At 45.7% G+C, this 287,003-nt stretch overlaps 10 protein-coding genes across 13 annotated transcripts in view; 6 read left to right on the top strand and 4 right to left on the bottom strand.

Moving 5' to 3' along the window:
- Positions 1 to 33,601: 33,601 nt before the first annotated feature.
- Positions 33,602 to 164,013, bottom strand: CDC42 (cell division cycle 42). Of its 3 annotated transcripts, none has more exons than XM_063145330.1 (6): positions 163,996 to 164,013; positions 47,563 to 47,702; positions 43,338 to 43,410; positions 41,083 to 41,192; positions 40,420 to 40,617; positions 33,602 to 34,987 (listed from the first exon to the last, which is right to left on the bottom strand). In XM_063145330.1, the coding sequence occupies exons 2-6, from the start codon at positions 47,665 to 47,667 to the stop codon at positions 34,898 to 34,900; spliced, it is 576 nt and encodes a 191-aa protein (XP_063001400.1). In that variant the 5' UTR covers positions 47,668 to 47,702; positions 163,996 to 164,013; the 3' UTR covers positions 33,602 to 34,897. The 3 variants fall into 3 exon arrangements, with proteins under 3 accessions (XP_063001400.1, XP_063001398.1, XP_063001399.1); XM_063145328.1 differs by lacking the exon at positions 163,996 to 164,013 and adding an exon at positions 59,036 to 59,123 and having other exon boundaries at positions 47,563 to 47,703; XM_063145329.1 differs by lacking the exons at positions 33,602 to 34,987; positions 163,996 to 164,013 and adding exons at positions 35,638 to 36,491; positions 59,036 to 59,124 and having other exon boundaries at positions 47,563 to 47,703.
- On the bottom strand, positions 67,524 to 80,579 carry C20H1orf50 (chromosome 20 C1orf50 homolog). The gene is made up of 4 exons (XM_063145131.1): positions 80,397 to 80,579; positions 74,872 to 74,958; positions 71,968 to 72,099; positions 67,524 to 67,926 (listed from the first exon to the last, which is right to left on the bottom strand). The coding sequence occupies exons 1-4, from the start codon at positions 80,568 to 80,570 to the stop codon at positions 67,741 to 67,743; spliced, it is 579 nt and encodes a 192-aa protein (XP_063001201.1). The 5' UTR covers positions 80,571 to 80,579; the 3' UTR covers positions 67,524 to 67,740.
- P3H1 (prolyl 3-hydroxylase 1) lies at positions 84,521 to 121,541 on the top strand. Its single transcript, XM_063145443.1, has 15 exons — positions 84,521 to 85,009; positions 93,627 to 93,779; positions 97,817 to 98,006; positions 101,083 to 101,214; positions 103,214 to 103,353; positions 104,626 to 104,715; positions 105,523 to 105,575; positions 106,606 to 106,727; positions 106,866 to 106,993; positions 108,633 to 108,728; positions 109,904 to 110,054; positions 110,420 to 110,537; positions 114,882 to 114,957; positions 116,116 to 116,256; positions 120,290 to 121,541. The coding sequence occupies exons 1-15, from the start codon at positions 84,521 to 84,523 to the stop codon at positions 120,416 to 120,418; spliced, it is 2,208 nt and encodes a 735-aa protein (XP_063001513.1). The 3' UTR covers positions 120,419 to 121,541.
- CLDN19 (claudin 19) lies at positions 134,202 to 145,164 on the top strand. Its single transcript, XM_063145116.1, has 5 exons — positions 134,202 to 134,434; positions 140,315 to 140,479; positions 141,269 to 141,353; positions 144,219 to 144,365; positions 144,832 to 145,164. The coding sequence occupies exons 1-5, from the start codon at positions 134,212 to 134,214 to the stop codon at positions 144,863 to 144,865; spliced, it is 654 nt and encodes a 217-aa protein (XP_063001186.1). The 5' UTR covers positions 134,202 to 134,211; the 3' UTR covers positions 144,866 to 145,164.
- A 1,142-nt stretch (positions 164,014 to 165,155) lies between the features above and the next one.
- LOC134411487 (claudin-16-like) lies at positions 165,156 to 180,796 on the top strand. Its single transcript, XM_063145316.1, has 5 exons — positions 165,156 to 165,269; positions 167,247 to 167,349; positions 173,735 to 173,899; positions 175,902 to 176,096; positions 180,705 to 180,796. The coding sequence occupies exons 1-5, from the start codon at positions 165,156 to 165,158 to the stop codon at positions 180,794 to 180,796; spliced, it is 669 nt and encodes a 222-aa protein (XP_063001386.1).
- Positions 180,797 to 183,915: 3,119 nt separating this feature from the next.
- Positions 183,916 to 199,041, bottom strand: LOC134411581 (claudin-16-like). The gene is made up of 5 exons (XM_063145444.1): positions 198,952 to 199,041; positions 192,792 to 192,927; positions 190,849 to 191,013; positions 187,764 to 187,828; positions 183,916 to 184,110 (listed from the first exon to the last, which is right to left on the bottom strand). The coding sequence occupies exons 1-5, from the start codon at positions 199,039 to 199,041 to the stop codon at positions 183,916 to 183,918; spliced, it is 651 nt and encodes a 216-aa protein (XP_063001514.1).
- A 5,172-nt stretch (positions 199,042 to 204,213) lies between these two features.
- Positions 204,214 to 234,756, top strand: SLC45A1 (solute carrier family 45 member 1). Its single transcript, XM_063145154.1, has 8 exons — positions 204,214 to 204,613; positions 208,918 to 209,010; positions 212,096 to 212,320; positions 215,723 to 216,465; positions 225,354 to 225,507; positions 227,214 to 227,390; positions 232,522 to 232,727; positions 234,442 to 234,756. Exons 1-8 carry the CDS (start codon positions 204,214 to 204,216, stop codon positions 234,706 to 234,708), a joined length of 2,265 nt encoding a protein of 754 aa, XP_063001224.1. The 3' UTR covers positions 234,709 to 234,756.
- A 17,056-nt stretch (positions 234,757 to 251,812) lies between these two features.
- LOC134411582 (uncharacterized) lies at positions 251,813 to 270,544 on the top strand. Its single transcript, XM_063145445.1, has 10 exons — positions 251,813 to 251,944; positions 255,982 to 256,089; positions 258,714 to 258,770; positions 260,423 to 260,553; positions 261,463 to 261,517; positions 261,903 to 261,995; positions 262,431 to 262,565; positions 264,132 to 264,233; positions 269,095 to 269,259; positions 270,411 to 270,544. Exons 1-10 carry the CDS (start codon positions 251,813 to 251,815, stop codon positions 270,525 to 270,527), a joined length of 1,095 nt encoding a protein of 364 aa, XP_063001515.1. The 3' UTR covers positions 270,528 to 270,544.
- A 2,406-nt stretch (positions 270,545 to 272,950) lies between these two features.
- Positions 272,951 to 279,815, bottom strand: MRPS16 (mitochondrial ribosomal protein S16). 2 transcript variants are annotated; one of them, XM_063145130.1, is made up of 4 exons: positions 279,753 to 279,815; positions 276,147 to 276,171; positions 274,252 to 274,512; positions 272,951 to 273,749 (listed from the first exon to the last, which is right to left on the bottom strand). In XM_063145130.1, the coding sequence occupies exons 2-4, from the start codon at positions 276,157 to 276,159 to the stop codon at positions 273,628 to 273,630; spliced, it is 396 nt and encodes a 131-aa protein (XP_063001200.1). In that variant the 5' UTR covers positions 276,160 to 276,171; positions 279,753 to 279,815; the 3' UTR covers positions 272,951 to 273,627. The 2 variants fall into 2 exon arrangements, with proteins under 2 accessions (XP_063001200.1, XP_063001199.1); XM_063145129.1 differs by lacking the exons at positions 276,147 to 276,171; positions 279,753 to 279,815 and having other exon boundaries at positions 274,252 to 274,528.
- A 179-nt stretch (positions 279,816 to 279,994) lies between these two features.
- CCDC27 (coiled-coil domain containing 27) overlaps positions 279,995 to 287,003 on the top strand; it is a 45,339-nt gene continuing 38,330 nt past the window's right edge. Inside the window, exons 1-2 of the mRNA XM_063145157.1 lie at positions 279,995 to 280,071; positions 284,949 to 285,155. Coding sequence (XP_063001227.1) covers positions 285,006 to 285,155 — 150 coding nt within the window. The 5' untranslated portion in view covers positions 279,995 to 280,071; positions 284,949 to 285,005. The remainder of the gene's footprint in view (positions 280,072 to 284,948; positions 285,156 to 287,003) is intronic.

A 287,003-nucleotide genomic window follows, 5' to 3' on the forward strand; every position in this document is an offset into this window, starting at 1 on the left:
TGGCAATAGAGCTGAACTGAAATTCATAGAAGATATTTTTTTTCCGAGGAAAATGCTGAGTTGCTGAGATTTTTCATTTTCTCAGACACTATCACGACCACTATTACTTTATCGAATGTTCTAATGTTTTCCTCCATTAGAGGTGGAGACATCATTCGCGGCCCCCTCAATGCCCCAGAATAGCCCTGTGGAAGATGCAAAATTGTGTCCAGGCTGCTAACAGAGTTGCTGTTGCTGATGCTGTTACCCACTAGGGATGTGCTCCGCTTCTAATCGGACCGGCGAATTAGAAGCGGAGCGGGGGGCTTCGCCTGCCCTTAAGGCGGAGGCGAAGAGGATTGGGGGGCTAGCGGAGCGTGGCGAAGAGGATCGAGGTGAAGGTGGATCCTTCGCCTCGTTCCGGAGCTCGGACGGAAAGGTAAGTGGGGTTTACTGGGCCCTGCCGCTGTCGCTGTCGCCCATGCGGCGACTGCGGCAGGACCCAGTAAACCCCCCCTCCTCTCCCTTACCTGCGTCCATCCGCAGTCCGTCGGCTTCTTCAATTGAGCCCGCGGTTCAACCAGGAAGTCTAGGCCGCACTTGCGGCCCAGACTTCCTGGTTGAACCGTGGGCTCAATTGAAGAAGCCGACGGACCGCTGATGGAGGCAGGTAAGGCCCCCCTCCCCCTTGGTCCCCCCCCGCCCTCCTCTCCCGGCCTTACTTGGCACCACTCCCCTCCACTGCGGAGCTCCGATTCGGAGCCGGAGCTCCGCGGCGAAGAGGAGCGGAGTATGGGCGGAGTGGCGCGGAGCAGGCCGATCCGAAATTTTCGGATCGGCCCGCAGGGCGGAGCGGGGGGTCCATGCACACCCCTATTACCCACAGCAGCACTAGCAGAGAAACAACTGGGGGCAGGGGAGAAATATAAGCTGTGCTCCTCCTGCTGGTGAGCTCCACTCTCGAGGAACTGATTTCCTCCCCCTGGTGGAATTTGCTGAAATGGTGGGGGCAGGGGTGTCCATCTCTCTCCACCCCTAATTTTTCTACCCACAGGGTGGAGAGTTTTGAGAGACCTTCAAGAGAGCACTTGCACATGGTTCCAGCTTTCAATGCTGAGGCAGTTTGCAAGTCCTGTGTGAAATAGTTACGTGCACAAGAGAATGGTGTGGGAAGAGCACTCAGCACATGCTCAGAGGCACCACATGACCATAGTTGTGCCCCCGCACCCCCATGGCTACTACTGCAGTGGCAGCAGCAACGATCTTTACGTCAAAGGACCCCAACTCACCGACAGGCTGAGCTTACCAGTCTCTCACAGTGAGTAGGATCAGTCCTGGAATGTGTGAAAAGTTCCTCTGACCATATACAGAAGGCTTTCCCTTCAGCCATGTATAAACACCTGTAGCAATGTGCAAATTCCAGAAGCTTCCTTTACACACACACACACACTGAATGAATGAATGAATGAAATCTTTATTGCTAAAAGTGATAAGCCATCACAATTTGACATAGTTAGAAAAATAAAATACAAGTAAAAAGATGAGCTAAAGTAAATGGGATAAAAATAGACCGTTTAAAATAAATTAAAAATAAAAATAGTAAACAAAAATTCAAGAATATAAAAATGCAAAGTCATATTAGCATAAATTAAGAGCTCCCCGGTGGGGTACTAGATCAGCACATATAAAAAGAGAAAAATAAATAGCCCTTTAGTGTTTTTTTTTGGGGGGGGGGGTTCGCCATGGGAATGCCTTGCTTGTGGAGAGAGTGCTTACAGTTTGCAACCATGATTCTTAAAACTCTACTGGGGTGCCTTGAGCTGTGGCTGTCTAGGAATTGGAGTGAAGGGTGGGAACCACTCAGAAACACTCTCGGACTCCCTCAAGCCGGACTGGGTCGTCCCCCTCTGTGTGGGCATCAAGTGTTGGAACTAGGATAGCTCGCCGGTGCCCCCTGCCGCCCCAGTGCTCAATGGCAGCAAGGAGGGAGGCTAGAGAGAAACCACAGTGCCTTGAGCAGGATGCCATCCCAACTGGTCCCCAGACCCGAGACCAGTGACCAAATCTTGCAAGGAAAGAGAAGTGCAACGTGCAGAGAGGTGGGGGAGACCTTGGCAATGTTGTGCACATTCTGTATGTCTTTGAATGCCGCTGCCCACAAAACCAACTACTGCCACCCTACAGATTCCTTGTCCAATCTGCCCTCCACATACTTCCATCATCCATGACAAATGGCCATGCTGGCTGGGGCTGATGGGAGCTGCAGTCCAAAACATCTAGCAGGAACGGCACTGGGGAAGGCTATTCTAGCTCCTAAAGCTGTAGAAATGAGTTTGTGGGGAGGGGGCGGGTGGACTGGTGAGCAAGATCCCAGAAAATCAAAGAGGACTTTCCCCGGGTAAAGGATGGGAACTAATGAAAGTGGAGCGTGTTCAGAAGAGGGCAACCAGGATAATCAGAGGTCTAGAAACAAAGCCCTATGAAGAGAGACTGAAAGAACTGGGCATGTTTAGCCTGGAGAAGAGAAGATTGAGGGGAGACATGAGAGCACTCTTCAAATACTTAAAAGGTTGTCACTCAGAGGAGGGCCAGGATCTCTTCTCGATCCTCCCAGAGTGCAGGACACGGAATAACGGGCTCAAGTTAAAGGAAGCCAGATTCCGGCTGGACATCAGGAAAAACTTCCTGACTGTTAGAGCAGTGCGACAGTGGAATCAGCTACCTAGGGAGGTTGTGGGCTCTCCCACACTTGAGGCATTCAAGAGGCAGCTGGACAACCCTCTGTCAGGGATGCTTTAGGGTGGATTCCTGCATTGAGCAGGGGGTTGGACTCGATGGCCTTGTAGGCCCCTTCCAACTCTGCTATTCTATGATTCTATGATTGGTAGAGGAGAATCCCAGAAGGAGAATTCTGTGAAAGGAATAATAATAATAATTTTATTTGTTACCCGCCTCTCCTCCTGGATCTGGAAGAGGAGCTGGAAGGGCGAAGAGCAGAGGAGGGAAACTAAGAATGCTGGAGGCAATTGGAGGAAAGGACAGTTGAGAGTCTTCTAGCTCCTTCCAAATGGATCCAGTCCTCTCTCCTCCGCTCATGTAGCCTTCCTCCTGTTCTCACTTTGTGCTGCAGATCACCTCAAGGGTACCTTACTGTATGCTCTGCTCACCCAGGAAACACCTGTGGCTTAGCCAGGGTCGTAGCTGCTGCCGCCATTCCATGCATTTACGAAGTCTAAAAGTCCAGTGCTAAGACGATGGTGTTGCAGACAACGAAAGCAAGGGAGGAGGGGCACTGGCCTTCAGCGTGGCCTTGCTGTTGACATTGCTGCCACCAGCGTAAACATCGGAAGAGCCCTGCTCATCAGATCAAAGCCCGATCTAATCCACCATCCTGTTTGCACACAGCAGCCAACCAGATGCCTCTGAAAGCCCATAAGCAGAGCATGAGGGCAACAGACCTTCCCTGCTGTTTATCCCTAGCTTATAGTATTGTGGGGTATGTTGCTTCTGTATATGGAGGTTCTATACAGCTATTGTGGCTAGCAGCCACTGAAAGACCTCTCCTCCTCTATGAATTTGTCAAAAAAAACCCCAACCCTTTGAAAGCCACTGGGCCATCGCCACATGTTGCGGCACTGAGTTCTGTAAGTTAAGTTTGCGCTGTGTGAAGAAGTCCTTCCTTTTGTCCTGGATTTCTCACTGCTCATTCCAACTTCTAGTGGTACAATCTTCTCTCCTTACCCAGTTTCTCCACATTACTTTTCCACTTGGGTACAGCACAGGATGGGGCCACGTGGGTTTGAACACTGATAAAGCCCAAAGAAAAAGAACCGGGTTGCAGCAACGGAGTGCTGTGCATTTTAAATAGCAGCGGCAGCAACAAGGCAAGGTTGTTCTTTTCATTCATCCTAAACTTTAGAGTCCCTGAATCTTATGATTTGCCACCCTGATTTCTGCAAAGGCCTTAGGGGAGAATTGGGTGGGGGGCTGTGGCCCACTCAATTTTGTTGGAATTCAATCCCTGATCATTGGCCTTCCTGGTTGGAGCTGATGGGAGTTGGAGTCCAGCAACACCTGCAAGGCCATAGCTTCGCCACCCCTGCCTTGGAGTTGTTCCGGTCTTTAGAGCTTGCCTCCATCTATCGGCCTTCTTTTGTAAGCAGGGCTCTTTTGAACCCCTCATTGCAAGGAGAATTCCTCCAATGCACTCTGCCTTCTCATCCTTTTTTTCCATATACCCAGTGAATAATTTCTCTTTAGCAGCCGCTCCTCCACACAAGAGGATCCTTCTCCACGAGGTGTTGCCCTTTTCTGTGGTACTCTCTCGGGCCTTGCACTAAGGGTGCTTCTAATTCAAGCCTTTTGTATTTGAGATCTTCACCCTGTCTCATTCACAGAATTTTACATCTTCCATCTGTAGCCCCTCTTGTGTTTTCCCACTACATCTTCCATCTTTTTTCTTACCAGAAAAAAAATAAATTCATTAAGGAGGAAAAGATAGGATTGGTGCACGATGCCTTTTGATAACAGCTTCCGTCTAGAAGCGCCGTAAATCTGCATTCAAGCTAGAGTGTGCTAAAAGATGGATCATACTGAAGGTAGCATCTCTCAGCTGACTTGTAGGGGTTTCCTCCCCCACAACCCGGCTAAAGTATATCCAGGGGCATTGGTCCAATTTTAGTCTTCTGTTTTGAGGCACTCCTTAAAGGCTTTCTTCATTTTGAGGGTCTGTGATGGGCATCCAGTTCTCAGTTAAAATGGTTTTGCCTTCTAGCAATGAACCATAAAAAACCATGTTATGTCCTTCAGTGAACAAAAGATGCCAGAGGCAGGCCAGTAGTTATTACCAACTAGTGTGCTAGCAGTGTGGAAACAGTTAAATAGGTAGATGGTGACACAGGGAGGAGAGGACCAGATGAAGACAGAAAAATCTCACTAGGTTGAAGATCGAGGCACAGATGAACAGCATCCACATCCACAAGTCAAGCAAGATGTCTTCAAGATGGTACACAGAGCCTGTGGCAAAGGGCAAATGTGGCTGCAACTCTGTATGCACTTATCTGTAAGTAAGTCCCATTGAACCCAAAGGGGCCTACATCTGAACAGACAATTGCACGAAATCTCCCACCTGCCACTGATGTGCACAGCACTCAGTCTGAACATTTGGATAAGGGACATTCACATGCCTTATTAAACTTGCCACCAGAAGTACCATTAAAACAAAACAACGACCCCATCACACACAGACACACAAGCATCTTAAGGGATGATAGCTCAGGGGTGAAGCAGAAACTTGGGGGGGTCCCAGGTTCAATCCCCGGGATCCCAGGTTCAATCCCCAGTATCTCCAGGTAGGACTGGGAAAGACTCCGTCCAAAACCACGAAGAGTTGTTGCCAGTCCATGTGCAGAGCATTGAGCTGCGTGGGACGAACGGCCTGGCTCAGTATGAGGCAGATTCCTGTTTCTTCTGCTTGTTCTAGGATGCCTTTGAGGTTTGATGGAAGAGTGGAGCACATTTTTGATCCAAAGACCTCACGTGTTTCTGCTTTCTAGCAGAGCAAGAGGGGAAAGGTTAGGGAGTGCAAGGGTGGAGGGGGTTGCAGGCATGCATTCAAGGCTGTCTCTGCTCTGGCAGTGATGGGATGGGGGAGTGCTGTGGTCCCTGGAAGAGGCTCCAGATGAGGTCCGGCTGGAACTTTTTGGCCGCTGAGCAATACAGCAGCAAAATCTGTTCCGTGGGAGCTGAGCTGTTTGCCCAAAACGGGCCCCTTTGTGCTCTCTGCCAGGAGAAGGAGGCAAAAGCATGCTTGGGACCCAACATCCTGTCCCATCCACACTTTCCCCTGTAGCCTGCAACAACAGCCACTTTTGGTGGTGCATGGAGAAGGTCTGGATGCGTCAGTGTGCTTTTATCCCTAGTCTTCCCTCTTTAAAGGCAAGTCTCTTACTAGACACCTGGGCACTTTTTAACACAACCTACCAATTCAGTTTGGAAGCTCTCCACCTCTTCCCAGGTACATCTTCAGAGAGGATGACCACAGGATGACTAACTGAGGCTCTACACTCTATCCTGTCTGATTCATGGAACTGGGAGGAGAAGCTGTCAGGGTTCTTTTAACCCCACATTCTGAGCACCCCCCAGTTTAGTGCTAAAGCACCAACCCAAAACCATGTTTGGCTGCCCCCATGACGCCCTTAACCGCAATGCCCTCACAAACCGGGAAAGGGCCCCTTCATTCACCCAAGCTCACTGGGAGAGCACATGCTTTGCATACAGACAGCCCCAGGTGTAATCCTACAGGTAGGGCTGGGGGGGAAACGAGTCTGCGACCTTGGAGAGTCAACGCCAGTCACAGCAGATGATACTGAGCTAGAGGGAACAGTGTTCTCAGTTCAGATAAGGCAGCATCACATCTCATAGTTCTCATCAGGATGCGACCCCTTTTCTGCATCCTTCCCACCCACACTTGGAACGACATCTCTTTTGGACCATGTCCAGTTCCACACTCCAATTCTATACTTCAACTTCCTGTTTGAACCTTCATTCCCAGGCTGGTATGAGACAGCAGATTCTCAAGTTAAGCCTTTTTAAGGCCCCTTCTCTGGCTTTCAGACAGGAGGCCAACAGATGCTGCGGCCAGCAGGACACTTGTCAGGCTTCCTGCATGCGTCCATCTAGGACAAGGGCCAAGGAGGCAACCAAGAACAAACAGCATGTTAGTTAAGAATTCCTAAACACAGTACTTGGAGAATGACCCTTGTAAATGTCAGCCTGATCCAGATTTGCTTTTATTCATGTCGACCATTAAGGGTTCCAAGCTAAATTAACTCAGGGTTTTATTTTTCTTGACATGAAACAGAATAGACACTGAGCCTTACACTCATCGTATTTGCAGCTCAGCAGCAACATCCTGAGTCAGACTGATAAGCTCAGTGAACTCAATGATAAGCGGAAGGGTCTTCCACAATCTCAAGAACGCCTGAAAAAAAAACACTTTTATTTGCTTTCTTCATCTTTTTAAAAAGCCAGATCATAGGACACTCATCAAATACGGATATCACAACACCTTCTGGTGTAAATGGTTTGTTTAAAAGGGGAGGATTAAATATATATATAGAACAGGTATGGGGAAACCATGGCCCTCAACATAGCATTTCATCAGCCAATGGTCAAGAATGATGGGAGTTGTAGTCCATCATCACTTGGAGGCCCACAAGCTCCACAGAGATAATGGGTCTGCAGGTTGCTAATAGCTCTGCCACCCAGAAGTATATCTTTAGTTTTCATATCGTTTAAGACTAGGAACAACCTGAAGGACTCTAGGCATCCTATTTTAGTGCCATTAAAGCACATTGGGACTTGCGTGTGACCAGCTAGATGCTCAGCTTGCATTGGTTTCAATGGGTCTTAAGCCGTCTAAATTGTGTTTGGATTTTACCCAGCATCTGCTTTAAGTACCAAATGATCTGGCTTAGCCATAGAATATCACACCCATACCCTGCTTCTAAACCTCCTTGAGGTGGCTGTGACTAGCATTAGACGTTGCAGTATGTGAGAAAGACATTCCAACAGGCATCCATATATGCAATAATAAATATGGGGCCCAATCCATACAGATGTTTTCTCACTCAAGTCCCCCAGAAATAAACAGGAGCTGTCCCCCAACAACACTCTTCCACAGCTCTCATTCATTCAGACGGTACTTGCGCAAGAGAACACTGGATTACATCTGTTTCACAGTCTATCATTAAGTGGTGCCTAAAATCTGCCACAGGAGTCAGCGAGATCATGTTTGTTCTCCTGAAGAGGATGAAAAATATGGGGGAGAGAGAAGAGATGAGCGGATCATATTTTTCTGAAGAGCCTAAGGAGAAATGGCAGAAGGTACAGCCTGCACCCTTTCCTCATTTCACAAGACCAAGGAACTGTCCTGTTCCAGACAAACGCCGCTCTCACAGGGTAAATTCTAGGGGTGTGCACGGACCCCCCACTCCGCTTCACTTTCAGATCCGCCATTTTCTGATCGGGCCGCTCCGCCCCGCCCCACTCCGCCTGTGCCCACTCCGCTCCGCTCGGAGCTCCGGATCTGGATAGGAGCTCCGTTCCCCCCCCCCATAGGGGGGGTTACCGGGCCCTGCCGCCATCACCGCCCATGCGGCGACGGCGGCAGAGCCTGGTAAGGGACCAAGGGAGAGGGGGACCTTACCTGCCTCCGTCCGTGGTCCGTCGCCATCTTCAATTGAGCCCGCGGTTCCACCAGGAAGTCTGGGCCGCACCACGGGCTCAATTGAAGACGCTGACGGACCGCGGACGGAGGCAGGTAAGGGAGAGGAGGGCGGGGGGGATTACCGGGCCCTGCAGCCGTATGGGCGACAGCGGCAGGGCCCGGTAAACCCCACTTACCTATCTGGCGGAGCTCTGGATTGAGGCGAAGGATCCGCCTTCACCTCGATCCTCTTCGCCACGCTCCGCCGGCCCCCCAATCCTCTTCGCCTCCGCCTTAAGGGCAGGCGAAGCTCCCCGCTCCGCTCCTGCTTCTACGGTCCGATTAGAAGCGGAGCACATCCCTAGTAAATTCTGTGCGTGTGTCATCAAGTTGCAGAAAGCAGCGGCCTGGCCATAATCCTCAAACAGCTGCACTCACAAGACTAGTTTGCTGTGACCCTGCCGCATGATAGTCTGACATCAACCCCTAGGAAAATTTTGGAGCAGATTATAAAGAAGTCAGTCTGGAAGCACCTTGAAAACAATGCAGTGATTACTAGAAGCCAGCAAGAACAAATCCTGCCAGACTAAGTTTTTTGATTGGGTAACCTCTCTTATGGACAGTAGGAATGCTGTGGACATAATATATCTTGACATCAACAAAACTTTTGACAAAGTGCCCTATGACATTCTGATTAGCAGCTAAAAGTGGGCTAGATGGGACAACATTAGGTGGATCCACAGTTGACTACAGAATCAGACTCAAAGAGTGCTTATCAGTGGTAACTTCTCAAACTTGGGGGAGGTAACAAGTGGGGTACCGCAGGGCTCAGTCCTGGGCCCAGTGCTCTTCAACGTTTTTATTAATGATTTGGATGAGGAGGTGCAGGGAATGCTTATCAAAATTGGATGGGACACAAAATTGGATGGGATAGCTAATACCTTGGAAGACAGAAACAAATTTCAAAGTGATCTTAACAGGCTGGAGCACTATGCTGAAAACAACAGAATGAAATTTAATAGAGACAAATGCCAAGTTCTACATCTAGGAAATAGAAACCAAATGCACAGTTACAAGATGGGGGATACTTGGCTCAGCAATACTACGAACGAGAAGGATCTTGGAATTGTTGTAGATCACAAGCTGAATATGAGCCAACAGATCAATATTGGGACAAATTCTTTTCAACTTGTTCATAAATAATCTGGAATTAGGAGTGAGCAGTGAAGTGGCCAAGTTTGCCAATGACACCCAATTATTTAAGGTTGTTAAAACACAAAGGAATTGTGAAGAGCTCCAAAGGGATCTCTCCAAGCTGGGAGAGTGGGCATCCAAATGGCTGGTGCGGTTCAATGTAAGCAAGTGTAAGGTGATGCATGTTGTGGGGGGGGGGGGGGAGGAACCCAACTTCAAATATAACCTGATGGGATCTGAGCTGGTGGTGACCAAACAAGAAAGATATCTTGGGGATGTGGTAGACAGCTCGATGAAAATGTCCACCCAGTGTGCAGCTGCTTTAAAGAAGGCAAACTCCATGTTAGGCATTATAAGAAAAGGAATTGAGAATAAAATTGCTAGTATCATACTGCCCTTATACAAATTTATGATGTGACCACACTTAGAATACTGTGTACAGTTCTGGTCATCACACCTAAAAAAGATATTATAGAGCTGAAAAAGTGCAGAAAAGGGCAATTAAAATGATCGAATAAAATTAAAATCTCCTCTATGAGGGCAGGTTGCAACAGCTGGGATTGTTTAGCTTGGAAAAAGGAGGCTAAGGGGAGATGTTAGAGGTGTACAAAATTATGCATGGTGTGGAGAATGTGGATAGGGAGAGATTTTTCTCCCTCTTTCAAAATACTAGAACCCCAAGGGGTCATCCCATGAAACTGATTGGTGGGAGAATCAGGACAAATCAAAGGAAAGAATTCTTCACAGAGCACATTGTTAAAGTATGGAATTCACTACCACAAGATGTTGCGATGGCCACCCATTTGGATGGCTTTAAAAGGGGGTTGGATAAATCCCTGGAGGAGAAGGCTACTAGCCCTGATGCTACCTCCAGTATCCAAGGTAGTAATCCTGTTTGCACCAATTGCTGGGGAACATGGGTGGGAGGGTGCAGTTGCACCATGTCCTGCTTTGTTGGTCCCTGGTCGACAGCTGGTTGGCCCCTGTGTGAACAGACTGCTGGGCTAGATGGACCCTTGGTCTGATCCAGCATGGCATTTCTTATGTTCTTTAGTTCTTAACAGTATGATGTGGTTGCAAAAAAAAAAGCTATTTTTGGATGCATTAATGGAAGTATAACTTCCAAATCATGTGAGGTACTGGTTCCCCTCTATTCAGCACTGGTTAGGCCTCATCTTGAGTATTGTGACCAGTTCTGGGCACCACCCTTCAAGAAGGATGCAGACAAGCTGGAGCATGTTCAGAGGAGGGCAACCAGGATGATCAGGGGTCTGGAAACAAAGCCCTATGAGGAGAGACCAAAAGAATTGGGCATGTTTAGCATTGAGAAGACTGAAAGGAGACATGATAGTACTCTCCAAATATTTGAAAGGTTGTCACACACAGGAGGGCCAGGATCTCTTCTCAATCATCCCAGAGTGCAGGACACAGACTAATGGGCTCAAGTTACAGGAAGCCAGGTTTTGGCTAGACATCAGGAAAAACTTCCTGTTAGAGCAGTACAACAATGGAACCAATGACCTAGGGAGGTGGTGGGCTCTCCCACACTAGAGGCCTTCAAGAGACACCTGGACAGCCATCTGTCAGGTATGCTTTAAGGTGGATTCCTGCACTGAGCAGGGGGTTGGACTCATAAGCCCCTTACATGCTCCTTCCAACTCTACTTTTCTATGATTCTATGAATGGCAACTGAAAAAAGACAGGAAAACTGCAAGAATTAGACTGGAGCCACACATCTTCCGTGACTGATTTGCATCAGTGGTGGGTGGCAAAATAACGCAGGATAGGGAAGTAGTTTCTTGGCTACAGAGAGCCAAGAAAACATAGCTGACGCTGTGGGATGGATTCCCTGGCCAGCTGTTAATGCAGTTTCGCAATACAAGAGGTGACAAACCCTTCCTGCCCACCCCCTTGACGTGAACTAGCCACACAGAGTTGCTGAGCTATAGCGCTGATCCGGCAACGTGTAAGGGGAAGATGGGAAAAATTTGGGCAGCCCACATGACACACTGTTGGTGCTAATCAGAAGAGCCTCTGCTGTGTTCTACCTTGCTTGGAACAGGGAGCAACAAACCAAATTTCAATTTTCAATCTTCAGGTCTAGAGCCGAGCTTCCAGGCTCCTTAACCCTGGTAGGACCTGCCACAGCCTTGGAATTGCTGTCAACTGCTATCAGGGCAGCTTCAAAGGAACAGCCTTCCCTTCCTTTGCGTGCAGAGAGGGAGTGCAATTCCTAGGGAAGGGACATGCATTCCAGGGGAGAACACACGCTTTGCATGCAGAAGGTCTCAGCTTCAATCTCCAGATAGGACCCGTTTCTGAAACCTTCAACAGTTACTGCCAGTCAGCGCAGACAACACTAAGCTACATAGACCAACAACAGTTTATTGCGGTCAATAGACCATTCCAGCAAATAAAAATTTTACATACAAGCAAACTGAACATACCATTAACTATTAAAAGTCAGGCGATCATAGAAGATCTGAAAGAAATGGCCAGGTTCAAAAACTTGGCCACATGCTCAGTGATTGATTTGTCTATATTACAAAGTAAAAGAGACATTAAGAATTCAGTTGGGTGACCAGGATAAAATTGTAAAATAGGGTTTAGAAGATCATTTCTAGCCCCTCAATAAAATCTACAAAACAGTAAAACATGAGATACAGTTTCCACTTCACTATTGTTGCAGGGGCAGCATCTGTTGAGCACTGGAATTTTATTAAATCTGCCCTCCAAAAGTTTGGAGGGAAGGACATTAAGTCTGGCTAATGAAAATGCTCTCCTGCATTTAGGAATAGTCAACCAGCGTAGATAAGGCATCCCATCCTTACAAAAGGAGGCAGGTAGTCCTAGGGACAGGGGGGAACATGGGCCCCGTGCAGCACTAAGCTACATAGACCATTGGCCTGACTCAATGTAATGTAGGTTCCTATGTTCATTACGGGCATCCATAGCTCACTGGTGGAGCGCCAGGTTTGCATGGAAAAGATCCTAAGTTCAATCCTTGGCATGTCCTGGTAGGGTTGAGAAAAACCCTCTGGCAGTCAGTACTGAGCTAGATGGACCAAGCGTCTGTCTTGGCATAAACCCCATCCTATGTTTTTAAAACATAGGATGTTTTAAAAACGTTTTGCTGTATCTATGGTGCAGCCAGGGTCAGCTAAGAGATGGACTGCTGACACAAACATGGCTCATTTCCACTTACTCCAGCCACAGCAAGGATCCCAGCTTAGGTACACTGAAAACTGGAAGTGCTTTGGGGGAGAAGTTCACAAGGTACCTAGGTACAGAGCCTGGAGAAATTCAGAAAATCCCAGCTTCCTTCTGAGGCAGCCTACGAGCTTCCACGGCAGGGCCATCCCTCCCTTGAAACAAGGTGGCAGAGTGGGAAGAGCAGCAAATGACTCCACTCTCTACCCTGAGAAATGTCCATGAAATGTCTTCGACAAAAAAAATCCATCTCACTAGACACATCCTCTGAAAGAAACTTTTGCTCTTCATGTGTTCACATGAAGGCACACATGGCCTTTGCACACCATTCTTCGCCCATACTGGCAGCTTCTTGCTGGAGTTGGAGGCTGTCGTATATTTATTTATTATTACATTTTATTTATTGCGTTTTTATACTGCCCATCAGCCGAAGCTCTCTGGGCAGTGCACAATTAAAAACCATAGAACAAGTATAAATGTAAAAGCATTAAAAGTTTAAAAAAGCAATATAAAAACCAGCTAAGTTAAAAACCAGGGAAAGCTTGTGTAAAAAGGTATGTTTTCAGGAGGGGTTTATAAGATGTTATGTTTTCCACCTCCCAAACCACATAAGGGAGGGTCCTCCAGAGGGTGGGGCCACCACAGAGAAGGCTCTCCTGCCGAGGTTCTTCACGGCGGCATTCCGTTGGTTTCAGAATGGCCGGTAGGACCTCCTCTGACGATTGTAGTTGTTGTCCAGGTGTATATAAGGGAAGGCAGTTTGCTAGGTATGCTGGTCCCAAGCTATTTAGGGCTTTGAAGGATAATAACATAATCTTGTATGCATCTCAGTAGCTAACAGGAAGCCAGTGCAGTTCTTTTAATGCAGGTTTTATATGAGCAGAGCTAGGTGTCCCCATAAGGACCTAGCTGCTTTGTTCTGCACTAGCTGCAGCTTACGAACCACACACATGGGTAGCCCCACATATAACGCATTACAGTAGTCTAATCGTGAGGTTACCAGTGCATGAATGACTGTGGCTAGGCGGTCCCTATCCAGGAATGGGCACAGTTGGCGAACCAACCAAAGTTGATAATGAGCACTCTGGGCCACCGAGACCACCTGGGCCTCCAAGTGACAAAGATTATTTTATTTATTATATAGCTAACTGTACAGCAACTCTGCTGGCCCTGTTGTCCCCTGTGATTCCACCTCATGGAGGAGAAAGCAACATCAAATTGTTGCAAATGTGTACTTAGACATTTCTCTGAATCAGCTTTTGGCTGTCACAGCATTCAGTCCCGTTGGCAGTTGAGGAAAAGAGCAGGCCAAGGCTGACCACTTCCCTTGAATGTTTCCTTGTGGCACAATGTTTTTGTGCGGAAGCCGGGTCAGTTTAAGATTTAGGATGCTGCTATTCCAAACCGCATGGTACTTTGACTCTCGTTTTTGAGACTGGCTTTGTTTGTTTTATACTGTACAATTGGCTACAATACTTCCACACCATGTATTCTGAGTCACATTTTAGTGGTCTTTCCTATTAAAAAAAAGTGGGGAGGGATTCTGTAATTCTGGCAATTATGCATTCTGCTCATTTAAGCTTATATTCCTTGCTAAATGTGTAAGCATTTTGCTTCTCTTGAGCAAAGGAGGAGGAGGAGGACAGAAAAAGGTTTAGCATTAGCAAAGCACTGTGATTCATATCACATCCTAGAGTTTGTTATGTGACGGGGGGGGGGGGGAGAAAATAACTTTTTAAGAATGGGGCTAGTCCCTGTAGCTTTAGACAAAAAGCATGGGGATGGCCCAGAATGCATTAGTGACAACATGAGGCTGTAGCACGACAAGAAAAAACTGCAAAACGAAGAGCTGAAAGATGCAGCACAAGTGCACCAGTGTAAGAAGCAGAACTTTGGATGCATGCACCCAGGAGTAAGAAACCTCCCCCCACCCGCCCTGCAATATTGTAGGGCTCCATCAGCCCCAACCTGCATGGCCAAAGATAAGGTATGATGGGAGTTGGAATGTAATATCTGGATGACCACAGGTTCCCCACCCTTGATGCAGCAGCTCCAAGGATTGCAAGGCCTGTATTGATGCATCAAGAAAGTGTCTGCGCATCCCTGGCACATGCAGTCAATTTCTGTGATTGAGCTTGGCTGCTTTTCCCTGCAGCTGGAAATGGTGTGTGGGGTAGGGTGGGGGGCAGCCCAGCCAAAGAGAAACAGGAAAACTCCAAACAGACCTCTCCACACAGAACGAATGGGCAATGAAATGGCAAAGTTGTTCAATGTAAATATGTATACAGTGATGCACATTGGGGCAAAACCACTGCTAATAATTTAACATACACATTGATGGGGGCTGACGCAGCAGTAACTGACCAGGAGAGGGATCTTGAGATCATGGTGAACAGCTTGATGAAAACATCTATTATTATTATTATTATTATTATTATTTATTTATTTATTTATATAGCACCATCAGTGTACATGGTGCTGTACAGAGTAAAACAGTAAATAGCAAGAACCTGCCGCATAGGCTTACAATCTAATAAAATCATAGTAAAACAATAAGGAGGGGAAGAGAATGCCAACAGGCACAGGGTAGGGTAAGCAGGCACAGGGTAGGGTAAAACTAACAGTATAAAGTCCGCACAACATCAAGTTTTAAAAGCTTTAGGAAAAAGAAAAGTTTTTAGTTGAGCTTTAAAAACTGCGATTGAACATGTAGTTCTCAAATGTTCTGGAAGAGCGTTCCAGGCGTAAGGGGCAGCAGAAGAGAATGGACGAAGCCGAGCAAGGGAAGTAGAGGCCCTTGGGCAGGCGAGAAACATGGCATCAGAGGAGCGAAGAGCACGAGCGGGGCAATAGTGTGAGATGAGAGAGGAGAGATAGGAAGGAGCTAGACAGTGAAAAGCTTTGAAGGTTGACAGGAGAAGTTTATATTGGATTCTGAAGTGAATTGGAAGCCAATGAAGAGATTTCAGAAGCGGAGTAACATGGTCAGAGCGGCGAGCCAAGAAGATGATCTTTGCGACAGAGTGGTGAATAGAAACCAATGGACTGATGTGAGAAGAAGGAAGGCCAGAGAGAAGGAGGTTGCAGTAGTCCAACCGTGAATCATTCGTGCAGAAATGGAATATAAAACTGTCAATGTCATAATGCCTTTATACAAATGCGTGGTGCAACCATATTTGGAATGCAGTGCATAGCTCTGGTCCCGTCTCCAGAAAACATATCGTAAAACTAGAAAATGTGCAGAAAAAAGGGCAATCAAAATATCAGGGGCTGCTGGAGCTAATCCTCTATGAAAAGATTTGAAAGTTGGAAAGAAGGCAAATAATGGATGATAGAGGTTTAGAAAATTATGTATAGCGTGGAGAAAGCAAGGAGGAAGGGAAAAAATGATCTCAAAAGTTGGGTTCATCCAATGAAATGGATTGTTGGGAGAGTCAGGACAGAAAAAAGGAATGGCTTCTTCACACAGCACATAGTTAAAGTGTGGAATTTTTTGTCACAAGATGTAGCATCACCTACTAGTTCAGATGGCTTTAAAATGGAATTAGACAAATTCATGATGGGTAACACAACCAACGGCTTATGGTCATGACAGTTCTATGCATAGTCCACATAAATCAGTGCTTTACCGCTAACTACCAGACATTGGGGTCAAACAGCAGGAAAGTGCTATTACCCTCATGCCCTGCGTGTTTCACAAGGAGCACCCAAGTGCTCACTGTGAGAAACAAGAAACAAGATGCTGAAATTGACAGGTCTTTGTTCTAGAAATTCTGAAATTGACAAGGCTTTGTTCTCGCCCTGCTGCTAGTTTCTAGTGGATGACAATGGCTCACTCCTGGCCAGGAAAGCAAGACTAGGCAAGGGTCTGCCGGTCATTAGTGGCACCCAGAGTGCCATTGCTGATATGGTGCTTTATTTAACGTGTGTGAACAACTACAGGAATCAGCATTAATCATAGAACAGTAGAGTTGGAAGGGGCCTATAAGGCCATCGAGTCCAACCCCCTGCTCAGTGCAAGCTGTCCTGGAAAGGAAGAACAGAGTAAAGCTCCTGGTTGGAATAATACACAGGGCTGGTGAGAAGGACATCAGCAACGTAAGGGCAAGAGTGAGCGCTAAAAACAGAACAGAACAAAAACGTGTGTCTCATGCCGCCTCAATGATGTTCTCAGCCTGGGAACAAACAGATCAAAAGGGGAAAAGGAACAAAGCCGCCTGGAGCCCTCAGTGTGATCTAAGTTTCCAGGAGAAATAACCATCAGAAAGCAGAACAAACATATAAAGTGGCAGGGGGCGGGGGGCCTGGAGGAGAGAATATTCCTCCTCAACATGGACCACTCAGTGCAAAGCATAAGGCAAATAACTCTGCCTCTTAGCTGCTCATCCAAGGCATGCACTTGGGAGCAGTCTGGAAGGTGCTCGCTCCACCCCAGGCAATTGCCGTTATGTCCCTAGGTGGTCCACTCTTCTGCTGTTCTAAAAAGGCCCAGTGACACGCCGTGTTAAAATGCTGGACTTGATGGACCTTTGGCCTGATCTAATGCTGCGTCTCAATTCCAAATAAGTACAGGAAGATGCCTCCTGGGGCGGATCCGCACGTCAGCCCCAGAGCGCATTTATGCGACTCTAGGGCACCCCAGAAATGATAGTCTGTACTTGCCTGTAAAAAGAAACTAGGAAGAGACGGAGACGGAGACACCGCCGACGCCGCCACCCAGCTCTCCCCGGCCGGCTCGGAGAGCTCTTTTTGAAGAAGGCGGGGGTAGAGAGCGGGGTAGAGAGCTTCTTCCGCTGTCCACCCAACCTTCTTCCGCCGAGCTCTCCGTCCCGGTCGAGGAGCCGGCCGGGGAGAGCTAGGCGTCGTCGTCGTCTCCGTCTCTTCCTAGTTTCTTTTTACAGGCAAGTACAGACTATCGTTTCTGGGGTGCCCTAGAGTCGCATAAATGCGCTCTGGGGCCGACGTGCGGATCCGCCCCTGGTGGGCTGGCAGGGAGAATATTCAAGAAGCCTTCTTCTGCATCACAATAGTTGTAGCATCCACAGCTTTCCTTGCCCCCGTCTATATGATTTATTTATTTATTACATTTCTATACCGCCCAATAGCCGGAGCTCTCTGGGCGGTTCACAAAAATTAAAACCATTCAAAGTATAAAACAACAGTATAAAACCATAATATAAAAAACAATATAAAAGTGTATACGACAACGGGATTGCTCCTCATTGAATATAAACCTGAATTTTCGTTGATTCGAATCTAGGTAAAGAGTGTCACACTGCAGCAGCATCAGTGATTTATCTCCTGATTTTTTTTTTGTAGTGCAGTTATTAATGCGTACATGCGCAGATATGATGATACGGAGGAGAGACGAGGGAAGCTATAAATTTTATATGTGGAGCTCTGCAGATTCATAGAAGAGACAAATTGGGAGGGGAAAGGAACGAGGCAGCAGAGGGAAAGGAACGAGGCTGCAGAGGGAAAGGAACGAGGCTGCAGAGGGAAAGGAACGAGGCTGCAGAGGGAAAGGAACGAGGCAGCACAACACATCTCCTCCCTCTGGCTGCCGGTTCCCCTGTGTGTTTTAATAACCTCTATATGCAGAATCATAGAATTCAAACTGAAAACAGCGCAAAGGAATGAAGCAGCCGAGAAATGCGAATATGCGCATTTAGGTCGGGGTAAACAAGCCGTATAGACAAGCCCCTTCTTTCTAAGAACTATTGCCAATTTTAAGAGGAAGGGTTCTAGCTCAGTGGGAGAGCACATACACTGCATTCAAAAGGTCTTGAGTCCCCAGCATCTTCCAGTGGGGCTGAGAAAGTATTCTGTCAAAGCCTGAAGAGATGCTGCCAGTCAGTATCGGCAATACTGAGCTAGATCAAACAGTCTGGCCCAGAATAAAGAACAGCTTTATGTAGCTCAGAACAAAACATAAACAATAACCTGATTCACTCTAAGCTACTCCTCATCTAATCAGTTTTTCCAGCAGCACATCTGGTCTGCCTTTGAACACTGCACAGATGGAAGGGATCAGAAAATACCAAGTATCCCGAACTCCCTGTTGATGTGCTTGTCCCCCTCGTTCAAAACAGCATTTTTGCTACCCCTTGCAGAGAGGTGTGCAATGCGGGCAGGGCAGGAGCAGTTTCAGTATTCTCACAAGCTGTAAAATGGAATGTTGTGGCCAGTCACTGTCTCTCAGACTAACCTACCTCACAGAGTTGTCAGGATAAAAGGGAAAGGGGGAGAGAAGCATGTACACTGCTACAAGCACCTTTGACAAAAAGATGTGGGATGAATGTTTCTACTTCAGCAGAAGGAAAGAAGCATCCACCAGGGATGTGCAGGGCACTTACTCAAAGTGTAAGGCCCTTCCTTGTCTTCCTCTCCCAGTGACCACCACAAAAGCAAGTGCTGTCCATCTCACAGGAGGGCTTCCTTACCCGCACAGAGCAATATCTTTCAGGGTCCAGAGTACGTACTTTGAGATGGCATCCTTTGGCAAGCAGAATCATAGAATCATAGAATAGCAGAGTTGGAAGGGGCCTACAAGGCCATCGAGTCCAACCCCCTGCTCAATGCAGGAATCCACCCTAAAGCATCCCCGACAGAGGGTTGTCCAGCTGCCTCTTGAAGGCCTCTAGTGTGGGAGAGCCCACAACCTCCCTGTGTAACTGATTCCACCGTCGCACTGCTCTAACAGTCAGGAAGTTTTTCCTGATGTCCAGCCGGAATCTGGCTTCCTTTAACTTGAGCCCGTTATTCCGTGTCCTGCACTCTGGGAGGATCGAGAAGAGATCCTGGCCCTCCTCTGTGTGACAACCTTTTAAGTATTTGAAGAGTGCTATCATGTCTCCCCTCAATCTTCTCTTCTCCAGGCTAAACATGCCCAGTTCTTTCAGTCTCTCTTCATAGGGCTCTGTTTCCAGACCCCTGATCATCCTCCCTCCTCTGAACATGCTCCAGCTTGTCTGCATCCTTCTTGAATTGTGGAGCCCAGAACTGGACACAATACTCTAGATGAGGCCTAACCAGGGCCGAATAGAGAGGAACCAGTACCTCACGTGATTTGGAAGCTATACTTTTATTAATGCAGCCCAAAATAGCATTGGCCTTTCCTGCAGCCATATCGCACTGTTGGCTCATATTCAGCTTGCAATCTACAACAATTCCAAGATCTTTCTCGTTTGTAGTATTGCTGAGCCAAGTGTCCCCCATCTTGTAACTGTGCATTTAGTTTCTATTCCCTAAATGTAGAACTTGGCATTTATCCCTATTAAATTTCATTCTGTTGTTTTCAGCCCAGCACTCCAGCCTATCAAGATCACTTTGAAGTTTGTTTCTGTCTTCCAGGGCCTGAATTGGCTATCCCACCCAATTTGGTGTCATCTGCAAATTTGATCAGCGTTCCCTGCACCTCCTCGTCCAAATCATTAATAAAAATGTTGAAGAGCACTGGGCCCAGGACTGAGCCCTGCGGCACCCCACTCGTTGCCTCTCCCCAGTTTGAGAAGGTTCCATTGATAAGTACTCTTTGAGTCCTTATCTTTGAGGGTTAAGTAGGCATATCGAGGCTTGTGGCAAATAGACCATACTGTGCCACACACTAGGTTTTGTTGCAAAATGTAGGAGAGCTCCTTTGTGGGTGATTTGCTCCCAGTAATTCAACCAATTTGAATTAGAGGTCAGCCAATCACGTAGAACTCAGGAATCTGAATAAGGCTCGTGGCTCAACATATTACCTGAATAGAAACTAAATTCAGAGCATGCAACTGAGTAGACAGAATGCACTGCTGCACACTTAAGAGTTATGGGCACTACATGTTTCACAGTGAGAGAAACACTGGGCATACAAGGCATGCAAATGGACAAAGCTTCCCAACTTAGATATGTTCGGATCATGGGGTGTTGTGCTAAATCCTTAACTGACCCAGGATAATTTCCTTCAGCACTCAATGAGCAGTACAACAATGGAACCAGTTACCTAGTGAGGTCATGAGCTCTCCCACACTAGAGGCCTTCAAGAGGCAGATGGGCAGCCATCTGTCAGGGGTGCTTTAAGGTGGATTCCTGCACTGAGGAGGGTGGGGTTGGACTAGATGGCCTTAGAGGCCCCTTCCAACTCTACTATTCTATGATTCTATGAAAGTGGTGGTTTCAACTCAAGAAGCCCATTCTTAGCCTGGCCTTCATACAACTCTTTCCACTGGTGCCTCAGCTGGAATTCAAGATAGGGGTGAAGTCACTTGAATGAACTTTTGTTATGTTTAAAAGTGCAGATGTTGCTATCTTCACAGCCTGTTCACTGTCCCAAATTCCTCTGCCACCCATGTGCAATCCAAGAAGTATGTGCAATGACAATGCACCTGTCCAGTTTCACCAGGCAGAGATGCACAAGCTGTGATTTGCAGCAGACAGACCCACCAGCTTTGGTATATCTAGGAAAGCAATTTATTCTGCAATGAGGGCAATTCCTAAACTGCCCCCACCCCATAAAAGCATTCAGCATCCAGTGCTGCTGTACAAGAATACTTGCACTTTGCAGTCTGAATTGCACTCAAGTCACATTTATTGGCAGCTCAGAGGCGTGGGATGAAGACATCTTTCATAACTGAAAACTGCAAAAATTGGGAATGGGCTGCAGAAAAGCGCTAGCTATTTTAATATCAATGTATAACAGAACAGCTAAAACAGTGCTTGTTCCAAATGAGCCCATGGCCAATTCAATGGCATCCAAACTTTTGATGTACATTTTGACAACTGCTTAGAGTCTTCTTGCAAGTCCCTCAATATCCTCATCAATACTGGCTCATGGACAGATAGCCTTGGAAGAATCGTGTATTATATCTTTTGCAGCCAATTTCATTGCTGAAACAATAGGTTTCAAACATGCTGCTGGATCATCCCCCCCAAAACCGTTTAAAGATGAGTTTTGTGTATTTTTGCTGGGATAATGGGCTCACTACTCTCTCACTTCAGGGGCCTGAAGATCCATGTTTAAAAGGGGAAATGCTTCTACAAGAAACAAGAGCTTTTTCGCTCCAAGCTGTGGCTGAAATTGCCTGCTTTCGGTAGCTGTAGTCACCAAAAGGTGCAATCAGTATTCATCTGTACAAGCATCAATGAAGCTAAATCAGTAAAAGGTTTTCAACAAATGTCTCTGTAACAAAGTAGAGCCACTGAAAGCCATTTTCTCTATTCCATTTGTCTTACATATGCCATTTCTTTCTCTCTCCAATATTACCTTCCAAATTCCACTTCGGATCCTTGGATAAATCTAACATATTGCATTGCGCTGAAAATGATGTTATTTTATCCCTTTCACCTGCCTCTCTGTTTTCAGATTTTTTTAAAAAAAACACTTCTAACTCCCTCCGTGACATTTTAACTCTTTGCTTTTCATCACATTGAGCACAGAAAGCTTTCTCTCTCTCTTCTTTCTTGGTGGAGAAGGCCTCAGATCATTTTACTTGAGTGCTGCCTTAATAATTTCTCCACCTCAAGAAGCATTATAATCACCAGCTTTGGCTACTTACTGCATGTAAAACTATATTAATCAGCAGTGCCCTGACAAGTGTGTATTGTTTCTCTAAGTCTTCCTTATTTCCTGCTTCAACTCTCTCTCTACTGAGATTATTCTCTTGTTCCCGTTAGGCCCTGCAACATAGCTGTGGCTTGGGCCACTGGGGTCCAGTATAGGGCTGTGGCAATAGAACGGGCCAAGAACTGTTCATGTGTACATAAATGTCATTCTTCTCCCTTCTACCAGATGTTAGAGGGCCATCGGCAGCCCAACCAAGGCTATGAACCTGGAAGAGCTTTGCCATAAGAATTCACCCAACAATACATCTTCCTCCATGTGGCTCCAAAGCACGCGCACGCATACACACAACCTGACATGTGTAAGCAGTTGCCTTTTCAAATGGGAGGGCAAACAATTGCTTTTTAAGAGCATATGCAGGCACTATAGGCTAAAATCCAACAGAAGTCCTACTTAGAGTAGCCTCATTAAAGTGAATGGGACTTAAATTAGTCACGACTAATGTAAGCCATGTGTATTCCAATGGGTCTTCTCTAAGTAGGACTTATGTCAGATTTTACCCATAGGATGATGCCCTTCTGGAATCTACAATTGATGTGTTGGACTGCAAAGTTTGTCTGCAGAGGCCACCAGTGAGGGAGGAAGCAGCAGCCAGGCACCTCTCCACCATGCCTGGGTCCAGCTCCAGCTGAGAGCCCCCTCCCTCCTGCTGTCAACTGTCTCTGCAGAGGCCACCAGTGAGGGAGGAAGCAGCAGCCAGGCACCTCTCCACCATGCCTGGGTCCAGCTCCAGCTGAGAGCCCCCTCCCTCCTGCTGTCAACTGTAACTGCTGAACTTTCCAACTAAGATTGTAGTGCTTGAATTTGCTTTCCTTCCTTTTGTGTCATGTCTTTTAGATTGTAAGCCTGTGGGCAGGGGCTGTCAAGAAATACTTTTGTAAGCCACCGTGAGAGCCTTTTTTGGCTGAATGGCGGCATAAAAATCCTTAAATAAATAAATAAATAAATAAATAAGTTACAGAGATCCTGTTCTCAGCATTCTTTGATCTATCAATAGGGGGTGGGGTGGAAGGAATACAGCAGGCTCACAACCTTCAGACTAAATTATGCCTTTGCCTTGCATCCTCATCTCTTTACTGGAGTCTCTCTTGGCTTCTACTCCCACTTGCAACCCCACTAAAATCACGAATTGTTTTTTTACTTGGATTAAAGTCTTCTGGAATAAGTAGCAGAAGTGGCCCCTGCCATCTAAGCCCAGACCTGTCCAACTGGTGCTGTCCAGATCTCCAAGGTCAGCTGCTGCTTGTGAACTGAATTGAGGGAAATGAATAGAAAGGACACCTGTCCTACACACACTACAGCACCACCACATCCAAACTGGCAAAAAAAAGAATGCTCTAAATGCCCCCCCCCCCCCAAATGTTAAAGAATAACTCTCCCTGCTCCCTAGACCACATCTGGGTTCTCAGTTCTTGAGAGAAGAATTAAATGTAGTAAAGGGCCTGGATAGTACCTTGAAAGAGGAGGGTGGGATGGTGATACAACAAGAGGCAAGCAGCATCCAACACAATTGAGGTTTGGGGTGGAACTCGTCTTGGCTCAGCAGCCAGTCCAGCTGCCCTCACCCAGGCTGCAGTATATATATGCTCTTCTAATTAATTTTATGTATTTGATTTATATTGTATTGTTGTACTAATGTTGTTCCCTGTCTCGATCCAAAGGGAGAGGCAGGTAAATAAATAAATAAATAAATAAATAAATAAATAAAAATATACATAATCACCTGAAACAATCTTGGAAAATGCAGATCATAAAATATACTGTGACAGAACAATTCATAGGACAAAACAATACCTTGCAACTGACCAGACATAACAGTCATAGACACACACACACAAAAACATACCTCATTGACATAACAATACCGAATGACAAAACTGTTGTTGAACAGGAAGAGGAAAAGAGAGAAAAATATACACCCTTGGCCATGGAAGTCAAAGAACTATCACAACAGGAAAAGGTCACAATTATTCCAGTCACCAGCATCACATCAACAAACTATACAGAAAACCTGCAGAAACTAGGGCTACGAAAATACATCCACACCAAATCCAGAAAGCAGTCATAATTAAAACATGCTCAATTGTCAGGAAATTCCTGAATCTGTAAAAGACAGCATGACTTGGCAAAACGCCATGATCGAGAAAGAGAATAATAATAATAATAATAATAATAATAATAATAATAATAATAATAATAATAATATCATCATCATCATTACAGTCTGGGCCAGAGGAAATCCTGCTGTTTGTCATCATCGGCCATGGGAAACAAACCTCACTCCCCAGGCCGTACAGCCAGAACTGAGCTCTGGAACACCTACAAGCTAAAAGGAGCAAGAGGGCCTTCTGCTGGGGCACAGAGTAGTTCGTCTGTCATCTTCCTGGCTCAGGGTGTAGGAGAGCAAGAAGATCCACAGTCACTGCCTTGGGAAAGCGGGCCTGCTCTCTTTCTTTAGCAAGCTATGGCATGTGTTTCACAGAGCCCTTGCACACTTCAGGAGCAATTAGCAGCAGGGTTGAACGAATTCCCTCTGCAGCGGCTCCTACACAAACAGCATGTGCTCGCTCCCACTCGGCACCTCCATGCACACTCACCTCTCTGTTTGAAAACGGCCAGGCCAACCTTGCCAAGAACAACACAAATAACCCAGGGCTTCTTCAGGTTAAGAGGCAGGCTTGGAGGTGCAGAGCTGCCAGGTTGGCAGTCGCACACACACATACGGGAGTCCACTCAGTGACCGGCAGAAAGGGTGCTTGTGTTCAAAGTCCTGGGGTCCGAAAAGAAGAGGGGGGAGGGGAAGCAATGGGCAACAAGGCCCTGTGTATGAAGCATCCCCCTCCAATCATGACTAAGGTGGAAGGGAAGAATATGCAATGAAGTCTCAGGCTGTGGTTTCGAAACGGCTCCAGCTTTCGAAGAGATGATATAAATACTCTGCAAACAGCACCTGCGTGGCAAAAGACCCATGTAGGCCGGCCAACACTGCTTCAACCCTACAGCTGAAACAACAGCAAGGGGAGGGAGCAAGCTCAAGGGCATTTCTGGACAGAGCAGTGGAGCAGCGCACCATTGGGACCTGGCGCCAGGAACTGCTTTGGGGGTGAGGAATCCACCAGCTCTCCCTGCGTTGCCCCAACCAAAGCAAGGTGCCTTGAGGCTAAAATAGGCCATGGCCATGCTAAGGAGCATTTCATAGTCAGAACCCACAACTTGCTGAAACTGCTTTCAACCCAAAGAACTTTCCCACCACACTTCTAACTATAGATACTAGAAGCACAGGAGATTTAAGTCTGCTGTGGTTTCCATGTTTGGAAGGCGAGGAGGATGAAAATCTAAGGAAAATTGCTTGTCTAAGATCCTGCACTGCTCTAAATGGCCCTTTAGAACCTCACAGAAATTCCCCCCTTCCACCCCACCATACGGAATAGTGCACAGGATATAGATGAGGACCTGGGCAGGCCATGTAGGACAAGTAACTAGTTCTAAAGAGACTGGACTGCAGCTTCTGGGAGAAGCATGTGGGAGAATGGATGCATGAACTTTAATACATTCTGTTCTACTTCTAGCATTGTTAAGATTTAGAAGGTTTCCCCTTGACTATAACAATCAGGTGGATTCATTCTGCTGCCCAGAGATTAACCAAATGGCTCAAGCAGGCAGATTTGTAGGATACAAATATCATTGGCCTCCTTCCCACCAATATGACATTATAGGATGACAAGCCCAGTTCCAATGAATCACACTGAAGAACTTGAAATATTGAGAAAGGAAATTAAAAAAAAAGATCTAGGCAGAAATAGAAGCCTGCCTGTGCTTTAAAATCAGCAAAGCCTTCTCATATGCTCACCAGTGATAGGTCTGGCTGGCAGGCAGGCAGGCACGATGGGGCCTCAGGCAGCGGTCCCAGTTGTGAAATTCTCTTCCCAGTAGGATGCATATGTCCCCTTCCTTACAGGTCATTCAGTGGACTTTCCCCCTCCCCCCCCCAAAAAAAGATATATATACTGCATTTTTACAGACTGATACTAACGTAGAGGTAGGGAGCCTGTGGCCCTCCAGATTTTGATGGAGACCAACTCCCACCATCCCTGAGTGTTGCCCCTGCCCACCTAATATTGGTTTTATTCTACTACTGTGCACAGAATTCAGAATCTTGAACATTCTTGTGGTTTCAGCGGGGGGGGGGGGGCTTCAAGGATCTCTTCATGGCTTTTCTTTTTTCCATTCCACTCCATTCTTCATCACACAAAAAATGCAAGTCACAATTTCTTCCCAATAATGGCATAGATTTAAGTCAGCCTTGCAAATGAACTGACAAATTTCTAGCCCCCGTGGCCTGGATCCCCTGGAAGCCACAAGAACAGGTTCATCTTTATTTGATTTACTTTTCCTAGTGGCAAAACGAAGATCAGAATAGGCAGTTGTGAAGGAGTTATTATTATTTAATTAATTTACATAGCACCATCAGTGTACATGGTGCTGTACAGAGTAAAACATGTTATACTAAGTCCAGAAACAGAATGGATGAGTTGAAATTTGAATGCTAAGCTGTGGCAAGGGCAGCTGTCCAGGGCACCACACCAGATACACTCACACTGAGGTCTGGTTTGCATGCTCAAGTAAACCATGGTTTATTTAAGCCACAGTGGACTGTGGAGCATTCGGGCATGTGTGGACAATCATTTTTAATATTCAAACCACAGCTTGTTGTGTTGTCTGAACCCAGGTGGTGCGGGTTGTGTGAGGGTTAAACAACACTCACATAACCATGAACTGTTCTAGTGTCATTCAAGTGTTGCCTTACCTTTGCACAATCCATGATAGGATAAACCACGGCCCACGGCTTGAATATTCAAAAAACACCCATCGTACACCACAGCCTGCCGTGGCTTTAGAGCGGGCTGTGTGCGAACTGGATCCAAATGAGGGAAAGAGAAGGAGGCTGCAACACCTCACACAACGATGGAGGGCACATCCCCACTTCGATTCTTCAAGAACAGTACGGCAGCTAGCAGAAGCATCAAGCAGAACACAGTGTAGCTCCCCACACACACCTGGGCCCAGCTGCTCAAATTTTCAAGTGAATCTCTGTTTAGCTCTTTGGAGTACATTTGTAAACAACTTAGCAGCCTGTCCCCTCTATGCAGCTGGCACTGAGGTTACACAAAGATGTTGGAAATGTAAATTACTACAGCCAAGGACTTCTGGACAAGCCACACATCCCCTCAACATCCTGTAGAAGGGGAGGGGGGGCAGTAGCAAAATTGGTACAGCCTCGCCATCTAGTGGTCTGTCTAGATTAGCTCCTAGCTCCCTCTAGAACAGTGGTTCTCAACCTTCCTAATGCCGCGACCCTTTAATAGTTCCTCATGTTGCGGTGACCCCCAACCCTAAAATTATTTTCGTTGCTACTTCATAACTGTAATTTTGCTACTGTTATGAACCGTAATGTAAATATCTGATATGCAGGATGTATTTTCATTGTTACAAATTATAAAGCATAGTGATTAATCTCAAAAACAATATGTAATTATATATTGTGAAATATTTGTTTCTAATTACAAATAAATGAAATTTTGTCTTGAAGCATGGTGCGACAGTATGCGTAAAAAGCCAACGTCAGTGCGAAGGTTGAGATTGCTTTTTTTCTCACCAAATCAGAAATTCTCGGGGCAGTCTTTGCAAGAGCACAACGAAGATTATCTTCCACAACAAGTCTACTTCTGTATTTAGACAAGCTGGAAAACCCTGTTTCACAAAGATATGTTGTTGGAAATGGAAGAAGAAGGGATATGTTGTTGGAAACGGAAGAAGAAGACCCTCCTGGAGACGGATAGAGAAGCGGCGTCTTGGTTCCTAAGACCATCGGAAATATGTGTTTTCCGATGGTCTTAGGCGACCCCTGTGAAAGGGTCGTTCGACCCCCAAAGGGGCGCGACCCAAAGGTTGAGAACCGCTGCTCTAGAAGGTTTTGCCACTGAAGATGTAGCATGGATTGTTTAACAGGGATGGTTCACTTCTATATTTGAGGGGTGCACAGTATTCTCCAGAAACTGGTCAACTGGCTAGAAGTGCTTTTTACCTCACAGCACAAAATATTCATTAGGTAGTCAGGCTCTAAGCAAAGTTGGCAATAGTGTGCTCCATATTTGAGAAGCCACAGAGATGAAGCGCTGCAAATAAAAAAGGCAAAGGTACAACCATGAAATCTCTCCTAACATTTTAAATGTTATTTTCCTTAGGAGCAAAACTGTGAGCAGAAGTTTACCACATCTTCATCCCAAATTGTTGGCTCACATCAAATGGGTTATCAGGTTGCTCACTGGCTACCCGCTACAAAACAATGAGCTCTTCCTATTTGCGCAACCTTAGACATCAAACACAATCCAAGGCAGAGCATGACACTTTGGCCTGGTCCCTGCGGCCTATCTGAGCTCCCTTACATATTATAAATACAGGTGGGCGTTCACTAGGGCTCGCTATAATGTTCTCCCTTCCAAGTTCACAGAAGGCAGATATCAAGGAATTCCAGTCTCCCAAAGGTTATGCCCATGTGATTCAGGTGAGATAGAGACATCCTCTCATGTGCTTTTACACTGCTCGTTCTACTCAAGAGGCCTGGTCTGGCTTAATCCATCCTCTACTACAGGACTTTCCAGGTAACACCGATGAATTTTATACCAAGTTCCTCCTTGCCGATAGAAACCCCTCAGTTACTTATAAGGTTGCTAAATTCTGCCACTTGGCTATGAGGACACGTCATAACCTATTAACCTCAGAGGACTGTTAAATCTCTGGGAGATGGGAACTAAGGCTCTGTACTACTTTGTATGGTTGCTGTTGCTGAATTAATGTTGTGCTGGTCTTGGACCGTAATAAAGTGATTGATTGATTGATTGACTTTGGCCTGGTTCAGACAACACACTAAACCATGCTGCTTAACCACAAAATGGTTAAGGGAACCAATGGTTTAAGACCATTGATTTCAATGAAGGGAAAGAGCACCTGTGTATCAGACTGCCAATGTGGTGCTTCATATGGGCATCTTACATGGGGCGATCCCTGAAAGCGGCACCTGGTGTATACAGCGACAGCCTGCCTCTTAACAATTATCAAAGTTTTACCCAAGCCAGAGAGAGCCCAACATATTCAGGATTTGCCATATTCCAATTCTCTCAGAACAAATATAACTCATAATTCAGGCAGTGCAATTTAGGCAAAAGCAGCTCACCTATGAAGCCAAGCAAACAACCTACTTTAATGCTAAAATGCAACAATTGTAGAAGTGTTGGTAATCGGTTCCAGACATGCACTTCAAGGGGAAGTGCTTTCAATCAAATTTGTAGTACGCTGTTCAAGAGAAGGCCAAAGATTTACTTTTCACACATTAATATTAGTGATCATATGCTATGTAGTTAAATAGAGTGTGTTTAGTCCCACACACCTAACACATAAAGTCTTTCCCCAAAGTTTTAGCTAATGAAATCCACATATCAGAGCACACTGCCCTGAGAACAGATATTACTCATTTACATTACAGGAAAGAATACGTGCATGAGAAAACCAGTATGCCTTGATACTCATTGTTCGATTACAAGTTGGATGAGGTGGTGCACGTAATGCTTATCAAATTTGCAGATGGCACAAAATTGGGTGGGATAACTAATACCCCGGAAGACAAAAACAAACTTCAAAGTGATCTTGATAGGCTGGAGCACTGGGGCTGAAAACAACAGAACGCAATTTAATAGTGATAAATGCCAAGTTCTACACATAGGAAAAAGAAACCAAATAGTTACAAGATGGGGGATACTTGGCTCAGCAACACTACAAATGAGAAGTATCTTAGAATTGTTGTAGATCACAAGCTGAATATGAATGAACTGTGTGATGTGGCTGCAAACCCACCCACCCACCCACCCAAAAAATGCTGTTTTGGGCTGCTTTAATAGAAGTATAACTATTCCAAATCACGTGAAGTACTGGTTCCCCTCTATTTGGCCCTGGTTAGGCCTCATCTAGAGTACTGTGACCAGTTCTGGGCTCCACAATTCAAGAAAGATGCAGACAAGCTGGAGGATGTTCAGAGGAAGGCAACAAGGACAATCAGGGGTCTGGAAATAAAGTCCTATGAGGAGAGACTGAAAGAACTGGGCATGTTTAGCTTGGAGAAGACAGACGGGTGACATGATAGCAGTCTTCAAATACTTGAAAGGTTGTCACACAGAGGAGGGCCAGGATCTCTGCTCAATCACCCCAGAATGCAGGACACAGACTAATGGGCTCAAGTTACAGGAAGCCAGCTTCTGTCTGAATTTCAGGAAAAACTTCCTGTTAGAGCAGTACAGTGGAACCAATGAGCTAGAGAGGTCATGGGCTCTCCCACACTAGAGGCATTCAAGAGGCAGCTGGACAGCCATCTGTCAGGTATGCTTTAAGGTGGATTCCTGCATTGAGCATGGGGTTGAAATATGTTCCTGGAGAAATAAAGAGAGCAATACAAAAGGTAATCCATGCACATGCACATACAGCAGAAGGGCAAAGCACAACTTTACAAATAACTAATGATTAAAGAAGAAAATGTCTACAATGTTTCTTTATTGCAAATTAGGGGTATACACCATCCACAAGATTTGGTTGGACCCTAATTTAGCATTTTGGAAAACAGCCCAATTCTGCTTGGACCAATTCAAAGGCCACTTTGACTTGGGTGCAATTCAGAAATCCAAATCTACATGCCTCCCATTAACTACCATTAAAAGTAAAAATAATAATAATAAAAAAGCTATAACTTTTTTTTTGTCAGAACTGGATGAATTTTCCAATCACTGCAACTCTTTATGAGGGAAAGTGTATGCCAAGTTTCAGAAAAATAGCTGTAGGGGCCTGTGCTACACACCTTTAAATTGTATTTCTTTTAGGGGGAAGGAAACCACCAATAATATTCTTAATTGTTGGTAGTATGGATGAAATTTTCAGAGTTAGTTGCCCCTTCTGAGGGGATCAAACCTGCCAAATACAGAGAGCTTTGTGCAAGTGGTTTGTAGTTCAAAAATAATAATAAAGGATGCACTTTCTCCCCTATGTGGACAATTGTTCTGAAAATGACAGAGCAAAAAGATAGCCAACAGTTAAGACACCTGCAAAGTTCCAAAAGAATAGGAACAGTGTTTTTAGTGGAAGAATACCAGACTCCACTAAACCTGTTAACATTCCTGCTCCTAGGAGAACAAGCAAAGCACACCGAACACTGGATCAATCCTGCAATACATTACTTCAACATCCCTCTCCCAAACCACTGGGATTGGAAGCTAGAGCTGCCAGTCATAAAACTATATTCCTCCCTCCCGTCCCCACACTGGTGTTTTCCTTATATGAAGAGCTTGGAAAGAAATGTACCAGTTTTTTGGACACTGTCACTTTGAAACCAAATCTTCAGGATTGGTCTGGTTTGGACTGCTTCAGGAGACTCCCGCTTTGATTAGGACATTTCCTGAATTAGCCCAATTCAGTTCAAGATTTGTCTGAATCTGAAACACAACTTTACTGCAAGTATTTGTAAATAAAGTATGTTTAGCATTTTTCTTCGCCTTTTAATATTTTTTCTTTTGAGTGCTGGTTAGAGAAAAAATCTCGTTTCTGTTCAAACTGGACCGAAGACATATTACTTAAGAAAGCTCAGCCCACCCCTGTAAATCCATTCAAGTCCACCAAATGTGTGATTTCGTTATATACTCACCTGCAACACAAAAAACACACACAAGCCAAGGTTTATTTAGTATGCTTTAGATAAATGTACTTAAAAGTGAACTTTGTAACTGAAATGTGATTCAAAAATTCAAGGATTTCTATGATAATAGTGGAATGTGTGGAAAGACAGCCATAGAAAGTAGCGTTCCTTTTCCCTGTTCTATTTCTATAGGATAAACAGGACTCTAATCAACTTCACTTGAGTCTCCATACACAGAGGGTGGTTACCTTGTCATCCAGAACCAGTGTAGAATGGATGCTTGCCATGGAACAGAGGAATTTTCATAGAAGTACTTAAAAAAACTAATTTCTGATTTCCATCCCCAGACTAAGTGATTATATTCAATTTGAACAAAATAGTGGAGGCAGTGTTTGTGTGCACCATTAGACATCCTTCCATTCTCTTGAAAACCAGACATCATAGTCCAGGGTAGTTTGATATCCACACATTGGACATAAGTTTTCCTGTGACAGTTCCTCAGGACCCAATCTCGGTTAACAGCAAACAATGGTCCTCCTAAGCATAATTATGATGACCCTTTGTTCAGAAGTAGTTTCTTTTGATTCGCCTGTAGCCTGAACATTCCATTCCTCCAGTTAAGCCGGTCTTCTGAAATGTAATGACTGCTGGCCAACATGATTACAGTTCCTCATCACCATCCCAACATACGAGAAGGGTGCAAGAAGCACAATACATTTTACACTGAAGAATGTACAGCTATCTGGGAACTGTGCAAGCATAAAATCTGACCGACTGCCCTTTCTCAGTTGACTTTCAAGCATTTCTAGACTTTGAAGTAGTAAAATACACCATATGGACAGTGCCCGGTGAAGACTCAAAAATAAGGGAGCAAGGGCAAGTACATCACGTAATCAGATAGGTCTACTCATTTAATAACAAGCCGCTGAGAGATTTTATTATATTCAGATGTATATAAATGCACCAAATAAATAAATAAATTCCATTTTTTTCAAGTCTTCAAACTTTCATTTTATATTTGCAGTTCCTTCTTCATGTGTTATCACTCACAGAATTCTTTTAAGATGTGTTATTTCAAAGATGTGTTACTGCTTTAAGGTGCATTCCTGTATTGAGCTGGGGGTTGGACTCGATGGCCTTATAGGCCCCTTCCAAATCTACTACTCTATGATTTATGAAATAACCTTTGAAAAGTGTTTTAAAGGTCTTCTTCAAGCTCAACGTGCAAGAGGCTTTCCATCAGCATTCCAAAAGGTCTGTGTTGTGTATTTTACGAGAACCCAAAGTTCTCTTTTGAGGAAAGGATGCCACATTTTGTCTCTTGAATCCAAACCGCAAGCAAAATTAAAGGGATATTTTCTTTTTCTAAGATGAAGAATTCTGGAATGTGCAAATAACAAAAAACAAAAACAAAAATTGACACTAGGAGGTTCCCTATAGTGCCTTGGTGGTAGTAAATGATAACATTTCCGTCAACTAATTTTTGAGCATGAAAAAAACTGTCCAAGGTTCTTCTAGTTAGCAGGGGAAAGTGGAGAGTTTTAAACTGGCTGTTGGAAGGAGATCCTGAACTCATCACAGCTGAAGGTAAGATTTCTGATTGGACAAGTGTTTATTTTAAAAGATATGCAGACTAAGGCATCACTCAGGGGAAATAACTTTTTCTCAGCCGGACTTGTGAAGATACTTTATGTTTAATACATCTGAAAAAATGCATATACAAAGAACTTAGACATGGAAAAAAGCATCAGTTCAACACTAACAAGTCTACAAGAATTAGAGTCTGGGAAAATTGAAAAGTATTAAGCCGGAGTATAATTCTGGTAAGATCCCTACTAACACTGGAGTCAGAGACCTAACACGATCTGTTACACTGAGCAACAACCTGGGAGGCTAGAGCTGCTGGCACATTTAGGATCCTTTTTCTACTGGTTCCCAAGGTGCCATATTGAACATCTTTCCCCCTCCATATTTTTTCCCTGATGAGGCATGACTCATTCCCCTTTTCTTCAAAGAGAACGCTGAACCGTTTTGTGGCACAGTCGGCTTATTACCTTCTGACCTCCATTACAACAGGCAAAGATCATGAGGATGTCTTCCAAATACATCACTCATTTTGCTGAACATCAAAGACATCTGCTTGCCAAGAGAGGACTGCTGGTTATTAAGCAAATCCAATGAACTGAGTTGAAATTAAATTATGCAGTTCTCTCCTTTCAATTAATGCCTAATGTTGTCAAGTTTGAAAATTACCTACAAAAAATTAGTAATTGGCAAAGTTGGGTTTTTGCAGGGGTGTGTGTTACACACAAAAAAGCTTTTGGCTGAATACATAAACAAAGGGCTCATTTACATGTTGTATCTTAAAAGGGCATGATAGAAATTTCTAACCTGCTTGGAGGAAAGAAAGGGAAATGATTCCAAGGCAACTTCAGAGGAGATGCAGATTAGAAAGATGCACTACATTCCTCTTCAAAGGAGCACCAGTTGGGGACATTTTCATTTCCAGAACCTGTTCCAAGGACTGAAACCTGCTCACCCCGAGACTGCAAGCTGGCCACAGAAGATTAAAGAATCCAAGTAGTACCAGCTAACGTGATGGGACAGGGCCTGAAGGCTAGAGCCTAACAATTAGTCTGTTACAGAAAAAAGTCACTGTAAGCATGCCTGAATTTTAAAAACAAAAATTTAAACAGTAAACAGAACCAAAAAACCCTAGAACTGATCAGTGTTTGTTGAAATACAACATTATTATTATTATAATTTTTTAAAAAAAATTAGTCTAACTGAAGGGCACTGGAGAAGAGCACTAACATTTGCATCTCACACAGGGAGCATATGGGAAGAGGGTGCACGGCATTTGTCATTATTGCAAAAACAAATTGGAAAATCTGAATCTTTAGTTTGATTTCAACATTGCTTTTAGTATGACATCAACACCAGCTTTGCAGAAGGGGACGTGAAGGGATGTTCATAGCAGCACACACCTGCGGCTCTTCTTCGGCTCCGGAGGCTCCAAGGCAGCCAATATCGCCTCGTCAAATACATTCTTTAGGCCTTTCTGAAAAGGGGCAAAGAGAAAGGGGCTGTCTCATTTTCTGGGTTATTAAAAGCAATCCGTGTTTTAAAAAAACCCACAAAGACAAATTCAAATCAAGTAGTGATGAGTAGGTTCCTGCAGTGAAGCAATAGTCCTTCCCTAGCGTACTAGACATTTAATTACTGAACTACGTTGACATATGTATAGGCTTTTTTTTTAAAAAAAAGCAGAACACCTGACATTTAAAACCATAAAGTAGTCTGTCCAAAAACACTTCCAGCAAGCTTGGGCATCAAGAGATAGAACACATGTACCAGTCTGTGTATCTATGTTTATATATAAATCAGTATGCTTGTGCTATTCTGATATATTTCATATGCAAGTAGCAATGCATATGCACCATGTTGAAAAAGAAAGAAGAAATGATTCAAGGAAAGGGAACAAGTGATACCCAGGTTAGATCAGCAAGCAAACAAGAATGAAGAATCCTTCAGCGCAATTCAGTTAGGCTCCTGTGACATACCATATTTTACTGAAGTAGCAAAGGAGGTCTCTGAAGCAGTGAATGGCAGTAGAGTCCAATAATGAGAAAATAAACGTGTAGGTACTATAGTGTATCAATGTTAAATTGAAGCAAATGAACGCAAACAGGAATAATGCTTCATCAGGCATTTATACAAACAACTAATTTTAATTTTTGAAATGTACTACAATTGTGTCTCTTTTCCTTCCTTCAGACAACTGAAGTCAAAAAGTATGAGGGTTTTTTTTAAAGGAAGCTTTACATTGTACATTTGCAAGCTTTGAGAATGAATAAAAATGTGTGCTACTATGTCACTGGAAACAGAAGTTGGGACATCTGTCAAGTAGTAGCAGGTACACCAAATTTCCTTCCCCACCCCCAGAGAACCAACAAATACTTCACTACAGCACAAACAGCCAAAGCAACAGAAAGCCCCACTGCACAGAGGAAAACCAGAGAATCCTTCACCATTTCAGCATCACTTGCAGGTCACCGTGTCATGTACAATCATCATGCAAATACAATTAACAGAGCCACAAGAGAGAGAAAGTGAACTGCACATTACTTCTCATTTGGATATTGAAAAATCTTACCAAATCTTCACTTATTCCACTCAAGTTTATTTTTAAATGAGACCCTTAGTCCCTTAATAACCTAACTCTTAAAGTTATTAAAGATCCAGCAACCCCCCCCCCAAACCCAAAAGGTTTAAGCAAGTCCAGTTCATGTTCCACAGCCATAACAAATTGTATAAGCAGTTTCCAGTTCAAAAGCTAATACAGAGTTTGCTCTAAGACATTAAGTAAAGACACAGCTTCTTTCAGTCAGGGTGGTTTTATTTGTTTTTCAACCAACTTTCTACAGCAGCACGGCAGAGGAAGCAGCAACAAGAAAGGAAAAAGAGGAAACTGTTTAGAATATACAGCATTTCCGTTTGGGTTGAGTTTCCGGAGGCTCGAGGGCAGCTAGGATAGCCTCATCAAACACATTCTTCAGACCTCTCTATAAGACAGAGGGGAGGAGAAAAAAATAGTAGCCAGGTTAGAGGATTAGAGAGAGAGAGAGAGAGAGAAAGAGAGAGAGAGAGAACAAGAGAGAGAGAGAAAGAGAGAGAGAAAAGCAGATACAACGAGCATTCAGGATAAAGGTGGTCAGCAAAGCAGATTTACTTTGTTACAAAGGAGATCTTTGAGGGGAAAAGGAAACAGGCACAGTAGAAAGTTAGCAAGAGTGCTACATGAATTGAGATCTTCACTTCTGTGAGTGAATATATATTGCATATCTTTCCAAACGGAGCTTCATAAGTTAAAACAGACTTGGGAAGTAGTTCCCCCTTTTGTGTTAGAAGTCTCAAAATTGCATGTGCTGCTCCAAATGACACACTACCCACTCAGGAAAACTTGTTCCCAACACTATAACAGCCAAGCAAACCACATGGCAGTTTCCTAACTGAAGCAAGACCCTGCCAGCTCAGCTGCAGCCCCTTCCAGTTCATATCATGATAGCACTGCCACTGGGCAGCAACTGCTGCTGTCAGTCAATAGGGGTAATTTCAGCAGTAGACCCTGTCCATAAATCATGGAGAAGACCACAGGCAAGATTCACTGCAGATGTAAGTTTTGGTATTTCACAACATGATGGCATCTCAGGAAAGGATGGATACTGCTAGAGCCAGGGTATAGCATGGCATGGCTTCAACTCTTCCCCACCACTCCAATTTCTCTAATTTACGAGCAGCAAATTAATCTCTCTCCACCTACAGGCCCCATTCACAGGCAAGACCACCATTTTGAATATGCAACCTCCAGGCGACCTGATTGGAGGCTGCTCCGTGATGTGCGAACCCAGACACTAAGAATTAAACCAGTGGTGTTCAACTGGTGGGTCGCAACCCAAAAGTGGGTCACAAGATCAGTCCAGATGGGTCTCAGCAAAGGTGTTGCTGCCATGTTGGGCATGGATAAAATTGCGAAAGTCGGTCCTATGTTGCAGGTTGGAAGTCTGAGGTGGGTCTCGGGTCTGGACCAGTTGAAATCAACTGGTTTAAACAACCCGAAGTTAACCTAACAATGAATTGTAGATTAGCTTTGGGTTGTTTAGCCCATGATTAATCCATAATGTCTAGCTTTGCACATCATAGAGCAGCCTGGTACATGTCTTGCCAACTGGAGAAACCTAATTCATGCAAGTTTAGCTGTGAAAAGAGATGATCTTTCCAAGTGTGCATGCACAATTGGAAGAACTGGCTATTGCGAAGTCTGTTCAGTAACTCACATCCAAGAAACCATATCCCCACTACTATTTTGACTATGTTCATAAGACAGCTCCCTGCTAATTTTCTGAGACTACAAACGAAGTTGGGGTAAACACCCTCCAACCACAAGCAAGAAAAAATAGTCACAAAAACTGTTTAAATAAATGTATATATCTTGTTCTCATTGGCAAGCGTGTTCCCGAGGAAGCAGTCCCTGGCAAAACAGGTTAATGTACTGGATTCCTGTTGCTACTGAATTTTTCACGCTGCAAAGTTGTTTTGTTATTGAATAATTGCACACTGTGAAACTGTTGTTATTGAATTGTCTCATGTTACAAAACTGTTTTTGTTATTGAATGATTACCAAACATTGTATAATTGGTTTCAATGTACTTTATTGTTAGCATTATTTACGCACATGCTACACGCCACTTATATGTATATATAGGTACTTACAGATTTGTGAAATAGAATTGAGGCAGTGTAACATAACTTGCCAGTGAGAACAAGATATATACATTTATACGACGAAGTTTGCGGTAGAGGATCATTTGTCGGTACCGATTGAGACTGTACTGTATCGACCGTCGGTATCGATCTATCTGGCGTCGGAGGAGGAATAGACGGCCGGGTAGGGTTTGGCACACTCTTTTTAAGAGAGTTTTTCTTTCTCTTTTTGTTTTGCTCCTCCGAGCTCGTGGCAGTATGTTTCGCCTTTTTAGCTTTCTTTTAGCTTTCTTTGTTAGCTTTTTAGCAATTGAAAGCGTAATGCCCCTTCCTGGCGTGGCCGGCAGCTTGGGTTGCTGAGGTTCAGCAAGCAATGGCGATTTTGGAGAGGTTTGGACAGATTCCATAGTACAAGATTTTGACGTCGAAGGCTTGTCTACTGCCTGTAATGCCTTACTCCAAAGTAGAGCTTTAAGTCTAGCTGACCTATGTCGCCGTGTTTGTTTAGAAAAAGCTTGACAAAAATGGCAGGTATCAACGACGTGGGCTTCACCTAAACACAAGAGGCAAAGAGAGTGCCCGTCGGACGAGGGGAGCTTACTCCCGCAATTCTTGCATTTTCTGAACGGCGCCTTGAGGGCCCTGCGCCCTTTCGGGCGGTCGCTTTTCGTGAAGAAAGAAAATAACAACTTGGGGAAAAATAACAGTAATAAGAATAAAGAAGAAATATGAGGATGATAGAAAGAGAAAAGAAGAAAAAATGCCTCTAACAATAGTTTTGTTTTACTTTCTACAGAGAATTTCCCAAACGATGTCACCACAATGGCGGTCGAAAGAGAACTGAGGTAATGGGCAGGAACCCCCTTTGCGCATGCGCACTCTCGGCGTGGGGGAGGGGTTCCCGCCAAAAACGCTTCAGCTATAGAAGTTTTTCCCGAGCGAGACTCCGCGCAGGCGCAGAGCCCACTGTTGTGTGATGCACAGAGATCACAAAGAAGAACTTGTGGTCCTCCATATGTTTTGGCGGGTTTCTACAACTCCCAGCATGGAGATCCATGCTGGGAGTTGTAGGCCAAAACATCTGGAGGGCCACAGGTTGCACACCCCTGGTGTAAAGTCATGTCAGAAGCCGCAATAGCTGCAGTCAAAAAATACAGGTCAGTGGAAAGTTAGTTATCCATAAGAGAACAATGAATGCAGTCCCTAAGGTTATCCTTTCAATCTCAAATTAAAGAATAAGATCATGGATAAAATCATGATCTTAATACTGATTTCCATGCTTTATATTTTGCACTCCAAAATGCCAATATTCCTCTCAAAAACACTGAAACAATGAAAGATCCCCTCCTTGAAAAATTATGCACAAAACTCCCATTTTTATTTCTAGTCAGAGTAACTGAAAGGTGGTTAAACCAAGACTTCAAGCAAGGATCTTCACAAAGAAATGTTTTATCTAACAATGGATGGGAGCACCTGGTGGTCACAGCTCAAAGCTATATTATCTATTATGACAATCAAGTGATAAAGTCAGTCAAAACCTAATGGCTGGTCACAGAATTATAAACAGAAATATTTCTAACCCTGTTCTTGTTAGCTTACATATCAGTTTATCTTAACTAATGGGGTTTGCTGTGCCCAAAGACAACTACTGTAAAAAAATTCATGAAAAACACCCCAATTTAAAATGTTTATTGGAGAAACTCATCCAATTCTAGTTACACTTATACGTGGGTCATGTAGAACACCTCTTGAGTTGGTCAAATGTGCCCAGCCAGATGGTTTAATTAGTTTGTGTATTTTGCATTAGAACTATTCATACTACCACCTAAGACCTCTATGGGATACCAAACCGTTTATTTATTTATTTATTACATTTCTATACCGCCCAATAGCCGGAGCTCTATGTGATATTGAGATACACCAGCCTTATTTGCTATTAGATTTCTGATTAACATATGAATGTAGCCTTTTAACAACAGAAATAACTCTCCTGGCAAGACTCTTGTTTGTTCTATTTGCTCAGCGATAATCCTGTTAGTTTCTACTAAGACAATAACTGCTGAATACTTGATAGCTTTCAGAATGTTATTTCTAGAGCCTTCAAAATCATCAGCAGTTTAACTCTTCCTATGAAAACAATTAGAGTTAATCCTTAGAGAAAAAACTCACCTATTTCCCACCGCTAAAGAAGGACTAGTAGTCCAGAACACCATAAATGAGAAACCTTACCTGCGTGAGTGCAGAGCACTCCACATATTTGACAGCCTTCAAGTCCCGTGCCAGCTTTTCAGCAGTCTCAGGAGTTATGGGCTTCTGCTTATTCTTGGCAAGTTTTTCAATTGTTGAGGGGTCATCTCTGAGATCAATCTGGGTCCCAACAAGCAAAAAGGGAGTCTTTGGACAATGATGAGTGATTTCAGGTACCCACTGAAAAGAAGACAGAATGTACTTGTCATAATGCAAAATTCATAACATTCAGTAGTACAAGATACTCTATAAAAAATCAAAAAGCTTGCTCACTTGTCACAACAGCCCACCATGAAGGTTAATTTACCTGCAGGAACTGTCACGTTGTGCCTGGCGCCCTTTGCATAGCACTCACAGGTGCCTGGCTTGCCATGGCTTGTTGAGTGAAATCAAGTGGCAGAGGCTGTTTGAGAGTCAGACAACCCTCTAATAACCCATGTCTTGTTTTAGGGTTATTTTAGAGTTGTCTAACCCTCAAATAACCCCTACCGCCTAGGTTCACACTACACAAGCCACAGCAAATTAGGCCGCCCATGGATGCACAGCATGACGCAAGAGCCCCTGCAGGTAAATTAACCAACGGTGGACTGTCATGTTGTGTGAACCAGATCAAAGGAACTGAATTTGGAGTCAGAACATACCCACCTTTTCTTTCACATTTTCAAATGAAGATGGTGAGACCACGGAGAAACAGACCAGAAACACATCTGTCTGTGGATAGCTGAGGGGCCGTAATCTGTCATAATCTTCCTGTCCTATAAAAAAAAAAAGGACGTGTAACATCAGTTGCCTGCTACATGTCTGTAATCATGTCATCTTTACTATGCAGCCTTAAGTAAATGGCAAAACATCTAACACCTGTGCTACATTAGCAGAGAGCTTTAAAGAAAAGTACACCACTGAAGAGAACCCCTGCCTCACCCCCAGTTATCTTCCTTCCTTTCATCTGCTGCTGTCCATCCAGGATATTGAGTCCCAACTGAAGACCAAGTCAAGGGCTGCCTTGACTATTTTACAGAGTGGTGGGATAAAAATCCTAGAATAAAATGCAGCCTAAATTTCAGATTATTTCAAGCTGTGATACCAATTCGACAAGTGACCAGAATCTGACTTGCTCTAACACCAGGCACATAAGCAACAGCAATTCTTTACTTCCTCCAGAGATAAAGGAGCCTCTTACTGTACAAATGATACTGTCATACAAGTTGCTAACCAACCTGTGACAAACAGTAACTGCTTCCTGCCAAACACAATATGGCAAACCACAGATTCACTAGAACCCTCCTTCAAGTCTGTTGATTTGTCATGGCAGCTTATTCACGTGCACTACCAGTACCCCACCAATCCTCAGCGTTCATCCCAGCAGTTTAAAGCAGGGATTGGTAACATTAATCATCCCATGCTTCATCTTTCAACCAAGAAATATTGTAAAGCATCATGAGGCTGCATATCCCCTTTGCCTAAATGCAAAAAAAGGTGAAAGTACATTGAGTGCAACCACTATAGAGCTCCTGGAATGGAAACAGATGTATGCACACTAAATACTTTGCTCTCGATAAGTTGGCATATGCTCTTTATAGTAAATGGTGAAGACATCACATACTGCATAGATTAGAATATCCAACAAGCTGTGAAATATGCTACTTTTATATACCTCATATGCCTCCAATATGATAAGCCTTTCCCATGTATACAAACAATTCATATCCACTCTTCTGCTCTTGCCGTTACACTGCCCTAGACTCTATCCTTTCTTTCTTACTTTCTTGTACTGTCTTGCCCTACATCCATTTATCCATTCCCCACAATGGAACTGCTTCCCATACTGGTTCCACCTCAAGTCCTAGCAGCATCCCTTCCAGGAGAATATAATATTAGTCTCATTCCTATATTATCAACCCATTTTACACAGTCTGAGCTCAAATAGTACCTAAGAAGAAGCAAAGGATGTAGGATAATTAGACACTGGCTTCCAACAATATTGGGGAAATATTGTTTTGGGTAACTGCAGTAATGTTCTGTATTTTTTGGTACACTTGACAGTTGGAGTTTGATTTAAAACTCAAAAGCCAATCAAATTATTACATAGGGTCGATCTGCATGTAAAGCTAAGCCACTATGGGTTAATTAACTCAAAGGTTGTTCTAGAGTTATTTAAGGGTTGTTTAACTCTTGCATAGCCAATAAGCCACTCTTCACGCCCACCACAACTCACATGTTAAAACTGGTGGCATTAAGTGTTAATTAACCCACAACTGCTTACCATTCCATGTAAATCAGCCTACCATGTCTTGGGAGTTTAGATAAGTATTATTATTATTATTATTATTATTATTATTACTATTTATATAGCACCATCAATGTACACGGTGCTGTACAGATTATACACAGTAAATAGCAAGACCCTGCCGCATAGGCTTACATTCTAATAAAGTTGTAGTAAACAATAAGGAGGGAAAGAGAATGCAAACAGGCACAGGGAAGTGTAAACAGGCACCGGGTGGGGTGAAGCTAACAGTATAGAGTCAGAACAAACTCAATATTTAAAAGCTATAGGGAAAAGAAAAGTTTTTAGCTGTGTTTTAAAAGCTGTGATTGAGTTGGTAGTTCTCAAGTGTTCTGGAAGAGCGTTCCAGGCATAAGGGGCAGCAGAAGAAAAAGGACGAAGCCGAGTAAGGGAAGTAGAGGTTCTTGGGCAGGCGAGAAGCATGGCATCAGAGGAGCGGAGAGCACGAGCGGGGGAATAGTGTGAGATGAGAGAGGAGAGATAGGCAGGAGCTAGATCGTGAAAAGCTTTGAAGGTCAACAGGAGAAGTTTATATTGGATTCTGGAGTGAATTGGTATCCCCAAGCCTATCACTTGCTTTCTCCAAGATTGAATTAACATAAAAAAAACTTACCTGCTGTATCAAACAGGCCTAGGGTATAAGGCTCTCCACCAATCATGACTGTTACAGCATAGTTATCGAACACCTGGGAGACAAGAAGCAAGAAACAATCTTCAGAGTCATAAAATCATCTTCCAAGCATGAACCATACAATGTGAACCTGTGTTCAGGAGCAAATCAGCTGGATGAGCTTATAAATCATTTCTGGATGGAGAGACATTCAAACCAGCACACCAGCCAGTGAAGGGAAACTTGTGAAAAGCAATGATCTCTTTCAAAGTTTATAGTTGCTATTGCCATTGAAACAACTTGCAAATAATGCTTTCTATACGCAAGTAAAGTTAAAGTGCCAACATAGTGAAAACAATCCAGGAATTATGGTCTTCAGAGGCCCTCTCACGGTTGACTCATGACCTTTGGAACTCACTTGCACAGACACTTGTCAGACACCACCTCTTATTTTTTTTATCATCAAACACCTTCTTGTATTTTTTCAATTATTGTAGGAGGTTTAGAGGCTTTGACTGAGTTTTAGAAGTTCTCTGGCTTTTTAGAAGTTCTTTTGTTGCTGTCTTCTGTTTAACTGCACTAACTTTTATTGATGCTATATTTGTTTTAACAACCTGTAAGCCAGTTTCGGAGGTTTTATTCCTAAAAAGTGGAAGTTAAACATTTAAAATAAATAGTTGCCAATTATGGATGACTTTGGTATCTCAGTTAAGAACAATGACTAAACACTGGTTGTTTGCTATTTTTTTAAAAAAGCTTTCTCTAAGGCAAAATAGGTTTTAAATAGATGAAGAAAAAAACTAACAGATCAGCTGAGAAAATTACCAGCTGCTTATGAATTTGCAGTTTCTTAAAATTCAATACATAAAATTGATAGAAACAGGCAAAATATTCCTAAAGCACAGAGATTAAACTTCACTTGCAGTACTACAGTTCCTGAAAGAACTCCAAAATGTCTGGCTGGCCTTGTTAAACAAGCAAAACTTTGTGAAACAAACAGAATGAACACGAACTCTTAATACAGGAAGGCTAATACAACTTCATAGTTGTAACTGAAACTTGGTGGGACGACTCCCATGTCTGGAATACTGCAGTGGAAGGGTATAAACTTGTTCCCCCAAAAAATAAACACCACCAGAAAACATAGAAAGGGAAGCGGAGTCACACAAAATGTTACAAATACTTATCCCCGCACAGAAATTCAGGAGAATGGGCCTGGTAACCCCATTGAAAGCATCAGGATTAAAATAAATGGGGCAAGAAATAAAAGGAACATGGTAGCTGAAGTTTTTTACCAACCAACCAACCAACCAACCAAGGAGAAGACAAGAATAAAACTTTTGAAAAGGACGTGTGATATAGTAGCAATGGGGGATATCAAGTTGAGAGACAAATACTATAAAATGTAGCCCCTCCAATAAATTCCTGATGTGTGTTGCTGATAACTTTCTCCTACAGAAAGTGGAGGAAGGAACTAGAGGATCGGCTATCCTTGACTTGATTCTGACTAATAGAGATGACTTAATGCATAAAGTGGCAGTTACTGGATTTCTATGGGAAAGTGATCATGTCATACTTGAGTTCTTGATTTTAAAGGAGGCAAAAGTTGAGTGTAGCTATACACGTACTCTAGATTTTAGGAAAGTCGATTTTAATAAACTCAGGACAATGGTAAGTAAGGTCCCATGGCAGGTGAACCTAATGAGAAAAGCAGTCCAAGATGGGTGGGAGTTTCTAAAAAAGGAAATTTTAAAGGTACAATTACAAACAAATGACCTGAAAACAAAAAAGGACACATATAGGAAGTGGAAGAAAAGACAGGCTACAAAGGAAAAGTACAGACAGGTAGCACAGAAATGCAGGAATGACATCAGGAAGGCTTAAAGCTGGGAATGAGCTGAGGTCAGCAAGGGATATTAAAACCAACAAAAAGCTTTCTTCAGATATATACATAGTAAAAGACAGAGGAAAGAGCTGGGTGTTTAACTACTCAATGAGGATGGCAAAATGATAACAGATGACAAAGAAAAAGCAGAAGTGCTCAATTCCTACTTTGGCTCAGTCTTCTCTCAAAAGAGGGCCTATGACCCTCATGGCAAATGTGAAGTACAAGGAGCAGAATTGCAGCTAGAGACTGCAACTAGAAATGGTCAAGGGACACTTAATTCCTTTGAACGAGTTCAAATCTCCAGGGCTTGATGAACTGCATCCAAGAGTAGTAAAGGAACTGGCAGAAGAACTTTCAAAACCACTATTATCTTTACAAAATCATGGAGGACATGAAGTGCCAGACAACTAGAGGGCTAATATTGTCCCTATCTTCAAAAAGAGCAAAAATGAAGAACAAAAATTGATGTCAGTTAGTCTGACATCAATCCCTGGGAAAATTTTGGAGCAGATTATAAAGAATTCAATCTGTAAACACCTTAAAAACAATGCTATGATTACTAGAAGCTAACTAGGATTTGTCAAGAATAAATCTTGTCAGACTAATCCGATTCCATTTTTTGATCGAGTAACCTCCCTTGTGAATTGTGGGAATGCTGTGGACATAATATATCTTTACTTCAACAAAGCTTTTAATGAAGTGCCCCATGATATTCTCATTAGCAAACTAGCTAAAAGTGGGCTATATGGAACAACTATTAGTTGTGGGCTAGATGGAAGAACAGATCCACAGTTGGTTACAGAATCAGACTCAAAGAATGTTTATCAATGGTACCTTCTCAAACTGAGTGGGGTACAGCAGAGCTCAGCCTTGGGCCCAGTGCTCTCTAACATTTTTATTAATGACTTGGATGAGGAAGTGCAGGGAATGGATATCAAAGTTGCAGACAACACAAATTTGTGTTCTGAGACATTTTCTAGAAAAATCTAATTTAGCATGTTTATTTTGCTTGTATTTAGCAAAAATAGCTAAAAACAACTATTCCACATTCATGTTTTGTCTCAATACAAAAACTGAATTGAAACTTTCTTCCAATTCAAAATTTTACAGAAAACCCGCATCAATAGTTGATGGGCCTCAGAAGACAAAACGGTGGAACTTCAACAGCAACAAGAAGCACAAGAGATTGAAGAGCAATAGCCAGCTGAAGCAGAAGTGGAGTATGCTGAGGTGAGGAAAGGAGCTCATGGAGAAGAACCTCTGAGGATGTCCTTAGGGTCCAGGCAGGTACATATGGGAGGAGGCGTTCCTTCAGATAGCCTGGCCCCAAGACGTTTAGGGCTTTAAATGTTAATACCAGCACTTTGAATCAGGGTTCAACCTGGACAGGCAGCCAATGAAACTGGAAGAGGACTGGTGTGATGTGGTCTCGTTGGCCAGTCCCTGTTAGTAAATGTGCTGCCCTGTTTTGTACCAGTTGAAGTTTCCGGACTGTTTTCAAAGGCAGCCCCACATATTAGCTCAATTATAAAGTTTAACTCAACATCCATATTTACTTATATTCCTGAACACTAGCTGTAACTGGAGGCAGTCACTAGTTTTGCTTTTTTTTTGTTCCAGAGAATTGGGACCCGTATCAAAAGGGTTTACAGCTTGTCAAGTGTATGCTTCTCCCACAGCTGCCTCTGATAAACTGGTGTTACCGGTTTTTGTATTGTTTGGAGGTAATATTGGCTGTATGGAGAGAAGGCTGTTTCTAAATCCAGATACCTGTCATAATATTGATAGTTTCTAGCAAAAACTAAGATATGTTCTGGGCACCGTAGCTTGCTGCTCCATCTCCAATGCTGCGTACATTTGTATTTATTGTCTGAACAAAACTAAGACAAGTATACTTTTAAATTTCATAAATAGTAGTTATGAAGTATTACAGATTAGTGTGATATATTACACATCATGCATTTTGTTCTTCAACAGTAAAGTTTAGATTTGATATGAAAATGGGTATTGAACTCATTTCAAATTTTCAACGAAACAGATTCTCTAACACTTAAAGTTTCCAGAAATTTTACATCTTTAAAGTATTTGAATGGCAACAGCGCAGAGCAAACTGGACTTCCCACCTATACCAACAGAGAAAAAATGGTCCCAGAAAGGGGCTTACAGACTGCTCTTCCTGCAAGCTGTTCTCCCAAACAGTTATTATAGATACACAAGGACGGTAGAATATACAGAACATATTGCCTACCTAACGTCATAATTGTGTATACCAGTATGTCTAATTAAAAGGGTCATTTCTCATATTAAGCAGTAAAAATAGGAATTTCACAGTTTACTCACCGTTGGTACATATTCAGATGGGAATTTGTTAGTTGTATAAGAAATGAGAAGACATGTTTTACCAACAGCACCATCTCCCACAACTACACACTTAATTGTCTGCATAGTTCAAGTCTGCTAGTTATCAGGTCCAAGATTAAACTAGAAAAGAAGAAAAAAAGAGCAAGTCATATTTCTGTTTGAACAGTGAAAATTACATTTCACTCTATTTTCCCAAGTTGTGTACAAGCACCCCAAGAACTTTCTCCAAATAGAACTATGACAGTTGAAGAAGTTAACCTCTAAACCAAGGTCAAAGAAACCAGAGGTTTTCAAAAGAAATTGTTTCCTTCTCACATCCCCCAATTGAATAAAGATTTCCAAGTCATGTTTTAGCTTTGTTTCCTCATCACTTGGAGATCAAGGAAAGTTTCTTGTGAACACAAGGGAACCCCTTGGTGGAGGAAGCATTACTCAAAAGGTACTAATATATGATTAGCAAGTATTCATTCATTAATGCCTCATGTTTAGACAAGGTTTTGGAACAGGAAGAATGAATAGTATTTACATAGGCAACTTTATTTTATACAGCTTTGTCTTTAAAGCAGTGATAAACCTCTACCCACATCAGAAGTGTTTATCTAATCAGAAATTCAAAGTTCATTACAAGCCCTAAACTTTTTATTCTTGCTGAGCTTGTTACCTTAAACCTATATACCCTTGTACCAAGGCTAGAGTCTGACTTCTAACCACAAGCCTTTCCCTTCCTGTTCTGCAAGTAGGCACTCAGAATTAACAATCACGTCCCAGCTAAGAAAATGAAAAAAATAAGCTACTGAGGATACAAATTAAGATTTTTAAAACCTGAAACAATTTCTACATTGTAACAAAGAACATGCCTTTCACAACAGCTCTTTTTGCTTGCGGGAGAACTGAAATCCAAGACCAATTAAATGCCACATTTAAAATTAAGCCCCAAATAGGGACCCATCAAGCATTCAATTCCAGTCTATATTGCTATTAGTCAGCTCCTAGTTATGAAGGAAGACAAACCAGATCCAAATCTTCATTACAAACACTCTGCATCGCCCTCCCTTAAGAAACCATTAGTTTCTTACAGTTGCATGCTTCCTTTATCTTAATGCATTGTTCTTACTTTTGTGAGCACAGATATACACTGACTGATGATGTCACAGCTCCCTACTACTACGGGGGGGGGGGGGGGGTTGTTCTCCTGTGAGTCACTGAACTTTGTCTTGCTCCTTTACACTCTGTTTTCTAAAATCTTTTGCAGAGACACTTAATAAGGAAGTAGTGCTAGGAAAGTATTATGGGCTACTGCAGGATAAGGTGAGATGGCAGTCACCTAATTTGCCTTTTAGCAGTCAACCAGTAATAAATAAGCTTTGCTAACGCTTGTTACCACCCTCTCATCAAAGTATATGTTGCTAGATTGAGTCCTTCCGCAGTAATTCCACTATGGCAGCACAACTACACTGGCCCTTCTGATGCAGCCCCATCTCCTTGAGCCCTCCACTGCATGATGTAGTATCAGTAGAATTTTGACTTCCCTTCCTTCACAACAGTCACATTTCACCTAATTTGTAAAGTCTTTCTGCAAGAGTTGAAAATGAGTACTTCAGCAACCTTGCACCGAGGGAAGTTTATTAGTTCCTCCAACCTTAGCTGTACTATCCCCCACACCATCAGAGCAAACAAAAATGAGCATCCATTAATGCTTTCCAAAGTGGTTTAATTCAAATAATGATTTAAAGCAAGCAAGGCCAATTTAAATCAGGTTTCCTATTTTAAGTATATACTAATATACTGCTATAATCAAATATATTTAAAGCATTTTACAGCCTTTATACTATCCAGGAAGATAATAGAGAAGCTTTACTAATGCAGCTCACAAGGCTTTTGCATAGCAGCCAAGGATCTTCAAATGCATTTGCTTGAAACCAGAAAGTACATTGTTTTCACTGGCAAAAGCGTAAAAAAGAGGTCATTTTAAGCCAAGATGGATTAATAAGCTACTCACCGCTTATTTTGAAAATAAGCTACTTTCACCCCCCACATGATCAGACAAGTAGGTACTGTGCATACCTTACTAAGCTACTGTGCGTAATCAGGAGTGCTCCCACCATGCCGTCCTGCTATAGTCTTCCCGCCCCAGCAGTGGTGCTGTTTCACCCATTGACAACACTGCAGCAGCCTGTTTTAACATTCCACAATATTGCAAAGGCGGTGAGAGGTTAATTCAGCGCTTCCAGCATCACAAAGGGGTGGTATGCAGGACCGTGACCAAACTTCAGACACAACCTCAAAACCTTGCGCAACTCTGCACAAAGGAGCAAAACACCCCCATGTGTATCAAAGGAGAGATGGCGCAGATAAATCCTTGGAAGTTTGCAGGATTAGGACCAAACTTCATACACAGCCTACCCACCGTCAAAACGCTGCGCAACTACACACAAAGGAGTGAAAACGCCAGGTGCACCAAAAAGAGGGTGGCACAAATAAACCCTTGGAAATTTGCAGAATTCAAACCAAACTTCATACTCAGCCTCCTCTAGCAGGGATGCACATGAGGCTCATGGCTCTCTGACAAAGCCATGCAAGCAAACGCACCTTTCACCAAAATGGGGGTGGCAGCTAAATCTCCAGGAAAGTTTGCAGGAGTGGGACAAAAGTTCATCCACAGTATTCCCTGGCATGGATGCACACAAGTCAAAAATGACAACCCTGCACAGCTGCCACCACCCAACCAAGAAGGTATTTGACACTTGGGGAGGTTGCAGAGCACACCACCAGGGGAAGGGCTATAATGGGTGGCAATCTACATGCGCAGTCAGTTGCTAGGCAGATCATGGAAACAGATCTGCTGGCTGGAGGAGAGCATTATTATTATTATTATTATTATTATTATTTATTTATTTATTTATTTATTTATTTATATAGCACCATCAATGTACATGGTGCTGTACAGAGTAAAACAGTAAAATAGCAAAACCCTGCCGCATAGGCTTACATTCTAATAAAATCATAATAAAACAATAAGAAGGGGAAGGGGAAGAGAATGCACCAAACAGGCACAGGGTAGAGTAAAATTAACAGTAAAAAGTCAGATCAAAAGCAACCAAAAATAACCCATGCTGACTGCCACATCATGGTAACGCATGATGGGTTAAATAACCCACTCTGCAAACCATGGGTTATCAGAGTAGGCAAATAAGCCGTTGTAGGTTTTTTTAAAAAACCTGACAGATACAATAATCCATGAGTTAAACAAGGCATCATGGCTTATTTAACCTATCATGGGTTATCGTGATGTCCGAACCCAATCGGAGACTCTGTCCTTCTTCTGTGCCTGGAGAAATGAGAGACCTCTCTGTGATCACACTGATGACTTCAGAAACACAGATGAATGGCAGCGGCTCTCCCCGATGTTTCACTAAGCCTCAGAGACACTAACAATGTGAGGCTTCTTGCTATTTTGTGTGTCTGAGGCTTAACACAACTGGATGAGTTCCCATTTCTCTCCTCAGCTGTGTGGGGGCACAGGGGCTCTCCAACATACAGCTGTGCCAGTTCTTGAACTCAGCATAATCTCAGAAGACTCTGTTTCCTCTCTCTGGAAGGTTGGGCATAGAGTCAGGGCATGAATGAATTTTAACTGGCTACCAAGGTGAGCTAACATTTGTTATTCTCTGAAGGCAGCAGTATCCTATTTAGGAAAAAAGAGAACAACAAATTAGCGGAGTTCAGTTTGCGCCATTTGCTATGTGTTAAACCACTAAGCAAAACAATTTACTTAAAAAACATTTCGGAATATTGGTCCGCATTGTGGGTTGTTATGTGAAAATCCAGAACTATGGTATAGCTATGAGTTGTTAACCATGAACAACCCACAAAGAGAACCCATGGTTTGTTGTTGGGTTGCGAACCATGAAAACTATGGGTTGTCATTGCTAGAGATGCAAAATTTCTGGAAATGTTTAGGCCAGGAAAAAAAACATGTGTGTTTTTCCAGGAGAGGGGTTCAGGAAAATTGAAAAATAAGCAATATTTACTTTTTAGGGCTCATTACAAATCTAAAGTCATTTTGTTTCTTCCCCAACCTGGTGCCTCCAAATATTTTGGACTTTGGCTCCCATCAACCTGAGGCAGCACGTCCAATGGTTAGGAATGCTGGGCACTGTAGTCCAAAATATCCACAGGTCACCAGGTTGGGAAGGGCTGCTTTAGGCATAGAAAGCAGCCTTTCCTTTCCTAAAGTTATTTTACGTATAACTTAGTTTGCTCACAAAATTGTCATTATATTTTAAAACTTTTAAATGTAAACTCAATTGGTAAACTTGCAAATAGTTTCTGAAAATATTAGAACTACATCATCAGAAACACAGGACTTTATAGAACAAAAGCGAAACTGCAAGATTGCATATTTGCTGTCAAGAATGTGACTCTATTCACAAGTTTGGAAACTGAGGATAAACATCTATCAGTGAAATATACTTTAGATCAATAATTTTAATAATGAAAGAAATAACTATGCTGGGAATCTTACAAGAGGGGATTAAAAAAACCATTTTTTCTTCATGGCTTCATTATTTCCAGACATTTTACATCTCTTGACTTTCTATAAAGTGTTCTAATTACATATTTTTTAGAAATCATTTTTTGGGGAGTAAATGCTGTGTAACAATATATAAATACTTTGTCTTAAATTCTAAAAGAAAATACTTTTACATAATCCAAAATTGTTCTATTTCTCTAATTTTTCAAAAATAATATCAGACCTCGGAAAAACCTGTTTTCCTAACTTTTCTCGTTGCCCCTCCCCAGGCCTTCACATCTCTTCACAGACGAACCCAGAATTGTAGGTTTTCACCAAACTACAGAGGCAAAGGACAAAAGTGGTAAAAAGAAAAAGAAAAAAACACCAAAAACGAATAGCCTTCTTTAAACGCCAGAACTGCAGTGCCACAAACACAGTTGGGATTCAGAGAGGGAGAGGAGGGAGGAGGGAATAAATAACACCAGGACTGAGAAAACAAAATATGGTTTGTTCAATCATCTGCCAGTCAAACCCTGGTAGGGTAAGAAACCATGGTTTAAATAAACCATGGGGTTAGCACTACTTGCAAACCAGGCAAGGGTCAACATGCTTGCTGAAGTCAGAGAGATAGAGGGCATAATACAGGAAAATGAGCTCACCCAAGTAAGTTCAGCAGATGATCAGTGAGAAACAAGATGGCATGTCCTGGAACCAGGGTTTAGACACCAGTGATGGATTGCCAGTCCCCTGAACCCAGTATCAAGTTCACACTAACAGATGTTTTATTTAACCGATGGTTTGTTGCCCTACTCAGGGTATCTGTGGCAGATGATTAAACAACCCCTGGTTTGTGCTTTCAAACCCTGAGTTGTTTGTTTCCCTCCTCCTTCGCCGGCTCCCTCCCTGTATCCCACATGCCTTTGTGGCACTGTTTTATTGGCACGTAGAACAGCTCAATTTTTTTATCATCCTTGCCCAGCACCTCTGTAGACTTTCGAAACAACCCATGCACAAGCCACAGTTCTAGGTTAACACATAAACCATGTTTTAAATAACCCAGAGTTCATAAACCAACAGGAAATCATGGGTTCTCTTTCATGGTTTGTTAGCACTGCTTGGTTCTCACAACGCAACAACCCAGAGTTCAACAATCCAGACCATGGGTTAGCATTATGTGCAAACCCAGCCTTTGACATGGTTCACATGTTATGGCGGCAATAATTGTTGTAAACCACCCAGAGAGCTTAGGCTGTGGGGCGGTATATAAATGTAATAAATAAATAAAAATATAATACCTGGGTTGTTTAACCCAGGAATTGTGGGGATCAGCAAATCACATGCTCATGCTCGTTTCTGCTTTCAACTAACAACCCAGAAAGCCCCCATGTCCATGCTTTGTTATTGGGTTAACCCAAAGTTCCAAGTTCACACATCATGAAACTCAGGAATTAATCCTGGGTTAATTGAAAGCAGAAGCAATGAGTATGCAGATTGTTAACCACAAACAACCCAGAGTTGTTGTTTGTGGTTAACACACAACAACAAACACAACAATTCTCTTCCTCAGTTGTTCATCTCTAAAAACCCAGTTAAATCACAGAGTAGAGGTTCACATGTAATGACAACCCACAATTCAGTAGCAATCCACAGTTCAACAACCACCATAGTCTGGGTTGTTATGTGTGAACCAGGCCACTGAGGCTCTAAAAAAAAAAAATGTGTTGCACTTTTCCCAGACTTGGCACCTTGCTCCTGGTTAAGTCCACTCCTGGTTATCCAAACTTTTCTTCATTTCGGCAGCTTCATTTTGATGGGAAAAGGTATTGCTATTGTTCCATTATTCCTACTGAGAGTTGGAAATGCTTGCTTATCGGCTATTGGGCGGTATAAAAATGTAATAAATAAAATAAATAAAAATAAAATATTATCTACTGCAAATCACCCAGCAATCTAACACTACCTACCTTCTGCCAAGAGAAGAATTTCCCAGTATGCAATTTTTCTAACACTATAATCTGTCATCATAAATGCACACAAGATACCTAGGTTAACTTCCCTGGCCACATACGTTAGGGGGCTTGATTTATGGTTGACAGGCAGTACATACTTTCAAGGTCAAACTAAGTGCTTCGCTTCTTAGTCAAGAAGGACGATTACATACAGTGACCCACTATAATTGTAAACTTCCCAGAGAGCTTAGGCTGTTGGGAAGTATACATATGTAATAAAAAATATAGAAAGACAGATCGTGAACAAGCATATCACCACTTTCTCCTTAATTACTGTGAAGGAAACTACCCAAGGTGCTTTTGATACCAAAGGAATATTACGGGATTTAATCTATGTTAGATGCCATACAACATATATAATAAGTAGTATCTAATGCTTTACAAGCCGAATACCAGGTGTCAGAAAGAGCAAATCAAACAATTTCTGCAGAGGACCAGCATATTGACTTATCCCCAGATTTATTTCTGTGATTGTTCCCCAGACCAGTTCCTTTGAAAGAATAGACTACTGGTGCTATCTAGATATGTATATAGCCAGAACTATGCCCCTTAAATACATGTTGTATTGAAATAATGTCAATACAGATGCCATTTTGGGGGGGAAGAAATTGTTTTTTTAAAATTGGGGAGGCACTGGGGGGGGCACATGCGGGTTACATTTTACCCACCATAGATGTATACAAATGTATAGATGGGTGTGATGCAAGAGAAATGGTACTCTGGGCATGAAGACACACATTTCTAGAGATGTGAAGGCCCAGAAAAAGAATGGAAACATTTGAAAATATCCATTTATCTCTGAAATTACAACTCCTAGCCAGTATAACCAATGATGACGGTTGGAAGATGTAGGCCAAAGCAGCTGGAGAGCCACAAGTTGGCCATTCCTGCTCTAAAGCAAGTAAAGCATTAATAAAGCTGTATCAGCTGTAAATAGAATAGTGGACTGACTCAGTATATCAAGACAAGTTCATATGCAAATTCTTTGCAATGCCCAAGACTTTTAGTGTAAGTTATACATTCCATGGCATCCAATATGATTTTTGGATTCTTAACTTTTTTTAAAAAAAGGAAACAGATATTTACATAAAGATATTGATTTAAGAGGCATGTTATATACCTTAATTCACTCTACTTACTATTGTCATATGATACCATGCTGTCAGTACAGTACACCAGCTCTCTACATAAATTATACGAATTCTTAAAATGTATAAACATACCTTTATAGCATTTAAGATATTTTACATACACTATCTCAGCAATAATCAAAATGGGCATTCAATAAGCAATATTGTGAATGGGGTGGAGGACTGAAGCCCCTTTGAGTTTGCGGCCGAGATAAAATTCAAATTATGCGTTCCCTGATCTGTAGCATAGTCTCTTAGCCCTTAAACTCCATCAGCCCTGTAAGGTGGGCCAATATTACTATTCCCATATTGCAGATAGAGAAATATTTAGCGTTTCATCTTCAAAGTACTTCACTTACATTAACTTGTTGCAATTTTAGCAGATCAGGATAATCCTAATACTCTACAATACTAAGCCCAAGTATGTGTAAGTGAAATAATCACTCCTCCCCCACTCCCGGTTGTCTCCCTTGTGTCCCATCAGGGCAGTCACCTGTCTCCTCATTCTTTGTTAACAAACACATACATGGATAGCTAATAATACTAATTCTGACTGGGGGGATGTCTCAAAGAGAGAGGCTAAATGCCACCTAGTAAGTTCATGACCAAGGTGCAATTTGAACTAGGGATGTTCCAATTAGCTTCTGCACTAGGTTTGAATTACAATTCCCATACTACAGATGTGGTGGGGGGGGAGGGGAAGAGAGAATACCATCTAAAATATTTTAGGTACTCAGATATTCCATCACACACATACAGTATAATACTAACCCTACAAAGTAGGCAAGCAGTAGTACCCCCACATTTCACTGATGGGGGAGGTCAAAAGTTGGAGTAGCCTCATGTAAGGCCTCCTAAGGAGTTCCTGGCAGCAGGAATACATGAGGCAAGAACAGATCCGGCCTCTCTGCTGCTCCACCAGCTCCCACAAAAAACAAACCTCAAGTTAGAGGATGTCCCTTAAGGTAGGCCAGTATTATTGTTGCTGTTATAGTGCAAGTAGGGTGATAAACAACAACTGAGTTGGGTCCAGACTAAATTAGTTGCACCTAAGCCCCATTCTAAGTCATTATTATTATTATTATTATTTATTTATATAGCACCATCAATGTACATGGTGCTGTACAGAGTAAAACAGTAAATAGCAAGACCCTGCCGCATAGGCTTACATTCTAATAAAATCATAATAAAACAGTAAGGAGGGGAAGAGAATGCAAACAGGCACAGGGTAGGGTAAACAGGCACTGGGTAGGGTAAAACTAACAGTATAAAGTCAGAACAAAATCAAGATTTAAAAGCTTTAGGAAAAAGAAAAGTTTTTAGCTGAGCTTTAAAAGCTGCGGTTGAAAACTTTTCTTTTTCCTAAAGCTTTTAAATCTTGATTTTGTTCTGACTTTATACTGTTAGTTTTACCCTACCCAGTGCCTGTTTACCCTACCCTATCAAAGTGTCTCACGGACTTCCATGCAACTACTTTTGTATGGAGCCAACCCTTTGCTTTTGGAGCAGGGGTGAGCAACATATGGCCCTCCAGATGTTTTGACTACAACTCCCATCAGCCCTAGCAGGTTAGCCAACAGGAAGAGCTGATGCAAGTTGTAAGCCAAAACATCTGGAGGGCCACCCCTGCGCAGTCGCAGACATTTAAAGCTGTTGCAATACTAATTAAGAGGCCAGAATTATTACCGCCATCCTCTACTGTAGCTAAGCCTAAGTATGCGTAACTGAAATAATTGCATGTTTTATCCTGAGCTCCATTTCCATCTACGAGTCATCTTTCTCAAGTCTGTTTCTAGATTGCAAGTCTCTCCAGCAGGGACCTGTTCACAGAAGTCCTCTCCCCGGCTTCACTTTCCTTCACGTCTATTTTCCAGATTAGAAACCCCTCTCATCCAATGTAAACTCCTTAGGGTCCAGGACGTGTCCGTGCTAGCCCCCCCCCCCCATTTCACTCTAAACCTCTCCAAATGAGTCCGTGGGAACCTCATCTCTTCCTCCCCTCCTGCTGTCTCGCTCACATATTTTCTATATTGCAAACACCATTCGGCGAAGGAACTGCCTTCTCGCACTCTGTAAACCCTAGGATGGAGGAGAGTGAGGGACGGCCCAGTCCATGGGAAAAACCCCTTTTCTCTTCATGTTTCCTATAGCTTTTAAATATTGAGTTTGTTCTGACTCTATACTGTTTAGCTTCACCCTACCCAGTGCCTGTTTACACTTCCCTGTGCCTGTTTGCATTCTCTTTCCCTCCTTATTGTTTACTACAACTTTATTAGATTGTAAGCCTATGCGGCAGGGTCTTGCTATTTACTGTTTTACTCTGTACAGCACCATGTACATTGATGGTGCTATATATATAAATAAATAAATAATAATAATAATAATAATGATGATGATGTAAGCCCCATGGGGGCAGGGACCTGTCCCCAGAAACCCACTTCTTCCCGCCGTCTTCCGGGGAGGGGGGGAGCAACGCAAGGCCCAGTCCATGGGAAAAAACCCTTTTCTCTTCATGTTTCCTATAGCTTTTAAATACTGAGTTTGTTCTGACCCTATACTGTTAGCTTCACCCTACCTGTTTACACTTCCCTGTACCTGTTTGCATTCTCTTTCCCTCCTTATTGTTTACTACAACTTTATTAGATTGTAAGCCTATGCGGCAGGGTCTTGCTATTTACTGTGTAATCTGTACAGCACCATGTACATTGATGGTGCTATATATATATATATATATAAATAATAATAATAATAATAATAATAATAATAATAATGTAAGCCCGATGGGGGCAGGGACCTGTCCCCGGAAACCCCCCACTTCTTCCCACCCTCTTCCGGGGAGGGGGGGGAGCAATGCAAGGCCCAGTCCATGGGAAAACTTCCTTTTCTCTTCATGTTTCTACACTGTAAGCCCCATGGGGGCAGGGACCTGTCCCCGGAAACCCCCCACTTCTTCCTGCCCTCTTCCGGGGAGGGGGGGAGCAATGCAAGGCCCTGTTCATGGGAAAAACCCCTTTTCTCTTCATGTTTCTACACTGTAAGCCCCATGGGGGCAGGGACCTGTCCCCGGAAACCCCCCACTTCTTCCCACCGTCTTCCGGGGAGAGGGGGGTGGGGAGCAATGCAAGGCCCTGTTCATGGGAGTATCCCCTCCCTTCCTCTTCCTTCCCCCTACTCTGCACCAAGAAGCGGTAGGCAAGAGCTGGAGCGCGAGGGCCCGTCAACGCCCAGCGGGGAGGAAGAGGACGGCGGCTGAGAGGAGAGGAGCGGAGGCGGATGGAGCCTCGACGCCGGGGGGGGGGGGGGAGAGAAGGAAGGAGGGTATGTAGAGGGGGGGAGGGGGGCGCGGCGGTGGGGAAGCCGGTGACTGGCGCGGAAACGCGGTCGGGTGCCCGCCTTAGGAGGCAGGGGCAGGGGGGGACGTTCTTGGACCTTTCCTCACCACACCCCCCAAGCCGACTCCAGGGAAGCGACGGGTGTTGGGCTGGTGGACCCCCCCCCACGTCCGCCCCTTTCTTCCTCCTCCTTCCGCGAGAACACCGCCCCTCCCCCACCTCCCTCAGGAAACCGTTTTCCTCCCCGCCCCCAATGAGGCGAATGAAGCGCCGCCCCGCCGTGTAAGAGCGAGGGGGGGGGGGAGAAAGAGAAAGAACGGCCTTCGACAAGGAGCCCCCCTCTCACTCACCCACCCCCCGTACACACGCACCCCCACCCCACCCCACCCCCGAAGCGGCCTGCTCTCCCCACCCGGGCCAGGGCCAGGGCCAGGCCCAGCCGCCTTCGCCTCAGCAGCCTCTCACCTCCTCACAGGGCTCCTCCGCCGGGCGTTGGCAGCTCGCTGCGGGGTCTCCTCGCCTGGGCAGCAAGGGCAGGCGATCGTGCGCGCTTACGTCATCGCGTTCCCTGCAAAGGCGGGGCCTAAAGGGAAAGGGGAGGAGGGAGAAGCGCAGCTTTTTTTTTTTGAGCGAGGGAGGAGCGGCGGGATAAAGGAACAGCCGCATTGGGCTGCTGGCGACGGTCTCTTCTCCTCCCCCCCCCCCGTCGCTTTATTTTCCCATCCTCCTTTGCAAATCCGGGAGAGTTTATTTTAGGGCAGCGGTTATCAACCTGTGGGTCGGGACCCCTTTGGGGGGTCGAATGACCCTTTCACAGGGGTCGCCTAAAACCATCGGAAAACACATATTTCTGATGGTCTTAGGAAACTGTATTGACTGAACTATGTCATGTATCATCTTTTGTATTATTAAAGCTATTGTTACGTATTATTTTCATTATTAGCAAACCATCCCACGACAATGGATCGTGTAGAGAAGAACGAAAATAATTTTATGGTTGGGGGTCACCACAACATGAGGAACTGTATTAAAGGGTCGCGGCATTAGGAAGGTTGAGAACCACTGTTTTAGGGTGACCCTATGAAAAGGAGGACCGGGCGCCTGTATCTTTAACAGTTGCATAGAAAAAGGAATTTCAACAGGTGTCATTTGTATATATGGGGAACCTGGTGAAATTTCCTCTTCATCACAGCAGTTAAAGCTGCAGGAGCTATACTAGAGTGACCAGATTTAAAAGAGGGCACCTGCAACTTTAACTGTTCTGATGAAGAGGGAATTTCGCCAGGTTCTTCATACATACAAATGACACCTGCTGAAATCCCCTTTTCAATACAACTGTTAAAGATACAGGAGCCCTGTCCTCCTTTCCATATGGTCACCCTAATGTACAGAGTCAGCTGTTCATTACTTCTTTTTATATGCTATAATACAGGGATGGGCGACATGAGCCCCACTCTGCTTTCCCAGCTGCCAAAGGTTGCCACAGTTACTGTGAAAGGGAGTGAAAAGGGGGCAGTGTGTAGATCTTGATGAAGACATGCTGGAGACTGGGCCCGGTGGGAATTTGAAGCAGCGCATCCCCAAGGATCAGGCAGTACTTAAAACCATGGGGATCGCCCGGCTAAGGGGGTGATCAGCACACCTTCTCCCAACTGCCAAAGGCTGTCAAATCAGTCTCTTGTCAGTTTTGTGTGTCTGACAGCTCAAACTTACAGGTTATCAGGTAAGGCAAGCCTATCCTTTAAGGGGAGTTGGAAATCAAACAAAAATAATACCAGGACATTTGCGCACATCACTGGGCCCTAAACAACATATACACACAATAAAGATGTGGGGGTGTGTGTGATATAGAAGTCCCAATTTGTGCAAATGTGGGGAAGAAACTATTTTAAAAAGCCAGGAACTGCAACCGTTGACTGGGTTCGCACAACATGACGACCTACCATGGGCAGTCAGCTATGGTGGGTTGCATCATGCAAACCCAGCAGGGTGGCTTATTTTTCACGAACAAGCCACACTGAGAACCCATAGCTTGTTGTAGGGGTTCATGCCTATGGTAGGTTGTCATATTGTCTTAGCCTGGGCAGATGGAGTTGTGGTTGTAATTTATTATTGTTTCGTTGGTCCTTCACAAGTGCAAGCTTGCAGCTGTCAGATATGTAGAATCTTGCATGGTCAATTTCCTTCTAAGTTTCAGCTGTCAAAGTAGAGCAGATAACATACAAAGAAATTGACAAGATGAGGCTGAATATAGGTTAATTTGTGCTCAGTTGTGAAGGTCCAAGGGAGAAATAATAATCGTAAGAGAAGGGAAGGACTCAGTAGAGCAATTTAGAAGCACCAAAAATGGGGACACAGTACGAACTGGGTAAGTACACCAAAAGTGCATATTATCTCCCCCATGGCAATGTGATCTTCTCACGTTTAAGTGTTGAATTGACCCTTCTCAGTGTCCTCCACCTTTTCAACATTTCCCTGAATCTTCATCTACTCTAGAAAGGGGAGATATTAACTCCCACACCCTTTTCGCAGCTCCTTTGGAGCAGTTACTGGTGTGGTGACAGCACAAATCCCTGACAGTTTTTTGTTAAAGAAACCTGAAAAGGTGGCTGAGTGACGTGGCGTCAATAGGGCCCCACTGGTGGGGGTAGGGACTGCTGCTGTGGGCACCACATTTGCTCAATACCATTCAGCCACCCTCTTAAGTTTTATGTTTTGTTTTTTAACTGCCGGGAATATTAAGAGCTGCAAAGTAAATGGAAGGGAAATTTGTGCACCTGCTCGGTGACTGGAGATACACAGATTTCTCCATCTGCCGTCAGGGAGATTGGAAGAAGTCAAGGATATGTCTACAAAAGGTACCAAGCATCTCTGCATGCGCTACGGTGAAGGGGAAGAAAGATTAAATTGAAAAAGCTTCCAAAGAGGTGCTGTTTAGAAAAGATCCTGCCTCCTGAACCAGCCTGCCCAAGGGTCTCTACTTCCCTTGCTCGGCTTCGTCCATTTTCTTCTGCTGCCCCTTACGCCTGGAACGCTCTTCCAGAACATTTGAGAACTACAAGTTCAACCGCAGCTTTTAAAGCTCAGCTAAAAACTTTTCTTTTTCCTAAAGCTTTTAAAACTTGATTTTGTTCTGACTTTTATACTGTTAGTTTTACCCTACCCTGTGCCTGTTTACTCTACCCTGTGCCTGTTTGCTTTCTCTTCCCCTCCTTATTGTTTTATTATGGTTTTATTAGAATGTAAGCCTATGCGGCAGGGTCTTGCTATTTACTGTTTTACTCTGTACAGCACCATGTACATTGATGGTGCTATATAAATAAATAAATAAATAAATAAATAATAATAATAATAATAATAGGCTTGGGTGAGTGCCAATGTACTTGTGACATCCCAATGGGTTGCATTCCTTTCACCTCAGCCCCCAGCTGCACCCAGTCCCACCCTGGAGAGGAGTGCCTCCAGGCTGAGAAAAAAGGATGCTTCGCTCCCCAAAAGCACTTTTTTACTTACTTGGACAGGCAAGTAAGCCTGCAGTCAATGTGGGTGGAAAGGAGGTGAATGGTTTTAAAGCTATTTTAGCATTGGGACCTCTGCAATCCCAAACTTCTCCAGTGCTATCCTCTGGGAGCCAGTTTCTCCAGATCCTTTCAAGACTCCGTCTAGCTTGTCTGTTTTAAGAAATCCTGCCAATAGCTGCAAGAAAACCAGAGAAACAGGGACGAAACCACCTTAATAGCCAAATAGCTGTGTATTGAGCAATCCAGTGGGAGATACTACACTACCAGAGACTCCCTGATGATCCCAGAACTAGTCAGAGTTGCTATAGGCTCTGACACACCCAGATCTTTGGGACTTCATTGCTTTACCTTCTTCTGATCTAACAAGCACAAAGACCTGTGATATTCTACAGAATGCATACAACCACAACACACACACAGAAAAGACACAGGCAAACCCATCAATCCCACACACCCCAGGACACTCCCCATCACCTTTTCTTTTTGTGGAGTGACAGAGCATGCTAGGCTGCAGGCACCCACAAGTTTTATTTTCTAAGAATGCCTCCATTGCCCAGAGGCATTCTTGGAAATGAAGGTAGCATTGGAGGCCAAGACTTCATTTACAGCATTCCCAGTTCAAAAAATATATAAGTATTTGAAGAGTGCTATCATGTCTCCCCTCAATCTTCTCTTCTCCAGGCTAAACATGTCTTGTGAGGCTAAGCAATACCCTGACTCTCCAATGTGAATTGTCAACTCTGAGGCCAAGGGAGGGGGTCAGAAGTGAGCTTAAGGTAATGGGACATGGCTACTAAACAGTCACATTTGCAAAACATTTGGATTATGTTGGAATGCTTAGAAGCTCTATATCCAAGATGGGATTGTGCTGAAGACAGTGCAATACTGGGCTGGGTTGTGTATGGCAGCTAAAGCCATGGGCATCAGCTGCACCTGTCCCACTGCTACATGGCTGGGACATCACCAGTGCCTCTCTTTCTTTGATGAGCATGGAGAGTGAGGTTTCCCGTAATAAGACTCATGATGGTTATTCTGCACAATCCAGAAGATACAGTGTATAGTTTCATTGTGTAAAAGCACAATGCAAAAGCACACTGCACAAAATATTTGTGTGTGTTCCTATGATCAGTGACAGAAAACATGAATAGGTGAGGTAAGAAAAAATGTTCAGTGAGAAAATCATGTGCTTTCTGTATCATGACCAATCAATGTTAGTAGAAATAACAAATAAAACATTCAATATCCTCCAATAATCATGTTTATGCATATTTTTACACCCTGGTGCATGACAGGCAGAAATTAAATGGGCACACATCTGAGCGGCAGTTTAGAGTTAAAACCTTATTTTCTTCCGCCATGCTTCGAACTCTGTCTATCAGCAGAGTGACAGGCAGAAATTCAGTAGGTGGAGTTCTCCTTGCCATTTGACTTGGGAACGAAGTTCTGGCTGTCATGAAACTGTTTGTTGTTGTTTATTCGTTCACCCCTAGCTCCCACAAGGTCAAGCCTGTCACCTCCAGAATATCACCCATCCATCTTGCCCTTGGTCGGCCCCTCTTCCTTTTGCCTTCCACTTTCCCTAGCATCAGCCTCTTCTCCAAGGCATCCTGTCTTCTCATTATGTGGCCAAAGTACTTCAGTTTTGCCTTTAATACCATTCCCTCAAGTGAGCAGTCTGGCTTTATTTCCTGGAGTATGGACTGGTTGGATCTTCTTGCAGTCCAAGGCACTCTCAGAATTTTCCTCCAACACCACAGTTCAAAAGCATCTATCTTCCTTCGCTCAGCCTTCCTTATGGTCCAGCTCTCGCAACCATAGGTTACTACAGGGAATACCATGGCTTTAACTATGCGGACCTTTGTTGTCAGTGTGGTGTCTCTGCTCTTAACTATTTTATCGAGATTTGTCATTGCTCTCCTCCCAAGAAGTAAACGTCTTCTGATTTCCTGGCTGCAGTCAGCGTCTGCAGTAATCTTTGCGCCCAGAAATACAAAGTCTGTCACTGCCTCCACGTTTTCTCCCTCTATTTGCCAGTTATCAATCCAGCTGGTTGCCATAATCTTGGTTTTTTTGAGGTTTAACTGCAACCCAGCTTTTGCACTTTCTTCTTTCACCTTCGTCATAAGGCTCCTCAGCTCCTCCTCGCTTTCAGCCATCAAAGTGGTGTCATCTGCATATCTGAGATTGTTAATGTTTCTTCCTTCAATTTTAACTCCAGCCTTGAATTCGTCAAGCCCAGCACGTCGCATGATGTGTTCTGCATACAGGTTGAATAGGTAAGGTGAGAGTATACAACCCTGCCGTACTCCTTTCCCAATCTTAAACCAGTCCGTTGTTCCGTGGTCTGTTCTTACCGTTGCTACTTGTTCGTTATACAGATTCCTCAGGAGGCAGACAAGATGACTTGGTATCCCCATACCACCAAGAACTTGCCACAGTTTGTTATGATCCACACAGTCAAAGGCTTTAGAATAGTCAATAAAACAGAAATAGATGTTTTTCTGGAACTCCCTGGCTTTCTCCATTATCCAGCGGATATTGGCAATTTGGTCTCTAGTTCCTCTGCCTTTTCTAAACCCAGCTTGTACATCTGGCAATTCTCACTCCATTAATTGCTGGAGTCTACCTTGCAGGATCTTGAGCATTACCTTGCTGGCATGTGAAATAAGTGCCACTGTCCGATAGTTGGAACATTCTTTAGTGTTTCCCTTTTTTGGTATGGGGATATAAGTTGATTTTTTCCAGTCTGATGGCCATTCTTGTGTTTTCCAAATTTGCTGGCATATGGCATGCATCACCTTGACAGCATCGTCTTGCAATATTTTAAACAGTTCAGCTGGGATACCGTCGTCGCCAGCTGCCTTGTTATTAGCAATGCTTCTTAAGGCCCATTCAACCTCACTCTTCAAGATGTCTGGCTCTAACTCACTGACCACACCGGCTGAGCTATCCCCGATATTATTATCCTTCCTATACAGATCTTCCGTATATTCTTGCCACCTTTTCTTGATCTCTTCTGTTTCTGTTAGGTCCTTGCCATCTTTGTTTTTGATCATACCCATTTTTGCCTGGAATTTACCTCCAATGTTTCTAATTTTCTGGAAGAGGTCTCTTGTCCTTCCTATTCTATTGTCCTCTTCCACTTCCGCACATTGCTTGTTTAGAAATAATTCCTTATCTCTTCTGGCTGACCTCTGGAATTTTGCATTTAATTGGGCATATCTCCCCCTATCACTGTTGCCTTTTGCTTTCCTTCTTCCTTGGGCTACTTCCAGTGTCTCAGCAGACAGCCATCTTGCCTTCTTGGTTTTCTTTTTCTTTGGGACGTTTTTTGTTGCCACCTCTTGGACAATGTTGCGAACTTCTGTCCATAGTTCTTCTGGGACCCTATCTACTAACTCTAGTCCCTTAAATCTATTCTTCACTTCCACTGCATATTCATTAGGAATATTAGCGAGCTCATATCTAACTGATCTGTGGGTCTTCCCTATTCTCTTTAGTTTGATTCTAAATTGTGCAATAAGAAGTTCATGATCTGAACTACAGTCAGCTCCAGGTCTTGTTTTTACCGTCTGTATAGATGTCCGCCACCTTCGGCTGCAAAGGATGTAGTCAATCTGATTTCGGTGTCGGCCATCTGGTGAAGTCCATGTATAAAGCCGAAATATTCAGAGTGCTGCTACCATCTTCATTTGCTAGGTAAAGTTGCACCTATTTAATTTCTGCCTGTCATGTACCTGATATGAGAAATGGGTCCTCTGCCCCTTGCAAGGAAATCAGCAGGTACACAGTTGAAAGGTGGCAAAAAGCCAAATCAGCAGCGTTGAGGCCTAGCAGCTTTGAGATAAAAAGCAACAAAATGAAGGAGGCCACTTTCAGAAAGAAACAGAGATGGGGCTTATGCAGGAAATAGGCCTAAGCAACCTCAGAGACATGACTTGCACCATTCGAGTATAATAGTTCCCCTTTATTTTCAAGACATTTCTACTTCCCAGGACAGGGAGGGCTGTTGAGGTAAATTGCACCTAATTTCACCAGCCCTGTCAAAAGCCCTTCTCGGCTATTTCCAGGATGAAAGACAAGCAGGGCAGCTGACCAGCCTCTCTTTGTACTCCCTTTCTTCTCTATACAGGGGGAGGCACATTTTCCTTTAACAAATCCTTTTCTAGTCATATTTAATGAATCTGTGCAAAACGAACAAGCCTCAAACTCAGTCAAATGTATCTCCACACTTGCAAGAGAGAGCAGTGGCGTTGAACTCTACTGATGTCACAATCATCTCAACCAATGGGAGAACATTTTTGGCTCTGTCTAGTGAATTTGAATCTTTAAACAAAAATGTTTAAAGATTTAGACATTGTGTTTAGAACAAAATGTTTCACAAAGAAAAATGGTGAACTTCTTGATGGAATACTACTACTCAAAGTGCAATTTAGAAATCCCTATTTTAAACAAAAAAGCCAGCCAAGCAGAAAGAAGCAAATTCTATTGTTTATGATAATTAGCCCAGATATTTTTTTTTGTTTGCTCACTCTAAAAACTGTAGCTCAGAGGCTTTGACGTTTTGAGCTATTTTTTCCCTCTTGTGAATATTCTTTTAGCACACTGTACATTATCTCAGCAGCCCTGCAAGGTTTTTGTGAACTGCCCAGAGAGCTCCGGCTATTGGGCGGTATAGAAATGTAATAAATAAATAAATAAGGCGGGCTGGTTGCATCCAGACTAAGTTAGTTAAAGTGAAGTTGAGACATGAATGGGAGACATTCATTTATATTCTCAACTAGTAGTGTCAGGTATAGGTACAAGGCCGGCTTGTACCTATACCTGACATGTTCACATTAGCCGGGAAGGGATGCAGGAAGTCTGTAAATCAAAGGCAATAAATAATGGAGTATGTGTTTCCAAAAGGTACCTATACACACAAACTCGTACCCTCCTTAAAAGGTGTGAAATAGAAATATTTAAGTTAAGAGCCCTGGTTAAAGTCAATTGCAACAATTTTGGTGAATGATCCACTGTGGGAAGTGGCCAGAGTGTTCAGAGTAGGACTGGGGAGAACTAGGTTCAAATTTCTACTTGGCTACAAAGCTTACTGGGTGACCTTTGGGCCACTGCGCCAGCCGACCTCACAGGGGTTTATGATGAGAAAATGGGATTGGAAGGAGGGAGTCGTGTGTTCGCTTGAGCTCTTTAGAAGAAATGTAATTAAGAACAGTGCAAACCTATGCATGCTTACTCAGAAGTAAGTGCCACAGTGCTCAGCAAGGTTTATCCATTGGGGGCAAGTGTGTTTAGGGTTGCAGACTGGAAAAGGGATTGGGGCAGGAGAGAAGCTCAGAGAAATTGTTCTTTGCTGGGAACCCACACTGACTTAGAATGCCTCTTTCTCGCTAGATCCTGCCCAGAGTTTGTGAAATAACTGCAAAGCAGGCTGATTAAAAGTGTGTGTTTATCTGAGTCCCAACACCAATGAAAAATCGGCCCAGAGCTTCAAGACAGTTGTATGAGATAACCAGGGGTCAAAGGAGCCCCCGTTTCAGTCCCATCATGTCTCTAATTGGGCCCATAGGGGGGCAGGCCTGCAAGCAGGCGACGGAAACGTCATCGCCTTCCGCAGACTGCCACCATCAGGTCAACTGTTCAGCTACATCACATGGTAAGGCCCCGGAAGTTGGGCTCCGTGCATGGCGGCAGCGCAGACTGCTGGTTCAGCAACTTCTCGAGGACGTTCAGCTCGGCATCCCGTTTCTCGACGCTGTCTGAAGGTGTCCAGGACATGTCATGCTGCAGCTTGTAGGCACCAAGGAACTCGCTTGGGCAGCTGCCCCCCCACTCCTATGGGTGATGGGGGCAGAAAGAAAAGAGACACGTATCAAGCCCCCACCACATCTGGGAGTACAGTTGCTCTAGGGCAGTGGTTCCCAAAGTGGGCGGTATTGCCCCCTTGGGGGCGTTGGGATTGCATAGGGGGGCGTTAAGAAGCAAGGAAGCGGCAGGGGGGCGCTCGGGGTGGTCTTTTCCGAGAAGCGCCTCTCCAGAAGGTCTTAAAACCCAGGGATACTTTTATGGGAGAAGGTAGTTTGGTCCTAAGCCATGTAGGGGAAGAATCCACACATGTATCAATACTATTTAAGAAGAGTCCTTTTAACGGTGAATTGAAATATTTCAAAAGCACCAAAACACTAATGAAGAGACATACTCTGCTTGGTGTGCCCCGCCATGCCGGCTGCAAAACAGAGGCGTTCGCTCTCTTTTCCCTCCCTCCTTCGGCAAGCCTGCGGCGGTGCTTTGGAATAAATATTCCATTAATTGTTACTGTTTTGAATTTTATTGTTATTATCTTCCTTAGTGGGTCGTTGAAAACCGCTACTCTGAATAATGATTTTTATAGTGTAGGGTAGGGGGCGCTGGGCATGAGTTTGTGGAACCAAGGGGGCGGTGACCTGAAAAAGTTTGGGAACCACTGCTCTAGGGCGATGGCAACACATGGGAAATAACGTTTAAGATTTTACTGAGAAAAGTGTTAATAGGCAAGAATTTTAAAATCTGAATGGACACCCACCCAAACCTACACAAACACACACAAAGGGGGCAATACGATAATAAAACAACCAGGATAAAGACCTCTAGCTAACCTCACTAGACTGTATCCCTATTTCATCCAGGTTCCTCCTCCAAGCAATATCTTGCTATCATTGGTACAGGTCTCTCAGCTAGTTCTCCAGAAGATCTCTTCTCTCTCTCTCTTTGCCTTAGGCTTTTATCACTTTAAATTAGCGTATTTTCTCCCCAACTAAAACCAATCAGGAGGGCAGTTTCTTGTTCAACTACGTAAACTAAGTTTCTATTTCCCAAGTTCAAAGCTCGCTCACTCTATTCCTCTGACCATCGGCTGAACGTTATAGTCTCCTGGCTTCCTGAGGGAACTTCCTGACCTCCACATCCTATCTAAACTATTCACTTTTTGTGTGATTACCACACACACAAAAGTTTTAACCCCAGAATATCCGAAAACCAAGCTAAATACAAAAATGGAGGACAATTCTGTTCCATAACATTAGAAGAAATGATAGTATAAAATTAAACAATTCTTTATCACTTACACGGATTGCAAATTATGATTATTACTATTTTAAATCTAAGGCTGCGTTCGGACAACACGGTAATAATCAACTCAACAATTGTTTATTTAGGGACTATTCCACACACAACATGATAATCAACTATGGTGTGGATTAGGATCAGCCTTGAGTTGACTATTCGTCCACACTAAGTTGACTCACTCGTCCCCAGCCCTCTCTCCCAACTCAGTCCTCCCACTAGTATCCCAGCAACCATTGCTGCCAAAAATCTATCCTGCCAGCTGGACTAGAACAGCAGCTGCTGCTTTGACCGCTCTTGCTTCGTGATTCTGTGGCTGACAAAATAACCAATGATGGCCAAGGAAATAACCAACGGTGCCCTCCACACAACACGAAGGACCGAGGGGACAGGAGCAGGCCGAGGAAACATCGGGGCCTGCTCCTGTTGGACTCTTCCCCCACCCCCACAGGGCAAACTGCCATCTTGGCCCTGTGGGGAAGAAGGACCGAGGGGACAGGAGCAGGCCGAGGAAACATCAGGGCCTGCTCCTGTTGGACTCTTCCCCCACCCCCACAGGGCAAACTGTCATCTTGGCCCTGTGGGGAAGAAGAAGGACCGAGGGGACAGGAGCAGGCCGAGGAAACATCGGGGCCTGCTCCTCTTGGACTCTTCACCCACCTCCACAGGGCAAACTGTCATCTTGGCCCTGTGGGGAAGAAGAAGGACCGAGGGGACAGGAGCAGGCAGAAGTAACATCGGGGCCTGCTCCTGCTGGACTCTTCCCCCCTCCACAGGGCAAACTGCCATCTTGGCCCTGTGGGGAAGAAGAAGGACCGAGGGGACAGGAGCAGGCCGAGGAAACATCGGGGCCTGCTCCTGTTGGACTCTTCCCCCACCCCCACAGGGCAAACTGCCATCTTGGCCCTGTGGGGAAGAAGAAGGACCGAGGGGACAGGAGCAGGCCGAGGAAACATCGGGGCCTGCTCCTCTTGGACTCTTCACCCACCTCCACAGGGCAAACTGTCATCTTGGCCCTGTGGGGAAGAAGAAGGACCGAGGGGACAGGAGCAGGCAGAAGTAACATCGGGGCCTGCTCCTGCTGGACTCTTCCCCCCTCCACAGGGCAAACTGCCATCTTGGCCCTGTGGGGAAGAAGAAGGACCGAGGGGACAGGAGCAGGCCGAGGAAACATCGGGGCCTGCTCCTGTTGGACTCTTCCCCCACCCCCACAGGGCAAACTGCCATCTTGGCCCTGTGGGGAAGAAGAAGGACCGAGGGGACAGGAGCAGGCCGAGGAAACATCGGGGCCTGCTCCTCTTGGACTCTTCACCCACCTCCACAGGGCAAACTGTCATCTTGGCCCTGTGGGGAAGAAGAAGGACCGAGGGGACAGGAGCAGGCAGAAGTAACATCGGGGCCTGCTCCTGCTGGACTCTTCCCCCCTCCACAGGGCAAACTGCCATCTTGGCCCTGTGGGGAAGAAGAAGGACCGAGGGGACAGGAGCAGGCCGAGGAAACATCGGGGCCTGCTCCTGTTGGACTCTTCCCCCACCCCCACAGGGCAAACTGCCATCTTGGCCCTGTGGGGAAGAAGAAGGACCGAGGGGACAGGAGCAGGCCGAGGAAACATCGGGGCCTGCTCCTGTTGGACTCCCCTCCTTCGGGAGCAGGACAATCCCATCAACCCTTTTCCCAGTCCACTTAATTTCTCTCTCTCTTTACCTCTTCCCTCCTGAACTCCTTTTCCTTGTGTGTCATGTCTTTATTAGACTGTAAGCCTGAGGGCAGGGACTATCTTTTTTTCTAAGTGTAAGCCGCTCCGAGAGCCTTTTTTGGCTGAGGAGCGGGGTATAAATATGATAAATAAATAAATAAATAAATAAATAAACACAATGAACAGTGGTGGTTCAAATAGCCAACTCTGCACAGTGTTGATTATTTGCATTCGTTATTTCGGCCAAATAACCAACCATTGGTTAAAAAACTCCCTCCATACAAGACGATAACCTATGCTGGGTTAAATAACCAACCGTTGACTATTTAAACCACCATTGGTTATTGTGTTGTCTAAGGGTTTAGGGAGACACCTAAGAGCACAACCCTGTGCACATTTACTTAGAGCGTCATCAGACAAGCATTTTATCACACGCTCGTTACTGTCCACTCACTGTTTTTCATGGGTCCTTTTGACGATGCTGTCTTCCTCCCACGCATCTCCCACTCCTTCTGGTCTTCTTTTCGCAACAAATAAGACCCTGGTAAATCCAATTTTTTGGAGGGGGGGGGAGTGAAACGTGCCGCCATTTCCTGCTGTGTGCAGGAAAAACAGTGCCATAAAAATGGCTACTGAATGGGCCACGTGGCCATTGTTTACTTCCTCTTTCTTCCCGTGTGAAGAAAGAGGAAGTATCATGGGACAAAAGCAGGGGGAAAGCAACAGTAAGGAAACACAATTTCGCCCTGTCTGATGACGCTCTTAGAAGCAAGCCCCACCGTATTAAATATGAGACCTATAGATGGAAAGTAGGTGCTCTACCAGTGGCCCCTCCACAAAAGTTACCTTCTACCAAGTCAGACCATTGGAGCATTTATGCTAGTACTGTCTAACCTGACATGCAGCAGCTTCCTATCACTTATTTCTAATTGGGAACGCAAGAACTGAACCTGGCAAAGCACGAGCTCAACCACTGAGCTAGCATAAGCATTTTGCAACCAATACATGAACAGGGCACAGCTTTTATGTCACCCCTGTTGTTCCTTTAGGCTCCCTTACAAGACAGAGTGGCTCAGTACCTTTGGCGAAAGCATGGAGAAATAGCGCTGGCCATTTCCCCGCCTGTACAGGTAGTAGACATTGCCCGGCTTCTTCACAAAGTTGCAGGCCACATGGTGCAAATCAGCATCTCTGTTAGCATCCTCCAAGACCTAAAAACACCAGAGACAGACTTGTGAATGTCCTCCTGCTCTTCTATATGAAGAAAATGGATAAAATACAGAGTCTGAGGGTGCATCCATGAATACAGGGAAGGCTTCTGTGGGAATTGCCAAGGACAGCAAGTAGGAAGATGCTATCATGGGGGGGGGGGGGGGCATGCACGAAATCTGTCCCATGTTGCTCCAGTTCAAGCCAATAAAAGATTCAGTCACTGATTCGGTGCACCTCCAGGCATTGAATAGCTTCCATTCACAGGATGCAGCAAATATAGAAACAGAGAAGTCTGCCTTACACTGGTCCATCTTGCTCAGTACTGTCTACACCAGGGACACAGAAGCTTTTTTAAAGCAGAGGACCAAATTCCACTTTGGAGAAGCCTTCAGGGCTGCATTCCAGAGGTGGGCAGGGCCAAAAGGGAAGGGCCAGAAATACCAGGCTATCATAGCTTACTGCCAGTAACTAAGGAGAGGCATTTCACCCAAAACTAGGGAACCACCTAACGACTGGTGGTTGGGGGAAAGGGAGGTGGGGCCAGGGGAAGGGGACAAGGCCTTCTGGGGAAACATGGAGTGCAGGACTGGAACTCGGGGGGGGGAGATAAATTTGGCCCCCAGGGCTGAGGCTCTGCACCCATGGTCTACACTGTCCAGCAGCCACTCCCCAGAATTCTAGACGTCAGTCTTTCCCAACCCTGCCTGGAATGCCTGGGATTGCATATGGGCCCTGCAGCACGTTAAGCAGGCACTTGGCCACCGAGAAACAGCCCTTCCATGAAGACACAGGAAGCTGCCTGCCTCTCTAATTATTATTATTATTTATTTATTTATTTATTTATTTATATAGCACCATCAATGTACATGGTGCTGTACAGAGTAAAACAGTAAATAGCAAGACTCTGCCGCATAGGCTTACAATCTAATAAAATCATAGTAAAACAGTAAGGAGGGGAAGAGAATGCAAACAGGCACAGGGTAGGGTAAGCAGGCACAGGGTAGGGTAAAACTAACAGTATAAAGTCAGAGCAAAATCAAGTTTTAAAAGCTTTAGGAAAAAGAAAAGTTTTTAGCTGAGCTTTAAAAGCTGCGATTGAACTTGCAGTTCTCAAATGTTCTGGAAGAGCGTTCCAGGCGTAAGGGGCAGCGGAAGAAAATGGACGAAGCCGAGCAAGGGAAGTAGAGACCCTTGGGCAGGTGAGAAACATGGCATCAGAGGAGCGAAGAGCACGAGCGGGGCAATAGTGTGAGATGAGAGAGGAGAGATAGGAAGGAGCTAGACAGTGAAAAGCTTTGTAGGTCAACAGGAGAAGTTTATATTGGATTCTGAAATGAATTGGAAGCCAATGAAGAGATTTCAGAAGTGGAGTAACATGGTCAGAGGGGCGAACCAAGAAGATGATCTTAGCAGCAGAGTGGTGAACAGAAACCAACGGACTGATGTGAGAAGAAGGAAGGCCAGTGAGAAGAAGGTTGCAGTAGTCCAACCGAGAAATAACCAATGCATGAACAAGAGTCTTGGCACTCCAGTCAAAGCGAATGTAGTTTATTTGTGTAGCCGAAGCCATTACAATAAAACACAAACACTTACAACAGAGTAAAATAGGTCAGTTAAAAATATTATTATAATAATAGTATTAGAATCATAGAATAGTAGAGTTGGAAGGGGCCTATAAGGCCATCGAATCCAACCCCCTGCTCAATGCAGGAATCCACCTTAATAATAATAATGAGCTAGTAATCTAAGAAATAAAGATTATTCATCAAGATATTTTGACTTATCACAAACTTTTCCCTTTAAAAATGCTGCTGTAAAAGCAAAGTGGGGCCACCTTTTCAGGAACATGAGGTGACCCGTCCCCCGATTAAATATAATCAAATACCCAACAGATTTGCCTCATGGCAGATCTATGTCTCTAAACAAGGCTATTCTTAAGCTCTCATAAATTGGGCAAAAAAGTAGATAATGAGGAAGGTCTATTCATAAGCAATCAGATGATAGCATCCTGGGATTATAGCAGAGTTCATGGACTGAAATCATAAGGCTGTAAAGGCTTTACTCCTTCCAAAATTTCTAATACTGGTTATATAGTGTAGGTAATGAGTTTGACTGGGTAATTTGACCTTTCTTCAATGTCAGGGATTGGTCCTGGGATATTCCTCATGCTAAGTATGTGCTCTATCACAGAGCTAAACCCCAGCTCTCTCTACAAATGTACAGTGCAATCCTGTATGTACCTACCCAGAGGTAAGTTCCATTGATTTCAAAGGGACATCTGGCACAGGTGACTGGGTATAAGATTGCCACATTAATTAACGTTTATGTGATCAAACAGCTCTGGGTCAGCAGGGTATGTCATTAGCTTCCAATTTACCCTAACTCCTCCATTCCCATGAAACAGGTAAAACACATAACACATTTGTGAAACCAAGTTCATCTGTTTGCAGAATGCAGCTGCAGCATAAGGCAGCCAGCTGGACTTGACGCCACAAAGAGCTCACCCACTTTCCCCCATTTTCTAATGTCTGTTTCTTTGCCGGCCTGAATGCAGCCGCTTCCCTTTCCCCTCCAAGCTGGAATTAAAGTAGACAGAGAGAGTGGAGTGCAGAGAGCAGGCATACAGTCCTTACGTTTCCACCATATCCACTTTGAGATGTCAGTTTGTTTTAATCTTTCCCTCCCAAGAAAACTCTCTGCTACGGCATATGCTGTTTTAGAATTACACAGGCTTCAATAGCAACAGATTCCTCCCCCTCTTCCCCTATTACCTTCTTGGCTTGTTCTTGCAAGTATCGGATTTGTTCCGCTATAACTGTCAGCCTGTTGCAGGCATTTGCCCGGACAAAATCATCTGCCTGGAGGAATGAAGGGAATTAGTAAAACAAAGATAGCCATGCTGGTCCATCGGAAAGAAAGAAAAATCCAAATCCACAGTTGGAATACCTTTATTAGGTCCAACTAAAATGTGCAAGCTTTTGGGTGTTTCAGAACTCTTCCTGAGGCTAGGTGGTACAAAAAGCAGGAAATAGAGATAGAATATTGTTGTCATGAGGACTACAGTTTAGACTCTGTCTCGAAGGAGAGTGCATACTGAATTAATTAGACATAGAGAGGTGATGAAGGGTACCTACACTCTGAGACAAAGAAGCAAACCACATACAAAATTTCTGAAAATATAAAATACCTGATACCACCTAAAATTCTGGGACAAAAATAATAAATGATTTCCATTTCTGAAAGTATAAAAGCTTGGCTGTAATACAGATCTGTTCTCTTGCCTTGAGTGAAACACACAGGTTCCTTGTTAGACAAAGAGCAGAAGTAAAGAGAAACTTGATAGTATATCAGCAAAGCTGGAGAATAACTTTCGGTGGTATGCTAGGTAAAAAAAAAAGTCAATAGAATCCAAGTTGTGTGGTGCTGCCTAATGTTTGAAGGCAATGGAACTCGGGAAATGCAAAGTCCTTCTTTAGATGACAGAAATTATCACCCGTGGGGATAGATACCACCTTAAAAAGCTAAGCATGGTATTGCCAAAGGTAATTAGTGTATTGAAAATGAGATTGGCAGGCTAGGTGCTTATTCTGGTTTGCAATTGTATTGTAGATTCCCGTACTGTCTAAACCAGAGATTTTATTTATGGTGTTTGTTGATTTTATTATCTTTTGTGAATAAAAAATTAATAAATGGCTTTTTTACTCTATGGGATTTTGTTGTCGTAAGCCATCTTTACCTGAAAAGTGGCCTAAAATATCTGTTAAAAATGAAGAAGCATCACAAACAACGTTTTAACTCTACCAGAACAAAAGCAATGGTCTATTTCTCTGTACTACTGCATTATTTTTCCATGTAGGATCTTTCAGTCACAGACCCACCCCTTGCAAATCTGAAGTGGTACAGTCAAGATACAAGTTTTTTTAGCATTTCAGCAGGAACTAGTCTTTACAACCAACTCATCCAGAACAATTTTTTCTCTTGAAAATATGCATTCGCTGCATGCATACAAATTATTATTATTATTATTTATTTATATAGCACCATCAATGTACATGGTGCTGTACAGAGTAAAACAGTAAATAGCAAGACCCTGCTGCATAGGCTTAAATTCTAATAAAATCATAATAAAACAATAAGGAGGGGAAGAGAATGCACCAAACAGGCACAGGGTAGCGTAAACAGGCTCTGGGTAGGGTAAAACTAACAGTATAAAAGTCAGATCAAAATCAAGTTTTAAAAGCTTTAGGAAAAAGAAAAGTTTTTAGCTGAGCTTTAAAAGCTGCGGTTGAACTTGTAGTTCTCAAATGTTCTGGAAGAGCGTTCCAGGCATAAGGGGCAGCAGAAGAAAATGGACGAAGCCGAGCAAGGGAAGTAGAGACCCTTGGGCAGGCGAGAAACATGGCAACAGAGGAGCGAAGAGCACGAGCGGGGATTTTATACATTTTATACAAATGTGTATAAAACTTCTTAGGCAAACTCACTACATATTTTGCATGTTAACACAGCCCTCAGTTAAGCTTGGGTGGCTTTTGGCATTTTAAAAAAATGGAAGTGGCAGCCAAACATTTTATCTCTGCACCTGCAACCTGAGGTGTTACCAGCCAGGAATCTTCATCAGATGGGCCGACAATCTTATGTTTTTATAGCATGTTAGGAGCACTACAAGCGATAACGCTCATTTGTTCTGGATCAGTTGGTTGTAAAGACTAGTTAGGGGATAATACGGATAAATAATATGGATAAATGTGCAAAGCAAACTGGGGAAAAACTTCCCAAGAAAAATAGAAAAACTTTCCCATTGACAGTATTTCTCTAAAATGAGAGGCACAAACGGAGTTTAGACAACATAATAGCCAATGTTATTGGTTATTGGCTTAAATAGTCAGTGGTCGGTTATTTAACCCACCATGGGATATGGTCTTGTGTGGAGGGAGTTTTTAACCAACAGTTGATTATTTGGCTGAAATAATCAATGCAAATTACTAATGCTGTGCAGAATTGGCTATTTAAACCACCACTGTTTATTGTGTTGTGCGGAGGGCACCGTTGGTTATTTCTTCAGCCACGGTGTTGCAAGGCAAAAGTGGTCAAAGAGGCATAGCTATTAAGCTGTGGGGTGCCACAGGGCTCTATTCTATCCCTCATGCTGTTAAACATCTATATGAAGCCACTGGGTGAGGTCATTAGGGGTTTGGGTGTCATCAGTATGCTGATGATACTCAGCTCTACTTCTCCTTATCATCGGAGTCAGCTGGGGCGGTGAAGGTGCTGGAGACTGTAACGGGCTGGATGAGGCCAATAAACTGAAGCCGAATCCTGATTAAGATGGAAGCTCTGTGAATTGGTGGTTCCAGAGTCCTGGAACTGAGTAAGCGACCTGTTTGGGATGGGGTGGCACTCCTTCTGAAGGAGCAGGTGCGTAGCTTGGGAGTACTCCTAGATCCATCCTTGTCACTGGAGGCCCAGGTGGACTCTGTGGCGCGGAGTACTTGGGGCCAGCTTCAGCTGATCCACCAGCTACGGCCTTCCCTGGACAGGGACAACCTAGCCACAGTGGTGCATGCACTGGTAACGTCCCAATTAGACTACTGCAATGCACTCTATATGGGGCTGCCCTTGAAGACAACTTGGAAGTTGCAGCTGGTGCAAAATGCAGCAGCTAGACTGCTGGCAGGCACACCTTACAGAGACCACATAACACGGATCTTAAAGGAATTGCACCGGCTGCCTATACGCTTCCGGTTGGAATTCAAGGTGTTGGTAATGACATTTAAAGCCCTAAACGGCTTGGACCCTCAATACTTGAGGGAGCACATCTCCTTATATATGCCTGCCTGAGACTTGAGATCTGTTGGATCTCAAGTCTCCTCCACATCCCACCTACACAACACATTCATTATGGTGGGACATGGGAGCGGGCCTTCTCTGTGGTGGCACCCCGACTGTGGAATGCCCTCCCCTTGGAGGCCCGGCTGGCGCCAACGCTGACTCTATTCCAGCGCCAAATAAAAACATGGCATTTTAACAAAGACTTTAATGGTTAAATTCACCAAGCTTGCACATTGTTTTAACTGTTTTATTTGGTTTTACTGCTTTTAAATTATATACTGGTTTTAACTTGATTAATGGGTTAATTTGTTTTTAGCTGTGTATATTTATTGTTTTATATTGTATAATTGTATGTGTATGCCACCCAGAGATCCTAGTGATATAGGGCGGGATACAAATGTTTTAAATAAATAGAAATAAAGAAATCTCCAGGTAGGGCTGCAGAAATTCCTGCTTGACACCCTGAAGAGCCATTGCTGCCAGTCAGTGTGGATAATATTGGTCTAGATGGAATCAATGGTTTGACTCAGGATAATATTGGTCTAGATGGAATCAATGGTTTGACTCAGTATAACACAGCCTCCTACGTCCCTATGAGTGGCTCAAGGGAAGATGCCTGAAGAAATCTTACCTGCAGCCAAGTTTGTAGGAAGACTGAAAGTTAGAGGCCAAGTTTTCTCAAGGCTGGACATTGGGAAGGTCTACAAGGAAGTAGGGCAAATCGCCTGAGGCAGCTTTCAAGGAAGAGATGCGATCAGAGTTATCAGCAGAAAGCAGTGAACCTGAGGCGACCACTGTTGCTAGACTAGAGTGGAGACCGAAGACTGGTTTTGAGAAGCCTTGTACGTATCCCACTACAGACAGCCCTACCAGAAAGAAGACAGCTGAAGTCCTCAGGGCTGTCAGCAAGTTCACTGTGATGAATTCTTATAGGGTAATTGGAGCCAGCTTCCTAAAACTATGTTTTATTTATATGTAACCCTTTAAAAAGAAACAGTAACCTACAGATAACAATATATTACTATATATTATAACAATATATATTTTTTAAGATAGATTTGGATGCCCTTTTGATAAAAGGAATGAGGTGAATGTGTATGCATACTTATAAAATTTATGCACAGTAGCATTACACACATGTGTTTAAGAGACTGAGACAGATGCACACAAAATTAATAAATTTTGTTAATTATTAACCAGGAGGAGGGCCTTCTCTGCTGTGGCACCCCAGCTGTGGAATGAGCTCCCTAAGGAGGTTCGCTTGGCACCTACATTATATGCTTTTAGACGCCAAGAGAAGACCTTTTTATTCTCCCAACATTTTAACAATCTACAAATACATTTTAACATGGTGTTTTAAATTTGTAATTTTGCATTGCTGCTGTTTTTATCTGGTCGAGCTTTTTTTATTGTATTTTATATTATGGTTTTATACTGTTGTTTTACATGATGAATGGTTTTAATTTTTGTGAACCGCCCAGAGAGCTGCGGCTATTGGGCGGTATAGAAATGCAATAAATAAATAAATAAAATAAATAGTATTTCAGGAGAAGTTCTGCAGTTTTTTACTGGGTGAAAGGACACACTTTAGGTATGCCCAGCGACACAGAGGTATGGTCACATAGAAGGGTAACATATTTGACCAACTAGCCCAATACTGTTTACCCTGAATGGAGCAGCAGAATCTTTGCCCTTCGCTGCTGCCTGATCTTTTTCCAGCGGTAGATCCAGGGGACTGGACCCAGGGCCTTCTACACGCAGAGCCCCAGCACATTTGAGAACTACAAGTTCAATCGCAGCTTTTAAAGCTCAACTAAAAACTTTTCTTTTCCCTAAAGCTTTTAAAACTTGATGTTGTGCAGACTTTATACTGTTAGTTTTACCCTACCCAGTGCCTGTTTACCCTACCCTGTACCTGTTTGCATTCTCTTCCCCTCCTTATTGCTTTACTATGATTTTATTAGATTGTAAGCCTATGCGGCAGGGTCTTGCTATTTACTGCTTTACTCTGTACAGCACCATGTACATTGATGGTGCTATATAAATAAATAAATAATAATAGGGTGACCATATGGAAAGGAGGACAGGGCTCCTGTATCTTTAACAGTTGTATTGAAAAGGAAATTTCAGCAGGTGTCATTTGTATATAGAGAACCTGGTGGAATTCCCTCTTCATCACAACAGTTAAAGCTGCCCTCTTTTAAATCTGTTCACTCTAGTATAGCTCCTGCAGCTTTAACTGCTGTGATGAAGAGGGAATTTCCCCAGGTTCTCTACATATACAAATGGTACCTGCTGAAATTTCCTTTTCTATGCAACTGTTAAAGATACAGGAGCCCTGTCCTCCTTTTCATATGGTCACCCTAATAATGGTGCTTCCCAGAGGTACAGGACCGGGCACTCTGCCCACGCCCAGAGGCGCGGGACCACGCACACTCTGCACACGCCCAGGAACACCTTCGCTCACCGTGTCCACCTGGCGGGCCAGAGCCACCAGGTCCGAGGGCCGTGCTTTGCGGGCGGCGGGCGCCACCTGGAACTCCTCACGACAAGCCCGTTCCACCAGCACCAGCCCGCCAGGAGACGGAGACGCCGCCGCGGCGCCCCCAGCTCCAGGCCCCTCTCCCACGCTGGCCGCCATTTTGCGTCCGCATAAGCCCCGCCCCCTCGACGCGCATTGGATCCCGGTTTACTTACGTCTCTTCTGGGCGGAGCTTTGAATCCGTCAAATGAGAAGGCAGGAGAGGAGAAGTGACGCGAGGGGGTCACAGGGCGAGAAGGGCGGGGTCTGCAGAGGGGCGTGGCTTACATCTGCCCGCATCGCCAATCAGAGACCGACTTGGGGGAGGAGGCGGGGCTTCTCGACGCAATCCAAGCAGGGCATAGACTCATGAGGCTGTAGAGTGGCGTCATGCGGGTGATTTCTGGGCTTCGATGGAACGGCATTCTCTTTCCCTGGGCGGAAGCAACGGGCTGGCTGTGGCGGTGCTCCCAAGAGACGCGCCTGGCCTGCGCTTTATGGCCCAGGCCTTGTTTCGGACGAGACCTTTCCGAGTGATCCTGTGCATGATGACTCGGATATAAGCCCAGCATGCGCCATGGGGATGGCTCCCTCGTCCGCCTCCTTTTGGCGCAGAGCGTTTGTGTGCCGGATGGGCCAATGCCCCTCCTGTATAATATTGCCAAGATTAGGGTGACCCTATGAAAAGGAGGACAGGGCTCCTGTACCTTTAAAAGTTGTATTGAAAAGGGAATTTCAGCAAGTGTCATTTGTATATATGGGGAACCTGGTGGAATTCCCTCTTCATCACCACAGTTAAAGCTGCCCTCTTTTAAATCTGGTCATCCTAGTATAGCTCCTGCAGCTTTATCTGTTGTGATGAAGAGGAAATTTCACCAAGTGCGATATGCATACAAATAACACCTGCTGAAATTCTCTTTTCTATGCAACTGTTAAAGATACAGGAGCCCTGTCCTCCTTTTCATAGGGTCACCCTAGCCAAGATTCGATCATTTTTGTCTGCCTCTTCTGCCAAGACGCTTGTCCATGCACTGGTTATTTCTCAGTTGGACTACTGCAACCTTCTTCTCACTGGCCTTCCTTCTTCTCACATCAGTCCGTTGGTTTCTGTTCACCACTCTGCTGCTAAGATCATCTTCTTGGCTCGCCGCTCTGACCATGTTACTCCGCTTCTGAAATCTCTTCATTGGCTTCCAATTCACTTCAGAATCCAATATAAACTTCTCCTGTTGACCTACAAAGCTTTTCACTGTCTAGCTCCTTCCTATCTCTCCTCTCTTATCTCACACTATTGCCCCGCTCGTGCTCTTCGCTCCTCTGATGCCATGTTTCTCGCCTGCCCAAGGGTCTCTACTTCCCTTGCTCGGCTTCGTCCATTTTCTTCGGCTGCCCCTTACGCCTGGAATGCTCTCCCAGAACATTTGAGAACTACAAGTTCAATCGCAGCTTTTAAAGCTCAGCTAAAAACTTTTCCTTTTCCTAAAGCTTTTAAAACTTGATTTTGTTCTGACTTTACACTGTTAGTTTTACCCTACCCTGTGCCTGTTTACCCTACCCTGTGCCTATTTGCATTCTCTTCCCCTCCTTATTGTTTTATTATGATTTTATTAGAATGTAAGCCTATGCGGCAGGGTCTTGCTATTTACGCTTACTCCGGTCAATGAAGCTCGTAGTCTTGGCTTTATATTTGACTCCTCGCTCTCCTTTATTCCTCATATTGAGGCAGTAGCTAAATCCTGTCGTTTTTTCCTGTATAATATTGCCAGGATTCGATCATTTTTGTCTGTCTCTTCTGCCAAGAAGATATGTCCCATGCTGACCTACATACACATATAGGGCAGGATCCTGAATCTGCCTTCTGCCGGAGGAAAGACTCTGCCCCTGGCCTAGAAGGTTCTTCTGGCTGACTGTCCATGATCCCCACCTCACCTCGCCCCTTGTAGCAGGGTCTCCCCACCCTCTTTATCGCATTTTCAAGGGGCTGCCTTGGGAAAGGGGGGCGGGGAAGTCCAACTCCGCCAGTGCAATTACTCACACTTAAATCTGAATCCAATCTTGTATTCACATGTGCATGTACATCAGTGGTTCCCAAACTTTTTCAGGTCACCGCCCCCTTGGTTCCACAAACACATGCCCAGTGCCCCCCTACCTTACACTACAAAAATCATTATTCAGAATAGCGGTTTTTAACGACCCGCTAAGGAAGACGATAACAATAAAATTCAAAACAGTAACAATTAATTGAATATTTATTCAAAATCCAAAGCACCCACCACAGGCTTGCTGAGGGAGGGAGGGAGGGAGGGAGGGAAAAGAGTGAACGCTTCTGTTTTGCAGCCAGCGTGGCAGGGCACACCAAGCAGGGTATGTCTCTTCATTCGTGTTTTGGTGCTTTTGAAACATTTCCATTCACCATTAAAAGGACTCTTCTTAAACGGTGTTTAAAGTGTAAATAGAAGGATGCAACAACAGCTAGGCCTGTAACTCGTGCTTTGTTCAAAACTGAAAGTGGAAGCTGCCATGAGGCTAGGTGCTGTTCCCTTGAATAGTTTCCCCCCGGGAACCTGTTGTCCTTGACTTCAGTTCCACTAATCATGTTACACCTTCCCTATTTTACAAATACTTTAACCTGAAACATGAACTACTGAACTACAACCCAACTTCCTCCCAGTGGTTATTAATATAATTTCCTAAAGCTTAAGATAGAGGCTTGCTAAGTTACATAGTCTTGGAGGTGCTGTGGTCTTTTCAAAAGTCGACCATACTGAGAGTATCCTCTGGTGGTTTCTGTGTCTGGTTCTCTTTGGGGATCCTCTTCCTTCTCTGTCGCATTCACTTCTGGGTAAGTCTCGTTTTCTTCATTCCTTGATGGCATCTGTTTGTCTACCGGATGCCCCTGGGTGTTCTGTCTTGTGGAACGTAAATGCTTTCTGTTTCTGCGGATCACTTGCCCTTCTTGTGTAACCACTTCATATGACCTGGGTGCTACTTCACCTCTCACCATACCTTTTGTCCATTCCTTCTGGTTCATAGCTGTTGGTTGTATATTAACAGAGGTGCCTGGTCTTATAGGTGGTAGGTCCTTTGCTGCCCTATTATACAGAGCTGCTTGACGTTTCTGACTGTTGGCCATTTCTTCTCTGCGTTGATCCACTCTTGCTGGCTGAAGAAGGTCTCCTCTCATTGGCAATAAGGTTTTAGTTCGACGGCCCATCAATGCTTGTGCTGGACTAGTCTGGCAACCCTGTGATGGAGTATTCCTATGTGCCAGGAAGGCTAACCACGGATCAGAGCCTGATAACACTGCTTTATGTAGCAAGTTTTAATACATGTGTGGATTCTTCCCCTATATGGCTTGGGACCGAACTATCTTCTCCCATAAACGTGTCCCTGGGTTCTAAGACCTTCTGGAGAAGTGCTTCTCGGAAAAGACCACCTCGAGCGCCCCCCTGCGGCTCCTTTGCTTCTTAGCCCCCCCTGCTTCTAGGGTGACCCTATGAAAAGGAGGACAGGGCTCCTGTATCTTTAACAGTTGCATAGAAAAGAGAATTTCAGCAGGATTCCTTTGTATGCACATCGCACTTGGTGAAATTTCTTCTTCATCACAACAGTTAAAGCTGCAGGAGCTATACTGTGATCAGATTTAAAAGAAGGCAGGGCACCTGCAGCTTTAACTGTTGTGAAGAAGAGGGAATTTCACCAGACTCTAAATATATACAAATGACACCTGCTGAAATTCCCATTTCAATACAACTTTTAAAGGTACAGGAGCCCTGTCCTCCTTTTCATAGGGTCACCCTACCTGCTTCCCCCTTGCCTCTTAACGCCCCCCCCCCCATGCAACCCCACCGCTCCCAAGGGGGCGGTACCGCCCACTTTGGGAACCACTGATGTACATTGATATAAAAAACGGTAAGAACATATAGCATAAAAAAACAGCGCGGCCAGAAGGATATTTAAATCCGGATGGGGGAAAGGGCGGACCTTGTTAAGGGTGGAGCCTCTGGGCCGTCGGGGGGCGGGATCGGGGTCTTGGTCTCCGCCTGCCCCGTTGGCTTCTTCGCTCGACGATGGCGCCCCGACGGCTGCTGCTGCTGCTGCCGTGGCTGCTGCCGCTGCTATCCCCCCGCGCCGTCGGGGCCGAGGCGGATCCTGCCCTGGCGCCTCCCGCGGACGAGCTGCTGGCGGCCGGCGCGGAGGCCTACGCGCGCGGGGACTGGGGCGCCGTCATCCTGCACATGGAGCGGGCGCTGCGGGCGCGGGAGGCGCACCGGGCGCGGCTCGTCCATTGCCGCCTGCGCTGCGCCGCCTCGGCCAGCCCCAACCGCACCGACGGCGGAGCCTGGCCGGACCCGCAGGAGCAGCGGCCGCCTTCTCCTAGCGGGCTGCTGCGGCGGCCGCTGGGCGATCTCCGCTTCTTCGGGCAGCTGCTCCGCCGCGCCGGTTGCCTCCGCCAGTGCTTGCCCGACGGCTTCTCCCGCTTCCAGCTCGGCGAAGAAACGGAGTTGGAGTTCCGCAAGCGCAGCCCGTACAACTACCTCCAAGTGGCTTACTTCAAGGTGCGGGCGCGGCCAGGCGGGAGGCGGGAGGCTCTGCAACCCCGTGGGAAAAACATCCCCATGCCGTGCGCGTTTTCTCGGGTGAGCTCAGCGGGGCCACAGCTAGACCGAAGGTTTATCCCTGGATCATCCAGGGTTCGCCCCTGCCTGAGCACTGGATCCCCTGTGTGTCACCTAGATGAACAGGTTTGACCCCTGGACGATCAATGGGATAAACCTGAGGTCTAGCTATGGCCTATGGCCACAGCTAGACTGAAGGTTTATCCCGGGATCATCCAGGGTTCGCCCCTGCCTGAGCACTGGATCCCCTGTGTGTCACCTAGATGAACAGGTTTGACCCCTGGGCGATCAATGGGATAAACCTGAGGTCTAGCTATGGCCTACGGCCACAGCTAGACCGAAGGTTTATCCCGGGATCATGCAGGGTTCGCCCCTGCCTGAGCACTGGATCCCCTGTGTGTCACCTAGATGAACAGGTTTGACCCCTGGACGATCCAGGGATAAACCTTCGGTCTAGCTATGGCCCGGGACTCCTCCCGGAGCTCGAATGCGCTAAAATAGGGTGACCATATGAAAAGGAAGACAGGGCTCCTGTACCTTTAAAAGTTGTATTGAAATGGGAATTTCAGCAGGTGTCATTTGTATATATGGAGAGTCTGGTGAAATTCCCTCTTCATCACCACAGTTAAAGCTGCAGGTGCCCTGCCTTCTTTTAAATCTGATCACAGTATAGCTCCTGCGGCTTTAACTGTTGTGATGAAGAAATTTCACCAAGTGTGATATGCGTACAAAGGAATCCTGCTGAAATTCTCTTTTCTATGCAACTGTTAAAGATACAGGAGCCCTGTCCTCCTTTTCATATGGTCACCCTAGCTAAAAGCCCGAGGGAGCGTCGGGCTGCCTCCATCCGCTTGCTCCGTGGAACTCAGTGGAGGTTACCGCTGCGTCGACGTGTATAAGAGTGCACCGGGCAATTAATCATTTTCTTTTCAGAGTGTAGACGATGAGACCATTCAATGGTATTTAATGACAGCAGGTTCAGCAGCACACAAAGGCCTCATCTACACCAAGCAGGATATTGCACTATGAAAGCGCTATCTAAAAGTTAGGAGCCACACCAAGCAGGATACAGCACTATGAAAGTGGTATGAAAGCAGTACATGGTCTGTGTCAATGGGCCCCAACAGTTGTCAGTGCACGTCAATGCCATTACAAAGCAGTAGGGTGGCTCCTGCCTTTTATACATCGCTTTCATAGTGCAATATCCTGCTTGGTGTAGATTAGGCCAAAGTGAAGCATATCAATTGCTGAGGAATGCGAGCGGGAGAGAGCTATTGCATTCATGTCTGGCAGCCGGTCAAGCCCTGTGTGGACAGAATGCTGGACTCGAGAGGCCTTTGGTCTGATTCTCCACGGCTCTTCTCATGATCTTAAGTATGAGTTTCGTTAGTCATGGTGGCTGAGACAAAGGCTCCCAGGTTCAGGGCAGTATCCTGCTGCTAACACTGGGAGATAAATCGGAGTGACTACTATCTCCATCATGCTTGTGAATTTCTTTGGGACAACTGGCTAGCCATTGTTGGAGGCAGACTATTGGGCTAAATAGACAGTTGGTCTGATCCAGCAAGGAATTTATGTTCAAGCTGGTGATGGAGTTGATCAAATAAACAACAACAAAAGCGAACAGCTTAATGGGGGTGGGGGAAATAGAAAGAAGGGGAAATGTGGGGGTGGGGTTATAGAGAATGGTAAGGGAGGGTGTTGTGGCAATGCCATGCAATGCAAAGGCTTTAAAAGAGGATTGGACTGATTGATGGGGGAGGATCAGTCTGTCAATGGCTACTAGCCATGATGGCTAGCTAGAGCCTCCCCATTCAGAGGCAGTATGCCACTGAATACCAGCTGCCGCAGAATTGGCTATTTGGGTGGGGAAGGCTGTTGCCTTTATGCCCTACTTGTGGGCTTCTTGGTTGGCCACTGCGGGAAGAAGGAGGAGCCATAGCTCAATGGTAGAGCACCAGAAGACCCCAGGTTGGGTCCTCAGTATCTCCCAGTAAGGCCAGGAAAGTCTCTTTTCTGAAACCCTGGAGAGCTGCTGCCAGTCCGTATCACCAATACTGGGCTAGATGGAGCAAAGGCCTATGTTCCTAAGGATGCTGGGTTGGACAGGCCTTCAGTCTGATTCAGCAGGGCTCACCTTCTGGGTGTGATGCTAAGGCAACTCGTAGAGATTTGACTTTGCCCTTATTCCAGCCTCTGGATGAAGCACCTAAAAATCCTGACATGTCTCATATCTCCTTCAATGGACATGAAGAGTCCCATCTAGCCTCCGTCTGTGCAAGACTCTAATTGCTTCTACCTAAAGCTTACTAGTGAAGGGGGGAGGAGGAGATGGCAACAGGTCAGGCATCCCTTATGGGCACCTAAGCAAGCTTCTTGCAGCTGCTATTGTATTTAGTACAGCCATCATACCATGTGCAGGTTGAAAAAAACGAGAAAGGAAAAAAATAAGGCTATTGAGAGCTGAATTTATCTTTAAAAATAAATAAAAAAGTAATAGCATAGTGCCTAAGAGATGGAGATGTGAATCAGGAAGTACCTTGTTCAAATCTCACCTCTGCCATGAACTTACTAGGTGGCCTTAGGCAAGCCGCTCACTCTCAGCCCCTCCATGCCCTGCCAACATCTGCAATATGAAGGATAATAATGCTGACTTGCCTTACAGGGAAACTGTTAGGCAGCATATGAAACCCTATACAAATATTAAGTTGTTGTTGCTATCTGTTCAATCCACCATAGATGCTTATGAAAATAATTGCATGTTAATTGGGTAAATAGTGTTCCAAAAATGTATATGTGTTGGTTATCAGAGTCAGAAAAATAAACTAAGGGCACAGTCCGATGCATGTTTAGAAAGAAAAAAAGCCTAAAACTAAGCATGCAAAGCCAGCTTTGGGTGTTTGGGGCATGCTAAGAGTTGTATGCCTTTTTCTGCCTCAATATGCATAGGATTGCACCTTAAGTCATTTGTGAGCAAACAATTGGAAATCATTTATGTGGCTGTGAGACAGGGAAGAAAGGAGATAGAGGAGAGAGGTTGAGGTTTCCCAAACGCGGTTGGAATAGCATAGAGAAGAGTCAAGGGTTTTAGAGGGGGGAAAGTATCTTGAGGAAGAAGAGGAAATAGCTTGGCTGTCATTTGGGGTGAAGTGCTGGCCCATTTTCAGAACTTATTTATTTTATTTATTTATTTATTACATTTCTATACCGCCCAATAGCCGGAGCTCTCTGGGCGGTTCACAATTTCCGGACAACTCCACTGTTGACATGGAACAATTGTATGTTTTCCCACTGCTACTGACACATTTTTTTCTTTCCACACAAAAATCCATTAAGGTGGAAAAGGCGGAATAGCTGCGCCGTCGCCTTTTGCTCCGTCGCACTAGGAGTCCTCCATCCACCCACAATCTGCTGATGTCATTTGATGCACGTTGGCAAACGAGGCGTGCGTCTGCATTCAGTGGCTCTTGCCATCAGAAAGCTACTGAGGCGCTCTGTGGCTGCTGCAGTGCCAGTCCCACAGGGAAAGACAGGACTGATGTGCCACGTCTGGCACTGGATCTAGCAAGGGCCCATTCTTCCTCCCCACACGCCCTGCTACTGCCGCCACTTCCTTTCCCAGGGCGCAGTCAGTCACATCACCAGTGATCTAGCAAGGCCCGAAGTGGCCTTTCTAGACCTCTTCTGACACCTGATTCTTTCTCCACTTCTAGGGAGTCTGGAAAAAGTTGGAGCAGAAAATCTGTTACTGGGAATCTGGTAAATTCCAGGTTCATGTGGCATTATCAGAAAAGCATGAGATGTTTCATGTTATCGGAAGCAGCTCTGTAGAAGGCCTGAATTTGAACAGACATGGGTGCAAAGGACAAAGGGAGTTCTGTATTTGTGCTGTGTGACTCCAGCGCCAGCCTTCCCAGAATGCGTTTTGCTTTTAACCTACTCTTTTGACTCCAGTTCTGCGAAGCAGCCTGGTCGGTCTCCCTGATGGTCTTTTAGGCTCCATCCATTTTTTTCTTTCCTTTTCCTTTTTTTGCCAGACCACTTAAAGCTTTCTCTTCCCCCTCTCCCCCCCCCCGCGCCTTCCGTGCAACTCCAAGCTCAGCCCTTCCACTCTCCTCCTTCCTGCCTTAGGAGGAGCTATGTGCCACGTAGTTCAAGGCTGAGAACTGAAGAAAAAATGAAAGAGGAGAAGAAAGAAGGCCACCATTGTCTCAGGTTTCACAACGGATTTTAAAACTGAGGTTAAGAAAGTAAACGTGAAATCCCCCTCGCCCGCTCCTCTGCAGCTTCTTTCAAAGCATTTTCCATTTGAGGCAGGAAATTCCACCCTTGCGTGCGTTTGCTACTTTGGCATCTTCAAAAAGCTGCGATCCATCAGGCATGGTTTCATTTACAAGGCCCAGTTCGGGGACAGTCGGGAGTAAGGCGTGTTTGCCCCCAGAGTAACAGCATTGCCGGTCGGGTGCCAGGAATCTCGGCCGACTCTCACTGTGGGATGTTTCTATTCCCCTCCTTCTTAATGGGATTTGATGTCCCAACTGATGGCTGGGATGGGGCCTGCCTTGGGAGCGATCTCAACATTCCTCTTGTGCTTGCCACAGGGCATGGCAAGATGGGGCGATATCCCAGTGATCACCCTGGGATCATCCTACATGATGCACAGGGCATCCCGGGAGCAGGGAGGGAAGATCCCTCCCTTGGTCTGGGATATCGCCCTAAAGTTTAATTCCGATTTTTCCACAGTCCCAGGATGATCCCAAGACCACGGAACATGTGGCCTGCCTTCACTGTTTTGTCCCGGCTCTTCGTGAGTAAACACGAAGAACCGGGAACTGGGCACAGTCTGTGCCCATTGGGGGTGGGGAGGGGGAGGTTAGTATTGTTGTTTTTAAAAAAAACATATGTGGCGCTCATGCGCTCTTTTCCCTATAACAAAAACAAATCTAAAATGGTGGCCACATTGTTGCGTGCCGCGTGTAGACGAGGGGGACAATCTCGTGATCATTTATTTATTTATTTATTTATTTAGAATATTTATATACCACTCCTCATTGAAAAAATTTCGGAGCGGTGTACAAGGTAAAATGAAAATAAAAACAGAATAAAACAGTTAAAACAAAATTTAAAAAGAAGCACAAAACAACAACACAGAAATCCAAGGCTGCATGTTAAAGAAAGGCTTCTTGGAATAAAGATGTTTTCAGGAGGCGCCGAAAGGAGTACAAGGTTGGCGCCTGCCTGACCTCCAGAGGCAGGGAGTTCCACAGGAGGGGGGCCACCATGCTGAAGGCTCTTCCCTTGGTGGATTCCAATCGGAGGATGGATCTAGGTGGAACCACCAGGAGCAGGCCCTCGGATGACCTCAGTGACCGGGCAGGTTGGTGGGATTTATGATCAGTGATCATAAAATCGCGTGATCATACCCCTCCAACCCCCTCGTCTAGCCATGCCCTTAGTCTTACATTATTTGCTTGCTTGTTTTGACAGATTTTGTGCCTGAGGGCCTGAGCTCTTCCCTCGTTTGAATGCCACCTCTGCCGTGAACTCACTAGATGGTCTTAGGCAAGCTCTCTCAGCCTCAGTTTCCCGATCTGCAGTATGGAGTGGGGGAGTATTGATTTTCCTGCCTAATGAGCTGCAGCTGGGAGTTGGGCAGGTCCAGGCTATGGTCTGTAGAAGAAAAGCCATTAAAGCTGGTTGAACCCCTTACTTTTAACAGCGGTTTGCTGTGGTCAGTATCCATGTGTGCTTCTTGTATCCTGACTTGGACCAGACCTCGTGTTTGGGATTGGAGTGATTCTTTCTGACTTTGCCTCCATGGATTGGAACCTTTAACCGTTTGCTTATCACTGCTTGTTACTAATAGCAACCTTGTAGCATCTCTCCTGGCAGAACTCCCAGTCAGCAGAAGCTGTGTTTTGGGAACACCCGCTGATAAGAGAATGCTGTCTTTGAAACAGGGCAACCTTACAGAGTTGTTGTACAGATTGCAACTCTATCACGCCCCATCAACTAACCCAAAGGATCTCACAGCAGCTTAAACAATAAAATTACAAAAAAAAAAAAAAAAAAACCCCAAATAGTAAAATTAATCAATACATCACCATCTCACACTATCGCCCCGCTCGTGCTCTTCGCTCCTCTGATGCCGTGTTTCTCACCTGCCCAAGGGTCTCTACTTCCCTTGCTCGGCTTCGTCCATTTTCTTCGGCTGCCCCTTACGCCTGGAACGCTCTTCCAGAACATTTGAGAACTACAAGTTCAATCGCAGCTTTTAAAGCTCAGCTAAAAACTTTTCTTTTCCTAAAGCTTTTAAAACTTGATTTTGTTCTGACTTTTATACTGCCTGTTTGGTGCATTCTCTTCCCCTCCTTATTGTTTTATTATGATTTTATTAGAATGTAAGCCTATGCGGCAGGGTCTTGCTATTTATTGTTTTGCTCTGTACAGCACCATGTACATTGATGGTGCTATATAAATAAATAATAATAATAATAACAATATAGAAAGAGCCCTGGTAGAGCAGGTCAAAGACCCGTGTAGTCTAACATTCTGTTCCCACAATGGCTGAGCAGATACCTCTAGAAAACACGCAAGCAGGACATGCGTGCAACAGCACCCTCCTGCTTGTGTTCCCAAAACAACTGGTGTGCATGGACACCCTGCCTCTGACACAGGAGGTAGTGTGCAGCCATTGTGACTCGTAGCTACTGATAGCCTTCTCCTGCATGAATATGTCTAATCCCCTTTTAAAGCCGTCCAAGTAAGGGGCCATCACTATACCTTGCACTAGCAAATTCCTTAATTTAACTATGCGCTGTGTGAAGAAGTACTTCTTTATGTCTGTCCTGAATCAGCTTTGTGTGATGACACTGGGTTTTAGTATTATGAGAGAGGGAGAAAAATGTCATCCTATCCACTTCCTCCATACCATGCATAATTTTGTACATCTCTACAATGTCTCCCCTTACTCACCCTCTTTCTAGGTTAAACTGTCCCATATGGTGTAACCTTTCCTCATAGGGGAGTTGTTCCAGCCCCTTGATAATCTCAGTTGCCTTTTTCTGCACTTTTTCCAGCTGTAGTATATCCTATTTTTAGGTGTGATGGACCAGACCTGTACACAGTAATTAAAGTGCAGTACATCTTTTTATCACGATGCTATGTCACTGCTGCTGAGATGCTTAATCAGTGGGACTCCTCTTTTCACTCATATATAATCTGTCCAAAGCCAATTTATTTATTTTATTTATTTATTTATTTATTTATTACATTTTTATACCGCCCAATAGCCGAAGCTCTCTGGGCGGTTCACAAAAATTAAAACCATCATAAAAACAACCAACAAGTTAAAAATACAAATACAAAATACAATATAAAAAGCACAACCAGGATAAAACCACGCAGCACAATTGATATAAGGTTAAAATACAGAGTTAAAACAGTATAATTTAAATTTGAGTTAAAATTAAGTGTTAAAATACTGAGTGAATAAAAAGGTCTTCAGCTGGCGACGAAAGCAGTACAGTGTAGGCGCCAGGCGGACCTCTCTGGGGAGCTCATTCCACAACCGGGGTGCCACAGCGGAGAAAGCCCTCCTCCTAGTAGCCACCTGCCTCACTTCCTTTGGCAGGGGCTCACGGAGAAGGGCCCCTGTAGATGATCTTAAGGTCCGGGTAGGTACATATGAGAGGAGGCGTTCCTTCAAATAACCTGGCCCCAAACCGTTTTGGGCTTTAAATGTCAATACCAGCACTTTGAATCGGGCCCGGACCTGGACTGGCAGCCAATGAAGCTGGAAAAGGACTGGCGTAATGTGATCTCGTCGGCCAGTCCCTGTTAGTAAACGGGCTGCCCTGTTTTGTACCAGCTGAAGCTTCCGGACCGTTTTCAAAGGCAGCCCCACGTATAACGCATTGCAGTAATCCAAACAAGAGGTTATCAGAGCATGGATCACTGTAGCTAGGCTATCACTGTCCAGATAAGGGCGCAGTTGGTATATCAGCCTAAGCTGATAAAAGGTGCTCTTTTCAATCAGCAAACCATATTAATAGCACCACATTTCAGCATCGGCAACCAAAGCCCTCCTGAGCAGGAAAGATTTACGGGATTTGCCAAAAGGCAAGAAGGAGCTAGACAGACAGGCCTCCCTTGGTTGGCATTCCATCACAAGGCACCACCACCACGTAGGCCTTCATCCTGGTATCCTCACACGGAACATCAGATTGCAAGGGCACCATAGGCAGGGCCTCCATGAGGTTAGTGTTTGATGGCCCCTGGCTTTAAAAGTGGTTAGACTAATTCACAGAAGGAATCTCCCTATTCAGCTATTTGCTGTGATGGCTAAAAGGAATCTCTCTATTCAGAGGGTATGTCCCTCAGAATATCAGTTGCTAGGAAACAACCAAGAGTGGGAAAGGTCTATTGTCTCCATGCCCTTCTCGTGATCTTCCTGGAGGCATCTGGTTAGCTGCTGAGATTCTTGAACTAGATGGACCTTAGGTCTGATCCAGCTGGTTGTCTTATGTTCTCACAGCCAATTTTTCTCTTTGCTCAGATCAACAAGCTCGACAAGGCCGTAGCAGCTGCCCACACCTTCTTTGTGGCCAATCCCGACCACATGGAGATGCGGCAGAACCTGGATTATTACCAGATGATGGCTGGCGTCAAAGACTCGGACTTCGTTGACTTGGAGGCTAAGCCACACATGGTGAGAACACAACTGGCCACACCACCACCACCAGCTGCCCTTACATTTTTATTTTGCTCTCCACTGAGTCTGCTGTTTGGATTCTCTGCGTAGTTGTGATCGCACCACAACCTGGTGCGGAATTCAGCCTCGAGTCCAAAATTACACCTGAAGAGGCACAGATGTGGTTTCCAGCTCTGTTTTTACTTGTCTAGGGGTAGTGAGGGGGAGGGGAGTTGTAGAGGAGAAGAGAACTGGCCGATGGGGTGTGGGGCTTAATCTTTTTTTCCCTTCTGCTGATTCTCCCCTACAAAAGTTGCCTTTTCCCACACAGACTGTATTTAATCTTTCCTTCTAACCCAGTTGGATTCAGAGACTAGAAATAAGTCTGTGTGGGTGAAAAGGGTATTTATTTAGGGAAACAGCTTCAGGGCAGATTCTCCCTTACAAATGCCTCATCCCCACATTCACCAAACCTCATAGGATCATAGAATCATAGAATAGCAGAGTTGGAAGGGGCCTACAAGGCCATCGAGTCCAACCCCCTGCTCAATGCAGGAATCCACCCTAAAGCATCCCTGACAGAGGGTTGTCCAGCTGCCTCTTGAAGGCCTCTAGTGTGGGAGAGCCCACAACCTCCCTAGGTAGCTGATTCCACCGTCGCACTGCTCTAATAGTCAGGAAGTTTTTCCTGATGTCCAGCCGGAATCTGGCTTCCTTTAACTTGAGCCCGTTCTTCCGTGTCCTGCACTCTGGGAGGATCGAGAAGAGATCCTGGCCCTCCTTTGTGTGACCACCTTTTAAGTATTTGAAGAGTGTTGTCATGTCTCCCCTCAATCTTCTCTTCTCCAGGCTAAACAGGCCCAGTTCTTTCAGTCTCTCTTCATAGGGCTTTGTCTCTAGACCCCTGATCATCCTGGTTGCCCTCTTCTGAACACGCTCCAGCTTGTCTGCGTCCTTCTTGAATTGTGGAGCCCAGAACTGGACACAATACTCTAGATGAGGCCTAACCAGGGCCGAATAGAGAGGAACCAGTACCTCACGTGATTTGGAAGCTATACTTCTCTTAATGCAGCCCAAAATAGCATTTGCCTTTCTTGCAGCCATATCACACTGTTGGCTCATATTCAGCTTGCGATCTACAATTCCAAGATCTTTCTCGTTTGTAGTATTGCTGAGCCAAGTGTCCCCCATCTTGTAACTGTGCCTTTGGTTTCTATTCCCTAAATGTAGAACTTGGCATTTATCCCTATTAAATTTCATTCTGTTGTTTTCAGCCCAGCACTCCAGCCTATCAAGATCATAGGAAGCTGCCTTACACAGTGTCAAACCATCAGTCCATCGAGACTGGTATTGTCAACAGTGGCTGGCAGCAATGTCTCTCCAGGGTTTCAGGCAGGAGTCTTTCCCAGCCCCCTACCTACCTGGAGATGCTGCTGGGGATCGAACCTGGGGCCTTCTGCATCCAAAGCATGTACTCTACCACTGAGCTCATAGGCGTGCACACAGGGTGTGCCCAGGCACACCCAAATAACTTTGACGGGTCCGCTTCCCCCCTGCTCTGATCGGTGATGGTGCAGGTGCAGGGCGCTTTCCAGAAAACGAAGGCGCACCGCAGCAGCGCCTCCTCAGCCCGTCCTTACTAGCCCGCTGCCGCTGGCTGAGCGACTTTTCTTATAGTGGGTGTGCAGGGATCTCCAGAGCACTCGGTGGCGCTGCCTGTGCCTGACCTGTCTTCTGAATTCTGGAGTCCTCCGGTGGGCTGGCAGGGAGTTGGAATGCTGCCGCTGCAGCTGCTTTATTTTCTGGAAGGAGGGAGCCATGTGGAGCGCACAAGCACGCGCACCATGGCCGACGCAAATGGGAGCAGTGGTGGGGAGAAAGCTGTCCAGTCAGCATGTGGTCTGGTGCACAGCCAGTAGGGATGGGAGGAGGAGATGCCTCTGAGCCTGCTTAATTTTTTTGAAAAGAAAGAACCACCCACGTGCACACCATCGCTGATAGGAACAGTGGGGGGAAGCTGTCCGGCTAGCGTGGGGGCCAGCACCCAGGCCGGCAGGGATGGGGAGTTGGAGGAGGTGGCCCTGAGCCTGCTTTATATTTTTGAAAGAGCTGCGCATGCATGCCGTCACCGATGAAAGGAGTGTGGGAGCTGAAAATATTAGGGAGGTCATTGTAAAGGAAGCACGCCCCAGCCAAGCTGGCCTTTCCACTGGGTTTTGCACAGATCCCCAGATCACACGCACACAGCTCTCGATTTAGAGGTTTAAGACCAAATTTTATTTCAGGATAAGTGGTAGGTTACATGGGATTAGCATACTAAAAACTATAAAACATGCATATATATATAAGAACCCAGAAGAAGCAAGCTAAAAACTAAGTTACGACTCATACATCACCCAACCTTGAAGTCAGCCAGCTCAGACCAACCCCCCTCCCCAAGAATAGCCTTTATAGTTTCTTTTTCTCGCTCCTTCCCCCCTCCCCTTGGCTTTCCATACGAAGATCTTTTCACACCTCCCGACAGAGATGTTAATTTTCTCTCAAGGCCGGTCGGCCTTGCCCCAAGTGGTTCCTGGATGTGCCAGTACGCCCCCCATGCAGCTGGCCGCTTATCGCACAGTTCCTAGGAACCATAATAATAAAATTTAACATATTAAAAGATGAACCATTCCCAGTAACATTAACCCTTCCTTACAGTCATCACGAGAAACACACACACCCTGCCCCTTCCCATGATCCTCTTCCTCACCACACACATGTGCCCAAGAAAGGTGCAGCCAGCTACTCGAAGAGGCCCTGGAAACGACCCTGTCTGCCCACTGCCAGGCAACTTAATTTTCCACGGCATAGCCCTGTGAGACTGAATGCACCATATCTGAATTTGCTCCAAGGTAGGAGATAATAAACAGAAGGAACTTTGTTCATCAGAAGGACACCAAGTTGGGGAAGGCTGTTTCCCTCCCCTTTGAACAGGCTGGGAGCTCAAGGGCTGGGGGGACGCTAGAGGACCAAGTGGCAAAGTACACAAAAATGTTCTGTTCCTCTAAACTTTAGATTCTAAGTGTACAGCTTTAGTTACAAGTCCCCTGCTACCAGATAATGCCATATGATATCTAGTAACCACAGATCAACACCATCTGGCTAACAAGTGGAAAACAGGAACTCTCAAGAAAGTTAGTCAAGCACATCACATATATTATATGATTCATATAATTATAGATACATTATAGAACGTAAGCCTATGTGACAGAGAGTTGCTGTTTTATTCTTTTACTATGTACAGCACCATGTACACTGATGTTGCTATATAAATAATAATTATAATGGATTTAAGCATGCTTCCCTCCTCTGCCCCTTCCAGAAAACAGTTGTCCATTTTAGAGACAGGCATTAAAACACTTAAATCTAAAAGATAAGTCTGAGAGATTATAACATGCATAGCCCCCCCCTCTCTCTCTCTCCCCCTCCCTCTCTCTCCCCCTTCTCACGCTAAAATCAATGTTTTACCCTAAAAGCAAGTGACAGAGAAATGTAAAAGGCCCAGGGTTTTTGCTGCTGTTGTTGTTTAAGGGCCTCCACCTGGCACATGCACACACTCGCGCACAGGCTTGGAACCATGCACACGTCCCGGTAGGGGCAAGTGACATAAGTCTCGGTGTCACCACTGAAAAGGCCCTTGCTGTGGTCATCACCCACTTCTCTTCAGAATCTGAGAATCAAAGCTCAACCTTCTCAACTGTGCAAATCAAGTTCCAAAAATCCTGCTTCACTTTGCGTACTCCTGCTGCTTGTGGGGAGGCACAAAGCGCTGTGCAGGGCACTTAAACACCTCTCCCGCCCCACCCACTTCCTTGAAAATTTGCTCCGGTCCCCATGTGGCTTCTGAGATCGCTGTACAGGTGTGTGTGGGTGTGAAGGCCTCCTTGCCCCTGGGGGGAGCTTTTCTAGGACATGATGTCGGGTTGGTGGTGGCCTACTCAACGTGGCCTCGTAGGGCTGTCTCGCCTCTAAAAATGCATGCAGGTTAGGAATGCTCTCCACGCTCTCTTTTGTAGCAAGAATTCCGCCTAGGTGTGAGTTACTACACTGAGGAAAAGCCACAGGCAGCCATCTTACACCTGGAGAAGGCACTGGAAGGATTCTGGGCAGCTGACACTGCATGCCGAGCCCTTTGTGAGGGGCCCTACGATTACGAAGGCTACAACTACCTGGAGTACAACGCCGACCTTTTCCAAGTGATTGTTGGTGAGTTCCATGCAACGTAGGCAGGATTTGGTGCTTTCTGAATGCCACTCAAAAAGGGAAGGGACCAATTCCAAAAGGCAGCCAGCTTCTGGTTTTTAAGCACCAGAGGGCCCCTCCAGCAGCCATGTGTGATCTGTTTGTTGCTGCACTTCAGAGCATAAGAATTGTCCCACTGGTCTAGGCTAAAGGTCCATCTGGCCCCATGTTCCACTTCCCACAGTGGCCCAAGGGGCTTCCCCTTCCCCTCCCCCTCTGGGCAACTGGCACTCAGACATGGCCCAGGAATATGGAGGTTCTCTTGAGGTGTCATGGCCAGCAGAGCCTCCTCCTTCATGAGTTTGGTCTAAACCCCTTTCAAAGCCACCACTGCTTCTTCATGTGAAGTCATGGTGGGCAACCTCTGGCCCGCGGGTCTAATCCAGCCCACAGAAGTGGCCCATCTGGCCCTTGGAAGCTTGGGCATCTGGCCTTTCACCCCAATCTAGTTTCCCACTGTGATGCAAAGAAAGATGTCCTGCGTGCAGAAGCCCAGTATGTCAGGATGAAGACTAAGTTGGCAGTCTTCAGCCTGGCATGATAGTTTTCTGCATGCAGGTAATTAGGAAGTGGTCTTATATTGAGTCCATCAGAGTAAATACAAATAAGAACAGAAGGGGAGAAGTTTACGCATTTCATTTAAAAACATTCACATTGAGAAATACACTTTAAAACCTTTGCATATTGGGTACGCCTTGAGTTTTACTAAAATTGCAGTTGCAATTTAAAAACATTTGAGTTTAAAATAGACTTTAAAAATTGCTAAATTTCCTCCCAAGTCCAGCCCTGTCAGATTGCTGAATCCCCCTTCCAGCCAACTGCCATCTCATTCAAAGTTCTTGCTCTAATTTTCTTTGCTGCATTCACATACATTGAATAGCGTAATAAATAGTAGGGGTGTGCACGGACCCCCCGCTCCGCTTCTCTTCCAGATCCGCGATTTGTGGATCGGGCCGCTCCGCCCCGCTCCGCTTATGTCCGCTCCGCTCCGGATCCGGATCGGAGCTCCGTTTCCCCCCCCCCCCATAGGCTTGCATTAAGCTAAAAAAGTATACAACTTTTTTTCTGTTAAAGTTAGAAACCTCAAGTTTGGCACCATGACACCTCATGGATGTATACACACGCACGCCAAGACTCAAGGCAATCCCATCATCCCCTGATTTTTTGGGAATTTATGAAAATCGGGCACCCCATTCACACCCCTTTCGATAGCTCCGTCAATTTGCACATTAAAAACCTCAAACTCGCCACCATGATAGCTTATCCAGGGATACACACGCACACCCAGACTCAAGGCAGTCCCATCATCCCCTGATTTTTTGGGAATTTATGAAAATCGGGCACCCCATTCACACCCCTTTCGATAGCTCCGTCAATTTGCACGTTAAAAACCTCAAACTCGGCACCATGATAGCTTATCCAGGGATACACACGCACGCCCAGACTCAAGGCAGTCCCATCATCCCCTGATTTTTTGGGAATTTATGAAAATCGGGCACCCCATTCACACCCCTTTCGATAGCTCCGTCAATTTGCACGTTGAAAACCTCAAACTCGCCACAATGATAGCTTATCCAGGGATACACACGCACGCCCAGACTCAAGGCAGTCCCATCATCCCCTGATTTTTTGGGAATTTATGAAAATCGGGCACCCCATTCACACCCCTTTCGATAGCTCCGTCAATTTGCACGTTAAAAACCTCAAACTCGCCACCATGATAGCTTATCCAGGGATACACATGCACGCCAAGGTACAAGCCGATGGCGACGGTGGCAGAGCCCGGTAAGGGACCAAGGGGGAGGGGGGCCTTACCTGCGTCCGTCCGCGGTCCGTCAGCTTCTTCAATTGAGCCCGCGGTTCAACCAGAAAGTCTGGGCCGCTTGCGGCCCAGACTTCCTGGTTGAACCGCGGGCTCAATTGAAGAAGCCGACGAACCACGGACGGACGCAGGTAAGGGAGAGGAGGGTGGGGTGGTGCTTACCGGGCCCTGCTGCCGTTGTCACATGGGCGACAGCGACAGCAGCAGGGCCCGGTAAACCCCACTTACCTTTCCGGCGGAGCTCCGGATCATGGTGAAGGATCCGCCTTCACCTCAATCCTCTTCGCCACGCTCCGCCGGCCCCCCAATCCTCTTCGCCTCCGCCTTAAGGGCAGGCGAAGCCCCCCCGCTCCGCTTCTAATTCGCCGGTCCGATTAGAAGCGGAGCACATCCCTAATAAATAGTGCACTAGGTCCTCCACTCAACCATTTCCACAGAGACAGAGTCTCTGATTTACAGGAATGTGGAAATACCTGCTGTCCAAATAGGCAGATGGCATCTGTTGGAATCTTAATTCTGTAAAGGCCTTCCTCAGGAGCAGATGGGTGATGGTTGTTAGATACAAACCAAGGCGAAGAGAGATTATACTGAGTCAGAACTATTGGTCCATCTAGTTCACTGTTATCAGTCAGGGCACTTTCACCACCTTACCTGGACTGAACTGGAGGCCTCCTGCAAGCAAAGCTGACCGCTGACCTCTGACCCTTCCCTCTGCCTCTCCCCTTCAGCCAGAGAACTACCGTGTCATGGAGAAGGCTGGGAGGGAACTCTTCTCCCTGGAATACCAGTTTATTTGCATCCAGAAGCATTCAGACATGCAACCAGAGAGGTTCATTTGGTGCCATCTTTATAGGCTTTTCAGTGCCAAGTAAAGCTCTTTTTAATCAACAAGGCCTTCTAAACAATCCTTGGGCTTTCATTGTTTTAATTACTGATTTTAATCTGAGCTGCTAAATGTTTTATGCTGCCTTAATTAAAAGGGAAGGGTTTTTTTTAAATGCTGTTGTTTGTTTTTAAATTATTGTTGTTGTATTTTCATCATATATTATGGTATGTGAGCCACCCGAAGAATATTTGTTGATGGGCAACCATATAAATGCCATTGATCAATTGGTTTTCCTGCACTGAGCAGGAGATTGGAGCGGAGCGCCTGTAAGTCCCCGGCCTTGTCGTTCTTGGAGACTGAGCTCCTGGTTCTTTGCTCCCCGTTTTTGGCAGACCATTACACGCAGGTGTTGAGCTGCAAGCAAGCCTGTGCCGTTGAACTCGCTTCTCAGGCTGGCCGCGACAAGCCCATCGAGGACTTCCTTCCATCTCATTTCAACTACCTGCAGTTTGCGTACTACAACAGTAAGCGGGGCAGGGGAGGGAGAGGGTAAAGCAGGGCTGTGGAGGCTTTTCCAAGCTGAGGGCCAAATTCCATTTTGGAGAACCTTTCAGGTAAACGGGAAGGGTCACATTTGTCCGAAACACCAGCATATTTTCGCTTAAAGCATTTGTTGCCAGTAGTTCTACGAGAGCCTTTCCTCCTTTTAGAATAAGTAGGGTGACCATATTTTGGAAACCAAAAAGGAGGACAACATGGCAGCCCCCAAAGGGGTGTGCCCACCAACATGTCCAGCCCCCAAAGGGGCGTGCCCACCAACATGCCCAGCCCCCAAAGGGGCGTGCCAACCAACATGCCCAGCCCCCAAGGGGGTGTGCCCACCCAAACATGGCCTTGGTCACATGTCTGATTGCATAGCACACAATTAAGACAAACCTGTTCTAAATAACATCTTAACGTTAAAATCACTGGAATAAAGAACAAGTGAGACATTCAATGTATCTGAAATTAACTTCACTCATTCCTGTTTTTGTAGCTTTTGCTGTACTTTGAAGCTTTTGCTATACTCTGTGTGATACAGTCTCCCCTTCCCTCAAATATCTTTTCTGACTGCAAGTCCTTTACTGGATGACCATAGTCTCACCTTTCCTAACATTTAACACTCTTTCCCCATCACCTTTCTCATATCCATACTCACACATTCAGCATACCGCTACTACTGAACAAGTGAAGCAGTTGACAAGTACAGAAAAATCTAGTACAACAAACAAACAAACAAGCATTCAGAAAGAGTATAAACTACTATTCCCCTGCAAATATTAGCCATGGAACAAAATGGATTAAAGGCTAGCACCTCTTAGCTTGTTTCAACTTCAACCTTTTCATATGGTCACCCTATCTGTACCCAAATGACCATAACCTAGAGTGACCATATGGAAAGGAGGACAGGGCTCCTGTATCTTTAACAGTTGCATAGAAAAGGGAATTTCAGCAGGGGTCATTTGTATATATGGAGAACCTGGGGAAATCGCCTCTTCATCACAGCAGTTAAAGCTGCAGGTGCCCTGTCCTCTTTTAAATCTGGTCACTCTAGTATAGCTCCTGCAGCTTTAACTGTGGTGATGAAGAGGGAATTTCACCAGGTTCTCCATATATACAAATGACACCTACTGAAATTCCCTTTTCTATGCAACTGTTAAAGATACAGGAACCCAGTCCTCCTTTTCATACGGTCACCCTACATAACCAGGGTGGGAGAAATATATTCCACAGCTTTGGCCCTTGCCCCATAAAGCAGAACACTAAAAACAATGGTTAGGCATTGCACCCTGAAAAAATCCCTCGTTTTTAATTTAATTTATAAGCAACTTTAGTTAGCTAATTCGCATGTTTATATCCTGCCTTTTTTCCATCATGAAACTCAAGGCAGTTTCTGAGCATGGTCCGAGATAATTTTGGATGCTGCTATTTGCAAGTGCTTTCGGCAGATGGCGCCCTTTCCCACCACATGCGCGGGGAATAAAGATGACTCCCCCACCAGCTCTTTGGGAGGGTTGCAGTTATTCTTTCTTTTTTTAGTCAGGATCTGGATCCATGCCTCAGCATTTAGCAAAGGTTTTTGCTTGTGGCTGTGCCAATAACTTTTTTCTTTTCTTTAAACAGCATTCGACCTAGACAAAATTCTTGGAGGATGATAGGACAGTTGACAGCTATTAGCCATGATCTCTAAAAAGGACCCCCATTTCCGGCTGACCACAGTTAGAAACAGGATACTGGCCTTCATGCACCTTTGGGCTGATGCAGCACAACATTTAGCCTCCACATTTAGCCTCCTGTTTGGCCAGGGACTTTTGCATGTGACATTAATTTGGAGAATTAATTACCGGATGTGGGGCAGGGAAGCTGTTTTTCTATGGACAGGAAGAGGGGAGGTGCTCCAAAGTGCCATAACCATAAATTTCTCACTTGCTGCAGACCCACCATGGGGTGGTATGATCTGGCTGGCTCTTCTCCCCTTTGTAGGTGGTGACTACGAGAAGGCCATTGAGTGCACCAAGACCTATTTGTTGTTCTTCCCCCACGATGAAGTGATGAATCAGAACCTGGCCTACTACACGGCGGTGCTTGGGGAGAACCTGGCTAGGCCCATCCGCCCCAGGGAGGTGAGTGCCTGGTCTCGTGCATTTCCTCTGTGCCATTAACTGTCATGTCCAGCCCTGCTTCCCCTGTTTTGGAAGAAGGCATTTCAGGTAATCAATCAGACTCAGACTCTGAAGTAGAGGAGTCGGCACCAGACACAGGCCAGCCTGTACCAGTGGGGGAGAAAGCTCTCACACACTCAATGGGAAACCAACCTTCTTCTGAAGGAGAGAGCACCGACAGACTAGCTGACCTTAGGGTGTGCCGCATGCTAAAACGAGCAGAGCGAAAGGAAGGTGAGAGAAAGTCCGCCCGGCTGGCATTGCATCAGAAGCCGCTTCAGAACTAGTCTCTCTGAAGTTAATGCGTTTTGGGGAAAAGCTTTCCATTCTCCTTGAAAGAACAATTGTCTTGCTTAGTTTGCATAGTTTTGCCTAGGGGGAAGGTTCCAAGAGATTAGACTCTCATCAGATGGGAAGAGATGTTTATTGTTGTGTTTCTCAAAAACCTTCTCTCTTCAGGGGAGACAATGACAAGGCCTCCTAAGTAATCCACAAAGTTTAAGCTTTGTGGATTATTTAGGAGGCCTTGTCATTGTCTCCCCTGAAGAGAGAAGGTTTTTGAGAAACACAACATTCATAAGAGGGGCTGTGGCCAGGTTATTTGAAGGAACGCCTCCTCCCATATGTGTCTGCCTGGACCTTAAGATCATCTTCAGGGGCCCTTCTCCGTGAGCCCCTGCCAAAGGAAGTGAGGCAGGTGGCTACCAGGAGGAGGGCCTTCTCTGCTGTGGCACCCCGGCTGTGGAATGAGCTCCCCAGAGAGGTTCACGGCGCCTACACTGTACTTCTTCTGTCGCCACCTGAAGACCTTTTTATTTTCTCAGTATTTTAACACCTAATTTAACTTAAATTTAAACTTTGCTGTTTTAATTCCATATTTTAACCTATATCAATTTTTGCTGTGTGGTTTTATTCTGGTTGTGCTTTTTTATATTGTATTTTGTAGTTGTGTTTTCAGATGGTTGGTTGTTTTTATGCTCTTTGTGGTTTTAATTTTTGTGAACCACCCAGAGAACTTCGGCTATTGGGCGGTATAAAAACGTAATAAATAAATAAATAAATAATAAGGAGGTCGCTGGGAGTAGACCTGTAACTCGTGGGTGCTGTCATGTCTTCTTCTAATCTTTGCTTTCTGTTTGTAATTCCATTCCTTATCAATATAAAAGGCCAAATTTGTGTCATTTGTGTTGATTCAATGGCTCTGATGTCTTGCATCTTTCCATGCCCTCCCAGAATGCCGAGGTCTACCAGCGGCGGCACCTGCTGGAGAAGGAATTGCTTTTCTTCGCCTATGATGTCTTTGGGATCCCCTTTGTGGACCCGGTAAGCGGAGGCTCCAGCAAGCCTGTGGGGGACAGGTGGCCATTCACGCGCAGGGCCCTGCCCCAAGGCGTTTACAATATGGTTAGTGGATTAAGACCACAGAGGGAGGATGTCGGGGTAATCACTGAACTTAAGCGTGCTGTAAAATACAGACTCACAGTGATAGCAGAGTATACAGGAGCTCTTAACTATGAACACAGCAAAGACTAAAAAATATAAGGCAGAGATTTTTGTTTGTAGTGTACAAAGATAAATACTTTACTGACAGATAATAATTAAGTTGTGGCAAAACAATGTACAATTCAATACTCACACATGGTCACATGATATACAGCCTACAACAGGGTTCACAGCCACAAGAGTGATAATTTAATCTGGTTACAGTGGTTCCAAACACTCCTTATATACACTTCACAGCACAAATGATGCAATCAATAATTGGCACTAATAGAAAAATTAACACTATGTCATCGTCCAATTATTCAATCAAGCCCATCTGCAAAGTTGACCTTTAAGTGATTGTCTTCTGCTGACTCCACACTTCTTCCAGGATTGGCAGAATCGTCCAGAAATATGGAAAAGGAAAAACAGAGTCCAGTCCAGGACTCAACAGAGGAGAGAGAATTAGTGGGCTGCAGTGAAATAAGATGGCTTTGAAACTCATTTCGGGAGTGGGGCAGGACAGCGGGGCTCATTGCAGGGCTTGCTTTACTCTCACAGGCACAATAATTCAGGAGACAGAGGACAGAGCTTTAGAGAATCCTCTTACTTTATCTCCTTTTTTCACCTCCCCACTTTGTTTTGAAGGACACGTGGACCCCAGAAGAGGTGATCCCAAAGAGGCTGAGGGAGAAACAGAAGTGAGAGCTGTTTAGGATTGCCTTTCTTTGTGTCTGGCATGGCTGCTCTTCCTGGCTGTCTTTCAGCTTGGACCCAACTTTGATGGCTGGGGTATTTTGGCTGGATACATATGCTTGTGTGTGTTTTATTTAAAGTAGCTCACCTGTGGCCTTGCATGTCTGGGGCAAATGAGGCCATTTCAGCCTTGAACCGAAGTCCAGCTGTGAGGGATATGGGGATGACATCCAGCAACCTTACCATAGATCATAGAATCATAGAATCATAGAATAGCAGAGTTGGAAGGGGCCTACAAGGCCATCTAGTCCAACCCCCTGCTCAATGCAGGAATCCACCCTAAAGCCCTTTGATCCCCGTCTGCCTTTCTGTAAATCCCTCCTGAACTGTCCTGTGGAATTGCAGCTATTTTTAAAGAGGCCTTTATCGTCATAAAGATGTCAGGGGCCTCTTATGACCGACACTTCCTGAGGGCCCCTCTATGTCTTGATGTAAACTCTTGGTTTTATTTATTACGTTTATATCCCACCCTTTTTCCTCCTTAAGGGACCCAAGGCGGTGTACATAACTCTCCTCCTCCTCTCCATTTTATCCTCACAACAACAGTCCTGTGAGGTAGGCTGGGCTGAGAATCTGTGACTGGCCCAAAGTCATCCAGTGAGCTTCCATGGCCATGTGGGGACTAGAACCCGGTTCTCCTGACTCTGAGTCCAACACTCTAACCACTGCACCGCACTGGCTGTCAGGGTGCTTATCACCTTGGTCAGCTCTTGGCTGCTCTTGCATTTGGTGAATGTCCAACAGTTGCAAACGTTGCCAAGTGGTTCATTTCGTTGCCTTTTGTCAGAGAGCGTTCAGATGCGTCTGGGAGCCATCCCAAAAGGCTGCTCTTGGCTGAGCAGAGCTTTGAACCAGGTTCACCTGCATTTGTGCTCCTGAGAGCTCTCCCCTGCCCTACGCCAGTCCCCTATTTTCTTGTCACCATACCTGTTGGCCCTTTGGTGGACCGACCATACTGTCCTTGCACCCCTCCAGGGTGGAGCGCGAGACGGCTGCACGCATCACGGAAGAGATTGGCAACCTCATGAAGGAGATAGAGACCCTGGTGGAGGAGAAAACCAAAGAGTCCACAGACATGAACAAGTTTGTTCGGGAAGGTGAGGAGGCAGCCCAGATGGTAATAGAGGGAAGGGGCCTCTTCTGTTGTGGATCCCACCTGTGCATGCTGTGCTTCCAGATTTTGCCTGAGTGACAAATCCCACAAGACCATGGTTGCTCTTTGGTCCCCCAAACAGGAGGCCCCTTGGTCTATGATGGGCTCAGCATCACCATGAACTCCAAACTGTTGAACGGCACCCAGCGCGTGGTGGTAGATGGCGTCCTCTCCGAGGAGGAGTGCAGGGCCCTGCAGAGGCTCACCAACGTGAGTAATAGCCCACTGGCCTTTCTAGCCCAACACCATTTATTTATTTATTTAAGGATTTTTATGCCGCCATTCAGCCAAAAAAAGGCTCTCACGGCGGCTTACAAAAGTATTTCTTGACGGTCCCTGCCCACAGGCTTACAATCTAAAAGACATGACACAAAAGGAAAGGGGATTGGGAGGGAGGAGGAGGAGGAGGAGGGGGAAAAGGAAAGCAAATTCAGGCACTACAATCTTAGTTGCAAAGTTCAGCAGTTCAGCCACGGCTTAGCGTGTCGTCTGAACAGGGTCAATTTAAACTGGCAACAATTAACCCTCCCTTGGTTATATCCTACCGTATTTCTTCGATTCTAAGACGCCATCGATTCTAAGGCGCACCCCATTTTTAGAGATGTTAATTTGGGGGGGGGGAAAGGGCATCTTAGAATCAAAGAAATACGGTAGTTTGTTTCCTGTCCAAAAGCTGCCTGAATTTCCTGTCTGTGTCTGCCCTCCATCCCAGAGTTTTGTTTCTGCTGCAAAGCAAAACCCCACCGCCCTCCCTGCACAGACGCAGGACGAAGCCAGAGCCCTTCTGCCACCCTCCTGCTTCCTCCCCGCTGAGCCCAGGGTCGCGGCAGGAAGGAGCTGCAGGGGCTGCGGGCAGGAGGGGGCCGGCCGAGGGGCAGCCTGAAAGGTTCGGGGGGTCCTGAGCACAGAGGGGGAGACGAACCCCGAAAGGCCTCCAGCCGCTCTCCGCTGCATCCAGGGCGGGAAACGCCAGAGTTTGGTTTCGCGCCTAAGAAGGGAGGGAGAAGGGGCGGGGAAGACGCGAATGGCTCCGTTTCCTTTATTGACTCGGAGTGACTTCTGCGCCGCCTCAGGCAAAAGATCCTCCAAAGTGCCGTCACCACCCCAAACCCTCGTATAGGGGGGCGGATTCAGTTGTTAACCCTCGTTGGAGCTCAGAGTTTAAAGCAGCAGCAGGTTTCCAGGAAGGAAAAGCAACGCCCCTGCAGAGGAACGTAACCACCAGGACTAAATAGCTTTGGATAGCCTTCTCCTCCGAGGATTTATCAAACCCGCTTTTGAGCCATCCAAATCGGTGACGGGACGTACTAAAACAAAGGACAATCCCGTATTTCTTCGATTCTAAGACGCCATCGATTCTAAGACGCAGTCCATTTTTAGAGCTGTTAATTTAGGGGGGGAAGTGCGTCTTCGAATCGAAGAAATACGGTAGTTAGACTATTTCAATGCACTCTACGCGAGGCTACTCTTGAAGAACTTCCGGACGCTCCGATTAGTGCGAAATGCAGCCCAATGTCACAGTCGCACCGCCCCAATACTGAAAGGTCTGCTCTGGTTGCCATTTGTTTCCCAGGCTCAATTCAAGGTGTGTGTTTAAACCTTTAAAGCGGTAAACTGCTTCGGGCCGGGCTGGCTGGGAGACCATCGATCTTGTACAAACCTGCACTGTTAACTAAGACCAGCAGGAGAGGCCCTTCCGGAGACACCCTCACCTCCACAACCCCATTCATTGGCCACGCAGGAAGAGGTCAACTTGGCCAGAGCTGCACCGCTGCTAGGGACCCCCTGCCCAAACAAAACCAGGATTAGAATATAACGTTTTGTTTTATTTACCCTTGTTTTTCCTCAGGCAGCTGCCTCCGCTGGGGATGGTTATCGTGGGAAAACCTCCCCACACACGCCCAGCGAGATCTTTTACGGTGTGACGGTTTATAAAGCCCTCAAAGTAAGCCTTTGAATGAGTGAGGAGATAGATGGTGGCAGGTTTCTAGAAGGGCAGAAAATCCTCAAGTATGGATGTGGGGAAGGAAGGAAGTGTGTGGGTGTCCTTTTAGTCACTGTCAGAATGAGCTTTCATGCCAGTTTCCCAAGTTCATCCACAGTATTCCCTGGCATGGATGCACACAAGTCAAAAATGACAACCCTGCACAGCTGCCACCACCCAACCAAGAAGGTATTTGACACTTGGGGAGGTTGCAGAGCACACCACCAGGGGAAGGGCTATAATGGGTGGCAATCTACATGCACAGTCCGTTGCTAGGCAGATCATGGAAACAGATCTGCTGGCTGGAGGAGAGCATTATTATTATTATTATTATTATTATTATTATTATTATTATTATTATTATTTATATAGCACCATCAATGTACATGGTGCTGTACAGAGTAAAACAGTAAAATAGCAAAACCCTGCCGCATAGGCTTACATTCTAATAAAATCATAATGAAACAATAAGGAGGGGAAGAGAATGCACCAAACAGGCACAGGATAGAGTAAAATTAACAGTAAAAAGTCAGATCAAAAGCAACCAAAAATAACCCATGCTGACTGCCACATCATGGTAACGCATGATGGGTTAAATAACCCACTCTGCAAACCATGGGTTATCAGAGTAGGCAAATAAGCTGTTGTAGGTTTTTTTTAAAAAACCTGACAGATACAATAATCCATGAGTTAAACAAGGCATCATGGCTTATTTAACCTATCATGGGTTATCGTGATGTCCGAACCCAATCGGAGACTCTGTCCTTCTTCTGTGCCTGAAGAAATGAGAGACCTCTCTGTGATCACACTGATGACTTCAGAAACGCAGATGAATGGCAGCGGCTCTCCCCGATGTTTCACTAAGCCTCAGAGACACTAACAATGTGAGGCTTCTTGCTATTTTGTGTGTCTGAGGCTTAACACAACTGGATGAGTTCCCATTTCTCTCCTCAGCTGTGTGGGGGCACAGGGGCTCTCCAACATACAGCTGTGCCAGTTCTTGAACTCAGCATAATGCCAGCTTTCATGCCAGTTTCCCAATGGGTGGAGGAGGCCCTCACCTGCATTGGGAATGGGATGGGTTGGGGGGGAGTTAGCCATGTAACAGTCTTCTCAAGCACTTCTTGCCTCTGCAGCTGGGACAGGAAGGCAAAGTGCCCATGCACAGTGCCTACCTCTATTACAACGTGACTGAGAAGGTCCGGCGCGTGATGGAGTCCTATTTCCGTCTGGACGTGCCGCTGCATTTCTCCTATTCTCACCTGGTGTGCCGTACTGCGATAGAAGGCAAGTAGTGCGCACATTCTCTGCCGCATGAGTTTCCTTGGGCTACTTCAGGTTGCCAGGAGTGAAATGAGAGATCTGAATCACAGCTGGGCTTTTATATTTCCAAAGGCGGAAATTCCCTTGACATTTCTCTGTCCTAGGAGTCCCCACCCCGATCATTTAGAAGTCCTACCGATCCATACGTTTCCCTGACTACAATCCCACTGACAGTTATTTTCTAGTTAAAATGAGGACTAGAAACCTGCGGGTTTTTGTGGGTTTGTTTAAATGAGATCCTTAAGATGCTGCTTTGCAGAGTGGCAGAGGCATGACAGGCTAGCTGTGGTGTTATGAAGTCTACATGATTCTGCCTGTGTCCTACACAGATAAACAAGAGGACCGGACAGACCTCAGCCATCCTGTGCACGTGGACAACTGCGTCTTGAACGCAGAGGCCCTGGTGTGTGTCAAGGAGCCGCCAGCATACACGTTTCGGGACTACAGGTAATGCCTGCAGGAAAAGCAGGAAGGAGTGCTCTTCCCTGCTGCCACTGGCAACAGCCGGGCACTGCGGTTGCTGTGACCTTGTGAGACCTTTTGGCTCCTGCTCGTCTCAGCGCCTCTTGAGAGTCAACAGGCTCCTCCAAATGCTCCCAAACCTGTTGTTTTAAGCCAAGGGTGAAAAATCCCAGGCCTGGGCGCCAAACCCAGCCCTCCTAGGGCCCCTGTCCAGTCCTCCAGGGTTCCCAAAATGGCCACACACCTTTCCCCGGCTTCCAGCCCCTTTCCCCAAACACCAATCATTTCGTAGTTTTCCAGGGTTTGCATTTTTTGTTCATTCTATAAGCTGAAATGCCCCTCTGAAGGCTGAGCTAAAAACAGGAAAAGCCGGGGCCACCCGGTATGCTGATCCATGTCAGGAGTGAGACGGGGGGGGAGCATGACCCTGTCGATTCTCCTTAATCGTGTTGCGTCTTCTGAGACCATCAACCAATGGTATCCTTCTGGGCCGATTGTCTGAGCTGGGAGTGGGTGGCAGTGCATTGCAGTGGTTTCACTCCTATTGGATAATCAGCTCCAGGAGGTGGGGCTCGGTAGATGCGACGGCCAGGAGTGCCTACTATCCGCTTCGGCTGATACGCCAGCTGCGCCCCTTCCTAGAGTCGGAAGACCTAAAGATGATAGTGCACGCACTGGTAACTTCGAGGCTCGACTTCTGCAATGTGCTCTACATAGGGCTACCTTTGTGCCTAGTCCAGAAACTTCAAGTAGTTCAAAATGTGGCAGCCAGGGATGACCACATTACACCAGTTTTAAAATCTCTTCACTGGCTGCCAATTAGTTTCCGGGCAAAGTATAAAGTGCTGGTTATCACCTTTAAAGCCCTACATGGTTTGGGTCCAGGCTACCTGCAGGATCGCCTTCTCCCGTACAATCCGCCCGGCACACTCAGGTTCTCTAGGAAGAATCTACTTCAGTCAGTCAAAGTTAGGCTGATGGGTATTACCCAGAGGACCTTCTCTTCTGCTGCTCCCAGACTGTGGAATGGCCTGCCAGAGAAGACTCGTCAACTTGACAGTCTGTTAGCATTCAAGAAAGCTGATCTCTTCCGGCAGTCCTATCCAGGGGAATTTTAGGATGTTTTTAGAATGTTTTTAGGATGTTTTAACAATGTATATTGTGTTCTTAATTCAGTTTTATGTATTTTATATTTACTGTTGTTCCCTGCCTCCATGAAAATGGAGAGGCGGGTAAGAAATAATAATAATAATAAGAAGAAGAAGAAGAAGAAGAAGAAGAAGAAGAAGAAGAAGAAGAAGAAGAAGCAATAATAATATTGCTTGGGTCTGTGGAATCTCCACTATGGGGTTCTGTAGGTCTCGGTTTTGCCTTCATGCTATTTAACATCTATGTTATGCCTCACCTTGGGAAAGAATTCCTCAGAGGAAGAGGATGAGGGCCAGTTAGCTGTGCTGCAGCTGGAACCAGGGAGAGAGCTGGAAGATTCAACAGCCAAGCTATAGGAGTTGCAGGCAGCTGAGGTGCAACCTGAGACATCCAGCCACATTCCTGGAATGCCACAGCTATCAGAGACAGAACTGGAGATCATAAATCCAATACAGCGGTGGAGGAGTCGGAAGCTGGAACAGAAGCAGGAAAGAACCAGGGCCTGTCGGGAGCAGCAGTTAAATAACTCACGTGGCGTTGATGAGGCAGCTGAGCTAGATTAACGGCTGGCCATAAATAAACCTAAAGCCAGCCTCATGTTGCTGAAGACGAACTGTTTGGCTATTTGGCATCCTGGCGTTCTTCTCAGCAACTTGCTCCTAGGCCCCTGGCACTCTTCTGGATGACTCCCTGTGACAACCCGGAGCAGCTCGGCATTTGGCTTCTCAACTTCCTGGCTCCTGACCCTTGGCTTGACTCGACAGTGGCATTTGGCTTCACAACCTTTTGGCTCCTGACCCTTGGAATTGACTGGACAACGTTTTTGGACTCTGTTTGGGCATTGATGCTTTGTAGAACAGAACAATCTAGGTGAACCGGCTGGGTGGAATCAGCAGGAGTTTTGGAGTGCGTTGGCATGGGCTCTGTTTCTCCTTTTCATCCTCATCAGTAGTGGCTGTGGATGTGCTAAATCAGTGTCTTGCTAATAAACTGAAGCTCAGTCCAGCCATGGCCAAGATGCAGTTGGTGGGTGGTTCTTCTGGCTGGATGGAGGGTGTTCAACCTGTTCTGGATGGGGTTGCACTCCCCCTGAAAGAACAGGTTCGCAGCTTGGGGGTTCTCTTAGAACCATTTCTGTCACTTGAGGCTCAGGTCGTCTCGGTGGCATGGAGTGCCTTCTACCAGCCTTAGTTGGTGGCCCAGCTATCTGGACAGGGATAACGTGGCTTCAGTTGGTAACCTGTAAGTTAGATTACTGCAATGCACTCTACATGGGGCTGCCTTTGATGACGATTCAGAAGCTGAAACTTGTGTAAAATGCATTGGGGACAAGAAGGTCTGTACTGCCCAGCGTGCTTTGGTTACTAGGCAGCGTAGAAATGAACTTCATGCAATGAAAGAGCTTCAAGCTAAAATCTGCCCCTTTTGCCTTCATCCACACCCACCCCTGAAAGGCAGCCTCCGACTGCTTCTCCAAAATGGAATTTGGCTTTCAGATGGGGAAGGGTTCAAGTCTTGGGCTGTTTCTCAGAAGTCGGGCTTATAGGCTGGAAATCTCCTAGTGGGAGACCTGGCCAACTGGTCGCAGGGGTGGCCCCTTGCTTTGAAGTCTGATGGGTTGAAGAGAGTGCCCTGAGTCACGCAGCTGGTACTTAAGGGTAAATTCCAAAGAGGAATGGGCAAGGGAGGAGACGAGCCAAGGCAACGTACCTGGAGACATTGAGCTTAACCAGTTCTGCAGGGAAGAACTTGGAACAGTTCTCAGGTTATGTCTTGGAACAATGAGGGCTAAAATGTTGCTGCTGCTTTTTTTAATGAAAAGCTGAGGCTGTTACAATGCAGATTCCATATCCCATAACAGATTCTGTCTTTGCCTCAGTGATGTTGCCCGGAAGCGTTTCCCTTCAGAATACAGGCAAGATGAGCCAAGAGATCAGTTCACAGGGGTTTTCTGCTTTGGCAGACTTCGGGCTGAACTTCATTTATTTATTTTATTTATTACATTTTTATACTGCCCAATAGCTGAGGCTCTCTGGGTGGTTCACAAAAATTAAAACCACGAAGAGCATAAAAACAACCAGCAATTTAAAAACACGAATACAAAATACAATATAAAAAGCACAACCAGGATTAAAACCACACAGCAAAAATTGATATAGGTTAAAGCATGGAGTTAAAACAGCAAAGTTTAAATTTAAGTTAAATTAAGTGTTAAAATGCTGAGAAAATAAAAAAGGTCTTCAGCTGGCGATGGAAGGAGTACAGTGTAGGTGCCAGGCGGACCTCTCTGGGGAGCTCATTCCACAGCCGGGGTGCCACAGCAGAGAAAGCCCTCCTCCTAGTAGCCACCTGCCTGTGTGGCAGGGGCTCACGGAGAAGGACCCCTATGGATGTTCTTAAGGTCTGGGCACGCACACATGGGAGAAGGCGTTCCTTCAAATAAATTTAAGTTAAATTAGGTGTTAAAATACTGAGAAAATAAAAAAGATCTTGTAAGGCTACATTAAAGATGGGGTGTACAACTGATCTTCACCGTTTTGTTTACCTTAGTGTAAGTGCGTGGGTGCCCAATCTAGATCTTCTTTTTTCCAAAATTGCGCACACACATACAAATTTATTGTTATTAGACTGATATCTTCCAGCAGGCCTATCCAGTGGAATTTTAGGATGCTTTTAGGATGTTTTTAGGATGTTTTAACAATGTATACTATGTTTTTAATCAGTATTTTATGTATTTTATACCTACGGTTGTTCCCCACCTTGATCCAAACAGAGAGGCGGGTAAGAAATAATAATAATAATAATAATAATAATAATAATAATAATAATAATAATAATAATATAATTTAGACAAACACATACACACGTGCCCCACAGGGACTTTTAAAGGGTGGGGGGATCTCCATTGCCACCAATGGATTCCCCCCACCTTTTTTTAGTCCCTGCAGTGTGTGTGTGTTCAGGGGTGGGAGTCATTGGGTGTGAAAGTTTAAACTTCCCCTACCCACATCTGGTGGTTCTGATCCAGATTGGGCCCCTGTATGCTTACACTAAGGTAAACAAAGTGATAAAGAGTAGCTACATGCTATGTTCTTAACATACCATGTAGTTTAGCTCTCAATATCTCAGCAGAAGGAGGGTTTTTTAAATAAGAGCCGTCATCTTTTTATCTCACTCTAGTGCCATCCTTTATTTAAATGGAGATTTTGAAGGAGGCGCCTTTTACTTCACGGAGCTGGATGCCACAACCATGACAGTGAGTTTACTTATTATTTATACTATTTCTAGGGTACCTTTTAGAGCACAAAACTCTCTCGGCGGCTCAGCAGATAAAAATACTGTAACACTAAAAATCAGGATGAATAAAAGCCAGTGACAAAAATAAAATGAACACCTTACCCAAACTCTACACAACTCCTGCCAAAGTCATCAGCAGTTCCATTAAAAAAATGCAAGTCAGGAGACATGTGAGATTATTGTGACACGTTCTCCATGGAGCTGCCCTTGAGGGGTGTTCAGAAACTGCAGCTGGCACAAAATCCAGCGGCTACATTGCTTCCTGATGTGTGCTTTGCTGACCCTGTAACACTGGTCTTCCGTCCACTGAACTGGCACCCAGCCCATTCAAGGTGCTAGTGCTTACCCTAAACAGCTTGTGACTGGCATATCTGAAATACTGCCTTTTCCATATGAACTTGCCTGCATTTTAAGGGTTTTTTGGGATGCCCTTCTGGGTGTCCCACCACCAGCAGAAGTTAAGTTGGTGGGAACAAGGGCTGGGGCCTTTTCTATGGCAGTGCCCCACCTGCTCAAGGCAGAAAGGCTGGGCCCTGTTTCGGTTAAGTTTTAGGTGGGCTGTTAAGCCAATTGGAACAAAAAATTCTCAGTCTCTACTGGGCATCTTCTCCTGTTCCAAAAAGGGCCTCTCCTGGATTATACCACTTGAGATTGCTGATGGGGGAACCACAAGGGGAAAAGGCCCTTTACTCAGTGTGCAGACAGAAAAAGGTATGGCACCGCCTGAGAAACTTGGCGGGGGCTGGATTTGGCCCACAGGGAGGAGATTCCACAACGCTGGCCTACACAGACTGGCAGCAGCTGCCCAAGGCCTGAGGCAGAGAAAGGTCTCCCCAGCCTTACCTGGTGATGCCAGGGATTGCACCTGGTGCCTCCTGCAGGCAAAGGAGGTGCAGAACCATTGAACTCCACCTTTCCTTGTGTGTTTTTGACATGGGGAAGCCTTCAAAACGGCCATTGGCCAAGCACCATCCAAGATGATAGGGTCCATCTTGAAAAAGGCTATACCATGTGGATGTTTCCTAGTTTCACCGTCTCCAACAGAAAAATGGAGCAAAATGGAGAGACCACAGCAGCTGAGTTGCTCCTCCTCTGATCCCCTCTGTCTTGTCTTCAGGCTGAAGTGCAGCCCCAGTGTGGTCGGGCCGTGGGTTTCTCCTCAGGCTCAGAAAACCCGCATGGCGTGAAAGCTGTAACCAAGGGCCAACGCTGTGCCATCGCCTTGTGGTTCACCCTGGACCCCCGGCACAGTGAACGGGTAAGTTCCACCGGTGCTCCTGTACCGTTCCCTCCTCCATCTGGATGTCCAGAGTTATGTGTAAAATTCTGGAACAAGAAAAACCAAAACGAATGTGTTTTTATGTGAGGGTTGCAAGTTACTAGTCCTTGGTTTCCCGCCTGATCCTGGTTAAAAACATAACGTTCTGCTCTCTCTTAATCTGATCTCACACCTTTATTGTTTCTCATGCATCTCTGTGGTGAAATGGAAAGCAGCCCTGCACTTAGCCATTACCCACCAGGCCAGGTAATGGATTCAGGTGTTCTCCTTTTATTTATAAAGCATGTAAAACTTACTAAGAACTGTACACAAATTCAGAACAAAACATCTCCCCAAAGACATACCATCTCCACCATCACGCAAAGAAAACGGAGAGGTGAGGGAAACAAGCGAAGTCCAGTTCCAGTCCTTAAATTACACAGTTCTTACCATGGCCACCTTGCCCAGCCGATGGCAGAGAAATGCAGCCCCTGCACCTCTGAGAAATGCAGTCGCAAAGTATTTTTGTCAAGTCCTTTCTGCTCGGCGCTCCTTGCTTTCCGTCACCTGTTTGACGTAACGGTTGTCAGGCATGAGAGGCGGTTGAGGCACTCAAAAAACGAAAGAGCTGGGTATGGTTAGCCTGGCGGAGAAGAAAGTAAACATGGTACCATATTTCTTCGATTCTAAGACGCCATCGATTGTAAGACGCACACTAATTTCAGTACCACCAACATAAAAAAAATCTTTGATTCTAAGAAATAATAAATGACCTGCGATTCTAAGACGCACCCCGTTTTTAGAGATGTTTATATGGGGGGAAAAGTGCGTCTTAGAATCGAAGAAATACAGTAGCTGCCTTCGACGGGCTCTCAGGCAGGAGTCAGAGCAGATTCATTCTCTGTTGTGCCTGAGGGCCCATGAGTGTATTTATTTATTTATTTATTTATTTATTTATTACATTTCTATACCGCCCAATAGCCGGAGCGCTCTGGGCGGTTCACAAAAATTAAAAACATTCAAAGTATAAAACAACAGTATATAACCCTAATATAAAATACAATATAAAAGCTCAACCAGATAAAAACAGCAGCAATGCAAAATTACAAATTGAAAACACCAAGTTAAAATTTATTTGTAGACTGTTCAAATGTTGGGAGAATATTGCAGGGAAGCCAATTTCATCTCAGTGTTAGGAGCAACTTCGTAGCGGCTAGAGATACTTGGTCGTGGCACAGGCTGCCTTGTGAGGCAGGGGCTCTGCTTCGCCTGGACTGCTGTCTTGTCAGGAGTGCTGTTGCGGCATCCGGCATTGCAAATCCTGCACTGAGCAAGGAGTTGGATGAGATCATAGAATCATAGAATAGCAGAGTTGGAAGGGGCCTGCAAGGCCATCTAGTCCAACCCCCTGCTCAATGCAGGAATCCATCCTAAAGCATCCCTGACAGAGGGTTGTCCAGCTGCCTCTTGAGGTCCCCTTCCAAGGTCTCCCTCCGACTGTATGATCCTCTGGTTCTATAAGTATCAGCTATTATAACAATCCTGACTTCAAAATACACACTTACAACCGAGGTAGTCATGGTTCATTTTCTCTCATTTTAACTTCGATTGTAGGCCCGAGAGGAAAGCCCATGTATAGGGAAAACAATTGCATACGCTTAATGTTCAATGAGCAAAATTGATCATCAGTTGCAAACATCTTTGGTCTAATTTTTAAAACTGTGTTTTAAAACACTCCAGCCTTCTAGATTAACATTGACATGACAGCCCTCCCGGGCGTATTAGGAGCAGGACCACATCTGAACGATCAGGGGAGGATTCCGAAATTGCCTGAATCTGTTCTGTAGCCTACTGACCCAAACGTTAGTCTTTCCTGTTAAAAAAGATAATGGGCATGTTCGGATGACACAATTTATTTATTTATTTATTACATTTCTATACCGCCCAATAGCTAAAGCTCTCTGGGCGGTTCACAATAGCCAACCCTGCCCTCATAGTCCATTCCACAGCTGACTATTTGCATGTTGCACTTGGGTGGCATGCTAATAACTCCTCCGTGGAGTGGGCTATGAGGGCGGGGTTGGCTATTGCTCCCTCCGTCTACTTGTTCCCCCTTACTTATCATTCCATGCAGAGGGGGGGGGAGATGCTCCCCCACCTCCTTCCTGTTGTCAGGGGAGCCAATCTGTCCGCTGATTCTTGCAGCAGTAGTGGCCGCAGTGCAGAGGGAGACGTGAACCAGCAGACAGGTCTCCACTGATGGGAGCTGATCCATCCTCCAATTCTGCGGCGGCCACAATGCGGAGGAAGACATGCTGCAGGTGCAGATAGAACCAGCGAATGGATCACCTCGTCTGTCGGGAGGAGATCCATCCCCCGGGACTATAGCAACAAGGAAGGGGACAGCTGGAGCAATGTCATCTCACTCTGTGCCTCCTCCTCCTTCCCCATTAGTTTCAAGGCTGAGGGCGGGAAGAGCTGACGCTGGCAGCTCTCTCCACCCTCAGCCTCGAAACCATTGGGGAATGGAAGACGGGACGAAGGAGGAGGCACTCACTCCTCCTGTGCCCGTCCTCTGTTCGCCACAAAGTGCTGGGGTCTGGCAACGGGGACGCAAGGAACTTCTACTGCTCTAAGGCAGCGGCAGGAGTTCCTGGTGTCCTCAGTCACTAACACTTTCCCTCTGTGGTGGGGGCAAGGGACATGCACGTCCCAGGGAACACGTGGGGTGCTGCGATTGGTGGCACCCTACCCCGGGAAGGTATGTGCCTGTCTCGGGAAAGCAGGGGAGGGGGGCGCCGCAAATTGCAGCGCCCCAGCAAGGGATGGCATGATCGGCGGCTCCTCAAGCACTTCCCGGATGGGATTATTATGTTTCGGGTCCAGGTTATTTGAAAGAACGTATTCTCCCTTATGAGCCTGCCCGTGCTTTGAGATCTTCTGGAGAGGCCCTTCTTTTAGTCCCACCTTCTTCACAGGCACGCTTGGTGGGAACATGGCAGAGGGCCTTCTCGTTGGCTGCTCCGGTGCTCTGGAACTCTCTTCCTGGGGAAGCTAGGCTGGCTCCCTCCTTGATGGGCTTTCGGAAGCAGGCTAAAACTTTTTTGTTCCAGCAGGCCTTTGGAGTATAATCCAGCCCTCCATCTATGTTAATGTTTTATAATTTTGTTGTGTATTTTTTAATTGTTTATGGTTTTGTTTCCCTCCCCCCCCCATGTATATTTTAAACTTTGTAAGGCCGCCTTGAGGCCCAGCATTGGGCAAAAGGCGGGATACAAATAAATATAATAATAATAATAATAATAATAATAATAATAATAATAATAATAATAATATTTCCCCTGCCTATAGAGCCCTGCTGTGCAAGAGCGGCAGGAGTTTCTGCCGCTCTTGCCTCGCGACTCTGTAGGCAGGGGAAATAATCCACAGAGCCCGACAGATGGCTCGTAATCAATGGTTATGCAGATAATCAACTCTGCACACCATTGATTATTTGCATTAATTATTTCTAGAAAAGAAGCCACTGTAGCCTGTTGTTTCCCGCATGACAACACACGAGTCAACAGTGGACTCTGTAGTCTACTGTAGACTGTTTAATCAACCATTGACTATTTTGTCATCCGAACCCAGTCAATTTTCCTCCCTCCCTGTTTTCTCTACTTCAAGCATAATATTTGCCCTTTTTTCTCAACATAAAAAGGATCAAGTCTTCTAGCCTTTCCTCGTAAGGAAGTTATTCCAACCCCCTGATAATTTTGGTTGCCCTTCCCTACACCTATACCAGCTCTGCTATTTTAGTAGTAGTAGTAGTAGTAGTGTTGCATGTTGTACATAGGGATATACACCAGGGTGACCAGAACTGTACAGAGCCCCCCAAATATGGCTGCACTATAGATTTATCCCAGGGTGCTGTGGTCAGTTTTTTGAGTGTGGCCTAATTTTAGATCAGAAATGATAATCGAAGTGGCCCGGCCTCCCTGGCGCATCACGAGTGCCTGGCCCCTGACCAACTCTCCTGTCCCATCCTCCGCAGGAAAGGGTTCAGGCTGACGACCTGGTGCGGATGCTGTTCAACACAGAGGAAGCAGAGCTCCCTCCAGAGCAGACGCCGGCTACAGAAGCTCCCGGACAGGACAGCGCTTTAGGGAAAGATGAACTGTAAACGCCGCCATCCACTTGAACAGCAAGAACTTTGGAGACGCTGAAAAATTGAGAGTAGCCTGTGGATTGGGGCCTTCCTCCAGTGAGCAAGGACAACTGATCATCACTAGTTTCTGAGTACCAACGTGAAGCATTCCCCAGAGTACAGTTGCTCTGGCTTAGCAGGACTTATGGAAGGAGGATTTGGGGGCGGGGGAGACATACCCACTTACCCTCTCCTCCTGTCCTGTCCCCACCCTCAGATGATCTGTTTCTCAGAGGGCAGAAGCCCTCGCATGTCAGTAGGCCATGCCATTGACCTCAGTTCCATTTTTTTAAAGTATTATTAGGAATAGCCCTTCATTCGATAGAGGGAAGCCTTCAAGCAAACTAGAACAGCTGTCAGAGTTGGATACATGCCCCATTTGAGTGAAGCCACACCCACAGGCACCCCTAGACCCAGCCCCTGCCATGGGACACCCCAACTTCCCCCTGAGGGAGTATTGCCCCCCAACAGGGGAGAAGGGGCAGCCAAATACGTGTGTCCCCCAACCGACTAATCTCCACTGCTTCAATCTGCCCTTATTGGCTTATGGAGTTACTCCACATGGTCACATTTAAATTAATTTAAATTAATGGATATTAAAAACAAAAGACCCCTAGGTTTTTTGAGTGAAGCCACACCCACAGGCACACCGCTAGGTTCCCATTTGTATGCATGCAAAATTTTAGGTGCCTGCCTGTTCGTAACAGGCATATGGCGAGCCAGTTTTGGAGTAGCAAAAGACCTGAGTTCAAATCCCAACTTGGCCAAGAAGCTCACTGGGAGACCATGGGCCAGTCCCTGTCTCACAGCCTAAGCTACCTCACTGTGCTGGGAGGACAATAGGGGGTAACCCAAGGTATGTTGCCTGAGATGCCAAATAAGTGCCAAATAAGTTCTAGAGGCAGCTGGACAACCGTCTGTCAGGGATGCTTTAGGGTGGATTCCTGCATTGAGCAGGGTGTTGGACTCGATGGCCTTGTAGGCCCCTTCCAACTCTGCTATTCTATGATTCTATAAGTTCAGATGGGTGCTGCTTTCCTGCTCCTGAACAGCTAAGAGTCTTTCATGGGCAACTGCTGAATAAAATCTTTCTTCTTTATATATGTACTTCTTTAGACAGATATGGAATACACTGTGTGTTAACTGAAGAACAACAATTTGGCTGTTGCCATTTTGCTTTGCCAAGGAGGCTGTATTTACCTAAGATCACCAGATGGTGATGACAGACTACGTCTGGCTGTAGAAGTTACGTCCTCCGTGGTTTAACGCAGGGGTGATCAGTCTTCCAGAATTGATACAATACTGAGCAAGCACCTACAGCAACTTAAGCACGGTGTATCACCCCTTCTATTTCCAGTGTTCTGAGGTTATTATTATTATTATTATTTATTTATTTATGTATTTATTTATATAGCACCATCAATGTACATGGTGCTGTACAGAGTAAAACAGTAAATAGCAAGGCCCTGCCGCATAGGCTTACAATCTAATAAAATCATAGTAAAACAATAAGGAGGGGAAGAGAATGCACCAAACAGGCACAGGGTAGGGTAAAACTAACAGTATAAAGTCCGCACAACATCAAGTTTTAAAAGCTTTAGGAAAAAGAAAAGTTTTTAGTTGAGCTTTAAAAGCTGCGATTGAACTTGTAGTTCTCAAATGTTCTGGAAGAGCGTTCCAGGCGTAAGGGGCAGCCGAAGAAAATGGACGGAGCCGAGCAAGGGAAGTAGAGACCCTTGGGCAGGCGAGAAGCATGGCATCAGAGGAGCGGAGAGCACGAGCGGGGCAATAGTGTGAGATGAGAGAGGAGAGATAGGCAGGAGCTAGACCGTGAAAAGCTTTGAAGGTTAACAGGAGAAGTTTATATTGGATTCTGAAGTGAATTGGAAGCCAATGAAGAGATTTCAGAAGCGGAGTAACATGGTCAGAGCGGCGAGCCAAGAAGATGATCTTTGCAGCAGAGTGGTGAACAGAAACCAACGGACTGATGTGAGAAGAAGGAAGGCCAGAGAGAAGAAGGTTGCAGTAGTCCAACCGTGAAATAACCAGTGCATGAACAAGCGTCTTGGCGGAAGAGACAGACAAAAATGATCGAATCCTGGCAATATTATACAGGAAAAATCGACAAGATTTAGCTACTGCCTCAATATGAGGAATAAAGGAGAGCGAGGAGTCAAATATAAAGCCAAGGCTACGAGCTTCCTTGACCGTAAGAGAGAATGAGAGATGAGGAGAAGGTTTAGGAGGAAAAACAAGCAATTCAGTCTTTGCCATATTGAGTTTCAAACGACGATGAAGCAGCCAAGCTGAGATATCTGAAAGACATGCCGAGATACGATCGTGAACATCAGGAGAAAGTTCCGGAGATAGATATAGTTGTGTATCATCGGTGTAGCCAAATAGCATGAGGGAGGCATTGGCAGTCTTGGGAAGCCCCCAACACTTGCTAAAAATTCATTAGGGCAAAAATGCCCGAGAGTGGAGGAAGAACCCCAAATGGGCCAATGAGAGCTGAACATGCGGCATGGCCATGGCATCCTGACTCTTGGGTGTGGTGAATGGAAAACTGGGAGGGAGGGAGAAACGAAATGGAATATTTTGAACAGGACCACACTGCAACATTTTGTTGCAGGTTCCCACTTGTAGAATCTGCTTTGAGCTAAAATACGCAAGAAATGGAGTGGAAGGTGATGAGAGGTTAAGCTGGACTGAGGGAAGGGGGCTAGAAAGGGGGGGAGGAATCCAATAACAAAATTAGAGGTAAGGTATATTTAAGGAATTTACTTTAAAAGGAGTTTGTAGATCAAGTAGTGTGGATATTCAGAGGGCTGGAATTCCATAATTAGGGTGCTGTGGCAGAAAATGGGCAGTTATGTGACACAAGGGGAGGTCTATCAGGTCAGAACTACAAAGGAACATAGAAACAGAGAGGAGAAACAGATGAAGGCAAGAGAATTGAGGGTATTGTGTGTGTCTGTGTGTCTGCCTGCTTTTTTAAAGAGATGCTTCTAGTGACTATAAAAAGGATAATAAGCCAGTGGTGAAAGAAAGAGGATATGTAGTTGGAATAGCGAGTGGAAGAGCAAGCCCAATGGCAGCTTGAAGACCAGAAATTAGTAGCTCAGTGGTGAAAGTCCCTGGTTCGCTTGCGGCACCCCCTGGGAGGAGGGGGCTGGGAAAGACATGTCTGAACCCCTTGAGGGCTGCTGCTGGCCAATGGAGCCAACGTGGAGCAATAGTTTGGGCCTGTTCAGGCCACACGCTCAGCCATGCATAGGCCATTAACCCTTTTGTAGCAAACGGTTAGTGAGTGTGTTTAAACCGTGGCTGCATAGCCACCATGGTTAGGGATGGTTCGCACGACTCATTAAGCCACGAAGCTTAGCTCAAAATGCTTAACCACCATGGCTTAGTGTGTTGTCTGAACGGGGGTGGGTGGGTCTCTGACTTGGTATAACGCAGCTTCCTGTGTTCATCCGTAGGTGCCAACTACAATCCATGGTATCTCCAATAGGGCTGGGATGGGAAAGAGCCCTGACTGAATCCCTGGAAAGCTGCTGCCAGTCCGTGTACAACACTGAGTCAGATGGACTAATGGTTGCGCTCGTCAGAGGCAGTTTTCTATAAGCCACCAAAAAGGGCAGTCAACCATCGCCATGCCATCAACCCCAGTGCACTGTGGTAATGCCCCCTAATCATTGGGTGGCTTCCTGCCTTTTGTGTAGCTCCAATTCTAAAAGACTGAAATGCCTCTTCTAGTACTTTGTTGCTAGCAGTAAGAGCTTTAAGCTACAGCCGCTGAGAGTATCTCCAAAATCAAATTCTGCCCTTGGGCTAAGAGAGGTTCAACAGCCCTAAAGCTAGGGTGTCCAACTGTCAGGATTTCCCCGGATTTGTCCTGGTTTTTGTTCTTTCCATGGTGTCAGGGGGGATTTTCTAGAATTTTCAATAATGTCCTGGAATGACACACCTTCCTCTTTAAGGCTGCCATTAGCATGGCAGGAGGGAATGACATGCTTTCTTGAGGCACATCATTCCCCCACCCTGAGCTCCAATTGAGGTCTTAAAGGGGAAAGGGGGTCATTCGTGGACATTATAGAAAAGGCCCCCATTGGAGTGGATGGTGGTGGTGCAGAATGAAATCCTTTCCCCTCCTCCACTCCAATCGGGTTCTTTAAGGTGGCGGGGGAATAACGTACTTTCTGCAGGACTCAGAAAGCTGCTTCCCCCCCACACACTAGGTGTCCTCTTTTTGGGTTTCCCAAGTATGGTCACCCTACTAAAGCACCATGAGCTTTCCCCATAGAGAAGGAGCCTGAGCCCTTAGAACGTTTGGTCTGCCTTTTTCTGCGCCTTAGAACCACAGTTGGAAGGCACCTCAAATATCATCTCGTCCTGCTCACTTGCTTCATCTCCCAAGAGGCATCCATCCAGGCTCTTCTTGAAAGCCTCTACCCATGGGGAGCCCACCCCATCCCAAGGCAACCTGTCTGTTCCACTGCCAATGAGGTCATACTGTCAGGAAGTTCTTCCTAACGTTTTGTTGCAAACTCCCTCTCTCTCTCTCTGTGACACGGGGCAACCAGAACATCACATATGTCATCAGGTTGTGAGGTTAATTGGTGGCTAGAAGCCAGGTTCCCTACAGCTCAGGCTCTGGACTGGCCCTGGGCTATGAGGAATTGAGAGTTCCTCCCTGGGTGCAGTCCTCACCCCCCCCCCACTGGGCTCAGAGCTGGAAATGTTTAACTCTCCCTGCTCATTAGCAATCTGCTCACGCCTTATGTTCTCACTTTCACCTTATTTGCTTGCAAGGGGGCTGCAACTGATTAAAATTTATTGTTTATTGAAAAGTTTTTCCAGAATTTGTAACAAGAAAAGACCCACCCCACCCCTCTTATACAATTAAACACAACAGAATTTATGACGACAACGTTCCATTCCCCACGGTGCCCCTTTCACCACACCACCCCCTGATGCCCCACCCCCATCCCAGGTGGCATTGGCAAGAGATGCATTCTGGGCCTCTAAAATTACATCCAATGCAGTTGACAATATTCCTTCACACAGATGGCATTTGATCCGTTTGTAAAGGAGGAGGAGATCAGGGGAGGAAAAAAATATCGCTAAGCAAAAGAATACTTGGTTTAGTTGGTACAAGTGAGATTTGCCCAAAAATATTATACTTAGGGTGACTATATTTGGGAAACCAAAAAAGAGGACACCTAGTGTGTGTGTGGGGGGGGGAAGCAGCTTTCTGAGTCCTGCAGAAAGTACATTATTCCCCCGCCACCTTAAAGAACCCGATTGGAATGGAGGAGGGGAAAGGATTTCATTCTGCACCACCACCATCCACTCTAATTGGGGCCTTTTCTATAATGTCCACGAATGACCCACTTTCCCCTTTAAGACCTCAATTGGAGCTCGGTGGTGGTGGGGGAATGATGTGCCTCAAGAAAGCATGTCATTCCCTCCTGCCATGCTAATGGCAGCCTTAAAGGGGAAAGTGTGTCATTCCAGGACATTACTGAAAATTATAGAAAATCCCCCCTGACACCATGGAAAGAACAAAAACCAGGACAAATCCGGGGAAATCCTGACAGTTGGTCACCCAAATTATACTGGGACCCTCACTTTCTACCAGTTCAGAATTCCACCCTGCTGGCCATGCCCTCCTTAAAGGTCCTCCATTCCATTCCTATTTTTCTTTTCCAACTGACATTAAATATTCCTGTGGGTCAGCCTCTGTTCCATCCCAGTCCTCCCTCACTGCCTGATTTCACTATTAGAAAGACTGATGGTAAAGCAGGTGGTGTGAAGGGGTCAGTCACCTGCTTCTCAAAGTTCTGCCAAATATTTTTTACATTTGTCTTCTCGTCTCAACAATTGCTATTCACTTCTATGCTGCTAGATCTAAAAGATCCCTTACCCATTGATCTACATCCAGGGGTCATGGTAGATTTCCACTTTTGTGATAAGATTCATTTTCTAAAGGGGGTGTCAGATAAAACCAACCATTCTCATTTTTCTTTTATGTTCTTATATTTATTTTGGTGGAAGACCTTATCTCACGTTTCTATTGGCAATAACCAAAGAGGCCTACAAGTTAAGTAAGACAATATAAAACAACATCGTATAAAACACATTAAAAAGAAAACCTGTATCATAAGCCCCAAACATCATCTACCCAACACCACTATAATAGTTGGAACACATGAGTCTTCAAAGCAGCCAGCGATAGAATAGCTAAGGCAGAGATGCTATTGGCAGATGCTCGTGGTTCATCTGATTTGGGTGAAAGGACAGGGCTTGTTCTCAATGGGGTTCCCTAAAGATTAGGTTCACAGTTTGGTAGTGCTGTTAGATCCAGTTATATCTCTAGAGGACTCAGTGACACATGGCACATTCCTCTAGAGAGTCGCAACTTTTAAAGCTCGGCTAAAAACTTTTCTTTTTCCTAAAGCTTTTAAAACTTGATGTTGCTCGGACTTTATACTGTTAGTTTTACCCTACCCTGTGCCTGTTTACCCTACCCTGTGCCTGTTTGCATTCCCTTCCCCTCCTTATTGCTTTACTATGATTTTAGTAGAATGTAAGCCTATGCGGCAGGGTCTTGCTATTTACTGTTTTACGCTGTACAGCACCATGTACATTGATGGTGCTATATATATATATATATATATATATTATTATTATTATTATTATTATTATTATTATTATTAATAATAATAATAGTTTAGGCTGATGCAGCAGCTATGGGTTTTCCTAGACAAAGAAAGCTAGCCACAGTTATTCATGCTCCCATAATGTCCTATTTGAACTACTACAATGTATTGTATGTGGGGCTGCCCTTGAAAATGGTCCAGAAACTAGTTAGTACAGACTTAATAGGGTGACCAACTGTCAGGATTTCCCCGGATTTGTCCTGGTTTTTGTTCTTTCCATGGTGTCAGGGGGGATTTTCTATCATTTTCAATAATGTCCTGGAATGACACACCTTCCCCTTTAAGGCTGCCATTAGCATGGCAGGAGGAAATCACATGCTTTCTTGAGGCACATCATTCCCCCACCCCGAGCTCCAATTGAGGTCTTAAAGGGGAAAGTGGGTCATTCGTGGACATTATAGAAAAGGCCCCAATTGGAGTGGATGGTGGTGGTGCAGAATGAAATCCTTTCCCCTCCTCCACTCCAATCAGGGTCTTTAAGGTGGCGGGGGAATAACGTACTTCCTGCAGGACTCAGAAAGCTGCTTCCCCCCCACACACACACACACTAGGTGTCCTCCTTTTTGGTTTCCCAAATATGGTCACTCTAAGCAGTAAGAGCAATAGCTAGGAACAAGTATATGCAGCACATTTCACTATTGGCTCTTGGTGCATTTCTGGATCCAGTTCAGGGTGCTCAAAGCCCCAAATAGCTTAGGAACAGGATACCTCAAGGACCGCCTCTCTCCACACAAGCCTCATCCAAGGCCCTTCTGTGGCAAAAGTATGAACCTTTGGAACATACTCCCCAGGAAAGCTCACTAACTACTATCTCTCCAGTGCCTGTTGAAGGCTTTTTAACTATGATTTGTCCATATATTTTTTTTAAAAAAGGATGCTTAATTCAACTGATCTTGTTGATCTTTGTTCATACTGTATTGCTTTACGATCTTTCTAAATCCCTTTGGGAGGTTGTATACCTGCAGTGTGGTCCATAAACCCTTCAAGTAGATACAGTGTGGGTGCCAGTGCAGAGAAGTCCCTGTCTTGTGTCTCTACCTGCCAAATAGTGGTTGGCAATGAGAGAGGGCAAGAGACAGCAGACTTGATCTCAGAACCTGGGAAGGAGCATGCAGTTCATTCTGCATCAGCTGAGGTTTCCATGCCATACGAAAAAGCAGCCCCAAACTGGGGCTTCTCCAAAACTTCATACTATTCTGTACCTTTTGTGTACATGATCAGCTTTTTCAAAGGCAAGCTGGGTGAGCAATTTTCAAACTGCTTTAGGCAGGAATGCACCGGGCATGGTTTGAATTCTGGCCTTCATCCAGGTTGCCTGCTGTGGGACAAGAGAGGCTCCATGCAAGTCTGTTTTCACCCAGATGCATAAAAGCATTCTTCCTTTACACTTTACACACATATTTGTGGGGAGCGGGGGGAGAGTGTAAGTGTAATCGGCAGGAAGCCAAACACGCCAGGCCATCCCCTGTCAATGAAGTTTTTTGTTTACAAATGCAGCCCACCCGGATTCCAGCACAAATGCCAGGCAGCCCCCACAAACAACAGGGCACAAAGCAGGCCTTGGATTGCAAGCAAAGGAGAGCAAAAGGTTACTCTCATTAGCATGCAGCTCAGGCTTGCTTCACAGACAAAGGGCAGGAGTTGAAGAAACGGGAGGCTGGCAATCAGGTCGAATCTTCCAAATGCCATTGTGTTTTGAGGGCCCGATCCTGCTAAGCAAAGCACGTCTTGCTTACCTCAATCTTTGTCGGCGCAAATAAATACCTCTAAAGTCTCCAGGATCATCCTCTGTGTGCCTGGAAAAAATCCTTGCAGCCTGATCCTATGCATGTTTACTCAAATTCTATGAAGCCTACTCCCAAGTAGGGATTGCAGCCTTGATGTAGCCTTGGTGCCTCAGTGAAAATGCTCCCAAAAGATACACAGACTACCCATTATTTCAGCTGAACCCATTGAAGTCACAGACATTTTTCATATGGGGCATGCTCAGGTAATTCTAGATTCTAAGCTTAATGGTCTTATGCCCCTCTACCTATTTATTACATTAATGTCCCACCTTTTTTCCTCCAAGGAACCCAAGGTGGCATACATAAACCTCCTCCTCTCCATTTTATCCTCACAACAACAACCCTGTGAGGTAGATTGGGCTGAGAGTCTGTGACTGGCCCAAAGTCACCCAGTGGGTTTCCATGGCCGAGTTGGACTAGAACCCGGATCTCCCGACTCCCAGTCTGACACCTTAACCACTACACCACACTGGCTCTCCACCTATTTAGATTATTATTTATTTATTTATTTATTTATTTATTTATATAGTACCATCAATGCACATGGTGCTGTACAGAGTAAAACAGTAAATAGCAAGGCCCTGCCGCATAGGCTTACATTCTAATAAAATCATAGTAAAGCAATAAGGAGGGGAAGAGAATGGAAACAGGCACTGGGTAGGGTAAACAGGCACAGGGTAGGGTAAAACTAACAGTATAACTAACAGTCTAAAGTCTGAGCAACATCAAGTTTTAAAAGCTTTAGGAAAAAGAAACGTTTTTAGCTGAGCTTTAAAAGCTGTGATTGAAGTTGTAGATCTCAAATGTTCTGGGAGAGCGTTCCAGGCGTAAGGGGCAGCAGAAGAGAATGGACGAAGCCGAGCAAGGGAAGTAGAGATAGTAATACATATTGACTTTGAAATGTGGCAAGCCCGCCACGCTGCATTTGGGGGGCCCACCGGCTCCTTGGCATCCCTGGGACTAATGACACCATTTGTTATGGTTTTTTAATTCATCTTGCTCTCTCTCCAAAGCAATTCCAAAACCAGGTGCAGTGCAACCATGAATGCAATGTGGCTACTGAACACAAGAGGCTGGACATCAGGAAAAACTTTCTGACTGTTAGAGCAGTACGACAATGGAACCAGTTACCTAGGAAGGTTGTGGGCTCTCCCACACTAACAGGCTTTCCAGAGGCAGCTGGACAACCATCTGTCAGGGATACTTTAGGGTGGATTCCTGCGTTGAGTGGGGGGTTGGACTTGATGGACTTGTAGGCCCCTTCCAACTCTACTATTCTATGATTCTATGATCTCTGCACGAATCTCCACTCTGTCCTTGCCACTTTCAGCCTCTGCTGTCTCTGTGTGTGAGATAATTCTGCTAGGGTGACCCTATGGAAAGGAGGACAGGGCTCCAGTATCTTTAACAGTTGCATAGAAAATTGAATTTCAGCAGGTGTCATTTGTTTGCATGCAGCACCTGGGGAAATTCCCTCTTCATCACCACAGTTAAAGCTGCAGAAGCCATGCCTTCTTGACCAGATACAAAAGAGGGTAGGGCACGTGGGTGTTTCAATGAATTGCATGTTCAATGGCAATTTCAAAGCGGAATGAGCAGTTGTTCCACCTGGTAGCAATGTCGCAGCTATTCCGGACTATGTCATTTTGGGATGGAATTGCTGCCAGAATCAATCTAATTAGGAACATTTTACCAGTTCCTCCTGGCGCATCTAAGAAGTTTTCTTCAACCCCGTTATTGACAGTTTGCATTATTTGATCGTAAATGCCATTTTGCTCAAGCGATAGCTTAGGAATATTTGATTGCACATACGACAAAAGATCACCCGTGTTGTAATTTTGTTCACGACGCAATTCTACATCGAACGAAGCAGGAGCAGATCGATTCGGTGATGGCATTCCCAACTGATTGAGAACTTTGTTCGCGATTTCTAAGCACAAATCTTCAATCATTATCAACGCTTCGTTGTAGATTTCTGCTGTGAAATCCATGTTCATATTTGAATTTTCCTTGTGTATTCGACGGAAAATATCTTCAGCCATGTGTGATTTATATTTCTCCCATAACTCTGTTGGAGATGAAGGAGAGCAGGCGGTCAATATGATTACAAACAATGCACGAATTTGATTTGGATGTGACGTGTTGCACGCATCATTAATGCATACATCCCAGTGTTGGTCATTCTCCAATAAATTCAGAGCTTGACATGCACTGCGGAAAGTGGCATGTGTAACGCCGTTGACAATTCTCAATTGCTGGAAAGACATTGGACCGGGCACATTTACCAACAGCATGCGAAGAAAGAAGCATTCATCTTGATTGGGATGCACGGTGTACAGTCTGCCTATCGTAGTTTCTTTGAAGATGCCAGGTTGTCTGTTGACTCGCTCTCCTCATTTGCGTCGTTCAAATGATTTTCTACTCGCATTCCATGTGTAATACGTAGGCACTTCCGAATACAGCAGTGTTTTCGCAAACGCGTCATTTTGACATAACGTGAAGAAAGCAGTTAACGTTGTAGCCAGTGGATTCAGGGCTATTTGTTGCACATTTAGGTATATAAAAACAAGCGCGTATTCGAAGGCAACGTTGTGTCAAAATTTCAAAGCAATCGGTGAAGAACTTTCGGAGATTTAAGATTTTGAACAAACAAACATTTACATTTTTATTTAGATAGATAGATAGATAGATAGATAGGCCTTAAGTGACAGGAGGGCAGGGTTCAGCTGAACAAAGAAACATCTTGATGGGAAGAGCAGTTGTACAATGGAACCAGTTACCTGGAGGGGTAGGCTGGCTCTCTCTCACAGGAGGTCTTCAGTGGAGGCTGGAGACTGTCTCTTGGGGATTATTATTATTATTATTTATTTATTTATATAGCACCATCAATGTACATGGTGCTGTACAGAGTAAAACAGTAAATAGCAAGACCCTGCTGCATAGGCTTACATTCTAATAAAATCATAATAAAACAATAAGGAGGGGAAGAGAATGCACCAAACAGGCACGGGGTAGGGTAAAACTAACAGTATATTAGGGATGCTCTAGCTCTGCAAGAAGGGGGGTTGGACTAGATGACTTCCAAGGGCCCCTTCGAGGATTCTATAGCAGGGGAGCACAATCTTTTTGGCCCTGAGGGCTGCATCCAGTATAGAGATGGCGGCTGGGGGGTGCACATGTGCCTGCACCAACCCTTCATCCTGATCTAGGAATCACTGCTGCGGGGAGAGCAAAGCCTCTCCCATGGTTAAACCTCCATAGGATTGCGCTATCTGCCTTTTATTTTTTTTATTGTTGGTTTCAGACTTCCAGTACTTTGTGTATGTGTTGTTTTGATACATGTTTTAATACATATTTAATAAGTTGTTGGGTGACAATGACCCTGGTAGTATGAGAGAAGGAGAAAACCAGCAGCAACAACTGATCTGTGCTGGTTCATCTACACCTTTTAAGGTTGCAATCCTGTACACACTTTCTTATGAGTAAACCCTATTGAATTGGGTTAGATGTATTTCTGGGGAAGGAAGTATGGGATTGCGCTCAATGGGTTGGATCCAGATTGCGCCAGACTTGAACCACTGAAATATTTACTTGATTTACCATTTATTTCAATGGGTCTCCTGAAAGCATAACTCAGCCTTGACCCCCCCCCCCCAACCCCTTGGCCTTTTCTTTTCGTATCCGTTGTTTTTGGTATGTTCGGCATGACGCTTTTATATTTACTTATTTTTAAGTGAATGACCCCAAGGGTGGGTAAAAAAAAACCAGCAATGAGTACTGGTTTTGGATGGCCCTTTACGCATATCAAGGCTGCGGTCCCCATTGGACTCACACGGTAAGTCCCGTTACTCAGAAGTCAAGTCTCCTGGCACTACTGAACGGAACAGGCCTTACTTCTGAGCTAGGGTGACCATATGAAAAGGAGGACCGGGCTCCTGTATCTTTAACAGTTGCATAGAAAAGGGATTTTCAACAGGTGTCATTTGTATATATGGAGAACCTGATGAAATTCCCTCGTCATCACAACAGTTAAAGCTGCAGGAGCCATACTAGAGTGACCAGATTTAAAAGAGGGCAGGGCACCTGCAGCTTTAACTGATGTGATGAAGAGGAAATTTCCCCAGGTCCTCCATATATACAAATGACACCTGCTGAAATTCCCTTTTCAATACAACTGTTAAAGATACAGGAGCCCTGTCCTCCTTTGCATATGGTCACCGTAGGAAACATGGAAGGCAGAGGGATGTATTGAGTACGGTAACTTATTAAACGGAGGACAGGGCTCCTGTATGTTTAACAATTGTATTTAAAAAGAAAGTTCAGCCAGTATCATTTGTATATGTGGGGAACCTGGTGAAATTTCCTCTTCATCACAACAGTTAAAGCTGCCGTCTTTTAAATCTGGTCACTCTAGTATAGCTCCAGCAGCTTTAACTGATGTGATGAAGAGGGAATTTCCCCAGGTTCTCCATATATACAAATGACACCTGCTGAAATTCCCTTTTCAATACAACTGTTAAAGATACAGGAGCCCTGTCCTCCTTTGTATATGGTCACTGTAGGAAACATGGAAGGCAGAGGGATGTATTGAGTAGGGTAACTTATTAAACGGAGGACAGGGCTCCTGTATGTTTAACAATTGTATTTAAAAAGAAAGTTCAGCCAGTATCATTTGTATATGTGGGGAACCTGGGGAAATTCCCTCTTCATCACAACAGTTAAAGCTGCCCTCTTTTAAATCTGGTCACTCTAGTATAGCTCCAGCAGCTTTAACTGATGTGATGAAGAGGGAATTTCCCCAGGTTCTCCATATATACCAATGACACCTGCTGAAATTCCCTTTCCAATGCAACTGTTAAAGATACAGGAGCCTGGTCCTCCTTTTCATAGGGTAAGTCTAAGATTCTGAGCAAACGTGTGCCGAGGGCGGATGGTACCAGCCCGGAGAGGCAGCCGTCCAATGGTAGCCCTGCGGGTGTGGGAGCCGGCCCTTGAAGGCAGCGGCTGCCCACGCTCCCCCGAAGAGCCCAGGGGAGGGCAGCCGGGCTCGGCTCGAGGGCGTCGTCCTCCCGCTCTGGGGCCAGCCGAGCCCTGAAAGAGAGGCGGGGAGGGACGCGCGCTGCCCTGCGCGGGGGCGGCCCCTAGCAGCCCTGGGTCTCGGCCGCTGCAGCTCGCCCCGTGCAAGACGCGAGCCCAGTGCACTGCCTCCGCCGGGCGCTGCCGTCGAAGCCAGTGGTCCGTCCGTGGGAAGCTCGCCATGGCCAGCGCGGGGCTGCAGCTGGTGGGCTACTTCCTGGCGCTGGCCGGCTGGGTGGGCGCCATCTGCTCGTCGGCGCTGCCGCAGTGGAAGCAGAGCTCGTACGCCGGGGACGCCATCATCACGGCCGTGGGGCTGTACGAGGGCCTGTGGATGAGCTGCGCTTCGCAGAGCACCGGGCAAGTCCAGTGCAAACTCCACGAGTCGCTGCTGTCGCTCGACGGTGCGTCCGCCGCGCTCGGGGAGGGAGAGGGGAGGAGGGGGGGGGCAGGCGGGGCGCGCGGCGGTTGTGCATGCTAGGATCTGGAAGCCCTGTACGCTCACCCCTGCCCCCCCTTCTCCCTCCCTCCCCTCTCTCTGAAATGTACTTTGCACCTGCTCAGAGGCTTCAGTCGTTTTCATTATTATTATTATTATTATTATTATTATTATTATTATTATTATTATTAATTTATATAGCACCATCAATGTACATGGTGCTGTACAGAGTAAAACAATAAAATAGCAAGACCCTGCCGCATAGGCTTACAATCTAATGAAGTTGTAGTAAACCAGCGGTTCTCAACCTGTGGGTCGGGACCCCTTTGGGGGTGGAACGACCCTTTCACAGGGGTCGCCTAAGACCATCGGAAAACACATATTTCCGATGGTCTTAGGAAACTGTATTGACTGAACTATGTCATGTATCATCTTTTGTATTATTAAAGCTATTGTTATGTATTATTTTCATTATTAGCAAACCATCCCACGACAATGGATCGTGTAGAGAAGAACGAAAATAATTTTATGGTTGGGGGTCACCACAACATGAGGAACTGTATTAAAGGGGCATTAGGAAGGTTGAGAACCTCTGTAGTAAACAATAAGGAGGGGAAGAGAATGCAAACAAAAAACAGGGAAGTGTAAACAGGCACCGGGTAGGGTGAAGCTGACAGTATAGGGTCAGAACAAACTCAATATTTAAAAGCTATAGGGAAAAGAAAAGTTTTTAGCTGAGTTTTAAAAGCTGTGATTGAGTTTGTAGTTCTCAAATGTTCTGGAAGAGCGTTCCAGGCATAAGGGGCAGCCGAAGAAAATGGACAAAGCCGAGTAAGGGAAGTGGAGGTCCTTGGGCAGGCGAGAAGCAGGCGAGTTTTTCTGAAACTCGGCCTTAACCCTAGGCACCTTGCATGTATATGCTCCGTTTTAAGCTGGCGACTGAGACATTTCGGTTGGCCTCGTAACAGTACCCTGATATTGTTTAGGGAAATTGAGGCACAAGGGTGGGATGACCTCATCGCTATACCAGGGTGATATGTGGAAGGGAAATGGGAGGTTTAAAAATGCCTTCCCCAATCTGGCGCCTTCTAGGTGTGTTGGATTACAATTCCCATCACCCTGACTATGGCTGATAGGTGTTCAACACATCTAGAAACTACCAAGCTAAGAAAGGCGAGTATAGAGGCGATACTTTATAGAAAATACAGAGCGAGAGAGAGAAAGTCAAAGTCATGTCTGGGAACCCTACAGATATGCATATACAGCACAAGGTTTTGAGATATTACTTAAGAGTTGTGTCCTGTGGGGCTTGAAGTGCAGCATCATTCTGATGCATGGACTGTTATCCTCAGCTGGCAGAAACGAAGACAGCAAAAGGCAGACAAGTTGCTGTTGTTGTTTTACTAGAAACTCAAGACCCACCAACTAGACCAAAAGATTTCTGAGCAGAGAATTTTTTTTTTTGAGCAGCAGTTCATGGAGCCCTTCCACACAAAAATCCACACCTGATTACCAAAAGCTTTCTGCTTTTCAGCAGTATAATCACGGCGGGGAAGTAATGTTTTTGTTGCTACTGTTAAACAATTGGATGTCAGAAAACCTTTTTTTTTAAAAAAAAATATTTTTTTATTTTCTACAATACTTAAACATTACAATTAAAGAAACAACATACTACATAAATGTTGAATAACATCAATATCATATCTATATAACATAATCAAACTTAACATAGAAGTGCACCCCCCACCTCGGGATCCCATTCCTGATTCCAAAATCTCATACTTTCTTCTGCTGGCGGTTTCCCACTTCCTTTAGAAAACACAAATATTGTTTCCAAATTCCTTCAAAATCATTTGTTTTAGTTATACCTCTTCTCCATTTAATATTACAAGTCAATTTATCATTAATAGCTATATCCCATACTTCTTTATACCATTCTTCAATACAATAATCCCCTTGAATCTTCCAGTTCCTAGCTACAATCAATCTTGCTGCAGTCAGCAAATTCGTTAACAATTCCTTAATTTCTTTTTTACATTTTAAATCTTCAAATAGTGACAGTAATGCAACTTTTGGTGTTCGTTCTATCTTCATTCCCACAATTTCTTCAGTCTCCAAAAACACCATCTTCCACAATTTTTGTACATATTTGCATTCCCACCACATATCTAAATACGTTCCTTTTCCCCCACATCCTCTCCAACAATTTGCTGAATGCTGATTATTTATCTTATTTAATCTAACCTGGGTTAGGTACCACCTCCATATAACCTTGTTATATAACGGCAGAGCGCACAGGGATCTGCCCCAGATCTACGTTCTGCCCTGCTTTGGAGTAAGATGACCTTCAAATCGTGTTTCCATCCCCCCCCCCCCCGTACCCCACAGCAGTGCCTTTAATAAGTGTAATGAAGAAAAGGTTTAAAACAATGCATGAAAAGGAAATTGTGGGGGACGGATTGAGAATTATTTAACTGCGGGATTATATCCTGTCACGCACTTCTTAAAAGTACATGAGCCCTGCTAAACAAACAATGATGATGAAAAAAAGGCAGTTCAGTGTAATATTTAGCCAATGGATTAGTACATTGATGGTGCTATATAAATAAATAATAATAATAATAATTAGGTTAATTGATTTAAAAACTTTTTGATCAGTGAAAATAACAGGGCAAAACAAAACTGGAGAAATGATTCAAAAGAGTAAAGAGACGATGTTGAAAAAGTATATGTGGTTTTATTCCAAGCCTACTTCTTGGAATAAAGTCACATAATTCCCCCTCACCAACATTCTGAGACTTCATTTATTTTATTCGTTTCGTTAAAAACAAAAAAGTAAAACACCCCCAGATGAACCAGGCAGGAAGAAAGAAAATATTTTTAATGGATAAAAACTATGGATGGCAGATATCATCTTAAAATTAGAGGCATTCTGCCTTCTGTCGCATATAGAATGCCTCTTCTCTACCTCTGACTACTGCAACATGAGTGGATATGAGGTATAGACAAAGACCATCCCTTGAGATTATTACGTATTTGATTTATATCCCACCTTTTCACCAAAAATGGTGCTCAAAGCAGCTAACAACAATAAGCTGAAGCTTAAAACCGAACATAATTAAAAGCATCATAAAAGCAAACAAATAAAAACAAACACATTATGCAAAATGCATATACAAATTTAATGAATTGATGAAAACCCAGAAAGCAGCTGAGCTTTCTTTAACTGGGTGAGAGACCCTGGTAACAAGCATCCCTCTTACCCCAACCCTTTCAGTCTTAGGGCTCTACAGTGGGATCAACAATGGCTGATTGTTGATTGTACAGTGGCTGCAAGAAAGGCAAATGCTATTTTGGGCTGCATTAATAGAAGTATAGCTTCCAAATCACGTGAGGTACTGGTTCCTCTCTATTCGGCCCTGGTTAGGCCTCATCTAGAGTATTGCGTCCAGTTCTGGGCTCCACAATTCAAGAAGGACGCAGACAAGCTGGAGCGTGTTCAGAAGAGGGCAACCAGGATGATCAGAGGTCTAGAAACAAAGCCCTATGAAGAGAGACTGAAAGAACTGGGCATGTTTAGCCTGGAGAAGAGAAGATTGAGGGGAGACATGATAGCACTCTTCAAATACTTAAAAGGTTGTCACACAGAGGAGGGCCAGGATCTCTTCTCGATTCTCCCAGAGTGCAGGACACGGAATAACGGGCTCAAGTTAAAGGAAGCCAGATTCCGGCTGGACATCAGGAAAAACTTCTTGACTGTTAGAGCAGTGCGACAGTGGAATCAGCTACCTAGGGAGGTTGTGGGCTCTCCCACACTAGAGGCATTCAAGAGGCAGCTGGACAACCATCTGTCAGGGATGCTTTAGGGTGGATTCCTGCATTGAGCAGGGGGTTGGACTCGATGGCCTTGTAGGCCCCTTCCAACTCTGCTATTCTATGATTCTATGATTCTATGATAAAATGTTGCAGTGACTGTGCTCATTTTCAATGTGTCAGTCAGCGCCCCCCCCCCCCCCCCCGGTGCCATCCTCCACAGTGCTCCGTTCTCTCTCTCCCACCTCAGTTTTTCATCTCCTTCTCCACAATGGGCAGTCGGGATTCTGCAGCAGCTGAGCTCTCCATTCTCATTGGGCATTTTTTAGGAGGTTTTCCTCCCTTAGGGTTCCCCCCCCCCCTACAGAGTTGTGCACGGGTGGTGCACTTTTGGCTAAATAAGCAATGACGCAGCCTAAATGTGGGAACAGAGGGAATAATTAGCATAATTCTCACAACCTCGTAAAACTCTTTGAACTGGTCATGGATGTAGAGCAAGTGTCAGTAAGCCCGTTTTCTCGAAAGGGCAGCATTTACTCAGGGGTAATGTGGTGGAGGCTACAAACTGGCAGAGGGCAGCACCAAAGCCCAAAGAGAATGGGGCCACCCCCTTTCTTTTCATGGTCTGTTCAGACCTCACGCTAACCCACCATGGATCTCTCAAAAACACAGTCCACAGTGGGGTTAGCATAACATGGGGTGGATGGTAACCCTACCATGGTTCAAATACCTATCTCCCCCCCCCCTTACCCAACTTCTGCAACAGAGGTGGGAATGGGCTGTGGGAATGGTTCACATGTTGTGTGATGAAAAAACCAGTGGACCAGGGCATCGGCCACTTCCGGTGATGTTCTAGCCAGTGTGGATTTTCTTGACGGTAGCCGTCACATAGCAACGTCTGAAGCAGCCAGTGCACACCTTTCTCGTTGTGCAAGCCACTGGGGTACCTGGTGGCGATGGCAGGAGGACACTGATTTATCCGTGGAGCAGGGAGGAGTAAGTGAACCACAGGGTGCCATGTGGTTACTGGTCATGTGATGGGCCCCTTAGTAATGGTGTTCCTATCGCTTCCTCCTCCATAGTTCCGCTCCCCCCATGTGTGTGTGAATGGGGCCTTAGTCTTTCAGCTACACCCTTTTCTGCCCCCCCTTACTCTCTCTGTCTGAGGTCTCCTTCTTTCTCGCCCTCCTTCTTTCTCGCCCTCCTTCTTGATTAACCATGATTATGTGTTAAAGAGCCTTTAGTCTTGTTCAAAGAGCCCTTTCATAGGCTAAAGAACACTTTGCCCATGTATTGGTGGCTAGGGTGACCATATTTGGGAAACCAAAAAAGAGGACACCTAGTGTGTGTGTGGGGAAGCAGCTTTCTGAGTCCTGCAGAAAGTACGTTATTCCCCCGCCACCTTAAAGAACCCGATTGGAGTGGAGGAGGGGAAAGGATTTCATTCTGCACCACCACCATCCACTCCAATTGGGGCCTTTTCTCTAATGTCCACGAATGACCCACTTTCCCCTTTAAGACCTCAATTGGAGCTCGGGGTGGGGGAATGATGTGCCTCAAGAAAGCATGTCATTCCCTCCTGCCATGCTAATGGCAGCCTTAAAGGGGAAGGTGTGTCATTCCAGGACATTATTGAAAATGATAGAAAATCCGCCCTGACACCGTGGAAAGAACAAAAACCAAGACAAATCTGGGGAAATCCTGACAGTTGGTCACCCTATTGGTGGCTGAAGTTGAGACTAAAGAGCCCTTTGCCTACATGTACAAGTGTGCATGTGGAGCTGGGTAAAGAGCACTTAGGCTATGTGTCAATAGCCCATTCACAAGTTTAAGAGCCCTTTGCCCCTGTGTGTCAGCGGGTGGAACCAGACACCTATTTATTTGTTTTTAATGGTCCCTGTTAAAAAAAAAAAAGGCTCCTGACTGGAACTTTATAGACATCACTGTAGTGCGTCATTCTGAGAGACCATTGATTGTGCAGATGTACTCTTCCATTGAAAGTTGCCAAGACCAGTGCCTTCTTGTTTTACAGTTCATATCCAGACTTCGCGGGCCCTCATGGTTGTTTCTATACTCCTGGGCTTCGTGGGGGTTGTCGTCAGTGTAATTGGAATGGAGTGCACCAAAGTTGGGGATGAGAATCCTGTGGCCAAAAGCTGGATTGCTGTTTTGGGGGGTGTCTTCTTCCTACTTGCAGGTAAGCTAAAGGCTGGAATGGCCTTCTGTGGCCCGGATGTTGCCTTGAACCAATAACACTGTGTGAAAACTAATAATCTATTGTTCCCCAGTAGTGAAGCAATAAGAACACTCGCACTGATCACAACCATGGGGCCAAAGACCTTGGTTTTTTGGCATTTAGTATCCTTCAGCATGCAAGCAATTAAGCTTTTTTCCCAAGATAGACAAAAAAGGGGGGGCGGAGCCAGGTATCAGCTTGCTTGGAGGCTTAGTAAGGGCAGTAGGCTAGCAGAGCGGCAGTATAGACATTTTTCATGTAGGCGTGGAGTACATCAGCCATTGAATGATGCCGTATGAATGTGTGCGTGACCAGGAGGCGAGGGATTGGGGACATGTAGGATAGCCGCAGCCATAGGATAGAAAGACCAGGTCTATTTGGCTCCTCCTCTTCCTAACCTGGCTGCAGCAGAGGTCAGCAGGCCCCACTCCAACAAATTACCTGAAAGATTACCATTTGGCTCCTCCTGTCCCAGAACTCTTTCCATTATAAGAGCTTTTGTACCTTTGAGGATTGGTGCCTGAGCTTGCTCCTTTCCCTTTTCCCTCCCCATGTAAGTCAGAGGGCAGGGAATGTCTTGTTTGTTACTGGGACAAAATTATTTTGTACCTGCATGTTTTCCTCTCTGTAACAGCGATGGGGTGGAGGGTGGGGATTTGAATCAGGGCTACAGCGGAAAGAGTCTTCGTGGGGCAACATGTCACTTAGCCCTCAGCTATATTCTCTGCTTTTCTTCCTCTCTGCCCCCAGGTCTATGCACAGTGACAGCAGTTTCATGGTACGCTGCACGGGTGACGTATGAATTCTTCAATCCCAACACACCAGTCAATGCCAGGTGAACAGAAGTCAGGGAAAGGCCTGCGCCAGGGGCAGTCATGCCAGAAACCTGATCTGGGGTGTTTTTTCATAAATCATAAGCCCTATTCAGGGGTTAATTTGTGAGGGATAGTGGGGTTGAGCACATCAGTTCTGCCCCTCTCTCCATTGCCCTCCACAAGTCCAGCTCCTCCCACTGACTCCCCTGTCACCCTCTAGGAGACACTGAACCCTGGATAATCATGGTTCCAGCCTTCCCCAACCTGGTGCTCCTCAGATGTGCTTGACTGCAACTCCCAACGGCCAGGAGTCATAGTGCAACTCATCGGGGAGGGAGCGGCAGGGGGAGCATGGGGTTGGACAGTCACTCCAACTTTTGGTGGGCATCAGGGATGGCAGTGGTGGAGGCAGAGCTAGAGTGTTCCTCCCCTCTGCCTCACTGCATCGGCAGTTTAGGTGGGTAGAAAGTAGATCTCCAGATGTTTTGGGCTTCAACTCGCAGCATTCCTGCCCATTGGCCATGGTGATAGGGTCTTCTGGGAGTTGAAGTCTAAAACATCTGGAGATCTATTCTTTGCCCACTCAGTTTGGAATACCTCTAGCAAAACTAGACACCATGCTAGAAGATTTGTGCATTTTACACTCAGGTGGTTCACCAATAACGTAGAAAGAGGCAGGTAAGAATGCAGAAGACTCCCTGCTGCCTGATGGGTAATTCCCAGCAGTGCCTCTCCCCACCATGCGTTAGTCTCCCATCCAAACTGGCTGGTGGATGGGGATTTGGGTGAGGCCACCTGGGGAATTGTAGGCTCTGGAGAGGAAGATCATGGATGGGGAGGACCTCGATGCCCTTTACGCTGTTATTTTTTTCTTCTTCTCTTCTTACCTTATATATGACAGAAGTGTTTGTTTATATGTCCTCGATATACTCGAAAACCGTATATCTGGTTGTTATGAAACTTTTAGGATTTGTTCTACCTCTTGTCTGGGATAGTTTTAGGCATAGTGAAAATTTCATCCACCATCTTGAAACAAAATGGTGGCCAATCAAAGTTTTAAAGGATTTACTGTTTCAATTCATTTGATCAATATCAACCAAACTTCGTATCATGATTCTGCCATGCAGTGAGCAGATTTTAACCAAACATTTTAGCCATAGGATTATCTGTAATCATAAAAGATGCGTCTCTCTCTGTCTGTCATCGCCATAGCTCTGAGACCGTGAAAGCTAGGCACCAGGAACGTGGCATGTATACAACGCGGACCCTAAAAATGTGCACTTCAGGTTTATTTTGCTTTTAAATCCCATTAATTCTGATTAATTGAAGTGTGACTTAAACCAGTGTGTCTGAAACTAGCACCTTTTGCCACTACGGGTAGGCTTCCCTAACTGGCACACAGCTTTGCAATCCATACAGTTTGAAGCCAAGAGCGATTAGCAGAGGAGTAGAGTTATAGGACTACCCTCTACGTCTTGCTATGGGACAGCCCCCCTCTGGGGAATGGAGTGGACAGAGCCCTCTCTCAGGGGACTATGGGGGTGCATAGGGTGACCCTATGAAAAGGAGGACAGGGCTCCTGTATCTTTAACAGTTCTATAGAAAAGGGAATTTCAGCAAGTGTCATTTGTGTATATGGAGAACCTGGTGAAATTCCCTCTTCATCACAACAGTTAAAGCTGCAGGAGCTATACTAGAGTGACCAGATTTAAAAGAGGGCAGCTTTAACTGTTGCAATGAAGAGGGAATTTCACCAGGTTCCCCATATATACAAATGACACCTGCTGAAATTTCCTTTTCAATACAACTGTTAAAGATACAGGAGCCCCGTCCTCCTTTTCATAGGGTCACCCTAGGGGTGCACCATGGCTGAGGCTGTGCCTAGGGATACCAGCAGGTACAGCTAAAATTAGACAGGGCGGGCACAATGTGTCCCAACTCTGACAGCTGCGTAGCTCAGCTTGAAGGCTTCACTGTATCAAACTAAGGTCTACTCCAACACTGGTCAGTTTTCTAGTTTTCCTGTATAAATAAAAGGAAGTGTTTGTATGTCCTCAATGGATGGCTCCCCCTACTGGACAATGAAGGTGACACTGTAGCCCCTGAAATCAGAACCAAAAAGTGGAAAGATGCTATTATTGTAAAATTATTTTATTCACAGCCAGACTTTGCAAAAAAATATTGCTTTATAAGTTAAAAGTATAATGAGAGTGATACCTCTCAAACCACAAGGATATCAAAATAGCTTTCATAAAGGAATATTTCAGAAATCTTTACAATTTTTTACAAATATACAAAATACAGGCACAACAACATTATTTCACAAAGCCTGTAATAGATGAATTATTCATATGAAGCGTCTTTTTTATATAAACAGAAGTCCGGTTACTATGCTGTTTCGAGGGGTCTTCTTCAGCATAACGCCACTCAGTTTACAAAAGGAGCCACGGCTACAATAGAAAAGAAACCCTCCAGGGTTTATCACCATATCATTTATGTTTCCTTAAGCCGACAATAACGCTCTCAGTCCTTTTTAAGTTAAAAAGTGTCATATTCCAGGAGAAAGTAGGTCCATTTCCCCCCCATTGGAATTTGCCTTAGTACAGGCCTGCTTATTTGTCCATTTAGCCCAGTGTTGCCTAGTGAAGGGTGTGACAAGCATCAGCTCTCCAAGGTCTTGGGCCGAGATTGTTCCCATCTATCTGACCCTTTTTAAATTGGAGATGTCGGGGAATTGAACCTGAAGCCTTCTGCATGGGAACCGTGTCCTCCACCACTGAGCTACGGCCCCTGCCAGGCATCAAGAATAAACATTCCTTTAAGCTCGGAGAACCTTGACATCTCTGCGGCCTGCCGTACCCTAATCTATCCTCCGTTTGCTCTAGGTACGAATTTGGACCTGCTCTGTTTGTGGGCTGGTCAGCAGCCAGCTTGACACTTCTGGGAGGTGCCTTCCTCTCCTGTTCCTGCCCCAAGCCAGGAGAGCGGGGACAGCAGTACTACCGGCAGTCTCAGCCTTCAACAGCTAGAGAGTATGTCTGAACTATGTTGACTCTACTTGAGGGAAGAAAGAGGGAGAAGTTCATTCCTTTCCGTGTCCATGAACCAGAGAGACTGAGCTGCCTCTTGCAGCCCCAGCAGGCTGGAAATTCAGAGGCGCGTTCATTTCTCTGCTACGGGTGCTCTAGTTCTGGATGTCCTACAGGTTGGACTAGATGGCCTACGAGCCCCCTTCAATTCCATGATTCTGTGCTTCTCAGGGTTTTTGTCTTCTCAAATTCAGTTCCATGATAAACTTTGCAACATTCACCCACTCCCCAGCTTTGCAAGAACTCCCCGGCAGATGGATGCATGCAAATGGCAGGGAGGGAATCCTGATAACATGTGCGTGCAGCCCACTCCCCGACCCCACCCCCCCGTTGGCATTTATGGGCTCCAAACTAACAGCCCTCTTATTTTCGTTTTTTGTTTTTTTATTATTTTCCCTTGATTTTTCAGACCCACTGTAAAAAGGGGAGAGCAATGTGTATAAAACCTTCAGGGGGAGAGACGTGGTGCTGACCTTTCCGTTCCAAGAGACCAAAATGACTGTAGTGAGGACCTTAAAAACTGTATCCCAAGATCTGTTTTCTATATTGGGAAACAAAGCAAAAAATTTAAATCAGACATACAGAACTCAGAATGAGAGCTACTATTCTTGTAATGTAAACATTGCATTAACTTTTTCCATGGTACTGTTTCTGTACTGCTTGACATGATACTCTGAATAAAAAGAAACATCACTTCATTTCTAATGTTTTGTACTAAAATATGTCTTATTAAAATATTTTTATTGCCAGCTTTCTAAGTGTTGCTGTGTCCCTCTCCCACTGCCCCCCGCCCCCATGGGATTCTGGACTGCCTTATAGCATTTTGCTAAATGGCCCACCAAATCCGTTGTCCTATTTGGAGGAAGTGAATTTCTTCATATAAGGAGGCAGACTTGCAAGGGAGCCCACCTCACCGAGCATGAGGAGTCCCAGTGATGAAGCATCTTCGCCTCAGTGGCAAAGCATCATGGTAAAAAGAAGTTAAGCGCGCGCACAAATTAAGCACATGCACAAATTTAGCAACAGGGTGAGGAGTCCAAAGCCATCAATCCTTCCCCACTTTCTCCTAGTAAATAACTTAGTTTTCCAGTTAAGCAAACCCAGTAATAACAATAAAAGAAACAGTTATAGCGGTAGAAAGGCCGCAGAGTGTGGCGATTTTCCAGTATATTGCACTGAGCATAACATGTATGACTATTGCCAGCTGGACAAAAGTTGTGGGTGTGTGCTCTGTATAATGAGGTTCGAGCTCTCGGGGAACAAGTTCATTCCCTTGAAGCAGAGTTGCTGACCTGGAGCAGCTGAGAGGGGCAGAAAGGCTGGTGGACGTCCCCATCAGAGGCACTAGCTGAGTCCCAATCCCTGGGCGACAGCTCCTCTGCTTTGGTGCCTTGGGGAAGGTGGGTATCATTTTGAGGAGGAGAGGAATGATCCCTTAGGGGCAGGGGGCCTCTTTCAGGTCAAGGGCCAATTTCAATTTTGGAGACGCTCTTGGAAGGCCACACTCCAGTGGTTGATGGGGCTGAAGGCAAAGGGGACATTTGCAAAGCTGGAGCGTGTTCAGAGGAGGGCAACCAGGATGATCAGGGGTCTGGATATGGGGTATGGGGGGAGACACTCTCCAAAACAGCCCAGTGAGGACTGAGTATGTTCACTGACCACAGCACGTCTGTTGAGGCTAGGATGGAAAACTGGGTACCACACTTCAAGAAGGACGCAGACAATTTGGAGCATGTTCAGAGGAGGGCAACCAGGAGAATCAGGGGTCTGGAAACAAAGCCTTATGAAGAGAGACTGAAAGAACTGGGCATGTTTAGCCTGGAGAAGAGAAGATTGAGGGGAGACATGATAGCACTCTTCAAATACTTGAAAGGTTGTCACACAGAGGAGGGCCAGGATCTCTTCTCGATCCTCCCAGAGTGCAGGACATGGAATAACGGGCTCAAGTTAAAGGAAGCCAGATTCCGGCTGGACATCAGGAAAAACTTCCTGACTGTTAGAGCAGTACGACAATGGAATCAGTTACCTAGGGAGGTTGTGGGGTCTCCCACACTAGAGGCCTTCAAGAGGTAGCTGGACAACCATCTGTGGGGGATGCTTTAGGGTGGATTCCTGCATTGAGCAGGGGTTGGACTCCATGGCCTTGTAGGCCCCTTCCAACTCTGCTATTCTATGATTCTATGCCAAAGGCAGAAAGGAGGGGTGGGGAGGAAAGGAACCTCTCCTGCAAGCACTTGAGTCATTACTGACTCCTAGAGGGACGCCTGCTTTCGCTGACATTTTCTTGGCAGACTTTGTAGCAGGGTGGTTTGCCATTGCCGATCTCAAATGCCAAAAGTAGTACTTCAAGGCCCTTACTGCCTTTGGAGAGGCATTTCAACCTTCTGGAATTTGGGGAAACTGTACAAAAGCTGGGAAAGGGGTGAGGCCAGGGGAATCCCGGAGGGCCAGGTTGGTGTTCAGTAGGTTCCACACTCTTGCCTTAGAAGGGATCCGTTCCTCTGAAGATGAAGAAATATCCTCTCGGAATGAGGATTCACAGAGCCTGGTTCAGCTTCTAGTAATGGAATATTTGATCATTGTGTGTCTGGTGTGAAGGGTGTGGAGGACACCTGCTGCCTAGATAGCTTTGTAGATACTGCTCAGGCAGTCAGTGGTCATGCTGCATGTTGGTACAAAGAGCACGGGGAAATGGAGTCACGAGGTCCTGAAACCCCATTTAGGTTGCTAGGTAGGAGGTTAAAAGGTAGCACTATCAGCTCTCTCTGAAATGCTTACCATTATTATTATTATTATTATTACATCATTTATATCCCACCTTTTTTCCTCTTAAGGAACCCAAGGTGGTGTACATAATCTTCCTCTCCATTTTATCCTCACAACAACAACCCTGTGAGGTAGGTTGGGCTGAGAGTCTGTGACTGGCCCAAAGTCACCCAGTGGGTTTCCATGGCCGAGTGGGGACTAGAATCCGTGTCTCCCAACTCCCAGTCCAACACTCTAGCCACTACACCACACTGGTTTTGCCCAGGCGCTAGTGTGCAGTGTAACTGTTCATTGTAAGTGTGTAAAGTGATGCAAATTATTATTATTATTATTATTATTATTATTATTATTATTTATTTATTTATATAGCACCATCAATGTACATGGTGCTGTACAGAGTAAAACAGTAAATAGCAAGACTCTGCCGCATAGGCTTACAATCTAATAAAATCATAGTAAAACAATAAGGAGGGGAAGAGAATGCACCAAACAGGCACAGGGTAGGGTAAGCAGGCACAGGGTAGGGTAAAACTAACAGTATAAAGTCTGCACAACATCAAGTTTTAAAAGCTTTAGGAAAAAGAAAAGTTTTTAGTTGAGCTTTAAAAGCTGCGATTGAAGTTGTAGTTCTCAAATGTTCTGGAAGAGCGTTCCAGGCATAAGGGGCAGCAGAAGAAAATGGACGAAGCTGAGCAAGGGAAGTAGAGGCCCTTGGGCAGGCGAGAAACATGGCATCAGAGGAGCGAAGAGCACGAGCGGGGCAATAGTGTGAGATGAGAGAGGAGAGATAGGAAGGAGCTAGACAGTGAAAAGCTTTGAATGTTAACAGGAGAAGTTTATAGTGGATTCTGAAGTGAATTGGAAGCCAATGAAGAGATTTCAGAAGCGGAGTAACATGGTCAGAGCGGCAAGCCAAGAAGATGATCTTTGCGGCAGAATGGTGAACAGAAACCAACGGACTGATGTGAGAGGAAGGAAGGCCAGAGAGAAATACCATTGAATGGTCTCATCGTCTACACTCTGAAAAGAAAATGATTAATTGCCCGGTGCACTCTTATACACGTCGACGCTGCGGTAACCTCCACTGAGTTCCACGGAGCAAGCGGATGGAGGCAGCCCGACGCTCCCCCACCCTTTTAGAGCATTCGAGCTCAGGGATGCCAACTTGGTATCTGAGCTATCAGTAACTGACCAAAAAGATCTTGGGGTTGTGGGGGACAACCCAATGAAAATGTCGACCCAGTTTGCGGTTGCTGTGAAAAAGTCAAACTCCATGTTATGCATAATTAGGAAAGGAACTGAAAATAAAACTGCCAATATTATACTGCCCCTAAATAAATGTATTGTGTAACCAAACTTGGAATACTGTGCACAGTTCTCATCACTGCACCAAAACAAGGATACAGTAGAGTTGGAAAAGGTGCAGAAAGGGACAACTAAAATGGTCACGAGGCTGGAGCAATTCACCTATAAAGAAAAGTTACAATGTCTGGGACTGTTCCGCTTAGAAAAAAGGGGAGTAAGGGGAGACCATGGTGCATGGTATGGAGAAAATTAATAGGGAGACATATTTTTTTCCCCTCTGGTCATATTAGAACCTGGGGTCATCCCATGAAGTTGATTGGTGGGAGATTCATGACAGATAAAAGGCAGGACTTCTTCCACTGCACATAGTTAAACTATAGAACTAGAATTTGGAACTTCACTCCAACACACTAACCACTACACCACACTGGCTCTCATCACAGGTATAGGCCTGGTTCAGATGACACACTCAGATTTGTGGTTAGCTTAATCATGTTCAGCTGTAGTTAATGCTAACCACATGCGGAATGCTTGCAGACAACACTTATAACCCTTTTGTGAGTTAAAAAGTGGTTAGTGGAGTGCCTGAATCCTCCAACTGATGCACCCTGTATCCCAGCAGCCCTTGCGCTAGGAGCCCTGGCAGTTACGGACATCATCTTAGAGCAAGCACCAATGAAATCAGCAATTACATGCATGCATCACCCCGTTTAGTGAGCGGTTCCTTTGCTTTCTGCATCACCACGCCTGCTAGACCTCTACAGTCATCACAGAGGAGGCGGAAGCCTTCCGGGATGGCTGCGCTAGCTGCGTCATCAGGTAGCGCCGCCACAGTAATCAGAACCTGAGGGGTGTAATGGCGCTTCAACGAGGTAGGAGAAACGGATGCTTCTTATGGGGAAATTGCAAGCGGGGATTTAAAAAGCTCTGCTTTAAGCATGCTCTGCTAAGAAGAGCAGAAATCGCTCCAAAAAACTAATGCGAAACACGAAACGGCAGCCGATCGGCAATCCAGAGCAGCCATAGAGCCCTGTAGGATTTTGACCTCAGCTACTAAAATGACTTGGCCATCTTTGCATCTTGATGGTGGGAGAGTTGGGAGGACACCATTTTCTGTTCTGCCTCAGGCAATAAGACCTCTTGGGCTGGGCTGGTGCATAAAAGTTCTTAGTCCTACATCTAAAATATATATATATATATATATACAATGTGTGAAGTCGGCTGAACGTGAGACATAGCTCAAACTGGACTGAGAGGGCTTGGGGAACAGCAAGCATTGACCAGAGGAGCTACCCACAACTCCACATGGAACTATACCATGTGGGGGAAACAGAAGAGAGAGATAATCATTCTTTCAGAGACCCTACCTCCTTCATTGCATAGCAGGCTTCCCTGGTGGGGTTTCTGGCAGAGATGGCTCCAGGTTTGAGAAGCAGCTGCGCTAGGGTGACCATATGAAAAGGAGGACAGGGCTCCTGTATCTTTAACAGTTGTATTGAAAAGGGAATTTCAGCAGGTGTCATTTGTATGTATGGGGAACCTGGTGAAATTCCCTCTTCATCACAACAGTTAAAGCTGCCCTCTTTTAAATCTGGTCACTCTAGTATGGCTCCTGCAGCTTTAACTGTTGTGATGAAGAGGGAATTTCACCAGGTTCTCCATATACACAAATGACACCTGCTGAAATTCCCTTTTCTATGCAACTGTTAAAGATACAGGAGCCCTGTCCTCCTTTTCATAGGGTCACCCTAAGCTGCGCATACTGCCCTCTGGGAATGTCATGATCCCAGCTTCAAGCTCGGAGGAGGAGGAAGAGGAAAAGCTGGCCAGGCCAAGGCTGTGGTGCCACTGGCTGAGCCTGACATTAATGGTTGGGAGCCTGTTAGGCAGGAGTCAACGGAAGGGGAGCCCACAGAAATATAGCCAGGAGCTCAGGAGTGCCTTTGCCTGAGCCCAAGGAGCCAAGGGCCTCTCACACTACTGCACCCCTTCCAGTGGGGCAGGGAGTGTGCCAGGCAGGAGACCTTCAGCTGGGTAAGGAGGTTGGCAGTCTTGGGGGAAGGGGCAGGAGGCAATTCAAGGATGAGCAGAGGAGGCTAGAGGGAGACTCCGTTGTCCAGGCAAGATCTGGAAGCACACTCAAGCCAGAAGGGATCCATGGGCTGTGCGGAGCAGGGTAGTCCACTACCAAGGCTTGGGGCAACAGTACCGCCCTTTCTGCCCCCTACTCTACAGCCTTGAGTGCCTCATAGCAAAGGATACAGGACAGGAGGAAATTCCCAGATTTCTCTGGTGTAGCCAAACAGTTGGGATGATATCAGCATGCTTGCAGAGAGGGTGGGAAAGGTGGGCACACTGAAGTTTGCAGAATTAAAAAAATATATGTTTGAAAAAAGAACCCCAAGGGGCAACGCCTTCCCCAAAAAACAGTCCAATGAGGGCTGATCATGGATTGTTGAGTGTCCATTAGAAAAAGGGAAAGGGGGGAGGGGGACCCACCCAGGATTGAAATCTCCTGCTTGAGCCTTTAACTGTTAAGAGTCTAACAGTGTGAAGTACCCGGGAGGAGGCAGGGCTGTGCAACTAGAATGTTGAACAGGGCAGAAGCACCCCTGCTAGGAGGCGAGGAGGAGGTGGGGCTGAAAGATTCTGTTGACCATGCTGTTCAACTGTGTTCAGGGATAGTCAGATCCTCTTATGGACAGACCCGTTTTAGTGAGTTAAAGTGGGACTGAGCATAAATCAGTTTTGGTTCGGATTAACTCCCCTTCCCCACCCCACCCCACTCTATTTTCAGTAGCTCATGACATAATTTGGTGCAATTGCTGTGCATTCATTCTTCGCAGAAAGTTCTGAAGCTTCTTGAACTTCAGAAATCAGACCCAATTAGCCCACGTTAGGCACAAGCCAAGCACTAAAGCCACAGGGAAGAAGATTACCTCGTGCACACCCGTTCCCCTTTCATGGCATCCAATTGTGCAGATGGATTAGGTTAATTAGTGTTTCCTGCATTCACCCTTCCAAAACACCAAAAGTCATAAAAGGGGATGGGAGATGGGTTAAGCAATCCGGCTCAGAGGGGCTAATTATGGGAAGTGGCAAAGTTTACATGCCTTTGAGTTCCCATTAAAATAGTTTTGTATTGTTTAGTCCCATGTTGTACCCTGATGCTTTTGAATTAAGCCTTTTACAGAACATTGCTATTGTTCTATTGGTATCTTCTCAAACTGGAGGGGAGGGTAACAAGCAGGGTACTGCAGGGCTCAGGGCTTTTCAACATTTTTATTAATGACTTGGACGAGGAGGTGCAGGGAACGCATATCAAATTTGCAGGTGACACAAAATTGAGTGGGATAGCTAATACCCCGGAAGACAGAAGCAAACTTCAAAGTGATCTTGATAGGCTGGAGTGCTGGGCTGAAAATAACAGGATGAAATTTAATAGGCATAAATGCCAAGTTCTACACTGAGGAAATAGAAACCAAATGCACAGCTACAAGATGGGGGATACTTGGCTCAGCGATACTACAAGCAAGAAGGATCTTGGAATTGTTGTAGATCATAAGCTGAATATGAACCAACAGTGTCATGATGTCCACTGTCTGGACATCAGGAAAAACTTCCTGTTAGAGCAGTACGACAATGGAACCCATTACCTAGGGAGGTTGTGGGCTCTCCCACCCTAGAGGCCTTCAAGAGGCAGCTGGAGAGCCCCTTCCAACTCTACTATTCTATGATTCTAATTTGCATTTTATTTTGTTTCATTAGCACTCTGAAAAGCCTAGTCCTGGCTTCTCTGTTATTTGATTGTGTGATTGTATTTTATGAATTCTGTATTTTCATTGTTTAAAATGGTTCAATTTACAAAGAACCCAGGCTACTGGGTCACTTGGGGTGGAACCTTGTGCATGTTTAGAGACTTTTTTCTGTCTAAACATGCATAGGATGGCACCCTTAGAAATCTAACAAACAAGCACATCAGCATTATTATCCACAAATTGCAAGTGAAGAAGTTGAGGCTGAGAGAAAACACCAAAGTTCGCCAGACAATTTCACAGCAGAAATCCAAGCTCCCGCTTTATGCTCTCAGCTACTACACCGGTAGCAGAGCAGCCCCATGTTCCTTTGGAGCACCAAAGTTCATCTTGATGCAGAGAAGGCTTTTCACTTATCTGCACTTGTTCCAGAGAACAGAATGGGGAGTACAGATGTGGTTGAAGGTTTGATAAAAGACATTCTATTTGTTTAAAGGAACTTCTTCTAAAACTTTTCGTTGGACAACAAAGTAATTTGTGCAATCCTACTAAAGTGGTCTCACCATTTTGAGTTACCTGGCTGAGGTCCAGGAGGTTTAAAATCCAGACACAGAGTTCTTTCTTTCTGCCTTTTCTGTTTCATAAGATATTTCTATCTGAATGGGCCATCAAGTAGCCTCTGTCTGATATTAAAAGGGAAATGTACCAACAGTGAAAATGACTTAACTGTTCGCAGGAGCAATAACAATCAACTGATTTATGTTCAGCATTAGCAGGAAGCGCCCACACTTCACTGGTGCTAGGAGTGGGAGCATTTAACAAATCTTTCTGCAGGTTGGGAAACAGGAAGAGAACCAAGTTTCAGCTTCTACTTCATCTGTACTTCTTAATGAAATTCCTGCCTCTTGCGCATGCTGCTGCAGCAAAATAGGGCAATGCAATTATTAGAAGGTTTGTTTGTTTGTTAAACAGAGTTAAAAGTGGTTTGAGAGGTGGCACTTGCCATGGCATACATATACTTTTCCTTTGTTATACAGTCTCCAAACCTGCAGAACAAGTCTATGGCAGAACAAGTCCTATTTCATAGCAGCAAGGAGAGGTTCTGTGGGTGTCTTGGTTCGTTCCCCAAGTTCCCCAGGGTGGCAGGGCAAATGGAATGTAAGATAGGTGTTAAATATCTATCTCTCCTTCCCCTGTAATGGCTCTTCGCCCTCCATCACCATATCTCCCTCTATCCTGCACAACTTGTGTTGTCGCCTCCTTTCCATTATACATTATGCATCTACAATATGCCTACTGTAATCACAATAGCAAATTAACAAAAATACGAGAATACACAATTAACAGGGAAATTAACAGTTAATTAGCTCAATTGGACAACTGGTTATAAATTGGCGGATCCGATAAATGGGCTAATCCAATATCACCTTACTCACACTAAGGTGAAGCTGTATAGCCAACTTGATGGTAGTTACATACATACTCCATTCAACCAATCAATCATACACATCCAACTAGTACAGTCACCTAAAAAAGAAAAAAAAGAAAGTTTGTGGTAATAGCCAGTCACTGGTCATAAAAAGGACATCAGGCTAGCTAATCCACTAGCAGTATAAAAGCAGCTAGATTCATACACACTCCATGGGCCCTTCCACACGTCGTCCCCAGAGCACATCTATTTGACCCCAGTGCACTCTGAGGACGATCGTGAAACTTCCCTGTAAAAGAAACGACGAAAAGACGTCCTCCGCACCGGCACCGGTGCCGCCGCTACCCAGCTTCCTGCTTCCCACCCGGGACGATAGCTCGGCAGAAGAAGGCGGAGGAGAGAGCGGAAGAAGCTCTCTCTCCCAACGTCTCCAAAAAAAGCTCTCCGAGCCGGCCGGCTTGGAGAGCTTTTTTTGGAGACGTTGGGAGAGAGAGCTTCTTCCGCTCTCTCCTCCGCCTTCTTCCGCTGAGCTATCGTCCCGGGCGGGAAGCAGGAAGCTGGGTAGCGGCGCCGGCAGCGCCGGCGCGGAGGACGTCTTTTCGTCATTTCTTTTACAGGGAAGTTTCACGATCGTCCTCAGAGTGCACTGGGGTCGAATAGATGCGCTCTGGGGACGACGTGTGGAAGGGCCCCATCTCTCACATAGAATCTCACATACATTCCTCCCCTCTGTCTCTCACCCAGAGGGTAACCCACTTCAAACCATCACAGGCTCTCACCCTGAGCAGAAGAAGCAAGCAAACAAACAGGGAGGAAAGGAGCAAAAGAAGAAAACAAAAATGGAAGACGCCCTCGTTGCATTCCGAAGGGGCAAACCAAAGGGGTGTGCCCCCTTCAGGCAGCCCACTACCCCGCAACAAAGCCACAGATATTTGTCTCTGGGCCTGAGATTGTCCAATGCCCAAGAGGTCGCAAGGCGAGCTGGCAATCACTTTGCCTCTTAGCTCCACGCCACTTAGACTGGGTTCGGGTGATGCAATAGTCAACGGTTGATTAAATAGTCCACCATTAACTATTGTGTAGGGTGACCAACTGTCAGGATTTCCCCGGATTTGTCCTGGTTTTTGTTCTTTCCATGGTGTCAGGGGGGATTTTCTATCATTTTCAATAATGTCCTGGAATGACACACCTTCCCCTTTAAGGCTGCCATTAGCATGGCAGGAGGGAGTGACATGCTTTCTGGAGGCACATCATTCCCCCACCCCGAGCTCCAGTTGAGGTCTTAAAGGGGAAAGTGGGTCATGCGTGGACATTATAGAAAAGGCCCCCATTGGAGTGGATGGTGGTGGTGCAGAATGAAATCCTTTCCCCTCCTCCACTCCAATCGGGTTCTTTAAGGTGGCGGGGGAAGAACGTACTTTCTGCAGGACTCAGAAAGCTGCTTCCCCCCACACACACTAGGTGTCCTCTTTTTTGGTTTCCCAAATATGGTCACCCTACTATTGTGTTGTTTGTCGAGCCTTTTTCACACAACGGTTGGTGATTTCCTTGAAATAACCAGTGCAAATAATCAATGGTGCGCAGAGATGACAGTCTGCAAAACCATTGATTTGTTGGCTATTCCACATGCCTACAGAGTCACAAGGCAAGAGCAGCTGAAACCTCTGTCGCTCTTGCCCAGTGGGGCTATACAGCTGTCCTGGGAAGTGCACATGCTGTCCCTGGGTGGGCTGCTGCACTTGGTGGCGCCCCACGTGCTTCCAAGGACATGCACATCCCTTTGCCCTGCCCCGCCCTGTGATGCATCTGGATGTCATCTTGAGGGGATGGAAGGAGCTCTTTGCATCCCCTCAAGTCGATATCCAAATGGATTGCAGGGGCATGCGTGAAGGACGTCTCCCATGGCTTGACGTGTAACATCAAACCACTGGAGATATCCTTCCTCCAATATCGAGGCAGGGTGCCGAAGGATTTCCTGCTGCTGTCAAGCAGCAGGAGATGCATGGCGTCCCACCCTTTTTTGCCTCAAAATGGTGGTGAACGGGGACGGGGGACACTACCATCACCTGCCGCTTGAGAGCAGTGGGAGATGGTAGCATCCCAAACCTGGCCCATTCGCCACCACCTTGAGGCAAACAAGGTGTGGCATCTTCCTCCCCCATGCCTTGGTTGCCCTTTGTGGACATCGTGTGCACAGAGAAGGACACTGCCAAAAGAGCTGAAGAGCTCTTCTGATAGCGTCCTTCTCCGCACGCTCCATATCCACAAATGCCTGCATGGCAGAGGAGGATGGTTGGCGGCGGCTCTCCTGCATCTTTCTCCCCCCTCCCCACCAAATGGCAATGCTGGTTTCCCACTTTCCATATAGGGACACTGCAGAGAAAGATGCAGGAGAGCCACCCAGCTCTTCAGTTCTTTCTCCATGGTGTCCTGCTATGGAAATAATAATAATAATAATAATATTTATTTGTTACCTTGGGGGTGGAGGGGGAGAGCAATAGTTAAGCCTGTGTTAATAGTCTACTCCATGGATGACTATTAGCATGTTGTATTGGGGGTACAGGGTTGACTATTGTGTCGTCCGAACACGGCCATAGTTTTCCTGCATCCCCCGACCTCTACCCAATCCTCAGCTTCCCCTCAAAGCTGCTTGCAATTAAATTCCAACCAAATGGCCAACTTCCCCTTTCCTACATAGAAACTGTAAACATTCCAACAGTGTTGTCTTAGGAATGTTCATGAACATTTCAATATAGATAGTGTAATGAAGAAAAGAAAGGCCTAGGCACACCCCTGGACTTTACTAAACGCAGCAAATGCTATTATGGAGCGTACTATTCTGTTGTGTAAAGGGAAGTGATACTGTTTCTCCAGGCTTTTGTACAGCTGGATTGCTGAAGGTATGTACATCTGAATACCAGATGCTAAGGACAAATGGACACCCATCAACTCCACATCCTGCTTGTGGGTTTCCTAGAAGTATCTAGCCACTAGGCTTTCAAGAAGAAAGTCATGGCCAGGGGGAGACCAACCTGGCTCCATACATTTGCCAGAGAAGGAACAGCTGCAGGGAGCTTGTTTGACCCTTTTATTTTTGCCAGAAAGAACATGTAAGAAGTCTGAAACTTTAAAAATGGGGGAGCTGTGGGCAAGGAGGGTGCATTTTCCACATTTTTTAAAAGGTAAAATGCCTACTCAGGAGTAAGAACATAGAGTTAAATGGGACCTCTCTCCCTCCCCCTTCACGGTTGAGGAGAGTACCACCCCACCCTCCACTTTTGTTAGCGAGACCGCTCTTAGACACACACACGCCCCCAACAAAGAACAAGATGCTTGGACAGAATGCAACAACAGCAATACACAGGAGGCAGGAGCTGGAGCGTGTTCAGAAGAGGGCAACCAGAATGATCAGAGGTCTAGAAACAAAGCCCTATGCAGAGAGACTGAAAGAACTGGGCCTGTTTAGCCTGGAGAAGAGAAGATTGAGGGGAGACATGACAGCACTCTTCGAATACTTAAAAGGTTGTCACACAGAGGAGGGCCAGGATCTCTTCTCAATCCTCCCAGAGTGCAGGACACGGAATAACGGGCTCAAGTTACAGGAAGCCAGATTCCGGCTGGACATCAGGAAAAACTTCCTGACTGTTAGAGCAGTGCGACAATGGAATCAGCTACCTAGGGAGGTTGTGGGCTCTCCCACACTAGAGGCCTTCAAGAGGCAGCTGGACAACCATCTGTCAGGGATGCTTTAGGGTGGATTCCTGCATTGAGCGGGGGGTTGGACTCGATGGCCTTGTAGGCCCCTTCCAACTCTGCTATTCTATGATTCTATGATTTATTTCATAGGGAGGGAAAATAATCCAGACTTTCCCTGCTCCAAAAAGAAACGAAACATGGAGGGGAAGAGGCAAAATGAGTGCAGAACGTGGACGACGTCATGCTGCAAAACCACATACCAGGCATGGCAAGTGTGCAATAAACCACTGGTGTGATGGAGCTCATAGTCTTAATCTCTGAACCCACTTCCTATCCGGAATCCATAAATTCTACAAGAAAAGTACCTAGACTCTTTGGAGCAGATTAACTGGAACCTCTTATCCTGGAAACAATTGACACAGCCTTGAACCTCCATGATGAAATGATGGCTTTAGATCTGGGCGGGGAGCACCAACCGCTGTGCTGGTATCGCCGGCCAAACTCCTAAAGATGCCAGCACCTGCTTTGGATGTTGTTCATGCTTTCTGACCCATGACCATTTTAATTGCAAGGAAGCCCATCACACCATGAAGCCCAAAGCACAGGTGACGTGGCTGGGGGGCGGGGGAGGCAGGGAGGGAATAAAGTCTGATCCAGAGGCAGTTTTGATAGCTATTAACCATCAGGGGGGATGGTGGATGCTACCCCCTTTACTACCAGGTGATTGTTGCAATCCCCGCTGGCTTTCCTGGACCAAACTCTAGTCACCCTGTTGGCATTTTAAAACTGCTGGAGCACACTTCCCTGAACTCTTGCGTTCTCTCGCACATTCTGCTGGCTGTCTTTGCGAGGATGATGGCTGGGACTCTGGTCCATCTGACATAAAGGTAATCTTTCAGTTTTGCGATCACGCTGGGGAGGCACTGTGGCCTGCAAGACAGAGATTTTTGTCCCCCAAAAGGACTTGGGAATGTTCTGCTCTGTCCTTTGGAATAGTGTTTCTTGCCTTGCAACCCTGTACATCTTAACTCAGAAGCAAGTCCCACTGTGCTTAATGGTGCCAACTTCCACAAACTGTGCTTAGGATTGGTGCAGACTTGCGTTCTGCTGCTCTCAAGGACAGGACTAAAGCCAATGGGTGGAAATGGCAGGGAAGCAGATTTCAGCTAAACGTTAGAAGAAACGTCCTCATGGCAAATGCTGTTTGACAGTGGAACAGCCGGAGTCCGGCAGTAGTGGCTCTCCTTCACTGGAGGTACTTAAATGGAGGCTGGACGGGCATCTGCCAGGGATGCACTTGCTCAGGGGTAGGGAACCTGGTGCCCTCCAGATGTTTTGGATGACAACACCCCATCATCCCTTACCATTGGCCAAATTGGCTGATGGGAGTTGTCGTTCAAAACATCTGGAGGGCACCTGGTTTCCTACCCCTGAGCAAGTGCACCCCTGACAGATGCCCGTCCGGCCTCCACTTAAGTACCTCCAGTGAAGGAGAGCCACTATTGCCAGCTAGTTGCATTCTATTATTTATTTATTTATTTATTTATTTAGCGCCATCAATGTACATGGTGCTGTACAGAGTAAAACAGTAAATAGCAAGACCCTGCCGCATAGGCTTACATTCTAATAAAATCATAATAAAACAATAAGGAGGGGAAGAGAATGCACCAAACAGGCACAGAGTATGGTAAAACTAGCAGTATAACGTCAGAACAAAATCAAGTTTAAAAAGCTTTAGGAAGAAGAAAAGTTTTTAGCTGAGCATTAAAAGCTGCGATTGAACTTGTAGTTCTCAAATGTTCTGGAAGAGCGTTCCAGGCGTAAGGGGCAGCCGAAGAAAATGGACGAAGCCGAGCAAGGGAAGTAGAGACCCTTGGGCAGGTGAGAAACATGGCATCAGAGGAGCGAAGAGCATGAGCGGGGCAACAGTGTGAGATGAGAGAGGAGAGATAGGAAGGAGCTAGACAGTGAAAAGCTTTGTAGGTCAACAGGAGACGTTTATATTGGATTCTGATTATATTGGATTCTGAAGTGAATTGGAAGCCAATGAAGAGATTTCAGAAGTGGAGTAACATGGTCAGAGCAGCGAGCCAAGAAGATGATCTTAGCAGCAGAGTGGTGAACAGAAACCAACGGACTGATGTGAGAAGAAGGAAGGCCAGTGAGAAGAAGGTTGCAAAATTCTGCATTGCTGATGCTGCATTGAGCTGGCAGTTGGACCAGACAGCCTCCAAAACCCCTTCCAGCTCTGTACATCTGTTTGTGACCCTATGACTGCAGCCTTAACAAGAAACATCCCTGAGTAGATTTGGGGTTCAGTTTAGAATCCACTTGAACTTTCTTTGGCTATTACAGTCTATGTAGGTTTATATTTTATCATCCATATTGTTTCTTCTTTTCATCTTCTTATGCGCTTTACAGAGGTGAACTTTCTGTTCTCTGATGAGAAAACTAAAATCATGAGAATTACATCTTGTAAAGTAGGCTATCGCCATCATCATCTCCATGTTGGATATGGGAAACGGAGGATGAGAGAATAAGAAAAAGTCCTGTTGGATCAGACCAAAGGGCAATTTGGTCCAGCATCTTCTTTCCCATCATTTGAGATGCTTCGGGGAAGCCCATATGATGAGCAAGAAGTCCCTGCCCTGTCCCCATCCTATGTCCCCAACCATTGGCATTCAGTGGTAAACTTCCTCTGAACATGGAGGTTCATTAAGCAAGGGTGACCCTATGAAAAGGAGGACCGGGCTCCTGTATCTTTAACAGTTGCATAGAAAAGGGAATTTCAGCAGGTGTCATTTGTATATATGGAGAACCTGGTGAAATTCCCTCTTCATCACAACAGATAAAGCTGCAGGAGCTATACTAGAGTGACCAGATTTAAAAGAGGGCAGCTTTAACGGTTGTGATGAAGAGGGAATTTCACCAGGTTCCCCATATGTACAAATGACACCTGCTGAAATTCTCTTTTCAATACAACTGTTAAAGATACAGGAGCCCTGTCCTCCTTCTCATATGGTCACCCTAATTAAGCCATGATGGCTCTTAATAGCTGTGAAGGAAAGTTGGGGTCCACCTAACCTTCCTGCGAGGTAGGCTCTGGACCAATTGTCCGATTACCCAGGCTGCCACCTCCCTAGCCCCACACCAAGACAGTATTATCCAGCCTCTCAGAGAATAACCACATGCAACAAGCTAGGGATTGAAGCAGTTTTATTACTAGACACTAGACCTAACAGAGAAGGCTCCAACCAGTCACACTGAGCACGCAGACAAAGGAATGCACGGGAAGTAGGGAGGGAGGATTAAGGAAAGAGGTTTTTGAGGTAATTTTAGCAGCAACTAAACCTTAGACCACCATAAATCACGCCTCGAAGCCGACTGCTCCTCCCTGGAGCGTCCAGGCACTAAAACACACACACACAAATTCTAAAACCGAGTAGTGACCCAGCTTGCTGGGGATCTCCCACTCTACATGCATGTAGTTCCAGGGAAGATGGCTGGCCCCTGCTTGCCCACTCCTTTATCTCTGTCTGGAGCTGTTGGTACTATGACCCGTCCCGGCCAATCCCAAGCCCCCTTGGGCCTCCGACTCCCCCTCTCTTTAGGATGCCCCCCCTTCCCACCAGGCCGTTTTCCCCACAGCTGAAATACATCAACACTCAGTTAGCACGACCTTGGGCTAGGCTGATAACTCCCCAGGTGTTGTTTTCAGAGGAGTGCTCAGCTGAGCAAACTAAGATGGTCCTTGGCCACAGCTAGACCTAAGGTTTATCCTGGGATCATCCAGGGTTCACCCCTGCCTGAGCACTGGATCCCCTGTGTGTCACCTAGATGAACAGGTTTGACCCCTGGACGATCCAGGGATAAACCTTAGGTCTAGCTATGGCCCTTGAGAGCTGTTCTCATGATCATCCCCCTCCCTCCCTTTTAGGAGGCCTGAACAAGACCGCAGCCATTTTGACCGGTCTTCACAATAGCCACTGATTGACTTTATTCATAGAGGAAAAATGTCCAACCCACTTTTCGCAAGGCTGGTGGTCAAGGACTGAAAAAAGGAAAAGAATTAAGACATTGGGGGATGGGGGGAAACCGTTCACAGATCCTCCACGTTGCTCGACCCTTGCTGTTTGAGTAACCACAAGCTGCCAGTTTTCCATGGTCTCCTGCCGCTCCAAGTGGGAGAGGGCCTTGCAACGGGTGCTTTGCCAAGGACCCCCTTCTACTTCAGTGCCCAAGGGCCTTTCGGGCACCCTGGCAGCTGCCTAAAGATGCTACGTGCCGCTGCCCTACCCCCAATGCAACTCAAACCTTCACCAAAAGAAACAGAACAAGGACCTCCTTCCCCTCAGTGGCTCTTTTGTCCTTCTCACCCTTTAAACAAACCCTTGAGCTGTTTTTCCTCATACCTCCACTGGTCTAAGCCAAACAGCTTAATTGGTTGTCTTTTTTGCAGCTATTTTTTTTTTAATCCATCAAAATTCCTTTAAACCACATAAGCCGAAGTCCTGGAGTTTTCTTCATGGTGCTCCTTTGCAGTTCTCAGTATGTAATTTTTAATTGCTTCTAGCTTAATTATTTTTTAGGGAAAGTTTCCTTTTTTATTGCAGCCAAGCTGGCAGCCCAGAGATGCTAATTTGGCCAAGTCCCAAGCCCACAGATTCTTAGGGTGACCATATGGAAAGGAGGACCAGGTTCCTGTATTTTTAACAGTTGTCTAGAAAAGGGAATTTCCTTTGTATAGGGTGACCACATTTTGGAAACCAAAAGGGAGGACAACATGGCCGCCCCCAAAGGTGCGTGCCCACCAACATGCCCAGCCCCAAGGGGGCGTGCCCACCCAAACATGGCCTTGGTCACATGTCTGATTTCACAGCACACAATTAAGATTAACCTGTTCTACATAACATCTTAATGTTAAAATCACTGGAATAAAGAACAAGTGAGACATTCAATGTATCTGAAATTAACTTCACTCATTCCTGTTTTTGTAGCTTTTGCTGTACTTTGAAGCTTTTGCTATACTCTGTGTGATACAGTCTCCCCTTCCCTCAAATATCTTTTCTGACTGCAGGTCCTTTACTGGATGACCATAGTCTCACCTTTCCTAACATTTAACACTTTCCCCATCACCTTTCTAATATCCATACACATTCAGCATTCTGCTACCAATGAACAAATAAAGCTGTTGTACAGAAAAATCTAGTACAATAAACCAGCAACCAAGCATTCAGAAAGAGTATAAACTACTATTCCCCTGAAAACATTAGCCATGGAACAAAATGGACTAAAGGCTAGCACCTCTTAGCTTGTTTCAACTTCAACCAGACATAACAGTCAAAAGCAACCAAGAAAAACACACCTACCTCATTGACATAGCAATACCTACTGACAAAATTATTGAAGGAAGAGGAGAAGAGAGAGAAATATACACCACTGGCTATGGAAGTTAAAGGTTATGGCAACAGGAAAAAGTTACAATTATGCTGTTAGTCACATCAGCCACAAGCATCAGATCATTTTTTTCCTACAGAAACCCTTCAGAAATTAGGCCTACCAAAATATATGCACACCAACATCCAGAAAGCAGTCATACTTAAACATGTTCAATAGTCAAGAAATTTCTGAATCAGTAAAAGATATTATGACTTAGCAAAGCCCATCATGTTCATCGAGAAAAACCACCACAAGCAAGAAATGAGAGATAGATGATGATGATGATAATAGTCAACCCTGTTAAATTTTTAAAAGGTTTTTTTAAGAAGGATGAACAATTATCAGCCATTGTCACAAAATATATGTCATGCCAATTATTATCAAGCAAATTGGAAAGGAAGGTCTATGGGTCTCAAATGCATTAATAGGAATATCACCTCCAAATCATCTCAACTCACAAAAAACTACAGCCCCCCCCACTACAAACATGCCCATGCATCCATTCATAGTAAAACAACCAGGCATCCCATTCAGACATGAATATACTCACACACTGCCAGCACACGTGCACGCGCACACACACACACACTTAGGGTCACGCATTCCAAAACACATGCACGCACACATCCATTCATCCATACACATTCTCTCTCTCTCTCTCTCTCTCACACACACACACACTTAGGGTCACACACTCCAAAACACACCCACACCCACATCCATTCATCCATACTCTCTCTCTCTCTCTCTCTCTCTCTCTCTCTCTCTCTCTCTCTCTCACACACACACACACACACACACACACTTAGGGTCACACACTCCAAAACACACCCACACACAAATCCATTCATCCATACTCTCTCTCTCTCTCTCTCTCTCTCTCTCACACACACACACACACACACACACACACACACACTTAGGGTCACACACTCCAAAACACACACACACACACACATCCATTCATCCATACTCTCTCTCTCTCTCTCTCTCTCTCTCTCTCTCTCTCTCTCACACACACACACACACACACACACACACACTTAGGGTCACACACTCCAAAACACACTCACGCATACATCCATTCACCCATACTCTCTCTCTCTCTCTCACACACACACACACACACCTCAGTCTTACCCCCTACTTGCTTCTTCTTGTTGTTTCTTGCTGCTGCTGTTCTTCTCCTCCTCCTCCTCCTCCTCCTCCACTGGCGTTCGGTGCTTGGAGGGGAGCTGGAGGACAGAACTAGCCACCCCTAGCCCCCCGCCCCCCGGCAAGCTAGATCAGCCCTGAGGGGAGGCAGGGGCTGAGAGATGCCTTCCAGGGACTTCCGGGATGGCGTCCTCCAGCTCCTCCCCTCAGGGCCGATTGCAGCCTTCTGCTGCAGGACGTGATGGCATCAGTGCAGCAGAAGGGATAGATCGACCCTGGGGGGAGAAGCTGGAGGACGTCATCCCGGAAGTCCTAGGACAGCGTCTCCCAGCTCTTCCCAGCAGGGCCGATTGCAGCTCCGTCTTCACTCCCTGTTCACAAGCGGCTAGGCCAAGCCCAGCCGCTCATGGCAGGGAACGAACTAAGCCCCACCCCCTACCTCATGTCACCCTCATACTGACAGAGGGCGACGCGAGGCAGCGGACGGGGCTCCGTCTTCGCTCCCCATCACAAGTGGCTGGGGCTGGCCCAGCCGCTCATGGCAGGGAGTGAACTGAGCCCCGCCCACTGCCTTGCGTCGTGGGGTGTCTCCCAGCTCTTCCCCTCCAGGGCCAATTGCAGCTCCGTCTTCGCTCCCCATCACAAGCGGCAGGGCCAAGCCCAGCTGCTCGTGGCAAGGAACAAACTAAGCCCCGCCCCTGCCTCACGTCACCCTCATGCTGACAGAGGGTGATGTGAGGCAGCAGGTGGGGCTCTGTCTTCACTTCCCATCACAAGTGGCTGGGGGGCAGCCTCAGCCCCCACATTTTGCCCAGACATAACGGGGAAAACGGGGTTTCCCCCCGGATCAGGTTTGCCCCCCCACCCCAATTCTGGACATGTCCGGGCAAAACCGGACTTATGGTCACCATACCTTTGTAGGCATGCAGCACCTGGTGAAATTCCCTCTTTATCACAGCAGTTAAAGTTGCAGGAGCCCTGCCCTCTTTTGTATCTGGTTACGCTAAAGTTTAAAGTTCTACTGAAGAAACAGCTTTACTGTTAATTGGGTTGATGGGGGCAGGTCTCATTTAATGGCCATGGTATCAGGATTCTCTGGGGGAAGCCATGGCAGTGAAATTGGTATACATCTGATATGGGTAGTTCCTTACACATGTTTTTTTTCCTGGTATCCCCCAGTTCTCCCAAATGGCAGTGGTTTTGCAGCTGGCATCTTTTGGCATGGCACTCATCTCAACCATCTTCCTGGTTGCAGCCACCTGGACAGACTGCTGGATGGTCAATGCTGATGACAGCTTAGAGGTGAGAGCGAGGAATGTACCACTTCCTGGTGGATCTTACACCACAGACTTCCAGATATGTGAGGATTGCCAACATGGCCAAAGGGATGATGGGAATTGCAGTCCAAAAGAGGGCGGGAACCAGCTTGGGGAAGGCTGGTAGACAACAGTTGTATAGGCTAGTATGTTTAAGGATCTGTGAGAGCTACATCTGCTGATCCACCACTGGCAGATGAATTAATGTGGCTATGATTCAAGAAACCACAGTAATAGGTTTATGTGATCTCCTAGGAACATAGAATATAGGAAACAGCTTTATACCAGCGCTGACTGTTTGGCTTTCTAGTCCAGTATTGTTCACTCCAGCCCTACGCAATCTGCTAGACCTGGGTTCATGGGGTCCAGGGGCTCCCTATATTCCGCAAGGCCCTATGCATCCATTCGTGCCAGTGGGAGTTTTTTCCTTTGTTTAACTGCCACACAGGAGGTGATTTTCAAGGCAAATTGCAGCTAGGAAAGGCTAGACCAAACAGGCAGAGCAGCCCCTCTGCCAGTGGGAAGACGGACAGCTCTGCTTGGCCAATCACTGGAGTGCGAAGGCGGCCCCTGGGCGCAGCTGCACGGTTAGGCTGTCCCCAGCAGAGGGGGAGGTGGAAAGGGGCAGTAGCAGCCAATCGGAGCACATACAATCATAGAACAGCAGAGTTGGAAGGGCCCTATAAGGGCATCGAGTCCAAGCCCCTGCTCAATGCAGGAATCCACCCTAAACCATACCTGACAGATGGTTGTCCAGCTGCCTCTTGAAGGCCTCTAGCTTGGGAGAGCCCACAACCTCCCTAGGTAACTGGTTCCATTGTCGTACTGCTCTAACAGTCAGGAGACAGCATACCTGGCAAGTCCATGGGTCTTCACAACATACCTGGGTTTCAATCCCACACAGCAGGGAGTCTCCCACAATGACTACTCTTCTCTTCTTCTTGGTCGACCAACCTTCTGCCTCTTGTTCACTGTTGCATGGTGTCTCCTGTACTTCTTCCTCTGCAAACTGTCCTCCAGTCTCATCCTCCAGTAGCTGAAAGCGGTTGCTTAACTCTAACTTCTAGTTCTGCTGCTCCTAACTGTCACTCTTTTCCAGGGACTGTTACTGTTACTGGCCGCTCATGGTTTTTTGCAGGTCCTTTTGACAACAACGTCTACCACCCATGCGTCTCCAGCTACTTCTGGTCTTCTTTCTGCAACAAAATAAGATCCTGGTAAATCCGATTTTTTGGAGGGGAAGCAAAATGTACCGCCATTTCCTACTGTGTGCCAGATAGATACCAGCCTATATTTGAGTCTTAATGCCCCCTACCCCGGCTGGTTCTTCCCCTCCCTGCCCTATCTGTGATTGTGATTTTAGATTGTAAGCCATATGGCAGATGGTCTTGTTTTGTTTTGTACAGCGCCATGAACATTGATGGTGCTCTATAAATAAATATCATTAATAATAACAATGCAGGAAAAGCAGCATGATAAAAACGCCCACTGAATGGGCTATGTGGTCATTGTTTACTTTCTTTTTCTTCCCCATGTAAAGGAAGAGGAAGTATTGTGGGACAGAAGTGGGGGGGGAAAAGCGACGGTAAGGAAACCCGAACCTACCCATCCTGGATGATTATCCATTTTTATACTGTCCTGCGCTCCAACTTCTGGTGCCTCATTGCTTTTAAATGGGTCTGGAGGATTGGTTATTTACAACAGCTTTTAACTGATAAATCTGAGGTTAGTCTGTGCTTTTTCATTGTAAATTTGATATACATATAACCAATACACACATACAATATACAATGCCTATTGTTATATACATACTATATTGTATATTGTTTATATGTATAATTTAAATTGAATTGCTTGATGTTCTTATTGTGAACTTTTTATGTTATTTCTAATTTATTTTATGATTTATTTTATTCTTTGAAAAATACAACAAAAATACCAGCATGTTCCATTTTCTTCTTAGTTCAGCCACAAGTGCCGCGGGCTTTGGAGGGAGTGCGTCACCAACATGCAAGATGGCATCAAGACCTGTGACCAATACGATTCCATTTTAGCAGAACACCCGTGTAAGTTTCCAGCAAACCGTTTTGGAATCAGACAGGGATTCTAAACTTTTGTGCAACTATGCCCCCTCTCTTTGTAAATTTTTAGGGTGACCGTATGGAAAGGAGGACAGGGCTCCTGTATCTTTAATGGTTGTATTGAAAAGGAAATTTCAGCAGGTGTCATTTGTATATATGGAGAACCTGGTGAAATTTCCTCTTCATCACAACAGTTAAAGCTGCAGGAGCCCTGCCCTCTTTTAAATCTGGTCACTCTAGGATAGCTCCTGCAGCTTTAACTGTTGGGATGAAGAGGGAATTTCACCAGGTTCCCCATATAGACAAATGATACCTGCTGAAATTCCCTTTTCTATGCAACTGTTAAAGATACAGGAACCCTGTCCTCCTTTTCATATGGTCACCCTAAAATTTTACCCCAGAGAACAATGAAGACTGCTGAGAGGTGATTCTGACCATACCTGGCCTGCTAAAATGGTGTGCGTGACAACTGGATGTGAAGGAGGAACTGATGGGTGCATCCAGTGGGGAGTTGGTAGTCCACCTAAAGTAAAGTTGGGAGGGAGGGAGGGAGGCCCCTAGTGCAAAAGGTATAATTAGGGTGACCATAGGGAAAAGAGGACAGGATTCCTGTATCTTTAACAGTTGTATTGAAAAGGGAATTTCAGCAGGTGTCATTTGTATGCATGCAGCACCTGTTGAAATTCCCCCCTCATCACACACGTAAAGCTGCAGGAGCTATACTAGAGTGACCAGATACAAAAGAGGACAGGGCTCCTGCAGTTTTAACTGCGGCGATCAAGAGGGAATTTCATCAGGTGCTGCATTCATATAAATGACATCTGCTGAAATTTCCTTCTTCATACAACTGTTAAAGATACAGGAGCCCTGTCCTCCTTTTCATATGGTCACCCTAGTGTATTGCACCCATGAGCTGTAGCCATGGAGACAGACTTAGGTGAGCTGTCGCTCTCCCAACCTCAGTACATAATTTGTTTTATGGGGGTAATACCACTGGCCTAACTGTCAGACCAGAGACCTAGCTTTGCAACAGACTTCAGCTGAAAGCAGCCAGAGATGTTCACAGATGGGCTCGCAGTGAGACAACGTGCTCGGACGGAGAAGCATAGCTTGCAGCAAAAATTATACACAGTCAAGCAGGCCCTTGTTGATCCCTCAAGTCACGTGGTCGTGACTTGTGGGTGAACAGAAAAGTCCAGTTCCAATTCTGACCACCACATAGGTGGCACTGCGACATAGCAGAGATTGGGCTGGTGGTAATTCCACAGTGCGAGAGCTACCCTGGCCTGGTGCCACAGAGAGGAAGGTGTCTTGACTCCAGTGCCTGATTCCCTTGGTTTGAGTGGCCCCATGTCTTGCACTGCCTTACACTGCTCCTGTAAGGATTGTTGAGTTAATGCATGTGAAGCACTTTGAAACACATGGACCCTGTTCAGACAACATGCTAAGCCACTGTGGTTAAGCATTTTGAGCTAAACGTCATGTAAACCATTCCTAAACATGGCGGTAACAGTTTAAACACGCTCACTAACCAATTGCTGCAAAAGGGTTAGCAGCCTAATCATGGGGTAACGTGTTTTCTGAACAGGCCTGTGAGCTAGACATCCTGATGAATGAGGAGGTACCCCATCTCATCTCCCAGCATGCTTTGCAACACCAAAACAAGAATGGTGGCGTTGCCTTCACTGCAAAGAAACCTAGAATGTGAGGAAAATGCATTCTCTATGTCTCCTACAAGGAATTTGGAAGGGAAAATTGTTGAGCACAACTCCCTGATGCTCAAGTCTATCGAAAGGTGTGGAAGTCCTTAAAGCCCCAGTTGAAGAGAGGAAGGGAGGAAGGAGCTGAGATTATATGGCATGAAATACAACAGTTTAATTATTCTATACTGGCAAAGTCTTATTATTATGGCATAGTAAAATAGCACCACCTATGTACAGGAGAGAAATACAGGCTTTGCAGAAATACAAAATAATTTGAGGATGAGGAAAATCCTAAAACTGGGTATGGGGGGAGACACTCTCCAAAACAGCCCAGTGAGGACTGAGTATGTTCACTGACCACAGCAAGTCTGTTGAGGCTAGGATGGAAAACTGGGTACCACACTTCAAGAAGGACGCAGACAAGTTGGAGCGTGTTCAGAGGAGGGCAACCAGGATGATCAGAGGTCTAGAAACAAAGCCCTATGAAGAGAGACTGAAAGAACTTGGCATGTTTAGCCTGGAGAAGAGAAGATTGAGGGGAGACATGAGAGCACTCTTCAAATACTTAAAAGGTTGTCACACAGAGGAGGGCCAGGATTTCTTCTCGATCCTCCCAGAGTGCAGGACACGGAATAACGGGCTCAAGTTACAGGAAGTCAGATTCCGGCTGGACATCAGGAAAAACTTCCTGACTATTAGAGCAGTACGACAATGGAATCAGTTACTTAGGGAGGTTGTGGGATCTCCCACACTAGAGGCATTCAAGAGGCAGCTGGACAACCATCTGTCAGGTATGCTTTAAGGTGGATTCCTGCATTGAGCAGGGGGTTGGACTCGATGGCCTTATAGGACTCTTCCAACTCTACTATTCTATGATTCTATGAACACAGAGCTTTTCTACATGAGGCTGTTAATCGGCTGTATCTGCTTTTGGGTTCATCACAAAATTGAGATCTGAGCTCTACATGAAGAGCATTTCCTTTCCTGTTTTTCTGCTATATAACATCTAGATAGTGCTGTGGTATAGTGGATTAGCATAATTACACAATTAGAAAAAATCTTTTCCTTCACTTTCATGAATGATACCACATTTTCCCTGCACTCAAAATACTCAGCAAAAGTGCTTTTTAAAACCGAAGCAAAACTGGAGGGTTACAATGTTTTCTAAAGAACCCGTAAACTACTGTGAGTTGGGAATGATGAATGCACAATAAATACCTTGTGTAGAAAAGTTCAAAGTATTTTTGAATAAAGTATAGTTAGCTGCCCTAGGGAGCTTACCGCAGAAAATGTGAAATGTTGGAAGCTGTTTTATATCAAGTCAGAGTATTGGTTCAGGTCACTCAGGATTGTCTGCACTGATTGTTAGTCACCCTTCATGGTTTTAGCTCTACCTGGAGGTGCTTTTCTACTGAGCTACTTTCTTCACCTAAAAATAAAGTAAAGTATCGTCCTCATAGTACTGAATAAAGGGCTGAATTGAATAGAAACATAAGAAGCTTCTATTATACCAAGTCAGAACACTGGTCCACTGAGATCAATAGTTCCTATTGACAGCGACTGGGTTCAGACAATCCAATAGTCAACCGTTTATTAAATAGTCCACCATTGACTATTGTGTCGTCTTTGGGGCAAAACCCACCCCATGGTTGGTTATTTTCTAGAAATAACCAGCTCCAATAATCAACACTGTGCAGAGTAGATTACCTGCACAACCGTTGAGCGTTATGTCGGACTGTTGCGCTCCACGAATTATTTCCCCTGCCTACAGAGTCGCGAGGCAAGAGCGGCAGTAACCCCTGCTACTCTTGCCCAGCAGGGCTCTATAGGCAGGGGAAATAATCCCCTGCCTTGAGGGAGGAAAATTGACTGGGTTCGGATGACAAAATAGTCAATGGTTGATTAAACAGTCTACAGTAGACTCAAGAGTCCACTGTTGACTCGTGTGTTGTCATGCGGGAAACAACAGGCTACAGTTGCTTCTTTTCTAGAAATAATTAATGCAAATAATCAATGGTGTGCAGAGTTGATTATCTGCATAACCATTGATTACGAGCCATCTTTCGGGCTCTGTGGATTATTTCCCCTGCTACAGAGTAGTGAGGCAAGAGTGGCAGAAACTCCTGCCACTCTTGCACAGCAGGGCTCTATAGCCAGGGGAAATAATCCCATCCGGGAAGTGCTTGAGGAGTTGCTGACCGTGTCATCCCTTGGTGGGGAGCAACCTATGGCTCCACACGCGCTTCCCGGGACAGGCACATGCCATCCTTGAGTGGGGTGCTACCAATCGTGGTGCTCCACATGTTCCCAGGGACATGCATGTCCCTTGCCCCTGCCCCAGAGGGAAATGCTGGCAATTGGGGATGGGGGGGGGTGCTAGGAATGGCAGGAACTCCTTGTGTGCCCCGTTGCCAGCTGCCGGCACTTGGCGGCAAATGGAGGGTGTGGTGAAAGAGAAGTGAGTGCATCGTCCTGTTTCCCCATGGGTTTCGAGGTTGAGGGCGGGGGAGACAGCTCTCCCCGCCCTCAGCCTTGAAAGTAATGGGGATAGATGAGTTGCTGATGAATACCATTACCCTGACACAACATGTATTCATCTGCAACATGTCTATCCCCATCGAAACTAATGGGGGAGGAGGAGGCAGCAAGATGGGATCGCTGCATGCCGTCACCGCTACCACCTCCTTCGCTACTGGGGGGCCATAGAAGCAAGGAAGGGGCTGGCTCTAGCAACCATTGCTTGAGCCTGCTGCTTCCTTGTTCCTTTGGCTCTGGTCGACGGATCTCCTCCCCTGACGGTCGAGGTGATCCGCTGATTCTGTGCCGCTGCAGCACATCTTCCTCCATGGCTGCTGCCACCAGGATCGGCACCTGTGGGTCTCCTCCGCTGACAGCAGGAAGGATGCAGGGGAGCGTCTCCCCCCCCTCCACTCATCCCCATGGAATGATGGCTCACCAATTTATTTATTTATTTATTTATTAGGATATATATACCGCTCCTCATTGAAAAAATTTCGGAGCGGTGTACAAGGTAAAATGAAAATAAAAACAGAATAAAACAGTTAAAACAAAATTTAAAAAGAAGCAAAAAAACAACAACACAGAAAATCCAAGGCTGCATGTTAAAGAAAGGCTTCTTGGAATAAAGATGTTTTCAGGAGGCGCCGAAAGGAGTACAAGGTTGGCGCCTGCCTGACCTCCAGAGGCAGGGAATTCCACAGGAGGGGTGCCACCACGCTGAAGGCTCTTCCCCTGGTGGATTCCAATCGGAGGATGGATCTAGGTGGAACCGCCAGGAGCAGGCCCTCGGATGACCTCAGTGACCGGGCAGGTTGGTAAGGGAGAAGGCGCTCTCTCAGGTATCCTGGTCCCAAGTTGCTTAGGGCTTTGTACACAAGTACAAGAACCTTCAACCTGGCCCGGTAGCGAATAGGCAGCCAGTGCAGTTCCCTCAGCAGAGGAGTTACATGCTGGAAAGGGGCAGCTCCAGACAACAGCCGAGCTGCAGCATTCTGCACTAGCTCCAGCTTCCGGAGCAGCTTCAAGGGCAGCCCCACATAGAGTGCGTTGCAGTAATCCAATCTTGATATTACCAATGCCTGTACCACCGTGGTCAAGCTATCCCTGTCCAGGAGAGGCCATAGTTGGCGAACCAACCGAAGATGGTAAAAGGCACTCCGAGCCGTGGCGGCTACTTGAGCCTCCAACGACAGAAACGGGTCTAAGAGTACCCCCAAACTACGAACCTGTTCTTTCAGAGGCAGAGCAACCCCATCCAGAACAGGCAATGAGCCTGTCTCCCGGACTCGGGAACCCCTCACCCACAGGGCTTCCGTCTTGCCAGGATTCAGTCTCAGTTTATTGGCCCTCATCCAGCCCATTACTGAGTCTAGGCACTGGTCCAGGACTTGCACAGCCTCACCTGATTCAGTTGTCACAGGGAGGTAAATGGGAACCCACACCGTCATTCGGTGAGGAGGGTGGCCCGGGGGGGGGGGTAGGATAGCCAATCCTGCCCTATGGCCTACTCCATGGAAGAGTTATTAGCATGTCGTCCAAGTGCAGCATGCAAATAATTGTCTGTGGAATGGACTATAAGGGCAAGGTTGGCTATTGCATCTACCGCTGAGATACAGCTCCCATCCCAGCAAAAAGAGGAGAATCAAAGTGAGAGTTGCCAGGGGAAGAGCGTGCAATCAGTTCCATGTACTTAGCTGTGGGGTTAGGCCAAAGGTTCTGCTGGAAAAGGTGGTTTTTGAGGAAGGATCTGAAGTAAGAGAAAGAGGTGGCATCACACAAATCGTGAGAGATTGCAGGTGGTATGTGTATTTCATTGATGGGCGCCACATCTGCTTGGAGAGAAAGTAAAGGAGTGTACTTGGGAATAATGCCATCAGCTCAAGAACTAACCCTCTCTCTGCCCCTTAACCGAGAACCATTCTTGCATCAATCTGCATGCCTCCACCCACTCATTTGCATATAGCCCACCCTGGGAACTGTGGCTGGGTCCATGCAAAACAATGGCAGGCTGTTGGGAATGGCTTATAGACACAGGAAAGTAGAGGTGACACAAATAATACAGCAGGAGAAGCAGTCTGGATTCGGTTTGTTGCTTGCCTGGCTGCTGGCTGCCCTCTGCCCATGTTGGCTTTGCTCTCGTCCCTTAGTGAAGATCGTGATGACTCGAGCGTTGCTGATCACGGCCGACATCCTCTTGGGATTTGCTTTGGTCTTGTTGGTGTCGGGTCTCGATTGTGTCAAATTTCTCAAGGACAAGCCGGAAGTAAAGATGAAGATGTGCTGTTCATCTGGATTATTGCTTGGAGTTGGAAGTAAGCGCCTTCCACAGCTCTGGAGATCTGGCTTGCTTAACATAGAACAGGGTAGCTACTCAGGCAAGCCTCGGGGTATTCCAGCTTCTCTACTTAAAAAAACACACCTCTGCCTTAATGGGGCTCTCCGTTTCCACTTTCTTTCTGGGATTACAATTAGCTCAATTACACAGGTAGCCATGTGTTTTGAATTGAATACTCCATTCACTTTAATAAAACAGCACCATCTAGTGGCAGAATTATAGCACACACCAACTTTACATGGGGTTGATTTTGTGCTTTTTTAAAATAGCTGATTATCTCTGTTTTTTAAAAAGCAGGATAAGGGGCGGGAGAAGTGCGGGAGACATCCTGGAGGTTGACAACGCCATCTAAAGAACCCGCAAACTTCTGTGAGTGGCCAATCATGAGTGTGCAATAAATCACTCATGTAGAGAAAGCTCTACATTGTGGCCAAGTAGTGTCTCATGGAGGGCCTATTATAGCAGTGTTTTACATGATTACATCATACAAGTGCAAAAATTTATTCTGGGTACAGCTTTCAGCAATCTGAACTGATCAGCTTTCTGGTGCTTTAAAACACACACACACATACATACGAACACAAATAAAGCATGCTTCCAGTCCTTAAAACTGTTAAGATAGGCTTAGAAATGTCTAAACAATCAGAGAGGCTGTCACGGGTGGACACATTTTAAGAAAGCCCTGGTGCAGTGGTAGAGCATCTGCTACAAGGAACAAAGTAAGCTGCTACTCCATACGAGGGCAAACTCTATCAAATGGCTGAGCTGGGAAAGATCTGCCTATACTTGAAACCCAGATTGCTGTCAGTCAGAGCAGACAGTACTGGGCTTGATGGACTAATGGTCCGACTCAGTATGAGATACCTTCAGGTTCATTTAGGCTAAGTTTACACAACACGACAAGCCAGATTACAGGTTGAGTATGGGTTGAGGGTGGTTTGTTGAATTGTGGGTTGTTGTGTTATGTGAACCTAGCCACACTAACAAACCATAATTCGTTAATCATGAACAACCCATGAAGAGAAGCCATGGTTTGTTATTTGGTTGTGAACTGTAGGATTTCCTGATTAACAAACCATGTTTTTTTAGTACGACTGGGTTCACACAACACAACAACCCATGATTCAACACCAGCCCACAGTTCAACGACAACCCACACTCAAGCTAGACTCAATTTGTACTTGGGCTTGTCATGTTGTATAAACCCAGTCAGTAACTGAGAGCACCTGTGGGGGCACACACTCAAGATAGGGCCCCGACTTTGGGCTCTGAGGCTGGCAAAAATCTCCCCTGTGTGCCATTCACACCTCCACATTCTTAGCATGTAGCGAAACTTACTGTGCCCTGATGGTATCATGCCATTCATTGCTCAGCCTTCCTTATTCCATTTCATTCACTGTTGCTGGTGGTGCCAGGGAAGGACACAGACTGATGGTACTGAGACTAGGGTGACCAACTGTCAGGATTTCCCCGGATTTGTCCTGGTTTTTGTTCTTTCCATGGTGTCGGGGGATTTTCTATCATTTTCAATAATGTCCTGGAATGACACACCTTCCTCTTTAAGGCTGCCATTAGCATGGCAGGAGGGAGTGACATGCTTTCTTGAGGCACATCATTCCCCCACCCCGAGCTCCAATTGAGGTCTTAAAGGGGAAAGTGGGTCATTCGTGGACATTATAGAAAAGGCCCCAATTGGAGTGGATGGTGGTGGTGCAGAATGAAATCCTTTCCCCTCCTCCACTCCAATCGGGTTCTTTAAGGTGGCGGGGGAATAACGTACTTTCTGCAGGACTCAGAAAGCTGCTTCCCCCCACACACACTAGGTGTCCTCTTTTTTGGTTTCCCAAATATGGTCACCCTAACTGAGACAAGGAGCAAACTTGCTACGTCTACGGAAGGGGTGGCCCCAACAGAGGGGTTTGGTGGCAGCCCCACATCTGTCAAGAGACCTCAGAGGATTGTTTTTCTTGGCCTGCCAGGTGTCCTTGGACTGGTGGGCTCGGTCTGGTATGCTGTTGACGTCTACATGGAGAGAACCACACTTGTGCTGCACAGTGTGTTCTTCTTGGGGATCCACTATGACTTCGGCTGGTCATGCTGGTTGGGAATGGCAGGCTCCATGGGATGTTTTGTGGCGTCCATCATGTTGACCTGCTGCCTTTATGCTGTCACAGGTCAGTACAGTTTGTGGTCAGGGGAATGGATGGCCATAGCAGGGGCAGTGGTGGTATCATGCCATTCATTGCTCAGCCTTCCTTATTCCACTTCATTCACTGTCGCTCGTGGTGCCAGGGAAACACACAGACTGATGGTACTGATGGTCACTTCCCAAGGCCAATTTTGGGGGCCTTGTTCCCACCCCAGGGTAAGGATCCAGAAACAAGGACCTCCCACCACGCCCTTATTAATCCTCCGAGGCCCACCAGTCAGAATCGGGGAAATAATCACCTTTGCCATATGCACATGTTGTGCAAACCATAGAATCATAGAATAGTTGAGTTGGAAGGGGCCTCTAAGGCCATTGAGTCCAACCCCCTGCTCAATGCAGGAATCCACCTTAAAGCATCCCTGACAGATGGTTGCCCAGCTGCCTCTTGAAGGCCTCTAGTGTGGGAGAGCCCACAACCTCCAGAGAATCATAGAATAGTAGATTGTCACCCCAAAACAGGGATGAGCAACCATTTCACTCCCAAGAGCCATACACAGTGGTGGGAAGCAGGCCAGGGGTTGCAGGCTGGTGGGGCCTGGGCTCCCCCTCCCCACTCTGTCACACACACACACACACACAATCCCCCTCATTGTCTCATGCAAAACACACACAGACTTTGTGCCCCTCTTCTGCCCATGATCCACTCTATTCTGCCCCATTTATTAGCACTGAAACCAGCTGTAGACTATGCCAATTAGCTCACTCCTCCGCTGCTTCCAGTGCTATTCAGTGGGAAGGAGGGGAGCACAGGAGCTGGGGGTGCTTCTGGCCACATTTTAGTTGGCTGAGAGCTGCATGTACCATATAATGTCTGCCCGGCTTAAGCTGGTCTTAGGACAGACCTTTAAGGCTGGCAATTCACCTTATAAGCTCCATCCGACGAGCGTTTTATTGCTCACTAGCTGTACCCTGCCACGCGTTGCTGTGGCTCAGTCGGGTTAAATTGAAAAGAAAGAAAAGACAAAGCGGATGTTTCTAATATGTTTAATTTCACAATGCTTGTGGATATACAATATTTTTAGTTGTTCCATTGTCTGTGTAGATATAGAGATTGTCTGGTTTGCCGACTCTAGAACACGCAACATATAATTGTCCATGTGAGAAGCAATCTGTGTCTAGATCTAAACCGCACAATTCTAAAGATTGGCCCTGAGCTTTGTTGATGGTGATTGCAAACGCCAATCGAATTGGGAATTGCAATCTCTTAAATTGAAATGGCATATCTGTTGGAATCATAGGAATGCGAGGAATGAGGACATCTTCACCTTTGAAAGGTCCTGTCAAGATTGTTGCTTCTATGACCTATAAGAGCAAATAGGAGAGAACATGCAAATAGGAGAGGAGGCAGAGGCAGTGGATTGGCCTACTGTTTGGTTTTTTAAAAAGGATGTTTTTACGGTGAGGAGGTTAGTGGAAACTCCTGGCAGTTACCTTTCTTCAGAACGTGTAACTGTCACAGTGTGACATCTATATTCACTCAGCCAATTGTGAGAGAACATGCAAATAGGAGAGGAGGCAGAGGCAGTGGATTGGCCTACTGGTTGGCGATGTCACAATGACCTATAAGAGCAAATAGGAGGGAACATGCAAATAGGAGAGAAGGCAGAGGCAGTGGATTGGCCTACCGGTTGGCGATGTCACAATGATCAGCAGGACTGGTTTTGAGGAGGCCTATTTCTTCGATTTTAAGACAAACCTTTGACCCCATATAGAACATAGTTACATAACAACGCTCGCATATTCAAATGCAACGTTGTGTCAAAATTTCAAAGCAATCGGTGAAGAACTTTCGGAGATATAACGTCTGTTTCGAGCGGACATTTACATTTTTATTTATATAGATTACTGGACACTCACGGAGTTTGCTCAAGTCCCTCACATGACGTAGTCTGCCTCCCTCATGCCTTCCACCCCTTCTGGCCTTCCTTGCACCACAAAAAAACCCACCCTCTTTAAGTCCGATGGTTTTTTAAAATGCAGAATTGCTACAGGAGAAGCAGCACCATTAGAGCAGTGGACTCAACAGGCCTTGTGCTCGTTGGGTACTTCCTCTTTTGAAAGAGGAAGTAACTGAGGAACCAAAACACAAGCAGAGAAGCAACGGTAGGGAGCGTGTTAACACCCGGTGTGATGGAGCTATTTGTGATCTTTTCTGGGACCTTTTATTTATAAGTGGAACCTGCAACAAAAAGTTTTAGTGTGGAGTTCAAGATACCAGCGAGCCCTGTCCTCTTCCAGCATACTCCATTCCATTCCTCACGTTTCTATTATGTGGCTACTGAGCATGCACTGTCATCATTAGGCTGTTCTGGGGTGTGTCCCCCCAACTTAGTTTTTTTCCCCTTAAGTTTTTTTTTTGTATTTTTGTATTTTTGCAAAGCATGTCTTCTGATACATACTTTCATGTGCATGTGTGGTGCCATTTCAGCTACAGAAGCAATGGCACTCAAAGCCTGAACATCAGAAATAGAGGGTAAGAGGGCATTTTTCTTCCAAGGAGCTCAAGGCAGTCTGCATTATTCCTCCTCATCCCATTTTATCCTCACAACAACCCTGTGAGGTAGGGTAGGCTGAGAGAGAGTGATTGGTTCAAGGCCACCCAGTGAGCATCACAGCTGAGAGGGGATTTTGAACCTGGTCTCTGGACTTTTAGAGTTTCATCACACCAGTGTTATACTGTGCAATCACTGCAAATTGTGTACAAAGGACTCCGAAGTTTTCCAGCTTATCATCTGCTTTTATTGTGAAGTACTCCCATGCATCCTGCTTTTAATTGCACTTCTTAGCTAAAAGAAGTGAAATATTTTTGTGCACAGAAAGTACGGTTCTTCCAGTCACGTGAAAGCACATCGCTCAAACTGCAACATGTACTTTCATCCCTCATTTTGAATCTGGTGTTCTGTGAGTGTGTTTTCAAGGGGAAGAATTGCTGATGAAAGAAAGGGGTGTGTCTTGTCTCCAGTGGGTGTTTTTAATTTCCAATTCAAATCCCTCCTCCTGCTGCTGCCTCCATCTTAACTTGTCCATTTTCACTTTTAAAGAAATGTGGGAAATGCTCCTTGCCAGCAGCACCCTCATTTTTAAAGATAAAGAGATCCAAATTGGCACAGTCATAGATCTTAAGGAGAGCTTTCAGCATGCCAAATTTGAACCAGATTGGATCATCCGTTGATTTTTAAATGATTTTTTACATTTCCTCCCTCAAATCTATTGGAGCTTATATTCTGCTAGTGCAGAGGAACGTAGGTTCGTATTTCCATTCGTTTGAACAACTGAAGCTGTGCATCTTCAATGGGATTTACTTTACTCAAAAGTAAATCCCATTGATTTCAACTGCTAACCTGACCTGCTGCCCCTTGGTCTGTGCTTGGAGGGAAAAGAAACGGGGGGGGGAAGGGGGGCTAGAAAGATTTCCCCTCTTTCTGCACCCTTTTCCTAAGGAGGAGCCACAGAGGGAGGGAGCCTCCAGGCAGGATTAGGGGAAGGGCTGTAGCCTAGGCAACATGTATTAAAATCGTAGGTAGGGATTCTTTGGATTCCTTGCCCCCTTAACCGTTTCTCTCCCCTCCAAGCACAAACCAAGGGTCATGTTAGCAGTTGAAATCAATGGGATTTACTTTTGAGTAAAGTAAATCCCCTAACCCTGCCTGGAGGCTCCCTCCCTCTGGCTCCTCCTTAGGAAAAGGGCGCAGAAAGAGGGGAAATCTTTCCAGCCCCCAGCCCTCTGTTTCTCTTTCCTGCCCCCTTTTACCTCAGATCTAGGGGGTGTCAGGCCCAACTCCCAGCTGAGGAGAGGGGAGGATGAGCAGCCACGAAGCAAGTGGTGTTAAACCGATCCTGGCTCCTTCGGAAGTGGTGGTGGTGTGCCTGTGTGCTTACTTGCATCTTCAAGTTCATGAACTATAGATGTGCTAGTTCCCTTACTCAAAAGTAAATCCCATTGATTTCAACTGCCAACATCACATGCTGGCTTACCTTTGAGAAAAGCCCATTGAACAGAGAGAGTCTTATTTCTGAGTAAACACATCTAGAACAATGCCCATGCCCATGCAGATCATGGAAGGGGGAGGGAGTTTTTTGGACAGTATGAATGGAAGGGGAGTTGTCCAACTTACAACAACCAATAAACTGTAGGGGGAGGTACAAAGGAGATCAATGGGTGAGTCCATGGTGAAAACAACAAGGTGAGAGTGAACCTCAGCAGGGTAACGGCAATGCGCTACAGGAGAGGTGTAAGTTTGCAAGTTTTCATATGGTATATAAGCACTGCATAAACGAAGTAGGATAATTCGAGGGAGAACCACAATAAAAGGGTACATGGGATGAAGGCTTTAGTCTGCCACTGTAAGTACTTCTCCAGACTGAGTTTTTAGACAACACAGCTGCTGAGGCTATAGTTTGAATAGGAAAATCTTCAACTCTGTCTGTCTCAACACCTTACATGACTAAAAGATGGAGCTATGGATCACGATACCTGAGGATTGTTATGAGGAATACAAGATAATGTAAGCTAAACAGATGAGAATGACATATAAGTGCTTAAGTATACTGCTTTGAATTCTTCTTTCTGAAGGAGATGTTGCCCCATCCAGGAGACCTCAACGCCCCTCAAACCATTCGCGGGGGATCACTTGCAGGATGTATGCAGTTGCTTCCCGAGTGTGACACAGAGACAGGCGGCCACAGTGGACTGGATCACAAGCAAGAGCCTTTTCTCTCGTTCCAACTTTGGAGGGAAGGCAAGATGCAAGATTTTGGCCATGCCTGCAACATGTGCAACCTCTCCTGCTCCCCCTCCTCCCCAAAGCAATATGTAAAGCATTATCAGTCAAGCTCCAACTGGAGGCTGGGGGCAGAATTTAAGACCCTTTCCTCCACCAGCACCATACCCTACTGGGGTCTGACTGCCAACCTCCAATTCCTCTTGGTTCTGCTCCTCCTCTTCCTTTAGGTTTCTGCCTGTTCACCTGTCTTCTCTGAGCCCCCCTGGAGATGGCATCACCACCCCACAACAGGTCATCAGCACAGTCCAAACTGGCAATGCCAATAAGTGGTTCCTTAGGGGTGGCTGAAACCCTTGTACGGAGCAGCCACACACAACCAGGGGCACATCTACATGAAGGGTTTGCCCCGGGGTTGCTTCACGGTAGTGGCATGTCATCTATGTGACGCAGCCGCCATTGCAAAGCCATCCAGGGACAAACCCCGGAAACCCCACTCCAAAAAAGTTGGGCGCTTACCCCGACTTTTTTGGTAGCGGAGCCCATGGCGCCCCCTGATTGGTCACCATGGGTGGCCCCACACCTCTGGAGAAGTAAAAAAAATAAATAAATGGGGAGAAGGAGGAGAGGAACAGGCCGTTCCCCCCCTTTTAAAATTTTATTATCTATATCTGCAGAGCTCCACAGATACAGATAATAATAATAAAAAAGAAATGGGGGGGGTAGGAATGGGCAGCCAGAAGGAGGAGAAGTGGTTCGTCCAGTCCCTCTTGCGTCCTCCTCTGCTGCCTCGTTCCTTCCCTCTCCCCCGTTTTTATTTTTATTATCTGTTTCTGTGGAGCTCCACAGTTACAGATTATTTTTTAAAAAAGGGGGGGGAGAGAAATGGCCCCGTTCCTCTCCTCCCCCCCCCAATTTTTAATTTTTTTTTTTACTTTTCCAGAGATGTGGGAAGGAACACAAGTGTGGGTGCAAGTCACCTCACTGCACCAAAGTGGGAGCCATCTCTCAGATGGAGTCTGTAATATTATTTTCCAAGGCCACAACTTTCTTCAGTTAAATGTAGCAGATAATTTTGTTTCCATTTGCAAATTACTCGAAAATCCCCCATTCACAACCCCAAACACAAAGCAGAGTGCATGTTCTCAGAAAATGTTCACAAATTCCTGAGCTTGCATTTGCTTTCGCAAAATGTGCATGTTACAAAAAGCACACTTTTAAAAAATGTAAAATTAAAAATATACGGCTATTAAAATGCACAACTTTAAAGTATTTTAAAGCTTTTAAAATGCACAACTTTAAAAATGTACGCTTTTAAATATTCATATGGTCACTCTGTAATGGCGGGGGAGAGCACACTTCTGAAAAATGCACACAGCCCCAAACAAGAAAAAACAGGTTGCAAACGAGAATGGGAGAGCGCGAACTGAGCTCTGAAGTGAAGTTTGAAGCCTTTCAGCAACTTTGAGCATCCCTGGTTTTCCCATCCCTACTAGCAGGCAACTCCTGATGCTCTCAACCCCCCCACCCACACAAATGGGGCAATCATAATTCCGGCGTTTTAGTATTTCTATTAGTGCTTCATTTTGAAAGTACTTCAGTTCCTCTGCCTGCATTCCTGCCCTCTCCTTTCCCAGCGTTCAGGCTTGAGTGGCTCTGGCATGGAGATCTCTCTCCCTGGGTGTCTCCCTGATTTGCTTGAACTGGCTAGGGCCATGGCTGGAATTGGGAGGCGGATTTCAGTGTGCTCTGTAAGGCCAGGCTCTTTGGAACTGCTACTGATGCTTAGCTGAAATGATGAAAGGCTATTATCATGTTCCCACCCAGAGGTCTTTAAAATGTGCAGATGTAGGTTACTCCTATTCTTTGTTCTGCTGTTTATCTGCCCCTGTAGGACCCTGGAGTTTCTAGTAGCAGATCCCAGAGGGTTAGGGTGGCCATGTGTCCCACTTCATAGAGGACTGTCCTCTATTGGAAGGTGTCTGCTGTGTATCTATACAGATTTGCACATGCCAATTTTATGCAAACCAGCACCCTTTTTTTGCCTTTTATGCTAGGGTGGCCATATTTGGGAAACCAAAAAAGAGGACACCTAGTGTGTGTGTGGGGAAGCAGCTTTCTGAGTCCTGCAGAAAGTACGTTATTCCCCCGCCACCTTAAAGAACCCGATTGGAGTGGAGGAGGGGAAAGGATTTCATTCTGCACCACCACCATCCACTCCAATGGGGGCCTTTTCTATAATGTCCACGAATGACCCATTTTCCCCTTTAAGACCTCAATTGGAGCTCAGGGTGGGGGAATGATGTGCCTCAAGAAAGCATGTCATTCCCTCCAGCCATGCTAATGGCAGCCTTAAAGGGGAAGGTGTGTCATTCCAGGACATTATTGAAAATTATAGAAAATCCCCCCTGACACCATGGAAAGAACAAAAACCAGGACAAATCCGGGGAAATCCTGACAGTTGGTCACCCTATTTTATGCCCCCTCTCTCTGCATCTTTTGTGATGTGTTCCCTCTTTTTTGGCAAGGGATGAGTGGCCACCCTACAGAGGGGCGTTATTCCCTGTACCCTCAGGGCACTCTGCCTTCTAAGCGGACAACAAGGCTTCTTTCTGCTGCCTGAACCACCAGTACTGCGGATGGCCAGAGCATGCAGCCCAGCAGAATCCGGTGATCCTGAAGGCACCAATAGGGTTCCATCTGGCCTAGAAATCAATTCCTGACTTTGACAGCTGTTTTCTCAGCTGGAACAACTTGTGGTTAATTGAGCTGCTACTCCTGGACTTACCATCTGAATTGGGGTGGGAGGGGGCAGCTGTACCACATAGCAGGTAGGGAGGTTTGTGGCTGACCAGTAAGGGCTAATCCCCCTATCAGAGTCATTGCCTGTGCTACTGATCAACGAACAATGAACGTGAATGTGAAAACCAGCCCAAAGATGACAAAAGACATGAGGCAGCTTGCCCTCCAGCTCCTTCTGGTTTAATGGGTATCTTGTGATAAAGCCAAAGGCCTCTCCCCCTCTCGCCCCTGGCAGTGAGCAGAAAGGGCCAGGCTATCCATTCACAGGTACGTACCCTGCCCTTTGGGGACTGGGGGGTTGCAGGCACGGTTGTGCTCCTTTCTCGGCATCTCCGCCTTGAGGCAGTTGGCAACCAGCAGCAAAGCTCCACTGGAAACAGCGCAAGCAGCACCTACGGCAGCCATCCAGTAGGAATAGCCAAGCTCGTAAGTCACGCCGGGGATGCCAAGGGTGACCTGAAAGAGAATGGAGTTGGTGAACCACCTAGGACTGACTGTGATCTTTGGAAAAGAACAACCCCCACAAAAAGGCTTAAGAGCAGTTCCTGTTAAAACTGCTAAAAGCACGTGTGGATCAAGTTTTGGGGGAAGGGCGGAGCACCTGCTGTGTTCGCAAAAGGTCCTGGGGCCTGCAGTGCGCCCCGAAATCGATGATGTAGATAGTACCTTAAGCGTTCCAAGAGGAGGAGGAGGAAGAGGCCCCGCATCGCCCCTCGCGGGGACGGGGTGAAGAGTTGCCGGGCCCGGAGGCTTCGCCGGGGAATCGGCTGCGTCCTTGGTGCCGCCCACCTGCCCGCCGGCCTCCTGTTGCGGGGCCGTCTCCTCCTCCTCCTCCTCCTCCTCCTCTTCTTGGAACGCTTAAGGTACTATCTACATCATTGATTTCGGGGCGCACTGCAGCCGCACTCCAGGCGCCCCGAAGACTCTGTGTAGACAGGCCCCTAGGATTAATTCCTCAGCATCTCCAGTGTAAACCGCCCAGAGAGCCTCAGCTATGGGGCCATATACAAATGTAAATAACAACAACAACAACTCCTGTCCAAAACCTGCGAAGCCACTGGAAGCCAGAAAAGGCAATACTGAGCTAGATAAATGCTTCTACTACGGCTCAGGCCGATTCCTATGTTCATTAGAAGCATCCCTAGTTCAGTAGTACAGCTTGGCCTTGACATGCAAAAGGACCCAGGTTCAATCCCTGGCATCTCCAGGTAGTTCTGGGAAAGGCTCCTGTGTGAAACCCTGCAGAGTCTCTGCGAGTTAGACAATCCTGGGTCAGATGGAACCAATGTTCTGACGTGGCACAAGGGAGTTGCCTGTAACTTTTGAAGCCTGCAAAATACCCACCCTGGAGGGTGTTGCTCGGGGGGAGGGGGGCAAAAGGAGAGGCCCCATCCAGGATGGGGGGTTACTGACTAGTCTGGCTAGGCTCTCATGCCTTTAGCTGTTGCTTTGTCCTATTTCGATAGGGGAGATGTTCCACCCAAATTTGATGCTGTATTTTGACATTTATTTGATGTATATCACAAGCTGCTTTGGACATGGTCCACTGTGGGAATCATGGTATATTCATAAACTAAATTAAACTTGGGGAGGTGGAGGAAACAGTAGGTGAAACGTTTTGCAGCATGTGCGGATTAACACTGCTGTAGATATTGGGAAGTATTTCTTAAAAGGAAGCCACCACAGATTGCCTTAAAATACACCACCTTTTTCTTCTGCAATTTATTCTTCAGTATATTCAGTGGCAGGCTTTGAAATGTTGCCAAGAATTTTATCCACCCCATGTTGCCAAAAAGACACTTCCTTGCCCTGCTGCTGAGGCTTGAACAGTAGTCCGGTGTGCGAAAATCATCAGGTGACAGCCCCCTCACAGAATTTTACAACCAAAATGTTTTTGAGTTTGGAAGGGACCGTGGAGGGCACCTAGCCCAACCTCCTGCAAAACTCTTGCAGCTACAAGATTTAGGGTGTCGCCCACCCACTGCTCAGCAGATGCAGGAAAACATCGAAGACACAGTAGCACCCTGCTCAAAAACAGCACCATTGTCATTTCAGAGGCCCTATTTTAGGTTTCACTGGTGAGGGGAAGAGGGGAGATTCAACAGAGGGTGGGCAGAGGGTTGCCAATTTTTGAATTGGCCCCTAGTTGTGCCCTTAATAGCTGTCTCAGCCTCAGTAAGCAGTAGGTGATCGTGTTAATAACTGGACCCAAAATAGACACCAGCAAGAGACGATCAGATCTCTTGCTGGCTTTCCTTCCCCAACCCCCACTTACAAGTAGCTTCAAGGGCCTCTGATTTTTATCACATCAGTCACCCCCCAGACCTGTTTTTTTTAACCTAAATCCTACACTTATGCCCTATTGAAGCTGCTATCAGACCCACAGCAGAAAAAGTTGTGTCTAAGGGCTTCTCTAAACGAGTGATTTATTGCACACTCGTGATTGGCCAGGTTTGTGGGCCCATTACATGATGTCATAAACGTCCAGAATGGGTCCTGCACTATTAGGGTGACCATATTTGGGAAACCAAAAAGGAGGACACCTATTGTGTGTGTGTGTGTGTGGAAGCAGCTTTCTGAGTCCTGCAAAAAGTACGTTATTCCCCCGCCACCTTAAAGAACCCGATTGGAGTGGAGGAGGGGAAAGGATTTCATTCTGCACCACCACCATCCCCTCCAATGGGGGCCTTTTCTATAATGTCCACGGATGACCCACTTTCCCCTTCAAGACCTCAATTGGAGCTCGGGATGGGGGAATGATGTGCCTCAAGAAAGCATGTCACTCCCTCCTGCCATGCTAATGGCAGCCTTAAAGAGGAAGATGTGTCATTCCAGGACATTATTGAAAATGATAGAAAATCCCCCCTGACACCATGGAAAGAACAAAAACCAGGACAAATCCGGGGAAATCCTGACAGTTGGTCACCCTATGCACTATCCCCCAACCCCATATTCCACTGTCAGAAAACACAGAAATAATCAGCTTTTAAAAATAAATCTGCAAAACTGGCCTGTGTAAAATTGGTGCTGTGCTATAATTTTGCCACTACATGGCACTGTTTTATTGAGTTGAAGCATTCAAGGATAAGAAGCATCCAATCCAAACCATATGGCCGCCTATATAAGTAAACCGATGCAATGACAAAATGAAAATGGAAGCAGAAAGTCCTGGTAAGGAAGTATTGTTGTTTTTTAAATGTAGCGAAGCTCTCACACTGGTACTTTATGAACCTGTCAGGTTTTTAAGATCCACAGGAGAAGCCCTCTTGAAGACACCATGGGTAGGATCCATTGTTAGGTCTATGTAGAGAAGGCCTATTGAAATGAATGGGACAAGCAAGTCCTGATTAACTTAAGTATCATTAATTTCAATGGGTCTACTCTCCATAGGACTAAAATTGGATACTACCTCATTACCTGCAGAGGTCCATTTGTCAGCCACGCATGAAAGAGGTTTCTCTTGCATCACTCCAAAACCGTGGAGTGTGCTCGCTCAAGAACTATGACCCCACCTCCATCCCAGTCTCTTGGATTTTAGAAAGAGTGTAAAGATTATCTTTTTACTCTCACCTTTTAAATTATGTAGTTGTAATGTTGTAATGTTCTTGTTTTTTTTATTGTATTGTGTTAAGGTTTTCTTGTTTAAAATTGTTGCAAATCACCTTGATAGCTTCTTAGCAAATAAGTCAGTATATAAATGTAAAAAACAAACAAATATATAAGTATTTGTTTAGTACCACTGCTTATATTTTCCCCCCACTGATGGTTTAAAAGCAATATAGGGAAAGGGGGCATTTGATCTGGAAAACAGCATCGGGGGAAGTTCAACACTAAATCTAAGTAAACATGTATAGGACTAAGCTGCAAAAATGGAGAGAGAGAAAAGTTGGAAGATTTAATCATGCACCTTTTACATCACATCTCCTTTGGCTCTGCTTGTATCTACACCAGAGACCTTGCACTGAGCAAGTGATTGGACTAAATTACCTCAGAGATCCCTTCCAACTCTAAAATTCTATGACTTTAGAGAATCCACAAAGCTTTCCAAACCTCTCCCCCCCCCCCATTCTTAACGGCATTCCCTTCTTCTTTGAAGCTAACTTGCTTACCTCAAGCTTATACTTCTGGACTGTGTCGATGCCGTACCAGAGGACTGCAATCGCTCCAGAGAGCCCTATGAACGAGAGACGATTCCCCATTAGGGCTCCCGGTGGTGGTGGGTGGTGATAAGCCTCCTGTGCTGTTCAGCTCTTTGAAAAGGATCCCTACACATAATCTTGCCAGCATCCTATGTTCCAAAGACACTAGGGTGACCATATTTTGGAAACCAAAAAGGAGGACAATATGGTCGCCATGTTAAAATTATTTTTAAAAAATAATTTTAAAACCTCAAACATTTTAAAAAATCCTAAAACTCAATGGATGGACAGATCTGTTTCAAACTTGGCATAGCTAAAGTCCTTGTTAAGAGCAATCATGGTGCCAAGTTTCATCTCTTTATCGTTAAAAATAACATTTTTAAAAAAAATCCTCAAATTTTAAAAAATTCCTAAAAATCAATGGATGAACAGAACTGTTTCAAATTTGGTATGGCTAAAGCTCTACCTAAAAGCTATCATGGTGCCAACTTTCAGCTCTTTAAAAATGACAATTTTAAAAATGACAATTTTATAAATAATTTTAAAACCTCAATTTTTAAAAAATTCCTAAAAATCAATGGATGAACGGATCTGTTTCAAATTTGGTATGACTAAAGCCCTTCCTAAGAGCTACCATCGTGCCAAGTTTCATGTCTTTATCTTAAAAAAATGACAGAGTTATAAGCATTTTAGTTAATTCCTATTAGAGCTGCTCTTTGGGGGGGGGGGGGGGAATCCGGATTTCCCCTGCCCCTTCCCGGATTTGTCTTCAAAATCCCGGGCAAATCTGGTCATATGGTCACCCTAACACTGATTAGCAATGAAGAGTTAAATAAATGGAGGGATGACGTAGTTGACAATAACAAGTAACTTTCATGAAAAGGAGAAAGAAAATCTGACTGGCAAAGCTACACCATCTAAATTTATTACTTATCTTCACACTATCATAAAGCTTCTCTGGCCAAAACCTCGTATTTCACTGCTGTTTAAAGGCCCCAGAGTAGACCTAGTTTTGGTTTTTTTTTTTAAAAAAAGTGACATTCCTAAACACACACACAAGTATTTTGGAGGCCTTTCTGAAAGCAGGACCTGTGTACGATCTACACTGGAGCCCCCTTTGTTTGTGAGGCAACACTCTGCCAGAATTTTTTTCCATTTTTTTTCCTTCTCTGTGGCCATGCCTTAATGAATACATCACAGTATCTACTGCATTTATAATGCCATCAAGTGCCACAGGAGGACTTTGAAAGGTCAGACTATAACCCACAGTTTAGTACTGAAATTGTGGGAAAGTGGGTCACTTTGTTATGCTGCCATTACAAGTGGCTTTAAAAAAAGAGATCTAGTAACTGTACAGGGATATAGGTTTAAAATTAAATTCTGTGACTGTTCACAAATGAACAATTCTGAATACCCTTTAAAAACAATCAATATTCATTTGAGAAAAGAGGTAGGGAGGGGAGAGGGAAGAAAGTGGGGAGGTCCTGCTCCTGTTTCAGATACTTGCATATGCAAATGTACAAAACACAATATAACGGCTTAAAACTGTAGTATAAAAGTGCAAACCCGATTTTCAAAAATTCCCCCAAAATCAGGGGAGGCTTGGATTGGCTTGAGTCTTGGCATGCATGTGTATACGTGCATGAGGTGTCATGGTGCCTAACTTGAGGTTTCTAACGTGAAAATTGACGGAGATATAGAAAGGGGTGTTTGAATTGGGGTTAGGGGTGCTGCGTTGGAGGTTAAAGCCCCCCCCAAAATCAGGGGATGATGGAATTTGCTTGAAACTTGCCATGAATGTGGATGTGCCTGCTTCCAAGTTTTTATCTGTCAAAATGTCAGAGAACCGTCCATGTCTGAAAATGGGGTGTCCGATTTTCAAAAATTCCCCAAAAATCAGGGGAGGCTTGGATTGGATTGAGTCTTGGCATGCATGTGTATACATGCATGAGGTGTCATGGTGCCGAATTTGAGGTTTCTAACCTTAACAGAAAAAAAGTTGTAGGCTTTTTTGGATTTCAATGCAAGCCTATGGGGGGAAAAGCGGCGCTCCGATCTGGATCCGGATCTTCGCAGTGAACCGGAGCGGACTATAGGCGGAGCGGAGCGGACCCGATCCGGAAGTTGCAGATCTGGAAGAGAAGTGGATCGGGGGGTTCGTGCACACCCCTATGGAACACTAAAATGCTAAAAATGCTTGGGGGGAAATGTCTTCATCTGGCGCCAGAAAGAGCACAACACAGGTGACAGGCAAACGTCTCTAGGAAGTTCATTCCCCAATCAGGATGCCACAGCAGAAAAGGCCCTTTTCCTGGTAGCTACCCGCTTCACTTCTTATGACATTGGATCCTGGAGAAGAGCCTGAACATGACCTTAGGGATGGCAGGTACGTATGGGAGGAGGCGATCCTTCAGGTATCCTGGCCCTAAGCAGTTTAGGTCTTTGAATGTTAATACCAGCACTTTGCATTCGACCCAGAAAGGGACTGGCAGCCAGAGCAGCTGGCAAAGTATTGGCATAATATGATGTCATTGGCCAATCCCTGTTAACCGTCTCGCTGCCCTACTTTGGACAATTGTGTGGCTATTCACAGCTGCACAGCTCTGTGGATGGGCACTGAAAAATAGCCTTTTAAAAAAGCCAGAGATTTCCTACCATCAAAATCCATGCAAGGAAAGACCAGGGAAAGGAAGGAGAAGGAACAGAAAACTGTACATGAGAGGAGAAGGAGGTGGAGGAAAATGCTGTGAAACAGATTCTACAGGTTTAAAGTTACTCCCATTGAGAAAAATTATAATATCACTAGATAGGATCACACTTAACTTAGTAGCACAGAGAAAATGCAACCACCCCAAAAGGGAATAGTCATAAAAGGACTTGGGCGGCAGTGGTGGTGGTGAGAATATTGAGGGAGTAATAGCATCAGAACAATTGGGAGGGGGAGTGCATTGTGTGCAGTGCACGTGTAGTTCCACGATAAAACGCTAGTGTAGCTTGGCCCCTGGAACAGGAATGCATTTCACTTCATTTCTAAAAAGACCAAGCCTGGGCTTACCTCCCAGGAGGAACAGGGTCCCAGCAGTGATTGAAAACTTGTATTTCTGAGGGATTCTGTTACGGATTAGCTTGGTGCATTTCATTCCTGCGATGAAGGGTGGCACAGCACAAAAAGTCAGAAAGCCAGATAGAATCACCAAGACCCGAGTGACCACAAGAACAGCTGGGAGAAAAATGTGAGAGAATGACACGTTAGAATAGGGGTGGTATAGGGATCAGGCCTGGTCTCCCTAGTGTGTATCCCGAATTGGACTTAGAGACTGAAGAAGTAGACCAACCAAGACAGGAAGTGGGGGAGGAAATTCTCCAAGTCTCTCCAGGAGTCAAGCAGCAACCTACCCAGGAACTTATCAGAAAGGAGACCCAGGCTCAAAGATCATCCTCCCTGAGTTTGGGAACTCAGTCCTTATCAGAGGAGGAGGGAACATTGGAACTGACAGATCCCAAAGTCTGCTGCAGGATCAAGCAGGCAGAGTTGAGAGGAAGTGGGAAGCAGTCCACTAGGTTAGTCACTCACCAGAGATTATAACTTGAAGACTCGCCCTAAGGGAGGCGTTTGGTTAAAGTTTGCTGTGCGCTGCGGGAAACTATCCATTTAGTTGATAGGCAAACCTAGCCCGGTAGCGAATAGGCAGCCAGTGCAGTTCCCTCAGCAGAGGAGTTACATGCTGGAAAGGGGCAGCTCCAGACAACAGCCGAGCTGCAGCGTTCTGCACTAGCTCCAGCTTCCGGAGCAGCTTCAAGGGCAGCCCCACATAGAGCGCGTTGCAGTAATCCAATCTTAAGGTTACCAATGCCTGTACCACCGTGGTCAAACTATCCCTGTCCAGGAGAGGCCGTAGTTGGTGAACCAGCCAAAGCTGGTAAAAGGCACTCTGAGCCGCCGCGGCCACTTGAGCCTCCAGTGACAGAGATGGATCTAAGAGTACCCCCAAACTACGAACCTGATCTTTCAGAGGCAGTGCAACCCCATTCAGAACAGGCAATGAGCCTGTCTCCCGGACTCAGGAACCACTCACCCACAGGGCTTCCTTCTTGCCAGGATTCAGTCTGTTTATTGGCCCTCATCCAGCCCATTACTGAGTCTAGGGACCACCCCTTCTAGAACCTGCACAGCCTCACCTGATTCAGTTGTCACAGGGAGACAGAGCTGAGTGTCATCAGCGTATTGATGGCATTTAGCTCCAAATCCCCCAATGACCGCTCCCAACGGCTTCATATAGTTAAATAACATTGGGGACAAGATGGCGTCCTGCGGCACTCCATAGCTCAATTGCCAAGGGGCCAAGGAGTGGTCACCCAATGCTACTTTCTGCAAACAACCCCGTAGGTAGGATCGGAACCACTGTAACACAATGCCTCCGATGCCCATCCCACGGAGTCGATCCAGGAGGATACCATGGTCAATGGTAGCAAAAGCCGATGAGAGATCGAGTAGGATTAAAAGGGTTGCATTCCCCCTGTCCCTCTCTCGATAAGGGTCATCCATCAGGGCGACCAAGGCTGATTCAGTCCCATAACCAGATCGGAACCTAGACTGGAATGGGTCCAGATAATCAGTATCTTCCAAGAGTGAATGCACAAGGACACGTTACTTCATGTTGCTCGCCTAGTTTCCTTTGTTGTTTGTCAAAGCCCAAAGCAAATTGTGCCAGATATGCAATGAGAAGGGAAGGACAAGAAGACGTTGCTCTGCCTCCTCAGGAAAAATAAGGGAGCGAGAAAGAAGTTCTCCTTTTACCAATGAAGCTACTGTTCTCCCATCCTCTTGTCCCTGCCTGCCTCAAGTCTGGAATTTAACTGTCTGTGAGTCAATATTGTAACAGCCTCCAGAGAAGGCAATAAAATTAAGATAACGTTTAAAAAATGCATGTGATGCTGTTAAGCTATGTTGAAGACCTAAAGCCAGCTGAAAAATGGAATTGATTTGTTTTCTCTTACCTGGATGTTCACTGAGATAGGAAATAGGAATGTCACAAGTCCAGAGGTTGGCCACATTATCAAAGATGCACTCACTCCATAATCCTCTGCACCGGATGCTCAAGCCCACGGAAGACAGGGGATCCTTGGCATCTTGCTAAAGAAGGAAAGACAGATTTTACACAGGCACCATTGGGACTTCGTAACAGCAGGTAACTCAAGGGGGAGATGAAGGCTAACAGAGGGACACTGACATAATCTCCACAAGCTACAGGGCACGTGCACATAGCTAATGCAAATCCCTCAGCAGTTTTTGCTAACTGTTTTGTTCTAAGACGCCATTATAAGTATGTGAGCACTCATTCTGTTTTGCCTTTTTCATTTTTCTCTCTGCTAACTGCCTTTTTAACAGAAGGCAGCAATACCAAGTAATTCCCATCAGATTGCTAATTGTGTATGATTGGAGGATTGCTTCCTGCTGAGATATACTAGCCAGCCAGTTCCCTGGGAGCCACTCACTGAGTGAGCAGGCAGGGAGCACTAACAGGAATTTGGCAGCAGAGGTCCCTAACAAAATTTCCCTATAACTTAGGTGGATAATGTGTACTTAGAAGGGCCATCAACTGAGATGCTAAGAGAATAAGGAGGACCCATAAAAAAGAAAAAATGGCAGTCAGGGGCTGAGGGAGCAGCAAACCTTCTGCTGTGTCTTCCCTCCCTTCTCCACTGTTCCCAGTCACCAGTACTTTAAAACATGTTGTAGCATGGTGTCTTTTTCTTTCTCACACAGCTCCGCCAAACTTGATCTCTCCAGGTAATTCCTAGCCTGCCTTGATGACTACTATCTCCTTCAGAGAGTGGAAGAGGAGAGGAAGGACACTGACCAATAAGATCAGACCAATAGGGAAGGATTAGTTGATGAACGCAAACTTTGAGGGAAAGTGATATAATGCTCAATTTCTTGATTCTAAGGAAAACTAAAGCTCAGTGTAGTCAAATGTGTACCTTGGATAGGGAAGCTGATTTTATTAAACTCCAAGCAATGATTAGTAGGGTTCCATGGCAGGAAAACCTAACAGGAAGAAGAGTTCAAAAGGGATAGGAGTGCCTAAAAAGGAGATACTGAAGGCTCACTCAGAAGCAATCCCAATGAGGAAAAAATGTAAGACAACAGAAGAAGCCAGTGTGGCTACATAAAAAGCTTAGTGATAACAGATCACTAAGGAAGTGTACAGATAGATAGCCTGGAATTGCTGAGATGGTGTCTGGAAGGCTATTTATTTATTGCATTTCTATACTGCCCAATAGCTGAAGCTCTAAGGCTAATGTTCAGAATGAACTGAGTTGGAGAAGGATGCGAAGAAGCAGCTAGTACAGAAGTCGTCAGGTTGCTGAAGGCAGCATTTGTATGTGTGTGTTATAATTTGCATTTTGTTACCTGCCCCAATGGATGGGGCAGGCTATAAGTATTGTGCGCTGACTGCTGTAGAGGGCTCAGCTGCAGAATTCCGCACCCCCCCATCCCTATTACCGTATTTCTTCGATTCTAAGATGCCATCGATTGTAAGACGCACACTAATTTCAGTACCACCAACAGAAAAAAAGCTTTGATTCTAAGGAATAATAAATGACCTGCGATTCTAAGACGCACCCCGTTTTTAGAGATGTTTATATGGGGGAAAAAGTGCGTCTTAGAATCGAAGAAATACAGTATCCCTATGGTAAAATGAGGGTGAAGGGATATCACCAGTGGCAAATACTTAAACACTGAGGGGCAGGAGCAAGGAATCATTCCCCCTTTGTCAAAGTTACCACAAGCAGGTTTGACCTTTCCAGGAGCATAAGGAATGCTGCTAGTTCTTGCTGCCACTACTGGATTTCTCAGAGCTTAGCATTCCTATGGAAACCAGGTCTCAGTTTGTAAAGTAGCTACATCTGTCTATCTGTTGAAGCAAAACAGATGTTCTGCCCAGGCTGCCATTGAAATATGGTGGGAACAATTCCTGAGTAAACATGTATAGGGTCAGACTTAAGTTTCTCTACCAGTGCAGAACATCTGTTTTGCGGCCTGGGCAGCACCTGGCATGGAATTGCTGGAGGATAGAGACCTGTTGGGGGCCCAGGGGCTAGGCGGTTGAATGTAATATGTAGAACTAGTCAAGGGAGCATTCTTTCAGGTAGGGTGACCATATTTGGGACACCAAAAAAGAGGACTCCTAGTGTGTGTGTGTGGGAAGCAGCTTTCTTCTTCTTCTTCTTCTTATTATTATTATTTATTTATATTGCACCATCAATGTACATGGTGCTGTACAGATTACATAGTAAATAGCAAGACCCTGCCGCATAGGCTTACAATCTAATATAATATAATATGAGTCCTGCAGAAAGTACGTTCTTCCCCCGCCACCTTAAAGAACCCGATTGGAGTGGAGGAGGGGAAAGGATTTCATTCTGCACCACCACCATCCACTCCAATGGGGGCCTTTTCTATAATGTCCACGAATGACCCACTTTCCCCTTTAAGACCTCAATTGGAGCTCGGGGTGGGGGAATGACGTGCCTCAAGAAAGCATGTCATTCCCTCCTGCCATGCTAATGGCAGCCTTAAAGAGGAAGGTGTGACATTCCAGGACGTTATTGAAAATTCTAGAAAATCCCCCCTGACACCATGGAAAGAACAAAAACCAGGACAAATCCGGGGAAATCCTGACAGTTGGTCACCCTACTTTCAGGCTACCAGAGGGGGTGAAAAAGGGCACTACACACTGTGGTAAAGAAAATACTGGAAGGCTAAATAAAAAGCTTGTTGTGACAAAGATGGTGTCAGCCTGCTTATAAAAGAGCAGAGATAGAACAGGATGGATGCTGACCTCTTCTTAATTGCTATAAACTTCTTTTTATCTACCCAATAACTTAAAGGCACAGTGCTGAGTGAGGCAGAGCCATAACCTTCCTTCTCCTCAACGCCTCTGGCCCTGGCACATACAGCCAGAGCAGGGCCTAGAAGCACTGAGAAGGAAGATCCTGATGGCAGTGAGCTGGCTGCCCCAGTGCTGCTTCTGCCATCCCCAGACACTCAGAGGAGCCACACGGGCAGTGGCTCCCGCAGGCGTGGGTGGCAGAAATGGCAGTGGAAGGCCAGTCGTGGGCACGGAGAAGCAGGCCTGCGGTTAAAGGAAAAACAATTAAAAGTAATTTTATTTATTTATTTTTATTTTATTTTATTGCATTTGGATACCGCCCCATAGCCGGAGCTCTCTGGGCAGTTCACATAAGATAAAAAAAAACACTTTAAAATAATATACAAAGATTAAAAACCACAAAAACATGCAAAACGCACATACATTTAAAACCACTATAACAACTTTACAAACGATGAGCCAAAAAAACAGATCAGTAAATGAGCCAATAAAACACATAAATCTAGGTCCTCCATATTCAGAAGCTAGTTTGGATTGTTAAAGGTTGAATGAACACTCTGCACACTGTAGTCCAATGTGGCGACCTCCAGATGTGTTGCCCTACAACCCCCATCCTACTCTGGGTGGGTATGATGGGAGTTGTAGTCCAATACACCTGGGACATACTCTGGTACTGCAAGTGGGGACAGAGATGGTGAGGGGGAAACTGATGCTGGTGAAGTTAATAATTGCGTTCACATGATTGGCAGCCAATTAACAAACTACAGTGGCCTATGACTGGATTGGTGTCTACCTATAGAAGAGCCTTCAGTGTGGTGGCTCCCTCTCTGAGGAACTCCTTGCCTCTGGAGGTCCGGCAGGCAGGCACCAACGTTATGTCATTTTTGGTATCTGCTGAAAACATCTTTATTTCAAGAAGGCTTCCTTGATTGACTAGCCACGATTTTATTGGTATTCAGTTCTAAAAACTTTTAATACGTTTTATTTTTATATGTTTTGATATGGTGTTTTATTAGTTTTATCCTTTATTTTCACCGCTCCAATATCTGTTTAGATATGGAGTGGTATATAAATGTTGTCAATAAATAAATGGTGCACGCAAGGGTGAAATTGACTCACCCGTCCTGCGTACAAGCCCGCTAAGGAATAAAGAAGTGTTAGGAGAAAATTGCTGGTGGAACTATATTATTATTTATTATTATTATTATTTATTTATATAGCACCATCAATGTACATGGTGCTGTACAGATTACACAGTAAATAGCAAGACCCTGCCGCATAGGCTTACAATCTAATAAAGTTGTAGTAAACAATAAGGAGGAAAGGAGAATGCAAACAGGCACAGGGAAGTGTAAACAGGCACCGGGTAGGGTGAAGCTAACAGTATAGAGTCAGAACAAACTCAATATTTAAAAGCTATAGGGAAAAGAAAAGTTTTTAGCTGAGTTTTAAAAGCTGTGATTGAGTTTGTAGTTCTCAAGTGTTCTGGAAGAGCGTTCCAGGCGTAAGGGGCAGCAGAAGAAAAAGGACGAAGCCGAGTAAGGGAAGTGGAGGTCCTTGGGCAGGCGAGAAGCATGGCATCAGAGGAGCGGAGAGCACGAGTGGGACGATAGTGTGAGATGAGAGAGGAGAGATAGGCAGGAGCTAGACCGTGAAAAGTTTTGAAGGTCAACAGGAGAAGTTTATATTGGATTCTGGAGTGAATTGGAAGCCAATGAAGAGATTTCAGAAGTGGAGTGACATGGTCAGAGCAGCGGGCCAAGAAGATGATCTTAGCGGCGGAGTGGTGGACAGAGACCAGCGGACTGATGTGAGACGAGGGAAGGCCAGAGAGAAGAAGGTTGCAGAAGTCCAACCGAGAGATAACCAGTGCGTGAACGAGAGTCTTGGCAGAAGAGACAGACAAAAATGGTCGAATCCTGGCAATATTATACAGGAAGAAACCCTATAGGATAGTTCCTATAGGGAGGAACTATCATCCCATATTGCTCCACCCACATCTGTGAACAGGGGATGGTGGAATAACATAAAGGAACATAATGAGATATTTTCTGCAGTATGAGGGATACCTTGTGATTTCACTTAAAAAAAGAAAGAAAGGAAAATGGAAAATAACGGCACCCACAGGGAGGCTTCCTTCTGGAACTCACCAGATATGATAGCAGTGGCATTTCATGATCTGTTGGGGCTGTGCCTCTAATTATGCTCAACCCATATATTTGTAAATATACTCATTATTTAAAAGTGTCATAAGCCTCCAGTGACCTAACAAAAGAAACTAAACCCAGGTGGCGGAAGTGGGATGAGCATTAAACCCCTCCGGAGGCCGAGATGTGAGACAACTGTTGAAGCAGTACGACAATGGAACCAGTTACCTAGGGAGGTTGTGGGCTCTCCCACACTAGAGGCCTTCAAGAGGCAGCTGGACAAGCATCTGTTGGGGGTGCTTTAGGGTGGATTCCTGCATTGAGCAGGGGGTTGGACTCGATGGCCTTGTAGGCCCCTTCCAACTCTGCTATTCTATGATTCTATGAACCCTCAGAAGGAAGAGCCAAGGGGCCTTGAAGCTACCCATCCACAGCACCTGGGCAGCAGACTGGGCAGGAAGGTGAACAGGTCACTTGGCCCTGGTCTTCCACACTAGGGTGAGATGTACTGTAGATCTATGTAAATTGCAATAACCGTTTCTAAATTAGCCCTATGAAGAGAGACTGAAAGAACTGGGCATGTTTAGCCTGGAGAAGAGAAGATTGAGGGGAGATATGATAGCACTCTTCAAATACTGAAAAGGTTGTCACACAGAGGAGGGCCAGGATCTCTTCTCGATCCTCCCAGAGTGCAGGACACGGAATAACGGGCTCAAGTTAGAGGAAGCCAGATTCCGGCTGGACATCAGGAAAAACTTCCTGACTGTTAGAGCAGTGCGACGGTGGAATCAGTTACCTAGGGAGGTTGTGGGCTCTCCCACACTAGAGGCCTTCAAGAGGCAGCTGGACAACCATCTGTCAGGGATGCTTTAGGGTGGATTCCTGCATTGAGCAGGGGGTTGGACTCGATGGCCTTGTAGGCCCCTTCCAACTCTACTATTCTATGATTCTCTGTCCTGCCTCAGTTGCCTATTTTCTATAGTCCCAAACCCCATAGCCTTCCCTTTCAGAGTAGTTGATCCAGCCCCATCATCATTTCGCTTGGCCCTTTCTCTGCACATTTTTCAGCGGTAAAAATAAACCCTTTGTACAAGACTCTTCGTTCATGCTTACCCTCCAGCAATCTGATCCAGCACACAGAATGAGAAATGAAAGGCCTAGGCTGCCCAGGACTATCGTGGCTACGTCCGCTGCCACTGCCATTGCTGGGATTTCCATTCCACCTTTGGCTGGAATTTTTCTTTTAGCAAAAACATCCTTTCCTCATACCCGGAAAGAGAGCTGTAAGTCCAAGTATAAAGGACTCCTGGTGGGAGCTTGGTAAAGGTCAACATGTCCCCCCTTGTGGAAGCGTAAAGAACACATTTCTGGAAGGCAGGCCGCTACCTCCACAAGACTGCCTTGCCTTCTCCTTCGGAACCATTTTGCTGGTGGTGGATATGGTGGAGGAATTACTGCTTAAAAGCTGAGAAGCTAGTCTCGAGAAGGAGAGTGATGTGTAAAGCTGGATTTTAAAAAAGCTCATCCTCCTTTTTCTTTCTTCTCCCACTGCATTCTCCTTCTGAATGGACCCATCTGTGGTTTTGTGGCATTGGCAGGCATTACACCAGTCCATCACAAAACATTTTGCATGCCTGGCAAGTGGCAACCAACACATTAAGAAAAGGTACAGCATTATCTATTGGAGGGAGGAAGCAGCAGCCAGGCACCTCTCCACTGTGCCTGGGTCCAGCTCCAGCTGAGAGCCCCCTCCCTCCTGCTACCAACTGTCTCTGCAGAGGCCACCAGTGAGGGAGGAAGCAGCAGCCAGGCACCTCTCCATCGTGCCTGGGTCCAGCTCCAGCTCAGAGCCCCCTCCCTCCTGCTACCAACTGTCTCTGCAGAGGCTACCAGTGAGGGAGGAAGCAGCAGCCAGGCACCTCTCCATCGTGCCTGGGTCCAGCTCCAGCTGAGAGCCCCCTCCCTCCTGCTACCAACTGTCACTGCAGAGGCCACCAGTGAGGGAGGAAGCAGCAGCCAGGCACCTCTCCACCATGCCTGGGTCCAGCTCCAGCTGAGAGCCCCCTCCCTCCTGCTGTCAACTGTAACTGCAGAGGCCACCAGTGAGGGAGGAAGCAGCAGCCAGGCACCTCTCCATCGTGCCTGGGTCCAGCTCCAGCTGAGAGCCCCCTCCCTCCTGCTACCAACTGTCTCTGCAGAGGCCACCAGTGAGGGAGGAAGCAGCAGCCAGGCACCTCTCCATCGTGCCTGGGTCCAGCTCCAGCTCAGAGCCCCCTCCCTCCTGCTACCAACTGTCTCTGCAGAGGCCACCAGTGAGGGAGGAAGCAGCAGCCAGGCACCTCTCCATCGTGCCTGGGTCCAGCTCCAGCTGAGAGCCCCCTCCCTCCTGCTACCAACTGTCACTGCAGAGGCCACCAGTGAGGGAGGAAGCAGCAGCCAGGCACCTCTCCACCATGCCTGGGTCCAGCTCCAGCTGAGAGCCCCCTCCCTCCTGCTGTCAACTGTAACTGCTGAACTTTGCAACTAAGATTGTAGTGCCTGAATTTGCTGAATTTGCTTTCCTTTCCCCCCTCCTCCTCCTCCCTCCCAATCCCCTTTCCTTTTGTGTCATGTCTTTTAGATTGTAAGCCTGGGGGCAGGGACTGTCAAGAAATACTTTTGTAAGCCGCCGTGAGAGCCTTTTTTGGCTGAATGGCGGCATAAAAATCCTTAAATAAATAAATAAATAAATAAATAAATATCTATGCTTAATTTTCTACAAGCTAATTTTCTACAAGCATGGTAGGTCTTTGGTGTGTGTTTTTTACAAATGTCCCTAACCCTTCCCACTGCCTTAAGTGAGCCAGTGTGGTGTAGTGGCTAAGGTGTTGGACTGGGAGTCGGGAGATCCGGGTTCTAGTCCCCACTCAGCCATGGAAACCCACTGGGTGACTTTGGGCCAGTCACATACTCTCAGCCCAATCTACCTCACAGGGTTGTTGTTGTGAGGATAACATGGAGAGGAGGAGGATTATGTATGCTGCCTTGGGGTTCCTTGGAGAAAAAAAAGGCGGGATATAAACTTAAGAAGAATTTCTTTTTCAGGAGGACTGTACCATTTGAACACTGTGTCCATCTAGCCTTCAGTCCACAAGTAAGAGTGGTTTCCCACACTATAATGAATATCACAATATAAGGGCAGTATCTACTACTGCTTTAAAACAGTTTATAACAGTTTTGACCATTGTTGGGGCCCAGGACACACAACGTATACAGTTTCCAAAATGTTTTCAAAGTGTTTTATCCTGTTTGGTGTACATCTGGCCAAGAATTGCTCTGTGGGCTCACTCGGCCTGTCTTGACCACTGTTCTGCTTCTGAACTAATGGTGGCCAGCCAGTTAATTCTGGGACCTGCCCACATTGGGCGTTTTTCCCCATACGTGGAGGATACAACTTGGCTAACAGGTACTGAGACATCCTCCTTGACTTTTCTAACAGTTCTGAAACCCATGCAAGCTGGTGGCTGAGTCCCATGATCTGGTGTGAAAAGGCCCTTCCTTTTGTCTTCTCCGAATCTCCCACCCAGTTTCATTTGCTGATTCCAAGTCCTAGTGTTACAAGATGACGGTGGGGGGGGGGGGGGAAGGCTCTCCATCCACTTTCTCTTGTGAGCCCTGGAGCTTTTTCTGCGAGGGTAAAGGGTATTGTTCTCTTCCATTTCAACAGACCTCTTCCCCTCCCCTTCCCTAGTTACTGTGCAGAAGGATGCTACAGCTCACTGTTGCCTTGCGACTTTAAGGCAGGGCAGCTGAAATTGATGGGAAGGCGGATGCGTTTCTGCAGAGCAGAGGGGAGGGCGAGAGGCTCGGTGACATCATCAGCCAGCCAGCCTCCTCCCGGGTGGGAACGCGGGTTCCTTGTGCGGGGACAGGGGTGGGGGAAAGACGAGGAAGAGTAGGGGAACTGGAAAGCGAGCGTGCCACGCTGAAGCCAAGAATCCAGGGGAAACAGCAAGCCTTTCTATGTTTTGCTTTTAGGATGCTCGACCATCTTTCATAATACAGGTAAATCCATTTGCTACTGAATCACTGCAGGCGGATGCTAAAGATCCTGGGTACCAGGCCTTCTTGGCAGGGATGCAGGCGAGAAGGTGATGCGCTCTTGGAGCAGCCCAGCTATTCTTACCTGTCACGTTGGCATGTCTCGGCGTTGGATGGGTTGCCCTCAAAGAGAGAATGGCCATGACTGTGGGATCCCCCGCCCCACCCCCGCCTCTGAGATTAGCATCATTTTAGCCACTAAAGATGCTGGGGGGGGGGGGGGAGAGAGAGCTCTGGACTCCTTGCTCATATGCCAGGTCCCTTTCTTCCATTTTCAGATTTTGGGTTTTTATTATTTTTAAATTTCTAGTCCTTTTGGCTTCAAAAGGAAGAGTAAATTTGTTCCTGCCTTCCAGTCTTATGGCCTATGAGTGCTAGGATGGCACCTATTTTTTTATAAGTGATTTAACATGTCATTGTTTTTAAATATGATGAACAAATACCTTTACACGTATCTTGCTTCTTGTGTTTTAGTGCGGCTTGTTGTTGTTTTCATTTTCTTGCTGTTTCACATTGGATTATGGGCTCCTACTCACAGTGTATCTGGAGACACCACCCACCCCCAGTAACCGCAAACATTTCTGGCTACTGATCTGCAGCAAGGCCTCTCTGCAGGTTGCTTGTGAGCATCATGGTCCCTGTAGCACTTCAGGCGCAAGATGGGAGTTGAATGCTGCCCCATGAAAATAACATTCCCCGCCCGTGGAAATTTAGCATGGCAGGAAGAAGGGGTTCAGCATAGCTTTCTTCCTAAGAAGAGGGGTTTTTTAATGGGTGGGCCATTCAACACATTCTAGCTCCAGCTGAGAGCCCCCTCCCTCCTGCTGTCAACTGTTTCTGGAGAGGCCACCAGTGAGGGAGGAAGCAGCAGCCAGGCACCTCTCCACCGTGCCTGGGTCCAGCTCCAGCTGAGAGCCCCCTCCCTCCTGCTGTCAACTGTCTCTGCAGAGGCCACCAGTGAGGGAGGAAGCAGCAGCCAGGCATCTCTCCACCATGCCTGGGTCCAGCTCCAGCTGAGAGCCCCCTCCCTCCTGCTGTCAACTGTCTCTGCAGAGGCCACCAGTGAGGGAGGAAGCAGCAGCCAGGCACCTCTCCACCGTGCCTGGGTCCAGCTCCAGCTGAGAGCCCCCTCCCTCCTGCTGTCAACTGTCTCTGGAGAGGCCACCAGTGAGGGAGGAAGCAGCAGCCAGGCACCTCTCCACCGTGCCGGGGTCCAGCTCCAGCTGAGAGCCCCCTCCCTCCTGCTGTCAACTGTCTCTGCAGAGGCCACCAGTGAGGGAGGAAGCAGCAGCCAGGCACCTCTCCACCGTGCCTGGGTCCAGCTCCAGCTGAGAGCCCCCTCCCTCCTGCTGTCAACTGTCTCCGGAGAGGCCACCAGTGAGGGAGGAAGCAGCAGCCAGGCACCTCTCCACCGTGCCGGGGTCCAGCTCCAGCTGAGAGCCCCCTCCCTCCTGCTGTCAACTGTAACTGCTGAACTTTCCAACTAAGATTGTAGTGCCTGAATTTGCTTTCCTTTCCCCCCCCTCCTCCTCCCTCCCAATCCCCTTCCCTTTTGTGTCATGTCTTTTAGATTGTAAGCCTGTGGGCAGGGACTATCAAGAAATACTTTTGTAAGCCGCCGTGAGAGCCTTTTTTGGCTGAATGGTGGCATAAAAATCCTTAAATAAATAAATAAATAAATAAATAAATTCCACCTGCAGCCTGAACTGAGACAATCTAGGAAAAGGTGTACCTCTTGATTCTGTTGATGATCTATTACAGCCAAGCTATGTAAGTAATGAGATAGAGGCCTTACATGGTAGAATGGACTATATATACCATATATTGCAGGTGAGATTCACGTATATCATACACCAGAGATGTAGAATGCGGCTCCCAAGAGATTTTCTGAAATGGAATTTGGCCCTCAGAATAAAAGAGGTTGAACACCCCCATTCATATACACAGCTGGCCAACCATCTGTGAGGGATGCTTTAGGGTGGATTCCTGCATTGAGCAGGGGGTTGGACTCGATGGCCTTGTAGGCCCCTTCCAACTCTGCTATTCTATGATTCTATGATCTCTGCACCCTGAAGGTGGTACAGCCCTCTCTCTGCCACCTCAGCTTGCTGCACTTTTAAGCTCTCAGAAGCAGAGGAGAACTATTTCATGTTATTTGTATTGTTATTGTTATGTAACGTTTCATTTGTTCTATGCTGTACACCGCCCTATGACCCTTTTGTGATAAGCAGCCTATAAATGCTGTATAAATCAATAAATCATAAGACCTTCCTTTTCCTTCCAGGCAAATCTGCAATGATCTCTCCCACCACCACAGCCAGCCCTTCCGGTGACACGCTCTTCCCCACTCTATCTTCTCAGGAACTGTGGAGGTCACAAGTGACAGGGTATGCTGGATCCATCACTCGCCACATCAGCCATCGTGCCAACAACTTTAAAAGGCACCCAAAGAGGAGGAAACACATCCGCCCATCCCCCCCTCCTCCTCCAAACACTCCGTGCCCCATCGATCGGATCCACTTTGGCGAAATCCACCCACAGAGGTCCTTGTTGGAACTGTTGTTCAATGGCTGCATTCTGTTTGGAATCGAGTTCAGCTACGCCATGGAGACTGCCTATGTGACGCCTGCATTGCTTCAGATGGGCTTGCCAGATCAGCTATATGGAATGGTCTGGTTCATCAGCCCAATATTGGGTGAGTGGTGTGATGTAGAACATCATGGCCCCGGTCATGAGAAAGTGAGTTGTGCTCAAGTCCTCTGCAAACTGATGGGAATTAAGTAGGATCATAGAGTCAGAGAGGGCCTTGTAGATGGCAAGTAAGTCATGGCATCCCCCTGGGTCCATCTGGATCATATAAAAGGCCCATCTATCCCAGTACCCTGTTTTCCAGTGGCCAGCCAGATGCCTCCTGGAAAGCCCACAAAGAGGACGTGAGGGTAATAGCCCCCTCCTGCTGTTTCCCCCCAGCAGCTGGTAATTCTGAGGCATGCTGGACTCACTACATAATTATCATGATTCATAGCCATTGATAGCTATATAAATCCTCAATGATTTTTTCTAATCTGGTGGCCATCGCTACATCTTGTAGTAGTGGCTTCCATAATTTAAACTGTGCCATGTGTGAAGAAGTACTTTTGATTAGGGTTGTGCATGGACCCCCCCGATCCGCTTCGGATCCCAATCTGCAACATTTGGATTGGGTCCGCTCTGCTCTGCGCTGATCCGCCAGTGGTCCACTTTGCTTCACTGCGGAGCTCCGGATCCAAATCGGAGCTCCATTTCCCCCCCCCCAATAGACTTGCATTGAAATCCAAACACCTATAACTTTTTTTCTGTTAATGTTAGAAACCTCAAAATGGGCACCATGAGAGCTTATCCATGTATCCACCTTCACGCCCAGTTGGAAGTTAATCCGAGCCTCCACTGATTTTGGGGGAATTTTTTAAAATCCCCCACCCCATTTTCAGAAATGAGATTTATTCCGACATCTGTACAGATACAAACTTAGAAGTGGGCACCTTCACATATACCATCTAGATCCACATTCATGGCAAGTTTCAAGCAAATTCGAGCATGCCCTGATTTTTGGTGATTTTTTTTCCTTTTAAGCATCACCCTCTAACACCCATTCACACCCCTTTCTAGAACTCCGTCAGTTTTCACGTTAGAAACTCAAAATTGGCACCATGAGAGCTTATCCATGTATTCACCTCTATGCCCAGTTGGAAGTCAATCCGAGCCTCCACTGATTTTTGGGGAATTTTTGAAAATCCCCCACCCCATTTTCAGAAATCCAAATATTTCAGGGATTTTTAAAGCTGCAGACAGCTAAATAGACTTTCTTTATTCATGGGCATTTCAAAGGAAATCCCAACATGCCATGAATTGGGGATTATTTAAAGATAAACCTTATGAATCTTCTTCCAAACTTCAAAAATTTACTTGGAACTTCAAGAAGTCTAAACAGGGTGAGTGCAGGAAGGACTAATGCCCTGAGTCAAAGCAAAACACACACAAACCGTCCCTGTGAGGCGGGCACAGAAGGGGAGAGGCAGCAGCAGGTGGTGGCTATGCCCTGGCCTGAAGCACTGGGAGCAAGCATGCAAGCGGCTTGTGGGGTTGATCCACACAGCCCATCTACATCTCCTAAGCACCAGGAGGGCAGAGAGGTGCTACACACACACGCACACACACTGTGCCATAGATCTATGGGGAATAAGTCCGAGGCAGCAGATCCCAATACCCCACAATGACACCACCCAGGTGGAGGCGGGAAGGCGGGCATGCAGCACACATTTCTAGGGGCACAAGTAAGTGAGCCAAGGATTGTTTCCACTTTCCAGGCCATCAAAGCCAGTAATGCAAACCAGCCCTGTGAGGCGGGAACAGCACAGAGAGATGCCTTTTGCATCCCATAACTAATAGGGGCTAGGAGGATAAGAGTAAAGCTTTGTCTTGTCTGTCTTTTACCAGTAAGAGGAAAGTGGACATGCCCAGGGGGAGGGGGAACTGTGCCAATTTGTCTGGTCCTGTCTAGGTACCAGTCTTTCAGAAGCTACCACACACTTCAACTCATGAGAGGCATATTAGCTTCACTGGCTAACCTTTAGAGGGTTCTGATGACCCTCCAAGGGCAGGAGTGTGCACTGGGCACGTCCACATGCCCTATGGACATCATCCCCTTGCACCACATCTATTCAGTTGTTCACCAAGGTTAGGGTGGGTAGCAGTGCTGTGTTTCCTATCTGTTATTTATTTACTTAGTATATGATTTAAGGCTGTGTTTGTGCGTTTGGTGAGGCTACTGCTTCAAAAACACTGGAAAAAGTCCATTCAGACAAAGAAAGAAAAGTTACCCAGTATCCCAAGTTACTAAGTATCCCATTTTGCTTATTCCCTCCCTCCAACATTGGGATTGGAGGATGCTTCATCAGGTGATCAAGTTTGGGAGTTGAATCTGCCTTTCATCGCTTAAAAAAAAAACTTACCCCCTCCCACTTTAAGCCATTCTAAACAAATTAATAGCAAGCAAACTGCATGACGAAAAAGTCTGAACATCTCCACAAAATGACCCCCAACCACCACTCTCTAAGCACAGCAAGTTTCAGGGATGTGTGTTTCAAACCAAAAAAGTTATATGCTAATTTTTTCGGCAATGCAATCCTATGGGGAAAAATATCCAAAATGGCGGGCAGAGCGCTTCGTGAAAAGAGGATCAATTTGCTTGTGGCTGCTTTTCTTCGCTATGCTTCGCTAGCCCCCTGACTCGCTTGTCCTCCACCTATAACGGAGGCAAAGCTCCCCGCTTCGCTATTGCTTCTTCGAACCGAAGAGAAGCGAATCACAGCCCTACTTTTGATTATGGTGAAGATGATAATTAATTTATATAGCACCATCACTGTGTGTGGCACTTTATTGAGCTACGAAAGGACAGCTCCCTGCCCGCAAGAAGCATACACTTTACAGTTCTGCATGTTGGCATTGATGTCAATGCAGTTTGAAAAAAATTGATGTAATACTGACTCAGCCTTTCCCATCATTTCCATGCTGGCTGGGATTGATGGGAATTGCTGTCCAAGACATTTGGAGGGCACCAGATGGGGAAGGCTGGGCTGACTTTTTTGTTGCCTATACCTGAGGACAATTTGCCTCAGTGGAGAAGGTGTTGACAATTTGCTCCTGGATGGCAGTCCTAGAGATGTGAAGATGTGGAAAAAATCCCAGGCCTTCATTTCCCTAGGCAGTCCTGATGAAATCCACCCCCAGCTCTGAAAGCTGTTATGAGTCATGTGGGAGTGGGGGAAGCACTTCTGGGCAACAGGAGATGTTCACAGGCCTACTAGCAGCTACAGGGGAGCACTTTTCATCAGGACTGTGGTGAGAGGAGGAAGGGCTTCGTCCCAGGTTGAACCAGTGGCACCTCCAGTTGAAGGGATCAGGTAGGGAATGAGAAAAACCCTCTGCTGGAGATGCATGACCAACCAGATGAGGTTAGGCCTCATCTAGAGTATTGTGTCCAGTTCTGGGCTCCACAATTCAAGAAGGATGCAGACAAGCTGGAGCGTGTTCAGAAGAGGGCAACCAGGATGATCAGAGGTCTAGAAACAAAGCCCTATGAAGAGAGACTGAAAGAACTGGGCATGTTTAGCCTGGAGAAGAGAAGGTTGAGGGGAGACATGAGAGCACTCTTCAAATACTTAAAAGGTTGTCACACAGAGGAGGGCCAGGATCTCTTCTCGATCCTCCCAGAGTGCAGGACACGGAATAACGGGCTCAAGTTAAAGGAAGCCAGATTCCAGCTGGACATCAGGAAAAACTTCCTGACTGTTAGAGCAGTGCGACGGTGGAATCAGTTACCTAGGGAGGTTGTGGGCTCTCCCACACTAGAGGCCTTCAAGAGGCAGCTGGACAACCATCTGTCAGGGATGCTTTAGGGTGGATTCCTGCATTGAGCAGGGGGTTGGACTCGATGGCCTTGTAGGCCCCTTCCAACTCTGCTATTCTATGATTCTATGAACCAGAGTAGGCAATTCTGGGTTAGATGGACAAAGAATCCATCCTGGTATAGTGCTATGTTCCTATGAGCATCCCATCCTGTGACTTTTTTCAATTGGCATTTGGACCAGGAGGCTGCACAGAGCCTCTCCTTCACTATGAGTGACAGTGAGACTTTTCCAAAAATGACAAAACATGGGGAGGTGGGGGGAAGAAGGGACACAATGCACTCCTGTTCCACCTCCCCTTCTAAACTTTGATAACTTACCGCCTCCTGAACCTTTTAACAAACTTTGCCCGCCCACACAATCTCCAGAGACATTTTCAATTCATTCCAAACCACCATAAGATCTGTTGAAAAGGTGGGTTGAAGGTTTCGGACTGGCTCTTGCGAGGAGAAGGCCTAAGTGACTTGCTCCACCGTGCCCATCTTATTCTGAACTCTCCTCAGCAAGACGGTGACCAATGATGCCATTGATTCCATTGTTTCTTCCCTTTCAGGTTTCCTGTTGCAGCCCTTGCTGGGGGCCTGGAGCGACAGGTGCACCTCACCTTTCGGCAGGAGGAGGCCCTTCATCTTGGTGCTGTCAATTGGTAATTTGCTTTTAACCTTTACTCTCCCAGCACAGTCCCAGGTTTGCAGGGCTGTTGCAGGCACAGCACAAACTGGGCCTTTCCCCAGATCAGTTGCTACTGGACAATTATGGTGGGCAAATCCAAGGGCCTCCATTCATTCATTCATTCATTCATTCTATAACCTGCCTATATACAAATTACCCTTTACTATTCTTTGGCTACTGAACAGTTTATGGCTGCCCGTTTTTGGACATTTGGGGAAACGGGTTTAATTCAGGATCTGCTCTAAATATACTGTGGGAATACTCTGGTGTGTGTGTTTAATGACTGCAAGTTAGGTAAATAATGCCAAGCTGGCATTTGGTAGCTAACAAAATAAAAATAAGTTTATTGTTGTTTAAAAGCTTTAAATCAAAATATAATACTTTCAATCCTGGCTGATCTAAACTCTCCACATACCAGCCACCTCACTCTCTTCGCATCAATCCTAAGTCCCTAGAATCTAAACTCTTCTTACTCTACAACTAAACAACTCTCCTCACACGCACTCCTCAAACTCCAAACTCACTCACCTCACAAACTCCCCACACTCTCCTTATATACTCCTTTCCTCCTCCCACCTATGGCATCATAAACCACACCCACTCAGTTCTAACATTCCATACTTACCAGACATACTAATCTAGACATATGCAAGATAATCAATTGTGGGGTAACGCCACAGGTGGGGCTGAAGGCAAAGGGGGTAGAGCTAAAGGCGGAACAAGCAGAGTCAAAATATAAAGAATACCAGGACATTGTAGCTTAAAGCTCTTACCGCCAGTAAGAGGGGAGTTGTCTGAACCCAACCCTCATGGTTGCAAAAATGTTCCTCTTCTTCCTATTATTATTATTATTTGAAAATTATTATGGAATTATCTCTCCAATGAAGACAGGTTGCCTACATTGCTATCTTTTTGGCGCCAGGTCAAGACTTTTCTCTTTTCCCAGGCATTTAGCAACATGTGAAGAGTTTTAATTGACTCTGGATCTGTTTTTTAGGTTTGACTGATCGCTCAAAGTTGTTTTTAGATGTATGTTGTCTTGGCGTATACTGTCTATTTTTATGTTTTTATGGCTTTAAATTTTGTATATCATTTTAAATGTTTTAATCTTTTGTAAACCGTCCAGAGAGCTTTGGCTATGGGGTGGTATAGAAAAGTAAATAACTATAATAATAACAATAACAATAACAATTATAATTACAACAACAATTTAAAAATATGTGTATCTTCTCAAAGCGACCTACAGACATAATACAAAAGAAAATGATTAATATAATTGGGGGAAATAAACTATAATCAGAATAATACAAATAAAACTCAATATCATAACATAATCTAAAAACAATACAATATGAAAGTGTTCATGCACAAATACAAAAAAAATCTCACCCCCCTCCCCCACTCACTGCCTAGAATGATCATCACAAAAGCAGCCCACAACAATTGGGCCATAACTAAGGTATATTTGGTCCTGGACTTGATGCTGGACAGTGCCAGCCCAAGACATTTTGCTCCCTGAAATGGAGGGCAAATGTTGCTGCCCCTCTACACTAGGGCTGACTTAGTCCTGCCTCTCCATTTTGGACACCGATTCATGCCTGCCATCTATTCCTCATCCTCATACCTCAGCCTCACAGTAGTTGATTGACCCTGCTTTCATTGGCAGGCCTTGCCTCGCTGGTGTGGACTACTCCAAGACATTGGGGTTTTGGATCATTCTCATTTGCTTGGAGGTGGGCTGGGGTGTGGGAATCCACAATGTTCTCAGGAGTATTTAAAAAGTGTTGCAAACTCTACTGTGGAGATTGGGTAATTACTCACAAGGCCAGTACATCATAAATATAACCTTTTAAAAAACATACACACACAAATTAAGCCAGCCGGTGTATGATGATTTCAGTCCATAAAGGAATGGTTGTGTAAACATAAGAAGAGCCATGTTGGATCCCAGGGGTCCATCTAGTCCATTATTATTATTATTATTTATTTATTTATATAGCACCATCAATGTACATGGTGCTGTACAGAGTAAAACAGTAAATAGCAAGACTCTGCCGCATAGGCTTACAATCTAATAAAATCATAGTAAAACAATAAGGAGGGGAAGAGAACGCAAACAGGCACAGGGTAGGGTAAGCAGGCACAGGGTAGGGTAAAACTAACAGTATAAAGTCTGCGCAACATCAAGTTTTAAAAGCTTTAGGAAAAAGAAAAGTTTTTAGTTGAGCTTTAAAAGCTGCGATTGAACTTGTAGGTCTCAAATGTTCTGGAAGAGCGTTCCAGGCGTAAGGGGCAGCAGAAGAAAATGGACGGAGCCAAGCAAGGGAAGTAGAGGCCCTTGGGCAGGCGAGAAAAATGGCATCAGAGGAGCGAAGAGCACGAGCGGGGCAATAGTGTGAGATGAGAGAGGAGAGTCCAGCGTTCTGTTCACACAGTGGCCAGCTAGATGACTCAATGAGAAGCCCACAATAGGACCATGAGTGCAACAGCAGCCTTCCACCCATGTTCCCCAGCAACTGGTGTACATAGGCATACTGCCTCTGATACTGGAAATAACATGTAGCCATCAAGACTAGTAGCCATTGATAGCCATTAATTTGTCTAACCCCTTTTTTAAAGCCATCCAAATTGGTGACCCAACAGTAGCAATAGTATTTCTGGATGTAATTTGTAGGAGTTATTGTTGTCCCTCTCTGGCACACATTCAGTATTGGAATACCATGCTGAGATGTGCTGGAACACAAGGACAACAATAATAAGATAAGGCCTTGCTAAGGAACATCTTGGCACTGGCTTACCATGCCTTGGAATGTGCTGACGCAAGAGCCACAGAATACAATACAGTATTGAAGGCACTATGCTATGATCACGTATTTCCTTAACCCTTATATGGTATATTCATGCTGAACACACACTAACAAACATCTCCTGTGCACGAGGTAATCATGCATTAACATGCTGTACTCAACAACCAATCATAGCTTGTAAACAAGAAACAAAGGAAGTTCCAGTGTGAACATTTTCTACCTGACCCTTTGGCTTGGATTCCTCGTCCTCAGGGGCGCTGGCCGGGCTGCTGTTGATGTTGAATGGCAGGGATATCGGCGTCGCCTTGACTGACACTGTGAACAACCACAAGTGGGGGATCCTGCTCACCATCTGCGGAGTCATCCTTATGGACTTCTGTGCCGATTCTGCAGACAATCCCAGTCATGCCTACATGATGGATGTATGTAGCCCATCGGATCAGGACCGGGGACTCAATATACATGCTCTGCTTGCAGGCGAGTCTTTTGCATAACAATAGCAACAACAACATTGAACCTTTAAGAACATCAGAAGTGCCCTGATGCTGGATCAGACCGAGGGTCCATCTAGTCCAGCAGTCTGTTCACACAGCAGCCAACCAGCTGTCGATCAGGGACAAGCAAAGCATTTGTTAAGCCAGTGTGGTGCAGTGGCTAAGGTGTTGGACTGGGAGCCGGGGGAGCTGGGTTCTAGTCCCCTTTCCGCCATGGAAACCCACTGGGTGACTTTGGGCCTGTCACACACACTCAGCGCAACCTACCTCACAGGGTTGTTGTTGTGAGGATAACATGGAGGGGAGGAGGAGGATTATGTATGCCACCTTGGGTTCCTTGGAGGAAAAAAGGCGGGATATAAATGTAATAAATAAAAATAAATATTTATATCATCATTTTATAGCAGAAGTGGATAATTGTATTACAACAAGGCTTCATGCAGCTCCCTTGTTTTAATGCAAATTCATGCTCCTGTCGGACTTCCAGGTTTGCTGTTATGCACTGAATGCAATTCGATGGTGGTGGTGATTTTGGTGGTGCGGGTTCTGGCCTCCAGACCTTCCGAAGCTGCCCCCGCCCCGTTTAGAGTGTTTGCATAACTTCACATCCCTTCTCTCCCCATAAAATCAAAACCAGGGAGAGTTGGGTTCAAATCCTTACTTAAGCCATGAGATTCACTGGAATACCTTTAGAGCCAGCTGTTATCTCTGTCTTAACTTACCTCACAGGGGTTTTGTGATGTTAAAAATGCAGGTAAGATGGGAGTGGGTAGGGACTATATGCACTGCCTCAAGCTCCTTGGTGGCATATAAATAAATCAAAGAAATCAATTAATGGAATAATAATTCCAATTATAACAGCATTGTAAGGTGGGCCAGTGTTATTGCCACCATGTTGCAGATAGACAACCGAGGCTGGGAGAGACAGAGGCTGTGTGCCTAAAGCCATTTAGGCCAGTTCATGACAGAGGTGAGATTTGAGTTAGCAATTTTCTGATGCACCATAGCTCAGTCTTAAACTGCTGGCTGCTGCTGTTTCTCATTTGATGCTGATGTGTGCGTGTGTATGTACCTATCTAATCCATAGACAGATATACCCTGTTTCCCCGAAAGTAAGACATCCCCCGAAAATAAGACCTACTTCCAGTTTTGCCCCTCGCTGTAATATAAGGCATCCCCCCGAAAATAAGACCTACTTCCAGTTTTGCCCCTCGCTGTAATATAAGGCATCCCCCCGAAAATAAGACCTTCTTCCAGTTTTGCCCCTCGCTGTAATATAAGGCATCCCCCGAAAATAAGACCTACTTCCAGTTTTGCCCCTCGCTGTAATATAAGGCATCCCCCTGAAAATAAGACCTTCTTCCAGTTTTGCCCCTCGCTGTAATATAAGGCATCCCCCCGAAAATAAGACCTACTTCCAGTTTTGCCCCTCGCTGCAATATAAGGCATCCACCCGAAAATAAGACCTACTTCCAGTTTTGCCCCTCGCTGTAATATAAGGCATCCCCCGAAAATAAGACCTTCTTCCAGTTTTGCCCCTCGCTGTAATATAAGGCATCCCCCCGAAAATAAGACCTTCTTCCAGTTTTGCCCCTCGCTGTAATATAAGGCATCCCCCCGAAAATAAGACCTTCTTCCAGTTTTGCCCCTCGCTGTAATATAAGGCATCCCCCCGAAAATAAGACCTTCTTCCAGTTTTGCCCCTCGCTGTAATATAAGGCATCCCCCCGAAAATAAGACCTACTTCCAGTTTTGCCCCTCGCTGTAATATAAGGCATCTCCCCGAAAATAAGACCTACTTCCAGTTTTGCCCCTCGCTGTAATATAAGGTATTCTTCTTCATGGAAAAATAAGACATCCCCTGAAAATAAGACCTAGCGCATCTTTGGGAGCAAAAATTAATATAAGACACTGTCTTATTTTCGGGGAAACAGGGTAGATTATATATAGATCTTCCTGCGCATAGAAAATTAGCAGGCAGAAAAGTTTAGCCTCTCTGACATGCCCTTTTCTGCGTGTGTATGTAGAGAGGGGGATTCAAACATGCAACCTCTTCCCGGCAGACTTTTACTACTTAATTCTGTTGATTCTATAAGCCAGGCCTTACAAAAAACCATCTATAAATTCCTCCTCCAAAACCCACCTTTCGGGCAAAGATTTTGGCACAACCTACTAATCCCCATAGTAGGGTAGCCATGGATCCTACTTTACAGAGGGCTGTCCTCTATTTGAAAGATGATCCAGTTTGGTTTAAAAATAAAGAACTGGGTTCTTTAGGGAGAATAGGAGGGGCCTTGAAGCTGCCCATCCACCTGGACAGCAGAATGAACAGGCACACAAAGTCACCTGGTCATAGTCTTTCCCACTAGGGTGAGATGTATTGTACTTATATTTAAATTATAGTCATTATTTCTAAATTTGCATATCTGTGTATCAGTTAGAATATGCAGAATTTCTGCAAATATGTGTCAACTTTTGTCCTCTTTTTTGTGGATACGTTTCTTCTTTTTTGACTAGGTCTGTGCAGCTCTGCTGCCCAGTTCAGAGTTGTGTGTTAGCATCCCAGATCTATAACAATGTGGATGCAGAGTTCTACTTTCCACCCCCGGAGCCAGCATTTGTAGTGTCCCCGCATCCTTCCAAGACATTTGTTTCCATATGGTTGTGGCTGGTGATCTCAGGGGTTGTAGTTAAAAGAGAAAGGGAGGGGGGAGTAAATTTTGCAAGTCTGAAATCTGCTCACCTAACCTACTGCAACTATGTCAAAACATGTGAAACTGAAATAAATTAGGGTGACCATATTTGGGAAACCAAAAAAGAGGACACCTAGTGTGTGTGGGGGGAAGCAGCTTTCTGAGTCCTGCAGAAAGTACGTTATTCCCCCGCCACCTTAAAGAACCCGATTGGAGTGGAGGAGGGGAAAGGATTTCATTCTGCACCACCACCATCCACTCCAATTGGGGCCTTTTCTATAATGTCCACGAATGACCCACTTTCCCCTTTAAGACCTCAATTGGAGCTCGGGGTGGGGGAATGATGTGCCTCAAGAAAGCATGTCATTCCCTCCTGCCATGCTAATGGCAGTCTTAAAGAGGAAGGTGTGTCATTCCAGGACATTATTGAAAATGATAGAAAATCCCCCCTGACACCATGGAAAGAACAAAAACCAGGACAAATCCGGGGAAATCCTGACAGTTGGTCACCCTACATATTTTCCCCAGTTTATCCCAGTTCCATCCCCCACCCACGTTGAGCCATGGGCTAAAAACCCCTGAAAACCTGTCCTCTTATCCTTTGTAACGCACCATGCACAGTGATGGTATAATAACAACAACAAGGTTCTAATGGAACTTGAATGCTGTTCTTATTCAATATTGTTTTTCAGGTCTCGGAGGTGGATTTGGCTACGTTGTTGGAGGAATTCACTGGGACAGGACTAGCTTTGGAAGAGCAGTGGGGGGACAGCTTCGTGTCATCTACATTTTTACCTCAATAACTTTGACGATAGCAACAGTCTTGACTTTGGTCAGTATTCCGGAACGGTCCTTGCCATCTTGCAGCAAGAGGAAAAAAGTGATGAAGAGTCCTAGCATACCACTCCCTCCCTCACCACCCCTTCTCTTTGAGGACTGTGCAAATGAAAACCTCACAATGCAAAACCCAGTCCGATTATATACAAGTTTCACCAGCCCCATTTCCCCCCTTAGCCCGCTCACACCCAAGTACGGCAGCTTCATCAGCCGGGACAATTCTTTGACGGGGCTAAGTGAGTTTGCCTCATCATTTGGGACGTCAAATATTGACAGTGTGCTCATAGATTGCTTCACAGGGGGGCATGACAGGTACTTGGCCATCCCAGCTAGTTTGCCTAGGCAGGCTATAAGTGTCAGCTTCCCCAGACCTCCAGAAAGGCTCTGTTGCCATGAAGATGCTAGCTTGGAAGCAGGAGAGAATGCTTTAGGAATGCCCGGGCCAGATGGAGATGACCTGAGGGTAGGTTCTCTGGATGCAATTAGACCTCGATCATCAGGGATCTTGAAGAGGCCACAGACTTTGGCCATCCCAGACATTATCACAGGCAACATTCCAGAAAGCAGTCGGAGAAGGAATGTGACCTTCAGCCAACAGGTGAGTAAAACAGACGGAGTGGGTGTTGGCTCTCGAAAAACAGTGCTCTCCAGTCTTACCCACCCAATGCCTGATACTAATGCAAAAGCAAATTGGGGACACTAGCTTAGAAGGGTTTGGACACATTCACAGAGAAGTTTGTTGATGGCTGTTCATGGATCCTCTGTGTTTAGAGACAGTATATATTTAGATGCAACAGATACTGGGGAAAGACAACAGGAGAAAGCCATCTACTTCATGCCCTGCTTGTGAACTTCCCAGGGGGCATTGGACTAGCTTCTTTTGGAAATCAAGCTGCTGGACTAGGGCTGCTTCCGCATTACTCCCCTTTAGCACTGCATTTAAAATACTGTTCCATATGTGAATGGCCACATGGCTGAGACCCTCCAATGTATTTTTTATTATTATTTATCCTATCTGCGAGTAACAACCTGTTAATAGCACTGGTGAACAGCACAACCAGCTTAAATTCCCAAATAAACAAACTATCAAACCTATGTGGAAAACTGAGTAGGATAAAGGACAGGGTGAAAAGGCATAGAAATTCTAAGAAGGGGGTTAAAACTGTAACAAAGGCAAATAATAACAAAAACTGAAAGACACCACTTTGATGGCTGAAAGCGAGGAGGAGCTGAGGAGCCTTATGACAAAGGTGAAAGAAGAAAGTGCAAAAGCTGGGTTGCAGTTAAACCTCAAAAAACCCAAGATTATGGCAACCAGCTTGATTGGTAAGTGGCAAATAGAGGGAGAAAACGTGGAGGCAGTGACAGACTTTGTATTTCTGGGCGCAAAGATTACTGCAGACGCTGACTGCAGCCAGGAAATCAGAAGACGTTTACTTCTTGGGAGGAGAGCAATGACAAATCTTGATAAAATAGTTCAGAGCAGAGACACCACACTGACAACAAAGGTCCGCGTAGTTAAAGCAATGGTATTCCCCGTAGTAACCTATGGCTGCGAGAGCTGGACCATAAGGAAAGCTGAGCGAAGGAAGATAGATGCTTTTGAACTGTGGTGTTGGAGGAAAATTCTGAGAGTGCCTTGGACTGCAAGAAGATCAAACCAGTCCATACTCCAGGAAATAAAGCCAGATTGGGGATGCTGCTGGTATACCGCCCACCCTGCTGCCCGGCATCCTCCCTGACTGAGCTGGCAGAGGCAGTCTCGAGGTGTTGGAGGAACCCAGGACGTTCTGGGCGACTTCAACTTTCATGCTGAGGCGGTCTCTGGGGCTCCGGCTCGGGACTTTATGGCCTCCATGACAATCATTGGGCTGTCTCAGTTTGTCATTGGCCCAACACATAAAGCAGGGCATACCCTTGATTTGGTTTTTGCTTCAAGCTGTGAGATGGGTAGTCTGAAGATTGGGGGGGGGGGTCCAAGTAACCCCATTGTCATGGTCAGACCATTTCTTGGTGAGATTTGAACTCATGGCGTTACTACCCTCCTGCAAGGGTGAGGGACCCATTCGGATGGTCCGCCCCAGGAGACTGATGGAATCCAATGGATTTCTGAATGCTCTTGGGGATTTTCCAGTGGAGAGAGCTGGTGATCCAGCCAAGGCCCTAGCCTCACTGTGGAATGGTGAGATGCGGAGGGCCATCGACTTGATCGCACCTGAGTGCCCTCTCCAGTCCTGTAGAGCCCGCTTTGCTCCTTGGTATACTAAGGAGTTGCGGTCAATGAAACAGGCTGGACGTCGGCTGGAGCGCAAATGGCGCAAGACTCGAAGCGAAGATGACTGAGCACGCTGTAGAGCGCATAGTCGTGCCTATTGCGTGGCAGTGCGGGCAGCAAAGAAGGCTTATTTTGCTGCCTCCATTGCGTCCTCGAGTAGCCGTCCAGCGGAGCTCTTCCAGGTGGTCCGGGGGCTGCTAACATCTTCCCCAGCAAATGGGGCCCTGGCTCCGTTGAGGACCCGCTGTGACCTTTTTGCATCACACTTTGAGGACAAGATCGCTTCTCTCCTCAGCGAGCTTGACGTTGTTTTTAGTGCAGCTCCAGTTGAGGTGTCCGATGCCACCATCTGCCCAATTTTGTGGGATCAGTTCCAGTTATTGCGGCCTGATGATGTGGACAAGGTGATTGCAGAAATGCGACCGATCACTTGCCCTCTCGATCCCTGTCCCTCCTGGCTTATAAAAGCAAGCCGAGGGGGTCTGACAGGGTGGGTCCAAGGGGTGATAAATGCTTCTCTCCAGGAAGGGGTGGTCCCTGCTGTCCTTAAGGAGGCAGTAGTGTGACCACTCCTGAAGAAGCCCACCCTGGACCCGATGGTATTAGGCAACTACCGCCCAGTTGCTAACACTCCTTTTTTAGGGAAGGTACTTAGAATCATAGAATAGCAGAGTTGGAAGCGGCCTACAAGGCCATCGAGTCCAACCCCCTGCTCAATGCAGGAATCCACCCTAAAGCATCCCTGACAGAGGGTTGTCCAGCTGCCTCTTGAAGGCCTCTAGTATGGGAGAGCCCACAACCTCCCTAGGTAACTGATTCCACCGTCGCACTGCTCTAACAGTCAGGAAGTTTTTCCTGATGTCCAGCTGGAATCTGGCTTCCTTTAACTTGAGCCCCTTATTCCGTGTCCTGCACTCTGGGAGGATCGAGAAGAGATCCTGGCCCTCCTCTGCGTGACAACCTTTTAAGTATTTGAAGACTGCTCTCATGTCTCCCCTCAATCTTCTCTTCTCCAGGCTAAACATGCCTAGTTCTTTCAGTCTCTCTTCGTAGGGCTTTGTTTCTAGACCCCTGATCATCCTGGTTGCCCTCCTCTGAACACGCTCCAGCTTGTCTGCATCCGTCTTGAATTGTGGAGCCCAGAACTGGACACAATACTTTAGATGACGCCTAACCAGGGCCGAATAGAGAGGAACCACTACCTCACGTGATTTAGAAGCTATACTTCTATTAATGCAGCCCAAAATAGCATTTGCCTTTCTTGCAGCCATATCGCACTGTGGGCTCATATTCAGCTTGTGATCTACAACAATTCCAAGATCCTTCTCGTTTGTAGTATTGCTGAGCCAAGTGTCCCCCATCTTGTAACTGTGCATTTGGTTTCTATTCCCTAAATGTAGAACTTGGCATTTATCCCTATTAAATTTCATTCTGTTGTTTTCAGCCCAGCACTCCAGCCTATCAAGATCACTTTGAAGTTTGTTTCTGTCTTCCAGGGTATTAGCTATCCCACCCAATTTTGTGTCATCTGCAAATTTGATCAGCGTTCCCTGCACCTCCTTGTCCTTGAGAGGGTTGTGGCAGAGCAACTGCAGGCACTCTTGGAGGATACTGATTATCTAGATCCATTCCAGTCTGGGTGGACACAGCCTGCTTCCACTTTGAGGCCTGGCCCTCAGTTGAAGCCCGCGACGGACTGTGACGGAGGCAGGTAAGCCCCCCTGCCCCCTTACCTGGCTCCGCCACCATTGCCGCATGGACAGTGGCGGTGGTGGAGCCAGGTAAGCCAAACTCCCCCCACCCCCTTACCTGTGTCCGTCGTGGGCTTCAGTTGAGGCCTCAGCTTGAAGCCGAAAGAGGAGGCCGCGGCCTCTTCCAGCTTGAAGCCGGGGCCTCAATTGAAGCCCGCAACAGACACAGGTAAGCCCCCCTGCCCCCTTAACTGGTGCCACCGCCACATGGACTGCGGTGCCAGTGGCACCAGGTGAGTCTCCCCCCCCCACTTACCTGTGTCCGGAGCTCTGGATCAAGGCAAACCACTTCGCCTCGATCTGCAGCTCCCCCAACCTGATCTGTCTCCGCCTTTGGCGGAGGCGAATCAGGCCGCTCCACTATCGCTTCTACAATCCGAAGCGAAGCGGAGCACAGCCCTAATGAAAATTATCTATATGTTTGAGAGGAAACCAAGGTAATTGAAGAGCCAATTCACCAGTAATTTTAGGCAGAAGCTGCAAGGAGGAAGCTTAAAATGAAAGGGACAATAGCACTGAAAATCAAAGCTTCAATAGCTGGGCTTGCAAATGTATTTTATGTGGGGAAAATCCCCATAAATCAGATGTGAAAAGAAGAAGAGAGAATAAGGATAATATGTTAGCTGTGAGTTATTTCATGTGTTGGAGGAGATAAAAGTAGTCAATGTTATTTGAGTGTATCATTTTATCTAAGCTGCATTAGATATCCTTCCAGATCAAAAGGCAGGATAGATTTTTTTAAAAGCAAATAATAATTGCTTTATTATTCCAAATCACGTGAGGTACTGGTTCCTCTCTATTCGGCCCTGGTTAGGCCTCATCTAGAGTGTTGCATCCAGTTCTGGGCTCCACAATTCAAGAAGGACGCAGACGACAAGCTGGAGCGTGTTCAGAGGAGGGCAACCAGGATGATCAGGGGCCTGGAAACAAAGCCCTACGAGGAGAGACTGAAAGAACTGGGCATGTTTAGCCTGGAGAAGAGAAGATTGAGGGGAGACATGATAGCACTCTTCAAAGACTTAAAAGGTTGTCACACAGAGGTGGGTCAGGATCTCTTCTCGATCCTCCCAGAGTGCAGGACACGGAATAACGGGCTCAAGTTACAGGAAGCCAGATTCTGGCTGGATATCAGGAAAAACTTCCTGACTGTTATTATTTTATTTATTACATTTCTATACCGCCCAATAGCCGGAGCTCTCTGGGTGGTTCACAAAAATTAAAAACATTCAAAGTATAAAACAACAGTATAAAACCATAGTATAAAATACAATATAAAAGCTCAACCAGATTAAAAACAGCAGCAATGCAAAATTACAAATTTAAAACACCAAGTTAAAATTTATTTATAGACTGTTAAAATACTGGGAGAATAAAAAGGTCTTCACCTGGCGTCTAAAAGCATATAATGTAGGTGCCAAGCGAACCTCCTTAGGGAGCTCGTTCCACAGCCGGGTGCCACAGCAGAGAAGGCCCTCCTCCTGGTAGCCACGTGCCTCACTTCCTTTGGCAGGGGCTCGCGGAGAAGGACCCCTGTAGATGATCTTAAGGTCCGGGTAGGTACATATGGGAGGAGGCGTTCCTTCAGAAAACCTGGCCCCAAGCCTTCTAGGGCTTTAAATGTTAATACCAGCACTTTGAATCGGGCCCGGACCTGGACTGGCAGCCAATGAAGCTGGAAAAGGACTGGCGTAATGTGGTCTCATCGGCCAGTCCTTGTTAGTAAACGGGCTGCCCTGTTTTGTACCAGTTGAAGTTTCCGGACCGTTTTCAAAGGCAGCCCCACATATAACGCATTGCAGTAATCCAAACGAGAGGTTATCAGAGCATGGATAACTGTAGCTAGGCTATCTCTGTCCAGATAAGGGCGCAGCTGGTATATCAGCCTAAGCTGATAAAAGGTGCTCTTTGCCACTGAGTTCACCTGTGCCTCAAGTGACAGTTTTGGATCCAAGAACACCCCCAAACTACGGACCCGATCCTTCAGGGAGAGTGCAACCCTGTCCAGGACAGGGCAAACGTCACCTCGCCGGACAGATGAACCACCCGCTAACAGTACCTCTGTCTTGTCTGGATTGAGTCTCAGTTTGTTAGCCCTCATCCAGTCCATTACCGTGCCCAGGCACTGGTTCAGAACAGCCACTGCCTCACCTGGGTTTGATGAAAAGGAAAGGTAGAGCTGGGTATGATCCGCATATTGATAACACCTCAGTCCACATCTCCGGATAACCTCCCCCAGCGGCTTCATGTACATGTTAAACAGCATAGGGGATAAAATAGAGCCCTGCGGAACCCCATGGCTTAGGAGCCACGGCACAGAGCAATAATCCCCCACCACCACCTTCTGGAATCGGCCATCCAAGTAGGAGCGGAACCACTGCAACGCAGTACCTCCAACTCCCAGCTCAGACAACCTATCCAGAAGGATACCATGGTCGATGGTATCGAAGGCCGCTGAGAGGTCCAGGAGAACCAACAGGGTCGCACTCCCCCTGTCTCTCTCCCGACAGAGGTCATCCCACAGGGCGACCAAGGCAGTTCCTGTTCCAAAACCAGGCCTGAAACCCAATTGAAATGGATCTAGATAATCCGTTTCATTTAAGAGTGCCTGGAGTTGTCCTGCAACCACCCGCTCAAGCACCTTGCCCAGGAAGGGGATATTAGCCACCGGCCTGTAGTTGTTAACATCCTCTGGGTCCAGATTAGGCTTCTTCAGGAGTGGTCTAATTACCGCCTCTTTTAAAGAGGCCGGCACCACTCCCTCTCTCAAGGAGGCATTTACAACCTCCTGGACCCAGCCGGCGATCCCCTCCTTATTTGATGTAATGAGCCACGAGGGGCAAGGGTCAAGCACACAGGTGGTCAACCGGACTTGGCCAAGCACCTTGTCCACATCCTCGGGCCTCAATAACTGAAACTCATCCAATAAAACTGAACCGGACGGCGCTCTGAACGCCTCTACTAGTGGAGCTGCATTAAGTGTGGTGTCCAATTCATGACGAATCTGAGCGACTTTATCTTCAAAGTGCCATGCAAACTCGTCACAGCGTGCTACCGAGGGTTCAACTATCTCATGCCCTGGCCCAGAATGTAGCAGGCCGCGAACCACATGGAAAAGCTCCGCCGGACGACACTGAGAAGACGCAATGCTGGTGGAAAAGAACTGTCTCTTTGCCACCCTCACCGCCACAGAATAGGCTCGATAGTGAGCTCTAGCCCGTGTTCGATCAGACTCAGCACGAGTTTTCCTCCACCTGCGTTCTAGCCGTCTCTCCTCTTGCTTCATTGTCCTCAGCTCAGGTGTATACCAAGGAGCTGACCGGGCTCTGCTCAGAGGGAGAGGACGCTTGGGCGCGATCATGTCAACCGCCCGAGTCATCTCTGCATTCCACAGAGCGACCTGGGCTTCGACAGGAGCACCAGCCATACCAGCAAGAAAATCCCCCAGAGCCCTCTGGAATCCATCGGAGTCCATTAGCCCCCCACCCTTGCAGAGGGGAAAGGCGGCCGAAAGTTTAAACCTCAATAGAAAGTGATCTGACCATGACAAGGGGGTAGATGTTAATTCCCCCACTTTCAGATCACCATCCTCCTGCCCAGTTGAGAAAACCAAGTCAAGTGTGTGTCCCTTTGCATGTGTTGGGCCGATGACATGTTGAGACAGCCCCATGGTTGTCATGGCGGCCATGAAGTCCTGAGCCGCCCCGGATACAGGAGCCTCAGCATGGAAGTTGAGATCCCCCAGAACCATCATCCTGGGGGTCCTCAACACCAGATCTGAGACAACCTCCGTCAGCTCAGGCAGGGAGACTGATGGGCAGCGGGGTGGACGGTACACCAGCAGAAGCCTTAATCTGTCTCGAGTACCCAACACACAGTACAAACACTCCAGACCAACACTCAATTGAACAGGAAGCCTAGAGAGGGAGATTGTATTTCTATAGACCACGGCAACCCCCTCTCCCCGGCCCTCAAGTCAGTGCTGGTGCTGCACCGAGTACCCAGGAGGGCAAAGCTGGGTGATAGTACCCCATTATGGTACCCCTCTGTTAGAGCAGTACGACAATGGAATCAGTTACCTAGGGAGGTTGTGGGCTCTCCCACACTAGAGGCATTCAAGAGGCAGCTGGACAACCCTCTGTCAGGGATGCTTTAGGGTGGATTCCTGCATTGAGCAGGGGGTTGGACTCGATGGCCTTGTAGGCCCCTTCCAACTCTGCTTATTCTATGATTCTATGAGTCTATGAATTCAAAAAGGGTGGTGATTGTCTACTCTCTCCCCAGTCTTGATGGCTCATGGCCTGTTCTAACGAGGTGATTCTTATGCCTCCTAACCTCCAGCTAGTTACTGAGCCAAACAGTGTGTCTTTATTTATTTATTTATTTTATTTATTTAAGGATTTTTATGCCGCCATTCAGCCAAAAAAGGCTCTCACGGTGGCTTACAAAAGTATTTCTTGACAGTCCCTGCCCACAGGCTTACAATCTAAAAGACATGACACAAAAGGAAAGGGGATTGGGAGGGAGGAGGAGGAGGGGGGAAAGGAAAGCAAATTCAGGCACTACAATCTTAGTTGGAAAGTTCAGCAGTTACAGGTGACAGCAGGAGGGAGGGGGCTCTCAGCTGGAGCTGGACCCAGGCACGGTGGAGAGGTGCCTGGCTGCTGCTTCCTCCCTCACTGGTGGCCTCTGCAGTGACAGTTGGTGGCAGGAGGGAGGGGGCTCTGAGCTGGAGCTGGACCCAGGCACGGTGGAGAAGTGCCTGGCTGCTGCTTCCTCCCTCACTGGTGGCCTCTGCAGAGACAGTTGGTGGCAGGAGGGAGGGGGCTCTGAGCTGGAGCTGGACCCAGGCACGGTGGAGAGGTGCCTGGCTGCTGCTTCCTCCCTCACTGGTGGCCTCTGCAGAGACAGTTGGTGGCAGGAGGGAGGGGGCTCTCAGCTGGAGCTGGACCCAGGCTCGATGGAGAGGTGCCTGGCTGCTGCTTCCTCCCTCACTGGTGGCCTCTCCAGAGATAGTTGACAGCAGGAGGGAGGGGGCTCTCAGCTGGAGCTGGACCCAGGCTCGATGGAGAGGTGCCTGGCTGCTGCTTCCTCCCTCACTGGTGGCCTCTCCAGAGATAGTTGACAGCAGGAGGGAGGGGGCTCTCAGCTGGAGCTGGACCCAGGCACGGTGGAGAGGTGCCTGGCTGCTGCTTCCTCCCTCACTGGTGGCCTCTCCAGAGACAGTTGACAGCAGGAGGGAGGGGGCTCTCAGCTGGAGCTGGACCCAGGCTCGATGGAGAGGTGCCTGGCTGCTGCTTCCTCCCTCACTGGTGGCCTCTCCAATGGGTCTTGGTGACAGGCCACTTTGGGTTGAGCATTCAGGTGGGGACCAGTTGCCGAGAAGTGCAACATACGCTTCATTGTTGTTTGTAGTTTTGGTGTTCCATCTCTGCTGATTTGTGAATCTTCTTTGTGATGCAGGTAGCAAACATTTTGCTGAATGGGGTAAAATACGAGAGCGAACTGAATGGATCGAGCGAACTTTCTGAACAGCCGCTTTCAATGAAGCTGCTTTGTTCAACCATCTGTCACATGCCCAAAGCCCTGCGTAACCTCTGCATTAACCACTTCCTAGGTAAACTTGTGTTCTCTTGCAATGACCATATTTGGAGAGCTAGCGTGGGACCCTGGGACTTCAGAATGGCTCCAGGGCAGTTGCTTTTCAGGCCTAATTTCCAGACTGCTATTTTTATGTATGCTGTGGTGAGAAATGTGGAGGACTGGATCCAGTGTGGTGTAGTGGCTAAAGTGTTGGACTGGGAGTCGGGAGATCCGGGTTCTAGTCCCCACTCAGCCATGGAAACCCACTGGGTGACTTTGGGCCAGTCACAGACTCTCAGCCCAACCCACCTCACAGGGTTGTTGTTGTTGTGAGGATAACGTGGAGAGGAGGAGGATTATGTACGCCACCTTGGGTTCCTTGAAGGAAAAAAGGTGGGATATAAATGCAATAAATAAAAATAAAGTAAGATCCCTCCATTCTGCTTGCTAAAAGGTGCAGCTCGTTGTATTTTTGAAACAGAGCTGCCCTGAAAATTCTCAGAAAACATTTTTTGATAACGTTTTATGCATTTTTTTCTTTATTTCATCCTTGAGAAAGAAGGCCGTTTTGTAGAATTTTATCCAAATATTCTCCACCATTTTACTGGGGCAGCTGGGGCATTCTGCAGTCTGTAAAAAGGTAACAAGGCCACCAACGCAGTTGCTGCTGCTGCTGCCGCCACGTGCTCCGATGGCGGAAAAAAGAACACCTTGGTTGGGAGGGCGGAAGAAGTTGTGCTAGTGGTGAGCCCCACCCTTGAGAAACGACTGAATAATTTCTCTTCCCTAGAGAAAATTGCAGAAATTTTCTCTGCTCACAAATACAGTGGAGAATTTTGAGGGGCCATTTGCACACAACTCTACTGAAACAGAGAACATTTTGAAGAATTTTAGAGGCAGAGGGATTCAGGGTTATCAAGGTGGTGATGGAAGGTTCTACATGGGACATTTCTGGGATTTTTTCTGCTGCTATATTTTTCCATAGAAATTTTTCCATTTTTAGAAATGCATTGTTTTATTTTAGAAACATGTTAGTAATAGGGTGACCATATTTGGGAAACCAAAAAAGAGGACACCTAGTTTGTGTGTGGGGAAGCAGCTTTCTGAGTCCTGCAGAAAGGACGTTATTCCCCCGCCACCTTAAAGAACCCGATTGGAGTGGAGGAGGGGAAAGGATTTCATTTTGCACCACCACCATCCACTCCAATGGGGGCCTTTTCTATAATGTCCACGAATGACCCACTTTCCCCTTTAAGAGCTCAATTGGAGCTCGGGGTGGGGGAATGATGTGCCTCAAGAAAGCATGTCATTCCCTCCTGCCATGCTAATGGCAGCCTTAAAGAGGAAGGTGTGTCATTCCAGGACATTATTGAAAATGATAGAAAATCCCCCCTGACACCATGGAAAGAACAAAAACCAGGACAAATCCAGGGAAATCCTGACAGTTGGTCACCCTAGTTAGTAACCTACTATGTGAACACAATACATGTCAAATTGGGAAACTGGAATCTATAAAAATGCTTGCTTGGCTTCCCTTGGGACCATTGATTTCTGGACCACACTGGTGGAGTTGTCATTCAGTGGTGTGGTGAGGCATTGCTGACAAAAACTGCAGACAGCCACATCCAGTGGATTTAAAGACATAACATTGTATAACGGGCTCGTGATTTTCTCCTCTGAGGAGAATTCCGTTATTGCGAGTCATGCTCCCTCCCTCTCTGTCTTCTGATTCCTCCCTAGGCTGGCTCTCCTTCGAAGGGATGCTTCTGTTTTATACAGACTTCATGGGGGAAGTGGTGTTTCAAGGGGACCCCAAAGCCCCGCACGATTCAGAGGAGTATCAGAAGTACAATGCCGGTGTGACCATGGGCTGTTGGGGCATGTGCATCTATGCGTTCAGTGCTGCACTTTACTCAGGTACAAAAAGACCCTCTTGAACCTTTGACTCTGGACACCTTGCAGGGCAGGTGGGGATCAGCTATCTGGCCAGAGGCAGCCCTACGTTAGCAGGCACAAAGATGGGAGGGGGGTGGAGGGCACTAGGAGGCAGGAGAGGGCTGCACCACTTCCTGGCCTGGGTGCCTTGGCAATGGCAGAACATATAAATTGCTCTTTGTATCGCTGTTGACAAGGAGAGGAGGCTGCAAGTGGATCTTCCGATGGAGGCTGCGAGTGTCTCCAGATGAGGCTTTTATGACTCCATCAACTTGGCTCATTCACAGGATTTTATAGGGGGTCCAGATGATGTTGTCTTCAACTCATATCCCTCCCGTGTTTTTCCATCACTTCTTCCATCTTTCTCTTACTGCAAATAATCCGTTAAGAAAAAAATTCAGGATAGCTGCACAAGGCCTTCTGGTCCTCAGCACTAGGAGTCCTTCACCTGGAAGCACCTTGGATAAAGCAACGTTTGTTTCCTGTCATTGATGCTTTTGCACTTTGGGGTTATACAAGACTATTATATTTGGGTCCCTGGGTTTTCTAGCAGTTAGAGCTTGAGACAGGAGGGGAAAGGTAGTCAATGTAAAAGTCTGTGCATGTATGTAAAGGCCAGCCTTGTAAATAAGACCACAAAAGTTACAAGTCTGCAAAAAAAAAAAAATTAAAAAATTAGTAGTCTGCTGGCTAGTAATAAAAAAAATCCCTGCCTACGAAATGAACTGGACAGGCTGAGGAGGGGTAGAACAATCCATGCCATCTCTGCTAGTCCACTGATTGGTCTGTGTGGAATTTCTGTTCACCTGTGGTGAAGAGGAATTTTGTTAAATGCAAACCTAGTTAAAGCACATTCCAATGCCGACAAGCTTAATTTGTAATACGGTTGTTAACGTATTATAGGGCAATTGTGCCTTTCTTGGATATAGTTAACCAAATAACCCCTGCAAGACATCCAACGATACCCCCCTTCCTGCCTCCAAATAAAAACCCTCTTTTGCTTTTGAAGTACTGCTGTAGGACAGTCCACTGCAGAGCAAAGTTTACAGCAGGCTGAGAGAGCACCTTTCGCAGGGAATAACGGGAATAGACTGCTCAAGCAGCTACTAGCCTTGGGATGGGTGGAAGTGAGGCCCATTTCTGCCTGTTATACAGCCAGAGTTAGATCTTGGGGATGAAGTACAGGCCCCTGTAGACCTCCCACCCGCCTCCAAATGACTACCAGAGAGTGACAGGTGATGGAGAAGCAGCAAACCGGAACAACGCACCAAAAGGACAACATTTGCACAGAGAACAAGAACAGACAATGCTGAAAAGCACACAACCGTACACAAGTAGAATTGCTTTTATACAATACAATACAAGTTTTATATAAGACAAAAGGTCAAACTATGTGGTATCACACACATCTGTTAGGTGTTTTTTTTTAAAAAACCAAAATCCTAGGTGAATACTGTTTTTTAGTTACAGCCATCCAAAAGAAGTTTTTTCTCCAACCCCAGCAAGGAATCCAAATGTGTCAAGAATGGCTGTGCTATAGACAGGGCCAGCCTCAGCACCTGGGGTGGCATATGGACGTGCTGGGAGCCACCAGGGCTGACACTGGCCACAGCAGAAGCAAACTCAGTGTTATTCCTCTAGTCATGATAGTGATATGAATCAAGTGAGTTTACAATATGAAACTGCACATGCACAGTCTATAAGGTTGTCAGTTTTTGCTCCAACCTATCCAGTTTTTTGAGGCAGATGCAAAGCATGGAATAGTTGTGGGAGGGTGGCAGAAGAAAAATGAATTGTGTGCTTTACTGCTGAAGCAATACACGTGGTTGTCTAAAGCCCCCCATCTCATCCCCAGGGCAGGCCCACCAATGAAGCAGGGTGAGGCACCCACATCAGGTGGCAGAGCAGCAGCAGCAGCAAATTGCTAATATATATAAGGCGCCTGAAAGCACACAACTACCCAAACCACTAGTGAAGAGAGATGATTAACAAAAAACCCATTTATTATTATACAAAAATTACAAAAAGGCTGATGTATCCCATCGTTGTTAAACAATAATGATGTTGGGTACTATAATACAATAAACCAATAATTGGAATGATATTCCTACTTAGACTATACAAGTCTATAATATAGCCCAACAAAATCACACTAACACACTTTAATATATTAGATACATATGGCAATAACATCAGTACATAAACATATATTCATATATGTTTATATGAATATAAACAATCATATATGGTTTTTTACAGCCTTCAATTGAAGGGGTTTTCACACCCGCAAGAAAGTTTTTGAGGATGCTGAATATTTCATAATTGATGGTTTAACCTGATATGGGTGAGTGATTTTTAGGCTGAATTAGAAATAAGTGCTTGGATTTTATAATTATAGAGATATCTAGACTGAATGTGATGATTATATAAATAATATTCTTATCTCTGTAGTGTTTGTTCCGATGAAGCTTGAGCAGCGAAAACGGGAAATATATTGCAAAATCCTGTCATTTATTTATTTATTTATTTAAGGATTTTTATGCCGCCATTCAGCCAAAAAAGGCTCTCACGGCGGCTTACAAAAGTATTTCTTGACAGTCCCTGCCCACAGGCTTACAATCTAAAAGACATGACACAAAAGGAAAGGGGATTGGGAGGGAGGAGGAGGAGGGGGAAAAGGAAAACAAATTCAGGCACTACAATCTTAGTTGCAAAGTTCAGCAGTTACAGTTGACAGCAGGAGGGAGGGGGCTCTGAGCTGGAGCTGGACCCAGGCACGGTGGAGAGGTGCCTGGCTGCTGCTTCCTCCCTCACTGGTGGCCTCTGCAGAGACAGTGGGTAGCAGGAGGGAGGGGGCTCTCAGCCGGAGCTGGACCCAGGCACGGTGGAGAGGTGCCTGGCTGTTGCTTCCTCCCTCACTGGTGGCCTCTGCAGAGACAGTTGGTAGCAGGAGGGAGGGAGCTCTCAGCTGGAGCTGAACCCAGGCACGGTGGAGAGGTGCCTGGCTGCTGCTTCCTCCCTCACTGGTGGCCTCTGCAGAGACAGTTGGTAGCAGGAGGGAGGGGGCTCTCAGCCGGAGCTGGACCCAGGCACGGTGGAGAGGTGCCTGGCTGCTGCTTCCTCCCTCACTGGTGGCCTCTGCAGAGACAGTTGACAGCAGGAGGGAGGGGGCTCTGAGCTGGAGCTGGACCCAGGCACGGTGGAGAGGTGCCCGGCTGCTGCTTCCTCCCTCACTGGTGGCCTCTGCAGAGACAACTTACAACGCTGGAAAGAACAAAATATAATAAGAACAAACCTTATTTACAATAGATCTGTGAATATATGTTTATGTACTGATGTTATTGCCAAATGTGTCTAATACACTAAAGTGTGTTAGTGTGATTTTGTTGGGCTATATTATAGACTTGTATAGTCTTTAAGTAGGAATATCATTCCAATTATTGGTTTATTGTATTATAGTACCCAACATCACTATTGTTTAACAACGATGGGATACATCAGCCTTTCTGTAATTTTTGTATAATAATAAATGGGTTTTTTGTTAATCATTTCTCTTCACTAGTGGTTTGGGTAGTTGTGTGCTTTCAGGCACCTTATATATATTAGTCGTTTAAAAACTACTGCCTTCTATTTATTGGTGCAGCAGCAAATTGCACCATTCTGCTCCCTGCTGCCACCAGGAGGACGCACCACCACTGCTTCTAGCGGGTGCTTTGGAAGCTTGCTCTCCTGCTGTGGCTGCTGTCAGGGATAGGGTGACCATATGGAAAGGAGGACAGGGCTCCTGTATCTTTAACAGTTGTAGAGAAAAGGGAATTTCAGCAGATGTCATTTGTATGTATGCAGCACCTGGTGAAATTATTTTCATCACAACAGTTAAAGCTGCAAGAGCCCTTCCCTCTTTTGTATCTGGTCATAGGCAGGGCTCCTGCAGCTTTAATAAAGAGGGAATTTCAGTAGGTGTCATTTGTATGCATGTAGCACCTGGTGAAATTCCCTCTTTACAAGTATTAAAGATACAGGAGCCCTGTCCTCCTTTCCATATGGTCACCCTAGTCAGGGACTAGCTTCATCACTGCAATAGGCCTTTCTAGTTATAAACTACAGTCCCACTGCAATGCCTGGATCCCAAGGGACTAGGGTGACCATATTTTGGAAACCAAAAAGGAGGACAACATGGTCACCCACAGGGGCGTGTCCAGTACCAAGGGGTTGTGCCCACCCAAACATAGCCTTGGTCACATGTCTGATTTTACAGCACACATTTAATAGGGTGACCATATTTGGGAAACCAAAAAAGAGGACTCCTAGTGTATGTGTGGGGAAGCAGCTTTCTTCTTATTATTATTATTATTTATTTATATAGCACCATCAATGTACATGGTGCTGTACAGATTACACAGTAAATAGCAAGACCCTGCCGCATAGGCTTACAATCTAATATAATATAATATGAGTCCTGCAGAAAGTACGTTATTCCCCCGCCACCTTAAAGAACCCGATTGGAGTGGAGGAGGGGAAAGGATTTCATTCTGCACCACCACCATCCACTCCAATGGGGGCCTTTTCTATAATGTCCACGAATGACCCACTTTCCCTTTTAAGACCTCAATTGGAGCTCGGGGTGGGGGAATGATGTGCCTCAAGAAAGCATGTCATTCCCTCCTGCCATGCTAATGGCAGCCTTAAAGGGGAAGGTGTGTCATTCCAGGACATTATTGAAAATGATAGAAAATCCCCCCTGACACCATGGAAAGAACAAAAACCAGGACAAATCCGGGGAAATCCTGACAGTTGGTCACCCTACAAGGGACCCACCCACCCACAAGCCCTGCGGCCACTTCTTGCAGCCATAGTACTCTCCATAGAGTGGAAGCAGCAGCAGTAGCAAAGGTAAGGAAGTGGGAAGGAGATTTTGGTGTTGCAATGCAGTGGTGGCAGGTCTCACCTCAGGTGGAGAGAGACCTTGTGCTGGGCCCGCTCCCCCAACCCTTGAGGCCATTCAACCCAGGGTCTAAAATGGCATCGCCACCCCACAGGCTCCTGGCAGCAATATGTCTTGGGCTGGCCCTGTTTGAGGTGACAATTCACATGCCTTCATTCTGTTTTACAGCCTCGCTAGAAAAACTGGAGGAATACTTCAGCATCCGCACACTGTATTTTATAGCTTATCTTACCTTTGGACTTGGCACCGGCCTTGCAACATTGTCCAAAAATATCTATGTGATTTTATCACTATGTGTAACATATGGTATTTTATTTTCAACGCTCTGCACACTTCCTTATTCTTTGCTGTGTGACTATTACCAGAGTAAAAAGGTAAGACTCAGATTCTTTAGGGTTGCCAATTTTTTGTTATGTTGAACATTCCACTCCACAGAGTGTGTTCGCCTCTCTGATGGGAAGCAGATTTTAAAACACAGTGTAAATGTATTGGGAGCGTTCGGACGACACAATAGCCAACCGTGCCCTTATAGTCCACTCCACAGATGACTATTCACATGTTGCGCTTGGGCGACATGCTAAGAAGTCATCCATGGAGTAGGCTATGAAGGCCGGGTTGGCTTTTGCTCTCTCCCCCTCGCAACTGAATGGCAGTGCTGGGTCCCCCTCACCTTATCAGGGCGCTACCATTCCATGGGGGTGGGAGGGTAGAAGACCCTTCTTGCTACGGCAGCTGTGTGGAGGAAGATGCGCCATGGCTGCTGCCACAGCAAGAAACGGTGGACGGATTTCCTGCCCTGTCAGTGGAGGAGACCCATCTGCTGCTTCTTGCTACAGCGGCAGCTGCGGTGCATCTTCCTCCATGGCCACCACCATAGCACCAAGTGGCAGATGGGTCTCCTCCCCTAAGACGGGAGGAGATCTGTCCACCGGGTAAGCGATATCATCCCTGGTCAGGAGATGAGTTTGCACCGCCACCTTCTTCCTCAGCAGAGCCACAGAAACAAGGAAGGGGCAGGTATGGCAGTGGTTGCTTTAGCTGTCCCCTCCCTTGTTTCTATGGCCCTGCTGGGGAAGGAAGTGGTGGCACAGAGCGAACTCATCCTCTGTCAGGGGATGATTATGTTCTGCACTGTCTCTTCCTTTCCTATTTGTTGCGCGGCCGAAGGCACAGAGAGGCGTTGATAGCTCTCTCTGCCCTGGCCTCACAGCAAATGGGGAAGGAGGCATTGCGGGGGATTTTCAAAGGTTTTTGATAAAGTCCCTCACCAAAGACTCCTGAACAAACTTAGCAGTCATGGAATAAGAGCAGAGATACTCTTATGGGTCAGCAACTGGTTAAAGAACAGAAAGCAGAGAAATGGTCAGTTCTCCCGATGGAGGGAAGTAAATAGTGGGGTCCCAAGTCAATAGTGGGGATCAGTTGTTGTTGTTGTTTATTCGTTCAGTCGCTTCCGACTCTTCGTGACTTCATGGACCAGCCCACCCCAGAGCTTTCTGTCGGCTGTCGCCACCCCCAGCTCCCCCAAGGTCAAGTCTGTCACCTCCAGAATATCATCCCTCCATCTTGCCCTTGGTCGGCCCCTCTTCCTTTTGCCTTCCACTTTCCCTAGCATCAGCCTCTTCTCCAGGGTATCCTGTCTTCTCATTATGTGGCCAAAGTACTTCAGTTAGGGGATCAGTAGTGGGGCCAATTCTTTTCAACTTGTTCATAAAGGGGCAACTAAAATGATCAAGGGGCTGGAGCATCTCCCCTATGAGGGAAGGTTACAACAACTGTGATTATTTAGCTTGGGGAAAAAGGAGGCGAAGGAGAGACATGATAGAGGTATACAAAATCATGCATGGTGTGGAGAATGTGGATAGGGAGACATGACTTGCCTTCGTCTCCAAGAATTTGTCACATCCCTCTTTAAAGCCATAAGCTGGTGTCCTTCACCACATTACATAGCAGTATTTATATGTTATGATTGGAGCCACTGGACCGTTTCACTTCAATTGAGGGGGGAAATGTGTTTCTATATTTTTTTTCTTTCAAAAAGCGTCTTTTCATTTCATTTCATTTTTTAAATTCTCCTTCTCCGAACAGTTTACCGAATCGAATGAGGATCGCACGAAGAGAGGGATGGGAGTGGACATCTCTCTCCTGAGCTGCCAGTATTTCCTTGCACAGATCCTCGTCTCCATAGTGATGGGGCCTTTGACGGCTGCGGTGGGCAGTGCCAATGGGGTGATGTACTTCGCCAGCGTGGTGTCTTTTGTTGGCTGCCTGTATTCGTCCCTCTGTGTCATTTACGAGATATCGCCAGGCGAAGAGCTGGACGAGGAACAGCAGCCCCTTATGCTGAGTGCATGAATTGGGAAGCGGGTGGTGGTCCCACACCGTCAGCCGCCACATCAACATCACGGCGCAGTGGGAGAGACAATGAAAGGAGAATAACAACGGAGATGTGCAATTAATAAAAACAAATACCACCACACCTGGATGCCGGGGAGTCTTTCAACAAAGGGGATAGCGGCTTACAGGAGAGCGACTCAGAAGGAAGCCCAACTCAGCCATCAGTTTAAGCCTCCCAACAACCCTGTGAGGCAGGTTATGTGGAGAAATAGTGACTGGCCCAAGATAATCCACTAAGCTTTATGACTAAATGCAGATTCTAGTTTAAGACTTTAACCAGTACACCACACTGTCTCTCTTCATGGTTAAGTGGAGATTTGAATGTGAGTCTCCCCATATAATACAGCAACGGTCACCACACTGGCTCTGAGCATGATTTTTAGCCAATGATAGTTTTCAAACCCACCATATCATCCAAATAGGTACTCAAAGTGGTTTGCAGCAATTAATGGAACATTCTGAGGGACTTAAAATCATAACATGAAAAAGCACAAATTATAAACAAATAAAAACCCTGACAGTATCAGGAACAACACCAAGAACTCCTCTAACAGCAAACTCTGGTAGCAGATGAAGGTGAAGTGCCCCAGCCACAAACAGTGCGGTATAGTGGTTAGAGTGTTGGACTGGAACTTGGGAAACCCCAGGTTCTACTTTTTACTCGGCCGTTTAGCTCACTAGATGACTTTGGGCCAGTCACTGACTCTCCACCTAACCTACCTCGCGGGGATAAAATAGGGTGACCAACTGTCAGGATTTCCCCGGATTTGTCCTGGTTTTTGTTCTTTCCATGGTGTCAGGGGGGATTTTCTATCATTTTCAATAATGTCCTGGAATGACACACCTTCCTCTTTAAGGCTGCCATTAGCATGGCAGGAGGGAGTGACATGCTTTCTTGAGGCAAATCATTCCCCCACCCCGAGCTCCAATTGAGGTCTTAAAGGGGAAAGTGGGTCATTCGTGGACATTATAGAAAAGGCCCCAATTGGAGTGGATGGTGGTGGTGCAGAATGAAATCCTTTCCCCTCCTCCACTCCAATCGGGTTCTTTAAGGTGGCGGGGGAATAACGTACTTTCTGCAGGACTCAGAAAGCTGCTTCCGCACACACACACACAGTAGGTGTCCTCTTTTTTGGTTTCCCAAATATGGTCACCCTAGATAAAATGGAGAGATCTACACTACTGCTTTAAAGCGTTTTATAATGGTTTTGACAACTGTGTATGGAGTGTGTCGTGGGCCCCAACAGTTGTCCAAACTGTTATAAAGCGCTTTAAAGCAGTAGTGTAGATCCTGCCGAAGTAAGCCACCTTGAGTTCCTTGCAAGAGGAAAAAAAAAAGCAGGTTATAACACGTAATAATAATGAAAAATGAGGGTGATATGAGCATGCTGGGGGAACCCCAAGGTTTGGAGAAATACAAAAAAGAGACAACCCCTCCCCAACAGTACAATGAGGTCTGAGCATGCTCAGTAGCCATGGAAAGTTGTGTGTTGGAAAAGAACAACAGAAAACTTCGGGATGTGGAGGATGGAATGAAGTATCCTAAAGCAGCGGCCCCCAACCTTTTTGGCACCAGGGACCGGTTTTGTGGAAGACAATTTAGCCTAAGTGTTCCCCATACATTACCTCCTGGACCGGTGCCTATGTTAGCCAAAATTGCTAGGTTCTTCTCCCTAGGAGACAGCCAAACTCTCCTAAAAACGCAGAGTTCCTTGGTCAGGTACAACACGTCTTTATTCTGGATACATTCAACTGAGTGGGTGTCTCTCTCTAGTTCTGCACCAGGAAGATGATTATTATTTATTTATTTATTTATATAGCACCATCAATGTACATGGTGCTGTACAGAGTAAAACAGTAAATAGCAAGACCCTGCCACATAGGCTTACATTCTAATAAAATCATAATAAAACAATAAGGAGGGGAAGAGAATGCACCAAACAGGCACAGGGTAGGGTAAAACTAACAGTATAAAGTCAGAGCAAAATCAAGTTTTAAAAGCTTTAGGAAAAAGAAAGATTTTTAGCTGAGCTTTAAAAGCTGCGATTGAACTTGTAGTTCTCAAATGTTCTGGAAGAGCGTTCCAGGCGTAAGGGGCAGCAGAAGAAAATGGATGAAGCCGAGCAAGGGAAGTAGAGACCATTGGGCAGGTGAGAAACATGGCATCAGAGGAGCGAAGAGCATGAGCGGGGCAATAGTGTGAGATGAGAGAGGAAAGATAGGAAGAGCTAGACAGTGAAAAGCTTTGTAGGTCAACAGGAGAAGTTTATATTGGATTCTGAAGTGAAGAGAGCACACTCTGATTATTTTGCAGCCCCTTATATGGTGGGGCACAAACAGCTTACATTGTAACATGGTTTTACATTTCAACATAAACAGGATACCGTTGCCTTTGTGGTTAGCCCATGGTGAGGATTAAATATCAGCTTAGCATCTGCTAGCCAAGGGTTACAGAACAGGGACTTTCCAAACAAAGGTTACAGAATAGGGGACTTTCTAACCTAAAGGTTACAGTACAAGAATAGAGTGCCTACAGGTCACAGAACAAACAAAGATGGAGTCCCTCTGGCTATCACCTAGACTCAGTAATGGGCTGGATGAGGGACAATAAACTGAAACTGAATCCTGGCAAGACGGAAGCCCTGTGGGTGAGTGGTTTCAATTTTGGGATGGGGTTGCACTCCCTCTGAAAGATCAAGTTTGTAGTTTGCAGGTACTCTTAGATCCGTCTCTGTCACTGGAGGCTCAAGTGGCCATCACGGCTCAGAGTGCCTTTTACCAGCTTCACCTGGTGCGCCAATTATGGGCTCTCCTTGATAGGGACAGCTTGACCACGGTGGTACAGGCATTGGTAACCTCAAGGTTGGATTACTGCAATGTGCTCTATGTGGGGCTTCCCTTAAAGCTGCTCCAGAAACTTGAGTTAGTGCAGAATGCTGCAGCTCAGCTGTTGTCTGGAGCGGCCCCTTTCCAGCATGTAACTCCTTTGCTGAGGGAAGTGCACTGGCTGCTTATTTGCTACCGGGCCTGGTTTAAGGTTCTTGTACTAGTGTACAAAGCCCTAAAAAACTTGGGACCAGGATACCTGAGACAGCACCTTCTCCCCTATCAACCTGCCCAGTCACAGATCCTCTGATGGTATGCTCCTGGTGGTTCCACATAGACCTATTGTCCGATTGGAGTCCAACAGGGGAAGAGCCTTTAGTGTGGGTGGCCTCCTTCCTATGGAACATCATGCCTCTGTAGGCATGTCGTTCTAGGAAGCCTTATTAAAAATGTTGTTCTAGGAAGCCTTCACTTAATGACCAGATGCAGTTTATTTTGCACTTTGTTTCTTCTAAAAATATACTTTTAATGTGTTTTATTCTGTTTTTATTCTATTTTATTTTGTCCAATAGCCGAAGCTCTCTGGGCGGTTCACAAAAATTAAAACCATAATAAAACAACCAACATGTTAAAAGCACAATTACAAAATACAGTATAAAAAGCACAGCCAGGATAAAACCATGCAGCAAAACTGATATACAATTAAAATGCAGAGTTAGAACAGTAAAATTTAAATTTAAGTTAAAATTAAGTGTTAAAATACTGAGTGAATAAAAAGGTCTTCAGCTGGCGACGAAAGGAGTGTAGGCTTAATTCAGTGTAAGTATTGACTTAATTCATTGTATATGACCGCATTTATCATTGTTAAATCAGTGTGATGTGCATGTATACTTTACAACAATTCTTGTGGGCTTTATAATTACACTTTGATTTGCACTCACACTATTAGCCTTGTCATTGTCTCTTTTCTGTGGTCCTTCTGTTCTGGCTTGAGATTTCTGTTATTTGTTTTAAATGGTCCACATAGTTATAGCAGCATAATCGAAGCCTGGTGGGATGGAGAATCAGTTCAATGACATTTAATCTCAGGTCACTGTGTTGGTTGAATTGCAGCCTACGATATATAAATACATGAAATCACAACGGCCTGGGTTCAGTCATGCTAATCCATGCTGCTTAATAACAAAATATATGCATTTTAAAAAACTGGGGGGGGGGGGAGGAAACGCTGGAAGGCCCTCCTACTTCTTTTACCCATACTCTAAACTCCAAGCAGCCCCTCCCAGTTTCTCCAAAATATCCAATTGTAAGGCGCTTCCTGAGTCTTGCCGTCAGAGCACGTGGATTGGCTTAGAGGTTGGAGAGTCCTGCGTCAATGTGGAAAGAGGGGAGGGACGTGGATGTCAGGCAGGTAACGGGATTCTCCCAGGTGAGTCCGTTGGTGCCTGCAGTTCAGAGCAGCGGCTGTCCCAGGTGAGTCTCTCCCTCATCTCTTCGGAGAACAACGTGGATGGATGGAGGGGAGGTTTTGGGGGGTGGGGGGAGAAGAGGGAGTTTCCTTTCAAAGACACGCGAACGATATCTCAGTAAATTGCAGTAAACGCAGCCAAGGTGGCCAAAAAGAGAGCGAAGGAAATGCACCTCCCTAAAAGAGGACAAAAGGGACACCGATTTGCATAACGCTTGCAGACTGATGTGTAGCGATGCACATTTGGAAATAATTGTTGAAATGTAAATAGAAGTACTGTACATCTTGCTGTAGTGGCGAAGACTTGTTTACAAGTGACCTTTGTGCCTAGGGTGACCATATGAAAAGGAGGACAGGGCTCCTGTATCTTTAACAGTTGTGATCAAGAGGGAATTTCAGCCAGTGTCATTTGTATACATACAGCACCTGGGGAAATTCCCTCTTCATCACAACATTTAAAGCTGCAGGAGCTATACTAGACTGACTAGATACAAAAGAGGGCAGGGCTCCTGTAGCTTTAAGTATTGCAACGAAGAGGGAATTTCACCAGGTGCTGGATGCATACAAATGACACCTGCTGAAATTCCCTCTTCATCACAACTGTTAAAGATACAGGAGCCCTGTCCTCCTTTTCATATGGTCAGCCTATTTGTGCCTGCTCAGTCACCTGTTCAGGTGCTCACTTTGCCTGGGCCCCTTCAAGGCTCCTGCCTTTCTTAGGATTTTTGAATTTTAAGCAGGACTTAGAATCATAGAACAGTAGAGTTGGAAGAGGCTTATAAGGCCATCGAGTCCAAGGCCCTGCTCAATGCAGAAATCCACCCTAAAGCATCCCTGACAGATGGTTGTCCAGTTGCCCCTTGAATGCCTCTAGTGTGGGAGAGCCCACAACCTCCCTAGGTAACTGGTTCCATTGTTGTACTGCTCTAACAGTCAGGAAGTTTTTCCTGATGTCCAGCCGGAATCTGGCTTCCTGTAATTTGAGCCTGTTATTCTGTGTCCTGCACTCTGGCAGATCCTGGCCCTCCTCTGTGTGACAACCTTTTAAGTATTTGAAGAGTGCTATCATGTCTCCCCTCAATCTCCTCTTCTCCAGGCTAAACATGCCTAGTCTCTCTTTATAGGGCTTTGTTTCTAGACCCCTGATCATCCTGGTTGCCCTCCTCTGAACACATTCCAGCTTGTCTGTGCCCTACTTGAAGTGTGGTGCCCAGAACTGGATGCAATACTCTAGATGAGGCCTAACCAGGGCCGAATAGAGAGGAACCAGTACCTCACGTGATTTGGAAGCTATACTTCTATTAATGCAGCCCAAAATAGCATTTGCCTTTCTTGCAGCCATATCGCACTGTTGGCTCATATTCAGCTTGCGATCTACAACAATTCCAAGATCCTTCTCGTTTGTAGTATTGCTGAGCCAAGTATCCCCCATCTTGTAACTGTGCATTTGGTTTCTGTTTCCTAGATGTAGAACTTGGCATTTATCCCTATTAAATTTCATTCTGTTGTTTTCAGCCCAGCACTCCAGCCTATCAAGATCACTTTGAAGTTTATTTCTGTCTTCCAAGGTATTAGCTATCCCACCCAATTTTGTGTCATCTGCAAATCTGATATGCGTTCCCTGCACCTCCTCTTCCAAATCATTAATAAAATTGTTGAAGAGCACTGGGCCCAGGACTGAGCGCTGTGGTAACCCACTTGTTACCTCCCCCCAGTTTGAGAAGGTTCCGTTGATAAGCACTCTTTGAGTCTGATTCTGTAGCCAACTGTGGATCCACCTAATAGTTGTTCCATCTACTCCACTTTTAGCTAGTTTGTTAATGAGAATATCATGGGGCACTTCATGCAGGCAGCCCTTCACAGAGAGCACATAAAGGACAGGTAAAGAATAAAGGGCAGGTAAAGGGCAGGTAAAGAATAACAACAAAAGAATAAAGGGCAGGTAACAACAAAAGAATAAAGGGCAGGTAAAGAATAAAGGGCAGGTAAAGGGCAGGTAAAGAATAACAACAAAAGAATAAAGGGCAGGTAACAACAAAAGAATAAAGGGCAGGTAACAACAAAAATATAGAACAGGTAACCATGAAGCCTGGACACCCAGCCAAAAGCTGTTGACTGAGGAAATCTGCCCTGCATCAGCAAACTGCAAAGGTGTGTGACGTCTATAAATACGAGATCCGTACTGCTCATTCGGGGGTGCTGTCTTCAGACAGCTGCCCCAGAGCACTCTGTTTGATTGAATAAACGCCTCAATAGCCAACTCGCATCCTGTGTCCTACATCAGTGAGTGCTTGTCCACAACAGTGTCAAATTCTGCTTTTCTGTAGTTATTATCAATATGGGAGCGGAAGACATTAATCAGATAAAGCATCCCCACGTATGTCTGCATAGACCTGTAATTGTACATAGGTTTTCAGCTTTTGGAGCCAGTGAAGGCTTTCTTCTCCTTTTTTAACCCCTCTCACTGAAATTTCATTTAAAAAAAGGGGTGGGTGGGGGAAGCTTAATTGGTGTGTGCTGTGCTTACAGGAGAGTAGAGAAAGCTAAGCATGCAACGTTTCCCTATGTGTGTTTCAACAAATGATTGGTTTGGTCCTGAACTTCTGCAGAATTACTTGTCTTCCCCAATGCCAGACTTCCAATGCAGAGAGTGTGATTCTTGGTTTTGTTTTCATATACTTTTCTTGATTTTCAAATTTTATGGTACATTAAATGTCTTGACAGCAAGATATCACTAAGAACACCCATACATCTTTATCTTCGTCCTTGTTATTTACAACGATGTTGTTTGTCTGATCTCATATCTTTATCAGTTTATACTCTGTTGACATCATAAATCTTTTCATAAAAGACCATGTGACTGTGGTGCTTGGTTTACCTCTTTGTGCTGTATCATAAAGTTTATAAAATCCCACCAAGTCGTGCTGAAGTTACCCCCTTCTTGCATATTTCTCTATGCTTTTTGTGCATTAGAGAACTTTTCCATTAGAGCTATTGGGCATAATCTGAGTCACCTTTGCTAAAATAGTTGGATCACGAATGCTTTTCCAACCCTTCTCAATTTCCATCCTTGCTACTCCCTGATGAGAGTAAAACTCGCCATCAGGGAGATATAATAGCCTTACATCTCCTTGCTCCTCTCCAAGATGAGCAAAGCAATGCAAAATTAGCCAAAATACAATAGCAGAAGCAAATGGGTTGAGTGAAGATGTTGCTTTCGTTCATATTTTTCTAACTTGTTATTTAATTTTCTATACCCAGACAAAAGGCCATATTGTGATGTCTCGTCAAATCACCATTCTGGTTATTGGAGCAGGAAATAGGGGACAGACTTATTCCTCTTATGCACTGTATTATCCTGCTCGCATGAAGGTAAAAGTTATTCCCTCGTCATGTGATTTTCTTTGTGTATACCAGTACTAGCAGCCCTAAAAGGGCTCAGAATTTAAATCAGCAATGACACTGAAGTGAAGTATTTGGCAAAAGTAAATTCCACATGGAGATAAGAAGTCGAAAGCATTTGAAATTGAGGCCATCCACTCACTGCCACTTTCCAGCCTGTAGCCTCTGCTGCTAAGATCATCTTCTTGGCTCGCCGCTCTGACCATGTAACTCCACTTCTGAAATCTCTTCATTGGCTTCCAATTCACTTCAGAATCCAATATAAACTTCTCCTGTTGACCTACAAAGCTTTTCACTGTGTAGCTCCTTCCTATCTCTCCTCTCTCATCTCACACTATTGCCCCGCTCGTGCTCTTCGCTCCTCTGATGCCATGTTTCTCGCCTGCCCAAGGGTCTCTACTTCCCTTGCTCGGCTTCGTCCATTTTCTTCCGCTGCCCCTTACGCCTGGAACGCTCTTCCAGAACATTTGAGAACTACAAGTTCAACCGCAGCTTTTAAAGCTCAGCTAAAAACTTTTCTCTTTCCTAAAGCTTTTAAAACTTGATTTTGTTCTGACTTTATACTGTTAGTTTTACCCTACCCAGTGCCTGTTTACCCTACCCTGTGCCTGTTTGCATTCTCTTCCCCTCCTTATTGTTTTATTATGGTTTTATTAGAATGTAAACCTATGCGGCAGGGTCTCGCTATTTACTGTTTTACTCTGTACAGGACCATGTACATTGATGGTGCTATATAAATAAATAAATAATAATAATAATAATAATAATGGGTGGGAAGAGAGGTGTGCGCTTACACACCTCTTACAGAGTAGCTTACTGCTAAACAAGCAAAAACCTCAATTCAGGGTTTCCACATTTAATTTAAAAGCACCTACACTATATTCTTTTAGACGCCAGGTGAAGACCTTTTTATTCTCCCAGTATTTTAACAGTCTATAAGTTAATTTTAACTTTGCTGATTTAAATATGTATTTTAAATTTGTATTTCTGCATTGCTGCTGATTTTATCTTGGTTGCGCTTTTATATTGTATTTTATATTATGGTTTTATACTTTGAATGGTTTAAATTTTTGTGAACCGCCCAGAGGGCTTCAGCTATTGGGCAGTATAGAAATGCAATAATTAAATAAATAAATCACTTTTTAATAAAGTGAACTTTTAATTTTAATTACATTAAAAGGTACGTGTTAAGTGCTTCTCGGGCATCCTAATGCTTTTGGCACTCTTTGACCAGAACAATGGAAAAGTTACAGCAGTCTTAATTCTAATGGAGTAGCTGAGTAGAACACCTGCTGCATATTCCCCCCACTCCCAATATCTATCAGTAAGAGGGCACCAGGTTAGTGAAGTCTGGCTTAGAAATGAGGGATCTGCCATGGGTACCCATAAGCCTCCAAACTTGGAGGTTTACAAGTATCATTATTATTATTATTATTTATTTATTTATTTATATAGCACCATCGATGTACATGGTGCTGCACAGACCACACAGTAAATAGCAAGACCCTGCCCCATAGGCTTACAATCTAATAAAGTTGTAGTAAACAATAAGGAGGGAAAGAGAATGCAAACAGGCACAGGGAAGTGTAAACAGGCACCAGGTAGGGTGAAGCTAACAGTATAGAGTCAGAACAAACTCAATGTTTAAAAGCTATAGGGAAAAGAAAAGTTTTTAGCTGAGTTTTAAAAGCTGTGATTGAGTTGGTAGTTCTCAAGTGTTCTGGAAGAGCGTTCCAGGCATGAGGGGCAGCAGAAGAAAAAGGACGAAGCCGAGTAAGGGAAGTGGAGGTCCTTGGGCAGGCGAGAAGCATGGCATCAGAGGAGCGAAGAGCACGAGCGGGGCGATAGTGTGAGATGAGAGAGGAGAGATAGGCAGGAGCTAGACCGTGAAGAGCTTTGAAGGTCAGCAGGAGAAGTTTATATTGGATTCTGGAGTGAATTGGAAGCCAATGAAGAGATTTCAGAAGCGGAGTGACATGGTCAGAGCGGCGGGCCAGGAAGATGATCTTAGCGGCAGAGTGGTGGACAGAGACCAGCGGACTGATGTGAGACGAAGGAAGGCCAGAGAGAAGGAGGTTGCAGTAGTCCAACCGAGAGATAACCAGTGTGTGAACGAGAGTCTTGGCAGAAGAGACAGACAAAAATGGTCGAATCCTGGCAATATTATACAGGAAGAAACGACAAGATTTAGCTACTGCCTCGATATGAGGAATAAAGGAGAGCGAGGAATCAAATATAAAGCCAAGACTACGAGCTTCCTTGACCGGAGTAAGCGTGACATCGTTGACAGTAAGAGAGAATGAGAGGTGAGGAGAAGGTTTAGGAGGAAAAACAAGCAGTATCAAAAGCGTCTTGCTTGTGGGTTCCTGGTCAACACCTGGCTGGCCACTGTGTGAACAGAATGCTGGACTAGATGGACCCTTGGTCTGATCCAGCAGGGCTCTTCTGATGTTCAGTGTAGATCTGTCTCCTGCTCTGCATTGCAGCAAGTAAGGCATTTTCGCCCATCTAGCAGTGGCTTCTGGAAGGGGGAGAGAAGGAGGCTGGGGATAGCTCAGATCCCTGGGTCTCCAGTCCCCTCCCCACCCATCAAGATGCCCTCTTTCACTCCTCTACTGTAAAAACAGTGAAGGGGAGGAGGAGGGGGGAGGGAGCTCAGTTTCCTGGCTCTGAGGTCCAGTGGAATTTTAGGATGTTTTAATAATGTGTTTTAAATTCAGTTTTATGTATTTTATACTTTTTGTTGTTTCCTCGATCCAAACGGCGAGGCGGGTAAGAATTATTATTATTATTATTATTACGCTGTCTCTAGCCTCCAATCTAGAATCTGCTGTCTAGGAACCATTGGATATGAAACCTGAGAATTCAGTTGAGGTACATGGAAAATATCTGAGAGGGCCAACTTCCTTTGCTCAGTTATGCTTTCCTGCTCCAGTCAAAGTCCATTTTTGGCTGTTTGCAACGTTGGGCTAAGGGCGTAAGTGTTGCTAAGGAGAACTCTGACCTATAATACTGCAGTGTGGAGTCCTACGGTTGGGGCATTTGTAGTGGAATTTTTATGCCTTGTTCATTCATTTACCAACCTGTTAAGGAGGTGGCGTGGGGGTCCACACGATGCAATCATCTTCCTGGTGCTGCTTCCATATCCTGGTTGTGCTTTTTATACTGCATTTTGTATTTGTCTTTTTAAACTGTTGGTTGTTTTATTATGGTTTTAATTTTTGTGAACCGCCCAGAGAGCTTCAGCTATTGGGCGGTATAAAAATGTAATCAATCAATCAATCAATCAATCAATCATAGAATCATAGAATAGCAGAGTTGGAAGGGGCCTACAAGGCCATCGAGTCCAACCCCCTGCTCAATGCAGGAATCCATCCTAAAGCATCACTGACAGATGCTTGCCCAGCTGCCTCTTGAAGGCCTCTAGTGTGGGAGAGCCCACAACCTCCCTAGGTCACTGATTCCATTGTCGCACTGCTCTAACAGTCAGGAAGTTTTTCCTGTTGTCCAGCCGGAATCTGGCTTCCTGTAACTTGAGCCCGTTATTCCGTGTCCTGCACTCTGGGATGATCGAGAAGAGATCCTGGCCCTCCTCTGTGTGACAACCTTTTAAGTCTTTGAAAAGTGCTATCATGTCTCCCCTCAATCTTCTCTTCTCCAGGCTAAACATGCCCAGTTCTTTCAGTCTCTCTTCATAGGGCTTTGTTTCTTTCTTTGTTTATGTTTTCTCATAATGCAGCAAATCTGTTAAGGACAGAAAGAATATAAGAAGTGCTGTTCTTTATTATTATTATTATTATTTATTTATTTATTTATTTATATAGCACCATCAATGTACATGGTGCTGTACAGAGTAAAACAATAAAATAGCAAATCAGACCAAGGGTCCATCTAGTCCAGCACTCCGTTCACACAGTGGCCAACCAGCCATCAGCCAGGGATGAACAAGCAGGACATGGTGCAACAGCACCCTCCCACCCATGTTCCCCAGCAACTGGTGCACACAGGCCTATTGCCTCGAATACTGGAGATCACACACAACCATCAGGGCTAGTAGCCATTGATAGCCTTTGTCTCCAGGAATCTATCCAACCCCCTTTTAACGCCATCCAAATTGGTGGCCATCACTACATCTTGTGGTAGTGAGTTCCGTAACTTAGCTATGTGCTGTGTGAAGAAGGACTTCCTTTTATTTCTCCTGAATCTCCCACCCATCAGCCCCATGGGATGACCCCGGGTTCTGTTATTTTGAGAGAGGGAGAAAAATGTCTCCCATCCACATTCTCCATACCAGGCATAATTCTGTACACCTCTATCAAGCCTCCCCTTAGCCTCCTTTTTTCCATGCTAAACAATCCCAGTTGATTGTAGGGGAGATGCTCCAGCCCCTTAATCATTTTACTTGCCCTTTTTCCAGCTCTATAATATCCTTTTTTAGGTGTGGTGACCAGAACTGTACACAGTATTCTAAGTGTGGTCACACCATAGATTTATTTATTTATTTATTACATTTCTACACCGCCCAATAGCCAGCAGTATGATACTGGCCGTTTTATTCTCAATTCCTTTTCTTATAATGCCTAACATGGAGTTTGCCTTTTTTACAGGAGCATTACACTGGGTGAACATTTTCATTGAGCTGTTCACCACAATCCCAAGATCTCTTTCTTCTTCGGTTTCTGCCAGCTCAGATCCCATTAGGTTATACTTGAAGTTGGGTTTTTTTTGCCCCAACATGCAATCACCTTACACTTGCTTACATTGAAATGCATCTGCCATTTGGATGCCCACTCTCCCAGCTTGGAGGAAACCCTTTGGAGCTCCTCACAATCCCTTTATGTTTTAACAACCTTAAATAATTGGGTGTCGTCAGCAAAATTGGCCACTTCACGGCTCACTCCTAATTCCAGATCATTTATGAACAAGTTGAAAAGAATTGGTCCCAATACCATTCCCTGTGGGCCCCACTATTTACTTCCCTCCATCAGGAGAATTGACCATTTATTCCTACTCTCTGTTGTGTGTTCTTTAACCTGATCCATAAGAGGACCTCTGCTCTTATTCCATGTCTGCTAGGTTTATTCAGGAGTCTTTGGTGGGGGACTTTATCAAAAGCCTTTTGGAAATCCAAGTAAACAATGCCCACTGGATCACCCCTGTCTACATGTTTGTTGACACTCTTAAAGAATTCTAGTAGACTGATGAGACAGGACTTGCCTTTGCATAAGCCATGTTGATTCTTCTTCAGCAGGATCTGCCCTTCTTTATGCTTACTAATTTTGTCTTTAATAATGCTTTCAACCAATTTACCTGGAACAGGTGTCAAACTAACCGGCCTGTAATTTCCCGGATCCCCCCTGGATCCCTTTTTGAAAATTGGTGTTACATTGGCTATCTTCCAGTCCTCTGGTACAGAGGCTGAGCTTAGGGACATGTTGCATATTTTTGTGAAGAGGTCCGCAATTTCATATTTGAGTTCTTTGAGAACTCTAGGATGGATGCCATCTGGGCCTGGTGATTTATTTGCTTGCAATTTGTCAATAAGGTTGGGAACTTCATCTTTTGTCACCACTATTAGCCGCAGTTCCTCAGATTCCCTTCCTGAGAACATCAGTTCAGGCACAGGCATCTGTCCTGTATCCTCTGCAGTGAACACCGATGCAAAAAAATTCATTCAGCTTTTCCGCAATCTCCTTGTCCTCCTTCAGTACTCCCTTAACTCCATTGTCATCCAACAGTCCAACTGCTTCCCTAGCTGGTTTTCTGCTTCTGATATATTTAAAGAATTCTTTATTGTTGGACTTGATATTATTAGCAATCTGCTCTTCAAAATGCTTTTTTGCATCTCTTATTGTTTGCTTGCATCTCCTTTGTGCCAACTTGTGCTCCCTTTTATTTTCCTCACTTGGGTAAGACTTCCATTTTTTGAAGGACGCTCTCTTTCCTACAATAGCTTCTTTGACACGGCTTGTTAACCATGCTGGTGACCTCTTGGACTTGGTGCTACCTTTCTTAACCTGTGGAATACATTTTAGTTGAGCTTCTATTATTATGCTTTTGAGTAAGCTCCAGGCACTTTCCAAGGATTTAACCCTCCTGATTCCCCCTTTCAACTTTCTTTTCACTAGTACCCTCATTTTAGAGAAGTTTCCTCTTCTGAAGTCAAGTGTGAATGTGTTGGATTTCCTGGGCAATTTCCCACTTTATATTGAATCTGATAGCACTGTGGTCACTGTTACCGATTGGTTCTACAATATTTACATCTTGTATTAGGTCCTGGGCAGCACCACTTAGGATTAAGTCTAGGGTTGCCTCCTCTCTGGTCCCGTAACCAACTGTTCCAGGGCACAGTCATTTAGGACATCAAGAATTTAACCTCTTTGTCATGACTGGAAAGAGCAGAACAGCAGTGCAATCTCTTGGCAGATATGCACAGGAAAGTGTGGCACTGTAGGAGGAGTTGTGTGTTTGTGTGATGCTGCCTGCCTTCTTCCTTCATTAGGTGATTGGCGTGGCAGACCCTCGGGCATTTGCGAGAAAGGCTCTCCAAGAGGCTCATCAGATTGACAAGGACAACGTGTTTGATGGTATGTGTTCATTACATCTATATCCTGTCCTTTCTTGTGTGCAGTGTGGAGAATGTGGGTAGGGAGACACTTTCCTTCCTCTCTTAGAATCGTAGAATTCAATGGGGTCATTCCATGAAATTGTTTGGTGGGAGATTCAGAAGACATAAAAGGCAGGACTTCTTACACCAGGCATAGTTAAACCATGGAATTCAAGATGTAGTGATGGCCAACAATTTTGATTGACAAATTCCTGGAGGAAAAGGCTATCAATGGCTACTAGTCCTGATGGCTGTATGTTACTGTAATATCAGAGGCACAACACTTGCTGGGGAACATGGACGGGAGGGTGCTGTTGCACTTATGTCCTGCTAGTGACTTTCCTGTGAGCAGCTGCTTGGCCATTGTGTGAACAAAATGCATGACTAGACCAATCCTTGGGCTGATCCAGCATGGCTGTTCTTACATTCTTATGGAGTTCTCAGAAAGATATATAAGTCTTTTCCCACTCCCCATTCTATCCTCATGGCAACAAACAGCCTGTGAAGTACATGAGGCTGAGAGATTGTGACAAATTCTTCCAGTGAATTTGGTTTTATCAGAGGCAGCCCCAGGCAAATTGTTTTCCTTACCTGCCAGCCAGTACTCTGTATTTATTACCAGGAAGGGCGAAGATGCTCCACTCCTTCCTTCTCCTCCTCTTCCTAGCCTGCTGGCAAAAGGAAGCATTGCGTCTGTCACCTGGGCAAGGCTGCAGCCCTGCAGCACACCATTTTCAATGAACCATGCGAGGTTGCACCATCAAACAGCTTCCGTCAAGAGGTCATTTGGGGTCCCTGCAAATGCCATTCCTCTTTGGGTTTTCGGAGCCTGGTTTTTAATGTGGAAAGACAACCGAGATCTTACTTAGTACTAATTCACACATTATATTTTCCAGGTGTAAGAATGTATGTATTATGCCTGAACTGGGAATTGCAGTATGTGTAGGAGGCACGGGGCCATGCATGCTGGCCCCACCCATAACATCCCTGTACACGCAGCCCTGCCTGTTCCATCCCTGACCTTTCCCCATTGAAGAGGGTCTGGGGGTGTGGGGTGTCCAACATGCATGCATTCAACTGAACATGCATAGATACCTCTGCATAATTGGGAACTACTGCAATGCCATGTTCAGAAATAATGCCTGAACAGGGCTTGTAAGATTGCATGTGATAAATGCATAGTTGTAAAATGCATTCATTCCAAGGTAGGGCTTTCTTTTTTAAAAGATTTTTTAAATAAAATATTTGACAGACAAAACACATACAAAATAATAATTGTAAAAACGTAGCTGTAGAATATTTGCATCTTCCTTCTCCCATTGTGCATTCCAGCACTATTGAATCTCATTATTTTCAGACTGGAGAGCAGCGGCCAAGAGAGAGCAATTTGCAGATGCCGTTATCATAGCAACTCCTGACAGCCTCCATAAGGTACTGCCATCATCTTCCACTCCTAGATTTATTTATTTATTAAAACATTTGTATCCTGCCCTATATCACTAGGATCTCAGGGCAGTGTACAAATAAAATTATGCAACAATATAAAACAATAAATATACAATAAATATACACACTAAAAACAAATCCAACCATTAATCAAGCTAAAACCAGTATAAAATTTAGAAGCAGTAAAACCAAATAAAACAGTTTAAACAATGTGCAAGCTTGGTGAATTTAACCATCAAAGGCTTTGTTTAAAAGCCATGTCTTAACCTGGTGCTGAAATGAAGCCAGTGCCGGCACCAGTCGGGCCTCCAGGGGGAGGGCATTCCACAGCCAGGGTGCCAGAAAAGAGAAAGCCCTCTCCCTTGTCCCACCATAGCGTATGTCTCGTGTTGGTGGGACGCAGAGGTCCTCCAACAGACCTCTAACAGTCCTCCAACAGACCTCAAATCTTGGCTAGCATATATAGGGAGAGGCACTCCCTCAAGTATCAAGGTCCCACGCCATTTAGGGCTTGAATTCCAACCAGAAGTGTATAGGTAGCCACTGCAGTTCTTTTAATGTGAGTGTGTTTGAGTCACTGGAGTTACACACGCACACCCGCCCCCCATGCAGACAGTTCTCGGTGATGGGGTAAGCTTAGCCCTAGGTGTGAAATAAAAATGAAGGCAGTATAGAGATGTACTTTGAAACAGGAAGGAGTGAGATTTTTTCTGCTGTTGGGTGAGCTCTGTCCTCCTCCCCACACACACATCTCCCACCTTCATGGAGGCACACCCATTTCTGTAAATGCACGTACATGCATGCACACTGTGTCAGGATCTAGGATGACGCCCTAAACTTCAGCTGGGCTTCCTGCTTTGGGTTTTCCACGCCACTCCCCAAAATAACCTTGCAAGTTTATTTACTCAAACATTTGTTCGAATTTGGAATGTCATTGTGCTTTCAGAGCAGGCCAACTGCTAAAAACTAGGTATGCCAATATGTGCCAAAAGAAAATCCTATTTCTTGAGGGTGGATTACACTAGGAAAGGAACCTCTCGTGCAAGCACTGAGTCATTGCTGACTCTTGGAGGGACGCCAGCTTTCGCTGATGTTTTCTTGGCAGGCCTTATAGCGGGGTGGTTTGCCGTTGCCTTCCCCGGCCGTTATTCCCTTTCCCCCAGCTAACTGGGTACTCATTTTACTGACCTCAGGAGGATGGAAGGCTGAGTCGACTGCCTGAGAACCAGCTTCCGCTGGGATCGAACTCAGGCCGTGGGGAGAGTTTCAGCTGCAGAAACTGCTGCTTTACCGCTCTGCGCCACACGAGGCTCATGGATTACACTAAGGGTGGCTTAAAACAGCAGTTGTGTTATGCTAACTTGTGGTGGTCTGTTTCCCATCAGGCACCAGCAGTAGCTTTTGCCCACAAAGGATACCACATCTTGTTGGAGAAGCCGATGGCGGTAAGTGCTGGCAGACTGTAGCTTTAAACATTGAGGGAGGAAAACGTTGAGGCCACAGCGACTGCACAGTTAAGCGCAGTGTGTGATCGCCCCGTGTGTGGTTGGAAGGGTGAGCAAAGTGCATTTAAGAGCTGCCTCAAATTTTATGCAAAACATTTTGAGGACCAATGACCTGGTTTTGCACAAACAAAATATTTAAATAGAAGCGCATGTCAGGTACAGTTTCCACAACCACTGCCTGAGCGCCTTGTCATGTCATCCTAACCCAGGTGGCATGGCTTGTTGGAGGGGAAAACAATCCTCTAATAACCCTACAACAGCCCATGGGTTATTGGAGGGTTATTGTTCCCTCAAACAAGTCAAGCTACTGGGATTTCATAGAATCATAGAATAGCATAGAATCATAGAATAGCAGACTTGGAAGGGGCCTACAAGGCCATCGAGTCCAACCCCCTGCTCAAGGCAGGAATCCACCCTAAAGCATCCCTGACAGAGGGTTGTCCAGCTGCCTCTTGAATGCTTCTAGTGCCCAGTTCACAAGTGGTGGGCCTTACCTCTCCAAGGATCCTGTTCCCATCCTCAGTTCTACAAATTGAAAAGTATCCCTTATACCTGGATATGCAGGAACTAAAGTTGTGTCAAGTGGACCTCTCAATTACGGCATCCAAATTGACAATAGATTTTATCTGCAAAGTGGTGTGCAAATTGGTCCCAATGGGCTATCAAGTGGTTCAATTTTCTTCTCATGGGCCAAAGTGTAACAGGCCTTTGACCACCCAAAAAGGCTCCATTGGGCAACTCTGTGCAGATGCAATGGTGCTGGAGAAACATAGCTTCACCCCTGCGAATCCACTCCTCACCCCCAGGACTTTTCTACTGTAACAGAGAATGCAGGTGGGCAAAGCTCATGAGATTTACTCCCCCAGTTTAATCCAACCAAGTCTCCAGGACAACATGCTCATCCAGAATCAAGGCCTGGATGGCAGTTGTTTTCTCATTCACCAACCTGCTATTCAGCGGCAGGACCACCTGCTCTTTGTAACTCACCAAGGCTATTCAGGCTTTCTCAAATAGGGCAGAAAAAGGGGGAGAAACAGGTTCTCAGGATGCTTAAAATACTTTACTTCAAAGCCCGACACATTTCTTTCCTGTGTTCTTTCAAAGGCCTTCCTCAGGGGGTTGATAAGAGATGACTGCACGAATACTCCTAGCAAGGTGATCGTCTCCTTTGATAATCGATGGCAACTGAGTCAAAGGAGACAATCACCTTGCTGGGAGTATTTCTGCAGACATCTCTTATCAACCCCCTGAGGAAGGCCTTTGAAAGAACACAAGAAAGAAATGTGTCGGGCTTTGAAATAAAGTATTTTAAGCATTCTGAGAACATGTTTCTCCCCTTTTTTCTGTCCTGACCTGGACGCTCCTCCTTTTGTTTTTGTGTTATTTCTCTCAAATGGGAGAGAGCTTTGGGCTCTCCACTCCCATAACAATTTAGCTGCTTCCTAGCACCAGATTTGCCTATGCCCTCCATAGCTAAACTTCTTTACACCGAACCTGCGTTTGCTTCAGCAGTAAATGGTGTCTGCCCCCCATCCCCACAGTGCTTAGTACCCAAGGCAGGCCATGTTATTTTTGCATCTTAGGCAGGAAATCCTGCAAGTGCATTTCCCTAGGAGCAAAAATCGAATAATAATTTCCCCTTTCCTGAGATCTGAAATCAGCTGCCGGAGGTGACCAGCACGCTCTGCCTAATGGTAGGGCCTGCCCTGGCCCACAATCTGTGCATCACCACTATATTTTCTCACTCCGGGCTAGGATCTGTCACAGAATTCCTCATGAGACCCTGACCATCTGGTAGGAAAATGCTGTGAAGGCTTACTAAGGACAAATGCAGCTTGTTTTCAAGCTAAGTGTGCCCTCAGTAAGCCTCTGTAGTGGATTACTGCTGAATTTTGGCAGCAGGCTGCTGATTATTTTTTACCACTGCTGCAGAGGGTTGTCCTGGGGGGGGGGGGCTGATTGGCCCCTGGATTGTCCAAAGAGGCCCACCCCTGACCTAAATAATAGCAAATGCCCTGTACTGTTTGTAGACAAAGGTTGGAGTCAATCCAACCTTCCTGCAAGGTAGGCCCCGGACCAAACGTCTTGTCGTCCCCGGCCACCCCTCGCCCTAGCCCTCTTCCCAACCGGGACAAGCCACAGATTCCTGAAATAAAAACACACACACTCAGCTAAGGACCAAAACAAGTTTAATACCATTCAGCTAAAACTAACACGTAAGGTTTTGGCCAGAGGTAGCAGCAAATGGGGGAGGGGGGAAAAAGAGGATGGGAAGGGAAGGGAATCAAAGGAAGGACAATAAAAGGATAATGTACTAGAAGCCAAGGCTCCATCTAAAACCTTCAAACACACAACCCACCCCCAGCCATAAAAGCGGCTAGCCTTGTCTCAGGAAATCCAGACATTTAAAATAAAAGACCCTAGCTTACTCCGAGCAGCCGTCCCATGCTGACTTGGGTGTTCTTCCTCCAAAACTAGAACAGAAGACGCTCATCCCAAACAGGATACCCTTTTTATCCCCTTTTGGAATTTAGGGCCCCATGACCTCTCTGAACCAATCCCCATCTCTGCCTGGCTCCTAACAACCCTCCCCTCCTAGGGTGGGCTTCACCCTCTCTCTCACAACCGAACCCAATTATCCTAACGACCAGGGAGATAACCTGCAGGTGAGAGGCCCAATCTGACCTTGGAGTCTTGGCGCCGAGAGTTCCACACTCCCACCTCCACTTAACATACCATCATAGCTACAAAACACATACCAGAACAGATACAAAACAGAAAGAATACTACAACTAAAAAGCCAGTACAGCCCGCAAGCTGGCAAGGACCCATGTCCTTCACACTGTTAAATTTAGAGGTGGCACAAATGGTCTCTCGAAATTCTCTTGATATGTAGGCAGAGAAATTTTGAGAACCATTTCACCAAATTTCTCAAAGGGGAGGAACAATTCTGCAGCTGTTTCTTTTGTGTGTGTGTGTGTGTGTGTGTGTGTGTGTGTGTATGGAGTGGGTGAGGTATTCACCAATAGAAGTGGCAATAGGATACTTTTTTTTTAACCAGGGGCAGATCCACACATAGCCTTCGGGACGCCCTGAAGGCACTTTGGGGCGTCCCGAAATCGATGATGTGTACCCTACCTTAAGCGTCCCAAGAAGAGGAGGAGGAGGAGGAGGAGGCTCCTCGCGGGGATGGGATGAAGACTTGCCGCGCACGGCGCCTTCACCGGGCAATCAGCTCCCCCCACCCCGCTGTTTGCCTGGGTGAGATGTTCACTGCCGTCCACCTACCCGCCGGCCTCCTTTTGCCGGCGAAAGAGCCACCCGGCGGTGGCTTCTTCCGCCAAGCTCTCCGACCCGGGTGGCTCTTTCGCCGGCAAAAGGAGGCCGGCGGGTAGGTGGACGGCAGTGAACATCTCACCCAGGCAAACAGCGGGGGGGGGGGGGGAGCTGATTGCCCGGCGAAGGCGCCGGGCGCAGCAAGTCTTCATCCCGTCCCCGCGAGGAGCCTCCTCCTCCTCCTCCGCCGCCGCCTCTTCTTGGGATGCTTAAGGTAGGGTACACATCATCGATTTTGGGACGCCCCAAAGCGCCTTCAGGGCGTCCCGAAGGCTATGTGTGGATCTGCCCCAGGGTTTTTTTCTCTCCTGCTGCGTGTAGCAACAACAACAGCTGAGTTGGCAGCCTGGGCACCATGTTGCATCCTCTCAAATACCCTAGACCTAGTGTTGTTTTAGGGCATTGTGAGAGAGAAATGGTGGCTGCCCCACAATCATAAATGGTGGCAAATATTTGGAGACAATTCTCCAAAGTGGCTGGTGTTCCCCCCACCCCCTTGCTTTTAAGGGTAGAGATAAGAAAAGTAGGAGTCTCCGAATTTTCCTCAGAACAGTGTGCTTTTGGGCAATCTCTGCTCAACTTTAGTTAGAATAGGGAAGGTAATCAGCTGAATTTGTTGTCCTTTTCTTTTGATGGTTCAGGTCACAGCTGAGGACTGTAAAGAAATTGTTCGTGCATGCAAAACAAGCAATGTCATCCTTTCGGTATGCCATGTCCTACGTTACCACCCAGTTGCCCTGAAGATAAAGGTATGCTAGCGTATCCATGATGGTACTCTGTGCTCTTAAAAAATACCATTCTCTGTGACAGCAAATTCAAGTATCAGTATGTTCTGGGGCATTTCATGGCTGGCAGAACTACAAAAAGTCTTTAAGAAAAAAAATTAGGGTGGGCATCTCCAAATCATCAATAGCAATAGTGCAGTGAGGCCTGAGCATGCTCTGTCATTGCAGAATGGAAAATGCTTGAAACCATGGGGGAGGGGGGAGAATGGAGCGGAATATGCTGGAAGAGGATATTGCTAGAACCCTGGATAGGATTATTGCACACTACAACATATTGTAGGACGCACTTGCAGTTCCAAACTCTGCATCCATTAACACTTAAAAGTGGGAAGTATTCTTAAGTGTCAGCCTGCTGGAGTGGAATGAATTATTGGGATAAGTCTCACATCAGTTGTATCACATACTCTGGGCTTCTGCGTTCAGTGCTTCTGTTTCCATTTGATGTAGATTGTACTATACCTATCCTACGACTTGAAGATTGTCCTTGCGGTTTGACGTTTTCCTAACTTATGTATATTTTAAAATGCAGATAAATATGTGGCAAAAACCCCAAACAGACCAGTTGTGCTCACTCCCAGTCCGTTACCCGGCATAATTCAAAATACTGGTTGTAATCTTTCAAGCAGGTTTGAGAGCTGCAATTTCCCCATGAGTACTAAGTTGTGAGCCCGCAGAGGGGGGTGGGGGGGTTCCAGAGCTGACAGTGGGCACAGACAAAGTCACCCTACGTTAGGGATGTTGGAGGAATCCGTTGGAGGGTAGAGCTTGGTGAATTTTCATCAGCTCAGCGTCCCAGGCCCCATCTTGCTCTCCTGCGGGATGGGCCAACCCATTGTGTGACAGATTGGGCCAGTGTGCATTTTTTTGAGTTTTTTATTTGCGCAAATTGCAGCTGTAAATATTTACAGACATAGTGATTGTGCAAAATCACATCTGCTTGCCATTTTGTGCAAATCACACTCTTTACAGCCACGATTTTGGGCAAATTATGACTTGCAAATAATAATAAAACAAGGCCGGCAAAGTTCCCAAGTTTCAGTAAACTGACCTGCCACTCAGCTCGCAAAAGGAAATTGAAATGGGGGGTGCCCCAAAAGGGGCAGATTTCCCTGCAACAGCCATCCCTACCCCACACTCTTTCTCAAGCTCCCATTCACCCATTCATTCTTGCACGCATACACACTGCTACCGTGACCCCCATGTGCCATCACTGGTCCTCCAAGCTTGTGGCTGCACCCGGCAGCATTTTACTGAGAAGCACAAGTCTGAGAGTCTGCAGGCAAGTGCATCCAGGAGCTTAGGCCTGGGGCGCCCTAGCACAGCAAGCAGAGGTGGTGAGCCTGATTCAAAAGCTTACCGCGCTTCATCTGGCCCTTGGGCCTGAGGGAGCCCATTCCCCATCCTGTGCTTTGAAGCCCTAAATGGGTTGGGACAGGAGTGCATAAAGGCCCACCTGCTCCTGTAAGAACGTGTCTGGAGTTTAAGAACTGGTTTCAGAGTAGAGATGTAAAATTTCTGGAAATTTTGAAGCCATGGGGAAAAAACGTGGTTTTTTTCCAGGTTTTTTTTTTGGGGGGGGGAACAGAAATTTGGGGAGAAATTTAACACTTTTTACAGATTGAAAGTCCCTTTGTTACTTTAAGACATAAAATGTAATTATGTCCAAGTTGGTTTGGCATAAAATCATGCCATAAAATTATTACATGTTAAAAGTACAGTTATTCAAACAATTATTACAAATTAAATTTACTTTTTTTAAATTTTTACTTTATTTTGGTAACAAATGGAGCTACAAGCTCCTGAACAGTTAGGAACACCTGAACTGTAAGGTATCTCGTTGGTTTTGCCAGTTTATGAGGAGCAGACAAGAAATAAAAAACAACAGAGGAAACCATCAACATTAGTAACAAAGAAAATTATCTCTGTCTCATCGAATCATAGAATAGTAGAGTTGGAAGGGGGCCTATAAGGCCATTGGATCCAAACCCCTGCTCAATGCATCCGTGACAGATAGTTGTCCAGCTGCCTCTTGAATGCCTCTAGTGTGGGAGAGCCCACAACCTCCCTAGATAACTGGTTCCATTGTCGTACTGCTCTAACAGTCAGGAAGTTTTTCCTGATGTCCAGCCGGAATCTGGCTTCCTGTAACTTAAGCCTGTAATTCCGTGCCCTGCACTCTGGGAGGATCGAGAAGAGATCCTGGCCCTCCTTTGTGTGTCAACCTTTCAAGTATTTAAAGAGTGCTATCATGTCTCCCCTCGGCCTTCTCTTCTCCAGGCTAAACATGCCCAATTTCTTTCAGTCTCTTCTCAGGGCAGATGAATCCAGAAAATCAATAAACCAAATGGTTTAGTATCCAATGTTAGACTTATGTAGACTCATTGAAATGAATGAGACTTAAGTTAGTCAAGACTTCATTGTCCCATTCCTTTCAATAGGTCTACTCTACATAGGACTAGCGTTGGATACTACCCATTGGGTAATCTATCCTTTATGGACATTTAGTGATACAAAGCAAATGGCTCCCAATGTTGCAGGAGTAAAAAGTCCGTGTGGCTGTGTTTATGGTCTGCCCTGTTTTTTGTCAGGAACTGCTGAATGCTGGGCTTATCGGAGACATCTGCCACATTCAACATCTAGAACCTGTAAGTACTACTAACGAAATGTATGATGCTCTCATCACAACTTACTGCCCTGTTTTTCCTGCTGCCATTCCCTTGTATCGATTTCTGGGAGTCCAAGAGCTTCATGGCGGTCAGCACAAACAGAGATCAGGCAAAAGGCTAGGTCTCCACAGTCCAGGTCACAGGCAGGCAGGCAGGTGGAGGGTCAGAGCTCAGCTTGATAGTACTCGTGCTAGGTAGCTGCCCGGAGCTCTGGCAAGGGATTCTGGATTCAGGAAGGTCTAGCCGATGTGGTTTCTAGCAACTTTCTCAGCTTGTAACAGCTGTGAACCGCTAGTGACTGCAGCTGAAAATATCCTGCTGGTGAACAGCCTCCTTCCTATATGTGAGTAGACCTTTTCTATGGTTGGCCGCCAAGCAGCATCCAGCCCCTCACTGAGCTGGGAGCCGTGCATCCCTTCACCGAGTTGCCATTTTGTGGGGAAATGGCAGCTCCTTGAAGGGATGTACAGTTCCTGGATCTCCCTTCCCCGCTGTCTTGCAGTGGTGGTGACAACTCCGGGGTCACAGCTCCCTCCTCTCACACTCCTCCCCCCACTCCATTAGCTGGCCGTGAGACTCAGCTGAACTAACACAAGAGTACCATGGCTGAAGCAGAAGGTGGGAGCAGCCAGTCGAGGGAAGAGCTGCTGCCGGGCGACCGCAAGTTGTTGGTCGGCTGGCCAAGTGGTCAGTCAGCTAGAGAGGGAGGGAGAGAATGGCCTGGTTAAGACAACACGCTTCATGCGTTCCATTCACCATTTTGTGGTTAAGCAGCATGGTTTAGCGTGTTGTCTGAACCAGGCCAATGGCTGGCTGAGCAGCGGCGGGGCCCTTTGGGTGGGGAGGACGGAACAATGCACTGCTCTTCCCATTGCGCTCCACCTGCTTCTTTTATGGCAGGGCAAGCCCTGCTCACCACTGGGATGTGGCTCTCCAGACCTTCCTTCCTTTTTTTTCCCCCTGTCTCTTCTGCCAAGACTCTTGTTCATGCATTGGTTATTTCTCAGTTGGACTACTGCAACCTTCTTCTCACTGGCCTTCCTTCTTCTCACATCAGTTTGTCACCACTCTTCTGCTAAGATCATCTTCTTGGCTCGCCGCTCTGACCATGTTACTCCACTTCTGAAATCTCTTCATTGGCTTCCAATTCACTTCAGAATCCAATATAAACTTCTCCTGTTGACCTACAAAGCTTTTCACTGTCTAGTTCCTTCCTATCTCTCCTCTCTCCTCTCACACTATTGCCCTGCTCGTGCTCTTCGCTCCTCTGATACCATGTTTCTCGCCTGCCCAAGGGTCTCTACTTCCCTTGCTCGGCTTCATCCATTTTCTTCTGCTGCCCCTTACACCTGCAACGCTCTTCCAGAACATTTGCGAACTACAAGTTCAATCGCAGCTTTTAAAGCTCAACTAAAAACTTTTCTTTTTTCTAAAGCTTTTAAAACTTGATTTTGATCTGTTAGTTTTCCCCTTTTTATTGTTTTATTATGATTTTATTAGAATGTAAGCCTATGTTGCAGGGTGTTGCTATTTTATTGTTTTACTCTGTACAGCACCATGACATTGATGGTGCTATATAAATAAATAATAGTAATAATAATCTTTCTTCCTTTCTTTCTTGTTTCATCCAGGTTGGATTCTGGCATTTTGCACACTCCTTTGTGCGTGGCAACTGGAGGAATGAAGCCGAAAGTTCTTTTTCTTTGCTGGCCAAATCTTGCCATGACATTGACCTCATTAATTTTTGGATCGGCAACAAAAGGTATGCTTTGGATGGGGCCGCTCTCCCTTTATCCATAGGAATCAAATCAGTGTTAATTCTGCCTGAAACCAAGATTAATTTTACTTAAATCCACCCAAATGTGAAAATAGTTGACGTATGACGGGTTGTAAATTTGAACAAGGTAACTTCGAGGCTTGACTTCTGCAATGCGCTCTACATAGGGCTATCTTTGTGCCTAGTCCGGAAACTTCAATTAGTTCAAAATATGGCAGCCATATCATACATACTCATAATTTTTGAGAGCCAGTGTGGTGTAGTGGCTAAGGTGTTGGACTGGGGGCTGGGAGATCCGGGTTCTAATCCTCACTTGGCCATGGAAACCCACTGGGTAAATTTGGGGCAGTCACAGACTCTCAGCCCAACCTACCTAACAGGGTTGTTGTTGTGAGGATAACATGGAGAAGAGGAGGAGGATTACGTACGTCACCTTGGGTTCCTTGGAGGAAAAAAGGCAGGATATAAATGTAATAAATAATAGTAATTAAGATTATTCTACTTTATCCACATAATGTATCTCCCTCAACCTCCCAGGGAATACTAACCACCTCCAAATCCTATAATCCCACCTTCCTAATACTATCTTGAAACAAGCCTCTACTAAACCTCACTCACTCCTTCACCCTGACTCCCCTGAGTCTCTCTTTAACTCCCTGATTTTAATTAACTGTCAAACTGTCCTCTCTCTCCATTCAGACCACCAACCAATCAGATACCATCATCCACACTGCTCACCATTCTAATTCCCCCCTCCCGCTTACGTACTATTTCCTGAAAATAAAAGAATTGGCCACAGCAAATCCAAACCTGAACCAAACACTTAATTATCCACATATAAAGCATAACACAATTTATCGTTTCATCACAGGCTCTTTTTGTTTTCTCTTTCAGATGTCTTAAACTGTCTTCTTTTGGCAGTCTCTCCCATTTCACCAGAGAGAACAAGGTTTGTCAAACTTTCCTACTGTATGTTGATTTATTTAGAGACCTGATCCTGAATATCATCCAATACTTCTAATTATTTTGCACTGTCTGTAGTTCTCACTCATCCACTACTGCCACATAAAATGTGTAAACCTGTATCCCTGCCAATTGAGGATTTTGCATCTGACACAGTGAATTCTAATCCTAAATTTGTTAGCCTTTTGCTTCAACAGAAGTAACTTGGCTACCTTTTCTAAAAAAGAGTTGGGAGATTACCTTCGCACTGCTATCAGAAATACGGCCAAAGCAGAATTGGAATTCTTTTTCTCACTTTCTCCATCCACCCTCACCCACCCTCACTATGTGTGAATTATCACTGATTGGACTTCTTGCCGATTTAACTATAGCCCAAAGGAGCTGCCAGTTGCTGTTTAAACTGTTCGATTGAACAAACCTGCCCATATTCTGCTAAGAAGATCTATCTGGAGCAGGCAAAGCAGGTAGGTACTAAGCAAGAGCAGAATAATCCTAGGGGTGGTAGGCCATGGAGCACTGTGGGTGACGCCTAGCTTCCAGGCTCTTAAATTCAGGGAAATGGGAACATGATATTTGAACCAGTTAATTCGTTAGAATTAAAGTTGCTCCTACATTTCAATTTGCGATATATATTTTAAATAATTATTTTTTAAATGTGCGCTATCTGGACACAAACTGGTCTTGGTTGCAGCAGTATGGTGTAGAATAGCTTTCCCAAAGAGATGTTTTGGACTTTAACTCCAAAACTAGGCACTAGAGACAAACAGTGTGTGGGAGCTATGACACTCATGTCCTGCTTGTGGTTTTCCACTATTGGAAACAGGATGATGGCAAGATGGATTTCTTGGTCTGATCCAGCAAGGCACCTGGTAAACATACACTGTTTTATTTCATTCTAGGGCTGCTTTAGTTGGCCTGTGTCAGTGGTGTGCAATAGTGGTGAGTACGATATAGAATCGCTGACTGAAGCCTTGCGCCATGGCCCATATGGAAGGTGTGTTTACGAATGTGACAATGATGTTGTTAGTAACCAGGTATGCAGTGTGAGATTCATCTTGCTTTTATTTTTGCTTAGTTATTTTTTTAACTAAGTAATGATAATTAGACATCCAAGATAAATTTGCTGTGTCTCTCCTGTTCTCCAGAAATTGTCCTCTGCATTTTGATTGCAAATATTCTCAAGGGGCTTTTCTACACAAGGCCTTTATCGTGCGCTCTTCATTCGTGCACGTAACAGTTTTAGATGACCCTTCAGTTTTGCTTTTGTGTCTAACCAGCACTTTCAGTGAGGTTTTGGCTGGGTGGGTGGGTGGGGGTCAGGTAAAATGCAATATTTAATTGTGAAAACGAAAGTGTGATTTTCTCATGTGTATTTATGCTATTCCGCTATAACATAGTGCCACCTACAGCTTATGTAGTGGAAAAGCAGAAAAGGAAACACTCTTTTGCAGTGCTCGAATCTCAATTCTGCAACAAAACCAAAAGTAGATGTGGTGGATTAACAGCCAAATTAACAGCCTCATGTAGAAAAGCTTCAGTTCTAGAAATATGAATAATTGATATTTAACATCAGCAGTTGACATCCAATGATCATGCAGTTGCAGTAGTATCTGACATATAAAAGTCAACCTTTTGATGGTCTCCTGACAGTTGTTTCGTACTAATTTCATTTAACTCATCAAAAAGAGGGCCTGAAATAATTCAAATAACCTAAACCTTTAAATGTTAATTACTTTTAATTGGGAAAGCCAAATGTCACATTTTAACATAAACATCAGCACTGGGAAATTTTCATTTTGCTTTTAGGAATATTGTTTCAGCTCTAGCTTATTAATTTAAGTTCTCAGACCTAACATATACATTTATTTATTTATTTATTTATTTAAGGATTTTTATGCCGCCATTCAGCCAAAAAAGGCTCTCATGGCGGCTTACAAAAGTATTTCTTGACAGTCCCTGCCCACAGGCTTACAATCTAAAAGACATGACACAAAAGGAAAGGGGATTGGGAGGGAGGAGGAGGGAAAGGAAAGCAAACTCAGGCACTACAATCTTAGTTGGAAAGTTCAGCAGTTACAGGTGACAGCAGGAGGGAGGGGTGCTCTCAGCTGGAGCTGGACCCAGGCACGGTGGAGAGGTGCCTGGCTGCTGCTTCCTCCCTCACTGGTGGCCTCTCCAGAGACAGTTGGTAGCAGGAGAGAGGGGGCTCTGAACTGGAGCTGGACCCAGGCACGGTGGAGAGGTGCCTAGCTGCTGCTTCCTCCCTCACTGGTGGCCTCTGCAGAGACAGTTGGTAGCAGGAGGGAGGGGGCTCTCAGCTGGAACTGGACCCAGGCATGGTGGAGAGGTGCCTGGCTGCTGCTTCCTCCCTCACTGGTGGCCTCTCCAGAGACAGTTGGTAGCAGGAGGGAGGGGGCTCTCAGCTGGAGCTGGACCCAGGCACGGTGGAGAGGTGCCGTTTCCATGACTTAGCTAGACATTGCTTCCATGTATTGAAACCTCTATTTCCAGTTTTCTTTTTAATAATAATAATAAATGAATCCTCCTTCTACCAATCTTCCTCCACTGCCTCTTTCTTATATTGGTATTCACTTTTTCAGGTTGTCAATATGGAATTTGAAGGAGGAGCAACAGCTGCCTTTACCATGGTTGCCTTTACAGAGAAACTGGGGGTAAGAAAGACCACCATCTATGGAACAAAGGTAAATCTAAGTGCAGGAATGTGGATGTTGTTTGTTTGTTTTAAAACAAATACCCATTCTCATCAAAGAAATCTACATTTTGCAATCTGATTGATCAAATTATGACCTCTTGCAGCTCAGGTCTAGACAACTGAGTATAATGGGACTTACTTCCAGGTAAATGACTAAAAGTTTGCTGCCTGATACCTACTTATCTGAGGCCCTATAGAATTTAATGGTATTTATTTTGGGCTAGGTTTTATAGAATCATAGAATAGTAGAGTTGGAAGGGTCCTATAAGGGCGTCAACTCCAACCCCCCTGCTCAATGCAGGAATCCACCTTAAAACATCCCTGACCGATGGCTGTCCAGCTGCCTCTTGAATGCCTCTAGTGTGGGAGAGCCCACGGACTCCCTATGTAACTGGTTCCATTATCGTACTGCTCTAACAGTCAGGAAGTTTTCCCTGATGTCCAACCGGAATCTGGCTCCCTGTAACTTGAGCCCATTTTTCCATGTCCGGCACTCTGGGATGATCGAGAAGAGATCCTGGCCCTCCTCTGTGTGACAACCTTTTAAGTATTTGAAGAGTGCTCTCATGTCTCCCCTCAATCTTTTCTTCTCCAGGCTAAACATGCCCAGTTCTTTCACTCTCTCTTCATAGGGCTTTGTTTCCAGACCCCTGATCATCCTCACTGTCCTCCTCTGCTCCATCTTGTCTACATCCTTCTTGAAGTGTGGTGCACAGAACTGGATGCAAGACTCAAGATGAAACCTAACCAGTGCCGAATAGAGGGGAACCAGTACCTCGTGTGATTCAGAAGCTATACTTCTATTAATGCATCCCAAAATAGCATTTGCTTTTTTGCAGCCACATCACACTGTTGTCTCATGTTCAACTAGTGATCTAAAACAATTCCAAGATTCATCTCGCTTGTAGTATTGCTGAGCCAAGTATCCCCCATCTTGTAACTGTGCACTTGATTTCTTTTTCCTAGGTGTAGAACTTGGCACTTATCCCTATTCAATTTCATCCTGTTGTTTTCAGCCCAGCACTCCAGCCTATCAAGATCACTTTGAAGTTTCTTTCTGTCTTCCAGGGTATTAGTTATCCCACCCAATTTTGTGCCATCTACAAATTTGATAAGCATTCCCTGCACCACCTCCTCTTCCAAATCATTAATAAAATTGTTGAAGAGCACTGGGCCCAGGACTGAGCCCTGCGGTACCCATGCGTTACCTCCCTACAGTTTGAGAAGGTACCATTGATCAACAATTGTGGATCCACCTAATAATTGTTCCTTCTAGCCTACTTTTAGAGAGTTGACCCCTTGACAATTGTGGAGCCCAGAACTGGACGCAATACTCTAGATGAGGCCTAACCAGGGCCGAATAGAGAGGAACCAGGACCTCACGTGATGTTTTTTGTAAACCCTCACTCACTAACCACAGTCTGACTGTCTGCAGCAGGGTCAGCGGCTCTAACCGTGGCATAAAGTGTTGTGTGCGACAGCACGGCTTGTGGTTAGTGCTAACCCTAAGGTGAAGATATGAAAAGGAGGACAGGGCTCCTGTATCTTTAGCGGTTGTATAGAAAAGGGAATTTCTTCAGAACCTAGTGTAATTCCCTCTTCATCACAACAGTTAAAGCTGCAGGAGCCTTGCCCTCTTGACCAGATACAAAAGAAGGTAGGGCTTCTGCAGCTCTCATCAGTTGACCCCTGATCATCCTGGTTGCCCTCCTCTGAACACACTCCAGCTTGTCTGCATCCTTCTTGACTTGTGGAGCCCAGAACTGGACGCAATACTCTAGATGAGGCCTAACCAGGGCCAAATAGAGAGGAACCAGTACCTCACGTGATTTGGAAGCTATACTTCTATTAATGCAGCCCAAAATAGCATTGGCCTTTCTTGCAGCCATCAGGAAAAACTTCCTGACTGTTAGAGCAGTACGACAATGGAATCAGTTACCTAGGGAGGTTGTGGGCTCTCCCACACTAGAGGCATTCAAGAGGCAGCTGGACAACCATCTGTCAGGTATACTTTAGGGTGGACTGAGCAGGGGGTTGGACTCGATGGCCTTATAGGCCCCTTCCAACTCTACTATTCCATGATTCTATGAAGAAGAAATAGAGGAAGGAGAATGGGAGAATTTTTTTGACATATTCCCCTTTCAAACAATATCTACATAAATAAGAGAAGATGCACTAAAATTAGTACAGAAATGGTATCTGACACCAGTAAAATTGGCAAAAGTTAATAACAACATATCACTTTTGTGCTGGGGGTGGGATGTCAAACTAATGGGACACAAATCCCTATGTGGTGGGAATGTAGGAAGGTCAAAAAGTTCTGGGACAAGGTTTTTTAGGAAATGAGAATTACTGAGCAAGAGGTTGGACAGGGGGAGTGTGTCCTTGCTGGACCTCTTGATGGCATTTGATACCATCGACCATGGTATCCTTCTGGGACACCTTGCTGGAATGGGTCTTGGAGGCACTGTTTTACAGTGGCTCCATTTCTTCCTGGATGGACGGACCCAGAAGGTGGTACTGGGGGACCTGTTTGACTCCTTGGAGTCCCTCAGGGCTCTGTTTTGTCCCCCATGCTATTTAACATATACATGAAACCGTTGGGAGAGGTTATCCGGAGTTGTGGGGTGCGGTTCCACCAGTACGCTGATGACACCCAACTCTACTACTCCTTTCCACCCATTTCCAAGGAAGCCGTTTCTGTGCTAAACCGGTGCCTGTTGGCAGTAATGGATTGGATGAGGGCGAACGACTTGAAGCTTAATCCAGATAAGACAGAGATGCTCCTGGTCAGTAGAAAGGCAGATCAGGGAATAGGGATTCAGCTTGTGCTGGATGGGGTTACACTCCCCCTGAAGACACAGGTCTGCAGCTTGGGTGTACTGGATTCAGCCCTGAGCCTGGATGCCCAGGTTTCGGCAGTGGCCGGGAGTGCATTTGCACAGTTAAAGCTAGTGCGCCAGCTGCGCCCGTTCCTAGAGATGTCGGACCTGGCCACGGTGACACATGCCTTAGTTACATCCCGATTGGATTACTGTAACGCGCTCTACGTGGGGCTGCCTTTGAAGAGTGTTCGGAAACTCCAGCTGGTTCAAAGAGCTGCAGCCAGATTGTTGACCGGGAGCATACAAGTCTCCTGTTAAAACAGCTCCACTGGCTTCCAGTCTGTTTCCGGGCACAATTCAAAGTGCTGGTTATGACCTATCAAGCCCTATATGGCTCAGGTTCAGGTTATCTGAAAGACCGTCTTCTCCCTTATGAGCCTGCCCGTGCTTTGAGATCTTCTGGAGAAGCCCTTCTTTCAGTCCCACCATCTTCACAGGCGCGTTTATTTATTTATTTTATTACTTTTATATACCGCCCCACAGCCGAAGCTCTCTGGGCGGTTTACAACAAAAATAGTAAACAAAATTTTTAAAAACATAAAAACAGTTTAAAACAACAGTATCCATTTAAAAACAACAATTCTGGGGTCCATTAAAAACAAACTTAACGTTGTTAAATGCTGTTAAAATGCCTGGGAGAAGAGAAAAGTCTTGACCTGGTGCCGAAAAGATAACAATGTTTGCACCAGGCGAGCCTCATTGGGAAGGTCATTCCACAGTCGGGGGGCAACCACTGAGAAGGCCCTCTCCCTTGTTGCCACCCTCCGAGCTTCTCTCGGAGTAGGCACACGGAGGAGGACCTTAGATGTTGAGCGCGGTGTACGGGTAGGTTCATGGCGGGAGAGGCGTTCCATCAGGTATTGTGGTCCCAAGCCATGTAGGGCTTTATAGGTTAAGACCAGCACCTTGAATTGGGCTCGGAAACATATAGGCAGCCAATGCAAGTTTGCTGGGAACATGGGAAAGGGTCTTCTCGGTGGAACTCTCTTCCCGGAGAAGCTAGACTGGCTCCCTCCTTGATGGGCTTTCGGAATCAGGCTAAAACTTTTTTGTTCCAGCAGGCCTTTGGAGAATAATCTGGCCCTCCATCTATCTTAATGTCTTATAATTGTGTTGTGTATTTTAAACGTTTATGGTTTTGTTCCCCCACCACCACCAATGTATGTTTTAAACTTTGTAAGGTCGCCTTGAGGCCCAGCATTGGGCAAAAGGCGGGATACAAATAAATATAATAATAATAACAACAACAATAACAATAATAATAATAGGTTTGTGAAACACCAGAATTAGGTTTGTTGAATATGTATGTTAAAGAAAATAGAGAGCTAAAAGAAAAAATACTAATAGGATTTATGTTAACAGCCGCGAGGCAAGTAATAGCAGGAAACTGGAAGACAGCTTGGATGCTGACAATATTGCTGTGGAAAAAGAAAATCTGGGACATAGCAATAAACGAAAAGTTGACACAGAAATTTAGAACACATACAGGGATAAAGAAAAGAGACACCTTCAGGACGGTGTCTCTTTTATAGACTATATGAAAAAGGAACCAAACAGAATAACTATGGCAGAAGCATATAGACATCTATGGGTCTCATAAAATACCAGACAACCAACAATCTCCTTGAAATATTTTGTCGGACTCATCACAACTAATGAGATAATTCCACTTTGCTTGTTAAGTGGTGGGATTTGATGTAATTGTCCAAGCGTGGGGAGGGAACGGGAAGGGTTATAGAAGAAGTATGGATATTGTTTGTGTATTATAAATAATAATAATAAAAAAAAAATTAAAAAGAAAGAAGCCAGCATGGATTTGTCAAGAACAAATCCTGCCAGAGTAAAAAACCAACAACTAAATAATGGGAGGCTTTTGAGCAAGTTTCATCCTTGATTCCATTCCTGCAGCATGAGCATATTAAACATTGGCAGCTGTCTTAAAACAGCTTTTACCTGCATTTTTAGGGAGAGCTCTCCTGTCAAGGAGCAGGACCTGTGGAGGTTTTTGATTTCCTCCAAAAGAAGAAGAACATCTTTCCTCCCAATAAGATGCCCTCTGAGCCAAGGTGCTTAAGCGGACATGATAGTTCAGACTATTACCTGATGGAGAGCTTCATTTCAGCCATAGCCGTAAGTTTCTCTCGCTCCACTGTCTTTAATTTCCTCCAAAGCATGGAATTCTATTTCCCTCCTTATCTCTGTAGATAATGAGGGAAATTATGCATATTTAAATGTGGCAAGTACATAATAGCACAGCAGCCATGTTGATGATGTCATCACGCAGCCCCCCCACCACTGGAATTTTGTAAGACTCACTTTTCTGAGACACTTATGTCATATATAAATAAAAAATATTCACTAAGTTTTTGCACTCTTCGGGTAAATAAATCCTGCTCTGGCTCTTGGACTATTGTGGTTCCAGTTGGGTTTCAAGACAGTGGCTGTGGCAGCAGAATTTGTAGCAACTTTCTAGGAAGAAATGTTAACCCACGGGTTGTTCTTTTAATGCAGCAGTTTAAATTGGGGATAGTATTTTCTAGAACGTCGATAACATACCGTATTTCTTCGATTGTAAGACGCCATCGATTCGAAGGCGCACACTAATTTCAGTGCCACCAACAGGGGAAAAAAAGCTTTGATTCGAAGAAAATATAAATTTCTTAGAATATCTTAGAATTTCTTAGAAAGAGCTGGGTTTTGGGGCCACTAGGCTGGGAGAGGCTTAGGGGGTAAGCCAAAAACAGGCGCTTACCCTCCCAGCTTCTTGTCCCGGCTCGCGGCTGCTGCAGGAACGTCCTCTTTTGGCTGCCTGCCTGCACGTGGAGGAGAGAGACGACTGGAGCTGCCGCATGAGAGCAGCTTCGGTGGAGCAGCACTTTAGCCTCTGGGCACAGGTTTTTCCGCGGGCGTGAGTTCCAGGTGGGACGCAGCTGGGAGGGGGACCCGGTGCTTCGGGGGGGGGGGGTGAGCCTCCTGACTCTTGGAGCCGCGTCTCTTCCTGGAGCGGCTGACGAGGGCCGGAGCTGCACGGGGCGCGCTGTAGGCTCCAATCAGCCTGCAAAGCAATCTTAGAAAGCCCTGCTCGCTCAGCTTTGCATCTACCGTATTTCTTCGATTCTAAGACGCCATCGATTCTAAGGCGCACCCTATTTTTAGAGCTGTTTATTTAGGTTAAAAAGTGCGTCTTAGAATCGAAGAAATACGGTACATAGTTTACAATGAGCTGGCACCTTTTCTTCCTTAGTTAGGTCTGAATGTCTTTGCTTTTAATTTTAAAACAGGAGAATAACCCATCTCTGATTCAGACTGGCGCGGAAGAGACCTTAAACTCTCACCTTCTTGTGTTTGAGGCGGAGAGATCCAGAAGAGAAGATCGGGTTGTGTTTCTTGAAATATGAAGGGATCCATGTGCCTCATGATGCTCTCATTCTCTCTCACTGTCAATGATGTCACGCTTACTCCGGTCAAGGAAGCTCGTAGCCTTGGCTTTATATTTGACTCCTCGCTCTCCTTTATTCCTCATATTGAGGCAGTAGCTAAATCTTGTCATTTTTTCCTGTATAACATTGCCAGGATTCGATCATTTTTGTCTGTCTCTTCTGCCAAGACGCTTGTCCATGCACTGGTTATTTCTCGGTTGGACTACTGCAACCTTCTTCTCTCTGGCCTTCCTTCTTCTCACATCAGTCCGTTGGTTTCTGTTCACCACTCTGCCGCAAAGATCATCTTCTTGGCTCGCCGCTCTGACCATGTTACTCCGCTTCTGAAATCTCTTCATTGGCTTCCAATTCACTTCAGAATCCAATATAAACTTCTCCTGTTGACCTACAAAGCTTTTCACGGTCTAGCTCCTTCCTATCTCTCCTCTCTCATCTCACACTATTGCCCCGCTCGTGCTCTTCGCTCCTCTGATGCCATGTTTCTCGCCTGCCCAAGGGCCTCTACTTCCCTTGCTCGGCTTCGTCCATTTTCTTCTGCTGCCCCTTACGCCTGGAACGCTCTTCCAGAACATTTGAGAACTACAAGTTCAATCGCAGCTTTTAAAGCTCAACTAAAAACTTTTCTTTTTCCTAAAGCTTTTAAAACTTGATGTTGTGCGGACTTTATACTGTTAGTTTTACCCTACCCTGTGCCTGTTTGCATTCTCTTCCCCTCCTTATTGTTTTACTATGATTTTGTTAGATTGTAAGCCTATGCGGCAGGGTCTTGCTATTTACTGTTTTACTCTGTACAGCTCCATGTACTTTGATGGTGCTATATAAATAAATAAATAAATAATAATAATAATGATAATAATGATGATGAACCACTGCTTTTATAATCAAAGGAACTGGCTACTAAATAATTTTTTATCTGCCTTTCAGGTGTGTGTTCTGTTCCAGCAAGGAGCTTGCTTGCATACTTTTGAATGACTGGGAAAAGCTTGTGTTTCAGCAATGTAAGGGCATATGCACATCTTCTCAGGTGAAACTACCGCTGGAAGTTAGATATCTATTTGCATTAATGGAAAATAATAATTGCCATATAGCTACATCTCCTTGTAAGACGTAGCTCACTGGTGTGGGTTGTCTTGTGCAGAGCAGGTTTTCTCAGAGCTAAATTGCTATCTTACAATGTGCTTAGGACTACAGTCATACTAGTTCACTTTACTGCTCAGCTTTAGACATAGTGAAGTAGTAGGGATAGCATCTCTCTGTACTTGGGGGCAGAGAATAGAGCTTGACCCAAACATTGTGAAACAAACTTATTTGGTAAGGTTGTTCCATGCAAAAGGACAAGAGGGCTTCTATGTCAACTGGGAATTTTAATTATAAAGGGGGCAGTATAAGAGTGAGTTCACGTTTTAAATCCTGCCCAGAGCAAATCATCATGTTTCAACTACAAGTGGGCCTTCTTCCTGGTGGCACCCACCTTAGGAAGTGTCCTTCCCGCTGGTACGTGGGAGGTGCCAGTTAGACCCATCTCTTTACCCAAGTCTTCCCTGAATGATTTTGCTGCCCAGTACGTTTGTTTAGTACTTTTTAATTTTTCAGTATTTTAAACATTTTAACAGATGAGCTTTGTATTATGATGTACTTTAATTTTGTAAACCACTTAACTATTTTGTATATAGGGTAAGCGGTATATAAATTGCTTAAATAATATGCCTGTAACCATATGCCTAGTAGCTGTAGGTGACAAGGAGCTGCATGCAGGTGAGTGAAGACCAAAGCATCCAGCCCCTCCTCTGTGCTCTGCATTAGGAGGCAAGCTGCCAGGTGAGAAAAGACCTCCCTCCTCCACACGGTCGGCTGCTATAGTAACAACAGACCAGTCATAGAATAGCAGAGTTACATCGAGTCCAACCCCCTGCTCAATGTCGGCCCTTCCTTCTTCTGCCAGGCTCATAAAAGTGTTTGCAAGCTAATTGAAGTTTTTGCAGGTCAGTTAATTGGGTGGACTAATGTACAAGGCTGCTATAAGATGTTCTGCAGCCCCTAGGTACGCCCATACCAATTGTCTGATCCTGTATAAAAGCACCTTCATGGACGGAGCTGTGTCAGACCATTGATCTAGCCTGCTTGCCTACTGTTGTCTAGATTGCAACTAGAGAAAGGACTTTCCCAGAGATCCTTTTAACAGGAGAACCTGAGACCACCTGTATGTAAAGCATGTGCTCTAGCTTGGTTGGGGAAACCTATATAAAAAAATATTCTTCGGTGTAGTTTATTCTGGTAGTCAAGCAGAAAAGCCAGGCAGGTTCTTTATGTTCCACCCTCTGAAGAAGATTCCCAGGAGTTGAACTCATCTCTTCCATGGTACTGTCGTTCACACATACTACTTTTGAACATAAAGACTACAAACCTTGGTTTATTGTTTTCATCATTTAGGAAGCTCAATTTCACAGCTTTTCTACAGTTCAACACATTCCTTGATTTATTTATTTATTACATTTATATACCGCCCAACAGCTGGGGCTCTCTGGGCAGTTCACAAAAGTTGGCTACGAAGATTCATGCCTAATAAGCTAGTCTGCCTTTTGAAGGAATCTCACAAAGTTGTGGTTGAAAAAGGACACATATGAATTGCGTAATTCAGATCAAAGGGAAGATGGGATTGTGGAGAAGCCTGAATTTAAGACAAATGAATGAGAAATCACAGCTGGATAGGAAAGAGTGGGGGTGGAGAAAATGCACATCTAGGACATGGTTTATCTGCCTCTTCTGGGACAGAAATCAAGTTTCTACATGAAAAAGGTGGTACTGGATTGTCTATACATTTCAGCATCAGAAACCCGCTCCCTGATCTTGTTATATTTGCTGCATATTTGCCAGACATCTTAAATACAATACTTAGGGCATTTTTAAAAAAATATTCTGCAGATGGTGGAAGAGTTATTTATAGGTTTGGGAGCATTAATCTCAAGCGCAATTCAAGGTGCTTCTGCCCACTTCCTTGGCATGGCATATACTCTGCCCTCTAAGCTGATAGCAAGAGTCTAGTTTACCCACTTTGCTCTTATTCTTTCACAGTCACGTTTTCTTCCTGAGCATTCCTTGTAGCCTCCTGGGTTCTTCTCTCTTTTACTCGCTCAGCATTTGTGATAGTCATAGGATGCAGGGGGAAGAATCCAGAAAGTCCTAAGGAACAACAAAAAACCACAAATGCATTTTGTCATAGCTATCAACCCTCTGAAGTTAAAAACATAAATAAAAATTTGACATTCAGATGTAGGACACACACTTGCCATGTACAATCTTCCCTTGTAGATGGTCTGTCACAAACCATCCTCTTCCCTTCCCACTTGCTTCCCCAGGACAGCTTAAAAATAAATGATTTCGCTTTTGGCCTTTAAAATAATAATCAGGAGCCATATGACTGTTTTAAATCCAGAATAGTACACATAGCATGTTAAACAAAAACACCTGCGGATAGGTTATAACAGTCTGAGAAAAGTTAAACTATAGCATATTTTGAAGGTATAGCAGGGGAGGACTACGGCACAAGCAAAATTGTATTTTAAATGTTGTGTACTGCTTTGACAGGTGAGAAGAATACAACAGTGGGGGAAAATAACACTGCAAAAGACCTCCCAGGAATAGACAATCTAAAAAAGTAGCAATTGAAAACAAGGCAGATTACCCAAAAGTTTTTCAACAGGCTTGCTGAGAAGGGCACCATTGCCAATCCAGTATTTCAGCCGCTCAATATTCAAGCCAACTATTTTTTCTGTGTGGTTGTTGGGAAGCGGATCATAGCAGCCAACTTGTTCTAAGTACTTGCCATCCCGGGCCCGCTTGTTGTGCGCAGCCACAATCCGATAGTACGGTCTGTTGGCACAGCCACCAAGAGCAAAACGGATGATAATACGTAGGTTGTGGTATTGTTTCATGAGGCAGCGTCCTGTAGTGGAGACCATGCAAATGCAACATTTAATGGCAATCCTTTGTTTTCAAGGATCCCCCTTAAGAACATAAGAAGAGCCCTGCTGAATCAGACCAAGGGTCCATCTAGTCCAGCACTCTGGTCACACACAGTGGTCAACCAGCCATTCCCCACTTTGCTAAATAAGCGAGGGGTTTCTAGGTTTCAGCTATGCTCATTTTTCTAGTATTATTATTATTTATTTATATAGCACCATCAATGTACATGGTGCTGTACAGAGTAAAACAGTAAATAGCAAGACCCTGCCGCGTAGGCTTACATTCTAATAAAATCATAATAAAACAATAAGGAGGGGAAGAGAATGTACCAAACAGGCACAGGGTAGGGTAAAACTAACAGTATAAAGTCAGAGCAAAATCAAGTTTTAAAAGCTTTAGGAAAAAGAAAGGTTTTTAGCTGAGCTTTAAAAGCTGTGATTGAACTTGTAGTTCTCAAGTGTTCTGGAAGAGCGTTCCAGGCGTAAGGGGCAGCGGAAGAAAATGGACGAAGCCGAGCAAGGGAAGTAGAGACCCTTGGGCAGGTGAGAAACATGGCATCAGAGGAGCGAAGAGCACGAGCGGGGCGATAGTGTGAGATGAGAGAGGAGAGATAGGAAGGAGCTAGACAGTGAAAAGCTTTGTAGGTCAACAGGAGAAGTTTATATTGGATTCTGAAGTGAATTGGAAGCCAATGAAGAGATTTCAGAAGCGGAGTAACATGGTCAGAGCGGCGAGCCAAGAAGATGATCTTAGCAGCAGAGTGGTGAACAGAAACCAACGGATTGATGTGAGAAGACGAAAGGCCAGTGAGAAGAAGGTTGCAGTAGTCCAACCGAGGAATAACCAATGCATGAACAAGAGTCTTGGCAGAAGAGACAGACAAAAATGATCGAATCCTGGCAATATTATATAGGAAAAAACGACAGGATTTAGCTACTGCCTCAATATGAGGAATAAAGGAGAGCGAGGAATCAAATATAAAGCCAAGACTACAAGCTTCCTTGACTGGAGTAAGCGTAACATTATTGACAGTAAGAGAGAATGGGAGATGAGAAGGTTTAGGAGGAAAAACAAGCAAACAGCTAGTACTGTTGTACTAGCCTATATCACTGGTTTTCAAACTAGGGCTGGGAAATCTTACAGTTTCTTAGGATGTTATTGAGTGGTTATATAGGGGAGGAGGCAATCCTTAAGCTATTTAAGCACTAGCATGGCAGGTGACCAGGAATTCCATGCAGGTGAGTGGGCTGGTGGACCAATTTTTCTGACTCTCCCCTGCTAGTCTGCTTGCTTTCCAGCAAGTGAAGAGAAGCCTGTCCCACAGTTCTGTCCCTTCTCTACCGATCTGTTTGGTAGAAGGCATTGTTTTTAGAGTACATGACGAGCAGCACGGGTTGTGAATTACTTAAACCCCAGGTTCTTAATTTTGCTTCTCTCACAAACTTACTAGAGGATATTTGATAAGGTTACTACTGCTCAACTTCACAATATGAGGATTATGATACTGACCTACCTTACAGGGTTATTGCAAGGAATATAGCTACAATGATGTGAACTGCTTTGAACACCCTGCAGCCACTACACAAATGTGAACAATTATTAACCCCTACTTACCCAATTGAACCATGATGTCTTTTTGCTGGAGAGAAGGGAAAGCAAAGAAAAATCAGATTTCCAACATCTATTACCATTTTTTTTTAAAAAAAAACTCCCAACAGTTGTCAAGTATGGAACCAAGTATCCAAATCTCCTACAGTGTGACTATAAAATAAATAAGGGAGAGGATAGCAGAGGAGGAAATCAGTGATGTAGGGCTTAATTCTTTGGAAAAAAATTCCTTCCCATAAGCTCATGAGTAGCAATGAATGGATGCCAACTGTAAATGCATTTGGCAAGTTTGGCAGTTTCAAATTTGTAATTAATGGGTTTCAAGTGATTCAGTATTCTATTTTTACATAATACAACATTTCAATCACATTAAGTGTGTACCAATTCCCCCTCTCCTCCTGCCAAATACCTGTGGTATATCTGGACAAAAAAAAAATAAAAAATAACATGGGACATTTTTTTAGTTTACTAAAATAAATATTAAGAGAGCAGTCCCACAGTCCATGGGCAAGCGCCTCAGTAGGACAGCTTGGAAAAACCCTCCAAGGTTTTATCTCCAACTCAGAAAGGAGATATTACCCCAGACCCCTCCTTGCAACCGATACAGAGAGGACCAAACCTCTCCAAGGTTGGAAAAGCTTCCTCTTAGGAGGAAAGGGGGGATTCTGGTGGGAGGAAAGACCACAGGTGCCAGGATATAAGGTACCCTGAACCTCCTTCCCTCCCCCTCTGAAGCGCCGTTGCTAGATGGGCTAAAAATCCCGTCTAGCAAAAATCAGGAAAGATGGAGGAAGGTTAAAATCGCCTCCGCCACTCCTCCTTCCCTGCTGGATTCAGCTCGGTAAGGCATAGGAAACCCAGAAACTTCCACGTTCAGGGGCTTCTAGGTGGCAAGGGTGCAGTCGATAGGAATGCACCCTAAACTTGCTAGTAGGAACACAGGAATCTGCTTTATACCAAGTGAAAATATTGGTCCATCAAGACTAGTATGGTCAACACTGACCGGCAGCAGTTCTCCAGGGTTTCAGGAAGATTTTCCAGCTCTACCGGGGATAGAACCTGGGACCTTCTGCATGCAAAGCAGGTGTTCTAGCACTGAGCTACACTCTCGGGTAGGAGTGTAAAACTTCAAGCCCAGGAGCCAAATCTGTCCCTTCAAGGTTCTCCAGATGTGCCCATCCCCTTCTCTCCCATGACCAGAGATTATCTGATGGTTTTCCAGCTTTTGTGCAGTTTTTTTCTCCCCTTCTCAAAGGTTGAAAGGCCTCTCTTAAGGCTTAGTAAGGAAAGGGCCTCAAAGGCCAATGTCTGCTGATCAGCTGCCCCGACAGGACTAGGCCACATGGTGCCATCCAGATTTATTTGACAGGAACTCCCATCATCCCTGTCACTGATCTTGCTGGCTGGGCAAAATAAAAGCTGCAGTCCAAAACATCTGGAGGACACCGGGTTGCCCCCTGCCTCGTGCTACAGCATCCTCTGTGATAAGTTGCCATCCAACCTCTGTTTAAAAATCTCTAGCCGTCGAGAGTCCAGCCCCTTCTTGCTGACAAAAGAGCCCTACCAAGAGGGAGACGATGGCAACCCTTAGCCACGAGCCCCCTTTACTAGGGTGACCCTACGAAAAGGAGGACAGGGCTCCTGTATCTTTAACAGTTGCACAGAAAAGGGAATTTCAGCAGGGGTCATTTGTATATATGGAGAACCTGGTGAAATTCCCTCTTCATCACAACAGTTAAAGCTGCAGGTGCTATACTAGAGTGACCTGATTTAAAAGAGGGCAGGGCTCCTGCAGCTTTAACTGGTGTGATGAAGAGGAAATTTCACCAGGTTCCCCATATATACAAATTACACCTGTGGGAACAAAGGCTTTAGTACTTACTTACTACAGTTATAAATCACAGTTGCCCCCTAGAGCTTCAGGCAGCATCCATGACAGTTCTCTCCTCCATATTATCCTCGCAACAACACAGGTGGCTACTAGGAGCAGGGCTTTCTCCGCTGTGGCACCCCGGTTGTGGAATGAGCTCCCCAGAGAGGTCCGCCTGGCGCCTACACTGTACTCCTTTCGTCGCTAGCTGAAGACCTTTTTATTCACTCAGTATTTTAACACTTAATTTTAACTTAAATTTAAATTATACTGTTTTAACTCTGTATTTTAACCTTATATCAATTTTGCTGCGTGGTTTTATCCTGGTTGTGCTTTTTATACTGTATTTTGTATTTGTGTTTTTAACTTGTTGGTTGTTTTGTGATGGTTTTAATTTTTGTGAACCGCCCAGAGAGCTTCGGCTAAATAAATAAATAAAATAAATAAATAAATTTGAATTTTCCCAAGGTCACCCCAGGGGCTTCATGGATGAATGGGGATGTGAACATGGGTCTGATGCTCATCACTCCTAATTTAAGCCAGGGGTGTACAAACTCAGGCCCAGGGGCCAAATCCGGCCATTCAGGATTCCCCAAATGACCACACCCACTTCCCATTGCCCCACCCCTTTCCCCCAGATGACCAACCATTCAGTGATCGTACATCTCCCCTCCCGGCCCATTCTAGAAGGTTGAAATGTATCATAAATCACCAATGTTAGAGAAATAAGCAGGAGGGGAAAGTATAGCTCCTGCAGCTTTAACTGTTGTGATGAAGAGGAAATTCCACCAGGTTCCCCATGTATACAAATTTTCAATACAACTGTTAAAGATACAGGATCCCCGTCCTCCTTTTCATGTGGTCACCCCAGCTTATCCTCAGTGTTCATCAAACTCTTAGGAGAAGGTGTGGTTGTGCCCTTGCTGGGACTTTGATTAGGGTGACCATATGGAAAGGAGGACAACTTCAACAGTTGCATTGAGTAGTTAAAGCTTCAGGAGCTATCAGCTACAAAAGAGGGCAGGGCTCCTGCAGCTTTAACTGCTGTGAGGAAGAGGGAATTCCACCAGGTTCCCCATGTATACAAATGACACCTGCAGAAATTCCCTTTTCAATACAACTGTTAAAGATACAGGATCCCCATCCTCCTTTTCATAGGGTCACCCCAGCTTATCCTCAGTGTTCATCAAACTCTTAGGAGAAGGTGTGGTTGTGCCCTTGCTGGGACTTTGATTAGGGTGACCATATGGAAAGGAGGACAACTTCAACAGTTGCATTGAGTAGTTAAAGCTGCAGGAGCTATCAGCTACAAAAGAGGGCAGGGCTCCTGCAGCTTTAACTGCTGTGAGGAAGAGGGAATTCCACCAGGTTCCCCATGTATACAAATGACACCTGCAGAAATTCCCTTTTCAATACAACTGTTAAAGATACAGGATCCCCATCCTCCTTTTCATAGGGTCACCCTACCTTTACCAGCTGCAGGACAGACGCGCAAGGATCCAACCCACAGGTGAAGGTTCTCCCAGTGAGGAGAAGCCGCTGAGCACGCAGAACTCGAAGCAAATTCAACAGCTGAAGCTTTGCCCACTGGCGAGGAGAGGAGGAGAGGCTGTCCCTGCCTTGGCTGCCATTCACTGACACAGTCTATGAGGCGGCTTCATAACTACGCGCCCCTGGCCCAGTGGCCCAAAAGCGGCTGACCCCTTCCTACAACATCAACCCTCCTTTCTCACGTTACTTACCGGCACGTGGATGAGAAAAATCAGGCGAAGGCCCCGCACCCCTTCTGGCGCATGCGCGTGGTGTTTGTGGGAACCAACCCAGCGTAGAGTCGGCGGCAGCCAATCAGAGTAAGAGGGTAGAAACATCGCGTCACCCCGCCACCGCGTTCGCTCACGTTCCGTCCGCGTCGCAAAGGACGACGGGAACTGTAGTCCATTTTTTGCGTTCTTCCCCCGGGTTGCTAAGCGACCGCGGCGGGCCTTGCAAGCGGGGACCAAGCGCGCTCCTGGGCTGGGCGTTCTCGCGGGCGGACAGCCGGTTGGGCGGCTCGTCACCGGGGTAAGTGAGAGGACCGAGGAGGCTGGAGCGAGTGAGGGAAGGAGGGGAGTGTTCGACTAGGGGAGACCCAGGCTCTCGTCCCCAACCGCCCATGAAGGCCGCTGGGGGGCTTTCGGCCAGCCACTGACGCGCAGCCTAACCTGCAGGGTTGTTGTGAGGATTTATTTATTTATTTATTTATTATTTTATTTATTATACTTATATACCGCTCTCATAGCCAGGGCTCTCTGGGCGGTTTTCAGAAATTCTAAAATTGAGATTAAAAACAAGAATACAAAATTTAAAACTCTGAAACACAGTTTTAGAGCATTAAAAGCCAATTAAAAACTAAACATGTGGGAGACTGATTTGAAGATACCAATAGGACCACAGAGGTGGGAAGGACTATGGTAGGGTGACCATATGAAAAGGAGGACAGGGCTCCTGTATCTTTAAAGTTGTATAGAAAAGGGAATTTCAGCAGGTGTTATTTGAATGCATGTAGCACCTGGTGAAATTTTGTCTTCCTTATAACAATTAAAGCTGCAGGAGTCCTGCCCTCTTGACCAGATACAAAAGAGAGGAGGGCTCCTGCAGCTTTAACTATTGCAATGAAGAGGGAATTTCACCAGATGCTGTATGCATACAAATGATACCTGCTGAAAATACCTTTTCTCTACAACTGTTAAAGATACAGGAGCCCTGTCCTCCTTTTCATATGGTCACCCTAGACTATGGAGACAGAGAGTGTTGGGAAATATGTCAGTAAGAATAAAGGAGAATTATTATAAACTGGTATGGAGGTGGTATTTAACTCCGGTTAGATTAAATAAGATTAATAAAGAGCTTTCAGCAGATTGTTGGAGGGGTTGTGGTGAAAAGGGAATGCATTTACATATGTGGTGGGATTGTATTAGGGTGACCATATTATTATTATTATTATTATTTATTTATATAGCACCATCAATGTACATGGTGCTGTACAGATTACACAGTAAATAGCAAGACCCTGCCGCATAGGCTTACAATCTAATAAAGTTTTAGTAAACAAATGAAAATGAGGACAGGGCTCCTGAACCTTTAACAGTTGTATTGCAAAAGGAATTTCAGCAGGTGTCATTTGTATAGATGGAGAACCTGGTGAAAATTCCTCTTCGTCACAACAGTTAAAGCTGCAGGAGCCCTGCCCTCTTTTAAATCTGGTCACAGTATAGCTGCAGTATAGCTCCTGCAGCTTTAAGTGTTGTGATGAAGAGGAAATTTCACCAGGTGCAATATGCATACAACTTTACTCTGTACAGCACCATGTACATTGATGGTGCTATATAAATAAATAATAATAATAATAATAATAACGACACCTGCTGAAATTCCCTTTTCTATGCAACTGTTAAAGATACAGGAGCCCGGTCCTCCTTTTCATATGGTCACCCTAATTGTATACATGTGCAAAAGTTATGGAAGATGGTGTTTTATGAGATTGAACAGATTGTGGGATTTAAAGTAGAGGTTACACCAAGGATTGCATTACTCTCACTGCATGATGATCTTAAATGTAATAAAGAAATGAAAGAATTGATAACGAACCTGCTGACAGCTGCGAGGTTGATAGTAACTAGGAATTGGAAAATTACAGGAGACTAGTGTATTGAAGAATGGTATAAAGAAGTGTGGGACATTGCTATAAATGACAAATTGACATGTAATATAAAAATGAAAAGAGGCGTAGTAAAAACGAATGATTTTGAGAGTATATGGAAAAAGTTCCTGGAGTTTGTATTTTCTAAAGGAAGGGGGGAACCACCAACAGATGAAACTATGAGTTTTTGGAAACAAGAATGAGATCCCGAGGTGGGGGGAGCACTGTTATGTTTATTATATTTATGTTTAATAGGTTAATATTGAATATATGATAGTAAGGTATTATAATGTTTTTGTATTTAGTGATTTTGATTTGTGTTTTGTTGTTTCAATAATAAAATAAAAATAATAATAATAAAAAACTAAACATGTGGGTAATTAGGATGTGCCGCCATATGCCCGGGCAAAGAGGAAAGTCTTAACCTAGCGCCGGAAAGATAGTAGCGTTGGTGCCAGGCGAGCCTCATCAGGGAGATCATTCCACAGTCTGGGGGCCACCACCAAAAAGGCCCTGTCCCTCGTTGCCACACTCCGAGCCTCTCTCGGAGTAGGCACCCGGAGGAGGACCTTAGATGCTGAACGCAGTGACCGGGTATATTCACGTCGGGAGAGGCGTTCCGTCAGGTATTGTGGTCCCAAGCCGTGTAAGGCTTTATAGGTCAAAACCAGCACCTTGAATTGGGCTCGGAAACATACAGGCAGCCAGTGCAAGCGTTTCTGAGCAGGTGTTATGTGGTCAAACCTTCTGGTTCCCAAAATCAGTCTGGCCGCTGCATTTTGCACGAGCTGCAGCTTCCGAACCGTCTTCAAAGGCAGCCCTACGTAGAGCGCATTGCAGTAATCTAACTTGGAGGTTACCAGAGCATGGACAACTGAAGCCAGGTTATCCCTGTCCAGATAGGGGCGTAGCTGGGCCACCAACCGGAGTTTGTGCCACTGAGGTCACCTGAGCCTCAAGTGACAATGATGGGTAAAATGTAAGCTTCCCGTAAGAGGAAAAGGCGGGATAGAAATGTAAGAAATAAGTACCCATGTTGCATACAGAGATAAGCCACGCCTCTGCCCCTTAGCCACGCCCATGTAGGAAGGCCCCTCCCTTCACTTTTCTTTCCCCCCTCCCCCAGTAGCTCACCTGTTTAAACATCATGCATCCCAACTACAATATGGGCTTGGTTCACCATTTCGAATGACTGCGACATCAGCTTAGTCCTTTTTTTTGAGAAGGTGAACCTGTTTCCCAGCTGTACACCTCTATATTAAGATGGTCCGCCTCCAAAGGCTGATGGATCCCTTTGGATTCTAGAAAGCCTTTGAGGGTTCTATGGCTGGCATTGTTGATAATGCTGTTGAAGCCCTGGAATCAAGACCTAACTAGGGCTATCAACACGATCACCCCCAAACATTCTCTCCGACCCGCTTCCAATTGGGCACCTTGGTATACAGGAGATCTCAGGGCATTGAAGTGGGAAGAACGACGACTGGAGCGCCAATGGCAGAAAACTCGACTTATGTGCGACAAGACACGAGATAGAGAACATCTTTGTTTCTATGGGGTGGCAATACGTGCAGCAAAGAAAGCTTTCTTCCCTGCACGCATTGTGTTTGCAAATTCGCGTCCAGCAGAACTGTTCAAGTGGTGAGGGATCTAATTCAGACACCTTCCGCCCTGAACCCAGTTTTAGAGCCTTCGGTAATTCACTGGGACGCATTTAACAATCATTTTACAGATAAAATGTCTCAGATAAGAGCCAATTTAGATGCCGTTATTATAACCGAAGTTGACAATGAAATGTCCAGCAACTCTGCAAGTAGGATTACACTGGATCAGTTTCAGTTGGTGAGTACTGAGAACATGGACAAGCTGCTTGGAGGAGTAAGGAAGACAACTTGTGGTCTCGCCTAGGGAGAAGATGCAGTTAGACTACAACATATTATTAATGCATCTTTCAAGGAGAGGAGTTTTCCACCATGTTTTAAAAAAGTGGTAGTACAGGCACTTCTAAAAAAGCCCTCTCTGGACCCCCTGGACTTTAATAATTACAGACTGGCATCACATCTTCTGTTTTTGGGCAAGGTGATTCCAAGCAGTCTTGGATGATACAAAATTTCTATACCCATTTCAAACTGGCTTTAGAGCGGGATATGGTGTTGAGACAGCTATGGTCACCTTAGTGGATGGTCTCTGCATGAGTGTTGACAGGGGGAGTGTATCCTTGTTTGTACTTTTGGACCTCTCAGTGGCTTTCAGTACCATCGACCATGGTATCCTTCTGGAACGCTTGAAGGATTTGGGAATCGGCGGCACTGTGTTCCAGTGGTTCTGGTCCTACCTCTCGGGCAGGTTCCAGATGGTGATGCGGTTATTTGGTGTACCACAAGGCGCCATCCTATCCCCAATGCTGTTTAACATCTACATGAAACCGCTGGGAGATCATCCGGAGGGTGCTGTCAGTATGCCGATGACATCCAAATAAATTTCTCTATGCCTTCGATAACAGCATCAGCTAAGGATAGTGCGTCTCCTCTGAATGAATGCTTGGAGGCAGTAATGGGCTGGATGAGGAAAAGCAAACTGAAGCTGAGCATTAGAGTTAGAATGCAACCATATCCTCACTCAGACTTCTTGTTAGAAACTTGGGACTAAACTGGAGATGGATAAAAACTGAGAGGGGACTGTAAACTCTAGTGCATCTTTGTGCACCTCAGTGAGAACAAGAACAACATTTTGATCTGCATTTATATCAGCAAGTCATTGCTGGATGGCTTAGTTCTCAACTCATTGAATTGCCCCACCACAGAAATTAAATGAATTTATATATAAAACATATTAAAATCCCCAAACATGGAAAATTAGGATATCAGGGAGAACAGTTCTGACAAGAGGGTGGAAGAGAGATAATACTATCTCTCTTCCACCCTCTTGCCATAGCTGTCTGTCCAGAGGTAGTAGTAAAACTTGCTGGGTATGTTACTGTTGCAGCTATTCTGTAATGTAGTACAATCAGATCCATTCTGAGATTTAACACCCATTTTTTTTAAAAAAAGAAGATGGTATGTCAGATTACTATCAAACTGGTGAAGAACACTGTGTGGTGAACCTGAGTGTGAAAATAGGTTTTTAAATACTCTAAAATATAGTTCAAAATCGAGTAGTCCAAATACAGATACAGACTGTTATGTGTAAATAGGCTTATAGCCTTCAACTTCTCTCCCCTTTGTCTTCCATACATTTGGTATAAAATCTTCTTTTCTTACAGTGGGTTTTAAAAACCTCTTTAACTCTGCTGTATGGGAACAGCTGAGCTGATAAACTCATGGAGAAACCAGTTAGTTTGATGAGGAAGGGCTTTAATGAACTGCAGGAGATGGGCAGCCGCAAGCAACAGAATTCAGTGTGGAATCCTCTGGCCAGCAGCAAAATGAGCAAAGCGTCTAAAGCAATCAGACAGTACTACGAGAGGCAGGTATGCAGGGTTATATTCATCATGCTTTAAAACTGTATATTTATTATATAGCACTTCCAACGTCCACAGTGTTTTATGAGGTAACATGAAAGAAATGAAAGTTTCATGCCTCAAGGCATTTACAATAACATTTTTGACAGGGGAAGCCTGTGTAGGTGAAGGTTTTGCTCAGTGGTGTAGCTCATTCTTTGCAAGCAGAAAGTCCCAGTTTCATTCCCTGACATCTACAGGTAGAGCTGGGAAAGATTCCTATTTGAAATCCTGGGAAGCCACTTGCCAGTTAGTGTAGTCAATATGGAGCTAGATGGAGCAGTGGTCTGACTCGGGATAAGTGAAGCTTCGCTTCGTATGTTTATGAGAAGTGTTTCTGATTCACAACTGCTTGTCAAAAACCTACTTCATCATTCGTTTTGCATTCTTAATTCCTCTTCTCCCTGGAGATTATGCAGATCAATTTTCTTCAAAAACTCTTTTCTCTCCCATCCGGAACCCCTGCAGCTTTTCTGCCTACAGAATATGGATGGCCATCAATTAGAGCAAGAATAGAGAGTGCTCAGTTAAAAAAATTTAAATGAATTGCCACCTTGCCAAATGAAAGTCTTCCAGCTATGTGCTACCAGGAAATGAACAAAACTTGTTATGGGATGACAATACTCCAAAAGTTCTTACATAGTTTAATTATTTATTTATTTATTTATTACATTTCTATACCGCCCAATAGCCGGAGCTCTCTGGGCGGTTCACAAAAATTAAAACCATTCAAAATATAAAACAACAGTATAAAACCATAATATAAAATACAATATGAAAGCTCAACCAAATAAAAACAAAACAGCAGCAATGCAAAATTACAAATTTAAAACCATGTTATTTAAAATTTATAGATTGTTAAAATATTGGGAGAATAAAAAGGTCTTCACCTGGCATCTAAAAGCATATAATGTAGGTGCCAAGCGAACCTCCTTAGGGAGCTCATTCCACAGCCGGGGTGCCACAGCAGAGAAGGCCCTCCTCCTGGTAGCCACCTGCCTCACCTCCTTTGGCAGGGGCTCACGGAGAAGGACCCCTGAAGATGACCTTAGGGTCCGGGCAGGTACATATGGGAGGAGGCGTTCCTTCAGATAGCCTGGCCCCAAGCCGTTTAGGGCTTTTAATGTTAATACCAGCACTTTGAATCGGGCCCGGACCTGGACTGGCAGCCAATGAAGCTGGAAAAGGACTGGTGTAATGTGGTCTCGTCGGCCAGTCCCTGTTAGTAAGCGTGCTGCCCTGTTTTGCACAAGTTGAAGTTTCCGGACCGTTTTCAAAGGCAAAAGTAGTTATTACTTTCCTGAGCTGAAGCCCGTCCTTGATATGGATAAGAAGCAACTAAGGGATTGGCTATTTTGGATAGAGTCTAGGAGGGATCTGCAACTAATTAAAAACTCTAAATTCTCCTGGTGGTTCCCTCTTTTGAAAACAGAACATTTCAGAGCCAGCTATTTATGCAAACTGAGGCCATTTCCCCTAAGAAATGCTTTTATTGAACTGAGATTCCAAGTGATCCAAGCTGCAGTTCTGGGTGGATGCTACCACAAGGTGCCATTTGAATGCAGACTATGCATCTGTGGCCAACATCAAGTGGAAGACATTGTTCACTACATGTTAATTTGCCCTCTGTATAGGACCCAAGAGAGAGATTCCTGAAACCCTTGTTAACACATGGACATAGGAATGCCCTTGCAGAAATGGTTCTTTTTTCTTCTGAGTGATACCAACAGTTATGTGGCACATAAAGTGGCTTTGTTTGCACTGGCAGCAAAAAAGATAAGGAAGAGAGAACTGGACAAAATTGCCATAAACTGCCAT

This window comes from Elgaria multicarinata, chromosome 20, assembly GCF_023053635.1.
Source record: "Elgaria multicarinata webbii isolate HBS135686 ecotype San Diego chromosome 20, rElgMul1.1.pri, whole genome shotgun sequence".
NCBI classification, from domain to species: domain Eukaryota; kingdom Metazoa; phylum Chordata; class Lepidosauria; order Squamata; family Anguidae; genus Elgaria; species Elgaria multicarinata.

Coding starts and splice junctions, on each gene's coding strand:
- CDC42 (XM_063145330.1), bottom strand. CDS start 47,667: ATGCAGACAATTAAGTGTGTAGTTGTGGGAGATGGTGCTGTTGGTAAA. Junction 43,411..47,562: donor CATCTGAATATGTACCAACG/GTGAGTAAACTG, acceptor CTTGTCTCCCAG/GTGTTCGATAACTATGCTGT. Junction 41,193..43,337: donor AGGCCTGTTTGATACAGCAG/GTAAGTTTTTTT, acceptor TTTTTTTTATAG/GACAGGAAGATTATGACAGA.
- C20H1orf50 (XM_063145131.1), bottom strand. CDS start 80,570: ATGGCGGCCAGCGTGGGAGAGGGGCCTGGAGCTGGGGGCGCCGCGGCG. Junction 72,100..74,871: donor TGCAAGAACAAGCCAAGAAG/GTAATAGGGGAA, acceptor TGGTGTTTTTAG/GTCTTGGAGGATGCTAACAG. Junction 67,927..71,967: donor TCTCCATGCTTTCGCCAAAG/GTACTGAGCCAC, acceptor CATCACCCATAG/GAGTGGGGGGGCAGCTGCCC.
- P3H1 (XM_063145443.1), top strand. CDS start 84,521: ATGGCGCCCCGACGGCTGCTGCTGCTGCTGCCGTGGCTGCTGCCGCTG. Junction 85,010..93,626: donor TCCAAGTGGCTTACTTCAAG/GTGCGGGCGCGG, acceptor CTCTTTGCTCAG/ATCAACAAGCTCGACAAGGC. Junction 101,215..103,213: donor GCAGTTTGCGTACTACAACA/GTAAGCGGGGCA, acceptor TCCCCTTTGTAG/GTGGTGACTACGAGAAGGCC.
- CLDN19 (XM_063145116.1), top strand. CDS start 134,212: ATGGCCAGCGCGGGGCTGCAGCTGGTGGGCTACTTCCTGGCGCTGGCC. Junction 134,435..140,314: donor GTCGCTGCTGTCGCTCGACG/GTGCGTCCGCCG, acceptor CTTGTTTTACAG/TTCATATCCAGACTTCGCGG. Junction 144,366..144,831: donor CAGCCTTCAACAGCTAGAGA/GTATGTCTGAAC, acceptor TTGATTTTTCAG/ACCCACTGTAAAAAGGGGAG.
- LOC134411487 (XM_063145316.1), top strand. CDS start 165,156: ATGGCAGTGGTTTTGCAGCTGGCATCTTTTGGCATGGCACTCATCTCA. Junction 165,270..167,246: donor ATGCTGATGACAGCTTAGAG/GTGAGAGCGAGG, acceptor TTTTCTTCTTAG/TTCAGCCACAAGTGCCGCGG. Junction 176,097..180,704: donor CTGCCTTTATGCTGTCACAG/GTCAGTACAGTT, acceptor TTCTTTCTGAAG/GAGATGTTGCCCCATCCAGG.
- LOC134411581 (XM_063145444.1), bottom strand. CDS start 199,041: ATGGCAGTGGCAGCGGACGTAGCCACGATAGTCCTGGGCAGCCTAGGC. Junction 191,014..192,791: donor CTATCTCAGTGAACATCCAG/GTAAGAGAAAAC, acceptor TTTTTCTCCCAG/CTGTTCTTGTGGTCACTCGG. Junction 184,111..187,763: donor TCCAGAAGTATAAGCTTGAG/GTAAGCAAGTTA, acceptor ATTCTCTTTCAG/GTCACCCTTGGCATCCCCGG.
- SLC45A1 (XM_063145154.1), top strand. CDS start 204,214: ATGATCTCTCCCACCACCACAGCCAGCCCTTCCGGTGACACGCTCTTC. Junction 227,391..232,521: donor CAGTGCTGCACTTTACTCAG/GTACAAAAAGAC, acceptor TCTGTTTTACAG/CCTCGCTAGAAAAACTGGAG. Junction 232,728..234,441: donor ACTATTACCAGAGTAAAAAG/GTAAGACTCAGA, acceptor TTCTCCGAACAG/TTTACCGAATCGAATGAGGA.
- LOC134411582 (XM_063145445.1), top strand. CDS start 251,813: ATGGATTACACTAAGGGTGGCTTAAAACAGCAGTTGTGTTATGCTAAC. Junction 261,518..261,902: donor ATTTCACCAGAGAGAACAAG/GTTTGTCAAACT, acceptor ATTTAACTATAG/CCCAAAGGAGCTGCCAGTTG. Junction 262,566..264,131: donor ATGATGTTGTTAGTAACCAG/GTATGCAGTGTG, acceptor TCACTTTTTCAG/GTTGTCAATATGGAATTTGA.
- MRPS16 (XM_063145129.1), bottom strand. CDS start 274,528: ATGGTCTCCACTACAGGACGCTGCCTCATGAAACAATACCACAACCTA. Junction 273,750..274,251: donor GCCTGTTGAAAAACTTTTGG/GTAATCTGCCTT, acceptor GTTGTTCCTTAG/GACTTTCTGGATTCTTCCCC.